Below are 243793 nucleotides of genomic sequence, written 5' to 3' on the forward strand. Positions count from 1 at the left end.
ACCTGGATTATCCATTGGAGTATGGGCACAATTAAGGTAGGGTCATTTGTCTTTGGGTTTGGTGGAGAATCGGAGCTTAACTTGCACTCTGACCTCCTCTTCCGTATAGGCATAGTCTTTTAGGTTTTTATAATATAGGGTCTGTTTGGTCATATGTAATGTACTTTGGGACGTCATATACCGTAGTTAGGTGGTAAGGGGCAGCAGTGCGTAGCACACGCTTCTTTATTAGACCGGGGTTCGAGCCCATTACCACCAAATACGGAGGATGCGGAAAGGTCAAGGGAATGACCACCACATATTCCGGAGCAATATGGCCTTAGTTGCTGATGCTCCTAAAAATCAAATAACAAACAAACAGCTGGCACCGGTGAACCGTGGTTTGCATGGCCACTCGGAGCAGCCTGCAGCTACGCATCTCCATTTTCAGCAGGGTTCGATGTACTGTGTGTTGTGATACCTTAATCCCATCACGAGCCTTCCAATTACTGGCGAGTAGTGCCACAGTCGCCCTTCTGTTGCTACATACCGTCCGGGAGAGCCTTCACCCACCTCGAACATCGATGAGCCATGGTTGTCCAACACCTCTCGCTGGCGGTTCGTGGGTTTTCCCCTCCTCGGACTACTTTCGGTAGGTACCAACCATGGCTGGCCGTGAGCATCCTACCAGCCGTGCCGTTTTGGATATGCTCTGACCAGTCTGCATGGTTGGCACAGTGGTATCATCGCCGTCCTCCCCACACTGGGTGGAAAAATCCCGGGTTCGAATCCTGTCGATGACGCGAGGAACTTTAATGGGCTTTTTTCACTCCGTGGCTGAGTTAGTCGGTCTAAGGCGGAGATAGCAAGGTTTTTCCCGCAGAAACTGGGGTTTTTCGTCCAGCAAACAGACAAATCGACCATAGAACACACCAATTAACAGGCATAAGACACAGCACAGCAGATGCATTTAATTATTCGGGTGGCCTAAATATAATAGTTTGTTTTTTTTGGATATACTCTGACCCAGTCGTCTGGCCATTACAATTTAGCCTTTCTCAAACTCAGTTAAGTCCGCTGCCTTTCCCATCTGAAGAACAAGAGTAACACTGAATAACGGAGTTCAGTTCACGTGTATTTTATACCGTGTCCCGACCCGCGCACGCGCCGTAGTTCACTTGCAGTTGCTTCGATTTGCATAACGAGTCGCTGGTCATAATGTTTTGGCTCATCGGTGTGTATACCGTTATTTTTCTAGCATAGATTAATATTTGAATTCATATGGTTTTGCTGTTTCAAAGCGTCCATTGAGATGGCCAGGAGGAGAAGAGAAAGTGAGTGAGATCCTGGTTTAGCGGCTGCGCTCCTTTTCTTGCTTTCCTCAAACTATCTTGGTTCCTTGGAACCGCTTATACAAACTGCTGGCGACTCTTTGTTATACACCAAGCCATTCCTCAACTTGGTATTGTGACAATCCTACCTCCTCTCTCCTGATCACTCTCCAGTCAGTAGGCTCAGGTAAAATCCATCTGAGATACGTTTTCAGGCTAGTTAAATGACAGTGTTATTATCTTTCGCAGCTGTAATTCAAATTAGATGCGCGTCTGATATAGGCACATTCTCATTTGTCATTTTATTAACTAGTCCAGTATTTAACGAGACTGTCGCACTTCTGGATTTGCATGTCCTTGGGTCGTATTTGTTGGAGAACTTAGTGAAGGAACCCTCGTAGCCCATGTAACCTTCGAGAGTTATCGATTAACTCAGCCGCGGTGTGAAAAAAAGACCCATAAAAAATTTCTCCTGTCAGATGAGGAATTTTTTATGGATTGTTTGACGGGTTCCAAACTGTATTCCATGAGAAGTGTTGGGAAAATTATTCAAAGGTCCCAGGAGGGGAAGTATTGACTAAACATTAGGTGTTTCATTTCACTTGAATCGCCAAACTAAGAATTTGGCGATTCAAGAAGACAAGCAGTTTAAAGGAAAACCACGATCAGGACACCGCGCGAAACAATGGAAGCACAAAATAAGACGATAACTGTGATTTTTAAACTAGTCGGTCTCAGGCACAGTCGCCCTTTTGTTGTCATGTACTGTCCGGGAGGGCCTTCGCTCACCTCGAGTATCGATGAGCCGTGGTCGTCCAACACCTCGCCGGGGGTTCGTGGTCTTTACCTTCTCGGACCACTTTTGGTAGGTACCAAACACGGCTGGCCGTTAGTATCCCACCAGCCGTGTCGTTTTGGATATTCTCTGAGCAATCTGCATGCGTAGCACAGTGGTATCGTCACTGTCCTCCGGGTGGAAAAGGCTCGGGCTCGAATCCCGTCGATGACGCCAACACGCTTGATCTTTTTCGCACAAACAACCCTTCTAAATACACGGTCGAAGTGAGTGGTCCTTTAGGCATCTCAGATCACAACTTTGTGATTGTCTCTTCTTCAATGGAGCCTTTATCTCATGGCTATTCCCAACCTCGTATTGTTTGGCATTACAACAATGCAAAATGGGATGAGCGATTTCTTTTCTTCTTTCCCTTGGTCGGATTACTGTTTCAAAACTTCTGATGTCAATGTTTGCTCAGATCGTGTCAGTGAAATTATTCTTGTAGGAATGGAATCCTTTATCCCACACTCCACTTTAAAATCTCGTCCTTTATCTAAACCAGCCGTTCTCAAACTTTCTGAGCCCACGCCTCCCTTGACCTGTAAAATTTTCCCGGTGCCTCCCTTGAAGTAAAGCATCTATAATTATGCAATTTCTTATTTTTAATATATTAATAATACAATAATTATTAATACTACATGAAATAATAAGCATCTGTAGTCCTAAATTACGTTAGAAATTTAGAACAACTTCTAAATTACTAACGATTATTATCAGTAAGTAATCACGCCAAAAACAATAAAAAACACAATCGCACACGCTGAAATCACATTTTCAACCATGCAGCTAATGCTATACTATGCAATCTACCTATATATGTAATACATAGTACGCACTAAATTATATATATTACATTACATCATATCAATCATAATTCATCAATCCATTTCAGCAAAATATAATTTTTTTTTTCCCAAATGTTTATCTCATGTTTATATCGAAGTTAGAGTGTGATAGGTGGCGGTAAATGCTTTAAAAAATAGGTTATGAAAGTTTATTTATATGTATATATTTTTTTATTTATATATGTTATGTTATGAAAATTACATTTCTGTTAAACTTTTCGCGCCTCCTTTTGCACTAGTTCGCGCCTCCCAGTTTGGAAATCGCTGATCTAAACCTTGGTTTTCTAATAAATGTGCTAAGGCTGTTCAAGAGAAGAACGTTGCATATCGTAATTGGCTTGTTTCCAGTTCTTCAGTTTCATTTTCTGCCTACACTGAAGCTCGCAACAAGCTAGCCGAGCATTCTGTGTCGATTCAAAGCTATTGGTTTAAACTTTTGCCCATCTCTGCTCCCACCTCTGTCCAAACCAGATGGTCCTATTGTCACTTCAGCCAAGGATAAAGCTGATCTGCTAGTATCCCATTTTTCTTCCAACTCATGCATTTTTCTTCCAGCTCAACACCTCTCACCATTCCTAACACGCTCCATTCAATGCCTCCTGTGGTTTTTCCGTAAAAAGGATGTCAGAAGGATTTTAACGAATCTTGATGCTAAGAAAGCCCCAGATCCTGATGGTATTTCTCCATTTTTTTTCAAAACCTGTGCTCCTGTTCTTTTCCGCCTTTTTTCACTTTCTTGTTCCAAAGGTGTTTTTCCTTCTGCTTGGAAATTTTCTCATATCCAGCCAGTTCCTGAGAAGGGTGACAAATCGCTCCCATCTAATTATCATCCCATTGCAATTACTACTACTCTTTCTAATGTAATGGAGGAATCAATTAACCGGCAACTCTTAAACTACCTAGAAACCTTCCGTCTGATCAATGGTCGCCAGTATGGATTCCGTCAATGTCGATCCACTGGTGATATTCTTGCTTATGTTACCCATTTATGGACAAATTCAGTGGAAAAGTTCGGTCAAGCACAAGTAGTTGCTTTAGACATCTCAAATTTAGACATTTAGATCGTGTTTGGCATAAATGCCTTCTAAACAGGCATCTTATGGTTTGCCAACTGTTTTTTATAATTGGTTATCCAGTTTTCTCTCTGATCGCTCACTGAGAATGATGGTAGATGGCTCACTGTCTTCTAACTTCTCCTCTAATGCTGGTATCCCCCAAGGTTCAGTTCTTTCCTCCACTATTTTCCTCTTGTATATTAATGATCTTCTGCCAGTGGCTGGAAATCCTATCCATAATTTTGCCGATGATAGCACATTGCATTCCACTTTCCATTTTGAGAAACCTTGCCCTGCTCAATCAGCTTCAACTTCTCGAATATCCGCTACCAATTCCTTATTCCTTGATTTCAATCCTTGAATTCCTTGATTTCAATCCTTCTAAAACTCAGTCTAGTCTTATATCTCGCAAAAAGGATTCTTCTGCTGCTATGCTTATTTTAGGTGACACTCCAATTTCCAGGCAAAATGATATATCTCTTTTGGGGATTACCCTGACTTCTAATCTCTCTCTCTCTCTCTCTCTCTTTGCACAAGCACATTACAAATATTGCGTCCTCTGCATCTAAAAAACTTGGTTTTCTCTTTCGCTCTCGGCGTTACTTTTCTTCCAAACAGCTGCTCACTCTGTTCGAATCGCAAATCCGCCCTACCATGGAATACTGTTCCCACATCTGGGGCGGTGCCCCCAAAACCTCTCTCAGGCTTCTAGATTCCATTCAGAAGAGGGCAGTTAGGTTAATTAATGACTCCTCTCTAACAGAGTCTCTCCACTCCCTGTCTGATAGACGTACTGTTTCTGCGGCATGCCTTTTCTACAGATACTTCCATGGGCACTGTTCTTCTGAATGGGCTTCTATAATTCCCGCTCTCTCTCTTTCAAAACAGTCCGAACACGTGCCACCACCAGCCAACATCCATTTACTGTCCAACTTCAAACTCACAGAACCAACTTTTCATCTTCCTCGTTTATTCATTCAACTGCCGTTTTCTGGAACAACCTTCCTTCATACGTATTTCCTGAAAATTACAGTCTACAGAAGTTCAAGTCCAAAGTCAACAAATATCTTCTTTCGTCTTCTCAACCTCCAACCCAAGCACGGTACTAAGTACTATAGGTTCTAATACCTCTCCTCGTGTTTGGGGTTTACATAAAAAAAAAAAAAAAAAAAAAAAAAATCACATCTAAATTTTATTTTCTTCAGTTGTTTACTTCCCAGAAGGTAAACATGTGCCATTCTCAAACTCCTGTAATAATAAATTCAGTGATCGAATTTTGTGAAGAAGAAATAAGAAATGGCAATTAAAATTTCTAGTTGATCATCTCTGAAGCGTATTATGGCAGCTGCAGGTTAACATAATACCAGAGTTAGGATAATAAAATGGCAGAAACGTCGTCTGCCTTATAGCAGTTCTGAAAACTTTTTAATGTCCAATCAGTGCTAGATTTTGCCATAAAGCGAAATGAGCTCACGGCTTTTCCTTTTATAAGGATAAAAATTCATGATTTCCCCCTTCCTTTTGTAAGGATAAAAATTTATCATTTCATATTTTTCCTGCCTTTGATGTTTCCTTCAAAAGCAAGCATATTATTTCAATGATTTTAAGTCGATATTAAGAAATGTGTGTAATACTGATTTTTACTTTTCAAGGAAAATAGTTCCGTCAGTGTAGCTGCTAACCACATTAAATGGGTTAAAAAACAAAAAACACTTTTCTGAATTTCATTCTTTTGTAATTTGTTAAAAAATACATTAATAAAAATTTTACTATTAACTCCCGAATTTTGCTGTTTCCCAGTTCTGCTGTTAACCCAATTCCCGTTCTTCACGTATCACATCATATCTGTTTCTATAACAAATTCGACCAGTAAATTAATTACTTCCAGCTTGAATTCAGCATCTCTACGTACTTTCTTAACAGTAAACTGAGAGGAAAAAAAAACAAAAAAAACCTAGAACGTTAATGGGAAAACAAACAGGAAAGTGTGCTGTTTACTTATTTATCATGGGCATTTCCCTGTTCAACATTTGCTTGTAAGCCCTTGAACACACATATATATATATATATATATAGAGGCGGATTTAACGGCGGGCGCGCGCCCTGGACCCAGACTTCTGAAGGGCCCACGCAAAACCCCAACAAACTAGTTGAACTAATATGTTCAACTATTAGTTCAAAACTTTGTGATTATTGTTATGCTGTTATTAATTATATTATACATATATTATATTCAAATTTTATTGGAAATAAAACATTAATAGTACATAATATTTTTTATTTATTTAAAAAAATGGTTAACATGTATTTTTATTTTCCCTGTCTCTCTCTTTTTTCTTCTGCGCCCAGGGCCTCAAACGATCTTAATCCGCTACTGTATATATACGATGAAAATGGTAAAATTCAGAAAAACAAACAACAGAAAAGCGAATAAGAAATAATAGCGTTGGCAACTGAAAAAACTTTTAAACAGGTATCTGAGGGAAACTAACACAACTTTAAAAATTAACTACCTGCTAGTGTAATGAACCGATCCGTTGCCAGAGCAACTCAAATCATGTCTTCTCCTGAGGGTGCGTCTAGCACCGATTACCATGCGACTTTCAAACTCATCTATATCTTTCATATTGCCCATTTTTACGCTGGATTGCACACATTCAGCATATTATGTACCTGCCCACCTGATTTACATCACGTGGTGCGGACACGTGATGCTGTTACCGAAGAGCACTCCATTTAATTCCAGGGGCTCACATCTGGTGAGTATGGGCTTGGCACACCGAGGGTCCTGGGCTGGATATCATCATTGTTCTCTGTCTTGGCGATTCCCTTCTACTTCTGACTCTCTCGGGGTAATTCAGAAATTTTTTTTGGCTGGTGCCACATAAGCCTCAGGCTTCCTTGCACTATATGGTTAATAATAATAATTTCTTGAAAAGGATAGGTGCATTTAATAAAGTGGCCACTAAGCATATTCGTTGAAGCTTTAAAATGATTATTAAAGATAAAGTGCTGTTAAACAAAGCACTATACTCACAATAAAATCATTTCACTCTGTGTGTTCCATAAAATGCACTCCATTTTAACAGATTCAAGACACTTATGCATTCGAAGATAAAGAAATGTTGTCCAACCCCCTTTTTTAAAATTAAATAAATAAATAATTTTCCAGTTTATACTCCGAGACGACCAGAAAGGTCAGAGGCGTTCAAAAATAGAGACAGTACAAGAACATTATACCACCCGGACTTGAACGCGGCTACCAAGAAAATGTGGATTGTCTTACCTAAAAAAGGATTTGCAATAAAATTCTTTGCCGTGTCCGCAATAAACATCTGCCTTAGCAAGAGGAATTTAAAAGCTATTTTTCTAACTGCCTGGGAACGGCAGGTAGCATTTTAACATATGTTTTTATGCGAATGTATTAATCATGAGGGTGACGAATATTTGCTTTGAGCAATATTTCCATTCATTAACATTGATTATCTATAATCAATGTAAATTTATAAATAAATAAATAAATAAATTTTCTGTTTATACTCCGGCACGACAACCAAGTCAGTAGAGTTTACAATAAATCGTCAATACAAATATTTATCGTATTTAGTAGTCACGGGCTTGAACCCCGGTCTACTCAAGGAACGCGTGCGATGCACTCTCGCTCCTGACCACTGGGCTACGTCAGGCCTTAGATAATAAACTCTTAACGTATTATGCCTTGTGCTGAATACGGTGCTGTTTCTTGTATTCTGTCTATCTTGTGAACTCCTCTGACCGTTTGGTCGTCCCAGAGTATAAACAGAAAATTTATTTATTTATTTTTTATTTAGTTATTTTTATACGTTGATGAACATTCTAAATCGAAAGAGACGTGCTCCCTCCTTTCCCCTTTCAGTCTTTGTCCCCTATCCCCTAAGATTAATGCAAATATTATCAACATACGAGTGGAATCTATTTAGAAAATGCCGCTTGGAAGTAAAACATGTGTATTCAACTGTATTAGTATAATGCACGTACTTTCTTAAACAGTAAGTTGAGGCGAAAAACTAGTACATGAAAGGGAAAACAAACAGGAAAGTGTGCTGTTCACTTATTTATCATGCGCACAAGCATTTGCGCATTTCCCTATTCGACGTTTGCCTGTAAGCTCATGAAGTTTTAATTGCATTCTCCTCTCACCTCAGACTTTGCCAAACCTGACTCTTCACGTAAATACAAGGTCAAAGTGAAGCTTCCTTAATGTGCTATTCGCAAGACCACGCTTGTGTCACCTGATTGCCGCAGACCGTCCAAGGTCGGCCTGAGGATTGTCGCCTGTTACCACCATTCATCGCCAGAGTAGTTCGGTCTGTTAACTCATGTGTACTGGCCACTCACGCTTAGTCTCTTACTAGAAGTGACAGAATGGATTTGTGGCTTCTGCATGCCGATGCTCTTTCTCTGGTTAGAGAACGAAGGGCCAGCTGGTAGGAAATTTTTTTATTGAATTAATTTAAGGTTTAATAATAAAGCAATGTTTAGAACAAGTTTTGGAAATAAGTTTGTTCATGTGATCATTTTAATGAAACATACATTTTTGCTTCAAGACAGCTTAAGAAGTCAGTCTTAGATAAAAGTTCTGGTAAATGTATGAAATTTGTTTCGTCAATTTTAATGATTTTCTGGGATTTGCAAATTCCTTTTGTTCATTTAAAATAAATCTAAAGGTTAAATTAATCATCATTAAATCTAAAAGCGTAGATCATGTAGCAGGCTTCCTTTGTTACGATGTCTTTAGAAAACAACAGTTTTTTATTCTGAAAGATTCTTGTATATTTATTCTGATTTTTTTTCTGTTCTGATTATGCCAAATCACGTTCTCCTTAAGCATTTGCGATGTTTCGATTCTCGTACACTGCGGTGTCATTTTTACCACTGGAACGAATTGAGAGGGCACACTGGGCTACGTTTTGTTAAAACTGTCGGGTAATTTTCTCTAGTATTTGCTTATTATTATTATTATCCATATGGTGCAAGGAAGCCTGAGGCTTATGCTGCACCAGCCAGGAAAAAAAAAAAAAAAAAAAAAAAAATCAAATCAAGTTAACCCTGAGAGAGAGAGACAGAGAGAGAGAGAGAGAGAGAAAATCATCAAGAAAGAGAAGAATGATGATATCCAGCTCAGGACCCTGGCTATGCCAAGCCCATGCATAAGTTTCTTTCACAGTCCAGGCGACTTATTTCTGCTGCCTCCGTGGGAGTTACCCCGAAGTGCCTGGCCCTCCCCCTCCTGAACTTAATTATATTAGGAGTTAGCGGGGAAAAAAAGAAGAGGAAAAAAGTTTACCCCAAAAGGAAGGAAAGGAGCCGCATCCTGTTTACTAACTCCCTCTCATTTATACCTCTTATAAATAATGCCTCTCCCATAGAGAAGACTATTGTTACTCATTCTCAGTTTTAGCCAGTGGCGGATTACCCATTAAGGCAATGAGGCACCTGCCTAGGGGCCCTCAGGCTTTGGGTGCCCCCAAGCCAAGACATTTTCCTATAGTGTTCTCAAATAGATTAATGTTTTCAGTAAACATCATAAAAATCTTGATTAATTTAAGCGAAAATTTTGATTAATTTAAGTGAAAATTTAAGCAAAAAATTCAAAAGTACAAAATTTCATTTATTTGCCACCTAACTTTTATTTATTTTTTATTCCTTTTTTTTATTATTATTTTTGGGGGGGGGGGGTCCCCAAATATAATTTGCCTATTAGCCCCAACTATCCTTAATCCGACGCTGGTTTTAGCGGATATTGTTATTGACTACATGCTCCTAAAAGTTGGAGAAAAGCTTAAGAGTTAGCCGAAAGAAGGATAGTAGGAGACAAAAATTTACTCCGAAAGAAAGGAAAGGAGTCACATCCATTTTACTCACACTCACTCATTAATTAATCACTCATACCTCGATAAGTAACGCATCCGCAATAGAAAAGATTATTGTTACTTATTCCTAGTTTCAGTGGATACCACCAAAACGGCCTTTTCTCTTTTGCCCCACATTTTTTTTTTTTTGAAAAATGTGCCACAGTTTAAAATATTTTGAATTCTACCACAAACTGGTTATTGAAACTGCCTTTGATAGCCTAAGTAGGCTATCAAAGTAGGCAGTTTCAATAATAAAAATAATAAAATAAAATTTTACATGCTTAAAAAAAATAATAAACTGCGGCACCAATGCGAACTTTCTAACATTGCGTGCAATTACGTTTGCTTTTCACTGCTAGATATAGTGTAGACCGTAGAAAAAATTTATCTTCAAATAAAAAATACCATAGTTTTTCGAAATACCCCGCACACTTTTTTTTTAGAAGAAAAGGAAATCAAAAATTTTGGTGCACACCTTATGCTTGAATATACTGTATTTCGAAACTTGAGAATTTTCTTAAGGTTATCGCGACATGAACCAAATAAAAAATTATACAAATCCTGCGTTTTTTACAATTTAAGCCCTTAAAAATTATAAAACCCCTACGTTTTTATTAACATAAGAGTTTCTATTCGCTCGTCTGGCTTTAGCTTTTAAAAGAAGTACTTTATTTATTTATTAAAGCACAATTGTGCTTTAATGTTCTGCTGTATGAAAAGTTGGATTCTCTCTCTTTTCAAAATGAACAGTCTTGTTTCCGAGTATTACCCAATAGGAAGTCGACAAAAGGGCAACAAGATTGGTGAAGCGTGCTAATCGATTTCCATATAAAAATATGGAAATCGATTAGCACGCTTAGCATATCGCAATAATCTGTAACTATACCATGCTTTTTTTGTTTTGTTTTGCTCAGCTAAACTCCTTAACCTCTCATGTGATCCACTTGGATCTCTTTCTTTCGAGGAATTTCAGCTGGTACGCTTGCATTTGTACCATCTGCAATGTATTTGTATCTTTCAGGATAATGTTGTTGTTGTTGTAGGGGTTAGGAGCGTTAGCGACTAAGGTCGTATTGCTCCGTGTATATTGGCTGTAAATTGCGTATGTTCTGTGGTCGATTTTTTGTTTGCTGGACGAAAACCGGAGTTTCCAGGAGAAAAAGCCATGCTACCCTTGCCCGAGACCGACTAACTCAGGCACTTCTTGAAAATTCATCTGCTGTGCATTTGTCTATAAATTGCGTGTGTTCTCTGGTCGATTTGCCTGCTTGCTGGACGAAAAAACCCCAGTTTCTGGGTGAAAAAACCTTGTTATCTACGCCTGAGACCGACTAACTCAGACACGGAGTGAAAAAAGCCCACTAAAGTTCCTCGCGTCATCGAAGGGATTCGAACCCGGACCTTTCCACCCGGTGTGGGGAGGACAGTGACGATACCACTGTGCTACCGCGCAGACACTTTTTGAAAAAAAGGCTCATAACAATTCCCCATGTCATCGACGGGATTTGAACCCAGGTCTTTTCCACCCGTTGAATGAACTCCTATCCAATAGCACGTCTACGCAGATAGCAGAGTGCTTTCGTCACTGTCGTCCCCACATCGGGTGAAAAAGGCCCTGGTTCAAACCTGTGACTACTAAATACGATAAATATTTGTATTGACGATTTATTGTAAACTCTACTGACTTGGTTGTCGTGCCGGAGTATAAACAGAAAATTTATTTTATTCTCGATACACATATATAAGACATTATATTATATTTGACCTCCTGGTGCACTGCGCACGTGTATCCCAGAGTCAAGGATGGCTCCTAGGCAAAAGCCCATCTCCACCTAGTTCATCTGTTTTGGCGTAGAACCTCAACAAATCTAGCCTAAAAACATGTGAGGTATTTTGCCACCGCCAATATAAGACAGCTGCTGCTCGGTGCCCTTCTCCTGGCCCGGGTTTATGTTATGTATTTGTGCCGAATGCGCAAGTCCCGCACACACCGGATGTAGTGCAATACCAGTGGGTGTCGACAAATGAATTACTAGTGGAGAACTTCCACAAATTATCCTCACTACCACCGAAAAACAGTAATCATTATGTTAGCATTAGCATTAGCATTAGTAGAGGCATTTGATGCAAGAAAGCAAGCTTATGCAGCATCAGCCAAAAAAAAAAAAAAAAAAAAAGTAACATAAATAAATAAAAATAACCACTTCCACTTCACCCCTCTGTTCGTTCGAAATACCTGTCCAGCTGAGCCTTAAACTTATTTAGGCTATCAACTTCCACGACAAGGGATGGAAGTCTGTTCCACCCACCAACCACCCGCTGGCTAAAGGCAAATTTCCGCACATCTATCCTACATCTGTCTTTCCTCAATTTGAATTTATGCCCTCTCAGGTGATTTTTCTGAGCTAGAGGAAGAATCCCATCAGCATTGAGCATGCTCAAACCATTCAAGGCTTTGTACACCTCTATCAGATCACCCCGCTGGTGCCTAGTTTCCAGACACTGTAATTTGCAAAACTTAAGCCTTTCTTCGTAAGAGAACCCCTTTGTCCCATTCACCAATCTAGTTGCCCTTCTCTGTACTCGTTCCAGCAGCTCTACATCCTTCCTGAAATGAGGCCTCCAGGCCTGTATACAGTACTCTAGGTGTGGCCTGACCATTGCCTTATACAAGGGAATAATCACCTCCTTATCCCTGCTAGAAAAATTCCTATATATCATTGACAATACACCATGAGCTACTCTTGCAGCTCGTCTGCACTGCTCAGAGAACTTCATATCTGCCTGCACCACCACCCCCAGGTCCCTTTCATTCTCTACCACTGTCAGTGTAGTACCACAGAGTTGATACGCTGCTCTGGGGTTGCTGTTTCCCATATGTAGTACTTTACATTTGTCAATGTTAAACTTCATTTGCCACCTCGAAGCCCATCTGCTCAACCTTTCCAAATCCTGTTGCAGCAGCATAGTGTCAGTAGTGTCCTTGACAACCCTGCCAACCTTCGTATCGTCTGCAAACTTGGACATTAAGCCTGATATACCATCACCAATATCATTTATAAATACAGAAAACAATAAAGGCCCCAATACTGAACCCTGAGGGACTCCACTAATAACATTAGTCCACGATGAGCAGTGTCCATTGATTACCACTCTCTGTCTTCTCCCCCTCAACCACCCCTTTATCCATAGCAGCAACTTGCCTCCAATGCCACACTGCTCCAAGTGTGGCATATTTTATCTGATTATATGTTAATCAGATATAATCAGATAAAATATGCTCTGAGTCTCTGAATTCCTGAGAACCAAGAAAACAATATATAACATACAATGGACAATTAACAACACTGTCTAGTCTGTCCGCTGGAACTTTCAAACCTGTCGACAAGCACAATGAGATAACTACTAAATGATTCTTATAAACCTTGTGTTTCACAGAAACCAATTTTTACAATAACAATTGACATAAATCTCATTAATGTTGCACTGATTTTTGTCAATAACAACTGACAAAAATCAGTGCAACATTAATTAACATAAATGAACACAATAACAATCCATGTAAGTCAACACAATAACAATTAACTTAAATCTTCTGTTTACACTTAAACCTTTTGTCTTTTGGTCATTTGTGAAGTCAATTCCGAGAAGAATCTGAAGTTCTTAGCTGAGTCCTCAGTATGAAAATTGATATTGAGAAGGTTTTCAGAGCAGTGAAGTTTATTATGGTCTTCAATTAAGATATTTACATTGTTCTCCGATAAGTTTGGAACCGCAGACATTAAATCCGCTCTGGGTTGAGAGTACAATGGACAGTTCAGAAGTACATGAATCCACGTTTCATATTCCCCACATGTGCGGTACGGATCAGGCCACGCTCAAATAACTTAGCCCGGAGGGACCCATGCCCTATTAGCTGGTTGGTTGGGTTTTATTGGTGCATTAGCAACTAAGGCTATAATGCGCCAAAACCTGGTCATAAAAAAGTAAAACTATCAGTGGCCTAATGAATTAGGTCAGTAAGTCAGGGTATAAAAACAAGTATAAACTGTAAAAGACAAATATCAATAAACAAGTAACAATAATAAGGTAGATTTTTTTAAATATGAGTAAAAAGGCTTACTGAATTTAGAAAGCTAAAAATAGCAGACTGGTCATTTTCGGATAAAATCTGACAGAGTGTATACGGCTCAGTCAGATGGTTAAAAGCGGTAAAACGTATATTGCTAAAAACTGGACAGTCAATTAAAATGTGTCTGATTGATAAAATTGTGTCACAGGACTCACACTTGGGAGGATCATCAGCCCTCAGCGAATACGAATGAGTCAAATGACTATGTCCTATGCGGGTCCGGGAAAGAACAACTTCCTCCTTATGATTCCTGCGCAGACTAGACTGCCACGGTTCAATTACAGGCTTTATACGATATAATTTATTCGTAGTCTGTCTATTCCATGAATCCTGCCATTGGGAGTGTATCTTCTGGTGTATTATTTGCCTGTAGTCTGTATACGGGACTGACAGGCAGTGATTATTATTGGGAATTGCTGATTTCATTTCCCAAATCATTTCCCCTAATCCCAATTTGACTGAAAATCCAGCAGAAGCAGATATCATATTCACGTTCATGGAGAAAGTGAATCTTCTGCTGAATACAAGACAGAACCGGTTGAGGATTATATGCCACAGTTATTAAGGCCTGTAACATGCTGAGAGAGTCGGAATATAAAATGAACCGTTGGTATTGGCATTTACTAATGTGATCCAAGGCAAACTCTATAGCGCGTGCAGCTCTGCAGTAAATATGTTGCATTCAGAGAAAATCTGCTCCGATGTAGTGGTGTCTGTAAAGACAGCAGCAGATCCTACACACGATTCCGACTTCGAGCCGTCTGTCTAAACTGGCGCGAAGTCAGAATGTTCAGCTCGGTGTGCTGAATGAAGCTGCAGATAGATAGATGGAGTGTCCCACTTTCCCCAATTTTTAAGGGACAAGTCACATGCTGGAACATGAGCATGCCAGGGTGGAAGGGGTTGCTTTGGTGTTTGGCCAATCTTGTCTACCTTGATCTTAAGTTCTTTGAGTAGCTCTTGGAGACGAATGCCAAAAGGGCGATTGGCAGTCTTACGAATTTGGCAGTCTGTACAAATTTCCCCATCGTGGCTCAAAAACGAATGACCACATAGGATGGTTTGTCAGGGATTTCAGTTTTAAAGCATACTTTAGAGACAACTGCTTGCGTCGGAGAGATAACGGTGGTTCGTTTGCTTCGACGTATAAGCTCTGTACAGGAGATGTTCGATATGCTCCAATAGCGATGCGGAGAGCCTGATGATGGACAGGATCCAGCCATCGAAGTACACTGTCTCTGGCCGAATTGTATACCAGGGACCCGTAATCTAGTCTGGATCGTACAAGCGCACGGTAAAGCCGTAGAAGGGTGCATCGGTCTGCACCCCAAGATGTAGAGGAGAGAGAGCGGAGAATATTCAAGCCTCTTGTGCATTTTGTACGGGGTTGACGGATATGATCCAGAAAGGTCAGCTTTTTATCAAATACGAGTTCCAAGAATTTTGTGTCCGCCACTACTGGAACAGCATTTTGTCCAAGCCTTAATTCAGGTTCAGGATGAAGATTACGCTTACGACAAAAGTGTACGCAAACGGTCTTCTGGGGCGAGAACCTGAATCCATTAGACAGTGCCCACGAATTTAGGTGATCAATGTCTCTATGTTGCATGACTGACAAAATATGCTGCAGTCATCAACATAGAGGGCACTGTTTACAGTTGGAGGAAGTTATTCTGTGATGGAATTTACTTTGATGGCGAAACGCGTGACACTTAATGCTGATCCTTGTGGTACTCCCTCCTCTTGGCTGAAGAAACGAGTGAGTGAGAATCCCACACGGACTTGGAAAGAACGATTGGCTAAAAAGATCTTAATAAAAATGGGGAGATGCTCTCTAAGACCAAAGCTATGCAAATCTTTTAATATGCCAAATCTTCAAGTTGTGTCATATGCTTTCTCCATGTCGAAGAATACACACCAAATGTTCACGTTTTAGGAAAGCATCCCGGATGGATGTTTCCAGTCTAATAAGATGGTCCAGAGTGGACCTATTCCTTAGGAAGCCGCACTGGATGTTGGAGAGAAGGTCATTTGATTCTAAATACCATAATAGACAAAAATTAACCATTCTCTCAAGGATTTTGCACAGACAGCTAGTCAGAGCAATAGGACGATAATTAGTAGTGACTTTTGGATCTTTTCCTGGCTTAGCAAAGGCAAGAACGATTGCCTTGCGACAGGAATCCGGAAACTGCCCTTTAATAAAGATTCTGTTATATAGAAGGAGCAGATGATCCATAGATTTTGGTGAAAGCTGCTTAATCATGATATTGATGGGTCAACTGTTGATGATCCTGCTCAGGTAGCTAACAAACTAAATGAATATTTTGCATCGACATTCACACATGAGGAGTTATTCAGCAAGGGGAATGCCAGAGGTGTATTCAACTCTAGCAGTAAGCTACAGAATCTTGAAATAACTGGGAGTAAAGTGGAGGAGAAACTGTTGAAGATAAACACAAGAAAGGCACCCGGGGTGGATGGGATCTATCCAGTTATATTAAAGGAGGCAGCAAAGGAAGTAAGCAAACCCTTAGCCATAATTATGAGAGCTTCCTTGGACTCAGGGGAGGTACCCATAGACTGGAAATGTGCAAATGTGACCCCAATTCACAAAGGAGGATCAAAGGCTGACACAAGTAATTATAGACCTGTGAGCTTAACTTCTGTTCCAGGAAAATTAATGGAGGCACTGGTTAAAGAAGCACTGCAGGATCATTTAGACAAGACTTCAGTTATAGCTCAGACACAGCATGGTTTTTTTAAGGGGAAGTCTTGCCTGACCAACTTGATTGGATACTATGATGCAGTCACAAAAGAACTGGATGCAGGGAATAACTTTGATATTATATACTTGGATCTTAGAAAGGCTTTTGATACTGTTGCACATGGAAGACTGCTACACAAATTGGAGCAGTGTGACATTGGAGGCAAATTGCTGCTATGGATAAAGGGGTGGTTGAGGGGGAGAAGACAGAGAGTGGTAATCAATGGACACTGCTCATCGTGGACTAATGTTATTAGTGGAGTCCCTCAGGGCTCAGTGTTGGGTCCATTATTGTTTTCTGTATTTATAAATGATATTGATGATGGTATATCAAGCTTAATGTCCAAGTTTGCAGATGATACAAAGGTTGGCAGGGTTGTCAAGGACACTACTGACACTATGCTGCTGCAACAGGATCTGGAAAGGTTGAGCAGATGGGCTGAGAGGTGGCAAATGAAGTTTAACATTGACAAATGTAAAGTACTACACATGGGAAACAGCAACCCCAGAGCAACGTATCAACTCTGTGGTACTACACTGACAGTGGTAGAGAATGAAAGGGACTTGGGGGTGATTGTGCAGGCAGATATGAAGTTCTCTGAGCAGTGCAGACGGGCTGCAAGAGTAGCTCATGGAGTATTGTCAATGATATACAGGAATTTTTCCAGCAGGGATAAGGAGGTGATTATTCCATTGTATAAGGCAATGGTCAGGCCACACCTAGAGTACTGTATACAGGTCTGGAGGCCTCATTTCAAGAAGGACGTAGAGCTGCTGGAACGAGTACAGAGAAGGGCAACGAGATTAGTGAATGGAACAAAGGGGTGCTCTTACGAAGAAAGGCTTAAGTTTTGCAAATTACAGTGTCTGGAGACTAGGCACCAGCGAGGTGATCTGATAGAGGTGTATAAAGCCTTGAATGGTTTAAGCATGCTCAATGCTGATGGGATTCTTCCTCTAGCTCAGAAAAATCACCTGAGAGGGCATAAATTCAAATTGAGGAAAGACAGATGTAGGATAGACGTGCGGAAATTTGCCTTTAGCCAGCGGGTGGTTGGTTGGTGGAACAGATTGCCATCCCTTGTGGTGGAGGTTGATAGCCTAAATAAGTTTAAGGCTCAGCTGGACAGGTATTTTGAACGAACAGAGGGGTGAAGTGGAAGTGGGTTTTTTTTTTTTTTTTTTCTTTTTTTTTTTTGGCTGATGCTGCATAAGCTTGCTTTCTTGCATCAAATGCCTCTACTAATGCTAATGCTAATGCTAATGCTAATGCTAATCATTTAATAATGGATGCTATCTCATCCAACAGCGCTTGCCTTGGAAAGAATAAGAGCTGTTTTCAGCTCCTGTATAGTGAATGACCCATTGTAGGGATAGATGCTCTTAGACTTAAAATTAAGTGCTTTTTTTTCGATTTTATGTTTCAGGACCAGGAACTCTGGGGAATATGAAGATGTCGCAGAGATGTTAGAGAATGTTTCCCCAAGAGAATTGGCTATTGCAGTTGGATCTGCAATAGTGCATCCATTATAATCTAGGATTGAACAAGTGTGGGATGTATATTTTCCCTTCATTTTCCGGATTTTATCCCAAACCAACTTAGTACTAGTGGACTGAGTAATTGATGAAGTAAAACGGATTCACAATTCCTTTTGACTCTGTCGGCGGATGTAGCGTGTTTTGGCCCTGTTAGCAGATAAGAAGTTGTCATAGAAGGCCTGAACCACGAAATAACTCCAGGGGTTGTTGAGAATTCTACTTGTGCAATATACTTTCTTATTACAAACCCAAATTCGCTCAAGCCATCTTTTTTGCCAGACAACAGGGTATCCTGTAGCAGAAGAACGTGGTGCCGAGTGGCCTTGCTGAGTACTATGGATCGTATAAGTGTTGGCATTCTGGAATATGGGTCCCTTATCGGTCGCGGGTAAATTAGTTTTTATGGGACATGAAATGGTGAATATTCGGCGAATATGGTGAATAGAAACTATTACTTCAGATTCCACGGACATATCTCGGTTTCTCTTAAGATATGGTCCATGGATTCCGAAGTTCATCAGATTACCAAGAAAAGAATAAGCATCCGCCGGACATTTCGCGATATCGACGATGCCAGGAAAACCATGATGATATTTTTTTTATTTCTTTTATTTATTTACTTAAATACATAAACAGAAACACTCTATTTACAATCATTGGAACCTGTGTAAGAAACTCCAGCAGAAAATGGAGCTTCTCTTACAAATTATAGACCAATGAGCCAAAACATTATGACCACCTACCTAATATAATGTTGGTCCTCCACGTGTAGCCAAAACAACTCGTACCCGGCGAGGCATGGACGCTACAAGATTTCTAAATGTGTCTTGTGGTATCTGGTACCAACATGTAACCAGCAGATCCTTTTACCTCCTGTAAGGTCTGTGGTTGAGACACCGCAGATCGGAGTTGCTGTTCCAACACAAACCACAGATGCTCGATGGGATTGATATCTAGGGAATTTGGAGACCTGGAAGTGTTCCTCATGTTCCGCGAACCAGTCTCGAAAAATCCGGACAGTGTGGCATGGCGCATTTTCCTGCTGAAAGACGGCACCGCCAGAGGGAAAGACCGTTTCCATGAAAGGGTGTACTTTGTCAGCAATGATGTTTTGATACAAAGTACAAAGTGTGCTTAGGATCAAGCGGCACCAGTGGTTTTGCCCATCTCCGCGTAGTTTACATTGTCGTGTGATACAGCTGCACATGTGGGGAATATGAAACGTGGATTCATGTATTTCTGATTGCACTTGAAGTATGAAAGGCCGAAAAAGTAGGCGAATGCGATTTGGATAAAATTAGATTTTGACTTGTGGGCATACGCTAGCTTGCAGATAGAGAAGGTGAGGAGGTTGAAGGCTGGGGGGAGAAAGACAGAAGTATGTGATACAGTACGCCTATAAAGGCCTGAGATTTAAAAATGTGTGGACCTTGGGGTGTGTGATGTCATGTTCCGTTGTTCTGGCCATTTAGCCACCAGGCCTCTGCTGAAGCCCGACGTTGCCCGCACTTCGCCCTGTGGAGGCAGACCAGGTACCTAGTAGTTAGTTTACCCAGGTAGGTCCTGCCACCTAGTTTCCTGAGATTTCAGTGGCAAGGACCTAAAAAAAAAATTGTTTGATTGCAAAGGGAGACGCTTGAAGTATGAAAGGCTGAAAAAGTAGGTGAAAGTGATTTGGATAAAATTAGATTTTGACGTGTGGGCATAGGCTCGCTTGCAGATAGAGAAGGTGGGGATATTGAAGGCTTGGGGGGAGAAATACAGAAGTATGGGATCGATAGTGAAGGCGACTCCAGCAGATGTCAGTGGGGCATGCCCATGCCCCACAAGAGGAAAGGAGAGGGGTGGTGAGACAGTGAGCCGGGCAAGGGACTCAGATTGCCAGTATCGTAGTCTGCGCAGTAGCACAGTGGTATCGTCACCGTCCTCACCACACCGGGTGGAAATGGCCTGGGTTCGAATCTTGTCGATGACACGAGAAACTTTAATGGGATTTTTTCACTCTGTGGCCGAGTTAATCGGTCTCGGGCGTAGATAGCAAGGTTTTTCCCAGAAATTGGGGTTTTTCGTCCAGCAAACAGACAAACCGACCATAGAACACACACAATTAACAGATATAACACACAGCAGATGAATTTAATTATTCTGGTGGCCTAAATATAATAGATTGGATTGCCAGTATGGCACTGCAGTAGCATTTCTGCTATTCTTATATCATGGGTAGAAATGTCCAGGCCAGTTCCAGCGCCAGGGCTGGCTGTCCATTAAGTGCATGTCATTACCAGGATGAGGTCCGTCGAGGGTAATATTGGTTAGCTAGGTTTCCAGCTGAGCTCAGGGCTCGCTAGTTGTCTGTCAGGTGCAGATTTTCACTTACATTCCCACCGTGTCAAGCTAGCGTTTTAGCGGTTTCTAGAAAGCAGCTCAATCTTGAGTAGTTGTCTTATCTAAATGTCCATATGGACAGTGTCTTTGCTTGTTGTCCGGTCCGTGGATTTCAAGTTCGGGAAAGAAAGTCTTTAGGTTTTGTCTCCCCTATGTTTTAGCCATTCCTGAGGTGGGGGTCTCTTCCAGATAGTTATGTTTTAATAGGTGGGTATCCATTTGAGCGAGCTTCGCTTTGAATCTGGTGAGGAGCGGAGATTATTCTGTTCACAGTTGCTGTGGTTGTATCACAGGGAAGGTCCTTCTGCTGGTTAAAGCTTTGTAGCTGTATTCCTCCTCCAGTATACGGTCCTCCTGATTTAGTAATACATATTGGGTCTCTGTAATTAGATGGCAGCGTAGGTTGCCATTTAATTGACAGTGGTGCATCAGGTGCTCCTACGTTTCTGTCTGTCCACAGTGGTGGAGAGGTGTGTGTTGCTTAGTCCAAAATCTGATAGCTTCTATCTGATGGTACCATGGTTGGTGAGCAAGTATGTGATTAGTAATTCTAGTGAAAGCCAGTGTGAGTATATTGGGAATACAGAGTGTACTTTTGGCACGAATTTTCGGGTAATTGAACCCTTTCGTGAATTTTCCCAGCGTGTTTGCCAGGTTTTTTTGAGGTGGAGGGTAAGTATCTTCTTTTATGTTTTGGTGTCATTTGTCAGATCTGTCGTAAAGTTCTGGCAGGTGGCAGTTTGGACTTTAAGAGAGATGGCAGAGGAGTCCACATCGAACGGCTTCCAAGTTCAGGGGAACGGCGCCCATGAGGACCTGAAGTGCGTGGCTGCTGACTGTATTGCAGGCTCTGGATATAGTGAGCAGGATATTGCAGTATCATTGCGTTGTTTCTAGCTTTCTTCTGTTAGTTGCGGTTGTTGCTTTTGGATACCAGACTCCCAATGCATATAGGGTGACTGGTGGGAAGATCGTTTTGTGGTAAAGGACAAGAGTTATTTCTCAGGCCCCAGTCCTTGTGAGTAATTCTTGTGAAGAGAGAGGAATATTTTCTAATTTTGTTCCAGATAAAATTAATGTGGGGGGGGGAGGGTGAAGGATAAGTCCTTGTCTAAGATGATACCAAGATACTTTAACTCTGTTGTTAGTTTGACTGTGATTCCCATTAAATTTTATTTGGGGGAGGCCTGATGTCCAAGATCCTCTGAAGTAGTATTGAACTTGTCTTTGTTGGGGTTATTGTCAGATTGTTTTGACTGGCCTATTGTTGTAAGGCAGCAAGCGCCCGGTTTGCAGTGTTTTCTAATTGAGTTCTACTGGCCTCAGGACAAGGTCATCTGCATAGGCTTGCGTCTTGGCATTTCCGATATTGAGGTTCGGGAAACCATCCAGGACCACAGTCCAGAGAAGTGGGCCTAGGACGGAGCACTGTGGGCATCCTCTATGGACTGATCTTGAGACAGTAGTACGGGGCTGTGACAGAGATGGATCTGTTTGAGAAGTAGATGGTGATGCACTTATAAAGATTGGTTGGCAGGTTAGCCTCCAGGAGCCTGCTGAGGACGCTTAGCCACCAAAGGATGTCAAGCGCCCCGGCAAAATCCACTGCGATAACAAGAAAGTATTTTTTGTTTGCTGTTTTAGCTGCTTTGACGATATTCTCCAGGGATCTACAGTTGAGTGTCCCTTCCGGAAGGCGAACTGGTTTGGCAATTGTATTCCGGAGTTGGTGTAGTGGTTTCCAATGGTGCTCCGCAGGAGGTGTTCTAGAAGTTTTCTTATGACTGTCAGGACTGCTGTGGGTCGATAGAACCCGGGATGTCTTGTCGCTTAGATTTTTTAAGACTAGGCAGAGCGCTGCTACCCTCCAAGCAAGGGGAAGTATCCCTCTTTTAGGCATTTATTATATAGATTTATTATTTGGTCGGGAATGACCTCCACTGCCTTTTTTACAATCTCCGGCTCTAGGAGGTCCGCGCCTGGGGATTTGTTGTTTCATTGTTTGGAGGCTGCGTTTTCCAGATCAGTCCTGGTGAAGGGCTCCTCTTCTTGTGCCATGGTATAGGTGCTGTTTTGGTGGCAGTGCAGCAGTCGTTCTGGAGTGGTTGGGTTCTGGTGTTCCAGAAACATGACGTCCAAGACATTATTAATGGAATCCTTCCATGTCTTGGTAAATTCTCCTTGAGGCTTCTTGGTTGCTGGGATGACTTCACCTCTCGGGAGTGTGTTCGTGGTTACTCGAAAAACCACTCACCATGGATCATCGTGATCCTTATTTCTCCGTTTGCAATTTACACATTTGGGAGAGTGTGCTTTGTGTGGACAGTCTGCAAAAATGTGCCCACCTGCCGCACAATGTCTGCAAGACACAACCTTGTGTGTGCAGTATTGAAATGAGTGACCATAAGACAAGCACTTGAAGCATTTAGACACTACTGTGAATCTTATAAATTTGTGCGAGGATACCCCCAAATATATTCTGTCATTACCTAAGATGTGCTTTAGGATATTGGGGGGGGGGAAGCCTATGAGCCAGTTTGTCATTTCGTTCTTGGCCCTGTGCTGAATCAAATATTATCTTCTATCTGATTTCATCCAGAGAATATCCAAACTCCTGCAGGTTTTTGTAGAAGATGTCTTCCAGTATTTCATCTTTCATGTACTCCTTTGGCATGTCGTAGATCAGTATCGTCGGGTTCGAAAGTTTTGGTTTCTCGTGAGTTAATCCTACTAAGTTAAGAGGTGTCGTATTAGAAATCCTGCTCAAATTCTCTCCATTGATGGCCTCGACAAGGACTCCTTTATTTCTCGCTGTTCTGATGCTCTTTATTTTAACCTCTTTATGTTCAGTTCGCAAGGTTTCTTCCACTTTTTCCCTGACTTTCTAGCTGGATTGAAGCTGTGATTTTTCTGTGGGACGAAAGATTGCAATGTGCTGTGGTTCTTTTTGTGTGCCTGGGAGATCTGAGGTTGGATGCAGTAGTTTTGAACATTGAGCAGTGCTATGGGCCTGGTTCTTAGTAACCATATTTGGTACTCCAACTGTGAAGTGCTTCTTTATAGTGTCTGTATATTTTATGGGCCCTTGTACCCTTCCTGCCATAAGGTTGTAAAAATGATCAGCCCTGATTTGGAGTTCTGATGTCTTCACCTTTAGCTTTTAATTCCCGACAATGAGTGCTGTAGTTATGGATTCCAGTTCAGCCCAAAGCTGGATGAAGTTGTTTTCCAGTTTTATATTTTTGTTTGTATCAATTGCCATGTAGTCAAGCAGTGTCATTTTCAGATTAATCATTTCTGCGTAAATTAGTGCGGGATCAAAGTTTATCATTTTTGTCCGATAGTAGAAGTGAACCATGATGATATTGAGCACTCTTCAAAAAACTATACATAGAACCTTTTTTGTTTCACGAAAATACACCAAATCCCAGACTATCGACCTCTAGAAACATGCCAAAATTTTGGGCACACTAGCAGACATTGTCTTTTTAAAATTATTTGCATGCTGTTTGCTCGAACTACCTCAACTGATAATGTGATTATGAAGGGAATAGGAACTTTAGCATTGGCGCATTAAGAAGAGGCAAATTTGTGTTCCAACACAAAGTTATAACCGGTTGTGAGGAATGTACACTGAGTGGACAGAAATCATGGGATACCTACCTAGAAACGGATAGGTCCACCTTTTGCCTTGATCAGAACAGTCACACAGTGAGGCATTGAGTCCACTAGTGCACGAAAGCATTCCACAGCTATTTCCATCGATGCTTGCTGCACCGCTCTCCATAATTCCGTCGTATTCCTGGGTGGAGAATCGAAAGCACGAACAGACCTTTCCCTTTCCACAGTATCCCAAAGATGCTCCACAGGGTTCATATCCAGTGAACAGAGAGTCCATTCCATGGTGGTAAAATTTGCAGAATGCTCTTCAAACCATGTTCTAGTCACCACGGCTCTGTGGGGAGGCATATTGTCCTGTTGGAAGAGCCCATTGCTCTGTGGGTGCACCATGAAGGGATGCAGATGGTTTGCAAAGATGGACACGTAGCCTGGATCGTTCAGAGATGTGTCTAGATGTAATAGAGGTCCCAACATGTGCCAGTTGAACACGCCACAGGCCTTTACCGACCGTCCACTTGCCCGAACAGTTCCTTGTTGACATGACGGATTACACCAAATCAAGACTAAGCACCGAAAACTGTTATGCAGATATTCTTAGATTGAGTAATTACCTTTTAATGCCATGGCAGTGTAGCTGAAGTTTCGTGTTACGATCAACATTTGCGTGGTATCTAGGATATGAATTCAGCATATATTTAGAATACCAGCTTTCTGCATGGAAACTAGCATTTTTTTTGTATATTCAAAACGGGAAATTATATGCCTTATACCAAACCGAAACCATCAAAATACTGAAATTGACACACACAGAATCCCTAAACTTATCTCTTAATGGGTCTCAAGATGCAACTCAGGGTAGATGTATCCTGTGAGGAAATTTTAAAAACCGTATATTTCAGGAAAATGTTTCTCAGAACACCTTACAGCTTTCCATTCATTTCCTTTCCATTCCATTCCATTCCAAAAGGATTCCATTCTTTTCGCTTCAAAGGTAGTACTAGTGCATATGTCTGTTCTGATATTCCCTGACAGGGACTTAGTAATTTGAATTCTCCTCTTTTCGACCTTCTCTGGCTTAAAATCTCTCTACCACATCCAGTCAAATCCATCTGTTGCCTCTATCATTCTCCCAGCTCCACTAAGCCTTGGAATTCTTTGATTTCCTCTCTTTGAAAGTGACTTTCTCCAGTTCAACTTTCCTAACAGTGAGGTAATTTTTCTTGGCGATTTTAATGTTCACAACTCCAGCTGGCTTCCGTTTTCTAGCCACACTGACCCAGCTCGTCGAGATGCTGAGGCTTTTGCAATCACCAATGACAGATTGTTCATTTACCTACCAGAATAATAGACAATCCTAATCACACAGCCAACACGCTTGATCTTTTTCTCACAAATAACCCCCTTCTAAGTACACGGGTCCAAGTCCTCTAGGCGCCTCAGATCACAACTTGGTGGTCTCTTCTCCAGTGAAGCCTTTCTCTTGTGGCTGCTCCCAGCCTCGTGTTGTTTGGCGTTACAAGAATGAAAAATGAGATGATCTACGAGATTTTTTTTTCTTTTCCTTGGTCGGATTACTGTTTCAAAAGTTCTGATGTCAACGTTTGCTCAGATCGAGATCGTGTCAGTGAATATTATTGTTGTAGGGATGGAATCTTTTATTCCACACTTCACCTTAAAATATCGTCCTTTATCTAAACCTTGGTTTTCCAATAAATGTGCCAAGACAGTTCAAGAGAAGAACGTTGCATATCGTAAATGGCTTGTTTCCAAATCTTCATTTTCTGCCTGCACCAAAGCTTGCAACAATTGTAAAGCAGTCCAATCTAGATTTCGAACAGGATAAGAGTAGAAAACTTTCTTATCTAAATGGTAGAGAGTATTCTGGTCTTTTGCAGCTATGGCCGCAACTTTTGCCCATCTCTGTTCCCACATCTGTCAAAACCAGATGGTTCTATTGCCACTTCAGCCAAGGATAAAGCTGACCTGCTAGCATCCTATTTTTTCTCCAACTCGTGTATTAATGATCTTGGTAAACTACATCCCAACATTCCAGTACGCTCCATTCAATGCCTTCTGTGGTCTTCCATCAAAAGGATGTCAGATGGATTTTGACGAATCTTGATGCTAAGAAGGCTCCAGGTCCTGATGGTATTTCTCCGCTAGTTCTCAAAACATGTGCTCCTGAACTTACTCCTGTCCTTTATTACATTTTTCACTTTCTTATTCTAAACGTGTTTTTCCTTCTGCTTGGAAATTTGCTCATATCCAGTTGGTTCCTAAAAAAGGGTGACAAATCGCTCCCATCCAATTATCGTCCCATTGCAATTACCTCTACTCTTTCTAAAGTAATGGAAAAATAAATTAACCGCCAACTCTTAAACTATCTAGAAACTTTCCATTTGATCAACGATCACTAGTATGTATTCCATCAGTGTCGATCCATTGGTGATATTCTGTCTTATGGTACCCATCTATGGACAAATTCAATGGAAAAGTTTGGTGAAACTCAAGCAGTTTCTCTTGACATTTCAAAGAATTTTTGATCGTCTTGGCATAAAGGTTTTCTAAATAGGTTCTCATCTTATGGTTTGCAAACTGGTAATTGTAATTGGGTATCCAGTTTTCTCTCTGACTGCTCACTGTGGATGATGGTAGGTGGCTGTTTGCCTTCTAACTTCACTAATGCTGTTATTCCACAAGGTTCAGTTCTTTCTCCCACTCTTTTCCTCTTGTACATTAATGACCTTCTTCCATTGACCAGAAATCTTATCCATAGTTTTGCTGATGATAGCACATTGCCTTCCACATTCCAGCTTCAGAAAACTTGCCTTGCTCAAACAGCTTCAACTTCCCGATTATCCACTGCTAATTCCTTAAATGCTGATCTCCATGTAATTCTGCAGTGTGGCAAAGATAACTTAATTAATTCCTCAGTCCTGTCTTATATCTTGCAAAAAGGATTCTTCTGCTCATATGCTTATCTTCAATGACACTCCGATTTCTAGGCAAGATCTTCTATCTCTATTAGGTATTACCGCGACTTCTAATCTCTCTGGGCATAAGCACATTACAAATATTGCTTCTTCTGCATCTAAAAAACTGTGTTTTCTCTTTTGCTCTCGGCGTTACTTTTCTTCCAAACAGCTGGTCACTCTGTGCAAATCGCAAATCCGCTCTACCATGGAACATTGTTCTCACATCTGAAGCAGTGCCCACAAAACCTCTGTGAGGTTTCTAGATCCCATTCAAAAGAGGGCAGTTAGGCTAATTAATGACTCATCTCTAACAAAGTCTCTCCACCCTCTGTCCCACAGACGTTCTATTTCTGTTGCATGCCTTTTCTGTAGATGCTCGTACTTCAATGGGCACTGTTCTCCTGAATTGGTTTCTATAATTCCCACTCTCTCTTTCGAAGCAGTCCGAACTCATGCCGTAACAAGTCAACATACTTTTATTGTCCAACTTCAAACTCATTGAATCAACTTTTCTTCTTTCTCACTTATCCATTTAACTTCCGATTTCTGTGACAACTTTCCTTCATACGTATTTTCTGAAAATGGCAATCTACAGAAGTTCAAGTGTAAAGTGAACAAATATCTTCTCAACCTCCAACCCATGCAAGGTACTAAGTACTACTACTATATTATTAAAGTTCTAATACTTCTCGTGCTTAGGGTTTTCATTAAAAAGAAAAAAAAAACATATATATATATATATATATATATATATATAAAATCAAGTTTTGCTGGTTTATTCAAAAATTTTACAATAAAATAGTATCATTATACTCTGATGTATCACTTTCATCATTAAGAAAGTCCCAGTCAGTGTCTTAGGTGCTTGCCCCAAATGTTTGGGGTTCTAAGTTCAAATCCTTCCCCCAACCAAAATTAAATTCTTTTTATAAAAAATTGTGGCACGAACCAGTAGCAGAAAAGTTGAAAATTGAATTAGTTTCGCCCCCCCCCCCCCCGCAGCGGGAGAATTACGGTAGCCGATGCTATAAAGGATCATGGAAAGAAAAAACTCTAGTACGGGGATGACGTTATCCTTGATAACAGGTACTGTACGCCGGGTGGTAGTATAAACCGAACATCTTCGGCTGGAAGATACATTAGTAGTTCCTCTTTCTGGTCGGTTGCTGTTATTATTGCCCATCCATTCTACCCAAGGCACAGCATTACAAGAAGCATTGCGGTGAGTGCACTAGATTCTCGACTGAACAAGTGACTAGCGATCAAGGCTCAACATTGGGGGAGGTTCTTAAGCGTTGCTGAGAATAAGCTTTCTTTATCGTTCGCTGGGCCAAACTTACTGAACAGAATCAAACAAAACAAACAATGCTGGCTGGTCCCGACTAAGGTATCGTATGGTACTGTATTCCTTCCCGAAAACCAAAAATTTAATTAAAGCGCTTCGCTCAGACACTATGATGTATCAGAACGTTAGGGGTATAAGGAACAAAATAAAGATTACTGAGCAAATCCTGTTAGTAGACAAAAAGGTTGAATCCTAGCTGTTGCTAAATGTAATTTAAACAGAATCAAGTGATAGCCGCTCCCGTCAGGATGTGGGGCAGAGTTTACTTGCAGGAGAGGCAAAAGAAGTGGTGGTGTTGCTGTGTTTTTCAAACAAGCGTATGTTGAACTGATCGATACAAATCCAATGATTCGATGAATTTCGATTCCCTGGTCATCACACTGCTCAGAAACACATCCACAAGAGATATCTGCGTAATGTATATTCTTCTAGGTAATTCCAGGTGGAATATATATCATCCCTCAGCCTACCATTTGTGATTTCTTTTTATTGACCCTCTGAAGTCAGCGAATATAAAGTTAATCGTCTGCTGCCCCACCAGAAGTAAAAACCTTGATCCGTCTTGTTCCTCTAGGGCAGTGGTTTTCAATCGGGTGCCGCAACAACATTCCAAAGGTGCCACGTAATTTGGGTTTAAGTTACTTAAACCTATTTTTTTTTTAAATTTATATGTTTACTTAGTACCTCTATATAAAGAATAAAATTATAATATACTGTATATATATATATAATTTATATTATGAAATGTAATTTTTATAATTATATTATTGTAATAACTATCATATAACATATATATTTTTTTAATATTAGATATATTCGCGCGCGCACACACACACACACACAGGGAGAGAATCGGATCTAACAGGCAGAAAATTGAGTAGGGGTGCCGCAAAATAAAAAAAATTACTGAGGGGTGCCGTTATTAAAAAAAGGTTGAAAACCACTGCTCTAGGGTCTCACATCCCAAAAAAAATTAATTTATTTTTGGCTGGTGCAGCAGAATCCTCAGGCTTCCTTGCACCGTATGGCTAATAATAATAACATGTAACATTGGAGGAATACATCCTACTCATTTTGAGTCGGATCACAAACCTATGTGACATATATAGGTTAGTGATATGGGGCAAATCACGCTTACACCCTCCCGGTCAGTACTTGTGTACGATCTGTGATTATCTTATGCACAGAAAAGGTCACTGAAATAAGTTTAGAATGCACCTAGGAATCACACACTAAGACATTCAAGCATACTACCAGGAAAAGCAAATTTAAGCAACTATAAGGGATGCGTCAGGGTGTAAAAAGCCTGTTTTTATAGTTTCTGTTTTTATAAAAACAAAAAAAAGTTTGTTTTTATAGTAATTCCAGGAGTACTGTAAAAAAATTTAAACGAATTTGAGATTTTTACCATTCAGTGGTTGACCAATGTTGATATACAGATACCGGACAAAAAATTAGTCACTTGTGGCATTTAGGCATATAAAAAATTGGAAATCTGCTAAGCATGTTTTCTTAAATCCCTAAAATAAGAATATAAGGTTAACGCGTTTTTTTTATTTAGTATTATGGCGATGCCTACATGACGGTGTAACACGCGTGTTGTGTTTGAACATTGTATAAAACTGTATCGGCGTTTTTGTCAGTTTCGAAATGGGAAAAGAAGAGTTTTATTAGAAAATAAACAACAGGACGGATGAAATCTATAATTGGAACGAAAAAAAAAAATAGAACGAAAGATAACAGAGCAATCGTAGGATGAGAGGTAACTTTTCTATAAATGGTTGGAGCTTGCCCTGGAACAGTACTGTACTCATTGCTCTTTGATTTTGTATGATATTTGAAATTGAAAGTTAGCATCAGCATTAGTAGAGGCATAGGATGCAAGAAAGCTAGCTTATGCAGCATCAGCCAAAAAAAAAAAAAAAAAAAAAAACCCTTCCCATTTCACCCCTCCATTCGTTCCAAATGCCTGTTCAGCTCAGCCTTAAATTTATTTACGCTCTTAGCTTCCACAACAAAAGATGGAAGCCTGTTACACCAATCAACTACCTGCTGGCTAAAGGCAAATTTCCCCACATCTCTTCTACAACTATCTTTCTTCAATTTGAAACTGTGCCCCCTCGGGTTCTTAGTCTGAGCAAGAGTAAGAATCCCATCAGTATTCAGCTTGCTCACCCCATTAAAGGCCTAATACACCTCAAACAGATCACCTCGCAGGTGCCTACTTTCCAGGCACTGCAATTTGCAGAACTTAAGCCTTTCTTGGTAAGAGCACCCCTTTGTTCTCTTCACCAATCTTGTTGCCCTTCTTTGTACTCGTTCTAGCAACTCTACATCCTTCCTAAAATGAGGCCTCCAGACCTGTACACAGTAATCTAGGTGTAGCCTGACCATTGCCTTGTATAACGGGACAATCACCTCCCTGCCCTTCTAGCAAAATTCCTATATATCATTGACAAGATTCCATGACCTGCCCTGGCGGCCCTTTTGCACTGCTCACCGAACTTCATATTTGACTGCACAATTACCCCCACTTTCCACTTTCCTGAGTGTAGTACCACACAGTTGGTACGTTTCTCTTCGGTTGTTGCTACCCATATGCAGTACTTTGCATTTGTCAATGTTAAACTTCAGTTGCCACTTCTTAGCCCATTTTCCCAACATCTAGATCCAGTTGGAATAGCATACTGTCTTTACTGTCGTTAACAATCCTGCCAACCTTTGTATCATCTGCAAACTTGGACATTAAACCTGATATACCTTCATCAATATCATTCATAAATATACAAAACAACAAAGGGCCCAACACAGAACCCTGGGGAACTCTGTAATAACACCTGTCCACGAAGAGCAGTGTCCATTGATTACCACTCTCTGTTGTCTCCCACTCAACCATCCCTTTATCCATTGTAGCAACTTTCCCTTAATGCCATACCTCTCCACTTTGTACCGCAGTCTTTCATGTGCAATGGTATCAAAAACTTTCCTGAAATCCAAGAATATGATATCAAAATCATTTTTGGCATTCAGTTCCTTTGTGACCACGTCATAGAATTCAATAAAATTGGTCAGACAAGACCTCCCTTTAACAAACCCATGCTGTGTCTTAACTATTACTCCAGTCTTGTCTAGATGATCCTGCAATGCTTCTTTAACCACTAATTCCATTATTTTCACCGGGACACAAGTTAAATTAACAGGTCTGTATTTACTTGTATCACCTTTAGAACCCTCTTTGGGAAACAGTGATACAATTGCACACCTCCAGTCCATGGGGACCTTCCCTGAGTCCAAGGAAACTCTCATAATTATGGCTAAGGGTTTGCTTACTTCCTTTGCTGCCACCTTTAATGTAACTGGATAGAGCCCGTCCACCCCCAGGTGCCTTCCTTATGTTTAACTTCAACAATTTCTCCTCCACTTTGCTCTCAGTTATTACAGAATCACTTAGCTCCCTGTTAGCGTTTGATAAACTTCTGGCACTCTCCCTCATTGAATTATTCCTCATGTGTGAATGTAGATGAAGAATACTCATTCAGTTTATCAGCTACCTGAGCACAATCATCAATAGTCAACCCATCTATGTTAAGTGGTCCAAACTGATTCATCCCTTTCCTTCTAGAGTTTACATAAGTAAAGAACTCTTTGCCGTTTTTCTTTGCATCCTTTGGCAAGGATTTCTCGTAGCTTGTCTTCGCCTGCCTAACCTCCTTTGTGACTTGATTACAGACTAGTTTATACCTGTCATAGACTTCTGTGTCGCCTGATGCTTTATATGCATCCCATACATTTTTTTTCTTTGCCACAAGCCTCGTTAATTAATCTGACATCCATTTAGGCCTAAACAGTATTTCTTAGTTGGAATGAAAAGCCTGGTAGCCTCCAAAGTCCCGGAAGGCTTCCCATTCAGAATTCAATGTTGGTTACATCATCAGTTGATTCCACTGTACAGAATTTACAGTGAACGGTGCCCTCCCTGCCGGAGGGCACCGTTCCGAGAAGTAAGGCCGACGCTCATATGTAAGGCACCTTTGTGCAAACAGCTTTTCTTCGCCCCTTCAATGACCTAACTGTAAATTTAAGCCTTTAGACCCAGAAGCATTATAATAATCACTGTTTATGAAGGACAAAAAGGAAAACGGAAAGATGTTGATACTACAACATACATACATATAACAACCTTTCACTACATAAATGCTTTAATAAAAAATAATGAAGAGTTACAAGAAAAATAATATCATTTTTTATATTATGATTATAAAGATATTTCTAACATATTTTTAATACAATATTGTAACCTTTCTGGCCTTTAAACTAACAAACATTTTTAATTATATTACTTAAATCTAATACTTCATTTTCTACAGAAATTGTTGAAAAATTAGATAATCTCTCTTGACACATTGAGGATCTTAAATAATTTTTTATTTTCTTCAATTTTGAAAAACTTCGTTCGGCAGTAGCAACTGTTACCGGTAATGACAAATATTCCTAAAGAAATAGCAATATTTAGAAAAGAATCAACTAAATTATTTTTATAAATAAAATTCAAAACATCCTTGGGTATCATGTTTTTATTTAGAAACATTGCAAAGATTTTATTTCTTCGAATAGAGATACTTCATCTGTATCACTACTCTTATTTGAGTAATCTGTTAGTTTTAGTTGTAGATCTTTACAATGTGCTAGTATTTCACTTTCATCCCGATCCGATAGTGTACTTAATTTCGATATAACTTTAAATGTGTCATTATATTCTTCTAAAAGTTTAAATCGCTCACACAATGACATTAAAGCAGAATCTATTAATACTAAAAAAAAAAAAGGATGTTTTAAAATTTAATTTTGAATCTATGATGCATTCGTCTATTGATTCGTAATCAAAACATATTTTCTTTCCTCTTTGTCTTGTATTGACAGGAAACGTTGGTTCGATATCTACGATTCTCGATGTCTCGATATCTCGATGTCTTCTGCGATTTGAATCGCACAACTTATGATAGATTCAAATGATTCATCTGTTCTAAATTCGTTTAAATCATCTTTAATTTTTTTTTTTAATTTTTGAGAGCTTTGCTCAAGTTAAAATCGGGACTCTATAGCATTTTGCTAAAGACATTAATTTTACTCAAAATATCATGCCGCACAATAACGGAACAAATAAATTTAAATGATGTTAATTTTGATATCAGTGTCAGCCTGAAATCTTGCGTGCACATTTTTGTTGAATCATTTGCAATTTCTTTTAAAGCAAGATATATTTCTTTGGTCTGTAATTTTAAAGATTTCATCGCTTCGATTCGACTTTCCCATCTTGTATTAGATAATGGTTTTAGTGTTAGTTTTTTTACATATTTAAATAAAATACAGGAACTACCCGACTTACATAAGGGTTGCGTTCCGCGGAACACTACGTAAGTCGGGGAATTTCCCCCATGCTTGTGCAGCACTCGCAACTGTGCTCGCTGAATTAATTGAATCAAAAAGGAAATGTTCGACGAACATGTAAATAGAATTATTTATTGTATTTATTCAATTTTTATTTCATGCACAGGAAAAATTACAAAAGCGTGCAATTTAAAAAAAATTTCAAAATTTTAAAATTACAAAAAAAAGAGAGAGGAGACAGGCATAACCTCAGTAAGTTTTACTTCTCGAGCATCGTTGCCAGAATCGCTGATAAGAACGCCGCTGCGGTGGTTGAGGGCCGTGGAGATTTAGAAGGGGTCGGCCTTACGAAAGAACATATTAATAGATGACCGAACGGTGGCTTTTTTCTTTTCATCGTAGATGTCTTTGTAGCAAGCAAGCATACCATTCACCCCTCTGTTAAGTTTTAAGAATCGTTCGCTGTCAGGATCCATTTTATCAAACCTCGCCATTGTCGATGCAATTTCACGAAATGCCATTGCCATCTCTCTCTCTGGCAATGAAGCATCTCGGCTGCTCATTTGGTTAATCTTGAGCTTCGTCAGCATTTTCTTCTTTCACTGTTGCTGCCTGCAAGTCAATGTGTTATTCTTTAGATAATTCCTTCTCTTCTTCCTCTGTTAACTCCTCTGTGTCTTTGGCATCAACCTCCAACTGAAGTAGCTCTGCAACCTTTACAATCTTATCTGTAACCTCATTATATGATTCTTCTTTTTCAAATCCTTCGTAGCCTTTTACGTGCCGTGGGCATATTTTCTTCCATGCGCCATTTAAACAACTTTTAGTAATTTCCGCCCAGGACTTATTAATGTTTAAGATGGCATGGTAAATATTGTAAGATTTCCAAAAGTCTCTCAACGTAAAATTTTTCTCATAGTCTACTACAGACAATGCCTGAGCAAATGTTGTTTGTAAATAGTATGCCTTTAAATTCTAAATGACACCCTAATCCCATGAAGTCGTGTTTGGCTGTAGAAATATGACTCTCACGTTCGAATTGAAATCATCTAGATGTGTAGGATGTCCAGGAACATTACCTAAAAGAAGCAAAAATCGTGAAAGGAACGTCGTTGTCTTTACAATATTTTTCAACCTCGTGAATGAAGCAGCATTTAAACCAATCCTCAAAGAGATATTGTTATCCATGCTCGATCGGAAATGCACGAGTAGGGTGGCTTTATTGATGCCCTTAAATGCACAAGGATTTCCAGAATGGTACACAAGCAGTGGTTTTAATCTGTAATCTCCTGCCGCATTAGCCCCAAGCAAGAGCGTGGCCCTATCTTTTGATGCCTTGAAACCTGGCATTGTATTTTCCTCTTTGGCAATGTATGTTCGATCCGACATTTTTTACCAATAGAGAGCAGTCTCGTCAACATTAAAAATTCGCTGTGTTGATTAGCCGCCTTCATCAATAATTTTTTTCCCAACACATCACAAAATTTCTCTGCAGCTGCAGAATCGGCACTGGCGACTTCACCGCATACTTTAACGTTGTGGAAACCAGCGCGATGCTTGAACCTGCTAAACCACTCATTGCTTGCCACGAACTTGGGTTGGGGTTCGCCGTACTTATCCTTAATATCTTCATAAATACTTGTTGCTTTGAATGGGCATTAGACTCAGGGGCACTCGCTTCTGAATCTGATTTTCCATCCATATTATTAACAGCTGTTCCATCTTCGATATAACACCTGAACACTGTTTTGTGATTACTGTTGATCTTAAGTGCGTTGATCCTTTGACATGTTCTTTTATACGCGCACTATCCTATAAAATAGTATTCACTGTTGAAGCAGCGAGACCTAATTCTCTTGCAATAGATGACAAACTTTGTCCTGCTTCTTACTTCTTAATCATTTTCATCTTCATTTCTAAATCAATTTTGTTTCGTTTCCTGGCACTACCACCACTTTCAGTTTTTGTTGGTTGCTTTCCCTTTATCTTTGTAATGCATAAATAGGAATGAAGGGAAGTTTCTGAAAATTTGTTTTTTATATGATGTGTTGGGGTTTCCGCTATGAGGTGGAGGGGGACGGAAGATTAGGTATTTCTAGTATTTTTACAATCAGTGTAGTTATGGTGTTTTAGGCACCATTTGTTTCTAACTCCCCCTTCTTCTCTCCCCAATTTATTTTTCTAGTAGTGAAGTAGGACTAGTCTCTAAGGCTCTCGGCATTAAGGGGGTTGGGACCTGAATGCGGCAGCTTTGACCTGTATTGTAAATTTCTCATCGAGGATTCTCAACAATATAATCTTCGATGCCGCTAAAACCTTCCAAGGATATCTGGTTTCTATTCCTCGATTATTCCCTAGTGGGCGAAAATTTAGCTGAGAGGAAGCCTATTATTCCAAACAAACTACATTTATTAATGAAATTAAACAACAGCATACGTTGAATTGCGTGAATAAATGTGTTAGCATTCTTGTTATTTTAACTCAGTGGTTGAGACTAGAAAATCTATATTATACTCTTCATCAGAGCTTTAGAAGACATTAAACATTATAGCGTTTCGAAGGCCCATTACAAATGAATGTGTTACCATTCTTCTTATTTTAACTCAGTGGTTGAGAATAGAAAATCTCTATTCTTCTCTTCATCAGAGTGTTAGAAGACATTAAACATTATAGTGTTTTGAAGGCACATTACAAATAAATGTGTTACTATTCTTGTTATTTTAATTCATCGGTTGAGACTAGAGAATCTCTATTCTACTCTTTATCAGAGTATTAGGAGACCTTAAACATTATAGCGTTTTGAAGGCGCATTACAAATAAATGTTACCATTCTAGAAAAAAATCATTATCCCGTGTCAAAATATTATCATCCTTTCCAAGTGAGAATTAACACAATTTAATTTTCTGTTCGAATCATTCTACCACAATCTTGCAGGAGGTATTTTAACTTACCGTTTCCCTTACCAAGCTTTTTCTATTTTTTCTCTGGCGGTCGTGACTTCTTCCAAATTCACTTCTTCTCCGTCTCCCTTGCTTTTCTGTCTCCCGGCTTGTAGCCTTCCTCTAATTCTCCTTTTTTCTCTCGCCAACTCCTCCAAACCCTCTTTTCTGTCTCCCGGCTTGTAGCCTTCTTCTAATTCTCCTTTTTCCTCTCACCAACTCCTCCAAACCCCAGCCTTCTTTCTACCGGGTTCTGCCCTTTTATATCCCAAAAAACTTTCCCACAATTAAGGGAATCTTGGCTTATCATTGGACCATTCCGATCTGGGACTTAGGTCCGGATCACTTACATAACACGTGATGGTCAAGAGAGTAGGGGGTGGTCACATCATTCTTTCTCCATTACTCTACATCTTTTGTTCCCCCAACTGTAGCGTTTCGGGACTGAAAAGGATACTATACAATACTTGTATGCGATAGCAACATTTGCATAGTGAATCATTGATACGAAGAGGTTTAGATATCTTTCTCTGATTACACTGCCTAAGTAACTTCCTATCTCACCATAAGAACTCCTGCTGCTTTATGGAAGATTAGATTTCACTGGCCCCCTCCTTTTAGCCTTTTCTGTTAAGTTGAGAATGTATCTGTAAGTGATATTCTATGATCAGATTAAATTTACCTTAGATGACCTATAAATGGAATTAATTTTTCCATACCTATTCTCCTCCATAAAAGTATATAAAAAAATAAACCTATTTACTTAGTCACCTGGATGTTGTTATCCAACTGTAAGATTACGAACGTACAGGGTCTTCTATAGATCAACGACAAGCATACATTAAGTGTAGAAGAGAGGCGAAAAAAAAGTGGTTAACCAAAAAAGAACTAATTTGTAGTAGAAAGATTTGTAAAAATAACAGGGATGTGCTGAAATAAAATCAATTCCATTTTAACGCTCCTTGCTGCGCCATCTGGAGGAAAGAATGGGGATAAAAAATCGCTGTTTTCTTCCTCCTCGTGACGAAAGGATGATGATTAGCATCTCAGGAAGATGATTTCCTTCTTTACATGTTTCCTTTATACAATGATATTAGTTTTTAATGGAAACATACACTTACTAAATGCTATTGCTAGATAAACCTAGAGGAATTAATGTCCAAACACATTGTAAAGTCCTTTAGGAAAATTAGTCGTCATAATTACTATATCACTTTCCATTATTATACGAAGGTGATGAACACAGCATCAAATGTCCCTTTTTCTTTTCGTTAATGACTCTGTTTCTTCTTTTTCCGTGAACTAACAATTTCCTTCGGTTTTATTCCTTTTCGTCCATCTGCTGTAGTAGTCCTGGCACACTTCAGCACATTTAAGAAATCTTTCTTCTTTTGGGACTGTTCATATATTTTCTGTTTCATTATCCCTTCAGCATAAACACGTTTTTCCCGTGGTGTCCTCCAGGGAAACAAGGCACAGTCCATACAATAGGAAAACAACAAAAAAGCATTAATATATGTACTTTTCAGAATGTTGTAAGAATTACACATATTAAAGTTTATCTACTCTTCTATGAAATTATACGTATAAAAAAATTTGATTGATATAGTTATAATTACTGCATTACTAAAGGATAAATCACATTAACAAAGTCTATAATATTATGCATCTACATAAACTTTCATTAAAGTTTTCTAGATCCCCTATAGTCTAATTACACTTTTGATTTTCTTCCTTTTTCTAAAGTTGAAAATAACCCAACAACAGTCTCTGAGTCGTCTTCTGGACCTAGGTTGGTGTGGGCATAGCGTCATATCCAAAGAAAAACCGGATGGTTTTCCCCAAGACATCACTGTCCATTTTGCTACTGCACATCACGAGAGTGTGTCATCCGATGCGAGGTACAAAATTGAGTCTTTTTTTTAAGATGGTCACACTCGAGCCCCCCACGTTGTATTGATGGTCCCAGTAGTAGCGAAAAGGAAACTTGCATACAGGGAGTTGGCCGCTCTTGGGGCAGTCTGAATTATCTAAATTAATGATAATTTTGGTTTCTCTCAGAGGTTGTCTTTGCCATTCCGCTTTCTCTGAGCCTTTTACAAAGAGGTAATGGTATCGGCGTATGATAACTGTAATCCACGAGTCGAAATATTTGACTGGAAAAGCCCCTCGTGCCCAAGGGAGACCCAGTAGCTTATCACAGAGCCAGAGATTCTGTGCCTGAAAGGAGTTAGGCAGATCCGAAAATCTATCCTCCCCCTTCAGAACGGTGTTCTTTGCCAATCCGTCGTGGCCTAAGATGACTACCTCTTTGGGGGAGAGCCCTGTTGATATTTCGACAGAATTGCAAATCCACGCAACACCAACTATCTGCCGGAGTAGGAAATGGTGGGAGCTTGTGTCGAGATGTTATTTCCACCACACTATTCCTGATAAACAGGGGTGAATAGTGATGTTGCAGGTGCATTGGTTTCTTGCTGTTCCCATTTTTTTCTCTAAGTAATTTGGGATTGACTGGCTGAATGATAATTCCTTACTAGACATACTCTTATCCTTATAAATTTGTTCTGGTTGAGGATCACAGACTTCAGTTTCATCATTGAGTATCTTTTCTGGTGTCTTGCTTATCCCAGTATAGCCCCTTGGAGGCTTTTGGCTTCTCAGCCCCCTTGCTTTTCTCCTAGTGGTCTGGTTAGGTGTGGGATGGATTTCACAACCACGGGATAATGCGAGTATCTAGTTGAGCCTCTTGATGTATATCTACTGTATGATGATTCTTGTTTCCCTGAATGGGGGGTCTGTTCAGTGGATGTTTGCTTGTCCTCTTGTGTAAATTTTTCTATCCTCCCTCTGACTGTAAACGACCTCCACTCATGGCTTTGGTCTGAACTACTTCCTGGCTGAGACAAATTAGGTGGGGTCGAGAGAGATGTGAATGCAGGCTTCTCTTCCAGTCCTTGGAGGGCACAGTGTGTCAAAGGGTTCTTCACCTGATTGTTCATCATCTCCCCTTCACTATTTTCCATCTACATGGTCACAAACAGCCAACCAATCGAATTCAGTACCACTCTCCTGAAAATCTCCAACATTAGTTCCCATTTCTGGATTGTTAGGATAAAATAAATTTCCTGGTTACGCTTTTCTGACTATAGAGAAAACAAACCGTTTGAAACTTGTTTAGGTCATGAGAATCATGATATCCTCATAGACATGATATGTCTATGAGGATATACTATAGACATAAAAAAAAAAGGAATTCTGATTCTAGATTCCTAGTTGAACTAAAACCCTGATGTTCTTTATTGTATCCTTTCACTGAACTGTATATATTTATTTGTTTCAGAAATGAATCTTCTGCAGCTTTTTTTTTTTACTTATGGAAACAAGTGATGCATGAAGTGATGACAAAAGATCCCATTAATACGAATGATAATAATAGAAATGGTATTTTAATCCATGAGGCTATTCCACCACCAATTATCTGCTGTAACCATGCTGACCATGAGGTTTGACCAGGTGAGTATCCAGAGCTTTGAGAAAGCTGGGAGAAATTTGGATGGCTGATTTGTAAAGAAGGGTCCTCCAGGCAGAACTGCATTTCCTTGCATTCTGATATGGTTCTGCCTCACAGGCATAACCTATCTACGTGGCATTTTAAATCAGTTTTAAACTCAATGGTATGGGTTGTTGGTTCTTCGTATAATTTGATTGCTTGTGTTGCCACCAGTATGTCTTTAAAGGTGACTGTTACTGTCCCTGCCAAGCATGTGGACATGGCTTGAAACGTTAAAACTACCAAGGTACTACAAGCAAAACATCCTATTGGTGGGTTTATTTCCTCGATAAACTTAGGACAGACTATGGGTCTCCATATAAAAACTATATCCTGAGAAAAACAAGTCCACCACTAAGTGAGCAGTTTGTATCATTCTCGACATGAGTTAGCCCGACATCTCAATTTCCAGTTGATGTGAAGTCTGGGTTTTGGGTAACATATTAATTTTGCTGGCTGTCATTCGATCAAGGTATGACTCACTCTTATGACAGCTGACCTTTTCCTCATAGAAGTGACACTAAATTTTTCGTCGAAAATGAACTGTTTCGAAACACTGTAATTTGCTTGTGCATCACCTATCTCCCCATATCTCGGTCTGGATGGTGGCGAAGCCTGGTGTAAATAGGCCTCAGTGGGCCTTCCCACTCTTATAATTAGGTACCTGTGAAGAATGTCCGTGGGTTGGTCAAATGTGCCCACATATGGTTTTTGGTGATGGCGTAATTCTTTAATGATATGACTTCAACTGTTTCATTGGCACATGTTTGAATCTCAACTATGTATTGGCATGTGACTCCCTCAATTTTTCTTACCTCGTATGCTTTAATAGAGTCTGGAATTAACCACATCCTATAATGTAGGCAAGGCTGACTATCAATAATAAAAGTTTGCCCCGCTATCTCTCGCAACACAATTCATTATTCCTGGCTGACTTAAAAGACTCCTTGGTTAATGCCTCAAATTGGTAATTTGCATGACAATGAAGCCTCCAAGCACAGTACACATTTTGAGGACATGCTACCTGGCTGATATGGTGCAAATCTGAAGGGAAGTATAATAAATCTGTTTAGTTTGCCAGTGGCAGCCCACTTGCTTGAAGGTTAACTGTAACTGGAATAATGTTTGTTGGGTACTAGAAACAAATCAAAGGCATTGCTTGTAGGCTAGGTTCATTAAAGTAGCTCGTGCCTTTGTATATACCTTGCATGGTTGAGATAAGCCTGATTCACATTCTTCGACTTCTGCCTGCAAGATTTGATGGTTTGTGCAAGTTGACTAGCCGAATAATAAAACGGTTGATAAAATTACCAGAACTTGTACAAGTGGTACTCTCACCTTGGGTCTTAGTTCTACATGGGCATGATTTTCTAGATAATCTCGTACTCTGTCTGTTGTCGTCCTCACCACCTCACCAGTTGTTAGCCCTGCTAATGCCATCATACACCACATGGCTTTAAAGATTCTCCAACTGCTTCTTATCATCAAGTATAGACCTCTGATTTCTTGCCATACCGTTTTAAGAATAAGCTTAGTATACCAGACGATTATTGCTGCCACTACTCCAATTGTTGTGTAAATTACGTATGAAATAAAAGAAGGTAGGAGTGTCTGTTTCTAACCATATCCCAACATAGGACACAAGTTAATCTCCTACACTCACACTCATTTCTTCCCATGAGGTGTACAACCCCCTGCACTACATTCCCTTTCTGTGAGACAAACAAGAACTTTAAAGGTCCTGGCATTAATAAGATTTCCTGAGGTACTTTTGCTTGAAAGGGTTCTTCTTTTATTATGAATGTTTTTTCTACTCCAAATTTCGTTATGATTAATGTACCTCTCTGTGACAGTGAAAACTGGATCAAGAATGTTACCTTTAAACCCTGTTCTTCAAACTGGGCCAATTCATCTGACAACAAATGTCTCTCATGTCTTCTATGGAGGAAGACCTCTCAGATGGTGTCAAACACACCTTATACGAGATAATCAAAGGGTTCTTTATTACTTGTGACCCAATCTCGGCCAACCAGTATGTTTCTGCTGCATGTCTTTGACATGTGCAAGAGGACAACTGATCACATTCTGTTTTGAAACAATATTCCAAACTGCCTTTACACTTACTCTTAGCACATTCACAAAGGTCATTTCCCTTTTTGCATTGGTATATAATTGAAGTGCCATTTTCCTTCAGTGTTTGCTTTAGAGTCTGGACTGAACCAAAGTGCTGTTTGAAAGGAGAAGCTTCGACACCCATTGCTTGACACAGTCTCAACAATTTATTCCTCACACAACTGTCATTGGGGATTGTTTTAAGTAAAGCCGATGATGGGTGCTGCATTTCACATTTGTAGGCACCTTGTTTAACTCTGCAGACCTCGATGTTGACATAAATGATCATTCCCCAAACGAAGTGTATTGTTAGCCAAGGTGCACATCTTGGACTAAACTTCATTTTCCTGATTGGTCTTGCTTTACTCAGCCTGGATAGGACAAAGATAAAAAAACAAATTGGTTATTCTTAAAAGAGAAATTGTGGCTTGAGAGAAGTTCTTAGTTCACAGCATTTTAATGACGGAGTTTAAGCAAAAAGAGAGGTGTAATATAACCCAATGTAAAGATGACTGTGCTATAAAAAGGGAGTCATCTTTCACCTTAAAGCATTAGTTAATTTTAGAACATAGTCATAAGCACTGGCTCCAGTTTCCTCGCCTGACTTTCCCCATTTTCCTCCGTGTCAGGTTTTATCATCCAATCCACAAATCATTCTAAGATTCTTGGGTTATTTGAGCTTTGGGTTACAGTACTCTCCTCAGAACAGATTTGAGCAGGTCGTCCTGTAAATTCAGTCTCGGTGGCATCAGAGGAATCATTCTGTTCTGTCTCTTCCTCAGATATTTCCTCTGGAGTAGTTATCTCATTTGGCGATTGAGGGACTATCATCACCCCCTCTCCATTATTTGGTGATGTTACAGGGAGATGAGGCTCATGTCCTCTGCTACGTAAATTATATCGATGAGTAGGCATCGGGCTGCCTCCCTGTTGCTTGTTAGGTGGCAAAGTCATGTGACCTTCTTGCCTCCTCGGTGCTTGTTCCTTTTGTTCCCTGGTTAGCAAGTATGCTAGCCAGATGGAGACAGGTAAAGTAGGGATTACCATTGTAGTGTCCCTTGGTTCAATCCATTCGTCTTCCTCCATTTCTGATTCCTCATCAATCTCTTAGTTTAGTTTGCTCTGTGAATTCCTCAGGAGATTCAGTGATGCCCAGGGCCTCTATGCGTAGTTCTGGGAATGGTCTACGATCTATAACTTTGGTCAACCAATCAACATGTACCAACTGTTTATCCCTAGGATGAAAAAGATGCTGAATTCTGAAGTTGACTGGGGAGGTTTGAGATATGACTCTATAAGGTCCACTACTTTGACGTACTGACTTGCAGGTTTGACTTTGTTTAACTTTCAGGGTATAAAGATACACTATGCTTCCTATTCTAATCTGTTTCTCTACTGCTTTCCCAGAGCACTTTTCTTGTGTTTCTGCAGCATTTTGCAGGTGCTGCTGAACTATTTCATAGGTTCGCTGCATTCTTGCACCATTTTCTCAGAATAACGCTCTAACGATGCATAAGTTGGATGGGTCTGTAATGTCCAAATGTGCTGGGATAATACTATGTCCCTCTCATACATCAAATAATTCGGTGTTTCATGTGTCACAAAATGAACGGCAGAGTGATATGCAGCCATAGCTAGGGGTACACAGATGTGCCAGTCTGATTGCGTTGCGTTCACTACATGTGATAAAATTGCTGCTAGGGCCTATTTAACCTTTCAACCTTAGTGTTACATTAGGGGTGATATGAACTGGCCTGGAACTTCTTTATTCTGAGTTTATCATACACTTCCTGCATAAGCTGAGAAAAGAAATTCTTGCCTTGGTCTGTGAGAAGGATCTGGGGAATCCCATGTCAGCCAACTACATGGATGACAAAAGCAGTTGCCACCTCATCTGCCTTCTATGTTTTCAATGGTATTACCTCAACATAGTGAGTAAAACAGTCCACCACCATTAGCAAATATTTATCTCCATCTAAACTAGTAGGTAGAGGTCCAAGGATGAACATACTAACTTTATACCACATTGTTGATTCAGTCGGATTACATATCAGGTTTGCTCTTGCCTTTGGATTGTAACCTCTTCTTTGAAAACATGAGCAGGTGTCCACATAATTTTTGGCATCACTATAAATATTCAGCCAAAAGAAGTGTTTTCTAATTCTTTATAATGTCTTATCAAAGGCTAAATGACCACTGTCATGGCAGGCTTTTAAAATTTGCCCCTTTAGACAGTGTGGGACAACTACCTGTTCCCATGGTTGATCTCGAGTCGATTTTGGATCAGGTAAGGTGTAATGATACAGTACTCCATCATTTAAATAATGGGAGTCCGGGATCTTTATCAAAGTCTGGGTGTTTCCTTCTAATTGGGTGATCAAACTGTTTAGTTTGTTATCCTCCCTCTGTAGAGACTTCATTAATTCCTTAGTAGCATGCTTTGTCTTTACTAATGCTTCTTGGGTGATTACGGTTGACATCAATGTAACTTGTTTGGAAACAGGTTTCTCACATGTATCATGTTTTATGTTGTCCTCTAACACAGGTTTAGATAAAAAGTCTGCATTGGAGTGCATTCTTCCAGGTCTATATTCAGCTTGGAAATCAAAATCCTGCAGCATTCTGTTCCAGCGAGTTAATCTTAGGGTGGGGTTCTTTAATTGAACGAGATATCGCAGGGGAGCATGATCTGATATGACCTTGAAATGGTGTCCATATAAAAAAGGGCGGAATTGTGAAATGGAATATACCACCACCAAACTCTCCTTTTCCACCATACTGTAGGACTTTTCAGCTTGCTTTAGTACTCTGCTTACATATGCAATTGGGCGTCTTGAACCATCTCTTCCTTCTTGTTCCAGAAAACCTGCTATTTCATGATAACTGGCATCTATGCTCACGAAGAATGGTTTTGAGAAATCTGGTTAAATTAATAGTGGCTCTGATATTAAAGCAATTTTAAGTTTCTCAAAAGCCACCTGTGTTGTGTCATTCCGAAGAAACGCGGTGTCCTTTTTTGTCAGTTTGGTTAGAGGTAACGATACCTCTGTGTAATCCTTGATGAATTTCCTATAAAAGCCAGTCATTCCCAAGAATCTCCTGACCTATTTTACTGTCTTGGGGTGAAGACAGTCCTTAATCGTAGACATTACTGGAGTCCGGGCGAATGCTTTCTGAACTGACTTGATGACCTAGATATGAGATCTCTTGCTTCAATCGATGGTTTCAATTTAAGGTCATATTGTCATAGGCACTGAAAAACCAACTCCAAATTCTCTGTGTTCGGGCAGCATTTTGCTGGCGACTATAATATCATCCAGATAGCAGAAGATGGACTCATTTTTTAAGTCCTGCAGCACAGTTGACATGGCCCTCACAAAACTCAGACTATTTCTCAGACCAAATGGCAATCTGTTAAATTGATAGAATGCAGTACCAGTGGTGAAAGCAGTCTGAAATTTATCAGCCGGATGTATGGGGATCTGCCAGAATCCAGATTGAAGGTCAAGTGTGCTGTAGAAGTGAGCCTTTCACAATACATCTAATATTTATGTGATTTGAGGGATTGGGAAATTATCTGCCACTGTTTTTGCATTCAATTTCTTAAAGTCAATACACATTCTAAAAGAACCATTTTTCTTCTTTATCATCATGATTGGAGCCGAGAATTGGGACACACTTGGCAAAATTATTCCTGCTTCCAGCACCTCATCAAACTGTCTTTCAACTTCCCATTGCAAAGCATAAGGGGTGCGATGTGCTTGCCGTTTGATAGGAATGCCATCAGTAAGCTTTAACCAATACTGGAATACTGACAAATGACTTAACTGCAAGGGTGACTTGGCAAATACATCCCAGTACTTACATAGTAACTTAATTCCTGTCATTGAAACACAGTTAAATGTTTTAATTTAAAGTCTTCTATAGTCACTGGAGCCAACCTCTTACATTCCCTTGTTCACCTGCAAAATTAATCTCTTTCATATTAATACATTCTATTTTAGCCACTCCCATGCCCTTTGGTAAGTGTAATCGTTCGAACAACATTTTGGCAACCATAACTGCCACCTTTCTGTCCCTAGACAACTTGTCCAAGGAACACCTGATTGCCAAATCCTTACTACATAAATTGTAATTAGGTTCAGCTATTACTACTATTTGCCCTGAATGAAGTGTGGGTTTGCACTGTATAGTTAATATGGACTCAGTATTTGGTGGAATAATATGTTTAGATGTTAATTTCCCTATACTGGGTTTTGCATTACCGAAAATTCGCTCCCTAACCCCTACTTCCGTCATGCAAATTCCGAGTGGAACTGATTTTAAGAAATGTCTTCCTGAGTCTAGAATAAACCTATGTTTTCGCAAAAGATCTGAACAGGGAACTATTTGATACCAAGAACTTAAGGTATCTAAGGCCATGAGGACATCTTCTGTAAACGTCTTTCCATCTAAGGTCAGGCTTAATGAAATTTTCATGCGTAGTGGCACAACATTTCCTTCAATTCCACAAACTGTAACGTCAGGCGATCTCTGTTTTAACAGCTTATCATGATGAATTTTATCAAAGATTTCATTGCTAATCAAGGTTACTGATGCACCACTATCTATTAGGAAAGGTACTGGAATGCCTTGAATAAAGCCAGCTACAAGGGGTAATTCAGTATCATTTTCAGCTGTGAAAATGCCATGTCCTGCTCTACTACATCTTACACTCCGCTTAAACGATTTTTGCTGTAAACTTGATCTATCATTAAGCTGCCAGTGCAAAGTGATTCCCATGTGATTTATCTGCCTGTGATTTAATACCCTTGGTTGTCTTTGTCCTACATTGCTTTGATATGTCTGTTCCCTAGGCCTTGCCTGAAAAGCGCTTGAATTTAAGTTAGCCGGAAAGCGAATATTTGCCCTATTATTAGAGGACCTCCCAACCTGTGGCACCCCAGTGTAGGTATTCCTAGGTACCGTTCGCCTCTGATAAGTGGACTCTTGAGATTGCAGGAGACATGTCGTTGCCCACTAGGATATTGGCAGCGTTCATCCCTATTACCATTTATAGGTCTTTGTGGTGGCTGCTGCTGCCACCTACTGTTATGTATAGTGTAATCTGATATGCCCTGATTGTGAGCTCCTCAATTGCCCACTCTCCCTGCATGCGGTGCAGTGTATGGAGTCGATCTTACAGCTACATCTTTTTGTATGATAGGGGAGGTAACACAGTTTATACCGATTATGTCTAATTTCTTCCAACTGTTGGTCAATTCCCTCTACATATTGCTGAAACTTATTATTAAGAGAAGACACTTGTCTCTCTAAACTGTTTAAATCGGCATTTTTAGTTATTAACTTCTCTAGTGCATGTTGTAAAGAAAAAGTTTGTTCTTGGACTGGTCCTAACACATGTTATAGTAACCTGTTTCCCTTGTGTGAGCTTTTCATTTTGCTCTTCCTGCATTGCAGGATCCAAGGCCAACTGAAAACTGAATGGATTTTGGCTTAATACCAAACGTTTCAATTTCAACGCACTCAAAAATTGAGCCAAGAGGGTTTGGACTCTTAGTGTTAGCATTTCTTGTGTTTCATTTTCGGTTTTAAAGGCAGCCCTATATAAATTTTTCAAACGAGTGCCAAACTGAATAACCATTTCTCCTGATTCTTGTATAGCGATGCTAAATTGCTGTAATTGAGATATTAGAGGCTGTGAACACTCAATGAAGGTTTCTTTAAACCTCTCAGAGTTCTCTGAACTCTGAGAAGTTTAAAGAAACCTCTTTAAAGTAGTTCGATTGAGCGAGACAAAAACTCTGCCACTAAATCTTTCAATTTGGATTTAATGAGTGCTATTTTTTCTCTACCTGTTCAATTCGCAATACTCACTGTTTCTTCTAGTGTCTCGAAAAATAGGGATACTGATGGACCTTCATCATCCTTGCCGAGATACATTTTTTTTATATAAATCCCAAACACGAGAGGTATTATAACCTATAGTACTTAGTACCGTGCTTGGGTTGAAGGTTGAGAAGATGAAAGAAGATATTTGTTGACATTGGACTTGAACTTCTGTAAATTGTAATCTTCAGGAAATATGTATGAAGGAAGATTGTTCCAGAAAACAACAGTTGAATGAATAAATGAGGAAGGTGAAAAGTTGGTTCTGTGAGTTAGAAGTTGGACAGTAAATGGATGTTGGCTGGTGGAAGCACGTTTTTGGACTGTTTTGAAAGAGAGAGAGCGGAATTATAGAGATTCAGAAGAACAGTGCCCATGGAAATATCTGTAGAAGAGGCATGCAGCAGAAACAGTATGTCTATGAGACAGCGAGTGGAGAGACTTTGTTAGAGATGAATCATTAATTAACCTAACTGCTGTCTTCTGAACAGAATCCAGAAGCCTGAGAGAGGTTTTGGAGGCACCACCCCAGTTGTGGGAACAATATTCCATGATAGGGCAGATTTGCAATTTGTAAAGAGTGAACAGCTGTTTGGAAGAAAAGTATTGCAGAGAGCAAAAGAGAAAACCAAGTTTTTTAGATGCAGAGGAAGCAATATTTGTAATGTGCTTGTGCCAAGAGAGATTAGAAGTCAGGGTAATCCCCAAAAGAGATATATCATTTTGCCTAGAAATTGGAGTGTCACCAAAGATTAGCATAGGAGTAGAAGAATCCTTTTTGTGAGATATGAGACAAGACTGAGTTTTAGAAGGATTGAAATCAACTAAGTTTTCATTGCCCCACTGGAAAATTACCTGGTGATCGGCATTTAAGGAATTGGTAGCAGATTTTTGAGAAGTTAAAGCTGATTGAGCAGGGGAAGGTTTTCAAAATGGAAAGTGGAATCCAATGTGTTATCATCGGCAAAACTATGGATAGGATTTCCAGTCAATGGAAGGTCATTAATATACAAGAGGAAAAGTGTGGGGGAAAGAACTGAACCTTGGGGGATACCGGCATTAAGGGAGAAGTTAGAAGATAGAGAGCAATCTACCATCACCCTCAGTGAGCAATCAGAGAGAAAACTGGATAGCCAATTACTAAAAACAGTTGGCAAACCATAAGATGGAAGCTTGTTTAGAAGACCTTTATGCCAAACACGATCGAAAGCCTTTGAGATGTCAAGAGCAACTGCTTGTGTTTCACTGAACTTTTCCATTGATTTAGTCCATAAATGGATAACCTAAGCAAGAATATTACCAGTGCATCGACACTGACGGAAGGTTTAGTTTAAGAGTTGGCAGTTAACTGATTTCTCCATTACTTTAGAAAGAGTAGAAGTAATTGCAATTGGACGAAAATTAGATGGGAGGGATTTGTCACCCTTTTTAAGAACTGGCTGGATAATGAGCAAATTTCCAAGGAGAAGGAAAAACACCTTTGGAATAAGAAAGTGAAAAAAGGCAGCAAAGAATAGGAGTAAGTTCAGGAGCACAGGTTTTGAGAACAAGCGGAGAAATACCATAGGGACCTGGAGTTTTCTTAGCATCAAGATTCTTCAAAATCCTGACACCCTTTTGACGGAAAACCACAGGAGGCATTAGATGGAGCATGTTGGGAATGGTAGGTGTTTTAACAAGATCATTAATACATCAGTTGGAAGAAAAGTGGTATGGTAGCAGGTCAGCTTTATCCTTGGCTGTAGTGACAGTAGGACCATCTGGTTTGGACAGAGGTGGGAGCAGAGATGGGCAAAAGTTGCGGCCAATAGCTTTGGCAAGAGACCAGAATGCTCGTCTACCATTAGGGCAAGAAGCAAGTTTTCTACTCTTAGCTTGTTCAAACTCTAGTTTGGACTGATTAATAAGTGCTTTGCAATTGTTGCGAGCTTTGGTGTAGGCAGAAAATGAAACTGGATATTTAGAAACAAGCCAATTACGATATGCAACGTTGTTCTCTTCAACAACCTTAGCACATTTATTGGAAAACCAAGGTTTAGATAAAGGACAAGGTTTTAAAGTGGAGTGTGGGATAAAGTATTCCATTCCTGCAAGAATAATTTCACTGACACGATCTGAGCGAACATTGACACCAGAAGTTTTGAAACAGAAATCCAATCAAGGAAACGAAGAAAAAAAATCTTGCAGGTCATCCCATTTTGCATTATTCTAATGCCAAACAATAGCATGAGATAAAGGCTCCATTAGAGAAAGGACAATCACCAATTTCTGATCTGAGGTGCCTAAAGGGCTTGTCATTCCGAACGTGTACTTAGAAGGGTCACCTACAGTGCTTGTGCATGGAGGTTAAATCCAGGATTACTAACAGTCCCACCATCGTGAAGGTGAAAACAGAGGATTTGGCTGTCACAGACCATCTGTACTTTGCCGAAATTGGGTCCACTTGACTTGTATGTCACCCGAATATCAGTTTCATCAACGTTTTAGACTCACGATTGATTTGGTAGTTGTTGGCGCATCGGCTTCTGTGGCCATATTGCACCTCCCAAGGTTTTTGCAGTACTTTGATCCAAGCCCGAGGCGGGAATCGAACCCGCGACCTTTGGGTTGCTGGGCAGGTACTTTACCCACTCGGCTAGCCCGGTCGGCCGTTTTAGACTCACAGGTAGCAAGTACAGGTTGTCTGGCATATCTGAGAGAATGTAATGCTTGTCCCTTAGGCGTCAAGAAAGCAGTTATGTATATGCTGTTAAGACCTTAATTGATAAAGGAACCAAAAATACCTATTACCCTTTTAACTCCCTTAAGTCCGACGTTAATTACCCTTTTAACTCCCTGAAGTCCGACCTTTTAAAATTCTCAAACTTATGTATATTAACAGACTAAAAAAAAAATCGCCCCACTAGTAAAAGAGCAGTGCTAAAATTGGGCTATCCCTCTGCCAAACTCTCAAAAACACAAGCCTCCATATTCTTTTCTTTCATATATTTCTTTATATGCTTTAAACTTTGACTTTATTTCTCCGAAAATTCCGTACTGGTCTCTCCTATAGTAATTTTTCATTCTAGTCAGGTCACCAGTGTTGGGGTTTCTGCTATGAGGTGGAGTGGGACGGAAGATTAGGTGTTTTTAGTATTTTTACCATCAGCATAGTTATTGTGTTTTAGGCACTGTTTGTTTCTAACTCCCCCTTCTCTCCCCAATTTTTTTTCTAGTAGTGTGGTAGGACTAGTCTAAGGCATTCAGGGGGTAGGGACCTGAATGCTGAAACTTTGACCTGCATTCTGAATTTCTCATCAAAGATTCTCAACAATACAATCTTCGATGCCGCTAAAACCTTCCAAGGATATCTAGTTGCTGTTCCTGGATTATTCCCTAATGGATGAAAATTTAGCAGATAGGAAGCCTATTATTCCAAACAATACATTTATTAATGAAATTAAACAACAGTGGTACACTGAATTTCACCAAATACATTGGTAAAATTTACCAAATACATTGGTAAAATATGAGAGAAGTTAAATGTGAATTACATATCAATAGTGCGAATACATGTGTTAGCATTCTTGTTATATTAACTCATTGGTTGAGAATAGAAAATCTCTATTCTACTCTTCATCAGAGCATTAGAAGACATTAAACATTATAGCGTTTCGAAGGCACATTACAAATAAATGTGTTACTATTCTTGTTATTTTAATTGATCCATTGGGACTAGAGAATCTCTATTCTACTCTTTATCAGATCATTAGGAGACTTGAACCATTATAGCGTTTTGAATGCACATTACAAATGAGGAAAATTAACAAGAATATTACCATTCTTCTTATTTTACCTCATCGGTTGGGACTAGAGAATCTCTGTTCTACTCTTTATCAGCGCATTAGGCGACATTAAACATTATAGCGTTTTGACGGATATTACAAATGAATGTGTTACCATTCTTCTTATTTTAACTCAGCGGTTGAGACTAGAGAATCTCTATTCTACTCTTTATCAGAGCATTAGGAGACCTTAGCTATTATAGCGTTTTTAATGTGCATTACAATGAATTCGTTACCATTTTTCTTATTTTAACTCAGCAGTTGAGATTAGAAAATCTGTTCTACTCTTTATCAGAGGATTAGAAGACATTAAACATTATAGCGTTTTGAAGGCACATTGCAAATAAATGTTACCATTGCAGAAAAAAATCATTATCCTGTGCTAAAATATTATCATCCTTTCCAAGTGAGAATTAACACAATTTAATTTTCTCTTCGAATCATTCTACCAGAGTCTTGCAGGAGGTATTTTAACTTACCGTTTACCTTACTAAGCTTTTATATGGATGTAATCACTTTTTACCATTTTCTCTCTGGCTCGGTCGTGAAGACACGGTCGTGACTTTTTCCAAATTCGCTTCTTCTCAGCCTCCCTTACTTTTCTGTCTCCTGGCTTGTATCGTTCCTCTAATTCTCCTTTTTCCTCCCGCCATCTCCTCCAAACCCCAGCCTTCTTTCTACTGGGGTCTGCCCTTTTATATCCCGGAAAATATTCCCACAATTAAGGGAATCTTGGCTCATCGTTGGACCGTTCCGATCTGGGATTTAAGTCTGGTCCACATTACATAACATGTGATGGTCAAGAGAGTAGGGGGTGATTTCATCATCCCTTCTCCATTACTTTACATCTTTTGTTCCCCCACCCGTAGCGATAGCAACATTTGCATAGTGAATCATTGGTATGAAGAGGTTTAGATATCTTTCTCTGATTACACTGTATAATTTACCTCATATCTCGCCATAGGAACTCCTGCTGCTTTATCGAAGATTAGATTTCACTGCCCCCTCCTTTTAGCATTTTCTGTTAAGTTGAGAATGTATCTGTAAGTGATATTCTGTTATCAGATTAAATTTACCTTAGTTGACTTATAAATGGAATTAATTTTTTAAAAAAATTAAATAAAAGAATATAAAAAAGACACTATTTACTTAGTCACCTGGATGTTGTTATCCAACTGTAAGATTACGAACGCACAGGGTCTTCAACACAGGATCGGCAACATGCATACATTAAGTGTAGAAGAGAGAAAGAAAGAGAGGGGAAAAAGTGGTTAACCAAACAAGAACTAATTGGCAGTAGAATGATTTGTGAAAATAACAGGTATGTTTGGAAGAAAAATCAATTTCATTTTAACAGATGGAAGATTTCAGTGAAGGGAAGACGTTTCACCATAATAGCATAAAAACACACTCAATTTCAGTTATCGGTATTATCGCAAATGCAATAAGATCGTGTTGACTACCCGTTTATAATTAGATGCACTAACAGAATTTCCCAATGAATTGGAAAGTGCAAATTGTTTTTTGGCCATGACCTCCAGAAACATGCTTTAGAAAAATATCACAAAGGCATTCAAAATTGATTCTTATAACGATAAAAAGTTAGTTCAATTTCCATTATAAATATAATCTTTTAGAGAGATAAATAGCTTAGTAATATAGCTTGGAAGTTGAAAATAATAATTTTCAACTTCCATGGACTTGGAAGGAAGTACCAAAATTAAAAAAAAAAGTTTTATTGGTTTCACATTATGATATTTTCATGATACCTCCATTCATTCCTATGGGATGCAGAATACGTTTCCACGAGTTATTTAAGTTTGCACCGGCTGGCCGGGGAAAACGTACGTAAAGTCAATTTTCCGTAAGTCTAGTATTACGTAAGTCTCGGAGTTCCTGTATTCTATCGCTTCGTGGATACAGAAAAGAAATTGCAAATTCTTGAACTAAACTGAAGAAATTAAATGTTTCAAACGAATTTTTTGCAGCGTTTTTGACCACTAAATTGACTATGGGGTGAGCAAGAAACATAAAAATTTCTAAAGTTTCCAGTATTTTTTGCTGTAGCCTGTTGTATTTAGCCCTCATCATATTAGTGGCATTATCGTATCCCTGGCCACGAAGATTTTGAATGTCCAATTTTGGTCTATAAATATGACTTTAAATAAATTCATAGAATCCCTGTCTAGATGTGTTATATACAGGACAAAAGCCTAAAGAATATTCTCCGATTCAATTTGTGCTTGCTTCTTTATTATAATGTACGAAATGGATTATAATTGCCATTTGTTCGACAAGATTTACATCAGGGGTTGTGTCCAAAATAATGGAATAATATTTTGGATCTTTGACCATTTCTATTGTATTTTGCCTAATAGCATCAGCAAATAGTGCAACAATTTCATTTTGAATTTGATGTCCCAAATAATGAGCAATAGCCCCAAGGGCTCACATCTGGTGGGTATGGGCTTGGCACACCCAGGGTCCTGAGCTGGATATCATCATTCTTCTTTTTCTTGATGATTCCTTCTCTCTCTCTCTCTCTCTCTCTCTCTCTCTCTCTCTCTCTCTCTCTCTCTCTCTCTCTCAGGGTAACTCGGAATTTTTTTTTTGGCCGGTGCAGCATAAGCCTCAGGCTTTCTTGCACCATATGGCTAATAATAATAATAATAATGTTTTTTGAAGTTGAGCTTTGAATATGGCTTAAATGTTCCGCAATAACTGCATCAAATTTTGAAAAAGTTTCTATTAACTTCAAAAAATTGCCATTATTATTTTCTTATAACTGTTCAGATGATCCGTGGAAAGCTATACATTGTCGTGCTAAAAATGGTACTGCATGAATTATACGCTCAATTACAGAATATCAGTACTTGTTTTCTATCTCATACAACTTCTGTTCTCTAGAATCAATTGTGATATTTTTTGCTAAATTCGTTCGAAGTTGAGAAAAACTACTACTATTTTTGAAACGAGATTCACTTTTTTCATGTTTACTTAAAATATGTGACATGTTGCCAGTCTGCATCCAAATTCATTATTAAGTTGCGATTTGCCATCTCCAAAAAGTTTGCAATACAAACAAAATACAGAATCTCTAGAAACTGAGTATACTAATTATAATCTCAATACTTTTTCTCCATTTGAAAGTAACCTACCATAATAAGAAGTGGAAAAGTTCCTTTCTAAATTATCTCTTGGAAAATTCCATTTGATTATTTGAGGAGGATCTCCGGCTAAATAGTCTCTTTGTTTCATTGTTAAAATTTTTGGCCATGTACCTGGATCTTCTAATTGGGAGAAATTTTTAGAAACGTAATCAATTTCTGTTTGTTTAATCGATTCTGGAAGAGTAGTAGTAGAGGTTGATGGCACACTCTGTTGTATTTGCGTTTCTGTTCTACTTGTTTTTTTCTGGTTCTGTTTGATCAACCCTACTCAGAGGCTCACATCTGGTGAGTATGCGCTTGGCACTTCCAGGATCCTAACCTGGATGTCATCATATTCTCTTTCTTAGCGATTCGCTTCTACTTAGGCTCTCTATTTCAGGGTAATTCGGAAATTTTGTTTTAGCCAGTGCAGCATAAGCCTCAAGCTTCCTTGCACTATATGGCTAGTAGTAGTAATAATAATAATAATAATAAGGTTGCGATGGCCCAGTGGTGATGAGACAGGACTACCAGCCTCATGGACTCGGGTTGGAGTACCGCCTTGGTGGAAGCGAACGCAGCTCTATCATGCTGGGAGACCCTTATAATAATAGTAATAAATTAGAATAATAATAATCAATAAATTAATAGTAATAAAAATTAATAAATAAATAAACATCATGAGAGTTGCTCCAAGGGACCTACCTACCTACCCCAAGGTCGAAGTGGCCGGCTAAGGCAGGTTGTGGCACAGTATCGTGTCACTCCCGAGAACTACCACTGGACATAAGCCGAAGCTAATCCGGTCCCCCTCCATAGATGGATGATGTCATAGAGAACTATTAATCATACTGTATCGAGTGTGGTGCAGGATAAAGTCACTCGCGTTCAAGCCTCAGGCAGAGGGGTCGGTTCGAAAAATCAGAGTCTCCCGAGTAAGACAGTGGAGCTGTTCTCCATATGGGTACCACAAGAGAAGGACAAAACCATCCAGTCCCACCAACTGGAAGTGCTTCCTGCACAACCGCTCTAGTGACCGCCCAGGAAGGAAGAAAACGGCAATGCATGAAATGGAGCATCGAAATGAATATGTACATCATGAAATAACGAAGCTGGAGACCGATATGACAAATTACAGGGCGAGACTACATACCAAGTGGCTGAAACGATTCCTAGATATTCAGGTCACTGAACAGCAAATAGTGGACCAGAAAAGGACCATCGTCACGAAGAACCTGATATCTCCTGCAATCTTGGAAAAAATCAAGCAGAACGTGAGAGATCAACTACAAAGGATAAAGAATACACAACCAGAGGAGGAAGAACATACCACCACTGAACTAGAGCAGGAAGAACAAGATGAAATACAACCCACAGCAGCTGATGTGGAAAGAGATGAGATCATGATATCCAGAATAGAGAACGAGTGGAAGAAGGCCCTAAAATAATTTGAAGGAACGTACCCCACTAAGACTCACATGATATCGAAGCAGAGGCTGAATAGAACCTTGTGGAGAGTCACAGACCACCTCAATTAGCACATAATACCGCATTACCTCGACAGCAATGGTGCAACACTGGAGGCCATCCACAGCCGTGTATTGTGCTGAGGTAGCAGCCATTAGGATTAATGGAAGAGAAACGAGAGCAGCACCTGATGAACCGAAAAGAGAAGGAACCGCCAGCTTGGGAAAGAAACTTCCTCAAAAGATAGAAGAATTAAGAGTTAAAATAGGCCAATTGACCCAGTACCAACGGGGCAATAGGAGTAAGAAATTAATTGGAAAAGTGAAGAGCATCCTCAAGAGAGATAGTGTCCACAAAAACCAAACTATTATATTTAGTTCGTATCATCCAAGTTTCTTGCGACGACTGACTAACTGGTTAAAATAAATTTATTAAAATGAAAATGATATATATATATATACATAAGATAAAACAGAAATAAAATAAGATAAAAGTGTTAAAATACAATAACATAAAAGTATTAAAATATAATATAATAAAAGCGTTAAAATACATAGTAGCTTTTGATAAGAAGTGCTTCTTCATCGGCTAGTCCGTGAATGGTGTACTTCAGTGTATATTGATGGTTACAATAGCACAATTCAGCTGGGCATGATCACGTATCTGATCATGCCCAGCTGACTTGTGCTATTGTAGCCATCAATATATACTGAAGTACACCATTCACAGATTAGCTGAAGAAGAGGCACTTCGCTTCAAAAGCTACTATGTATTTTAACTCTTTTATATTATATTATATTTAACACTTATTTTATTTTAATGCTTTTATCTTATTTTATTTCTGTTTTATCTTATGTATATATAATTTTTATTTTAATAAATTTATTTTAACCTGTTAGTTGGTTGTCGCAAGAGACTTGGATGATATAATGCAACATGACGCACAAGGTGTGTTTTCTAATATTATATTTAGGCCACCCCGAATAATTAAATTCGTCTGCTGTTCTGTGTCTTATGTCTGTTAATTGCGTGTGTTCTATGGTCGATTTGTCTGTTTGCTGGACGAAAAACCCCAGTTTCTGGTGAAAAAGCCTAGCTATCTACCTGAGACTGACTAAATCAGCCACATTGTGAAAAAAGCCCATTAAAGTTCCTCGCTTCATCGACGGGATTTGAACCCGGGCCTTTTCCACTCGGTGTGGGGAGGATGGTGATGATACCACTCTGCTACCTGTGCAGACGGACAGCATCCACAGCAAACATGAGACAACAAATCAGAGAATAGGAGATACTTGGACACATTGAAGCAGAACCTCCTTGCACTCAGCAAGAGACTATGCCAATGCAAAGAGGAAAATAAACAACCGAATCTTCGATGAAGACCAAAGAGGCTTCTACAGGAGTCTCGGGGAAGAGAGGAAAGAAGGGAACTGAGCACCCGAGAAGAAGTTGATTGAGGAGTTCTGGAGAAACATATGGGGCATCCCAAAAATCATGGGAACGACTTGTGACTAACACAGGGAATGCTGACCCTTGGGGCACTTTATAAAATCGTCAAGAACAAACTCCCCAGGGGGAAGGTAATAACCACAATCACCCAGAAGGTGTTGGAACATGTTCCTGGGATGCATCAACAAACAACAGTCTGGATACTGCCTTCAGCCCTCATGTGGACCTACAAACAGAGGACCAGATTAGGACATGTCAGGAAAATGACGTTTATCAGACAAACAGAGGAACAGATTAGGACATGTCGGGAAAATGACGTTTATCAAACTGACGATGTGGAGCCATAATTTTCTAAAGAGGAGGTCTTCCAGGCTATATCACATATAACCGCTAGAAATTGCCCAGGCATGGACCTCCTGGAGCCAGAGATCATTAAGAAGGTCACTGAAATTGACCCTGAACTATTGCTCCAACTGTTCAATCGATGCATGCTAGATGGATCCTTCTCATTCGAATGGATGATAGCTAATGTGAAACATACTCAAAAATCTGAAGAAACCACCTGGACAACAATCTTCATACAGACCAATCGCCCTTCTCACCATCTGCAGTAAACTTTTTGAAAGATTACTACTAGCCAGAATCCAACACCACTACCAACTAGCGAACGAAACCAATATGAATTCAGACAGGGTCGCTGCACTGTTGATACCCTTCAAAGCCTACTCACACAAGCACAGGAGATGGATAAAAATGCCTACTGGCTATTTCCATTTATTTTTCCTGGGCATTTTACACCCTATGGTGGCTGAGTATTCTGGGCTGGCTCCGGGAGGCCAGCGCCCCTGGCAACCTGCACAACGTTATTTGGAACTACCTCACTGACAGAACGAGCATAGTCAACACCCGCTACAAGGCAATACAAAGACAAATTCACAGAGGCTGCCCACAAGGCTCATGCTGGGACTAACTAGGTGTAACTTGCTGATGTACGATTTCCTGAACAAGGACCTGGAGGAAGTCCGTTTGCAGGCTTTCGCGGACAACCGTGTCTTGACAATTGCAGCCAACTCCAGACTACATCTGGAGACTCAGGCAAACCGCGCCTGAGTCTCCAGGTGCGGTTCGCCATACAAACCCTTCAAAACTGGGTCGTACTTCACTTGCTCCAAATTTCACCCACTAAAACTAACTCCATACTCTTCAAGGGAATGCTGGATATATGCAGACCTCCCCAGATAAAAATAAACAATACAACCATCTAACACAGCAAAGAACTCTTGCAAAGAATATCTGGAAGTCATACTTGACACGCAAATGTCGTTCAAACCACGCCTCAACCACCTGAGAAGGAAGACACACTTGTGCACTGCCCTGGTTAAAAGCATCGCCCGGCGAGACTGGGGATTAAACCGACACACAATGAAGCTGTAGTACAAGGCAACACTTCTGCCAATAGTAACATGTGGAGCGGGTGCATGGTATAAAAAAGGCAGCACTGCTGTCAACCTAAGGATCCTCGATTCCACCCACTCTCCTATTGTCTGCTACCCGTTGCTGCAGCACGATGAGCACACATGTACTATAGATTATTGCAGGAACTCTCCCCCTTGATCTTGAGGTGGTCAAAAGAGGTATGCTGTATGAGCTCGTCAGGGATACAGCTTGCACACACCAGGATTTCAATGCAAATCCTGCAAACAACCACGCTGCTGACAAAAGAAGGCTCCAGGCACACCTGCTGCAGGTATTGAGTATGTTGAGGGTCTAATGGCTCCTGGGAATCTCCCATCATGTATGTTCTCTGTATCGAGTGACAGTATTCTTTCAGTGCCAGAGGTTTGACAGTGTGTGACTCATGTAGAATGTAGTATGTTGTGCCCATTTTTCATTTGGCCTGTCAGCTGCTGGGCCCCTAGTGGGGCCTGACATTACCACACCCAGCGATGGGGATGCCAGCCAGGTGTAACAATAAGACTAATTGTACTGTGGCAGGTCCTGTCATCTACTTTTTCCCGAGATTTCAGTGGCCGGGACCTAAAAAAAAAAATCTATTCGCGATTTGCTTAATAATACAGTTTGTTTAAACATTGAGTGGGGTTTTTGCTGAATGAGTTTCTCTAGAGGTCTAATAGTTTAGGCAGTAATTTTGGTGTATTACATTTGAACCTGTGGGGTAATATGCTGTGTAGGAAACGTTTTGGGAGGGGAGGCAGAATACTTGTGGGGTAGAAGTAGAAGAAAGGGACTGATAGGGAACATAGTCCCTGGATTTTCAGTGGGCATTCCCATACCACAACAGAAGGAAAAGTGGGGCGGTGGAAGGGGGAGGAGACAGTAAAAGCATTGCCCACTCACCTGGGAAAGAGCAGGCTGCAACAAATTCCAGCCCCATTTGTCTAATGGCCTTCCTCAGCTTTCAAGGGAACCATCCAAGGTTCAGAGGATGTCCGTTCCAGTTCTTTACGTAGTCCTTTCAGGAGTCACCACACCACGGAGCACTCGGTGGTGCATGGGGAAAGAGACAGTTTGTCGTTTCCATTTAGTCATTGCAGTTTTCTCGTTTTGTCTAGTCCGGCTTTCTGATTGTTGTCTTGTCTGGTTTCACCTTGGGAGGGTTTGTGAGAACGTAGGCATTTTGTTGCTTTGCGTGTTTTGTATCACAGTATTGACGTCACTTTGTGTAAGCCTTTGAGTGTTCTTCTCCTGGTGAAGAGCTGCTTAGAAAAGTTTGTTAGTGCTCTATATTTTTCATCCGAGGCCAGCAAATGTGATTCCAATATTTTTGGGAAGTACTTTATTGTTGTCATTAACCTACATCACAGATCCTCATAGCTTTGGCAGTTATACATGATGTGTGTCCAACTCTCCGCTTCACCACACACACATCTCGGGTCTTCTTCCAATCCCAGCTGGGCCAGCTTTTCTTTGAAGGTGCCGTGGTCTGTCAGTACATATGATGTGTGGAGTCCTGGTTTGAACCAAGTGGGCGTTTTCGGCAATATTTTCCCCACGTCCGGGATGAATTTTTTGGTGATATAGCCTTTGGTGGTTTCAGTCCAACGATGTTGCCAGATCCGGGTGAGGTGGTAATGAAGCCTATTCTTTTTCTCTTTGCATGGCATGCTGTTGTTAGCCCTGTAATCTATTAAGGTGCAGGGGAGTCCTTTCACTATATGGTATTTGATTCCACTGTTTGCAATTTCCAAGTCTAGGGGAAGGACCCCCGCCGAGACTTGCAGGGCATTAATGCTTGTGGTGCTACAGGCTCGCGTGATAGTGAGCAACACAATTCTTTCGATTGCATCCAGGGTACTCCGATTTACAACCATTGCTGTTTTGGTGTACCAAGCTAGAGCTGTGTACAAGATTGCTGGGAGGAGGACTGTTTTATAATGGAGGTTGAGGGTATGTTTTGATAACCCCACGTCCCACATGCGATTCTTGCTAGTAGGCCAGCATATCTTTTTATTTTTGTGTGCATGTAGGATAGGTGATGCTTGAAGGAAAGATTATCAAGAACAACGCCAAGGTATTTCATTTTGTCGGTTAAGCCAATGGTCTTGGTGTCAATCTTAATTTGGGGCAGCCTACGGATGTCAAGTCTGCCCTTGAGTAGGATGGATGTAGTTTTTTCTGAAGATACTTTTAAGTCATGGATCCTCGCCCAGTTTTGGAGCTTAGTCATGGCCTGGTTTGCTTTTACCTCAAGCCTGGCCCTGTTATTTTCAGCAACCATCAGGATCAAGTTATCCACAAAGGCCTGGGAAAGCATGTCCTCTAAGTCAAGGGTGAGGAATTGATCAAGGATTAGGCGCATTATAGCCATAGTAGCTTATGCGCCATTAAACTCCCATAACAACAACAACAAATCATCGAGGATAATGTTCCACAGAAGAGGTCCCAGAACAGAACCCTGGGGACACCCCCTGCAGACTGGTCGGTGAATTTTACCATATGGTGCAGTAATCTGGATTCTTTTGTTGTCAAGGTATGATTTAATGGTACCAAAGTGGTTCCCAGGCAGCTGAGCCCTTCTGAACCCAGCCAGGACGCTCGGCCACCATATGGTATCAAACGTCCCAGCAAAGTCCACGGAGATCGCTAAGAAATATTTTACTTGGCATGCATTAGCAGAACTGATGAGGTGACGCAGGGCTTCGGTAGTGGACGATCCTGGCTTAAATCCATATTGCATTTGGACGGTCAAGTTTGCTGTTTGATAGTGGTGGCTTATTCTTGAGTGCAGCAACTTCTCGAAGAGTTTACTAGCAACTGGTAGGAGAGCGATGGGTCTGTAAGAACTTGGAAGTATAGGTGGCTTTGTGGGATTTTTCAAAGTTAGTTTAACTCCAGCAACCTTCCAAGAGGTGGGAAAGGTACTGGCATTCAGACATCTATTGTATAATTTGTGTAGTACCTGCAGAGCGTATTCTATCACTCTTTAAATTATTTCTTCCTCCAAGAGATTGGGACTGGGGCATTTTTTATTTCTAATTTGTGCTGCAACCAAGTTCAATTCCTCCAGTGTGAAAGGTGGTTCCTGCTGTCCCCTGATATATGCTTCATTCTTGGCACAGATGGCAATTTGTTCCGGCAGAGTTAGTGTTGCTGGGTTCAGGATAGACAGCTTCCAGTATATTGCTCACCGATTGATGCCAGTTTGTTGTCAGAGTTCCTCGTGGAGTCTGTGTTGTGGTAATAATTTCTCCCCTGAGGAGCTTATTGGTGGTGATTTTATACACCACTCTCCAGGGTTCCCTGTTTCCAATTTCAGTAACTGGATTTTCCCGGGTCTTGCTTTCGCTTTTGACTATTTCGCTAGTATACTTATTTCTCGCTGTTCTGCATATATTCCTTAATGCCTTCACTTCAGCTGCCGGCCAAAATCGTCTCTCTCTCTCTGGAAGGATTTTCTTTTTCTAATGACGTCTCGTCTATGGTGGTGGATCTCTTAAGTCCACCATGGGACAAGTCCTGGGGTTTGTTTTCTCTTCTGGACGGTCTTTTGGCTTGCTTCCGTAATGGCCTTTGTGACGCCGTTCCTCACGTGGTCAACGAGTCGCATTCAGTTTTCATAGGGGTGGTCAATTCAGTGATCACTCAGTGTATATGGATATATGTAAGAGATTACGGGTGGCCCTAAAATAATAATTTGAATTTTTTGTCTATTTAAATTGCGTGTGTTCTCTTATCAATTTGCTTGTTTTGCAGGACGAAGAACTCGAGTTTCCTGGTTTGCTATTCACGTCTGAGTCCAAACTGAACCACGGAGTGGAAAAAGCCCCTATGATGGGATTCGAACCCGAGCCTTTTCAACCAGGTTTTGGGAGAATGGTGATTATAACTACTGTGCTACCCCACGTGGACTTGTGCTACCAATGCAGATGAGTCTGTATGTCTAGAGTACAGAGGTATCGTCACCGTTCTCTCCTCCCACACACACACACTGGGTGGAAAAGGCCAGGTTCGAATTCTGTTGATTACGCAAGGGACTTTTGTGGGCTTTTTCACGCCGTGGCTGAATTAGTCTATCTCCATTTTTAAATGACTAAAAATGGAGCCTGAAAGCTCCATTTTTAGTCATTAAAATTTGTCACTGATGTATACTGTATTTTTATTTTCTTTTATATATATAGCACATATATACAAAGGGTACTAGGAAAGTTTTGCAATACAGCTTTGTTTATTTAATTTTTTCAAAGTAATTTCCTCTACATTCAATACACCTCTCCATCCTCCGAAACCAATCTTTAAACCAGTTCTGCCAAGTTTCACTAGGGAGTAAAGCACACTCGTTGTCCCAAGCCCGTAGAAGGTCCTCATCACTGGAAAACCGCCTCCCTTTTAGCTTCATTTTCACATGCGGGAACAGTGCAAAGTCGCAGGGAGCAAGGTCTGGACTGTAGGGATGGTGCTCGAGAAGTTTCCGTCCTGTGGTGGTCATATATTCGTTGCAGGCTTTGGCGCGGTGAGCTGGAGCATTATCGTGATGGAGGTACCAGGTGTCCATTCTTGACTTTGGCCGCAGGTTCTTCATAGATCCAATGACTTTAGGCAGGCATTGTTCAGTATACCACTTAGCTGTGACTGTCTTCTGCGTGTCCAAAACGACACGTTCCACAATTCCACTCGATTTGAAAAATACAGCTATCATTTTCTTCTTTACAGATCGGGATTTTCTGACAATTACGGGTGTGTCGTCATCATCAAAGACCCAAACTTTGTTTTGAGCCTTGGTCGGCAGATCGTAATAGTACAGCCAAGTCTCGTCACCTGTCACGATGTTGTTCACATACCGAGATTGTCCCTTATCAAACTTTTTTTTTAACATCTCCCGGCACCAAGTCACACGTCGTGTCATCTGCTCTTCAGTCAGTTGATGCGGCACCCAGAGAGAACAAAGTTTCTTAACGTGCAAATGATCTTGCAGAATCGAACTAATTGCTGGTGCATTTAGGCCCAAAGTATCCTCTATCTGTTGGTAGGTCACTCGCCTGTTTTCGTCAAGCATTTTCCTCACAGCACTAACGTTTTCCTCCGTAACTGACGTTCGTGGCCTTCCCGGCCTCTCAGAATCCTCCAGAGTGAAATTTCCCCTTTGGAATTCTCTATACCACCTGAATATCGTTGTACGATGTGGACAATCAGCATCTAGTGCAAGAGTCATTTCTTCTAAGCACTGGTCTATGGTTAAACCACGCACGAAATTATACCGCAAAACTGTCCTTATCTCATTTCGTGACCACGATGCCATCGCAAGCACTTTACACTCTCACTACCAGTGTTGCCATTTTAGCGGTTTTCCCGCTAGATTTAGCGGAATTGCTTCAGGTTTAGCGGATAAAAATATGAAATAGCGGATAGCGGATTTTTTAGCGGGAAGAGTATAAATATTTAGCATTTTATGTATTTTGGCAATGTAACATTTATATCAAGAAATATTCATTTAAGAAATATTAAATTAATTGTTCAATTAATTATTTAATTAACAATAAAAATAATTCATAATTGAAATAGTAGGGATATCATATTTCATAGTTTTTTTTTAGAAAGCGAAGAATCGGTTTTATATTATTCTGGATTTCCCTGAGGAGAACCCCAACAATTTTACGTAGTTACGCTCGCGGTCAAACGACCTGATCATTGGGTCATAGCTTTAAATTGTTGAATCAAATCTAAAAATGTGGAAAAAATTCTAATGACGCCTTTTTTTGAAACAGCGAAGGAATGGCATTGGATAATTTTTCTTCGTCGTATTTGTTTGGCTTCCAAGAAATGCGATCCGAATTACGGACATCTCTTTCAACGTTTCTAATAACCACAGAGCAATAAGTAATAAGAGTAATAAGTATTTCTAATAACCACAGTGTAATAATATCTTAGTATAGTCAGTCCTCGTATAGCACGATATTTGTATTCCTAGAAACCCTCGTGCAATTCAAAATTGTGCGTTTAGTAAATCCACCAGCCGACAAAATCAATTCAAATATTTATACAGTGCCATAAACGATTGTGCAGATCCAAAAAAGATAGTTCATTCGTGTCAAACAAGGTGGTTATCCATTGAAGTTGCTATAACAAGAATTTTAGAACAGTATATTGAATTAAAAGCCCATTTTGAAATAACTCGTTTGACTGACAAATGTTATACTGCAGAACTTCTTTATTCAATGTTCAAAGATGAAAGTAATTTAGCATATCTTTTTTTTTAAAACCTATCTTATCTGAAGTACAAAGAGTAAACAAATCTTTTGAATCAAATACTGCCGATCCTACATTATTACTACATGATTTAAACATGCTATTGTCGATGATTGCCAATAAAATGTTTTTGCCAAATACACATATTGAAAGGATAGAAGAGGACATTAATAATTATTTAGACCCTAAGCCATATTTAGGTTACCAATTTGAAAGAAAAATAAATGAATTAATAATAAATAAACTTATCACAACAACAGATGAAATTTCAATAAGAGAGAGATGCCGTAATTTCTTGATTGATTTGTATCAATAATTAAAACAACGCCTTCCGGACAACATAAAAGAATTAGAAAAAATGTCATTAATCTCAGTTAACAATATATTAAAGCAACAAAAAGAACACTGATAAATTTATTACAAAATTTAAAATTGTCTGAAGTAGAAATTGAAAAAATTGAGCAACAGTATATAAACATTACTCTCGTTAAATGGGAAAACATCAACAATACAATGAAGAGGTCAGAAGTTTCGAAATATCGAGATGAAAGCGGTAAAAATCCATTTAAAGAAATTAGCGATTTGCATTGGGTATTTTAATTTTGCCATTATCCAATGCAGATGTGGAAAGAATATTCAGCAACTTAAATCTAGTAAAAAACAAAACACGCAACAGAATGAGTGTTGGCACGGTTAATGCAATCTTATCAGTACGATACGGGCTCAAAAGAGTTGAAAAGTGTTGTAAAAATTATGTTTTACCTGAAGAAGTGCTTCGCAAAATAGGTACACATGAAGCATATGATGAGGAGGTATTGAATTTCGAAATTAATTTAGATTTTTAGATATTGATTTTATATTAAAAACAGAAAAATAAATAACTATTTATATATACTATTTGTTTGTTTGTTTTTATTCACTACAAAGTACAAACAAATGAAAATTTAAAAAATTTGGCGGGTCAAGTGCTAAAAATAGCGGATTTTGAGTATGCGGCTAGCGGGAAATATTATTAAGAGTTGGCAACACTGCTCACTACTAATGAATAACTGAGCCCATCGACTTGGCGCGGCAGCTACTATGCACGTATGAACATGTCTCAACATGCAGCAACAAGCAGCTTCCTGTGATTCATTGTTGCGTCATATTGCAAAACTTTCCTAGTACCTTTTGTATAAATACAAATACTATATTGGTTTTTATATTTAAATTCTGAATAATAGTTCCTTGATAAAAATGTAAAATAAGAGGTCAAAAATGTTTTATGTTCTTTCACTTAAAATAAAGTAACAATAAAAACAATTTAATAGAAACTTTAACTTATTTATTTTACAATAAAAGGTATACGAATAAAATTTAAACACTTAACAAGTTAAGTTTAAGTATGCTTTTATATATTACACATTTTCTTCTTTTATTATTATTATTATTAGAAATTTTATCACTATTTTAGAAAATATTTACACTAAAAATGAGGACCTCTCTCCAGGTGAGGTCCCCGACCATGGCCGGTGGCCGTAGCGTTAATGCGGCCCTGGTCCCACCATCTCATGGATCTAGCTATACAGAACGCAGCCAAACGAGTCCGCATATACTGCTGGACTAATCAGTGATTCTCACTAGAAATCAAAACCACGCTAAACAAAAAAGAATTCTGAGCATTTAAGATATACTGTAGGAAAGCCAACATAGGAAACAAAATATGGTAAAAACAAGTAAACCCAACCTTCGTTCGAATTTTAAGACCCAGAAATAGCAATATCATCTTTGAAAAACAGGATTCTTCCTCGAGCCTCCGAAGAAAGTTCGCTTGACCCGGATACACTTCTCAACTGGGTATGGAAAACTTTTCAGGGCCTTCATAAGGATCTCTTTCAGGGCCTTCATAAGGATCCTCTCCATTGCTTGTTCCTCCTGTCCTAACAAATACAGTCTATCTCTACTTTTCACCATAACCTTAAAAAAAAATCGTAACCTTAACAACTTCCCGAATAACCTACCACAGAGTCAGAATAATTCTATTCATCCCAAAAAATCTGCAGTACTTATTACATTGACGTACTCGTACGGCCTTCGATAAAATTATACAGTCGACTAATGTTCTCACAGTATGGAACCACTACAACACACTACAAACCCCTTAGGGTCACGTGGAAACTTAACTTGTTAAGTGTTTAAACTTTATTCGTATACCTTTTATTGTAAAATAAGTTAAAGTTTCTATTAAATTGTTTTTATTGTTACTTTATTTTTAAAGTGAAAGAACATAAAACATTTTTTACCTCTTATTTTACGATTTTATCGAGGAATTATTATTCAGAATTTAAATATAAAAACCTGTATAGTATTTATATTTATATATATGTGCTATACAGTATATATAAAAAAAAAAATAAAAATACAGTATACATCCAGTGACAAATTTTAATGACTAAAAATGGAGCTTTCAGGGGAAACGGACCCTTTCTTCAGCATTAACCCCCAGGGGCTGACATCTGGTGAGTATGGGCTTGGCGCACCCAGGGTCCTGAGCTGGATATCATCATTCTTCTCTTCCTTGGTGATTCCTTTCTACTTCTCTCTCTCTCTCTCTCAGGGTAAAAGGGAAATTTTTTTTGGCTGGTGCAGCATAAGCCTCAGGCTTCCTTGCACCATATGGCTAATAAGAATAATAATAATAACTTATACAAATTCTAACAGAATATGGACTCGTAAATAAATAAATATATATATATTACACACACACACACACACCGGGTAGTTGTAAAATAAGTTTCCCTGTCCCTAGTGTCAAAAGGGTTAGAGTTAGCACTGTGAAAATCTGTGGGTGTCACTTAGAATATGGGGAGGCGATTTGTAGAAGAAAAAAAAATTAGTTCAAATTTCCGCCACCAGGGGGAAATCGGCAATGCACATATGTATAAGTTGTCATTTACTAAGGCGCATTTAGGGCTAGAGCCTCAAGCTGCGAACAAATTTGGACTATGTATGTATAAAGTGCTTTAGCATCATAATACACAGCCATTTCTGAATAAACAGAAAATTTTTAAGGCGGCATCGTTTTAGGTTATATCTCATATTGTGAATACCTTCACAACGAGTTGCCATGATATTGCACTACTTCAAATAAGTAACGCTTCACCTAAGGAGAAGACTAATGTTACTTATTCTCAGATAGGTATCACCACCCAGACGGCACCGTTTCAGGGCTATTTGGCCCTTCTTCGGTGAGTGGGTAGGTACCCAAGTGATGCAATGATGGCAAAAACAGTTATGAAGTATAACTCCACAATATGAGAGATGCCTGATGGTGTACGATGTAGCCCTAAATGCGCCTTAGTCTAAAAACATCGTACACCATCAGGCATCTCTCATATTGTGGAGTTATACTTCATAACTGTTTTTGCCATCATTGCATCACTTGGGTACCTACCCACTCACCGAAGAAGGGCCAAAGAGCCCTGAAACGATGCCGCCAGGGGGAGCCTGATGATGTCCGGAGTTTCCGAGAATAGGTAACAACAGCCTTCTCCACTGGGGAAGCGTTGCCTATTCGAGGAGTTTATGAGTTTTTGAGTGGTGTGAGTTGAAGGAGTTATTGTCCCTTTCATTCTTCTACACCGTTTCTTTTCCTCTTCCACTCCTACTATAACTTTCCCTCTACTTTTTGCTTTTCTAAGTCTTTTTTTTTTTTTTTTTTTTATGAGAACCCCAAACACGAAAGGTATCAAAACCTATAGTACTTAGTACCGTGCATGGGTTGAAGGAGACGTATGGGGAGAGGGGAGGGGGATGCCGGAAACTTTGCTCTAGAGACTAAACATGGGTTTCACCACTTCAAGCCTCCAATAAGCAAAGTGGTGGTATTTCACCGGTTGATGAAAGTCATCTACCACCTGAAAAATAGGGACATGTGGATATTCGAGTAGATATTCACATACATACATAAATACCCCTGAAACGGTGCCGTCTGGGTGGTGGTACCTATCTGAGAATAAGTAACATTAGGCTTCTCCTTAGGTGAAGCGTTACTTATTTGAAGTAGTGCAATATCATGGCAACTCGTTCTGAAGGTATTCACAATATCAGATATAACCTAAAACGATGCCGCCTTAAAAATTTTCTGTTTATTCAGAAATGGCTGTGTATTATGATGCTAAAGCACTTTATACATACATACGTTGTCATTGACTTCAAAACACGCTGCTTTTGCAAATGACATCCAGTTAGATAAAAGCAGAGAGGCTAACGCCACCGTCAATAACCATTATGGCTCTTAGAAAAAAGGAACGTGCTCTTTCAGTAAAACTGTTCTACTCAAAGAACAGTAATGCTAATGCAGCACTACTTGAATATCGGAAACTTAAAGGTTTGCTTAAAGAACCTTTGATGTCAGTGGAGCTTCGAAAACTAATAAAGAAATTTATAGCGACTGGAAGTTATCCCGGTAGTCATCCTGGCAAGGATGACCACCTATTGGAAAGGAGGTAGTAGATGAAGTGGCAGTTGCAATGGTTAGAATGAGAAACACTACCTGTCAGTCTTGCCTGCCAGAGGTGTGTTAAGAGACATGAAACTTCCTTGGTCTACTGTGTGTAAAGTGCTTTGAATAATTTTACGCTGGTACAAGATTCACGTAGTGCAAGAACTAAAGTCTTGTGATCAGCAACAACGAATAGAACGAAGTCTATTCGTTGTTGCTGTTGCTGTCTTTGTTTTATTCTACGATTTCTGGCTCGTATGGAACTTGACGATGCATAGGCTCGAATGATCTTGTGGTCTGATCAGGCACATTTCACTCTTCATGGGTGCTGTGAATGCATAAAACTGTTGAAAATGGGGAACATCTCGTTCGACATACAGATGCTTGTGGATTTCAAAGCAAGCATTAAACACCATGTAGCTAACATTCCCAATGAGATGGTACGCGAAATTGTGTCGCACGCAGTCCTCCGTTTTCAGAATGTTGCCTCAAGTGAAGGAAAGCATGAAGAACAATATCTCTAGATTTCTAAGTTCTGATATTAAAATCTAATCCTAAGTTAATTGTTCCATCTCACGTTTACAGTGCCAATTTCTCCCCACCAGGGGAGAAATTGGCACTGTAAACGTGAGATGGAACTGTAAACGTGAGATGGAACAATTTCATCATTTCAGTGCCAATTTCTCCCCACCAGGGGAGAAATTGGCACTGAAATTTTTTTTTTCTTCTGCAAATCGCTTCTCCATACCCTAAATGACATATCCACGATTTTCAGAGCGCTATAGTAGTAGTAGTAGTGGCATGTGATGCAAGAAAGCAAATGTATGAGCTTATGCAGCATCAGCCAAAAAAAAAAAAAAAAAATCACACCATTCCCTCCAAATGCCTGTCCAGTTCCTCCTTAAATTTATTCAAGCTATCAACTTCCACAACGACAGATGGAAGTTTGTTCCAGCAATTAACCACCCGCTGGCTTCCGCACATCTATTCTACATCTGTCTTTTCTTAATTTGAATTTATGCCCCCTTAGGTTCGTAATCTGAACAAGTGGAAGGATCCCATCAGAATTCAGCGTGCTCAATCCATTCAAGGCCTTATATACCTCAATCAGATCACCGCGCAGGTGCCTAGTCTCCAGCCACTGCAATTTGCAGAACTTAAGCCTCTCTTGATAAGAGGATCCCTTCATTTCCCTCACCAGTCTTGTTGCTCTTCTCTGTACCCGCTCAAGTAAATCTACATCCTTCCTAAAATGAGGTCTCCAGACCTGTACGCAGTACTCAAGGCGCGCCCTGACCATTGCCTTATACAGAGGGATAATCACCTCCTTTTCCCTGCTAGCAAAATTCCTATATATCATTGACAAAACCCCATGACCTGCCCTGGCAGCCTGTCTGCATTGCTCAGAGAACTTCATATCTGACTGCACAATTACTCCCAGGTCTTTTTCATTTTCTACCACCTTAAGTGTAGTACCACACAGTTGGTACGTTTCTCTGGGGTTATTTCTACCCATATGCAGTACTTTGCATTTGTCAAGGTTAAACTTCAGTTGCCACTTCTTAGCCCATCTGCCCAAATTATCTAGATCCTGTTGCAGTAGCAGACTGCCATTACTGTCATTAACAACCCAGCCAACCTTTGTATCATCTGCAAACTTCGACATTAAGCCTGATATACCTTCATCAATATCATTGATAAATATACAAAACAACAGTGGACCTAACACCGAACCCTGTGGGACTCCACTAATAACATTAGTCCAAGAAGAGCAGCACCCATTGATTACCACCCTCTGTCTTCTCGCACTTAACTATCCTTTTATCCATTGTAGCAACTTACCCTTAATACCATTCTGCTCCAATTTGTACAATAGTCTTTCATGCGCAACAGTGTCAAAAGCTTTCCTGAAATCCAAATATATGATATCAAAATTGTTTTTTGCATCCAGTTCCTTTGTAACCACATCATAATATCCTATCAGATTTGTCAGACAAGACTTTCCCTTAACAAACCCATGCTGTGGCTGAATTATTGCTGCAGTCTTGTCTAGATGATCCTGCAATGCATCTTTAACCAGCGACTCCATTATTTTACCCGGAACAGAAGTTAAACGAACTGGTTTGTAATTACTCGTGTCACCCTTCGATCCCCCTTTGTGAATTGGGGATACATTTGCACATCTCCAGTCCAAGGATGCTCTCATAATTATGGCTAAGGGTTTGCTTAGTTGCCTTGCCGCCTCCTTTAATATAACTGGATAGATCCCATCCACCCCAGGTGCTTTTCTTACGTTTAACTTCAACAATTTCTCTTCCACTTTGCTCTCAGTTATTACAAGATCATTAAGCACCCTGCTACAATTTGATAATCTTCTGCCATTTTCAAACCTTAATAATTCCTCACGTGTGAATGTAGATGCAAAATACTCATTCAGTTTGTTTGCTATCTGAGCAGGATCATCAACAGTCGAACCATCGATGTCAAGTGGACCAATCAGATTCATCCCCTTCCTTTTCGAGTTTATATAAGTAAAGAAATCCCTGCTGTTTTTCTTAGCATCTTTTGCCAAGGATTTCTCGTAATCTGCCTTCGCCTGCCGAACCTCCTTTGTGACCTGATTACAGATTAACTTATATCTGCCATAGGCTTCTGAGTAGCTTGATAATTTATATGCATCCCATGCATTTTTCTTCTCTGTTACGAGTCTCATTAGTTCATTTGACAACCATTTAGGCCTAAACCTTGAACAATATTTCTTAATAGGTATGAAACTTTTAGTAGCTTCCACGATTAATTCCTTGAATGCTTCCCACTTAGAATTTACTGTTGGTAACATCGTCAGTTGATCCCACTGTACAGAATTAAAGAACTGTCGGAGACCACTGTACTCGCCTTTACGGAAGCGAAAACCCTTTCCTTTACCCCTGATGGTAATTAAATCTTTAAGTAAATCCCACGTCAGTACACTGTGATCACTGCCACCTAGTGGTTCTTTTATCTGCAAATTCCTAATACATGAATGATCACTGCTGATAACCAGATCAAGAGTATTACTTTCTCTGGTTGCCTCTCGAACATGCTGCTGCAGAAAACAATCATCCAATAAATCCACAAAAGTCTGACTAGTGTGTGAGTGCCCAACCCACAAGTTCCAGTCAATATCTGGGAAGTTAAAATCCCCCATTATAAAATATTCCGATTTACTAGCCCACTCTATTTCTCTGTACAATTGTTCATTGCACTCATTCGAGTCATTAGGCCTATAACACACTCCTACTCTAATTTTTGCTTTCGCAGTGCTTATGTCACACCAAACTGACTCAACAGTGCACTGTTCATCTATATCAACTGGATGCACTTCTTTTGATTTTATATTTTTCTTTATTAACAGCATAACACCTCCTTTCCTATCCTGTCTATCCTTTCTGTACACATTGTACTTCCCAAATTCCAGTTCGGCATTCCTTATATCTGGGTGACACCACGTCTCTGATATCCCAACAATATCCGCCTTTGATGTCTTGACGAACACTTCAGATTTATTTACTATACTTCTAGCATTGGTATACATGCAAGTATACATGCACCTATTCCCAGCCACTATAACACATCCCATATACCCACCTGTTTCTCGATGACTGACATCCGTCCCTGAAACCCCCAACACCCCTCGCCCCAGGTCGCTACTTATTCTAATAGAAGTAGCCACCGTTTTGATACTGGGGTCTCCTGAATAGGGAAACTTATTTTATAACCACCCGGTATATACAGTGGTGTTCAAAGAAAGTGCATTAGTTCTAAAATTATAATTTTTGTCCAAATAACGTAAGTATATGGCAATATTTATTACAGATTGCATCAGATAATATTGACACGCGTAGGTAATGACGTAATATTGCATCAGCTGTATAAGCACACTTTGCAAGAGTTGCAGTCATTCTTTGCTTGTATCCGGATGGCGAATTACGAGCAGTTGACGCCACGAAGAAAGAGTGCTATTGTTGCTTTACGTGAGGAAGGATGTTCTTCCCGTCATTGCTTATAGAGTGTCTTGTAATTAATCGACTGATTAGATTTCTTTCCAAACTCAATAATACTGGGTCTGCTGATAGGAAAAACGGAACTGGACACAAACGAGTCTCTACGCTAAAACAGGACAGCGTTTTGAAGCGCTTATATCTTAAAAACCATAAAGCTCTTCGTCTGAGCTGAAAAGAGAATGGGAAGAACATACAGGAGTGGTAGGAAGTGCAGTAACAGTCAGAAGAGCCTCTTCAAAAATATACTTGTAGCCCGTCCTAAGAAGAAGCCCCTCCTCACACAAAAAATGAGAGTGGCCCGATTAATTTGGAAGAATAGTAAGGAGCATGTCAAATGGACCCCCGAGCAATGGAAGTCAGTTGTTTTCTCGGATGAGAAGAAATTCATCCTGCATGGCTCTGATGGGAGACAAACGATTTGCCGTAGACGTGATGAAGAATATCATCCAGACTGTATGATGTCTACAGTGAATTCCCTACCAGCCAAATGATATGGGGCTGCATTTCGTATCGCGAAGTAGGTCACCTGCAATTTATAAAAGGTTCCGTAAATGCCACTGGATACCTGGCTATGTTGGAAGACAAATTGCTGCCAACCATGAGAGACCATTTCAACCTGCCAAGTAACTGCATCTTTCAGGACGACTTTGCTCCTCGTCATCCGGCGAAAAGTGTAAGTAGGCCCTTCTGTAGTTACTTTAGCTTATCCCCGGGGGCTCACATCTGGTGAGTATGGGCTTGGCACACCCAGGGTCCTGAGCTGGATATCATCATTCTTCTCTTTCTTGGTGATTCCCTTCTACTTTTGACTCTCTCTCTCTCTCTCTCTCTCTCTCTCTCTCTCTTTCTCTCTCTCTCAGGGTTACTCGGGAACTTTTTTTTTTTTTTTTTTTTTTTTTTTTTTTTCCTGGTGCAGCATAAGCCTCAGGCTTCCTTGCATAATGTGGATATTAATAATAATAATAAAATAACCTCATTAGAGGTTCGACAGTAATGTGTTTACATTTGTTAAAGATGAAAAAATGGTTGGAAGAACGGTCCATTACAACTCTTAACTGGACAGGAAACAGCCCAGACCTGAATCCTATAGAGAACTGTTGGCATTGTGTGGAATCTACAGTTGCCAGAAAGACACCAAAAACCCTTCGTGAACTTCAGGAAGCCATTATTCGTGTTTGGAACCACGAACTATCAGTTGATCTTGTCAGTGCCTTGACAGTGTGCTGCTGTCATCAGGGCCAGAGACGGTTCAACTAAATATTAATTTGCACCTGTTGAACTTTTCATTTTGTTTTCCATTTAAAATGATAAACTGAAGCAAATTGAGGGCTTCTGATAACATTTCAGCCGTAATTGTCGTGTTTACCAAAACTGCTGTATAAAGGTTGCAAATGCTCATTTTGGAATATTTTGAGAGCGCCTGTCAAATATTCCTTAGCTTTGCCTTAACTATTAATAAATATCTTTTGTTTATATTTCTATTTGTGATGCTAGTCATTAATGTAACATACCATCGCCAGAAAGGGTTAGAAATGTGAAATTCCCAGGGTGATGCACTTTCTTTGAACACCAGTGTATATATATATATATTAAAGGGGCCTCAAATTTTAATATGGCTGGAGTCCTCTTTCATCTTGAATCGGACCCTGGGTGGGAGAATAGTAGTAAAAACGATGTTATACCACGTAATGTTCCTGAATATCTCGAGGATAATCCTCTTCTTTATAAATATGGTAGAGCAGAGTGTCTAGTATCTCAGAAGATATAAATTTGTGTTACTATTTGGAGCCCGATATCACAAGTTTTGACTTGCGGTGGTCTTCGGTCTTGCGGTGCTAAGTCTAGTTTATTTTTAAACTGCATCATCCTATCTTAGTTGGATTGATACGTAGTTTGTTTAAAGCTGCCCAGGATGAGAGGTCGACCAAGACGTGGTTTTCAACTAAGGTGCACACAGAGGAAATGGGATGATAAGTTGCGTATGGTACCTGAAAACTGGGATCATCTTAGGTACGATTGTGAAATCTACGAGCATATATGATGCACTCTATTCACGGTATACGCTATCTTCCAAAAAACCTACTGCTTCCAATGCAATTCTTGCTTAATTTGTTTAATCAAGGCCTTCTTCAATGGCAATTCTCAACATATCTGCTTAACTTTTCTAGATCCTGTAGCAGTAGCATATTATAATTACTGCCATTAACCACCGTGCAAAAACTTTTGTTTCATGTGCACACTTGGACATTAACCTTGATATGCCTTCATCAATGTGTTTAATATGATATCAAAATTATTTTTTGCGTCCAGTTCCTTTGTGAACACATTGTAATATCCAATCAAATTGGTCAAACAAGATTTCCCGTTAAGAAATCCATTCTGTATCTGAAATGTAATTGCAGCTTTCATTACTTTGTTTACCACTGACCACGGGCATCATGGTGCAAGGTGGGGCAAGTGCATCACCTTTGCATTTGGAAGTAATACACAATTTTTAATATTTCCATTAATTTATTGAAAAATAATATATTGCATGTATTCGAAAATTTGGTGAACAAAAAATTTATTCCCACATGCACCACCTTGCAAAATATCCTGCCAGTGACTCCATTATTTTCCCTGGAACAGAAGTTAATTACTTCTGTTACCCTTTGATTTCCCTTTGTGAATTGGGGCCACATTTGAGCATCTTTTTATTGTTTTTCCTTGCTGCCTCCCTTAATATGATTGGATAGATCCCATCCACCCAGGCGTCTTTCTTATGTTTAAATTTAACAATTTAGCTTTGGATTTATTCTGAGTTATTGCAAAATCGCTTAGCTCTCTGTTTGAGTCTAATAAACTTCTGGCCTCCACTTCCCTAAATTATTCCTCATGTGTGAATGTGTGTGATGCAAAAAACTCATTCAGTTCGTCAGCAACCTGAGAAGGATCATCAACAGTCAAACGATCGATATCGATTGGATCAATTTTATTCATCGCCTTTCTTCCAGTGTGGGGTTCGAGCCCGTCACCACCAAATACGGAGGATGTGGAAAGGTCAGGGAATGACCACCGCATATTCCCGGAGCAATATGGCCTTAGTTGCTAATGCTCCTAAAAAAAAAAACCAGCCCAAAACATCTTCCAGTGTTTAAATGAGGAAAGAATTTTTAACATCACGAGTCTCACCAACAAACTAAATCCACTGCAATATGGTCCCATTTACTTGTTTGGAAAATTGAAACAGTATCTTTGTGGAACGCATTTTGTGGATGATGAACATCCGAAACAGGCAGTGATTGAGTGGTTTGACGAGAAAAATACAGATTTCTACAAGGAGGGATTTAAGACTACCTAGTTGATTGTAGAGTTATAAATCATATTTCCTGAGTCTGGGATAAGAGAAACTACTGTATATGTTTGACAATATTTTTTAAATGTCCCTCGTATCACTGTTTTCTCATATTGAGTGGAAAAGGTTCTTCTATCACTGAGGAGGAAGTTCTTTGTTTTCCTTTTCTTCTTTCCACAATGGTGTTTGAGTTTTATCATGTCTCATGCGAAGGTTGCATGATTTTTAACTCCGAGAGAGAGAGAGAGAGAGCATGGAAACCGATCGAATAAGAAATTCAAATTCTAATTCACTCAATTACAGACACAAATATACTGATGCCTCATTGTCTTAACTACTTTGCCGCTTTATGCACAGAACTATACACTGTATACATTTTTTCTTACTGCCAATATAGGTCAACCTCAGTTTCGATTACTGAATTCGATTACTAAGGGGGGGGGGAAGGAAATTGTTAGCTGATATTTTATCTTAATTAGGGCTCTTGATGTATTATTTATTTGTATGCTCGAAGGGTAGTTCCAGAACATTTGAAAATACGGGGTTCCATTTAGTTACACACACCACAGCAAATAATGTTGTGACGTGTGTGTGTAAATAAACTACAGTAACTAAATACTTTCCTCCTTTCCGTTTCATCTGATCTCATGAAAATTTGGACGGATATTGCCACCTAAAATGTTTATTATTCCTAACTTTCATTCTAGAGCATGCTGTTTGTGTACATATGTGAGTGTAACCTCTGAGTCTTTTTTCCAGTTCTATAATTGATGTTATGGCTGCTGCCACAGATACCTGACATAGTTTACATTTTGCCTTCGGCTAGTGTTTGTGGTAGGTAAAGTAGGGCATGGACAGCTACAGTAGGGCTAAGGGAAGGGAAGAATTCTCCTCATTTAGTGTTTCCAGCACAGACTTCATTCTGTTTACTTAAACATGCAATTCTGCTTTGGCGTAATATAACCAATTCTTTTGTTCCGAGTGGCACAGATTTGGTCTACTATGCAAGGAAAGATTGTTAGTTCAAACTCCCACTTCGATCTTTCTCTTAACCTAGGGGTTAGGTGAGGTGAAATTTCGTTTCTATTTTAAAATTTCATATCATTTATATAAATTATTAATTATTTTTAAAAGATGATGAATTGCTAATTTAAAAAATGTATCTGACAGTAGTTTTCCTTCATTCTAAACATAGATACTGTTTTGTGTGTGTCAGAATTTACATAATGATGATTTTTATTATATATACATACAGTATTTATACTGGTGCGTGATATGTAAAGACGTGATAACTGTTATTTCTTAATTGTAACTGTGCAGTGATGTTCAAAGTTGGGATAACTTTAAGAACAGATCGAGGCTCATTTATCGTCGATTTATTAGATTTTTTTTTTTTTTTTTTTACGATCTTCTATCGTATCTCATACGATAGAGAAGATTATGTCAGCTGACAATACAGATAAGTAACTTAAACGCTAAAAAACACACCTTGTGTTTACTTTTCAAAACAAGTTAGTTTTCTTTTAGTTTATTGTACTGTACTAAATAAAGTGTCCCGTTATAAAAAAACAAAAAAAGAACCGGGGATTCTCTGTCATACATATTAGAGTTTTATCGGTGAAACAGTCTGAGGTAAACGCTAAAACATTTTATAGGAGTTTAAAAAAATATTTAAAATAAATTTCCACATAATGTGATGGTTATATTGAAGGACATCACTTGGCTTGTTGAATTCTCAAATCATATGAACAGAACTGCACTCCATGTGAAATCAGTGTACCATACCATACCGCCAGGTTCGCTATGGTTGCTAAAGGACGCGGGGCAGGGTGAGACGGGGATGAAGTTCGCTTCTGCATGAAATTAACAAAGCAATTAGTTTATGATTTCTATAATACAGAAAACACAGCATTCGTTACCTAGCATATACGAATTTTTGCAATTTGCTGATGACTGTGACGTTTCTGAATCAACTTTGGGCCTCTCTTCAAGTTTGCAAAATAAAGAAAGAAAAAGTAGAAAATTCTATATATATATATATATATATATATATATATATGAAATAAAATTTCGAAGTAAATCTGTATAAATTACTGTGTAAAGAACGTGATTTTCCGATCAAATAAAATTGAAAATGTTGAATGGATTAATAGAAGTTGAGTTGTTGACGAAAAGAGTGTCACTCCAGATTTGGAGATATGACTGTACCATTTGCAAAAGTTGATTGTAGAGTTATAAAGAGAGAGAGAAATAAGTAGATTTTCGGTGGAAAAGGGCCCAAAGGACTCCACCTGAGGCGAGGCCGAAAAACCCGATCAGGATAGATCATTCGGTCTAGCCTTAAAGTAAAGCAGACGCGTCAAGAGCTAACTCCCGTGTACAGGGTAGTAACATACAGATTGTCCACCCCTCATAGGCGATAATGTTAATTCGGTTACATGTTAAAACGCGTAGAAAGTGGAGCCACCAGTTTGGGACCGTAGAAATAGGCCGGAACATTGCGAAGAGTTCGTGGAGAATTTTCTACAGTTTTGTAATCGCGATGGACAGATTCACAGATTAGTATGAAATATTCACAATTAATTATTGTTCCAATACAAAAAAAAAAAAAAAAAAAGACATTATAAAAGACGGAAGAATAATAAAATATAAACATAAGTAAAGATATCGGCAAATTTAAATCAACGGTTATGATAGTTCCGTTCTCTCCTTAATTAGTTCAAACTCGTCTGCTTTTACTCCTTACCATTTTTCTCTCCCCCCTTTTCTCCCTTACTCGAGTATACATATGGTAATTTATTTTTTTGACATATTTAATTCTTTTCCTTTATTTTTACTTTTGGCATGGCATCCTATGAAATGAACACTGCGTCTTCATAGCCACTAATATATATATTTTTTTGTATACTACGCAAAAATACAAAGAATCTGGAATCAATGAAAAATTTTGGACACAATTATCTGTGACTAAATTTTGACCGTTTTATTGCTGAGTTAGTTATTTTATTTAACAAAAGTAATTTCTATAACAAAAGTAACCCCTGTCTTGTAGCGGTGAAGGGAGTTGTATACAGCAATGTGCTTTCTGTATATAATAGAGAGGTCTTCTAGTTTAGCATTCTTTCATTTAGATCACTATTTATTTGATTAGTATTACAAATAAATAATAAAAAAATACAAACATCATACTTTATAATTCAAATTCCTTTAATTTATGAAGTTTCTCATCACATATGAAAGATATTTGAATTATATGTAGTCTTCTGTAAATTAAAATAGTAATATCATCACATGAACCATCCTGTAATATATAAAAAAAGCACATTGGTTTAAATCATAAAATTAAAAGCAAGACTAAAGACCAGGGGGCTCACATCTGGTGAGTATGGGCTTGGCACACCCAGGGTCCTGAGATGGATATCATCATTCTTCTCTTTCTTGGTGATTTCCTTGTCTCTCTCTTAGGGTAACTTGGGAATTTTTTTTTGGTGCAGCATAAGCCTCAGGCTTCCTTGCACCATATAGCTAATGCTAATAATAACAAGCAACATAAATAAATTAATAATAAAGCACTGTGTCACAGTCTTTAATACAATCCTTGTTTTCATAAACTGTAAAGAAGCTAGACATATATTCCATGCTGTTACTGAGAGATAAGCTTTGCTTCCTTTGGTATCAGTATCTTTCTTACAACTCCAGCATCAAAATTCAGATAATTTCGATACTGGAGTTGAAAGAAAGATACAGATAGACTCTGAAACATGTTTAAGGCTTTCTTGTGGGCTGTGAGCTCTTCTGAAGGTTTCTTTGGAATATTTCTGAAAGCCAGAAGAAGCATCATGCTTCATTTTTATGTTTGAGTCTTTAGTTGTGTGTATTATAGTTATCTTTTTAAAAAACGGTCGGGTATATGCATTATATTTTTATACAATATATGTAGCTTTCGTTTCCTCCAAGCAAAAGTGAAAATGAGAAACATTCATAACAGAATAAAACATGTGGGTTGTAATGATTTGCACATAGTCTCCTGTAACTCAGGAGCAAAGTAATGTCAATCTAGGAGTGGCTCTTAGATGAAGTTAAATTTTTTTATCTCTTCAATCTCACGATAGTCGTACAAGAGAGTGGAGTGATAGGTGCATGCATTTCAAGAACTGATTTTGAGTGGATTTACACTGATGAGCTGCATGCCAGCAGGAGAAAGGAGATATTAAAAAAAAAATATCCAGAAATCAAAAATCTCATGGGATATGATCCAAACTTCAAGTACATAGTTTTTAGCATGATCTTATTACAGTTTTTCAGCTTTTGGGTATTATGCAATGCTTCTTGGATTACCCTTTTACTTTCAGTATACTGTTTTCATGGTGTGTTAAACCATTCTTTGATGCTTGCAATTAATGATATTTCTCACAACTTAGTCTTTGGACATTATAATCCATTAAGAAACAGAATATTTGGGATAATTGCAAATTTTCCCATTGGAATTCCTATATCAGTGACTTTCAAGAAGTATCATCTTAAATATCATGGATATTCAAGGAAAAAAAAAAATTAAGAAATTTGAAACAGAAAGCTAAACTTTCTGTTTGAAGAAATTGTGAGTTTAATTTACATGAAGATAGCCAGGGATGATGAGTTTCAGTATGCTATGTACATTGTATTTAGGACGAACAGGGCAGATAAAAGGATGGCGGGATTATGCTTCTTATCAAAAGCATGCTGAGCACAATGAAAGCTTTCCCGAATTCAGATGTTTCGCATGCTAGTATAGAATCTGTGTGGTGTGAAATAGTTAGAAGAAAAGGTATAATGAGAGTGGGAATAATCTACAGGCTAGGTGATTGTGAAAATTATGATGAGCATCTCTAAGTAAGCGTGAATGTCTTATTATGGGTGATTTTAATTTGTGTCTAATTGATTGGAGCAAATGGGAAGGAAATTCCACACGGGACAAAATTTTAAAATCAACTAGATAATTTTTATTTATACCAACAGGTCACAGAAATTACTAGGGAAAAGAATATTTTAGACCTGATCCAGCACCCGTGAACCAGACATAATAGGGCTAACAGTACGGGAACCAGTAGCAGGAAGTGATCACCAAGTTCTACAGTGGCGGGAGAGAGGGGGGGGGGGGGGCAAAGGAATGGGTTATAATTTCAGAAAAGGAAATTGATGCCTTAAGGTGCTACATGGCCTCTATTAACTGGGTAAATATTGCATAGAGTTTGAATACAATTGAATTATGGTATAATTCAATTTTTAAAACATTAATCACAGAAGCCTTGAATGCGTAAATACCATTTATGCATACAAATCAATGCATATTAGATCAGCAGTGATCACAAAACAGCATTCAGGTGCTATATCGAAGATGGAACAGCTGTTAATAATATGGATCGAAAATCAGATTCAGAAGTGAGTGCCCCTGAGTCTAATGATCATTCAAGCAAAAGAAACAAGTATTTATAAAGATGTGTTGTGTTGGAAAAAAATTATTGGTGAAGGCGGCTATTCAACACAGCAAATTTTTAATGTTGATGACTGCTCTGTATTGGGAAATACAGAGCAGTCATCAACATTAAAAAAAATGCCGGAACCACCATACATTGCCAAAGAGGAAAATACGACAGGTTTCAAGCCGTTAAAAGATAGGGCCATGCTCTTGCTTGGGGCTACTGCAGCAGGAGATTACAGATTAAAACCACTGCTTGTGTACCATTCTGGAAATCCTCGTGCATTTAAGGGCATCAATAAAGCCACCCTACCCGTGCATTTCCGATCGAACCAGAGCGCATAGCTAACAATATCTCTCTTTGAGGATTGGTTTAAATGCTGCTTCATTCCCGAGGTTGAAAATTATTGTGAAGATAACAACGTTCCTTTCAAGATTTTGCTTCTATTAGATAATGCTCCTGGACATCCTACGCATCTAGATGATTTAAATTCAAACAGAGAGTCATATTTCTACCGCCAAATACGACTTCACTCATCCAACCTATGGATCAGGGTGTTTCAATTTAAAACCATACGATTTATGCACATTTTCTCAGGCATTGTCTGCAGTAGACGATGAGAAAAATTTTACGTTAAGAGACTTGGAAATCTTACAGTATTTACCACTCCATCTTAAACATTAATAAGGCCTAGGCAGAAATTACTAAAAGTTGTTTAAATGGCGCATGGAAGAAAATATGCCAACGGCATGTAAAAGGCTTTGAAAAAGATGAATCATATGATGAGGTTACAGATAAGATTGTAAAGGTTGTAGAGCTACTTCAGTTGAGGTTGATGCCAAAAACGTGGAGGAGTTAATAGAGGAAAAAGAGAAGGAATTATCTAACGAAGAACTTATTGACTTGCAGGCAGTGATAGTGAAAGAAGAAAATGCCGACAAAGCTCAAGATGAACCAAATGAGGAGCCGAGATGCTTCATCACCAGAGAGATGGCAATGGCATTTCATGAAATTGCATCGTCAATGGCGAGGGTTGAGAAGATGCATCCTGACAGTGAACGATTCTTAAAAGTTAACAGAGGGGTGAATGATATGCTTGCTTGCTACAAAGAAATCTACGATGAAAAGAAAAAAGCCACCGTCCAGTCAACCATTAATATGTTCTTTTGTAAGGTTGAGTGGCCGATCCCTTCTAATTCTCCACAGTGCCATATCTATCAGCTGGTGTACCCAATCTCCACAGTGGCGTACCTATCAGCTGAAGATGTCGATTCTGGCAACGATGTTCGAGAGGTAAAACTTACAGAAGTCTCCTCTCTTTTTTTATAATTTTGAAATTTTTTTAAATTGCAAGCTTTTGTAATTTTTCCTGCACTTGAGATAAAAAAAATGAATAAATACAATAAATAATTCTATTTACATGTTTGTCGAACATTTCTTTTTTTGATTCAATCAATTCAGCGAGCCCAGTTGCGAGTGCTGCACAAACATGGGGGAAATCCCGACTTACGTAGCATTCCGCGGAACGCAACCCTTACGTAAGTTGGGGAGTTCCTGTACTTGTTACTTCTCTTCCATTTGACTGCTATTCAATTTACACATCTATAACCTCATATTTTTAAATCCAGTATTTCTAAATGTTAACATTTACCCTATTCAAACTAATGAATAGGTTGAATGATGGTAAATATTCAACCTTAATATTTACCATTATATTTGTAAGATCTATGTCTTACAAATAATACTTAGTCTTAACTATGTTAAGACAACTAATGATAGGGCTAACAGAAACATGGTGCCACCCAGAAATTGGGGATGAAGAGTTCCATTATAGTATTTATAATGTATTTAGAAAAGATAGTGAAGATAGAATCAGTGGTGGGGTCATACTTCTTATCAGAAGCAGCCTGAGCTTGTAAAGAGCTTTTGCTGAATCAGCAAGTACTTCAGCCAGCATAGAATCATCATGGTGTGGTTTAGTTGGAAGCAAAAGTATAAAGAGTGGGAGTACAGCTAATGGAAATAGGGCTAATGAAAATGTGGAAGATTAGGGAAGATAGAAAAGGTGATGGAATCATGTTTCTTATCAAAAGCAGCCTGAAAGCAAAAAGCACTTTTGCTGAGTCAGAAGTTATGCCTGCTGGCATAGAATCTGTGTAGTGTGAGTTAGAAGCAAAGGTATAATGAGAGTAGAAGTGATCTACAGATCAGAATATTGTGATGACATTTATGTGATGACATTTATGACAAAATAAAACCTCCTATTTCACCCCTCCATTCATTCCAAATGCCTGTCCAGCTCAACCTTAAATTTATTTAGGCTATCAACTTCCACAACAAAAGATGGAAGTCTGTTCCACCAATCAACTACCTGCTGGCTAAAGGCAAATTTCAGCACATCTATTCTACAACTGTCTTTCCTCAGTTTGGATCTGTGCCCCGTCAGGTTTTAATTAATAATATTGTAGAGAATAATAAAGAATGTTTGCTGGCAAACAATTTTTAAAGTTTTATGATTCTTTTCAAAATCAGAACAATAATGCTTGCACCAAGTTTTGGCATGTTCTGTCTGCATCACTTTAATGTAATGATGTTATGTAATTGCTGACATACTGGACATAATTGGGTGCATGAAATGCAAGAACTCCATATGTGTTGATAAATGTCTATAAGACAAATTAAAAGGCATAGAGAACTTAAAACCCTTGTAAAGGCTGAATTAATATCAAGAAGCTCAGAGACAGAAAAATACTCTGGTTCATTTATAACCTGTACTTTTTATAGCCAAGCTGATATTGCTAATTATAGACTCATTTCAATACAATTAGCATTAAAACAAAGCCAGTGAGATTTACAAAGTTGAATAATTATTTTGAAAAGTACTCATTATTTAAAAAAAAACAAACTAATTGATAATTTTAACTTTCACTAAAATAACACAATAATTTTATTCTCATTTTATTCATTCATCTTAAAAAGGCTTATGATTTTTTTATTAATTTAACATTGCTGCAATTCTATGGCAACATAGGGGGCAAACACCAAGGCAGAAATGCACGTTTTGAAGAGTAAGGTAGCCTTAAAAGGAATAAAAAAAGATGAGGGGGGGCACATCAAGATCTCAGCTACTGAACTCAATGTCAGACCTCACACTTTTGCATCAGGCAACACAGGAGCAATCTCGAAGGCACAATGCGCCAGTCTCACAGGAGGTAGTTATTATTTGTGACTCTATTGTCAGGGAAAGGGGAAATATGTTGGGCAAGAAGGATAGGTGGAATAGGACTAGGGTACGTCTGTCAGCAGCAAAAGTAGATGGAAGTTATAGAGCAGATATCATCATTTAAGGGCACAAAAGGTGCCATTGTTGTACACATTGGCACTGATGATATTAAGAGAAGTAGATCTGGGAACTTACTTAATAAGTACAGGGCAATGTTGGGAAAAAGTTGAGTTAGGATTGAATTTGAAAGTGTCTGCAATTCTACTCAAACACAATAAGAGGGAGTACATGTTGAGAGCCTTCATAATCATTTTGACCCTGGAGAGAATATGTAAGGCTCATTGGGTAGAATTTTTCACAGCATGGTCTGTGCTTGTTAACGAAAAAAAAAAAGAAGTTTTTATCAGAATGGGATATACCTGAATAAGAAGGGGGTGTAAGAATACTTGCTGATGCCATTGAGGTATTGAGGTAGTGGTAGGCAGGTTGGAAAACTGCTAACTTGGGGGGGGGGGTTGATACACAGGATACACAGATTAATAGATTAACTACAGCTGTAGGCCACACGCTTCTTGATTAGACCGGGGTTCGAACCCGTCACCACCAAATACGGAGGATGCGGAAAGGTCAGGGAATGACCACCGCACATCCCGGAGCAATATGGCCTTAGTTGCTAATGCTCCTAAAAAAAAACCAAATACTGTAACAGCTGTAGGCAGTTGCGAAAGTGATTCTTGTACTGCTTTTACTGGAACATGCAACAATCTGCAAAGCAAGCTGTTGGGGATTTAAAGCCCTTCTGTGGGTTGTCATGGAACAAGGAAATAGATTATGTTGTATTAGGGTAACTAAGAGGAGGAATTGGTGCATGTATACTTGCATATATGTTATTGCTAACAGCATTGTAAATAAATTTGATGAATTAGAAGTACTGATTAGGTCACAAATGCAGATATTGTTGGGATATGGGAGACATGGCATCACTCATACACAAGCAATGCTGGATTTCAAAATGGGAAGTACAGTGTATACAGGGAGAACAGATAGGACAAGGAGGGGAAGGTTATGCTCTTAGTTAAGAAGCATATTAAATATGTGGCATTGCATCCAGTCAACATGGATGGCCAGAGCAATGTTGACTCAGTTTAGTGTGACATAAGCACTGGGAAAACGAAAATGAGAGTAGGAGTATGCTGTAGGCTTAATGACAGTGACAAGTATACCAAATAACTATACAGAGAAATAGAGTCGGCCAGTAAATTAGAATGTTTTTTTAAAGGTATATTTTAACTTTCTTAATTAATGGATAACAGTGCAGCAATGGCTCAATAAATTCTACGTTATAAGTAAATTAGTTTAAAAATGGAAGAATTACTTCTATGGTGTCTTGCAGAACACTTCGGTGCTGATACTCTCTGTAGTTGGATAACTATACAAATTGATTAATTGTATTCCACTTTTTTGTAGACAAGATCAGTGATCCAATGCACCATGGAATCGGGAACCCATGGACCCCATGCTCAACCCCAAAATACATCGAACCACCACCCCAATCTTGAGCTAGAGAATACAAAATGTTTGTATTTTTAAAACAATTTAACTGCTATGGGACCAAATAAATACATAGTGAATGTATACTTTTAATACTTTAAAACTAATATTATTATTATTAAGACATAAAAACATTAAGAATCCTCTGAATATTAAGAGGCTAAAGAATTTTGCTACTTCCCTGAAGCGGATGGGGCTTTTTGATGAGGGTCATGATCACAGGAAAGCGAAACCGCAGGTATTGCAGGGGGGATTTTATTGCATTGAGATTAGTTGTGATCCTGGCGCATGTGCGTGAAGGACCATGAATGCGAGATGGGGGTAGGGCTTGACGTATATTGACTGAATTTTGATGTAATTTAATTTCATTTGTCTCTGAAATTAATAGTTTGGTGTTATGTTGGATGCTGAGAATTTTTGCTTCGTTGAATAGAAAGGTATTGTCTTCACTGATCGCACGGAATGCAAGTTCTGAACCTGAGGAGTGGGATGAGAGGACAGATGTTGAATGTTGTCTCATTCTCGTATTGAGTGTATAATGAGTGGATCCCTGGTACGAGGAGTTGCAATCCTTTCAAGATACAGTGTAGACTAAGTAATTTAATTGGAATGTGGACGCGGATTGGACTTCGTGGTTTTTTAGGGCAGCATGTAGTTTCGTTGTAGGTTTGGCTATGATTTTGAATCGTGTGTCTTTGAAAATACTATTTAGTTGTTTGAACCATTGTTCAATATATGGTAAAGCAATAAAATATTTTTTTATGTTATTATTGTTGATAACAGGAGAGGTATTACACAATCGGTTTATTGCTTGTATCCTTATTTCGTTTATAATGGGTAGGGGGTAACCTCTATTTTGAAATCTGTTTTGTAGTGTTTGTATTTCTGTGTTTAGGGCTGATTCAGATGTTGAGTTTTTGTAGGCATTAAGAAATTGATTAAGGATGATGGATCTTTTAGAGGTGAAGGGGTGGTAGCTGTTGTAACGAAGCAGCATTCCAGTGTTGGTGGCCTTTCTGTATATGCTGAATTGGATTTTATTCATAATGCGTGTGAGGGTGAAATTTAAAAAATGTAATGATTTTGTTTCAGTGTTTTCGGATTTTAGAGCGAAGCTTAATCTTGCATGGATATTATTTAAGTTTTGTAGGATGTCCTGTGTGGTCTCCACATCTGTGATGCAAAGTATATCGTCCAGATAGCTGTCATAGTAGGTGATCTGCAGAAGAAAGGGAGTTGAATTTATTGTTTCGATATTGGTAAGGTATATTTCGGCAAGTAAACCACTTAGGTTTAACCCCATGGGTAAGCTATAAAATTATTTGAAGACCTTTACCTAGGAAGGTGATATGATTGGTTTCAGTTAAAAGTTTTATCAGTTCAAATATAGCAGTAATCGGGAGTTTTATATGGTTAATTGGTGGGGGGGGGGTCTTTGTTTAGCATGTCCCAGACGATGTCCAGGGTGTATGCGACATTCACGTTGGTATATAGAGAGGTGACATCTAGGGAAAATAGGTTGTCATTATCTTTAAGTGTTTTATCTTTTAGGATGTTAAATAGCAAATCGTAATTTTTATTCCAAATTTTATGGTTTTTCTGAATGGTTTGACTATATTATATATGTGGGAAGCTAATGCTGAGAATGCAGAATGTTTGTATGAAACGATGGGATGAATGGGGAAACCTGTCTTATGTAGTTTTACCTGGCCAAAAAGTAAGTTTGGATATATTGTACATTCTAGCTTTTAATTGTTTTAACTGGGCCATCGTAATGTAATTGTTTTTTCAGTATGTTGTTAAATTCTTATATTGGTTGACTAAATTGGAAAAAAAGGTCCGGATTTACTTCTTGGTAAGTGGAAGTATCAGATACTATGGAATTTAACTTGTTGATATAATCTTGCTTGTCTAAAACTACAACTGTATTGCCTTTATCTGCTTTTTGTATCATGATAACTTTGTTTTTTTGAAGGTCACATAGTGCTGAGGTTTCTTTACTTTTAATTTGGGGAGGTGCGGGCTTTTAGGGTTGTTCACTACTTGGTTTATCTGTTGAATGATTGTCTTTTTGTAGGATGTTCTGAAGTGCAAATTCGACGTCTATAACAAGTTGTTTCTTAAGGCAAATTGCAGGGGGGGGTAGATTGTAGTTTAAGTCTTTGGACAGAAGTGAAATTTGGTCATAGGTTAGGGAGCTTTTTGAGAGATTAGTGACATGCAGCTGGAAAGCTGTGTCACAAGTTGAGAGTGGTGCTTTCGGGTAATTAGCGTGTGGAATGCCAGGTATCCGGGATAGCCTTATTAGTTTATTTCTGTGATGGTCTCTAATTTCCAAAGCTAGTGCTTTGCGACAAAAATTTATAGTGATTTTCAAGGTTGACCAATTGTTAGGGTGAAGGTATTTTCTTAATTTTTTTGTGGATGTGTTGGACTTGATGTAGATATTGTTGTATGATTGAATAATGCAATTTCAGGCTGAGGTTGATGATACTACGCGATGTGGTGTGAGCTAGTTTGTTTATGTCTGGTAAATTTTGGTTGAATTTGACCATAGCATATTTCGGAGTAATGTTTTATTTGAGGCAATATTTTAGGAAAGTTATGTGGTGATCCTGGGCTGAATATCTAAGTGTTAATTTGGTATATTTCTGTACCAAGGTAGGCAAGAAATCTCCCATGCTTGCGAGGTCAAAAGGATATGGGTGGAGAGTATTCCTTAGCCTCTTAATATTTCAGAGGATTCTTAATGTTTTTATGTTTTCATACTTTAAAACTAATAATATTAGTTTTAAAGTACTAAAAGTATACATTCACTATGTATCTATTTGGTCCCATAGCAGTTAAATCATTTTAAAAATACGGACGTTTTGTATTCTCTCACTCAAGATTGGGGTGGTGGTTTGATGCATTTTGGGGTTGGGCTTGGAGTCCATGGGTTCCCAATTTCGTGGTGTATTGGGTCATGATCTTGTCTATGAGAGAGAGAGAGAGAGAGAGAGAGAGAGAGAGAGAGAGAGTGGAATACAATTAATCAATTTGTATAGTTATCCAGCTATGGAAAGTATCAGCACTGAAGTGTTCTGATACTCTCCATAGAATTGACTGGAACTTGTGGATTAGTTAATTACGCATTAGCAAGACTTTTGTGGATTTATTGGGTGACTGTTTTCTACAGAGCATGTACAGAGAGGTAACAAGAGGTACCAGTACTCTTGATCTGGTTATCAGCAGCGATTCTTCATGCATTAAAAATCTGCAAGTAAAAGACCCACTCAATAGCAGTGATCATGGTGTTTTTTTTTTTTTTTTTCCTTTGGTAGTTATTGGCGCATCGGCTTCTGTGGCCATAATGCACCTCCCAAGGTTTTTGCAGTACTTTGATCCAAGCCCGAGGTGGGATTTGAACCCGCGACCTTTGGGTTGCCAGGCAGGTGCTTTACCCACCCGGCTAGTGATCGTGGTGTACTGATGTGGAATTTACTTAGACATAACTACTACCAGTGTAAAGTGAAAGGCTTTTGCTTACATTAAGGGTGACTACAATGGTCTCAAACAGTTTTTAAAGTCTATGCAGTGGGACCACTGATGATGTAACCAATAACAAATTCTAAATGGGAAGCAATTGTAGAAGCTACTAAGCTTTTCATACTAACTGAGAAATACTGTTCAAGGTGTAGTCATAAACGGATGTCAGATGAACTGCTGAGACTGTGGCAGAGAAGAAAAATGAGTGGATGGATATAAATTATCAGGTGATACAGAAACCTGTGGTAGAGACTTGATTACAGACTATAAAGTAGTCTGTAATCAAGTCACAAAGGAGTTTGGGCAAGCTAATGCAGATTACGAGAAGTCTGACCAAGAATGCAAAGAACAGCAGCAAAGATTTCTTTGCTTGTATTCTCAGTAGTCTAACTGTTGATGATTTTGCTGACAAAATGAATAGATATTCTGTATCTACATTCACACATGAGGAATTCTTTAGGGAAGTGGATGCTAGAAGTTTATTAAACTCTAATGGGCTAGTAAATTATTTTGTGATATCTTAAAGGAAAGTGGAATAGAAATTGTTCTAGCTAAACATAAAAAAAGTGCCTGGTGTGGATGGGGGCTATCCAGTTATATTAAGGGCAGAAAGCAATACTGTAGCCATAATTATGAGAGCATTCTTCGATTCATGGGAGGTCTCTATGGATTGGAGGTGTGGATGTATCCCAATTCACAAAAAAGGTGACATGGTAATTACAAATGTGTTAGCTTAATGTCTGTTCCAGGAAAATAATGAAGTCATTGGTTAAAGAACTAATACAGGAATGCAATTATACTGTAGTACAGCATGGGTTCGTTAAAGGGCGATCTTTTCTGACTAATCTGATTGGATACCATGATGTAGTAACATATGAACTCTAAGCCAAAAATTATTTTCATATCATATACTTGGATTTCAGAAATGCTTTTCATACTGTTGCACATAAAATACTGTTGCACAAACTGCATTAATGGCATCTCTTTATCATTAACAAAACTGCATTTTTATTACAGATAAAGGGATGGCTGAGTGGGAGAAGACAGGTGAAATGGGATTTTTTTTGCTGATTAGTATGTTTATTTTCTTGCATAATTTTTTTGGGCACTACTGGACACTAATCATAATGTGTCCAGTAGTGTCCAAACATTGTTAGGTGGATGGTTATAGCATCTAATATCCTTTTCCAATAGGTTCCAAACATGTTCAATTGGATTGAGATCAGGTGAGTTGGGCAGCCATGGGAGGTAGCATGGGTTCGTTAGAGACTCTATTGTCATATTCCTTAAAGCAGTTAGCAGCTGCTGTACCTTCTGGAATGGTGCACTGTCTTGTTGATAGGCACAGGAGTTGTCTGGATACACTGTCATAATGAAAGGTTGTATTAAGTTGGAGACAGTGGAAAGGTAGGAAAGGCATTTTCATTGAGCCATTAATTAATGGTGATCAGAAGGCCCAGAGCATACCATGAAAACAGTCTCCAAACTATAACACTACAGCCTTCAGCCTGCCGAACACCAATGGTGCATCCAGGTGCCAAGGCATCACATTACTTTCTCCATATGTGGATATGTTCATCAGCATGATAGAGTTGGAAATAGATTTATCAGATGATGCAACAGATTTCCACATATTGGTGTTGATGTAACCACCCCATGCAAGGTGCAGTTTCTTGTGTCTTTCACTGAGAATGGGTACCCATATTGCCATCAACTTCCATATTCTCTGTGAGTTAATATCTGGTGCATTGTCCATGTGGATATTGGTCTTGCTATTCCTATGTTGTATTGGATGTTTAGCTGGGTCCCTGTGCTGCGTCGCTGCCGTGTCACTAGACGAGACATATGATGCTCACCACAGTGTCAACCACATGTGGCTGTCTCATGTGTAACCTTTGGCTGTTTGTTCAACCGTTGATATGCAGTTAATGGAGAACACTCCCATTATATAATGCCAATTCATCTTTATTCGTTAATGCATTAACTACATTTGCCGTGCATGCTGTTATTAAGAAAATTTTATTATATAGTATAATTACAGTTGTTTACATATAAGTAGGAAGCTAACAACACTTAAGTGTTATTTTGATTTCAGGACTGCTGGAACAGATGATGTTGGCTATGCCTGCCATTATGGAGGTAACATTGGAACCAGACACAATCTAGTCAGTAACATGGCAACTGTAGATGAATTAGAGTATACAAATTGCATTATTTCCCCTCGTAAGTTGCTGATTTTTCACTGCCTTTTTAGGTTTAGTTAAACTTAAATAAATGCAATGCCAGATCATTAATGATTTATTGTCTGTAGAAACTGGGAGTAAGTTTTGCTGAGTGTTACATTTTGTGAATTTGATTAAAAACTCCATGATATGCAACCTAGACTTGAATGGTAATATCTTGGGCTCAAAAGTTTGAATTCTTCACTATATGTCTGACCTTGGTGTAGAAGATGAAAATTTATTTTTTTTGGTAAATGAGATTTATACTGATATGTATAGTATAATCAAATGCATGAGAATTTAACACTATAAAACAAAGTTATCAAAGAAATGTACGTATGTAGTTATACTGAAATTTCAGTAAAATATCACCTTAGAACAATGGTGACAGGAGGTGGATTTTATCCCCACCTATTGTGTTGCATGTCTGGTGGCAAGATTTAAAAAACTCAGTATATGAGTATTTCAGTGTCACATTTTTCTTTTTGTGATATTTTATGCTTTTTATGATTTTTGTGTCAGTTCAATCATAATATTCAGCATCAAGTTTCTTCAATAATAGAATGTATTAATACAGTTGAAGCCCTTTATAACGATCCTCTTTTTAATGTCCTAACATGTTATAACATCCTATGTGGTTGGCACATCCAATTTCTCATTAACCTAATGCTATTTTACATTCAGTATAACTACCTTGAAAATAAAAGAATTTCTCTATAATGACCATAAATTTCTACCTCTTAATCTGACTTTTCACTTTTTTATTACAATATTTGCATTTAAAAATGACAGAACACTTTAAATATATTGAAGTAATTGTAGCTGACTGAGAAATCATTTGTATGCTCTTTTCTTGCAATACGGTAATGAAATGAATGTTGGCTAAAAGTTCATTTCATGTTCGAGCGTATTTTTATTGGTATAGCTCCAAAAAAGTGGATAGCTTTGCCAAAATTAGGATTTTGCACACTGTAGATAATGATATGCATTCTAAGACTGACATTGCCAAACAGTTTGGCATTCCTAAGAGTGCTCTGTTCACCATTTTGAAAGATTGGAAAAAGATTGAAAGTTTAGAGAAATATGCTGCACCAGGTAGGATTCGAGCACGAAAGGCGAAGTATCCGGATATTGAAAAGGTACATTTGGAATGGCTAATGATGATGCATGCAGAAAACGTTCCGGTATGTGGTAATTTTTTTAAAAGTTGAGGCTAAATTGTTTGCACAGAGTTCCAGAACAGAATACAAAACACAGCCATGGGCATTGATGCTACAAATGAATGATCAACTACCTGCTGGCTAAAGGAAAACTTCCACACATCTATTCTACAACTGTCTTTCCTCAATTTGAATCTATGCTCCCTCAGGTTCTTAATCTGAGCAAGCAAAGAATCCCATCAGCATTGAGCTGATCAAACCATTCAAGACCTTATACACCTTGATCAGATCACCTCACAGGTGCCTAGTGTCCAGATGCTGCAACTTGCAGAACTTAAGCCTTTCTTTGTAAGCACACCCCTTTTGTTCCTCTCACCAATCTTGTTGCTCTTCTCTGTACTCTCTCTAGCAACTTTACATCCTTTCTAAAATGAGGCCACCAGACCTCTATATACAGTACTCAAGGTGTGGCCTGACAATTGCCTTATACAAAGGGATAATCACCTCCTTGTGTCTGCTAGCAAACTTCCTATATATCATTGACAAAACTCCATGACCTGCTCGGGCAGCCCATCTGCACTGCTCAGAGAAATTCATATCTGACTGCACAATTACCCCCAGGTCTTTTTCATTCTCCACTTCCCTGAGTGTAGTACCACACAGTTGGTATGTTTCTCTTGGGTTACTGCTACCCATATGGAGTACTTTGCATTTGTCAATGTTAAACTTCAGTTGCCACTTCTTAACCCATCTGCCTAACTTTTTAGATCCTGTTGCAGCAGCATACTGACTTTACTGTCATTAACAACCCTGCCAACCTTTGTATCAGCTACAAACTTGGACATTAAGCCTGATATACCTTAATTAATATCATCGATAAATACACAAAACAACAATGGGCCCAGCACCAAACCCTGGGGAACTACACTATAACATTAGTCCACGAAGAGCAGTGTCCATTTATTACTGCTCTCTGCCATCTCCCACTCAACCATCCCGTTATCCATTGCAGTAACTTGCCCTTAATTCCATACCACTCCAATTTGCACAGCAGTCTTCCATGTGCAACAGTATCAAAAGCTTTCCTGAAATCCAAGTATATGATATCAAAATTATTTTTTGCATCCAGTTCCGTGATAGCACAAGACTTAGAAGATGCAAAGTATGCATGTCATCAATTGTTTGAGGAATATAAACAATGGGGTCTAAAAATCAATTTTAGCAAAGACTGAAATGTTGTCTTCAGGGCCAGGACACGTTCTAAATATTGCAGGTTTTAAAATCAAACAAGTCGATAAATTCAAATATTTGGGATCAATCTTACAAAGTGATGGATCATCCCAAGCAGAGATCAATAAGAGAATTACAGATGGCAGAAAGGCTATCGGCATGTTAAACTCTGTTCTGTGGAGCAAAAATATCCAGGAGCGGATTAAGGTCAGTTGAGGCCCCGGGCGCAGAAGAAAATATTGGGCCCCTTAAAAAAAGAGAGAGACAGGGAAAATAAAAATACATGTTAACCAATTTTTTTAAATAAATAGAAAATATTATGTACCATTAACGTTTTATTTCTAATAAAATATGAATATAATATATTATACATTTAACGGCGGGCGCGCCCAGTGCGCCCGCCGTTAAATCCGCCTCTGAAAATATCCTAAATAAAACAAAGAAACATATTTCAAGCGATTGTACAAAGTCTTCTATTGTATGGAGCGTAAACCTGGACATTGAATAGGCGAGCGGAAAACAAATTGCTCTCCACAGAAATGGATTTTTAGAGACGCTCAGCAGGAACTTCTAGAAGAGACAGAAAACGGAATGAAGACATAAGGTAAAAAAATGGAAGTGAAAAAGACTATTATTGACACCATCAAAGAAAAGTGTCTAACATAGTATGGACATGTAAAACGGATGCAAGAAAACAGATATCCAAAGGCTATCCTGGAATGGATACCTCCTAGGAGAAGAGGAAGACCTAGGAGGACATGGATGGATGGAGTACGGGAGTGCATAACAGCCCGAGGCTTAACCGACCAAGACACCTTGAGCCGCACTTTATGGCGGGAAAAAATTCCTAACAAGAAATAACTTGTAGGCTGAGGAAGCCCAGTGTAAATGGAAACGCTCCTCTTGAAGAAGAAGTTCCTTTGTGACCACATCGTAGTATCCAATCATTTTTCAGACAAGACTTCCCCTTTAATAAACCCATGCTGTGTCTGAACTAACACTGCTGTCTTGTATAGGTGACTCTGTATTGCCTCCTTAACCAGCGATTCCATTATTTTCCCCGGAACAGAAGTTAAACTAACAGGTCTATAATTATTTGTCATCCTTTGATGAACCCCATTTGTGAATTGGGGATACATTTGCACATCTCCAGTCCATGGGGACCTCTCCTGATTCTAAGGTTGCTCACATAATTATGGCTAAGGGTTTGTTTACTTCCCTTGCTGCCTCCTTCATTGTAACTGGATAGATTCCATCTGCCCCATGTGCTGTTTTTATGTTTAACTTTGCTCTCAGTTAGTACAAAATCACTTATCTCCCTGTTAGAGTTTGGGAATGTAGGTTTCAATATACACATTCTGTTTATCAGCTACTTGAGCAGGATCATCAATAGTCGAACCATCTATGTTTAGTGGACTCATCCCCTTCCTTCTGATTCATGGGGGTAATGAATCTGATTCATGAAGGGGATGAATCTGATTCATCCCCTTCCTTCTAGAGTTTACATAAGTAAAGAACACTTTGCTGTTTTTCTTTGCATCCTTTGACAAAGATTTCTCGTAATCTGCCTTCGCCTGCCTAACCTCCTTTATTACTTGATTACAGACTAGCTTATATCTTCCGAAGGCTTCTGTGTCGCCTGATAATTTGCATGCATCCCTTGCATTTTTCTTTTCTGCCATGAGCCTGATTAATTTATCCAATGTCCATTTAGGCCTGAACCTTGAACAATATTTCTTAGTTGGTATGAAAAGCCCAGTAGCCTCCAAGATTAAGTCCCCGAAGGCTTCCCATTTAGAATTCACTTTTGGTAAAATCATCAGTTGATTCCACTGTATAGAATTTTAAAACTGCCTGAGACCACTGTAGCCACCTTTTACGAAAACAAAAACCCTTCCCTTTACCCTTGATGGTAGTTAGTTATATCTTTAAGTAAATCCCACATCAGTACACTGTGATCACTGTCATCTAGTGGTTCCTTTATCTGCAAATTCTTAATGCATGAATAATCACTGCTGATAATCAGATCAAGGGTATTATTCCCTCTGGTTGCCTCTTGAACATGTTGTAGAAAACAATCCTCCAATAAATCCACAAAAGTCTTGTTAGCATGCGAGTGACCAATCCACAAGTGAAAGTCAATATGAGGGCGCTGGGATCGCAGAACAGTACGGACGGTGGATTTTTGGCTGTAAAGGGATAAGTATTTTTTAATTTTTAACATATTCTTTGTTATTTAACATAGTACATTGTGTTTTATGGAGATATTAAATAGGTTTAGTGGTGTTCGTTAGCTTCCTATTTTGAATTTAACCAGCGATTTTTGGAAGTTACGACTCCCGGTGTTGGCGCCAATATTGTTGAACTAGCCGCCATATTGTAGTCAATAAGAAATAGCTTAACATATATATCGAACTGATAGCGAAGTAAAACTGAAGTAAATACTGAAGTAAAACTAGATAGCGTAATACGAAGCACTTATTAAGAATCTGTTAGCTGATTATAGTATTATCAATTAATCAAAAATATTATTAATCTTATTCAATTTCATTGTTAATTCAATTGTATTTAAATGGAAATCATGACCCAGACTAGAGCTGCGAAGAAAAGATCAGACTAGCGAGAGTGCTGTGGCCCGTGGGGGACGATCCTCCAATGCATCACAGTCTCAAAAAATGTGCGAAATGTGAAATGTTTGCTGACCTTTCTAAAACAGGTCATGATCTAGCTGAGGATGCCTTTGTGTGTGTGTGTGCTAAGGTGTCTGGAGTGTCAAGAAATTAGGCACCAACTCAGTGTTCTGATGGGCGTCTATGAGAGCTTGAGGTGTAGGGTAAAGGCCCTCGAAGAAATTAATGAGGGGCTCATCAGGCTCCCAGCTGCCCAGGTCAATGACAGAGCTCACTCCTGTGCATCAGGCAACACAGATGCAATCTCCAAGGCAAAATGTGCTGGTCCCAAAGGAACTAGTTATTGTTGGTGACTCTATTGTCAGGGTGATGGGAAATATACTATGTAAGAAGGATAGGTGGAACAGGACCAGAGTATGTCTGCCAGGGGCAAAATTTCATGACATTGTAAAGCAGATATCATCTTTTCAGGGCACAAAAGGTGATATTGTTGTACACGTTGGAACTAATACATTAAGAGTAAGAGATCTGCAGATTTACTAACAAGTACAGGTCAATGATGAAAAAAGTTGCGAGTTAGGGTTGAATGTGAAAGTGTCTGCAATTCTGCCCAGACACGATAGGAGGGAGTATATGATGAGAACCTTGTCAATCAATTCGGCCCTGGAGAGATTGTGCAAGGCTCAAGGGGCTTGTGCCTTGCACAATCTGGCCTGTGCTTGTTGACAGGAGAGACTGCTTCTACAGGGATCGGATACACTTAAATAGAAAGGGTGCAAGAATATTTGCTGATGCTGTCAAGGCAGTGTTAAGTTGGTCGGAAAACTGCTAGTGTGGGGGATACACAGACTAAAAGGTTAACAGTGGCTGCAGGCAGAGGCAAAAATGATTTTTGCACTGCTTCTATTAGAATATGCAGCAGACTGGAAAGCAAGGTAATGGAGATTTCCAGGACTGCTTGGAGTCATAGTGGAAAAAGTAAATATGTGAGCTGTGTTAGGGTGGCTAGGAGCAGGAACAGGTACATGTAAACCAATGTTAGGAGTATAGTTAATAAATTTGATGAACTCTTAGTGCTAGTTAAGACATCAAAGGCATATATTGTTGGGATAACAGAGACATGGTGTCACACATATATAGTCAGTGCAGAGTACAATGTATATAGGAAGGATAGACAGGATAGGAAGGGAGGAGGGGGTTATGCTGTTAGTTAAGAAACACATCAAATCTAAGGAAGTGCATCCAATTGATGCTGGTGGACAATGCAGTATTGAGTCTGTTTGGTGTGAAATAAGCACTGGGAAAGGAAAAATGAGAGTAGGTGTGTGTTATAAGCCTATTGAATCTAATGAGTATAATGAGCAATTGTGCAGAGAAATAAGAGTGGGCCAGTATAATGGGAGATTTTAACTTTCCAGATATTGACTGGAACTTGTGGGTTGGTCACTCACACACTAGCAAGACTTTTGTGGATTTATTGGATGACTGTTTTCTACATCAACATATGCGAGAGGCAACCAGAGGGAATAATACTCTTGATCTGATTATCAGTAGTGATTCTTCATGCATTAAGAATTTGCAGATAAAGGAACCATTGGGCTACAGTGATCACAATGTATTGATGTGGGAATTATTTAAAGATGTAACTACCATCAAGGTTAAAGGGAAGGGCTTTTGCTTTCGTAAAGGTGACTACAGAGGTCTCAGACAGTTTAAATTGTGTACAGTGGGATCAACTGATGATGTTACCAACAGTGAATTCTAAATGGGAAGCCTTCAGGGACTTAATTTTGGAGGCTACTAGGCTTTTCATTCCAACTAAGAAATACTGTTCAAAGTTTAGGCCTAAATGGTTATCTAATGAACTAATGAGACTCGTAACAGAGAAGAAAAATGCATGGGATGCATATAAATTATCAAGCGACTCAGAAGCCTATGGCAGATATAAGCTAGTCTGTAATCAGGTCACAAAGGAGGTTAGGCAGGCGAAGGCAGATTACGAGAAATCCTTGGCAAAAGATGCTAAGAAAAACAGCAAGGATTTCTTTACTTATATAAACTCTAAAAGGAAGGGGATGAATCTGATCGGTCCACTTGACATCGATGGTTCGACTGTTGATGATCCTGCTCAGAAAGCAAACAAACTGAATGAGTATTTTGCATCTACATTCACACATGAGGAATTATTAAGGTTTGAAAATGGCAGAAGATTATCAAATTGTAGCAGGATACTTAAATGATTTTCTAATAACAGAAAGCAAAGTGGAGGAGAAATTGTTGAAGTTAAACATAAGAAAAGCACCTGGGGTGGATGGGATCTATCCAGTTATATTAAAGGAGGGGCAAAGCAACTAAGCAAACCCTTAGCCATAATTATGAGAGCATCCTTGGATTCAGGAGAGGTCACCACGGACTGGAGATGTGCAAATGTATCCCCAATTCACAAAGGGGGATCGAAGGGTGACACGAGTAATTACAGACCAGTTCGTTTAACTTCTGTTCCGGGTAAAATAATGGAGTCACCGGTTAAAGATGCATTGCAGGATCATCTAGACAAGACTGCAGCAATAATTCAGACACAGCATGGATTTGTTAAGGGAAAGTCTTGCCTGACAAATTTGATAGGATATTATGTGGTTACAAAGGAACTGGATGCAAAAAATAATTTTGATATCATATATCTGGATTTCAAGAAAGCTTTTGACACTGTTGCGCATGGAAGACTATTGTACAAATTGGAGCAGAATGGTATTAAGGGTAAGTTGCTATAATGGATAAAAGGATGGTTAAGTGGGAGAAGATAGAGGGTGGTAATCAATGGGTGCTGCTCTTCGTGGACTAATGTTATTAGTGGAGTCCCACAGGGTTCGGTGTTAGGTCCACTGTTGTTTTGTATATTTATCAATGATATTGATGAAGGTATATCAGGCTTAATGTCAAAGTTTGCAGATGATACAAAGGTTGGCAGGGTTGTTAATGACAATAATGGCAGTGTGCTACTGGAACAGGATCTAGATAATTTGGGCAGATGGGCTAAGAAGTGGCAAATGAAGTTTAACCTCGACAAATGCAAAGTACTGCCTATGGGTAGAAGTAACCCGAGAGAAAAGTACCAACTGTGTGGTACTACACTTAAGGTGGTAGAAAATGAAAACGTCCTGGGAGTAATTGTGCAGTCAGATATGAAGTTTTCTGATCAATGCAGACAGGCTGCCAGGGCAGGTCATGGGGTTTTGTCAATGATATATAGGAATTTTGCTAGCAGGGAGAAGGAGGTGATTGTCCCTCTGTATAAGGCAATGGTCAGGCCACGCCTTGAGTACTGCGTACAGGTCTGGAGGCCTCATTTTAGGAAGGATGTAGATTTACTTGAGCATGTACAGATACTTGAGTGTGTAAGGGCAACAAGATTGGTGAGGGGAATGAAGGGATCCTCTTACCAAGAGAGTCTTAAGTTCTGTAAATTGCAGTGGCTGGAGAATAGGCACCTGCGCGGTGATCTGATTGAGGTATATAAGGCCTTGAATTGGTTGAGCACGCTGAATTCTGATGGGATCCTTCCACTTGTTCAGATTACGAACCTAAGGGGGCATAAATTGAAATTGAAGAAAAACAGATGTAGAATAGATGTGCGGAAATTTGCATTTAGCCAGCGGGTGGTTAATTGCTGGAACAAACTTCCATCTGTCGTGGAAGTTGACAGGTTAAATAAATTTAAGGAGGAACTGGACAGGCATTTGGAGGGAATGGTGTGTTTTTTTTTTTTTTTTTTTTGGCTGATGCTGCATAAGCTCATACACTTGCTTTCTTGCATCACATGCCACTACTACTAGATTGGATGAGCGTGGAGGCTACGGAATCGGTCCACCACTCCTAACATAGTCCCCAGGAAAATGCTTGTCAAGAAATTCTCGGACAGTAAGAGCCCAATGTGGTGGTGCACCATCTTTCTGGAACACCACATTTGGCTGATGATTTCCCAACTGGGGTAACAGATATAGCTGTAGCAAATCTAGATAGATCACCGCTGCCACTGTTTTTTCCGCAAAGAGAAAGGGCCCCAAAACTTCTGAACATGACAAAGCACACCAGACATTGACCTTTGGACTATCTCCTTTGAATTCTTGAATGGCGTGAGAGTTTTCTGATCCCCATATTTTGCAGTTATCCTCCCTGATATGTAAAACGTTGCTTCATCAGTAAATCTCAATCTCCGAAGGTAATTTTCATCAACTTCGATGTTTTACAAAATGTCTTAGACAAATTGGAAATGGTGGAGTTTATCGTTTGCTTTTAAAGCCTCTGCAGTTTGTAGGCATGGAGGTGAAAGCAGTTATGAACAACCCTCCAAACAGTTGTTTGTCGTATCATCATCATCAGCCATTTTCAATCCACTGCAGGATGAAGGCCTCTCCAGCAACTTTCCAGTTCCTTCTGTTTTGAGCACTGGCCATCCATTTACTACCCACAAATTCATGAATTTCATCTATCCATCTCTGCCTTTATCTTCCAGGTTTTCTTCTAGCTCCTCTTGGATACCATTCTGTTATTTTCTTAGTCCATCTGTCATCATGTCTTCGAGCTATGTGTCCTGCCCAAGACCATTTTAGTTCTTTAGTTTTGATAAGAATGTCCTTTACTTGAGTTTGCTGCCTAATCCATGTGTTTCTCTTCTTATCTAACAGTCTGATTCCCAATATAATTCGTTCCATTCTTTGCTGTGTAGTTCTCAGCTTCTCTTCCATTCTTTTGGTGAGTGCCCAAGTTTCACTTCCATAAGTCATGGTGGGGAGTATACATTGGTTCATTATTTTACGTTTCAGACAAACTGGGATATTTCTCTTCAGTATGTGACTATATTTCCTGAATGCTATCCATCCAAAATGTATTCTTCTCTTGACTTGCAGCCATTTATCATTATTACAGCTAATAACTTGTCCCAGATAAGTATATGATTCCACCTTTTCAATTACTGCTCCTTCAATCATTATTTCCCTTTCTGTGACATACTTGTTCATCATTACTTTTGTTTTAGCCATATTCATCTTTAGTCCAAAATCCTTATTAAATGTGCATAACTGATTAAGATTTTCCTCTAATTCTTTGGGATCATGGCTTATGACCACAATGTCATCTGCAAATCGTAAATGGTTTAGTTACTCTCCGTTCACATTGACTCCTTTCTGTGACCAGTCTAATCTTTTGAAAGCTTCCTCAAGGGCAGCAGTAAACAGCTTCAGAGATATTGTGTCTCCTTGTCTAACTCCTTTCTCAATTTTAAATTTGCTACTGTCTTTGTCTAGTCTAATGAAGGAGGTAGCACTCTCATATATTTTCTTCAAAATCATAATATATGGGGTATCTATGCCTTGTCTTTGCAGTGCCCGAAACATTGCCTTATGCTGTATGGAGTCAAATGCCTTTTCATAATCCACAAATGCCAGGCATAATGGTGTTTTATATTCATTTGCTTTCTCCATTAGCTGTGATATTATGTGAAGGTGATCCATAGTTGAGAATCCTGTCCTAAAGCCAGCTTGCTCTTTTGGTTGATTCTCATCAAGTATTCTTTCTAATCCGTTAGTTAATGACCCTTGTGAACAACTTGTGGATGTGGGATAACAAGCTAATTGGTCTATAATTTCCAATTTCTGATTTATCTCCTTTCTTATGCAGCAAAACTATGATTTCATTATTCCACTGCTTAGGCATCACACCTTTTCTAATGCACTTTGTGAAGAGCCTTGCCAAGGCTCTTCACAAAGTGCATTAGAAAATCCTCTTCACTTGCCTTGCTTGTGAAGAGGAAGAGTCTCTTCCTCCCAATTTTAACAACTCTACAGTAACTTCGCCTTCCCCCGGGGCTTTCTGATTCTTCATTTTCTTCAATGCATGTTCTACCTCATCAGGAAGAATATCGGGTATGTCGTATGTGTTGCTACTTTGCAATCCATCTTCCCCACTTCTGGCATCATTCCCCTGCTCCTTGTATAATTCTCTATAGTAGTCTTCTGCTATTTGAATTATGCCTTCTCTGCTGTTTATAAGTACACCATCGCTATTCTTCAGTTTCAGTATCATTTGTCTTTCTGTATTACTGCTCATGGCTGCTGATTTAAATCCTTTGTTTGTTTGTGGTATACCTAACTGCAAAGAAGCTCATCTAGTTGATTTTTGTGGGCTTTGAATAAATGCTTCATGGATTCGATCAACATCTTCCTGCGAAGTGCTTGGTCTCTTCCCTCCTTCTCGATTGTTGTCAAAAAACAACAAAATAAAACTGCATAAACAGTTTATTTTTTTGTTTTAAAAAAAAAAAAAAAAAAAAAAAATTGTTTAGGTTTTTCACTGCTAGCTTTATAGCATGTAATTTGGCAGTATAGTTGCTACATTCAGTTAAAACCTGCACTGGGTAATGTTACTAAAAAAAAAAAAACTGCTATGCCTGTGTAAGTGTGTCAGATTTTGGATCATCCATATATAGTCAGACCTCTGTGTAATGAAATCGATCATTTGCTTGAAAAAATTCATTATAAAGAAATGACCTTTACAACAATGAAAATACAGGCAGTTCCTGCTTAAAAAATTGTTTTATTTTTTAAGTATCAAGTGTCAACAAATTCAAAAATATGAACAATAATTACAATAAATAAATGCTAAACATTCATAAATACTTCATTTTAAACCACACAACATAGCTATACAATACAGTACAGTACTACACTGAAAGAACAGAATTCATGGAATACCTGATTCCTGGACAATGCAACGCTGTCACCCCTCTCACTAGTTAACGAACCCACCGCTTGGCAGGTATATAGAGTCAATGCATTCACTTAGATGGTAATATGATGTCAGTATCAATAAATGTGACTGACTTTTAAAGAGGGATGATAGTGGGTGCCCAACACATATGTCACTCCATCGAGGAGGCGGTACAGACATTGCACTATCCCCATTCGACAGTATCAAGAGTGTATTGGGAATATGCCATTTCCTGAATAACATCTCATTGTGGGCGGAGAAAGGTGGTGGATGAACGTGGCTGTTGATATCTGTCTTGCATTATTTTAGCCAACTGGAGAGCAACAGTGGCACAAATTACCACTGACTTCAACGAGGGAGGTGCCAGAAACTTCTCCACGAAGACCATCAGGCGATCATTAGCTGCAATAAGTTATGGGTGCCACCAACCCACCAGAATCCCATTGCTAACAACATGACGCAGGACTCTACCGGTCCACTGGATGGTCAGTAACTGGGCGAAAGAACATCGGCACTGGACCTTGGATGATTGGAGATGGGTCTTCTGGTCCGTTGAGTCCTGTTTCCAGTTATTTCAAGTGGACGGTAGCGTGCGTATCTGGTGGAAACTGCATGAAGCTATGCACCTGTCATGTCAACAAGGAACTGTTCAGGTTGGTAATGGTCTGGGGCATGTTCAACTCGCATGCATTGGGACCTCTGATACATCTAGATGCATTGCTTAATGGTCCAGGTTACATGTCCATCATTCCAGACCATTGCATCCCTTAATGGACAGTCGTTAATGGTCTGTGGTGTGTTCAACTGGCACACGTTGAGACCTCTGGTACATCTAGATGCATCTCTGAACGGTCAAGGTTGTGTCTGTCATTGCAGACGATTGCATCCCTTCATGGTCATCATGCACCCACAGGCCAATGGATTCTTCCAGCAGGACAGTGTGCCTCCCCACAAAGTCATGGTGACTAGAACATGGTTTGAAGAGCATTCCACAGATTTTACCACCATGGTCCACAGATTTTACCACCATGGAATGGCCTCTCCATTCACTGGACGTGAACCCTGCGGTGCATCTTTGGGATGCCGAGGAAAGGTCCTTCCAAGCTTTTGATCCTCCACCCAGGAATGTGACGTAATTATGGACAGCAGTGCAGAAACATGGAATAAATACCTGTGGAACACTTTCTTGAAACTAGTGGACTCAGTGCTTCACTGTGTCACTGCCCTTATCCAGGTGAATGGCGGGCCTACCCATTACTAGGTAGGTATCCCATGATTTCTGTTCACTCAGTGTACTATGCATATATTTGTTCAGGCAGATGAGAGAGTCTCATCTGCTTTGACTCATAATGTGAAGCAGTTATCATGCTGATTACAAAGAGTGGTTGCGTCGATCTTCATTTTCGCTGTCTTGTCCTATTTTAAATTTTATCCAGCTTATTAAGGGGGATAAATTTGAAGGGTGTTTGGAATAAACTCTTCCTCAGTTTATTGATAATTTTGAAGGATTTCAAGAACCATCAGGGATCATACAAAATTAGCATTAGATTCTGCCTTGAATCTATTTAAGCTATCAACTTCTACGACAGACGGAAGTTTGTTCCAGCAATCCACCACCCGCTGGCTAAAGGCAAACTTCCGCACATCCATCCTACATCTGTCTTTCCTCAATTTGAATTTATGCCCTCTCAGGCGATTATTCTGAGCAAGAGGAAGGATCCCATTAGCATTGACCATGCTCAAACCATTCAAGACTTTATACACCTCAATCAGATCACCTCGCAGGTGCCTAGTCTCCAGACACTGTAATTTGCAAAACTTAAGCCTTTCTTCATAAGAGCAACCCTTTGTTCCTTTCACTAATCTTGTTACCCTTCTCTGTACTCATTCCAACAGCTCTACATCCTTCTTAAAATGAGGCCTCCAGACCTGTATACAGTACTCAAGGTGTGGCCTGACCATTGCCTTATACAAGGGGATAATCACCTCCTTTCCCTGCTAGAAAAATTCCTGTATATCACTGACAAGACACCATGAAATGAAAATGAAACAGAAGCGTTTAATATTGCTAACCAATTGTAGCTTAAGATTTCTACTGCTGACGTCACTGATCTGCTTCAAGCACACATGGAGAGTTCACAAAAAGACCTCCTCGAAATGGTAAAATGTCAGTAAGCTGAGGAAGAAGAAGATTTAACATCTGAAACTCCTGTTCATTCCTTCACTCTCAGGGGGCTTGATGAAGCTTTTCAACACACAGAAAAAGCAATTGAAATGTTTGGGTCACAAGATTCAAATTTCGAGCGCACTAGAAAAGTTACTGCTTCAGGTTTAAAAAATGCTTATGCATGCTATCATGAGATTTATAAAGATTCCTTGTGCTTCCAACAAGCACAAGGAGTTCAAATTATAATAATAAAGAAATTATTTATGTCATACAAATGTTAAAGAATGTTTATCCATCATCATTGACTAAATGCACACTCGTTGATGAACTATCAACGAGTGCTGAACCAGCAATGAGTGATGAACCCTCAATGAGTGTGCATTTAGTTGATGATGATGAAGAATAAACATTCTTTAACGTTTGTATGACACAACCCCAGGGGGAGCATCTGGTGAGTATGGGCTTAGCACACCCAGAGTCCTTAGCTGGATATCATCTTTCTTGGTGATTCCCTTCTACTTCCATCTCTCTCTCTCTCTCTCTCTCTCTCTCTCTCTCTCTCTCTCTCTCTCTCAGGGAATTCTGAAATTTTTTTTTTGGCTGGTGCAGCATAAGCCTCAGGCTTCCTTGCACCATATAGCTAATAATAATAATATTATAACATGATATTGTTGAACATTTTTGTTCAACAATGAAATTTGAAAATCACATCTATGGGATGTAATGTTCAAATTTCTTTACCCCTGTTTTGAACATTACATTTATGGGAAATAAATTCCTGCTTTATGAGCACGTGCTAGGAATGAATTAATTCGTAAAGTCGGGAACTACCTAACATCTTTAATTACATTTCTGAATGTAATTCAACATTCAGAAATATAGTAAACAATCGGCAATAAATGGGAAATAAGTCTGAATGAAAAAATTTTCTAACATTTTAAAGCAGTTAATTTATTAATGCATATACAGTGGATTCCAGTTATTTGGGCCACCGGTTAATTGGGGCAGCTGTTTATTTGGGGCAAATCTTAAAAAACAGAAACCAATTGAGAAAATAGCCAGAATTTACTTCACTTAATTGGGACAGCATGCCATTTAATTGGGGCAGGAGACCACAGCACTGGAGATTACCCTATGATTGTCTCCGACGGTACCACGTGGTTCGGTCGAAATTCTGGAGGTCACAACCATAAAACAATTAGCAGTCACCTGTTTATTGGGCTTTTCTGTTAGTGAAATCTATCATAACCGGACAGTAAACTCGATCTTACTGAATTTGCGATAATACCGACAGCTGGAATTCTGTGGGTTATTATGGTGAAATGTGTTTACACTTCCATGAAATCTTCAATCATATAAAAAAAATTAATTTTCAGATCTTCTGTTCATTCCTATTTTTAGAGCTTTGTAACTTGTTACTCTGTTCTCACTTGTGCGTATTGTGTTACTTGCAATTTGTGTGTGCCATGTTCTTTGTTATTGATTGCTTATCTTTATACTGTTTTAAATTTTAACCTCCACCCACAAATGTCAGTGAAGAGAAATGTCAACTAGTTTGTATGTACATATTACAGTACTTATTAATTATTCCGATTATCACGTATATTCTTCCGATTTTCACATATTTTTTTATTGGTAAGGTAATAAAGGGTAAATTTCTGCTTAATATATCTTTGCTTTTATAGCCTGTGGTAATATTCCTCCTATTTTCGCTAATTAGAATTGCTGTTTAATAGAATTAAAATTCAATTCACAAACATGATCACAGTGACCGGCGCTACTGCACATTGTATAGTGAACGGTACTTTACTATGTTGAGTTTGTCGTAACGTGATTTGATTGTACATAAGGTATGTTTGTGTCAGACGGCACCTGGGATTTCTCCCATCTCCGCGTGTGTTTCGCTGTATCGAGGACAATACACTGTCAAGCCAGAGACTTGAAAGTGTGTGGGTCGTGTCTGTGCAGTGTGATATGTTGTGCCCATTGTTTATCCGGCTTATTGGCCGCCAGGCCCCTAGTGGGGCCCGACGTTGCCCATACCCTGCCACGTGGAGGCTAGCCGGGTGTATCCAGTATCACAACAATTTGCTCTGGCAGGTCCTGCCACCTAGTTTCCTGGGATTTCAGTGGCTAGGGCCTATTTAAAAAAAAAAAAAAAGTTTATGCATTTGACATTAATGCTTAATGGGATTGCTGTTAGGAAATTGCTGGTTAGGGTTGAACACTAAAGAGATGTGTTAAAGGCCAAATAGGTCGGGCAAAATTTTGATGTTATTAAATTTAGACATGTAATGCTAGATAAAAGCTGATAGTGTTAGATATCTTAGAGATTTGCACAAAACCAGTAGAATTTAGACGTTGGTTATAATTTGGCGGCATTGATTTGATTGTACAGTGAATCAATTGTAAAGGGGGAGTACATTGTATTTTTAACTATTTACGTGAAACTTCGGATAATTGGGGCAGCCGCTTAATCGGGCCAAAATGCACTAGTCCCGATGTGTCCCAAATAACCGGAATGGACTGTATATATTAAGAAATGACTACTTACATGATGAGCACAATGTATTAGTACACTTTTAATAATTATTTCATAAAATATTTGGGTGACTCCAAAATGGTGGAGTCATTTGGATATTCAGCTACTATGACATCATTATCAACCGCTAAAAATTCGTCAAGAACAATTTCTTCACTGATTAAAAACCTCTTGCTTGGAGTTCTCTCCAAGATTGCTCAATATCTTGTAGTAGTTCATTCCTCTCATCGCTGTTAATTGGCATTTTAGCAAAAACCTGCTTTTTTGAACAATTTTTAATAGTTGTTTCCGTCACACTTTTGCCAACTCTGAGATGCACTCTGCAAATCTATAACAGAATATATTGGTTGATTTCTATCCTCGCTATAATTTTTTTTCAGTATGCACCTTCAGTAGTGCATTTTCAATTTCTTGATAATGCTTTTGTCCATTGGCTGCAGTTTAGCAGTATTCATGGGGAAGAAAACAAACTTCTCTCTTATAAGTTTCGAAATTTACCTTTACTCTGTAATTTTGAAAATTACAGAGTAAAGGTGGGCAGGGCAATTATTGACAATCAGTGCAAGTTTTCTGTTTTCTTTCGCCATCTTTCTATTGAAATTTAAAATCTACTGTTGAGAAATTTCACTTGACATCCAAGATTTTTTTTGTAGTTGTAATCCAATTTTAATGACTTTACTCCTTTGAAACATTGGGGTTGTTTACTTTTGCCTAAAGCTTTTTACTTTTTACCAAAAGCTTTAGTTTTACTTACTTTTTTATCAAAATCTTCAGTTTTTCATTACCAGCCATGTTTGCACCAACCAAGATGTAATTATCTCCTTACTATTTTACCACCTAAACATTTATCACCTTTAAAAGTCAGTGTCTTGTTTGGCAAACATTTAAAAAATAGACCTGTTTCATCAACATTGAATGTCTTTGTGCTCTTAGTCCTCCATAATTTTTTTCAAAAATTTTTCTTTCCAATGGGTACAGTCTTCTTTGATTACAACTCCACTTTCACCAGAAATACTTTTTCGAGTAAACCATGGCACTTTTTAAATTTTTCCAGCTAATCAGAACTGGATTGGAATGTTTTATGCCCCAGAAAAGATGCATATTCCATATTGTTTGTTTGTTTGTTATTTGGTGTTTAGGAGCATTAGCAACTAAGGCCATATTGCTCTGGGATATGCGGTGGTCATTCCTTGACCTTTCCGCATCCTCCGTATTTGGTGGTGACGGGCTCGAACCCCGGTCTAATCAAGAAGCGTGTGCTACGCACTGCTGCTCCTTCCCACCTGGCTACGGAGGCGCCGCATATTCCATAGCCTTTTCTTTTATTAATGGCCCTGGTATCAACATGTTTTGGTCTCGAATCAACTTCACCCACTTAAAAAACAGCTTCATCTAAATCTTCATACAGGCATAATTTCACACGCTTCCGACTTGGTCCCATTTCCTCAAACAGTTTGAGAATCGACAGTTTTTCAGAATGGTTGACATGCTACTGGCAGGGATACCAAATTTTAAAGCAATTTCTTTTTTTCTTTTTTTTTTTTTTTAATGTCCCTATCTACACTATTAAGCACTTCCACTTTTTCCACTACACTCAAGGATTTCTTTGGTAAGGTTACTTTGCATAGCAGCTAAAACAAAACTGATTTAGGGACCACTTGTACCTACCATGTAAACAGAGATAGGTTAAATTTAGTGAAAGTTTGGATGACTCGTTTTTGTGAAACAACAGATGAATTCCCAGGATAAAGGAAAATCACTCTATCCTAATTCTCTAATAGGGTGCTTACAGTAGAAAATAGGTTGACCAGAGCCAGTGTCCACACCAGGAATTGCCTTAATCTTTGTCACTGGCTGTTAGCAGTTGACCAGCAGGACTTCTCGGTACAGTAGAGGCGGTTGTATAGGTTTTATGGGCACCACTAAATTGCAAAATGTTTTAGCTCTTAAGAATTAATCCCTTTAACTCTTAAAAGCTAAAGAGATTAATTCTTAATCCATTTAGCTCTTAATTCATGCTTTCTACAGCATCAGCTCTATTTCCTAAAGGCCAGAGGTGCGAACAATGCTCACCCAGGTCTCTTGAAATCAGTTCGTTATATGGAAATTTTCTTTGTCATATGGAAACTATTTTCAATGCAATGACAAAGGGGAATTCAGAAAAATTCGCTATATTGGAAGTTTGTTAAAGAGAGGTCTGACTGTATTTTAGGGAAGAATTAAGAATAGGTCTCCACATGAGCTTAGTGACGTATACTGTTATGTCTTGTGAGGGATCACTTCCTCTTTGAATGAAATAATTATTGAACATAGGCAAGTACTTTTATCATGGTCGGTCAGGTATATATATGTTTCTTGAAAGATTTTATCATAGTGAATATTCCAGCATTAGGTCAATACTTTCATTTAATACAAGCAGGTTTATTTGCCTTGGGTTGATTTCTGTAATGCCATTATATACTGCATTTCAGAAATATCAGTACTGGTGAACAGGATGAGAAGGATAGCCCCATATATATATATATAGAATAGAAGTAATAGATACAGGAGATATAATAAGAGGAATATATAAAGGAATATAGATCTGGGTTACTACTATGTAGAGTAGAAGGCACCCAATGACTATAAATAAATAAATGATAGGACGTTATGCTTAAGTATGGAGAGAGAACAGCAGGTAGTGTAATCAACCAATGGGTTACTTAAAATGGAAAGGCAGTCATGATTGCCTTTCCATTTTTATCTTTTCATTGGTAGTGTAATAGCAGGTGGTGTAATCAACCAATTTCATTGGTTGATTACACTACCTGCTGTTCTCTCTCCATACTAAAGCATAACCTCCTATCATTTATATACATATATATAAACTCTAAACTGGGAGAAGTTCTGAATGCTTCCAGAACAGTTCTGAAGGCAGTTGCTGAAAAGCGTTAAATCATCTTAAGATACTTGCTCTTGCAGAGTTACATACTGGAGTACTATAATCTAAATGGGATCTGATTAGGGCTCAATACAGATGAAGTAAAATCACATAGATGAAATAGCAGAGATAGTTCTAAGTAAATTCATTTCTTTAAACACTTGGTGCATATATATTTTATATGTTCGCGAAAGTTCAGCTTGCTGTTGAAAATTAGACCCATAAATTGAATGCTGTTTGAGAATTGGTATCACAAAATTATCCAACTGTAGTTCAGGTTTAGGATGCAGCTTTCGCCTCCTGCAAAAATGTATTGCAAGAATGGACACAGATTCTATGACAATGTGTACATTCTGCATCATCCATAAAGAGATATTATTTATTGAGATCTGAAAGTCTTTTTGTGGTATTTGTATTCTGAGAGTAACAAGAGATAGTAAGATCATCTGCATAGAGTTGGAACTCAACTGTAATTGGGGATGTTTTTGTCATATAATTAATTCTAATTGCAAATAGTATTGCATTTAGGACTGACGCCTGAGGTCCTCCTTTCTGCAGAACAAAGGGCCGAGAAAGAGAGCACTGCAATGGCATACTTGAAAAGTTCTATTCTGTAAAAAATTTAAAATCAGATGTGAGAGATTGCTATGTAGTCCAAAAGAATGTGTCTTTAAGAATATCAAAATACTAGGTGGTGTTGAAAGTTTTCTTAATATCTATGCAAACCATGACTAGATGTTCCTTTCTGATAAATCCATTTCATATACTTGATTCATCTTTGATCATGAAATCTAAGGAGGCTTGTTTTTATAAAAGCCATATTGATGATTATACACAAGATTCTGTGATATGAGATACCAGTTTTTATAATGTTTTCCCCAGACAAAGTAAGATCTTAGTCGATGATTATGATAAATATTGTGGTCTTTCCTTGGTTTTAGAAAGGCCAGAACAACTGAGTGTCACCAGGAACTGGGACAGAACATTCTCAGTGAATTTTTGATTATATAAGTTTAGCAGTAAATGTAGGGCTGTATCATATAAGTATTTCAATGTCATACAATATATGCTATGAGAACTGCTCTGCTATTTTGTTTTTGATCCTGATTCTTGTAATTCAGGTATTAAAATTAGCATTAGTTAGAGGCATATGATGCAAGAAAGCAAGCTTATATCAGCCAAAAAAAACCCCTTCCCATTTCACCCATCCATTCACCCTAAAATGCTTGTCTAGTTCTGCCATGAACTTATTTAAGTTTTCGACCTCCATGTGATAGATGGAAGTTTGCTCCAACTATCAAACCACCCGCTGGCTAAAGGCAAATCTGCACATCTATCCTACAATTGTCTATCCTCAATTTGAATTTATGTCCCCTCAGGTGAGTAATCTGATCAAGAGAAAGAATCCCATCAGAATTGAGTCTGCTCAAGCCATTCAAGGCCTTATACATATGTTAATCAGATGACCTCCAAAGTGCATAGTCTCCAGACATTTGCAGAACTTAAGCCTTTCTTGGTAAGAGCACCCCTTCATTTCCCTCACCAATCTTTTTGCCCTTCTCTGTACTCATTCTAGCAATTTTGCATCCTTCCTAAAATGAGACCTCCAGACCTGTACACAGTACTGAAGGTTCGGCCTGACCATTGCCTTATACAGAGGATAATCACCTCCTTATCCGAGCTAGCGAAATTTCTGTATATCATTGATAAGACACCATGAGCTACTCTTGCAGCCTGTCTGCACTGCTTAAAAAACTTCATATCTGACTGCAGTCGACCGGGCTAGCCGGGTAGGTAAAGTGCCTGCCTGGCAACCCAAAGGTCGCGGGTTCGAATCCCTCCTCGGGCTTGGATCAGAGTAAAAAAATGCAAAAAAAAAAACCTTGGAAGGTGCAATATGGCCACAGAAGCTGATGCACCAACAACTTAAAAATAAATAAATAATTACCCCCAGAGCCTTTTCATTCTCTACTACCCTGAGTGTAGTACCATACAGTTGGTACATTACTCTGGGGTTACTGCTACCCATATGCAGCACTTTACATTTGTCAATATTAAACTTCAGTTGCCACCTCTCAGCCCATCTGCTCAACTTTTCTAGATCCTGTTGCAGTAGCATACTATCATTGCTGTCATTAACAACCCTGCAACCTTTGTATCATCTGCAAACTTAGACATTAACCCTGATTACCTTCATCAATATCATTGATAAATACAGAAAACAACACTGGGCCCAACACTGAACCCTGGGGGATTCCACTAATAGCATTAGTCCATTAAGAGCAGTGTCCATTGATTACCACTCTGTCTTTTCCCACACAACTATCCTTTTATCCATCGTAGCAACTTGCCCTTAATGCCATGCTGCTCCAATTTATACAGTAGTTTTTCATGTGCAACAGTATCAAAAGCTTTCCTGATATCCAAGTATATGATATCAAAATTATTCCTTTGTGACCACATTGTAGTATTCAATCAAATTTGTCAGACAAGACTTCCCCTTAACAAATGCAAGCTGTGTCTGAACTGTAATTGCAGTCTTGTCTAAATGATCCTGCAGTGCTTCTTTAACTAGTAACTCCATTATTTTCCCTGGAACAGAACTTTAAACTAACAGGTCTGTAATTACTTGTGTCACCCTTTGATCCCCCTTTGTGAATTTGGGATTCATTTGCACATCTCTAGTCCATGGGGACCTGCTTTGAATCCAAGAAGCTTTCATAATTATGGTTAAGAGTTTGTTTACTTCTTTAATATAACTGGATAGATTCCATCCATCCCAGGTGCCTTTTTTATGTTCAATTTCAACAAGTTCTCTTCCATTTTGCTCTCAGTTATTACAAAATCATTTAGCTCCCTGCTAGAGTTTGATAAGCTGGCCTTCACTTCTCTACAGACTTCCTTATGTGTGAATGTAGATGCAAAATACTCATTCAGTTTGACAGCTACCTCAGCAGGTTCATCAATGATCGAACTGCCGATATCAAGTGAACCAATTTGATTCATCTCCTTTCTTCTAGAGTTTATATAAGTAAAGAAGTCTTTGCTGTTTTTCTTTGCATCCTTTGCTTGACTAATCTCCTTTGTGACTTGATTACAGACTACCTTATATCTACCATAGTCTTCTGTGTCACCTGATAATTTATATTATTTATTGTATCCCATGCATTTTTCTTCTCTGATATATTGTGAAGGGGTGGTTATGAGGTATAGGTGAATTTGTGTTAAAATTTACTTTACCCTTTTCTATCGCAGTTTTAATTTTTTTGGATGTCTTGATCACACACACACAGCTGTTGAGTATACTTGGGTGAATGCTTCTCTTAGCATTTGCAATAAATTTGGAAGAAGAGAGTTCTTATTCATTTCATTTGACAACAGTAGAGGGGGGGATTGGGGGGATTTATCATTGAGTTGTGTTATCTTTTTCTGGATTTCTCAATTTTGTTCTATTAAAACATTTGCAAAGTAAGCAAATCCTCAGAAAGGAAATCCACCTTTCTTTTTTGTCTTTTCTCTATTAAATTAACTATACATGTATTCAATCCTTGCCTCTTTTGAACTTTGGTGCTTCCATTTTCTCTTCTTCTCCATTTTATCTATCATTTCTTTTGTGATCCATGGTTTCCTTATTTTTTTCTGATTTACTGTACCTAATTTTCTTTCTGCTACTCCTACTACAATATTTTTAAACCTTTTCCATCTCTTCTTCACTTCTTATATTCCTCCCCCTCCGCAATCTCCCTGTCAATTGCCTCTCTGAAATCTCCAGCTAGTGCAGTCTTTAGTACTTTCAAATTCCATTTCCTTCTTTTCTTGCACCCCTTATTCTCTTGAGCAGGGACACAGCTGAAACTCCCAACATATTGGGAGTTTCAGCTGTGTGGATCAAGTAAATGAAGAGCACAATATTGCCTAAATTAACATTTTCTTGAATTTAAAATTTAATTCTTAAATACTGAATCGTGTTTAAATTATGGAAAACATTAATGTGAGATTTCATTAACAGTTTTTTCTTGATATTACAGTGTATAATTAGAATATTACTGATGTTCATTTAATTCTTAATATTTTAGCCATGCCATGGTTCGGAATGGATATTGGGGGAACTCTTGTAAAAGTTGTATATTTTGAGTCCATTGATGCTGTAGCAGAAGAAATGGATTGTAAAGATGAAACGGAAAAAAATCTACGTAATTACCTCAAGAGCAAAGCAGCATATTGCAATAGTGGAACTAGGGATGTCCATCTACAGGTAAAGTCAACGAAATTATAAAATATTCTTTTATATGATTATTGAACATCATCCTCCTGAACAATAATAGTGGTTTCACTAGAGTATTTTCTAGTTTGTAGTAGTTGTATATTTTTATGTAGGTTTTTATTTGTTTCGTTCCAAAGGGGAGAAGGGCCCTGAGTAACAAATAAAAATTAATTCATTTAGAACACGAAAAGCATATTAGCATTAGTAGAGGCATTTGATGCAAGAAAGCAAGCTTATGCAGCATCAGCCAAAAAATAAATAAATAAATAAATAAAAAAAAATAAATAAATAAAAAATAACCACTTCCACTTCACCCCTCTGTTCGTTCGAAATACCTGTCCAGCTGAGCCTTAAACTTATTTAGGCTATCAACTTCCACGACAAGGGATGGAAGTCTATTCCACCAACCAACCACCCGCTGGCTAAAGGCAAATTTCCTCACGTCTATCAATTTCTCAATTTCTCAATTTGAATTTATGCCCTCTCAGGTGATTATTCTGAGCAAGAGGAAGAATCCCATCAGCATTGAGCATGCTCAAACCATTCAAGGCTTTATACACCTCTATCAGATCACCTCGCCGGTGCCTTGACTCCAGACACTGTAATTTGCAAAACTTAAGCCTTTCTTTGTAAGAGCACCCCTTTGTGACAATTTGTGATATGTGACAATATCCAAGAGGGATGGTGTTTAACCCATTTAAATAAATTGGCATACCATTTAAATAAGTTGGTATGTAAATAAATTTGAATTTGAAGTACTAATTAAGTCATCAAATGCAGACATTGTAGGGATATCAGAGGCAAGGTGTCATTCAGACATAGGATGCAGAATTTGAATATGTTGAGTACAATGGGTACAGAAAGGAGCGGGGAGAGGTTATGCTCTTAATTAAGAAGCATATTAAATCTAAGACAGTTTATCCAATTGACATAGGAGTGTGTTATAGGCCTTTGAATGAGTATAAAAAGCAGCTACACAGAAAAATAGAGTGGGCCAGTAGATCAAAATGTCTTATGATGGGGATTTTAACCTTTCACGTATTGAATGGAATTTGTGGGTTGGCCACTCAAAATAATCAAATAGTGAAAGCCCCATCAACAAGAAGAACAAGAAGAGACTGTGTGAATCAAAGTAGTTTAATGTTAAAATATAAAAAACTGCTTCAACTATAAAGTTTCACTATAAACTGTTCATTTAAAAGAAGAATTTATTGAAACTAAGAAATAGATGAAAATTACAAATCAATACTGTATTGTCAAAAACAATTGGAATTAACAAAAATTAGCTTTAAAACTTCAAACTATGTGGTTCGGAAGATAGAATTGCTTATTAGAGAGAAGGGAATTTTTTTCCTGTCCAAATCCCAAACCAGAGAAAATATAAAAACAAGAGACTTGCTGCATGGATTTTATTGTTAATGTCAGCAGATTGATACAGAGAAAGAAAGGTTATGTTTCTATGAAAGTTAATACACAAAAGAAACATGCTCAAAAGAGGCTTGTATTAAATAATTTGTAAAAAAATACACACACACTGCTCAGAGACAGACACCCAAATTTGCACATTAGGTTTTCAAGGTCTGTTGGATTGCACCCCCTAAATATTGTATTCTTGCATGTATGAGCAGGAGCATCAGGTGGTGCAAATGAATCAGTTGTCCTGACCCAGACCACATTCATAAGTTATAGAAAAACAGAAAATTGAAGGTGAAAGGTGGATCCAATAAAGCTGTTCATCCCAAGGCCTATTCTGGTTCTGATGTCTTAGGGTGCTACTGGTGTACATAGTGCTTGTGTGCTGTTTTCTGGGTCTGTGGTGTTTGTGAGTATTGTTCATTGGGTCTGCATTTCCCTCCAATTCCTCTTTTTAAAATTTATGGATTTAGGTTAGGATGTGTGCTATCACTGCTAATCATTCCTCCTCCTCCCCTCAGTGAGTGTTTTAGTGTGATTGCTGTTCTAGTTCAACATCACTCAGAAATCATTAGCTCAGTCAGTGGATAAATTCCCAGATATATTTTTTTGAAAAATTGAAATCATTGCTATGCCATCCTTTCAGAGCAACACAACAGTCAACTTTCCAAAGCAACTTGAAATCAAGCTACAACACAAAGAATTCATAGTACCGTGGATTCCGGTTATTTGGGCCACCGGTTAATTGGGGCAGCCATTTATTTGGGACAAATCTTAAAAAAACAGAAACCAATTGAGAAAATAGCCAGGGTTTACTTCGCTTAATTGAGACAGCATGCCGTTTAATCGGGGCGGTAGACCGCAGCACTGGAGATTACCCTATGATTGTCTCCGACGGTACCACGTGGTTCGGTCGAAATTCTGGAGGTCACAACCTAAAACAATAAAAACATTAGCAGTCACCTGTTTATTGGACTTTTCTGTTAGTGAAATCTATCATAAACGGACAGTAAACTCGATCTTACTGAATTTGCGATAACACCAACAGCTGGAATTCTGTGGGTTATTATGATGAAATGCGTTTACACTTCCATGAAATCTTCAGTCATATAAAAAATTTAATTTTCAGATCTTCTCTTCATTCCTATTTTTAAAGCTTTGTAACTTGTTACTCCATTCTCACTTGCGCGTATTGTGTTACTTGCAATTTGTGTGTGCGATGTTCTTTGTTATTGATTGCTTATCTTTTTACTGTTTTAAATTTTAACCCCACCCACAAATATCAGTGAACAGAAATGTCAACTAGCTAGTTAGTATGTACATATTACAGTACGTATTAATTATTCCAATTATCACGTATATTCTTCTGAATTTCACGTATTTTTTAATTGGTAAGGTAATAAAGGGTAAATTTCTGCTTAATATATCTTTGCTTTTATAGTCCGTGGATAATATTCCTCCTATTTTCGCCAATTAGAATCACTGTTTAATAGAATTAAGATTCAATTCACAAATGTGATCACAATGACCGGCGCTTACTGCACATCGTATAGTGAACGGTACTTTACTATGTTGAGTTTGTCGTAACATGATTTGATTGTAAAGGGGGAGTACATTGTATATTTAACTATTTATGTGAAACTTCGGATAATTGGGGCAGCCGCTTAATCGGGCCAAAATGCACTAGTCCCGATGTGTCCCAAATTACCAGAATGGACTGCAATTTGTAATTTTTTAGAAAGCTATTCATTTATGATGAAGTTCAATAATACCATTGGGCAATAAGTATCTTTGGGTTTCCTTTTGTAGTGTATGTGGATAATAATAATCATAAAATCACCAGTTTAGTAATGATACATAGTCATTAAAACCTTCAAAGTATCCTCCTTAAATCACCTTCAAAGTATCTATCTTCTGCTCCATCAGTCTTTCTAAACTAAGAAACATTCTTTAAAATTGTGTTTTTTTTTTTAGTGTACATAGGGTAGGGCTGTTTTGATGTCATACACTGTAGTAAAACGATAAAGCCCCATTTTCAGTATAGGGAACAGCTAGAAGTCAGACAGTACAAGTTCAGGGGAGAGTAGGGAGGCTGCTGCATGATTATGATTTTTTTTTGCAGCCAAAAACTGCTGAACTGCCATCACCGTATGACTGGGCGAATTGTTATGGTGCAGGATCCAGACATTCTATTTTTGAAGTTGTCTTCATCTCACATTCTCATGAAAATATGACAAAACCTCAGCATAGTAAGCAGCAGTAATTCTTCTCCCTCTAGTCACAGATTCATGGTATACTATGCCCTCATAGTTGGAAAAAATGATTATTTTTGATCAGCATGTCAAAATTGGGATTTTGTTCCACGAGACTTCTTGGGCCAGGAAGAAATTTCTGTGAACCATTTCGGTGATTCTACCTTGGTCTTGGAGTTGTAAGTGAATACCCAACTCTCATTCCCGGTGACCACTTTCCTTAGGAAGCTCAGATCCTATGTAGGTTTTTTGAACAAATCAGCTCCAGTGGCTTGCCTGCAGTCCATTTGATCATCCGGCATCAAATGTGGAAAATAAACTTTGCACACACACGCACGCACTCAAATCTTGCTTCAGGATTGTGTATACTGAGCCTATAGACGGCCTGACTTCATGAGCAATCTCAACAACAGTCATTCACTTATCATTTTGCATGAGTTCCTTCACTTTCATGACATTGAAGGGCATCCACTGCTAGATTTATCTTCCTATTTGTTTTTAAACTGATTAAACCACTCATAAACTGCTATTTTCTTCAAACCATTCTCTCCAAGAACATTCTCTCCATAAACTTTCTGTAATGCTTACAGTGTCTCTGTAACACTTTTCCCAAGTTTGAAGAAGAACTTGATGTTATCATGCTATTTAAACTGCAGCATTCCACAATCAATTAGCTGTGACACACAAGTGAAGTGGTTGAGGCAGTTCCTATTTCACATGCATGCCCACCAAAGTCAATGCCAACAACCCACAAAACCTCACAGCCATAGTGCAAATCATTTAAATAGCAGCATGTGATTCTGGGAACTTTTTGAAGGTATCACGTATATTGCAAACATAAAAATGTATCTATTTTTCTAGTGGTAAGCTGTTCGTTATACAAAAAACAAATTATTTTATCCTATGCTGACATGAAACAGAATTCAGAAATGGTTCACTATGGGACCACATCATTGAAAAATTGAAACACTGAAACAAGTTCAATCAGGCTTGTGCTGTTATAGGAAATTTTATGAAATTATGTTCCAGGAAATTCTAAGAATGAAATGAATTTTGCTGTTCCAAAAGTTACACACCTTTATTCCTATTGGTAAAATTAAAATTGAAACTAAAATATATTCAAATTCTCTAATGTGTAAAGTTGAATATTTCATTATTGTCTCAAACCTGATGCTAGGTTGTACTATTGTTCAAAAATATTAATTTCAGATAATCATAACTGTCAGTTTTCTTTTTTTACATCTACACAGACTATCTCCATCATTCACACTTCTCGATGTGAGCACCTCTATGTAGTTATGGGACTTTCCATTGCATGATTACCATTACTCGGATCCAATGCTCACAACCTAGGTTCCAACCTAACATCATAGGAATCCGGCATATTTGCTATCGAAGATCCCTTTTCCTAGTTTTCATGAGTGCACTGCAACTCGTGGAAACTCAGAAAGGGGGAATGGCTGAGATTTGTTGCTTGCCAGATAGTGGGGCTTCCCATTCGGGTTCTCTAGTGGGTAGAGATCCTGATAACTGAAACAAAATAAAACTTGCTATGAATCCTGATAATCTAAATCCTTCTCCTGGGATGCCAACACAGTCCCTACCAGATAATCATGCCATTAAAACAGATAATGTCACATCAATGAAGAGACCCAGAATGAAACTATATCAGGTCCAACATGCAGATACCTGATGATTCATTCCACCCAATAAGAAACTCATGTCAATCTTCTTTATTCAGGAGAATTTGTAAGAGTTGGTAGACTACCCTAAATCTGTAAAATTTGTGGACATCCTAGTTGAAAACAAGTGTGATAAACTCTGAATAGTTCCTCCTAGCCACCTGTATTGGGGAATGCCAATTATGATAACACCCCACAGGACATTGAACTCATCCTGAGGCATGATCCTAGAATGGGACTTCCTTGAAGTGTCTGAAGAGGTTGTTTTAGTTCAGAACATATCTCATGTTCTGAACTGAAAACTCAAGGTGTGGCAGCTGTAATACAAAATTTCACATATAGGGATGTATGTATATATCAGTTGTGTGGCAGCACCTGGAACTACAATTCAACTCTGCCAGTGAACTCTGTGATGTTAAAAGAGAAGAACTCTGTAAAAAATAAAATAAAAAAAAGAAAGAAAGAAAGAGAAGCCAGCAATGAGTAGAATGCTTTTTGTGATGTGTAATGTTGTGTTATGTTACTGTGTTGATTAACCCCAATGCTACCGAAAGCAGTGAACACTAAGAGGACCACTTCCAATGCCTGTCCCAAAGCATGAGGAGATGAGCCAACTTCTGCTGTTCTAATGGTCCAAGAATAGATGTGAATCTCATACCCACTGGAGGGAATGCAACACCGGTGGGTACCAGCAAACCCCATGGTCAAGGCTGCCCAAGTCTTAACCACTAAGGAAAAACAAAAAAAGGCACAGTTAAGCACAACTAAGGCCTAAGTACAAATTCAAATAATTGCAATCAACATGTCTACTCATAATAAAAAAATAGAAAACAAGGTCAGCAGGTGAATCCATTAAAGTGTGATGAGATAGGCCAGGAAGTGCTTGGGTGTTTCCACTAGTCGAGAGAGTTTTTCTAAGGGAAACCACTTTTGTAGTGTAGTAACTGGAGAGTGTGGAAGTTGGTTTACTCTTGATGAAGGTTTCTTCTTGACCAGGCAGGATAGGTTCCGTTCAGATAAACAGTTGTCTGAAAATTTTGTAGATAAGACAGTGGAAGAGAATATAGGCAGAGTCTTCATGTACTCCATAGAGACAGAGTTCAGTTGCACAAAGATTAAAGTAGTACAGCTTGGAGTTGAGCAATCCATGCCAAGTCAATATAAAGCAAGTATGCAGACTAGAAGTGAGTTGCTGATTGAAGTAGGGGTTGGAAAGAATTGAAATGTTGTTCTGGCTTTTGTAGAAGAGTTCCATTGAGCTTTCCATCTTTCAGTCAAGATATGCAGACATAGTGTTTTCTCCTGTTTTGGAGGGCATCTGGATCTATGAATATGCCATCAAATTCTGTGATGCGACCTTTTCTGACATTATAGGATAGTCCTCTGTACATTAAGAATAAGTTCAGGGATAGATAGCCAGCAAAAATTTGGAAGGCAGGAGTGGTCATCACACATGCAACATGTATGTGTGATGACCAGTAAGAAGGATCTCTGAATGGAGTCAAGCTTGTCCTGGATAGTGCAAAGCCTGTCATGGTGAAGATGGTGATTTGATTTTTTAATGGCACATTGGCAGCTGTGGCCATAATGCGCCAAATCAAAAATAAAGCTAATACAAAAGTATAGGCATGGTGAAACCAGGCCCCAGCACCATAAGTGGCAATGAGTAGTACAGCGGCTTTGGATATCAATCTGAGAGTTTTGAAACTAAGGTTCCACTCTTGATTGGAAATTCAGGAGTGGAGCCTTATGAATAAACATGGAAGAAAATTTGTTGATTTTCTCTGCTAGATGTGAGATGTGGGTTTGTTTGTTTTGTTTGTTTGTTATTTGGTTTTTAGGAGCATTAGCAACTAAGGAGGCGCCTCCGTACCCGGGTGGGCAGGAGCAGCAGTGCATAGCACACGCTTCTTGATTAGACCGGGGTTCGAGCCCGTGACCACCAAATACGGAGGATGCAGAAAGGTCAGGGAATGACCACCGCATATCCCGGAGCAATATGGCCTTAGTTGCTAATGCTCCTAAAAACCAAATAACAAATAACAACAACAAACTTGTATCTACCATAGGCTTCTGTGTCGCCTGACAATTTATGTGCATCCCATGCATTTTTCTTCTCTGCCACGAGTCTCATTAGTTCATCCATTTGAGCCTAAACCTAGAGCAGTATTTCTTAGTTGGAACACAAAGCTTAGTCACTTCCAAAATTACTTCCTTCAATGCTTCCCATTTAGAATTTGCTGTTGGTAAAACCGTCACTAACCGTCACCTTCACTAACGCAAAAACTCCTTCCCTTTACCCCCGATGGTAGTTACACCTTTAAGTAAATCCGACATCAGTACACTGTGATCACTACAACCTAGTGGTGGCAGTGACCTTTATCCTTAAATTCTTAATGCATGAATAATCACCGCTGATAATTAGATCAAGAGTGTTACTCCCTCTTGTTGCCTCTCTAACATGCTGCTGTAGAAAACAATCATCCAATAAATCCACAAAAGCCTTGCTAGTGAGTGAGTGATCAACCCATGAGTTCCACTCTATATCTGGAAATTTAAAATCCCCCATTATAAGACACTTTGATTTACTGGCCCACTATTTCTCTGTATAATTGTTCATTGTACTCATCAGAGTCATTAGGTCTACAACAAACTCCTACCCTCATTTTTGTTTTCCCAGTGCTTATGTCACACCAAACTGACTGAACATTGCACTGTCCATCTCTGTCAATTGGATGCACTTGCTTAGATTTTATGTGTTTCTTAACTAACAGCATAACCCCCTCCCTTCCAATCCTGTCTATGTGCTTTCTGTACACATTGTACTCCCCAAATTCCAATTCTGCATCCCTTATATCTGAGTGGCTCCATGTCTTTAATATCCCAATGAAATCTGCCTTGGATGTCTTAACTAGCACTTCAAATTCATCAAATTTATTTACTATACTTCTAGCATTGGTGTACATGCAACTATTAGCATTAGTAGAGGCATATGATGCAAGAAAGCAAGTCCATGCAGCATCAGCCAAAAAAAAAAAAAAAAAACTCCACTCCCATTTCACCCCTCCAGCTGAGCCTTAAATTTATTTAGGCTATAAAATTCCACAACAAGGGATGGAAGTCTGTTCCACCAACCAACTACCCGCTAACTAAAGGCAAATTTCCTCACATCTATCCTACACCTGTCTTTCCTCAATCTGAATTTATGCCCACTAAGGTGACTATTCTGAGCAAGAGGAAAAATCCCATTGGCATTGAGCATGCTCAAACCATTCAAGGCTTTATACACCTCTATCAGATCACCTCGCTGGTGCCTAGTCTCCAGACACTGTAATTTGCAAAACTTAAGCTTTCTTCGTAAGAGCAACCCTTTGTTCCATTCACTAATCTTGTTGCTTTTCTCTGTACTCGTTCCAGCAGCTCTACATCCTTCTTAAAATGAGGCCTCCAGACATTGCCTTATACAAGGGGATAATCACCTCCTTATCCCTGCTAGAAAAATTCCTGTATATCATTGACAAGACACCATGAGCTACTCTTGCAGCCCGTCTGCACTGCTCAGAGAACTTCATATCTGCCTTCACAATTACCCCCAGGTCCTTTTCATTCTCTAACATTGTCAGTGTAGTACCACAGAGTTGACACGTTGCTCTGGGGTTGCTGTTTCCCATATGTAGTACTTTACATTTGTCAAGGTTAAACTTATTTTTGCCACCTCTCAGCCCATCTGCTCAACCTTTCCAGATCCTATTGCAGCAGCATAGCGTCAGTATCAAAAGCCTTTCTAAGATCCAAATATATAATATCAAAGGTATTCCCTCATCCAGTTCTTTTGTGACTGCATCATGGTATCCAGTCAAATTGGTCAGGCAAGACTTTCCCTTAACAAAACCATGCTGTGTCCGAGCTATAACTGAAGTCTTGTCTAGATGATCCTGCAGTGCTTCTTTAACCAGTGCCTCCATTAATTTTCCTGGAACAGAAGTTAAACTTACAGGTCTATAATTACTTGTGTCAGCCTTTGATCCTTCTTTGTGAATTGGGGTCACATTTACACATCTCCAGTCTATGGGTACCTCCCCCTGAATCCAAAGAAATTCTCATAATTATGGCTAAGGGTTTACTTATTTCCTTTGCTGCCTCCGTTAATATAACTGGATAGATCCCATCCACCCCAGGTGCCTTTTTTATGGTTATCCTCAATAATTTCTCCTCCACTTTCCTCTCAGTTATTACAAAATCATCTAGCTCACTGCCAGAGTTTACTTCACCTCTGGCATTCCCCTTCCTGAATAACTCCTCATATGTGGATGTAGATGCAAAATACTCGTTTAGTTTGTTAGCCACCTGAGCAAGATCCTCAACTGTTGAACCATAAATATCCAGTGGACCATCTGATTCATCCCTTTCCTTCTAGAGTTTACATAGGTAAAGAACTCTTTTCTGTTTTTCTTTGCATCCTTTGCCAAGGATTTCTCATAATCTGCCTTTGCCTGCCTAATCTCCTTTGTGACTTGGTTACAGACCAGCTTATATCTATCATGGGCTTCCATGTCACCCATTAATTTATATGTATCCCATGCATTTTTCTTCTCTGCCATATGTCTCATTAGTTCATCTGACATCCATTTAGGCCTAAACCTTGAACAATATTTCTTAGTTGGTATGTAAAGCCTAGTAGCTTGCAAGATAAGTTCTTTGAATGCTTCCCATTTTGAATTTGCTGTTGTTTACATCCTCAGTTAGTCCCACTGTATAGAATTTAAATATTGTCTCAGACCATTGTAGTTGCCTTTACGAAAGCAAAAACCCTTCCCTTTACCCCTGATGGTAGTTACCTCTTTGAGTAAATCCCACTTCGGCATACTGTGATCACTGCCACGCAGTGGTTCCTTTATCTGTAGATTCTTTCTTAATACATGAAGAATCACTACTGATAATCAGATCAAGAGTATTACTCCCTCTAGTTGCCTCCTGAACAAGCTGATGTAGAAACAATCATCCAATAAGTCCACAAAAGCCTTGCTAGTGTGTGAGTGACCAACCCACAAATTCCAGTCTATATCTGGGAAATTAAAAGCCTCCATTATATAAGGCTCACTGATTTACTGGCCCACTCTATTTCCCTCTTCAGTTTATTATTATACTCATCAGAGTCATTAGGCCTATAGCACACTCCTACTCTCAATTTTAATCTCCCAATGCTTATGTCACACCAAACTGACTCGACACTGCACTGTCCAGCAATGTCGACTGGCTTCACTTCCTTGGATTTGATGTGTTTCTTAACTAAAAGCATAACCCACCTCCCTTCCTATCCTGCCTATCCTTTCTGTACACATTGTACTCCCCAAATTCCAGTTCTGTATTCCTTATATCTGTGTGAAACCATGTCTCTGATATCCGAACAATATCTGCCTTTGATGTTTTGAGCAATACCTCAAATTCATCAAATTTATTTACCAAACTTCTAGCATTGGTGTACACGCAAGTATACATGCACCTGTTCCTATTCTTAGCTATCCTAACACAACCCATGTGTTTACTTGTACCACAGTGACCCCCAGAAGTCTCTGAAATAGCCTGTATCTTGTTTTCCAGGCTGCTGCTCATTCCAATAAAAGCAGTGTAAGAATCACTTTCACCTCTGCCAGTGGCTGCTGTTAATCTATTAGTCCTTGTATCCCCCCCCCCAAGCTAGCAGTTTTCCGACCCACGTAACACTGCCTCTATAGCATCAGCAAATATTCTTGCACCCTTTCTAGTTAATTTTATCCCATCCCTGTAGAAGCAGTCTCTCCTGTTAAGAAGTACATACCATGCTGAAAAAAATTCTACCCCTTGGGCCTTGCACAATCTTTCCAGGGCCGAATTGATTGACAAGGCTGTCATCATATACTTCCTGCTATTGTGGGCAGGGAAATCTTTGGGTAGGTTTGCAGACACTTTCAAATTTAACTCTAACTTGCAACTTTTTTTCAGCATTGACCTGTATTTGCTTAGTAAATCTGCAGGTCTCCTACACTTAATGTGATTGGTTTTGGTGAATAACAATTAGTAGTGAAGCAAAATCATCAGATGCTGTTAGTGCAAAACAGTTTCTTAGTGACTTAAAATTTACATGTGAAGGTTACTGTGATGAGCAGCATTGTGATCAGTTCGCACTGTTTTATAGAATTTCATTGATAACATCTTTGGCCTCTAAATCAACTCCGAACAAAGCAGGTGTGAAGTTAAGTAAGGACTCTGTCACTCTATTGTTTTGCTTGAATAAAATAGGAACCCATAAGCTGCCACCTGTGGTAATTGGTAAAAGTAAGAATCTGCAATGCTTTAAATCCTCAATCAAAACATCTCCCTATAGAATACATGAGCAGCTCAAAAGAATGGATGACTGCAAATTTATTTTTGACCCAGTTCCTTGAAACATGTGCACCTTCAGTGCAGTGGCATTTGGAAAAAAAATGCCTCCAACTGTGAAAGCATTATTGTTTTCAGATAACTATCTGACACACCCACCTGCTGACATTCTCCTATCCAAAGATGGAAAGATTAGGGCTATGTATACATAGCTCTAATATGTAACTTTTTTAGTAAATACGTATTTACAAAAAAAAATATATTACAACATTAAATACATGAAAGCATTGTTGAAAGCTTCACCAACGAGAAAATGGAGGGAAGTGATGTGGAAACAGAATAACTAGAGGAGGTGCCAGTTGACATTCCCAAAGATCAGGAAGCATTACAAGGCTTCCTGATCTCTTTACAAGCACTGCAAGTAAAGATTTTGCAGTTAAGTGTCATTAAAAAATATGATCTTACAAAAAAGATTCTTCCATAAAAAATCAACAAAAAATTTAACCTTTTTAAGAAAAGTGATAAAATAAATTGCTTGAATTTTTTATGTTGACTTATTGCAACATGTTTTTTGTGAAAATAAATGATTTTTGAAAGTTGTTTATTTATATGTAAGTATTAAACGCTTTGTTTTATCAGTAACTTCACATACAATGACATACACATACAATGTGTGTGTGTGTATATACATTCAGTGACATACATGGTTCACATACAATGTAAATATAGTACTGTATATGCCATAAATAACAAATTCATTTCATGTGGATTTATTTTTTTAGTTGTTAAAAAATACTGAATGCAAAGCTACGTTTATCGTGCTCAATAGTGTAACATTAAAATGATTCTTAGACTTTAAGAGGGTCAATGAATTAGAGAAAAATTGTAGACATTGGTTATAGTGTGGTTGTCTTGTAATGCAGGTAATCCCCCCCCCCAAACACCCTGTGGCAAAACCATGTATTATAGAGCAGTGTATTATAGAACAGTTAATTGCACTTATAAATTCATTCACATGTTTACTGATCATATTTTTCCTTTTTTATAGATGAATGATATATGTATTAATGGCCGCAGAGGAAATCTTCATTTTATCCGATTTCCAACAAGTGAAATGGGACTATTTCTACAACTAGCTAAATCCAAAAATATAGCTACTGTGGCTAGTACAGTTTGTGCAACTGGAGGAGGTGCTTACAAATTTGAGGATGAGTTTAAGAAAGTATGTTTTTATTTGGCATTAATGTTTAATAAAGTCACAGTATTAGGATTTGAATTTCTTTTATTTGTTTTCACATAATTTTAAAAGTTGTTAGTATAAACTGTATTCTTTTCCAGGGCTTGTCTGCCTACTCAAAATTGGCATAGTGATGCTCATTTTTTGCAGATCATGTTCATTTTTTGTTAGTAGTTTGTTGATAAATTTAGTAAATATAAAGCTATGATAAGTTGTATTACACCCAAAAGTTATATTAGATGAATTATATTAATATGAAACCCAATCAAAAAGCTGCTGTGGTGCTGTGCAGTTTTTTTTTTTTTTTTCTTTGTATTTAAGATACTAGGAAAAAAAAAATCAATAGAATCAGGGTCACGATGTAATATATAAATATCAATACATTGAATGGAATTTTAACCAAATTTGTTGCCACTTTTGCTATTCTTAAGGTATTGTTTTGCACTCCTAACTTCATCAGAATGCCAATGTTCATCGAGTATATGAAAGACAGTTTTTTTATATATATTAAATAACCTTATACTTTAAAAGTATAAGATTATTTAATTACCCTATACCAGCTCCAACAGCTACTTTGAAACACTGAAGAGTTCAGCAGTGACATCAGGATGCAATTTGGCCTAGACAAATGCAAGCCTCATGGATTACATTAGGGGAATCCAGTTGGCTGAAACTACCAGCTGAGGACTGGTGAACAGATTGAAGCTGTGACAGAGGGAAAGACCTGCAAAGGGAGCTAAAAAGTAAAAAAAAGAACTCTTGTATAGATTAATACAAAAAAGAAGAGAGTAAGTTATATTGGCTCATTACAAAATGAGTCTAGCCAAATAATCTTCTGCTACTCTACTTAGATTATTTAACCAAAGTAGCAGACGAATGAAACAGGCTTTACAATAGTTTTTCAACAGTTTAATTTGCATTCACACAAGAGAAAAATCAGTAAAGACAAGCCTATTTACTGTAAAAAAATAGAAAAAAAAAAAAAAAAGAGTATGGTGATCTCAAAAACTCAAAGTGCCTATCAGAAAAATTGCTTGGACTGAGGGAGGGAAAAGTCTTTAAGTGTGGGATCTTTAGGAATTGATGCCAGAGTATCTCTGGTTTCTGGTCTCCTAACAACCTTCAATCCTCTGTGATTGCATATGTTTTGCCACTTGTTACTCTTTTAGAAAAGTTTAGGTTTCAATAATTAACAATAGCATTAGAAGTGATTGCTGGAACAAACTTCCATAACAACAGATGGAAGTTTGTTCCAGCAATCAGCCACCCACTAGCTAAAGGCAAACATCTGCACAGCACGTCTATTCTGAAATCGTCCTTACTCAGTTTGAATTTGTGCCCTGTCATGTGTACATTCTGAGCAAGAGGAAGAATCCCATCAGCACTGAGCTTGCTCAATTCATTCAAAGCTTAAACACCTCAATGAAATCGCCTATTAGGTGCTTAGTCTGCAGGTGCTGCGAACTGAAGTCTTTTTTCATAAGAGCACCCCCTTTGTTCACCACACCAATCTTATTAGCATTAGCATTAGTAGAGGCATATAATGCAAGAAAGCAAGCTTATGCAGCAACAGGAAAAAAAAAAAAAAAAACTTCCACTTTACCCCTCCGTTCGTTCGAAATACCTGTCCAGCTGAGCCTTAAATTTGTTTAGGCTATCAACTTCCACAACAAGGGATGGAAGTCTGTTCCATCAACCAACTACCTGCTGGCTAAAGGCAAATTTCCACACATTTTTCCTACATCTGTCTTTCCTCAATTTGAATTTATGCCCTCTCAGGTGATTATTCTGAGCAAGAGGAAGAATCCCATCAGCATTGAGCATGCTCAAACCATTCAAGGCTTTATACACCTCTATAAGATCATCTCGCTGGTGCCTAGTCTCCAGACACTGTAATTTGCAAAACTTAAGCTTTCTTCGTAAGAGCAACCCTTTGTTCCATTCACTAATCTTGTTGCCCTTCTCTGTACTCGTTCCAGCAGCTCTACATCCTTCTTGAAATGAGGCCTCCAGACCTGTATACACAGTACTCAAGGTGTGGCCTGACCATTGCCTTATACAAGGGAATAATCACCTCCTTATCCCTGCTAGAAAAATTCCTGTATATCATTGACAAGACACCATGAGCTACTCTTGCAGCCAGTCTGCACTGCTCAGAGAACTTCATATCTGCCTTCACAATTATCCCCAGGTCCTTTTCATTCTCTACCACTGTCAGTATAGTACCACAGAGTTAATACGTTGCTCTGGGGTTGCTGTTTCCCATATGTAGTACTTTACGTTTGTCAATGTTAAACTTCATTTGCCACCTCTCAGCCCATCTGCTCAACCTTTCCAGATCCTTTTGCAGCAGCATAGCGTCAGTAGTATCCTTAACAACCCTGCCAATCTCTGTATCGTCTGCAAACTTGGGCATTAAGCTTAATATACCATCATCAATATCATTTATAAATACAGAAAACAATAATGGACCCAACACTGAACCCTGAGGGACTCCAGTAAAAACATTATTCCATGATGAGCAGTGTCCATTGATTACCACTAGGGCTTGAAAACCAGTTAAATCCGGCTTTCATATTGAGTTGTTAAAACCGAAACCGAGCTTCTAAAACCGGATTCTAATATTTTTTTAGTTAGCCCTCGAATATAGTTTTTGTTAGGCACATTTTCTTTTGTTTGTTCGATTGTCTGGACCGTTCAACTGCTTTACGTTTTAAATATGTTTTTTTATTTTATTTTATGTTTAGGTACGAATCTCATGGGCAAGTGGCCCAAATCTAGGAGGGGTGCCTTTTATCTTCCCACCTGTATCATGGCACGATGCAGGTGTACTCATTTACGACTGAGTGAGTCGGAGCGATAGCGTAAAAGAAAATGCTCAACATTTCTCCGTTCCATCTATCTTGTTCACCAGGCAAGTTATGGAACGCACCTTATTGATGGTTACCCACTAGAAACAGATTCCCTGAATATTGCATCAAATTACAATCTCAGAAAGTTTTTTGCTTCTTTATTCCTATTAAATTTGCGATCAAATGTTCTCCAAAATGCAGCTTCACCAAATTTAGCTTTTATGTATTTTTGAAAATAGAATAGATTTAACTGGGGGAAAAAAAAATTGCAAGTAAATAAATAAAAAATTTCTTTCGTGAAAATTTTGAAACTTGCCTCGTTTAGACTCTTCATTCAATGCTTGCGGGAGTGACTCATAGTATTGTGCCTTTGTTATCTTCAGTATTTTTATTTAAAATTGTTGGTGATATAAATTCCTACTAATTAATATTTATTACTCTTAATATGTCTAAGATGAAATCAAATGTATGGAATTATTTTGCTCAAAAAAGCAAAGATGAAGCACAATGTTCGAAATGTCAGAAGATAATGAAGTCGTCTGGAGGATCTACATCATCTTTGATGTTGCATTTAAAGAAAATGCATCAGATTGACATTAAACAAGATAACAGTGAACCTCCTGTAAAAATGGTAAGAACATTAGAAAACTTTATCGTTAAAAAATCTATGGAAGAAGAGATTTCAAAATTAGCTGCTTTAGATGGATTTCTTTTAATTCAATTGCCAAGAGTGAGTTTATACAATCAAGCCTTCACCTTCAGAGAAATAAATACGATAAATTACCACCAGCCTCATTGAATGGAATTAAAAATATGGTTCTGAATTATTATAAAAATAAGAAAGAAGAACTCATTCACCATTTCAAAAATTCATTGGTTTTGGGTGCACGGTATTTACTGACTCTAGACGAATATACGTCTATACAAAATAAAAGGTATATGAATATAAATGTGCATTCAAAAGACAATCATTGGTCGTTAGGTCTTATTGAGATTAATGGTTCACTTGATAGCAGAAGAACTGAGCAAATTGTGAATGGACACTTGAAGGAATTTGGTTTGAACTTGGATGAGGATATTGTTGCCTGCAACACCGATGGAGCAGCGATGATGATTAAGTTTGGCAAGAAAATTACGCCTAATCATCAACAATGTATAGCCCATTGTATACATCTGTCAGTTATAGATGTACTTTATGAAAAAGCAATCAATTATGGTGCCACAGTCTCTGAGTCTCCCAAAGAAAATGAATAAAATGAAAATAATGAAGAAAGTAGTGATGACTGAGTGATGAGTGAAGAAAGACAGCAAGGCATGCTTTATCAAACCGAATTTACCGATGAGCTCATTTGTTTCTTCAATCCAGTGTCCAATATTGCACAAACTATTAACAAAGTCAGAAAAATTTGCAAGCTTTTTCGAAAATCGCCTACCAAAAATGACATATTACCAAATTTTGTTAAAGCAAAATTTAATGGGAAAGAATATAAACTTATATTAGATTGCAAGACTAGATGGGATAGCACATTCTATATGATTGAGAGATTTTTGAAATTGAAAAATTGCATTCCAAATGCTCTATGTGGAGTACTGTCAACTGAAACTGTGTCTGACGATGACTGGAAAACACTTGAATTGCTATGTGAAACTTTGCGACCAGTTGAAATGATTCTGAAGGCTATAACCTCAGAAGATACAGACTTACTTAAAGCAGAGTCTTCAATAGAATTTTTGCTTGCTAACCTTGATACAGCAGAAAACCCATTTGCTTTAAAGTTTCACCAAAGCATTTTGCAGTGTTACAATGCAAGACGAAATTGCCCAACTGTGGCTTTGCTGAGCTATCTACACAACCCCAAAAAGTTTAGGAAAGAAGATTCGGGTTCAAGAACTTTTGATGTTCCAAGTAAGCAAGTTTTGAAAAAGCATGCTGAAGAGAATTATCAGAGATTATTTGCAAAACATTCTGAAAGAGTCTTAGCGTTGAATGAAGAAACTGAAAATAAACGAACTGTTCTTTTAGAAGAAAACAAAGACTCGTCTAGTTCCGATGTTGGAGATACACTCATGCAAGAGTATGTTAGTGTAATAAAGAGATTAACTGAAGACCCTTCAAAATATCGTAGTGAATTGGAAATCAGCAAAGAATTTAAAATTTTGGAGGCAACTAGCAGTAGAAGTGAAAAGCTAGAGAAAGTTTATAGAGCACTGCTGACCATTAAACCAACAAGTGTCCAATCTGAGAGTGTTTTCGATCACTGGTCTCTTTAACACAAAAATAAGGTCAAGTCTATCAGAAAAAATGCTTAATATACTCTGTTTTTTAAAGGACCATTTTCAGAAATAAGCTGAGCAATAAACAGTAAAGTAATTTCCCCAAGCTTTTTTTTTTTTTTCACATTAGTTTTATTTATTTATTATTATTATTATAGGGCTTATTTTTTTTTTGTTTACTATACGAGAAGATAGTTTTTATTCAGAGGATTTGAATACAATTTGTAATTTTGTATAATCTCAATCTGGTTACTTTTTTGGAGCATTTTAATTTTTTTATTTTTTTTACTATAAGAGGTGATAGATTTTGTTAAAAGATTTGATTACGATTTGTACAATCTACCCAAGATAAAATAAATACCTATGTTATAAGCTTTTAATTATTTTCCCTAAGTCTGAAAAAATCGGTTTTAAGAGTAAACTTCGGTTAAACTCGGTTTTGAAATTTCTCGGTTTTATGCAAGCCCTAATTACCACTCTCTGTCTTCTCCCCCTCAACCACCCCTTTATCCATAGCAGTAATTTGCCTCCAATGCCACACTGCTCCAATTTGTGCAACAGTCTTCCATGTGCAACAGTATCAAAAGCCTTTCTAAGATCCAAGTATATAATATCAAAGTTATTCCCTGCATCCAGCTCTTTTGTGACTGCATCATAGTATCCAATCAAATTGGTCAGGCAAGACTTCCCTTTAACAAAACCATGCTGTGTCCGAGCTATAACTGAAGTCTTGTCTAGATGATCCTGCAGTGCTTCCTTAACTAGTGCCTCCATTAATTTTCCTGGAACAGAAGTTAAACTCACAGGTCTATAATTACTTGTGTCAGCCTTTGACCCTCCTTTGTGAATTGGGGTCACATTTGCACATCTCCAGTCTATGGGTACCTCCCCTGAGTCCAAGGAAGCTCTCATGATTGTGGCTAAGGGTTGACTTACTTCCTTTGCTGCCTACTTTAATATAACTGGATAGATCCCATCCACCCCAGGTGCCTTTCTTGTGTTTATCTTCAACCATTTCTCCTCCACTTTACTCTCAGTTATTACAAGATTATCTAGCTTACTGCCAGAGTTGAATACACCTCTGGCATTCCCCTCGCTGAATAACTCCTCATGTGTGAATGTCGATGCAAAATATTCATTTAGTTTGTTAGCTATCTGAGCAGAATCACCAACAGTTGAACCATCGATATCAAGTGGACCAATCTGATTCATCCCCTTCCTTCTAGAGTTTACATAAGTAAAGAACTCTTTGCTGTTTTTATTTGCATGCTTTGCCAAAGATTTCTCATAATCTGCCTTTGCCTTCCTAACTTCCTTTGTGACTTTGTTACAGACCAGCTTATATCTATCATAGGCTTCTGTGTCACATGTAAATTTATATGTATGCCATGCATTTTTCTTCTCTGCCATGTGTCTCATTAGTTCCTCTGACATCCATTTAGGCCTAAACCTTGAACAATATTTCTTAGTTGGTATGTAAAGCCTAGTAGCTTCCAAGATAAGTTCTTTGAATGCTTCCCATTTTGAATTTTCTGTTGGTAACATCATCAGTTGGTCCCACTGTATAGGATTTAAATACTGTCTCAGACCATCTTAGTCACCTTTACGAAAGCAATAACCCTTCCCTTTACCCCTGATGGTAGTTACCTCTTTGAGTAAATCCCACTTCAGCACACTGTGATCACTGCCACCTAGTGGTTCCTTTATCTGCAGATTCTTAATGCATGAAGAATTGCTACTGATAATCAAATCAAGAGTATTACTCCCTCTAGTTGTCTCCGGAACATGCTGATGTAGAAAACAATCATCCAATACATCCACAAAAGCCGTGCTAGTGTGTGTGACCAACCCACAAATTCCAGTCAGTTTCTGGGAAATTAAAATCCCCCATTATAAGACTGATTTACTAGCCCACTCTATTTCCCTGTACAGTTTCTTATTATACTCAACATAGTCATTTGGTCTATAGCACACTCCTACTCTCAATTTTGATCTCCCAATGCTTATGTCACACCAAACTGACTCGACACTGCACTGTCCAGCGATGTCGACTGGCTTCACTTCCTTCGATTTTATGTGTTTCTTAACTAATAGCATAACCCCTCCTTTCTTCCCATCCTGTCTATCCTTTCTTTAGACGTTGTACTCCCCAAATTCCAGTTCTGCATTCCTTATATCTGTGTGACACCACATCTCTGATATCCGAACAATATCTGCCTTTGATGCTTTGAGCAATATCTCAAATTCATCAAATTTATTTACCAATCTCCTAGCATTGGTGTACACGCAAGTATACATGCACCTGTTCCTATTCTTAGCTATCCTAACACAACCCATGTGTTTACTTGTACCGCAGTGACTCCCATCAGTCTCTGAAATATCTTGTTTTCCAGGCTTCTGCTCATTCCAATAGAAGCAGTACAAGAATCACTTTCACCTCTGCTAGTGGCTACTGTTAATCTATTAGTCCTTGTATCCCCCCCCCCAAGCTAGCAGTTTTCCAGCCCACCTAACACTGCCTTGATAGCATCAGCAAATATTCTTGCACCCTTTTTATTTAAGTGTATCCCATCCCTGTAGAAGCAGTCTCTCCTGTTAACAAGTACAGACCAGGCTGAAAAAAATTCTACCCCTTGAGCCTTGCACAATCTTTCCTGGGCCGAATTGATCAACAAGGCTCTCATCATATACTCCCTCCTATCGTGTCTGGGTAGAATTGCTTACACTTTCAAATTCAACCCTAATTCACGGCATTTTTTCAACAGTGACCTGTACTTGTTAAGCAATTCTGCCAGTCTCCTACTCTTAATATCATTAGTGACAATGTGTACAACTATATCACCTTTTGTGCCCTTAAAAGATGATATCTGCTCTACGTCATCAACCTTTGCCCCCGGCAGACATACCCTGGTCCTGTTCCACCTTCCTTTTTACAAAGCATGTTCCCCGTTTCCCTGACAGTAGAGTTACCAACAACTACTAGTTCCTGTGGGACCAGCGCATTCTGCCTTGGGGTTGCCGCTATGTTGTGTGATCACCAAGTGCAAGCTCTGGCGTTGATGTGGGCAGCTGAGAGCTTGATGGGCCCCTCAATTTAGATCCTTCGAGGGCATCCACCCTGTCCTTCAAGCTCTCATATAGGCCCATAACAACGCTGAGTTGTCGCCTGATTTCCTTACACTCCTTACGTCGCACACACACAAAGACATCCCCCACCCATGGCAATATCATGTCCCGTACCCGATTGCTCTACAAACATCATGCAAGCAGTGCATTTTAAAAGGCTGTGATTTAGAGGGTAACTGCCCCCCTCAGTTCTCCTCTGAGCCACAGCACTTCCATTAGCTTGAGTCTTTTGCTTTGCTGCTCTGGTGTGAGTCATTATTTCGATTTAATTTTGATAAAATTTCAATTTCAGTACAAAATTATAACCCTGAACTTGCATCCCAACACAGTTATAATGCTATATATATTTTTCAGTATCAAGTATTATCTACGAGTTCCCCTTATATAACTTCCGTATCAAGTTATGTATTAATTAATTATGTTACATTTGTAATCTAAGTCGTTATATGTATTTAGTTAAAAGTACAATTTAATTGACAATGAAGTTTAACAAAATTAATAGATTTTACTGATTAATTGACAATATTATATTATATACTACACTATACTATAGCTATCTAGTTTGGGATATAACGTATCGTATGACAAAGGCGGGCAGTTGCGAACGGTAAATCTACGGACACTTTATTAAGTATTAATTAACTTCCAAATCTCGCTGTCTCAATTCAGAATAAACTAACAATCCTGACTAGGTCTATAAGCTACTTATAGAAAATAATTTGATGTAACAATTGGTCAATAAAGTGGCTAAATACAGCTAAAAAAACTTCTAGTTCAGCGGAGCTGCAACTTGTAACACATGGATTTGATACCCTTACCGATACTTTTATGCAATTACAAGGCCGAGTAAAGAATAAATACCGGATTAATCAGAGAATTAATGCTATAATGCTAAATTTAAATCAAAAGTTTTAGAAAAACAATAATTTCAAGTCAATAAATAAGAAAATCCACTTAGCAGCTTTGAACACGTTTGGCTCCCACTAGCCTCGTCAGTAGTATTGCCCTTCTCTGTACCCATTCCAGCAACTTTAGATCCTTCCTAAAATAAGGCCTCCAGACCTGGATGCAGTACTCAAGATGTGACCTGACCTTTGCTTTATGCAATGGGGTAATCACCTCTATACCCTTGCTAGCAAAATTCCTGAATATCCCTGACAAAACTCCATGATCTCTCGGGCAGCCTGTCTGCATTGCTCAGAGAACTGTATAGGACTGCACAATTACCCCCCCCCCCCCGTCTTTTTCGGTTTCTGCTATCCTGAGAGTAGTACCACACAGTTGGTACATTACTCTGAGGTTACTGCTTACAACATGCAGTACTTTGCATTTATAAATATTAAACTTCAGTTGCAATTTCTCAGCCCATCTGTCTAACTTTTCTAGATCCCTTTGCAATAGCATATTGTCATTACTGTAATTAACCACCCATCATATCATCTGCAAACTGGGACATTGAACGTGCTATGCCTTTATCAATTTCTTTGATAAATACAGAAAACAACAACAGTGGTCTCAATACTGAGCTCTGTGGGACTCCACTAATAACATTAGCCCATAAAGAACAATGTCCATTATGACCGTCCTCTGTCTTCTCCCACTCAGGCACCTCTGTAGCCAGGTGGGCAGGAGCAGCAGTGCATAGCACATGCTTCTTGATTAGACCGGGGTTCGAGCCCGTGACCACCAAATACGGAGGATGCGGAAAGGTCAGAGAATGACCACCGCACATCCCCGGAGCAATATGGCCTTAGTTGCTAATTCTCCTAAAAACCAAATAACAATCTCCCACTCAGTCATCCCTTTATCCGTATCAGAAACTTGCCCGTATTGCCTCTCTGCTCCAATTTGCACTTAATTGGCAGTCTTTTATGTGCAACAGTATCAAAAGCTTTCCTGAAATCCAAGTATAGTACAGTATATCAAAATTATTTTTTGCATCCAGTTCCTTTGTGATTACATCATTGAATCCAATCAAATTAGTCAAACAGGATTTCCTCTTAACAACCCATGCTATCTCCGAAGTATAATTATAGCCTTGTCTAGATGATTCTGCATTACTTCTTTTATCAGTGACTCTATTATTTTCCTTGGAACAGAAGTTAAACTACAGGTCTGTAATTACTTGTGTCACACTTTGATCCCCCTTTGTGAATTGCGGATACATTCGCACATCTCCAATCTGCAGGGACCTCTCGTGAAGGAAGCTCTCATAATTTTACCAAGGGTTTGCTTACTTCTTTTGCTGTTCCCCCTAATATAATTGGATACATCCTGTCCACCCCAGGTGCCTTCCTTATGTTTAACTTCAAAAATTTCTCTTCCACTTTCCTCTCAGTTATTACAAAATCATTTAGCTCCCTGTTAGAGTTTGATAAACTTCCGGCATCCCATTCCCTAAAAAATTCTGTGTGTGAATGTAAATACAAAATACTCATTCAGTTTGTCAGCAACCTGAGCAGGATCATCAACAGTCAAACCATCAATATCAAGTGGACCAATTTGATTCATCTCCTTCCTTCTAGTATTTACATAAGTAAAGAAGTCTTTGCTGTTTTTCTTTGCATCCTTTGCCAAAGATGTCTTGTAATCTGTCATCACCTGCCTAACCTCCTTTGTGACTTGATTACAGACTAGTTCATATCTATTATAGGTTGCTGTGTCGCCTGATAATTTACATGCATCCCATGCACATTTCTTCTCTGCTGCCAGTTCAATCAATTCATTTCACATCCATTTAGGCTTGGAGACTATTATTAGTTGGTATGAAAATCTTTTATGATTAATTCCTTGAAACTTCCCATTCAGATGGAGACTGAAGGAATTCATTGAGGCCTCTGCACTTAGAGCTGTAATTAGTGTTTTTTTTTTTTTTTCTTTTTATGTAAACCCCAAACACGAGCGGTATTAGAACCTATAGTACTTGGTGCCATGCTTGGGTTGGAGGTTGAGAAGACGAAAGAAGATATTTGTTGACAATGGACTTGAACTTCTGTAGACTGTAATTTTCAGGAAATACGTATGAAGGAAGGTTGTTCCAGAAAACAGCAGTTGAATGAATAAACAAGGAAGATGAAAAGTTGGTTCTGGGAGTTTGAAGTTGGACAGTAAATGGATGTTGGCTGGTGTCGGCACGTGTTCGAACTGTTTTGAAAAAGAGAGCAGGAATTATAGAAGCCAATTCAGAAGAACAGTGCCCATGGAAGTATCTGTATAAGAGGTATGCAGCAGAAACAGTATGTCTATGAGACAGCGAGTGGAGAGACGCTATTAGAGATGAATCATTAATTAACCTAACTGTCCTCTTCTGAATGGAATTAAGAAGTCTGCGAGAGGTTTTGGGGGCACCACCCCAGATGTGGGAACAATATTCCATATTCCATGGCAGGGTGGATTTGCAATTTATACAGAGTGAGCAGCTGTTTGGAAAAGTAACACCGAGAGTGAAAGAGAAAACCAAGTTTTTTAGATGCAGAGGAAGCAATATTTGTAATGTGCTTGTGCCAAGAGACTCCAGGTAGAGAGAGAGCATGGCTCCATCCCTCCATGAGATATTCTTATTTTTTCTGCCTGCAGACCATGCAGATCATCTTGTGAAAACATACCTGTACAGACAAATTATAGAAGGTGGGAAGGAGCAGCAGTGCGTAGCACACGCTTCTTGATTAGACCAGGGTTCGAGCCCGTCACCACCAAATACGGAGGATGTGGAAAGGTCAGGGAATGACCACCACATATCCCGGAGAAATATGGCCTTAGTTGCTAATGCTCCTAAAAACCAAATAACTAACTAACTAACAAATTATAGAACACAATATGGCCTTATGTATTAACCCAGTGTTGGTCACACTCCAGTTTGTTGCAGTTAGGAGTAACAAGAATCTGACAGGTGATGAACTTTGTTTTTTTTTATTTAGGGAAAAAGTTTTGGAATTTTTTGAATTCTGCTTGCAGTATGCCAGTATATATTTTCTTAAGAGATTTATATACTTATATCCAATTTCCTATTTTTTAATAAAAAATTTAAATATTTAAAATATTTGTGCTTTTTACATGTTATTTTTAAAAAACAAAAAAATATTAATTCTGTTGTAAGCAAAAAAAAAGTTACAGCCATAAAATATAAAAATGAAATTAATACTCACTTGCATTTTCTAGTGACCACTTATTTAAGTGATCATTTTCTAAGTCAAAATGGTTAACTGAAGTTTTAAAATTGCACTTATACATATATTTTTGCTTATATATTACATATGTATGCAGAAACTTTTATTAATTCTGCTGAAAATGAAAAAAAAAAAATGTTACAGACATAAAATATAAACATGAACCTATTAGGGACATTGATTTTTGAATTGATAAAATTGTTTATAAAGCTTGTGAGATTTCAAAATTGTATATGCACAAATGTTTCTACTTATATATTATTTGTGTATAGAACAGTTAGAATCTAACTTTCTATAGAAAAAGGTTCAGTAATTTCATATGAATAACTGGGGGACTAATTTATGGATTCGAAGCTCTTCATGAAAACAATCACAAGAAGGATTGCAGTGAAGGATCAGCCCTTCAGGGAGTTCTCATGTTTTTCCTGATCACTTTGTTTTCTGCTAATTATCCTGGGAATTCCTTGATGGGGAATAAATATTACCCATCAAGGCTGAGCCTATGCTTTATTTAGAAGGTTAGAGAATGTAACTTACATTTCTATCAACTAGAATGGCATAGATGCTATATTTCTCTGCCACGAGCCTCATTTATTCATCTGACATCCATTTAGGTTTAAATCTTGAACAGTATTTCTTAGTTGGTATGAAAAACCTAGTAGCTTTCAAGATTAATTCTTTGAAGGCTTCCCATTTAGAATTCTCTGCTTTTAACATCATCAGTTAATCCCATTGTATAGAATTTAAAAACTGTCTGAGACCACTGTAGTCACCTTTATGAAAACAAAAGCCCTTCCCTTTACCCTTGATGGTAGTTACATCTAGATCGTATGTATAGCTTAGCTTAATTTTCAGCACTCACCTCATAGTAATCCGCTTAGCTGGTGGAGGGTTTTACCACATACATAGTGGTTATAGGATTCTAATACTTTACAGGGATTGTGGGTTTAAAATTAAGTTATGGGCTATAAAAATATTTTTAAGAAAGGAAAGTGCACTTCCATGGTTGCCTAATTAAATTAAATTAAATGAAGAGAAAAAAGGAAAGGAAAATATAAGCTAATAATCGCGCACGAGCGACTTTCGAGTTTCCTAGTCTTCAGTTAGCTATAGTGGAGGGGGGGAAGAGAGCGCGCTTGTGTTATATACGGGTTGGGTTCCCGAAATGCATTTCAGTGCACGTGGAAACTTGATACGTGCACTGAAATGCATTTCGGGAACCCAACCCATATATAACACAAGCAGCAGTGCATTAGCTGATGTTGTTCTTGGTACTTGGTGTGTCGCAAGCAGCATGGTTCTTTGCATGGAAAGGAGTTTGGCCCAGATTTTACTGTTATTGACTCTATGGAACCAGACCCCAGCAGCATAGGAGGCAATTGGCAAGAACACAGCTTTATAGTAGAGAGATAGGGTTCTTTTGGTGAGTCCGAATGGGATCCTGATGATGGCTGCAGTGAAAGCTTTGGTTTTGTTTTCTAAACTGTTTACGTGCGGTTGGAAACTGAGCCTGTCGTCCAATATTATGCCAAGGTTTAGTTTGTGCCACATATGGAATTTGCTTCCTGTGAATAAGCACTTTAGGGGTCTGCGGTAATTCAACCTGTTTTTGAAGATCATTATCTTTGTTTTTGTGTTTGATATTTTTAATTTATTTGTGAGGGTCCTGCTTACCAGGTCATCCAGGACAATCTTTGCACAAGATCCTCAAGGGTTCTCCTGGATCTTCCTGCAATGCAAATATAACCAAGTCGTCTGCATAGGCAAAATTGACGCAGTTGTCAAAGCTTCTGGTGAGCCACTGGTCAAGTACGGAGTTCCAAAGGAGTGGTCCTAGCACTGACTCTTGTGGGCAACATCTGTTTATAAATTTTGAATATGACAGGTGTTGGGCAGTGACCTGAATTGATCTGTTACTGAAGTATAAGTAGCTTTACAGTTCTCTGAATAAATTATGCGCCAGCTCAGTGTCCTGATGGGCATCTATGAGAGTTTGAAGTGTAGGATAAATGCCCTCGAAGAAATTAATATGAGGGGCCCATCAAGCTCTCAGCTGCCCAACTCAATGCCAGAGCTCACTCCTGTGCATCAGGCAACACAGCAGCAACCTCCAAGGCAGAATGCGCTGGTCCCACAGAAACTATTTATTGTCGGGAAGATGGGGAATATATTATGCAAAAAGGATAGGTGGAACAGGAACAGGGTATGCCTGCCAGGGGCAAAAGTGGATGACGTTGAAGGCAGATATCATCTTTTAGGGCACAAAAAGTGATATTGTTGTACACGTTAGTGCTAATGACCTTAAGAGTAAGAGATCTGCAGATTTACTTAACAAGTACAGGTCAATGCTGAAAAAAAGTTGTGAGTTAGGGTAAAATTTGAAAGTATCTGCAATTCTGCCCAGACACTATAGGAGGGAGTACATAATGAGATCCTTGTCAATCAGTTTGGCCCTGGAGAGATTGTGCAAGGCTTACGGGGTAGAATTTTTTTCAGCGTGGTTTGTGCTTGCTAACAGGAGAGACTGCTTTTACAGGGATGGGATACACTTAAATAGAAAGAGTGCAAGAATATTTGCTGATGCTATCAAGGTAGTGTTAGGTGGGTTGGAAAACTGCTAGATTGAGGGGATTCACAGAGTAAAAGATTAATGGTAGCCACAGGCAGAGGTGAAAGTGATTCTTGCACTGCTTTTGTTGTATTGAGCAGCAAGCAGCCTAGAGAGCAAGTTTCTGGGGATGCAAGCTGCTGGGAGTCATCATGGAACAAGGAAAATACATGGGCTGTGTTACAGTAACTAAGAGTAAGAACAAGTGCATGTATACTTGCATGTACACTGATGCTAGAAGTATAGTAAATAAAATTGATGAATTTGAAGTGCTGATCAAGATATCAAAGGCAGATATTGTTGGGATATCAGAGACGTGGTGCCACACAGATATAAGCGGTGGAGAATTGGAATTTGGGGAGTACAATGTGTACAGGAAGTACAGACAGGGTAGGAAGGGAGGAGGAGTTATGCTGTTAGTTAAGAAACACATAAAATCTAAGGAGGTGCATCCAGTTGACATGGGTGTACAGTGCAATGTTGAGTCTGTTTGGTGTGACATAAACACTGGGAAAAGGAAAATGAGAATAGGAGTATATTATAGACCTAATGACTCAGATAAATAAAATGAATAGTTGTGCAGAGAAATAGAAGGGGCCAGTAAATCAGAATGTCTTGTAATGGGGAATTTTAACTTTCCAGATATTGATTGGTATTTATGGGTTGGTCACTTGCACACTAGCAAGGCTTTTGTGGATTTATTGGATTATTGTTCGAGGGGTAACCACAGGGAGTAACATCCTTGATCTGATTATCAGCAGTGATTATTCATGCATTAAGAATTTGCAGCTAAAGAAACCACTAGGTGACAGTGATCACTGTGTACTGATGTGGGATTTACTTAAAGTTGTAACTACTATCAAGGGTAAAGGGAAGGGTTTTTGTAAAGGTGACTACAGTGGTCATTTAGAATTCACCAGTGGTGAATTATAAATGGGCAGCCTTCCTGGACTTGATCTTGGAGGCTACTAGAATTTTCATACCAACTAAGAAATACTGTTCAAGGTCGAGGCCAAAATGGATGTTGGATGAATTAATGAATCATGACAGAGAATAAAAATGCATGGGATGCATAAAAATTATCAGGTGACACAGAAGCCTATGACAGATATAAGCTAGTCTGTAATCAAATCACAAAGGAGGTTAGGCGGGCGAAGGTAGATTACGAGAAATCTTTGGCAAAGAATGCAAAGAAAAACCGTAAAGAGTTCTTTACTTATGTAAACTCTAGAAGGAAGGGCACGAATCAGATTGGTCCACGTAACATAGATGGTTCGACTATTGGTGATCTCGCTCAAGTAACTGATAAACTGAATGAGTATTTTGCATCTACATTCACACGTGAGGAGTTATTCAAGGAGGGAAATGCCAGAGGTTTATCAAACTCTAACAGGGAGCTAAGTAATTTTGTAATAACTGAGAGCAAAGTGGAGGAGAAATTGTCGAAGTTAAACATAAAAAAGGCACCTGGGGCAGATGCAATCTATCCAGTTATAATGAAGGAGGCAGCAAGAGAACTAAGTAAACCCTTAGCCATAATTACGAGAGCATCCTTAGAGTCAAGGGAGGTCCCCATAGACTAGAGATGTGCAATTGTATCCCTAATTCACAAAGGGGGTTCAAAGGGTGACACAAATAATTATACACCTGTTAGTTTAACTTCTGTTCCAGGGGAAATAAAGGAGTCTCTGGTTAGAGATGATATAGGATCACCTAGACAAGACTGCAGTAATTGGTTAGACACAGCATGAGTTTAAGTGGAAGTCTTGTCTGACCAGTTGGATTGGATACTACAATGTGGTCTCAAAGGAACTGGATGCAAAAAATAATTTTGATATCATATACTTGGATTTCAGGAAAGCTATTGGAACTGTTGCACATGGAAGACTGCTATACAAATCAGAGTGGTATGGCATTAGGGCAAGTTTCTGCAATGGATAAAGGGGTTGTTGAGTGGGGGATGGCCGAGATTGGTAAAAAATAGACATTGCTCTATGTGGATTAATGTTATTAGTTGAGTCCCACAGGATTGAGTGCTGGACCCATTGTTGTTTTTTGTATTTATTAATGATATTGATGAAGATATATCAAGCTTAATGTCCAAGTTTGCAGATGATACAAAGGTTGACCTGGTTGGTAATTACAGTAAAGACAGTATGCTACTGAACAGGATCTAAAAAATTTAGGCAGATGGGCTGAGAAGTGGCAACTGAAGTTTAACATTGACAAATGCAAAGTACTCCATATGGGTAGCAGTAACCCAAGAGAAACATACCAACTGTGTGGTACTACACTCAGGGAGGTGGAGAATGAAAAAGATCTGGGGGTAATTGTGCTTTCATATATGAAGTTCTCTGAGCAGTGGAGACGGGCTGCCAGAGCAGGTCATGGAGTTTTGTCAATGATATATAGGAATTTTGCTAGCAGAGACAAGGAGATGATTATCCCTTTGTATAAGGTAATGGTCAGGCCACACCTTGAGTACTGTATACAGGTCTTTAGGCCTCATTTTAGGAAGAATGAGGAGTTGCTGGAAAGAGTACAGAGAAGGGTAACAATATTGGTGAGAGGAACAAAGGGTTGCGCTTACGAAGAAAGACAATTTCTGCAAGTTGCAGCATCTGGAGACTAGGCACCTGTGAGGTGATCTCATAGAGGTGTATAAGGCCTTGAATGGTTTGAGCAGGCTCAATGCTGATGGGATAATTCCACTTGCTCAGATTAGGAACCTGAGGGGGCATAGATTCAAATTGAGGAAAGACAGTTGTAGAATAGATCGTGCGGAAGTTTGCCTTTAGCTAGCGGGTAGTTGATTGCTGGAACAGACTACCATCTGTTGTTGTGGAAGTTCATAGCTTAAATAAATTTAAGGGTGAACTAGATAAATATTTGGAGTGAACAGAGGGGTGAAATGGGATGGTGTTTTTTTTTTTTTTTTGGCTGATGCTGTCTAAGCTTGCTTTCTTGCATCATATGCCTCATCTAATGCTGATATCGATTATTCATAAAGTCAGCACCAAAACAAGTAAAATATTGAAAATTTTATGTAATTCTACTAATACAATACAGTATAATGTTATTTATGATGAGTACTACAGTATTAAACAAGAAAATTATGATTGTAAATTTTGCATTGATTGTAGAGTGCATTAAGGTTAAAATTAAATTGTAAATTTCACTACATAGGCTGCGTACCTAACAAGTCCTAACTAGAGAATTGTTTCATACTTTAAAATAATCTGTCAAAGCATGCTGTTTCAATGGTAGAGCATGTTTTAAAAGAGAATTATGAATGTGTGCAATAGCAGTTATTTCACTTTTGCAGTTCGGCTGCACTCGAAAAAAATTGAAGTGCAAGTTCTAATCCTTGATGAGCACTTTTCACTGTAACTTTTTGTTCAATCACAGTAGGTTCCTTATCTTCATCATTACAGATTTAAGAAGACTCTGTTATGTTTGCAATGAGTTCCTCCTTATTCATATGCATGAATAAGGAGGAACTCAGGGGCTCACATTTGGTGAGTATGGGTTTGGCACACCCTCATCTGGATATCTCATTCTTCTTTTTCTTGGTGATTCCCTTCTATTTCTGACTCTCTCTCAGAAATTTTTTAATTTTTTTTGGCTGGTGCAGCAAAAGCCTCAGGCTTCCTTACACCATATGGCTAATAATAATATTCTTGAAACATTCAGTGGCCGCTTCCACCTCTGTGTAATCTTTGAAGCATAAGTTTTCCTGTAAATTTAGGTGACTACACACATGTTCAAATATTTCTTCTATTATCGGTTACATTTAATTTTTAGAGGAAGAAGCATGTGAAACTTCACACATTGCATCATTCAAGGCAATAAATGTTTGAAGCAATTGCCGATCAATTTTTCATCAAATTCATCCCATGCTGAAACATAAATACATTGCCTGCAGGATGTTGATTTCAGATTGAATTTTGCTCTCAAGACAGCACAATTTTGTTTAATAGCATTTTTCAGTAGTGTTTCTTTAAAACACTTTTCATACCAACTAAGAAATACTGTTCAAGGTTGAGGCCTAAATGGATGTTGGATGAATTAATGAATCATGACAGAGAATAAAAATGCTTGGGATGCATAAAAATTATCAGGTGACACAGAAGCCTATGACAAATATAAGCTAGTCTGTAATCAAATCACAAAGGTGGTTAGGCGGGCGAAGGTAGATTCAAGGTGTAATTGATCAAATGGCTGAAGAACTGACGTAATATTTGTTGGTAGGTACTTGACAGTGATTGAATATAGATTGTGTACTTAACAACGAGGAGTGCAGTCATCTACAAACAGCAAAATTTTTCTATTCTTCTCGCTCATCCTGCGATCTAAGTCTCTGAATTTGTATAACATGTGAAAGCTGACTGGAAACAGCTTTCACTCACCTTCTGAGAAGCAGTCTTCCCATTATGCAGGTGCTTTTAATCTGATCCATTCTTCGTAGGTTTGTGATGTCATCCGTAGCTTTTGGTTAGCTCAGTATATAGTGAGTAATGTCATCAAACCTTTAAAGCATCAATGCTTCTGGGCTTTCCCAATGATTAAACAATCCAGTTTCGTCACCATTGAAGATGTCACTGTGGTCCTATGTTAGCAAAACATTTTTTAAACAACTTTCCTTCTATTCCTCCATGTCCACAACTGCACTTTCACTACACACTTTTTAGAAAGACAGGCCATGACAAGTCTTAAATTTCTGGAGCCACCCATCTTAAATTTTAAATTCTTTAATATCCGTTCGATGCGCAAACCATTCAGCCTTCATCATAATCACGGGTTCCTTCAGTCTCTATGGCTGGTTGGTAGCACTGATGACTTTTTTCCACATCTCTCCCTTGAGTGCCAGCTACTTTCAAAGTTCTGGTATGATCTTGTTGTTGTATCTCTTTGCAGTTGCTTTATGAAATTGTTTCTCGGTCACCTTCTGGGTTTAGTTCCATTAATCTTTCCTTCTATAATCACACTTAGCAGTTCACTGTATCTTAGATTGTGTCTGAACCACCTTCCTCTTCGCTCCTTGATTAGGTTTATCATTTTTTGTTTTTCTCCTAGTTCTTTTAAGACATCTTCATTGGTTTTTTTTTTCAGTCCAGCTTATATTCTTGTATTTTCTCCAACACACGCCACATCTGGAATGCTTCAATTTTCTGTCCATCTAGGTTTCGAATGCATATAGAGCCGTGTTCCCAACATGGGATTTTAGAATTCTTTTCCTTATATGCTCATTCAAATACTTTGTTGTCAGAATTTTTTGTTTTTCCGTGAAAGCTTGTTTTGCTTTCCCAAATTCATGCTTTTATTTCATCGGTGCATCTTGCATCTTGGCTCAGCATTTGTCCTAAATATTTATAAATTTTGCTACTTGTTCAATATTGTTTCTTATTTTGATGTTCATGGCTTTGTGGTCCTTTGAGAATGTCATGCACTTTGTTTTATTCATTTCATATCATAAATTCCACTAATTCTAAATTCCACTTCTTTCTGTTGCTCCTTTTCTTTAGTGTTTTAAATTTTAGTCTGCTCTTTAACATTACTAGATTGTTATCACTATCTGCATCTGCACCTGGGTAAGCTGTGTACTTTCTAACTTGATTTTAATATCTTTCTTTTACTAGGATACAATCTAGCTGATACCTGTTTGAGTCTCCTGGGCTCTTCCATGTATATCTTCTTCTTTTGGGAACTTTGTACCATGTTTTTGTGATAATAATTTTCTCTTGTCTGCAGAAATCTACAAGGCACTGTCCTCGTTCATTTTGGTTTCCCAGTCTGTAATTTCCAGCGATCTTGTCTTCTCTTTCTTCTCCTACCACCACATTCCACTCTCCCATGATTATCACATTGAGGTTTGATGGTGTGTCCCTAAGTATTTCTTCCAGCTGTTCATAGAGTTCTTCTACTTCCTGGTTATTATGGTTTGACATTGGCATATAAACCTGGATGATCAGCATATCTGTTGGTACTGCTGCTATTCTTGCTGTTATTATTCTTTTTCCTATGACTTATATGTCGGTTATTTCTTTTCCGATTTTTCTTTGCATAATTAATGCTACGCCTCCTTGTCCATTTGTGGCGCCAGAGTGAATTACTCTGAATTCCTCACTCCAGAAGTCTCCTCCTTTCCATCTGACTTCGCTTAGTCCTAAATTCTTGAGGTGGTATTGTCTCATTTCTTTTTTAATGCATTCCAACTATCCTTTCTGGAGCAGAGTTCTGATGTTCCATATTCCAAGGTTTGTGTAAGGATTTTATTGGTTGACAGCCTGAGAAGCCTTAAATCTCCTCCTGCTGGACATGACACCTGGCACTTGACTGACCGAGGTCCCATTGGAGTCACCCACCGAAGAAATGTATGGAAAATTCATGAGTGCTAAAAACATTGGATAGATAATGTGGTAGTTTTCCCTTGCTCTCCACATTGCGGTAGCAGAACCAAAGTCTTGAATATGCCAAGGGTGCTTCTGCAAGTTCACTCTGAAACCAAGCCCATTTTCTGCCTTCAGGTGATGATGAGGGGTACTGCTGCCCTCCCTCATGGTTGGTTGGTTGTGCTTTGATTAAGTTGGCGGCACAGGCTTGCCACTGTTCCAGCACCGTCGTAGAGCTTGTGTGGCATTTTTTAGGGACAACTTACCAGGTTTGATCCACCACGCTCTGATAGTACTGGCACTGCTTGTCCGGAGCCACTGAAGTAGCTAGCCTCCATATCTGAAAGCCACCCCCTCTATTCGCAACCTGGGAACCCATCCGGGGGCATACAGCTCTGCCCCTGGGAATTAACCTGGAACCACAGATTCAGCCTTAGTTTTTAAAACATTACCATCTATGGGAGTGTATTTTGCATGCATTATCATTAGTCATTCCAAAACTGCTTTTTCAAGGTCCAGATACTTTGCCTTTCGTGCTTGCATCTTACCCAGTGCAGCATATTTTTCTAAACTTTCTTTTTCCAATCTTTCAGAATAGCAAACAGAGTATCTTAGGAATGCCGAACTGTTTGGAAATATAAGTCTTAGAATGCACACTATTACCTACAGCTTGAAAAATCTTAATTTTATCAGTGATTGGCAAAGCTACGGGCTTTTTTGGAACCTTACCAATAAACTTACACTGTAACTAATATTAGTAAAATAATAAGAGGAGTTTACCTCAATATAGTACGTAGAACACTTCCGTATGATACCCTCCAGAAATTAAAACGGAAAAAAACGAAAAAATCGACAACTTACCGGTACATTAAAGTAAAATATAAATAATTAAATAATCAATTTAACACAATTCAAAATCAATTTAAAACAATTAAAAATCAAATTAATGCAATTAAAAGGATCTAATGAAAATATTCAAAACGATTTTCCTTCCTGAAGCTGCCAACGCTTTTCGACCGTATGTCGTGATCACAGGAATGAAAATTACCAAATCGGGTTAAACCTGCAACTTAAATAGTGATTATATGTCTTCGCGCATGCGCGTAAAGGTCCACGCATCGGAGATCAAATATGGCCGCCGAACATTAACAGAATTCTCGTGTAATTTAATTTCAACGGTTTCTGCAATTAATAGTCGCGTATAATTACGTTGAACGTTAAGTATTTTGGCCTCGTTAAATAAAAAAGTATATTTTTCGTTAATGGCATGAAAGGCTAATTCTGACGCTGCTGAACGAGAAGCCCGAACTGAGGCTTCGTGTTGATTTACACGAATATTAAGAGAAAATCGCGTCGAACCTTGGTAAGACGAGTCGCAATCACCGCAAGAAATGTTGTTAGCATTAGCATTAGCAGAGGCATATGATGCAAGAAAGCAAGCTTATTCAGCATCAGCCAAAAAAAAACAAAAAAAAAAAAAAAAACCCACTCCCATTTCACCCCTCCGTTCGTTCGAAATACCTGTCCAGTTGAGCTTTAAATTTGTTTAGGCTATCAACTTCAACAACCAGTGATGGAAGTCGGTTCCACCAACCAACCACCCGCTGGCCAAAGGCAAATTTCCGCACATCTATCCGACATCCGTCCTTCCTCAATTTGAATTTATGCCCTCTGAGGTGATTATTCTGAGAAAGATGAAGAATCCCATTGGCATTGAGCATGCTCAAACCATTCAAAGCCTTATACACCTCTATCAGATCACCTCGCCGGTGCCTAGTCTCCAGACTCTGTAATTTGCAAAACTTAAGCCTTTCTTCATAAGAGCAACCCTTTGTTCCATTTACTAATCTTGTTGCCCTTCTCTGTACCCGTTCCAGCAGCTCTACATCCTTCTTGAAATGAGGTTGTATACCAGATCATTAATTTGTGTTGCGAACGCGGAAAGAACCGAGCGATTGTTCAGTATAGTGTGTAACTTCCGTATAGGCCTAGCTATAATTTTAAATTCGGTATCTTTAAAGAATCTGTTAAGCTGTTTGTGCCACTGTTCAACATATGAGACAGAAATAAAGTATTTTTTGATATTACTATTGTTGATTGGTGTAGTATTTTGTATCCTATCCTTAGCTTGTACCCTAATTCGATTTATTGTGGTAATGGAATAACCCCTGTTTAAGAATCTGCTAGTTAATATTTGTATTTCTGAGTCCAAAGCAGAATCCGTCGTTGAATATTTATAGGCATTTAGAAATTGATTAAAGATAATAGATCTTTTGTAGGTGAACGGGTGATAGCTATTATAATGTAGAAGCATACCGGTGTTTGTGGGTTTTCGATAGATGCTAAATTGTATTTAGCATTAGCATTAGTAGAGGCATTTGATGCAAGAAAGCAAGCTTATGCAGCATCAGCCAAAAAAAAAAAAAAAAAAACCACTTCCACTTCACTCCTCTGTTCGTTCAAAATACCTGTCCAGCTGAGCCTTAAACTTATTTAGGCTATCAACCTCCACCACAAGGGATGGAAGTCTGTTCCACCAACCAACCACCCGCTGGCTAAAGGCAAATTTCCGCATGTCTATCCTACATCTGTCTTTCCTCAATTTGAATTTATGCCCTCTCAGGTGATTTTTCTGAGCTAGAGGAAGAATCCCATCAGCATTGAGCATGCTTAAACCATTCAAGGCTTTATACACCTCTATCAGATCACCTCGCTGGTGCCTAGTCTCCAGACACTGTAATTTGCAAAACTTAAGCCTTTCTTTGTAAGAGCACCCCTTTGTTCCATTCACTAATCTTGTTGCCCTTCTCTGTACTTGTTCCAGCAGCTCTACATCCTTCTTGAAATGAGGCCTCCAGAATTTTATTCGAGTCCCGGGTAAGCGCGAAATTTAGAAAGTTTAATGACTTTGTATCCGTATCTTCCCTTTCCAATGTAAATTTGAGTCTAGAATGAATATTATTAAACGAATGTAAAATGTCTTGGATAGTACTACTATCGGTAATAACTAGAACATTGTCTAAATACCTCAAATAGTATGTGATACGGGGACGAAAAGGTGTCAAATGTATCTGCTCAATCGTTGAGAGATAGATCTCTGACATTAAGCCATTCAGGCTCAAACACATTGGTAATCCAAAAATTTGTTTGTACACCTTGTCTCGAAAGGTGATGTAGTTAGCCTCAACTAACAGTTTAATTAAGTGAAAAATTTCCTTAATAGGCAGATTCGTATAATTAATCGGTGTCGAGTTTTTATTTAACATATCCCAAATAATATCTAATGTGTATTCAACGTTTACATTCGTATATGAGGTAACATCTAGTGAGAATAAATTGTCATTGTTGCCGAGTCTACAGTCTTTAAGATTATTAAATAATGTATCGTAGTTCTTAATCCCAAATTGTATAACTTGTCTAAAAGGTTTTCTAATGTTATATACATGTGTGGCTAAGGCTGAAAATGCCGAGTTCCTGTAGGAAACAATAGGTCGAATAGGAAATCCAGTCTTGTGTAATTTTACCTGACCGAAAAGTGCAGGAATATTGTGTGTTCTGGACTTCAATTCTTTCAACTGAACCATAGTAATGTAGTCGTTTTTACGATACGTGGTTAACGTTTTATGAATTGATTTACCAATTTGGTAAACAGTGCCGGGTCTACTTCACGATAAGTGGAGGTATCAGACACAACTGAATCTAACTTATTAATATAATCATGTTTATCTAGTATTACCACTGTATCTCCTTTATCTGCCCTCTGTATAATAATGTCCTTATTTTCCCGAAGTTCTCGTAAAGCTGAACTGTCATGTGTATTCAATTTAGGAAGTCGCGTTTCTTTTATGTTATTCACTACTTGGTTAACTTGTTGAATAAATACATCTTTTTGTGGAACATTACGAAGTCCAAATTCAATATCAATTATGCATTGTTTTTTAGGCAGTTTTCGAGGTGGTAAATTATAATTTAATCCTTTGGATAAAAGTGAAATCTGGTCCTGCGATAGTGTACACGAGGAAAGATTTGTAACCTGTTTTAGCATTAGTAGAGGCATATGATGCAAGAAAGCAAGCAGCCAAAAAAAAAAAAAAAAAAAAAAACCCACTTCCATTTCACACCTCTGTTCGTTCGAAATACCTGTCCAGCTGAGCCTTAAATTTATTTAGGCTATCAACTTCCACAACAAGGGATGGAAGTCTGTTCCACCAACCAACCAACTACCCACTGGCTAAAGGCAAATTTCCACACATCTATCCCACATCTAACTTTCCTAAATCTCTGAATTTATGCCCTCTCAGGTGATTATTCTGAGCAAGAGGAAGAATCCCATCGGCATTGAGCATACTCAAACCATTCAAGGCCTTATACACCTCTATCAGATTACCTCACCAGTGCCTAGTCTCCAGACACTAATTTTCAAAACTGAAGCCTTTCTTCGTAAGTGCAACCCTTTGTTCCATTCACTAATCTTGTTGCCCTTCTCTGTACTCGTTCCAGCAGCTCTACATCCTTCTTGAAATGAGGCCTCCAGACGTGTATACAGTACTCAAGGTGTGGCCTGACCATTGCCTTATACAAGGGAATAATCACCTTCTTATCCCTGCTAGAAAAATTCCTGTATATCATTGACAAGACACCATGAGCTACTCTTGCAGCCCATCTGCACTGCTTAGAGAACTTCATATCTGCCTGCACAATTACCCCCAGGTCCTTTTCATTCTCTACTACTGTCAGTGTAGTACCACAGAGTTGATACGTTGCTCTGGGGTTGCTGTTTCCCATATTTTACATACTTTACATTTGTCAATGGAATGAAATAGGAATGAAGAGAAGATTCTGAAAATTTATTTATGTCTTTTACATGATTGAAGATTTCATGCAAGGGGATTTTATGTTATAGTGAACATTTCACTATAATAACATAAAAACCCATGGAATTCCAGCTATCGGTATTATCACAAATGCAAAAAGATTGAGTTTACTACCCGTTTATAATTAGATTGCACTAACAGAAAAGCCCAATAAACCGGGAACTGCAAATTGTTTTATGGCAGTGACCTCTAGAAATGCACTCCTCTGCTCATGCTATCCCATCTCACGAAATTTCTGTTCGAACATAAAAATGTGAGTTCCTGAAAATGTGAGTCGGTCTACAATATCACCTGTTATCTTGTGAATACAGCAAATGACAAGTGTGTCCAACCAATACAGCTACAGTAAATGGGAAATATAGCTCTCACACATTTGACATTTTTTAAGCTTCATAAACTTGTATGAATTTCTGCGCAGGTCGTCGCCAAGTTCAGCTTGGTGCCGGGTTTTGCATTCATCTGGTGTTACTCGCAGATGAAATCGCGCATGAGCCAACACGAAAATCGCATTATACTTGTGTTGTTCCCTAATATATCAGTTGTTTGGATAAAATTTGCATTATAGCAGAACTAACTGTATGCATATGTCTCTAATTGCAGTGGTTCCCCATCTTCTTCAACAAATATTGTAGCAATCTCCGTTTTGGATGTAGGTGCAGTATATCATCTCTTATCTAAGTCCAGGTCTTCTATAAATGCCATGCACACATTCATTGTTGGATTGGCCTTGGTTATTTGATTCATTTGTTTATATGACTCAGCAAATGGGTTAACTTGTCGCCAGTAGTGTGGCTACCCTTTTTTGGGCCCGGAGGCAAAGAACATGTTCGGGCCCTTACTTAATTAATGAAAATTGCAAAACCAGGAGACAGCCAAAGACGCCCGGGCCCAGAGGCAATTCCCTTGCCTGCCTACGTGGTAGCTACGCCACTGCTTGTCGCATCATCATCTTGTCCAATTGTTGCATTACTTTGGCCATAAACCCTTGGTTTGGTTGTTTTTCAAGCCATTTTGTTGTTGCTTCAGCAGAATCGAAAATATAAAGTTGCCTATATCCTCGCTTATTTGCCTCATTTGGATATAGCTGTGAGACCAAATGGTAAATCTGCCCATGTATTTTAAAACAGTATGGACCATTTCCAGGTGGCGATTTAATCTCTGTGCCCATTGATGCAAATGCCATTGTTGAGTTATACTCTCGTGTATGTTCTCTGTAGTTATTTGCTTCACGTGTATCCCCTGTAAGCAGATCTCGTAATAGAGTAGGTGTCTCAGACAGTGGGTCAAGTGAAACCTTTCCATTATGACAGCATTTAGTGTATTTATTCGATGTGTTTTGGGAACTCATGTCCCCAATATCTTGCATTGCAATACTCACAATTGTAACACATAATTCCTATGCTTGTTGATTATTCGCATCTGGTTCTATTTGATTAGTCCTACAGCGTTTCATCCGTCCTCATTTCCAATCTTCTCTTTCTTCAATGTTTTCTGTCCACCTTCATAGTCGTAGAGTCTCGTTTCAGTCTCTTAGTCTATTAGATCTCTCCTCTATTTTTCATTTCTTCTACATTTCCTCAAAGTTCTTACACACTGTTCAGCCATTTTTACACTTCTTAAGACTTAGAATTGTTTATTAAAATTGAAGACATAAAATAAACATACATCGATAACTTTCAGGCTTGGTTGCCTTTCTTCAGTCGAAAAACGTTAGTACAAAATGTAATAAAGAATGTCTGGTATGGTGGTCATGCAAGGTGAACCACATGGTTCTGGCAACAATTAGCAGTTGGAAAATTTGGGCATCATACCTAAGTGTTTAGGTATGCTGCCCAGCCACTTAGGCATGTATTCTAGGACTATATCAAAAGGGGAAAAAAAAAAATAAGTTGGTAACTACTGCCCTAAACATAAACTTCTAACCTTTCATTTACTATATGCCTCCTTTTAGATTGTTTCTAAGCAATATTAAAATTAAGAAAAGAAAAAAGATTTGAATTAAACTTAGTCTTCATTTGCTTACCATATATATAACAAACACCTTAATTTATGTTATTTTTCTTATTTATGATTTTTAACAACAAATTTAAAATGATATTTAATTTATGGTTTCAGGAGGTGAATCTGGAACTTCATAAATTTGATGAAATGGACTCTCTGATCCGAGGAATTCAGTATATTGAAGCCAGTTGTCAACATGAGTGTTACTATTGGAGCTACCCAATGGATGATGAAATGTGTAAAAAATTACCTTATGATTTTAGCAATCCTTATCCTTTTTTGGTAGTTAATATCGGCTCTGGAGTTAGCATTCTTGCTGTTTATTCTTCAAATAAGTACAAGCGAGTTACTGGGACAAGGTAAACAACACTATTTATTAAACACATTTCATAATTTGGTAATCTATAAGTATAAAGCTATACCACATATAAAGAGGCTTTTCTATGCAACTTTTTGTTATTGCTGCTCTTCATATATATATTATAAATCCATCGACAGAATTTTATTTAATTTTTGTCTATTGTCTAGGGCAGTGGTTTCCAAACTTTTGTTTGGGCACCCTTATTTCACTTAAAAGGACTAGTGTGCACCCTAGAATAAAAAAAAATTAAATATATAAGTCTAATATATATTTTTTAAATTTATAAATCATTTACATGGAAGGCATTATATCTAAAATCACATTTATAAAATCACATATAATTTTAAAAGATCACAAATAAAAAAATACAAAACAAAATCAAATCGAAGTTAAAGTACAAAATGCATGTACTTGAACTTGCATGATCAAACAAAACTGCATATTGAATTATTAAAAAAAAAAAAAAAAAAATTATAATTTTATTTTCAATTACAAGGCCCCAGACCCTGCCAATAGAAGGCCAATACCGAAGGCCACTATAATATAATGCGTTTGTTAGTATGATGATGTTAATATGACAATACTGTGTATATCAGTGATATGAGGAAATTTTGAAAAACTAAAGTTTTCATAATTAATAAATATTGATTTATTGTGGATTATCTTGTGCACCCAACTTTGGAGACCACTGGTCTAGAGTATATAGTATATTTTGAACTGTATCCTATGATGTCTGTTAAGGTCAGAGGATTTTGTAGCTGTAATCATTTCATGTAATGGACATCTATCATTAAGTGTTTTACTTAGAATTAGCGTTAGTAGTAGCAAATGATGCAAGAAAGCAAGCTTATATATTGGCAAAAAAAAAACATAAAAAAAAAAACCAAACAAAACAATTTCCATTTCATCTATCCCTTCCATCCAATAGTTTGTCTAGTTCTTCCTTGAATTTATTTAAGCTATCAACTTCCACAAGAACAGATGGAAGTTTGTTCCAGCAATCAACAATCTGCTGGCTAAAGGCAAACTTCCACATATCTATTTTGCGACCATTCTTCTTCAGTTTGAATTTTTGTCCCCCTTGTGCATAGTCTGAGCAAGAGGAAGAATGTTATCAGCATTGAGTTTGCTCAATCCATTCAAGGCCTTAAACACCTCAATCAGAATGCCTCACAGGTGCCTGATCTCCAGATGCTGCAATTTGCACAACTGAAGCCTTTCTTTGGTAAGAGCATCCCTTTGTTCCACTCAACAATCTCTTTGCCCTTCTCTGTACTTGTTCCATCAGCTCAACATCCATCCTAAAATAAGGCCTCCAGACCTCTACAGTGTACTCGAGATGTGGCCTGACCACTGCATTATATAATGGGATAATATAACGCAAAATTCCTGTATATCATATACAGAACCCCATGAGCTGTCCTGGCAGCTTTTCTGCACTGCTCAGAGAACTTCATATCTGACTGCACAATTACTCCACACCTTTTTCAATTTTCACTACCCTGAGTGTAGTACCACACAGTTGGTAGGCGACTCTGTGGTTACTGCTACCTGTATGCTGCACTTTGCATTTGCCAGTGTTAAATTTCAATTTCCATTTCTCAGCCCATCAGCCTAACTTTTCTAGATCCTGATATTAATCACCCTGTCAATCTTTGTGTTATCTGCAAACTTAGAAATTAAGCCTGATGTGCCTTCATCAATATCATTGATAAATATAGAAAACAACAGTGGGACCAACACCGAACCCTGGTGGACTCCACTAATAATATTAGTATACAAAGAGAAGTGTCCGTTGATTACCATTCTTTGTCTTCTCCCACTCATCTGTTCTCTTTATCAATACAGAAACTTGCCTTTAATGCCACACTGCTCTAATTTGTACAGCAGTCTTTTATGTGCAGATAGTATCAAAAGCTTTCCTGAAAGCCTTTCTATATATGACATGAAAATTATTTTTTCATCCAGTTTGTTTGGGATCACATTGTAGTACAGTAAACTTTCAGAATTCCGAGATTCAAGGTGCTTTTATTTAGATTTTTTTTTGTTATCTAGAAAGTTTTATTTTTAATATACAGTGGATTCCGGTTATTTGGGCCTCCGGTTAATCGGAGCAGCCGTTTATTTGGGGCAAATCTTAAAAAACAGAAACCAATTGAGAAAATAGCCAGGGTTTACTTTGCTTAATTGGGACAGCATGCTGTTTAATCGGGGCAGGAGACCGCAGCACTGGAGATTACCCTACGATTGTCTCCGACGGTACCACGTGGTTCGGTCGAAATTCTGGAGGTCACAACCATAAAACAATAAAAACAATTTACAGTCACCTGTTTATTGGGCTTTTCTGTTAGTGAAATCTATCATAACCGGACAGTAAACTCGATCTTACTGAATTTGCAATAATACCGACAGCTGAAATTCTGTGGGTTATTATGGTGAAATGTGTTTACACTTCCATGAAATCTTCAATCATATAAAAAAATTAATTTTCTGATCTTCTCTTCATTCGTATTTTTAAAGCTTTGTAACTCGTTACTCGGTTCTCACTTGCACGTATTGTGTTACTTGCAATTTGTGTGTGCCGTGTTCTTTGTTATTGATTGCTTATCTTTTTACTGTTTTAAATTTTAACCCCCACCCACAAATATCAGTGAACAGAAATGTCAACTAGTTCGTATGTACATATTACAGCACATATTAATTGTTCCGATTATCACGTATATTCTTCCGATTTTCACGTATTTTTTAATTGGTAAGGTAATAAAGGGTGAATTTCTGCTTAATATATCTTTGCTTTTATAGCCTGTAGATAATATTCCTCCTATTTTCGCTAATTAGAATCGCTGTTTAATAGAATTAAAATTCAATTCACAAACATGATCACAATGACTATACGATGTGCTTACTGCACATCATATAGTGAACAGTACTTTACTATGTTAAGTTCATCGTAACGTGATTTGATTGTACAGTGAACCAATTGTAAAAAAAGGGGGGGGGGTACATTGTATTTTTAACTATTTACGTGAAACTTCGGATAATTGGGGCAGCCACTTAATCGGGTCAAAATACATAGCCCCCGATGTGTCCCAAATAACTGGAATGGACTGTATTTAATGCTGAAATCATGAGGGGAAAAGAGAAATAGAGAGATTAAGAATGAAATTTTATTAACTGTATATAAAAAACATAAATGTTGACGATCCAATGTTATTTTCTGCCATTAATACACTCCTGCTTATGCCCCATTCCATTTTATTTATTATATCAAGTTTAGTTTGTGTGGTTCCACAGTGGTATCATCACCGTCCTCCCCACACTGGGTGGAAAAGACCGCGTTCAAATCTCGTCGATGACGCAAGGAACTTTTATGGGCTTTTTTCACTCCGTGGCTGAGTTAGTTGGTCTCGGGTGTATATAGCAAGGTTAAGTGTTTCTAATGTGAGTGACCAATCCAAATTCCAGTCAACAATGGAAAATTAAAATCCCCCATTATAAGACATTCTGATTTACCTTCCCTCTCCCCTATTTCTCTGTATATTTGTTTAGTATACTCATCACAGTCATTACATTTTCTGTATTTATAAATGATATTGATGATGGTATAAATCAGGCTTAATGTCCAAGTTTGCAGACAATACAAAGGTTGGCAGGGTTGTTAATGACACTAATGACAGTAGGCTGCTGCAACAGGATCTAGCAAAGTTGAGCAGATGGGCTGAGAGGTGGCAAATGAAGTTTAACATTGACAAATGTAAAGTACTACATATGGGAAGCAGTAACCCCAGAGTAATGTATCAACTGTGTGGTACTACACTAACAGTGGTAGAGAATGAAAAGGACCTGCGGTTAATTGTGCAGGCAGATATGAAGTTTTATGAGCAGTGCAGATGGGCTGCAAGAGTAGCTCATGGTGTCTTGTCAATGATATACAGGAATTTTTCTAGCAGGGATAAGGAGGTGATTATCCCCTTGTATAAGGCAATGTCTGGAGGCCTCATTTTAACAAGGATTTAGAGCTGTTGGAACGAGTACAGAGAAGGGCAACAAGATTAGTGAATGGAACAAAGGGTTGCTCTTATGAAGAAAGGCTTAAGTTTTGCAAATTACAGTGTCTGGAGACTAGGCATATGCGAGGTGATCTGATTGAGGTGTATAAAGCCTTGAATGGTTTGAGCATGCTCAATACTGATGGGATCTTCCTCTTGCTCAGACTAATCACCTGAGAGGGCATAAATTCAAATTGAGGAAAGACAGTTGTAGGATAGATGTGTGGAAGCTTGCCTTTAGCTAAAAGTGCAGCCATTATCAAACCACTGCAGGATGGAAGCCTCCTCAACAATTCATGCTGAGGGAAATGGACCATAATCTGCCACGCTGGTCCAGTGCGGGTTGGCAGATCGACCGTATTCAGCAGTCAGGGGCTTGAACCCCGGTCTACTCAAAGAGCGTGTGCTACTGCACTCCCTGACCACCAAATACGGAGGATGCGGAAAGGTCAGGGAATGACCACCGCATATTCCCGGAGCAATATGGCCTTAGTTGCTAATGCTCCTAAAAACCAAAATAACAAACAACAATAACAAACTGCACTCCCTGTCCTGACCACTCGGCTATGGAGTCCACCTTTAGCTAGCAGGTGGTTGATTGCTGGAACAAACTTACATCTGTTGTAGAAGTTGATAGCTTAAATAGATTCATGGAGAACTTGACAAACATTTGAAGTGAGTGGATGGGTGAAATAAGGCTTTTTTTTTTTTTTTGCTGATGCTATATAAGCTTACTTTCTTGCATCATATGCCTATGCTAATGCTAACATCTTCCAGCCCTCATTTTACCAGTGCTTGTGTCACTCCAAACTGATTCAACATTGCACTGGCCACTCATGTCAACTTCATGCACTGCCTTAGATTTAATATGCCTCTTAAGTAAGAGTATAACCCCATCCTCTCTCTCCTGTATGTTTTTCCTGAATCCAAGAACTAGGCTCTTTTTGTTGAACATCACCAAGATTTTAATTTTCTGTGCTTCCTGACCACTTCATTGAGGACATACTATGTAATCTCAGCACAAATGGATTACGCCTATGCCAGACCTCACTCAGGAGTATGACCAAGAACTTCAAGAATCTATTCAAAAGCTTGTGGAGACAGTGGTAAGTGACTTTCTGCCCTGAAAAAGGACATCTCTTTAGATCAAGGTGGCCAGACTACTACCGAACCTATTATGAAAAGACACTCTCAAGTATATTTTTTGTACCGAAGACCAGTGCAAAAAATATTGGATGCTCTGAAGCAGGGAGCTAAGGTGATTGCTCCAATGATTATAAAAATTACAAAAAATTTGGCCACTTAGAGAAATCGGCACCTGATTTTACCATACAGAATGAGAAATTAAAAGCTAAATTTTAGGAGAAACAATCTGTACCCTCTGATACTGGTCAGGGGCAAGCTGCTACATTTGCACAAATTATTCTTCTAAATCCATCCCCTTCTGTATTGAATACCAAAGAATTAGAACAGAAGAAAACAAACCATTTCATTATAGTATGTGCTACAAAAATGGGTGAAGGAGAGAAGCAGGAGATAATTTCAAAACTTAAACCAGAATTGAAACAAATAAAAATCAAATCAGTAAAAAGATCAGATATAAGGGTATTATTATTAAGACTGCCACCTCTAAGGATGTATTAGCATTAGCAGAGGCATATGATGCAAGAAAGCAAGCTTATGCAGCATCAGCCAAAAAAAACCAAAACAAACTCCACTCCCATTTCACCCCTCCATTCGTTCGAAATACCTGTCCAGCTGAGCCTTAAATTTATTTAGGCTATAAACTTCCACAAAAAGGGATGGAAGTCTGTTCCACCAACCAACTACCCGCTGGCTAAAGGCAAATTTCCGCACATCTATCCTACACCTGTCTTTCCTCAATTTGATTTTATGCTCTCTCAGGTGATTATTCTGAGCAAAAGGAAGAATCCCATCAGAATTGAGCATGCTCAAACCATTCAAAGCTTTATACACCTCTATCAGATCACCTCACCAGTGCCTAGCCTCCAGACACTGTAATTTGCAAAACTTAAGCCTTGCTTCGCAAGAGCAACCCTTTGTTCCATTCACTAATCTTGTTGCCCTTCTCTGTACTTGTTTGCAGCTCTACATCCTTCTTGAAATGAAGCCTCCAGATGTGTATACAGTACTCAAGGTGTGGCCTGACCGTTGCCTTATACAAGGGAATAATCACCTCCTTATCCCTGTTAGAAAAATTCCTGTATATCATTGACAAGACACCATGAGCTACTCTTGCAGCCCATCTGCACTCTCTCATAATACTTCATATCTGCCTGCACAATTACCCCCAGGTCCTTTTCATTCTCTACCACTGTCAGTGTAGTACCACAGAGTTGATACGTTACTCTGGTGTTACTATTTCCCATATGTAGTACTTTACATTTGTCAATGTTAAACTTCATTTGTCATATCTCAGCCCATCTGCTCAACCTTTCCAGATCCTGTTGCAGCAGCATACTGTCAGTAGTGTCCTTACCAACCCTGCCAACCTTTGTATCGTCTGCAAAATTGGACATTCAGCTTGATATACCATCATCAATATCATTTATAAATACAGAAAACAACAATGGACCCAACACGGAACCCCGAGGGACTCCACTAATAACATTAGTCCACCATGAGCAGTGTCCATTGATTACCACTCTCTGTCTTCTCCCCCCGAACCATCCCTTTATCCATAGCAGCAATTTGCCTCCAATGCCACTCTGTTCCAATTTGTGCAGCAGTCTTCCATGTGAAACAGTATCAAAAGCCTTTCTAAAATCCAAATATATAATATCAAAGTTATTTCCTGCATCCAGTTCTTTTGTGACTGCATCATAGTATCCAATCAAATTGGTCAGGCAAGACTTTCCCTTAACAAAACCATGCTGTGTTCGAGCTACAACTGAAGTCTTGTCTAGATGATCCTGCAGTGCTTTAACCAGTGCTTCCATTAATTTTCCTGGAACAGAAGTTAAACTGACAGGTCTATAATTACGTGTCAGCCTTTGATTCTTCTTTGCGAATTGGGGTCACATTTACACATCTCCAGTCTATGGGTACCTCCCCTGAGTCCAAAGAAGCTCTCATAATTATGGCTAAGGGTTTGCTTACTTCCTTTCCTGCCTCCTTTAATATAACTAGATAAATCCCATCCATTCTGGTGCCTTTTTTATGTTTATCCTCAACAATTTCTCCTCCACTTTCCTCTCAGTTATTACAAAATCATGTAGCTCACTGCCAGAGTTTACTTTACCTCTGGCATTCCCCTCCTTGATTAATTCCTTATGTGTGAATGTAGATGCAAAATACTCATTCAGTTTATCAGCTACTTGAGCAAGATCACCAATAGTTGAACAATCTATGTTAAGTGGACCAATATGATTTATCCCCTTCCTTCTAGAGTTTACATAAGTAAAGAACTCTTTACTGTTTTTCTTTGCGTTCTTTGCCAAAGATTTCTCGTAATCTGCATTTGCCTACCTACCTAACCTCCTTTGTAATTTGATTAGAGACTAGCTTATATCTACCGTAGGCTTATTTGTAGCCTGATAATTTATATGCATCCCATTCATTTTTCTTCTCTGCCATGAGCTGACATCCATTTAGGTCTGAACCTTGAACAGTATTTCTTATGTTGGTATGAAAAGCCTAGTAGCCTACAAGATTAAGTCCCTGTAGGTTTTCCATTTAGAATTCATCATTGGTAACATCATCAGTTGATCCCACTGTATAGAATTTAAAAATTGTCTGAGCGAATGTAGTCACCTTTATGAAAGCAAAAACCCTTCCCTTTACATCTTTACGTAAATCCCACATCAATACACTGTGATCACTGTCACCTAGTGGTTCTTTTATGTGCAAATTCTTAATGCATGAATAATCAACTGCTGATAATCAGATCAAGAGTATTACTCCCTCTGGTTGCCCATTGAACATGTTGCTGTAAAAAACAATCATCCAATAAATCCACAAAAGCCTTGCTAGTGTGTGAGTGACCAACCCACAAATTCCAGCCAATATCTGGGAAATTAAAAGCCCCCATTATAAGACTCTCTGATTTACTGGCCCACTCTATTTCCCTGTACAGTTTCTAATTATACTCATCAGAGTCATTAGGTCTATAGCACACTCCTACTCTCAATTTTGATCTCCCAATGCTTATGTCACACCAAACTGACTCAACACTGCACTGTCCAGCGATGTCAACTGGCTAATGTAGAATGTTTAAAAAAAATTGTCACAATCTCAAAGAAAATGAAAATGATCATGAAAATGACTCTAAAACTTCCTAAAAAACCAAGACTGGCAATAAGAAAAATCTTCCCATTCACTGCAAAAGTTTGTCCAGTTCTTCCTTGAATCTATTTAAGCAATCATCTTCCACAATGGCAGATGGGAGTTTGTTCAAGCAATCAACTACTCACTGGCTAAAGGTAAATTTCTGAACATCAATTCTGCAACTCTCTTTCCTCATTTGAATTTATGCCCCCTCAAGTGGGCAATTTGAGCAGGAGGAAGAATCCTAATCGGCATTGATAGGATTCTTCTATCTTAAGCCTTTTTTGGCAAGAGAACCCCTTTGTTCCCCTGACCAATCTCATTATCCATCTCTGTACTTGTTGAAGGATGTAGAGCTGCTGTACTCTGTACAACAGCTCCACATCCTTCCTAAATTGAGGCCTCCAAACGTACTCAAGGCATGGCCTGACCATTGCTTTATACAAAGGGATAATCACCTTCTTGTCCCTGCTAGAAAAATCCCTGTATATCATTGATAAGAACTCATGACTGCTCTGGCAGCCCATCTATACTGCTCTGAAAATTCATATCTGACTGCACAAATATCCCAAGATCTTTTTCATTCTCCACTCCGTTACCCTAGAGCTACTGCTAACCATATACAGTGTATTGCATTTGTCAATGTTAAACTTCATTTGCCACCTCTTAGCCCATCTGCTCAACTTTTCTAGATCCTGTTGGAGTAGCATACTATCATTAACAACCCTACCAACCTTTTGTGCAAACTTAAACCGTAAGCCTGATATACCTTTCATCAATATCATTGATAAATACAGAAAACAACAATGGGCCTTACACCGAACCCTGGCAGACCCCACTAATAACATTAGTCAACAAAATGCAAGTATACAATTTGGGGAGTGAAATGTGTACAGAAAGGATAGATAGGGTAGGAAGGGAGGAGGGGGTTATGCTGTTAGTTAAGAAACACATAAAATCTAAGGAAGTGCATCCAATTGACATGGGTGGACAGTGCAGTGTTGAGTCTGTTTGGTGTGACATACACACTGGGAAAGGGGAAATGAGAGTAGGAGTGTGTTATAGGATTAATGACTCTGATGAGTACAACTAACAGTTGTGCAGAGAAATAGAGTGGGCCAGTAAATCAGAATGTCTGGTAATGGAGGATTTTAACTTTCCAGATATTGACTGGAACTTGTGTTGATCACTCGCATGCTAGCAAGACTTTTGTGGATTTATTGGAGGATTGTTTTTTACAGCAACATGTTCAGTGGGCAACCAGAGGGAGTAATACTCTTGATCTGATTATCAGCAGTTGATTATTCATGCATTAAGAATTTGCACATAAAAGAACCACTAGGTGACAGTGATCACAGTGTACTGATGTGGGCTTTACATAAAGATGTAAAGGGAAGGGTTTTTGCTTTCATAAAGGTGACTACATTCGCTCAGACAATTTTTAAATTCTATACAGTGGGATCAACTGATGATGTTACCAATGATGAATTCTAAATGGAAAACCTACAGGGACTTAATCTTGTAGGCTACTAGGCTTTTCATACCAACATAAGAAATACTGTTCAAGGTTCAGACCTAAATGGATGTCAACTCATGGCAGAGAAGAAAAATGAATGGGATGCATATAAATTATCAGGCTACAAATAAGCCTACGGTAGATATAAGCTAGTCTCTAATCAAATTACAAAGGAGGTTAGGTAGGCAAATGCAGATTATGAGAAATCTTTGGCAAAGAACGCAAAGAAAAACAGTAAAGAGTTCTTTACTTATGTAAACTCTAGAAGGAAGGGGATAAATCATATTGGTCCACTTAACATAGATTGTTCAACTATTGGTGATCTTGCTCAAGTAGCTGATAAACTGAATGAGTATTTTGCATCTACATTCACACATAAGGAATTAATCAAGGAGGGGAATGCCAGAAGTTTATTAAACTCTCAAGCTAAGTGATTTTGTAACAATGAGAGCAAAGTGGAGGAGAAATTGTTGAAGTTAAACATAAAAAAGGCACCTGGGGCAAATGGAATCTATCCAGTTATAATAAAGAAGGCAGCAAGGGAAGTAAGTAAACCCTTAGCCATAATTATGAGAGCATCCTTAGATTCAGGGGAGGGCCCCATGGACTGGAGATGTGCAAATGTATCCCTAATTCACAAAGGGGGGGGGGTTCAAAGTGGCACAAATCATTATAGACCTGTTAGATTAACTTCTGTGCCGGGGAAAATAATGGAGTCACTAGTTAAAGAGGTGATACAGGATCACCTAGGCATGACTGCAGTAATAGTTCAGACACAGCATGGGTTTTTTAAGGGGAAGCCTTGTCTGACCAATTTGATTGGATACTACAATGTGGTCACAAAGGAACTGGATGTAAAAAATAATTTTGAAATCATATACTTGGATTTCAGGAAAGCTTTTGATATTGTTGTACATGGAATACTGCTGTACAGATTGGAGAGGTATGGCATTAAGGGTAAGTTGCTGCAATGGATAAAGGGATGGTTGAGCAGGAGACGACAGAGTGGTAATCAATGGACACTGCTCTTCGTGGACTAATGTTCTTAGTGGAGTTCCCTAGGGTTCAGTGCTGTACCCATTGTTGTTTTGTGTATTCATCAATGATATTGATGAAGGTATATCAGTCTTAATGTCTAAGTTTGGAGATGATACAAAGGTTGGCAGGGTAGTTAAAGACAATAAAGACAGTATGCTACTCCAACTGGATCTAGATAAGTTGGGAAAATGGGCTGAGAAGTGGAAACTAAAGTTTAACATTGACAAAAAGCAAAGTACTACATAAGAGTAGCAATAACCGAAGAGAAATGTACCAACTGTGTGGTACTACACTCAGGGAAGTGGAAAGTGAAAAAGACCTGGGTGCAGTCAAATATGAAGTTTGCTGAGCATTGCAGATGGGCTGCCAGAGCAGGCATGAAGATTTTTCAATAATATATAGGAATTTTTCTAGTAGAGACAAGGAGGTGATTATCCCTTTGTATAAGGCAATGGTCAGGCCACACCTTAAGTACTGTGTACAGGTCTGGAGGCCTCATTTTATGAAAGATGAGAGCAAAGATGTAGAATTCCTAGAACGAGAAGGGTAACAAGTTTGGTGAGCGAAACAAAGGGGTTTTCTACTAGGAGAGCCTTAAATTCTGTAAGTTGCAGTATCTGCAGACTGGAAACCTGTGAGGTGATCTGATTGAGGTGTACAAGGCCTTGAATGGTTTGAGCCGGCTCAGTGTTGACGGGATACTTCCGCTTGCTCAGACTAAGAACCTGAGGGGGCATAGATTCAAATTGAGGAAAGACAGTTGTAGAATAGATGTGTGGAAGTTTGCCTTTAGCCAGTGGTAGTTGATTGCTGGAACAGACTTCCATCTGTTGTGGAAATTGATATCTTAAATAAATTTAAGGCTGGGCGAAATGGGAAGTTTTTTTTTTGTTTTTTTGGCTGATTCTGTATAAGCTTGCTTTCTTACATCATATGCCTTAACTAATGCTGTACATGCACCTGTTCTTACTCTCAGGTACCCTAACACAGCCCATGGATCTATTTGTTCCATGATGACTCCCAGCAGTCCTTCAGTTTGGAAAAAATTGTAGACACTTTCAAATTAAATCCTAACTCGCGACATTTTTTGAACATTGCCCTGTATTTGCTAAGTTAATTTGTAGGTCTCCTAATCTTAACGTCATTAGTGCCAATATGTACAATATATCGCCTTTGTGCTGTTAAAAGATATCTACTCTACCACATCATCAACTTTTGCTCCTGGCAGACATACACTGGTCCTATTCCACCTATCCTTTTTGCACAATGTCACCTTCAATAACTAGCTGTCCGCATTCTACCTTGAAGATTGCCTCTGTGTTCTCTGGTGCAAAAGCCTGAGCTCTGCCATTGAGTTGGGCATCTGAGAGTTTGATGTACTCTTATTTTAATTTGTTCGAGGATATCTACCCTACTCTTTAACCTCTCATAGATGACCATCAGAATGCTGAGTTGGTGCCTAATTTCATGACGCTCTCTGAATCCTCCTTGGCTAGATCATGTCCTGTTTTAGAAAGTCTGCAAACATTTCACAAGTTGCACATTTTTTTTAGGCTGTGATGTGTTGGAGAATCGATCCTTCAGTTCTTCTCCGAGGCACACCTAAGGGGACATAAATTCAAATTAAGAAAAGACAGATGTATAATAGATGTGTGGAAATTTGCCTTTAGCCAGCGGGTGGTTAATTGCTCGAACAAACTTCCATCTGTCACTGTGGAAGTTGATAGGTTGAATAAATTTAAGGAGGAACTGGACAGGCATTTGGAGGGAATGGTGTGATTTTTTTTTTTTTTTTTTTTTTTTTTGGCTGATGCTGCATAAGCTCACACTTGCTTTCTTGCATCACATGCCACTACTACTACTACCTTACTCTACGAAGTTCGAGATATATGCTATCAAGTTATGCTGTACTGTAATGATCACAATGTTAACTTAGTTATATATAGGGCTTACAATACCGAGATTCTGGGATCCCAGTTATTTTTTTCTGGTATTCAAATCCCGGTATTGATACAAAAATACCGGTTTTTTGGTACTAATTTAAAAATAATTATCATAATTTATTCACATAAAGGTTATGTTGTTGTTGTTTGGTTTTTAGGAGCATTAGCAACTAAGGCCGTATTGCTCCGGGGATATGCGGTGGTCATTTCCTGACCTTTCCACATCCTCCGTATTTGATGGTCACGGGCTCGAACCGCGGTCTAATCAAGAAGTGTGTGCTACGCACTGCTGCTCCTGCCCACTTGGCTGCGGAGGCGCCTACATAAAGGTTATAAAATCGACAACAATAAATCATTAATACTGCTAAATTTGCAAATGAGGCATTGTTATACACAGTACAAATGCAACGGAAACCTGAAAACGTCATCTCTTAGTAAGTAGTGTGTGTGGAAGTAAAGCACTTAAGGAATAACGAAAACATCATCACGGAAATATTTCCATTAGTGGCAGTAGGCCTGGTAGTGCAGTTAAGGAATATGGTAAACAATGGTATGGTAGGTGCAGAAAGGTTAAAATTAAAAGCTTCTGAACAATAGTTTAATCCCTGTGTGACACCGCTACTTGAGGATGCGACACTTAATGTATTTTGGGAAAGGGTTTCGGTATGGAGCAGTTCAAAGTTTATTGTGAACAGGTGATCTTGAGGTAAAAGATGAAAGTGTTTTGTTGTGTGGGAAAAATATTTTGGTTTTCCCACCAAAGGAAGAAGAGTGAGTGTAAAGAATAACACCATTGGGCCAGGTTTAAATTACTTTTTTATATGCAAGCTTATGTGCAAACCCCAGAGCAGTTTGCACATAAGCTTGCATATAAATAAGACAGTACTGGAAGAGCTATACAGCAGAGATGCAGAGTTCAACTAAGGAGAGAGAGAGAGAGAGAGAGAGAGAGAGAGAGAGAGAGAGAGAGAGAGAGAGAGAGAGAGAGAGAGAGATATGCACTCCATGGAAGGAACCCTCACAATGGAATCCCACTATGAAAGAGAAGGAAGGTAAGTCTCCTGAACTGTGTTGTTTTGGAAATGGTACTTAGATAAAGTGAGAGATTAATTTAGAGTAAGGTTGAAGTTGAAGAAACACAAGAAATAAGGAAATGTTTAGTATTGAGTTGGTTTATTGGTTGAAGTTGTAAAGAAAATCGATATTGCTAAATTAAGAAAGATTACATGGAATTGTTAGCATCAAATTAGTGACTTATGGATTGCTGTTGTGAAGGGAATTGATATTGGTGATTAAGAGAAATATGAGGAAGTGATTAAGATTGAATTAGTTTGAAGCTGTAGAGAGAGTTGAGATTGTTAATTGAGAGAAATTTTATGGAAATGATAGCAGGTATTAACAGATTAAATGAGAAAAATGAATAGATTAGATGTAAATGAACACCAGTTATGTATTGTTAGTAGATTTATATGATAAATGACTTTTGTTTTATATTTGTGTCATTGTTCTTGAGAAATTGACAGCTCACATATAATATATATATGATATATAATATATATACTTGTGTGTGTGTGGAGGGATATCCCTCAGCTCCTGGAAATTCTCATTTTTTAACACAGTCAGGTAGCCTGTGGGGCTTAGTGCTTGGGGGGAGCTGCTGTACGAATATCATAACAATGGCCAGTGACTGCAATACTAAGGTACAGGGAAATAAAAATTAATAAATAAATAAATACACCCCCCCTCCTTCCCAACTTAGATTTGGTTTCCTTACCAAGCTTAACTGTCAGTCCCTTTCTTTCGTTAATACAGATATAGTGCCATAAAAAGTCAAAAAGGAAATATATTTTTATTTTTGATAAAAAGGAAATAAGATTTTTTGAAGATGAGCAAATAAGGGGGGGGGGTTAAATTGCAACTCATGTACGATTATCTCAGTACAAAGCACCAACCAGCACAGAATCCAAATGGATGTTTTCTGCCGCTAATTAAATATGTACCAAAATTAGATCCAGTTTAAACGATAACACTATTGAGTTTCTTAAAAGCTCACTTTATTCAGACAGGTAGTGTGGATGCTTATTTTTTTGTTTTTAGAATAACCGTATGTTTAATCACTTTTGCTAGAATATTTATTATTGTAATAAAAGTTTGATTTAAAATGTGAATTCAAGTAATTACTTATTTTTTCCTTATTTTATTGCACCTGATTGTCATCAAAATTTATTGCAAAAAATTTCGGTATTTTTAATTTATGAAACCGGTATCCCGGTTTCATAAATTAAAAATACCAAAATACCAGTATTAAGATTTTGACAGGTATTGTGAGCCCTAGTTATATCCTTAGCTAAATACAAAAGATATATGACCAACAAGTAATTAAATCCTTCAAACTACTTATTAATCACAATTAAAACCATACTATTTTTCTTCACTACTGGTTATGACGATTTTCACACTGAAACACTGACATAATAGCGGTATGAGTAGCGAGCCATAACTTACAAAATAGCTAGCTAAATTTAAAAAAAAAATAAGCTAGCGAAGGCTGCTAAGCCTATTTAATCTATTTGTAAAACACAATTGAATATGTTAATTAATCAAGAATATGATAAAAATTTCCAAAAAACTTATCTGTTTACAAAGCTCAAAGTCTATGACTTCGCACTATATGACTGTATATGATGTTGAAAATGATATAAAAATAGATGACTTTATAGTGATCTCTTGAACAAAAATCTCAAAGATCATGGTTTTACTTTGGATGAAGTCTAAAACTCATTTAAATTTAGATTTATCATCCAAAACCAGGAACAAAGGCAAGGCATATTGGATTACGGAAGTGTCTGGTGCAATCAGAAAGGCAGTGTTCATGAGGGCAATAAGATTTTTCTCAGTTGATCAGTTCACATTACTAAAGAATTCCCGATTACATCAAAATGTTTTAGATGTCTGGGATGCACCTCCGTAGCCAGGTGGGAAGGAGCAGCCGTGCGTAGCACACGCTTCTTGATTAGACCGGGGTTTGAGCCCGTCACCACCAAATACGGAGAATGCGGAAAGGTCAGGGAATGACCACCACATATCCCGGAGCAATATGGCCCTAGTTGCTAATGCTCCTAAAAACCAAATAACAACAACAACAATGTCTGGGATGTGGACATGCCACCGAAACTTTAGATGGACAGAAAACATCTGTGCTCACTGTGCCTGTGACAGCTACGTGTACTTAGATTGCTCAAACAAGTTTCAACCTGTATAATGCCGTAACTGCAAAGCAAGAAAGAGAGAACACCATTTCTAAAGGGATGAAAAGTGCCTTGAACACTTAAAGGCAAGAGAAATGGTCAACCTCAAAACCAATTATGAATAACGAAAACCAAAACAGTAAAATTACAGAATCAGGTCATCCCCAAAGTTTATCCAATTAAATTATCAAAGGTCAATTTCTGTAATGCTCAAAAAGCAAAGATAATTATTGACAGGAAAATTCAAGTTTTTTTTTTAGCTGCAGGAACCTACACCTACAAAGGGGATCAGCCTATCACTAGCTTCCCTGCTAGTGATAGGCTGATCTCCTCCCAGATTGTTTCTTCTGGGCAGGGTGGAAACACCATGGCCTGTTGCTGTGCTGCCATTGCTGTCTTTGACTTAACATCATGATCTCCAATGTCACAGTCTCTACTACTCCCATGCAGCTGGAGGATCCTTTGGACAGGCTCTTTATCTTCTCTGTCTACATGCAATGTACTAAACATAGCCAGCCCATCGAACCTTTCTTCACTTTCTAGATTGAACTTCCTGTGCTGAAGCTCAGGCATGGTAATATAATTATTGCAACTGATGCCAATGCCAGTTGCTTGCTCTGGAATAGCCCTCAGACTGAAAGTTAAGGAGAACTGCTACAGGAGCTCATTAATGTCATTGACTTGAAAGTTGTCAGTGCCCCAGGACATGCTCCAACATGCATGGCACCAACTGGAGATTCCTACATTGTTACTCTGACAAATGAAAGAATTTACAACAGAGTCCAAGACTGGCAAGTTCATACCTCCTGGAGTGGAAGTGACCATAGTCACATCACCTTCAGCATTGTTCCAGTTCAATGGAACAATGCACCATTGTTCCATCAGTACCAGAAGAAGAAACCTTTCTGAATACAAAAGATACAATACTAAACTTGCAGATCAGGATATCTTTGAACTCTACATCAGAACTTTTGCTACTCCAGACAACATTAACTGGTTAAAGAGCCTTCCATCCAAAGAACAAACATTAGAATTCCAAAAACTCATCATCTCTGCCTTGAATTCCATTTTCAGGAAGAAACACAGATCTCTCTTTGTTCCTTGATGGATAAGTGATCTAAATTACTTAGAAGTCATATGAGTACCAAAGTTCAAAGAGAAATCGCAGACCACATGATGAAATACTCAGACTTCAGCAAGTCTACAAAGTATCAAGGCAGGTCTTCTATTGAACCATATACCAAGAGAAAAACAAATCTTGAGAAACTCTTGTCATTAGGACTGGTAATGAGGATCTCTGGGGGCTTACCTACAAGCTTTTCATAGAGAAATTTATCCCAGGTGACAGCACCCCTCCACAACCAGAATACAGGATCAACCTGAGTCAACAACTTGGTCACAAGCTGCCAACAGTATACTGGATATCATTATACACTAGGACTTATCAACAAGAGACAAATCTAGAAACCATTACGCATCTAGATCACCTGACACATCAAGGCAATCCACACGAGAAACCATTCCTAAGGGAGGAAATTGATCTTGTGGTGAAAACAACCAGAGATCGGGGAAATGTCCTGGACCTGATCTCATGGAGGCAGATGTTATCAAATGGCTCTGGGTCATCTCTCCTGAAATCATAATCTTTTCAACTTGTGCCTTTGTGATGGAGTATTCCCCCCCTTATGGAAAACAGTGAAGATCAAGAGCATCATAAAATATCTGGACAAACTGGCAAGACAAACCTGACTCCCATAGGCTGACAGCTCTCCTCCCTATTATTGGCAAAATCCTGGAAAAACTTATTGCCGGCAGATTTATGATGTATGCAGTCAATGTATGACTGTATACCTCATAAATATATGCAGTCATACATTGACCGCATGTATGACTGGTCGACGCATTTAGACACCAGCACCCAGAAGAAAAGTCCTACACCTGGAGATCAGCAAATAAAGCATCTGGAAGACTACCTTACCAAGCCCAACTGGACAGATACATCTCAAAACACACCATTCTCCTGGTCAGAAGAATCACACACACATTTGCCATCCTATATCTCAGATCACTCCTTTATCAAATTGCAGCTCTCCTTCTCACCCAATCACTTCAAAAGTGGAGGTGCTTATTGGACGTTCAACAACACCCTTCTTCAAGACAGGGAATACATCTCTAAGCTACAAGACCTGATATCCAATCTTGCCCAATCAAAAGACAGATTGGAGCCCATGAACACTTGGTGGCCTAGATTTAAAAGTAAACTGAAATCATTCTTGCAAACCTACAGCCATCAGAAAAGTCAACAAAAGCACAATAACCTCTATCAACTTGAGCAAAGACTGAAGAATCTCCCACTTGATAGTTAGGCCCATCAGTCAACAATACAGGCCATACAAATCCCACTTAGAACACTCTGCAAAAGGTGCCCTACTCAGATCTAGATACACCCACATAAATCTATCTGACACTCCGACCAAATACTTTTTCTCATTAGAACACAGACATCACAAAGCAACCACCATCACTACCATTCAGCTGCAAGATGGAAACATCACTGAAGACCCAGAGGAAATTGTCTCTGAAGTAACCAGATTTTATAGAGAAATTTACAGTTCCCAAGAAACCTCTATGAAGGCAACCGAGGAAATACTTTCAGAACTTAAAAATAATCTCCCTTATGGCCCAATGCACTATGAATAAACCAATCACCCTACAAGAACTAACAGCAGCATGCAAAGTCCTTTCCAAAAATAGATCACCAGGTCTGGACAGACTGACATTCTGAATTCTTCCAAATGTTTTGGGATCAACTCAGAGTGCTACTTTTTCAAATGCTTGAAGAAGCTCAGTTCCATGGACTACCAGGTTTGGTCACTACCTCTGTGCTTGATTGATTCCCAAGAAAGGGGATTGCACCAACCTCCAAAACTGGCACCCTTAATGAATACTGACTGCAAAATTATATCCAAAACTATTGCCGATCAATTGAAATTCACTCTTCCTGATAACATCACCAACAAACATACTCCTTACTTGGAAGATTGATTCATGGTAATCTTCATCTGATCTGTGACCTCCTCTTCACTGCAAACAGCCAACGAGAATTCCTAGCACTAATTAGCCTTGACCAGGAAAATGCTTTCAACAGCATTGAACACAGCTACCTTTTTCAAACCTTGAAAATTTTCGGATATGGACCCTTCATCATCAGAACAATATCTGCTATACAAGGAAGCCAAATTCTGCTTGAAACTGAATAACCAGCTCACCTGTAACTTTTCGTACTTCAGACGGATAAAACAAGGCTGCCCACTCTCCGAGCAACTTTACACATTTGCCATAGAACCATTCCTAAAAAAAATTGCAACCAGTCTACAATCCCGATGAATGCTACTACCAGAGCCTCACCTGAAAATAACCCACTCAGCATACGCAGATGATGTCACAATTGTTATACGCCATGAGAATGAATTTGAAGAAATCAAAAAGGCCCACCATCTCTACGCTCCAAAATTAGATGCAATAGCCAGGTGGGCAGAAGCAGCAAGTGGGTAGCACACGCTTCTTGATTAGATCGGGGTTCGAGCCCATGACCACCAAATACGGAGGATGCGGAAAGGTCAGGGAATGACCACCACATATCCCCGGAGTAATATGGCCTTAGTTGCTAATGCTCCTAAAAACCAAATAACAAACAAACATTAGGTGCAAAACTAAACCATAGTAAGACCAGTGGCCTTTGGTCTGGCAACTGGAAAACCAGAACCGACTCCCTCATCCAATGCACATGGTCCAGCGAGGGACAGAAATACCTAGGTGTGTACCTTGGCAATACCCTCCTTTTCTCCCAGAAGAACTGGTCCAAACTGCTGAGTGATTTCAACAGAGTACTTGGGAAATGGAGAAGTGTGTACGCCACATCTTCACTGAGAGGGAGAATGCTTGCAGTCAATCAGATGGCAGCAAGCATTCTCTGGCACACCTTAAAAGTTCTCACTCCACCTGTTGACATTGGACTTGAACTTCTGTAGATTGTAATTTTCAGGAAATACGTATGAAGGAAGGTTGTTCCAGAAAACGGCAGTTGAATGAATAAATGAGGAAGATGAAAAGTTGGTTCTGTGGGTTTGAAGTTGGACAGTAAATGGCTGGTGGCGGCACGTGTTCGGACTGTTTTGAAAGAGAGAGCGTGAATTATAGAAGCCAATTCAGAAGAACAGTGCCCATGGACGTATCTGTAGAAGAGGCATGCAGCAGAAACAGTGCGTCTATGAGAAAGCGAGTGGAGAGACTCTGTTAAAGATGAATCATTAATTAACCTAACTGCCCTCTTCTGAATGGAATCAAGAAGCCTGAGAGAGGTTTTGGGGGCACCAACCCAGATGTGGGAACAATATTCCATGGCAGGGCGGATTTGCGATTTATACAGAGTGAGCAGCTGTTTGGAAGAAAAGTAATGCCGAGAGCGAAAGAGAAAACCACGTTTTTTAGATGCAGAGGAAGCAATATTTGGAGTGTGCTTGTGCCAAGAGAGATTAGAAGTCAGGGTAATCCCCAAAAGAGATATATCATTTTGCCTAGAAATCGGAGTGTCATTAAAGATAAGCCTAGGAGCAGAAGAATCCTTTTTGCGAGATATAAGACAAGACCGAGTTTTAGAAGGGTCGAAATCAACTAAGTTGTTTTTGCCCCACTGGAGAATTACCTGAAGATCGGCATTTAAGGAATTGGTAGCAGATTTTCAAGAAGTTGAAGCTGATTGAGCAGGACAAGGTTTCTCAAAATGGAAAGTTAAATGCAATGTGCTATCATCGGCAAAACTATGGATAGGATTTCCAGTCAATGGAAGAAGGTCATTAATATACAAGAGGAAAAGAGTGGGGAAAAGAACTGAAACTTGGGGGACACCGGCATTAGTGGAGAAGTTAGAAGGCAGAGAGCCATCTACCATCACCCTCAGTGAGCGATCACAGAGAAAACTGGATAACCAATTACTAAAAACAGTTGGCAAACCATAAGATGGAAGCTTGTTTAGAAGACCTTTATGCCAAACACGATCAAAAGCCTTTGAGATGTCAAGAGCAACTACTTGTGTTTCACCGAACCTTTCCATTGAATTAGTCCATAAATGGGTAACATAAGCCAGAATATCACCAGTGGATCGACACTGACGGAATCCATACTGGCGATCGTTGATCAGACGGAAGGTTTCTAGGTAGTTTAAGAGTTGGCGGTTAATTGATTTCTCCATTACTTTAGAAAGAGTAGAAGTAATTGCAATGGGACGATAATTGGATGGGAGGGATTTGTCACCCTTTTTAGGAACTGGCTGGATATGAGCAAATTTCCAAGCAGAAGGAAAAACACCTTTGGAATAAGAAAGTGAAAAAAGTCGGCAAAGAATAGGAGTAAGTTCAGGAGCACAGGTTTTGAGAACAAGTGGAGAAATACCATCAGACCTGGAGCTTTCTTAGCATCAAGATTCATCAAAATCCTTCTGATATCCTTTTGACGGAAGACCACAGGAGGCATTGAATGGAGCGTGTTGGGAATGGTGGGAGGTGTTTTACCAAGATCATTAATACATGAGCTGGAAGAAATATGGGATGCTAGCAGGTCAGCTTTGTCCTTGGCTGAAGTGACAACAGAACCATCTGGTTTGGACAGAGGTGGGAGCAGAGATGGGCAAAAGTTGCGGCCAATAACTTTGGCAAGAGACCAGAATGCTCGGCTACCATTAGGGCAAGAAGCAAGTTTTCTACTCTTAGCCTGTTCAAACTCTAGTTTGGACTGATTAATAACTGCTTTACAATTGTTGCGAGCTTTGGTGTAGGCAGAAAATGAAACTGAAGAATTAGAAACAAGCCAATTACGATATGCAACATTCTTCTCTTGGACAGCCTTAGCACATTTATTGGAAAACCAAGGTTTAGATAAAGGACGAGATTTTAAAGTGGAGTGTGGGATAAAGGATTCCATTCCTGCAAGAATAATTTCACTGACACGATCTGAGCAAACGTTGACATCAGAAGTTTGGAAACAGTAATCCGACCAAGGTAAAGAAGAAAAGAAGTCTCGCCGGTCATCCCATTTTGCATTCTTGTAATGCCAAACAACACGAGGTTGGGAATAGCCATGAGGTAAAGGTTCCATTGGAGAAGAGACAATCACCAAGTTGTGATCTGAAGTGCCTACAGGACCTCTCACTTCAACCGTGTACTTAGAAGGGTTGTTTGTGAGAAAAAGATCAAGCGTATTGGCTGTATGATTAGGATTGTCCGGTATTCTTGTAGGTAAATGAACAATCTGTGCTAGGTCATTAGTAATTGCAAAAGTCTCAGCATCTCGACCTGCAGTGTCAGTGTGACTAGAAAACGTAAGCCAGCTGGAGTTGTGAACATTAAAATCACCGAGGAAAATTACCTCACTGTTAGGAAAGTTGGACTGGAGAAAGTCAAGTTGCAAAGAGAGGAAGTCAAAGAGCTCCAAGTGATTAGTGGAGTTGGGAGAACGGTAGAGACAACAGATGAATTTGACACAATGAGGTAGAGAGATTTTAAGCCAGAGAAGATCAAAGAGAGAAGATTCCCAATTTTCAAGTCTCTGACAGGGAATATCAGAATGGACATATGCACAAGTACCACCTTTGAGGCGAAAGGAATCATATAGCGAATAATTTGGGCGTCTGAGATGAGCAGTAGTTGAATCAACCGATAACTGAGATTCTGTCAGAAAAAGTACATGGGGTTTGGCAGACTGCAAGTGGAAATGGACATCATTGAGTTAAAATTGAGACCACGTATATTTGTGAAATGAATTAGGAAGTTCTTGGGAGGTTTAGATCTTTTCGCAGATAAGCTTGCTCTATTAGTTTGACAATTCATGGTGTATTCAATAGTAAGAAAAAGTGGGTGGGACATGCTGTATGAAGTAATGAAATTTTTGGATATGGCGTACATGTGGTAAGAATATACCAGATGCTTGACATAACGTGGCCTCGACAATGCTCCCCGCATACACACTACTCGGACTCCCTCCAGTCACTATCTGGCAGAGTAGAGGTAGCAAGATTATACACTAGCTGATCCGGAAGCCTTCTAGAGAGTTACCAATAGGTTCGGTCCGGTGTACTAACTAGCGGCCGGCCTGCGAACACCGTTTTAGAGCTGTACCCTCGAAATGTAAGGAATGTTGGATCTCGCCACGACATTCATCATAACCTCAAAAGTCATCAATCATACTGCATGATGGAAGAGATAGGGAAGGGTTGATCAGAACTTAGCTCTAGAGACTAAACATGGGTTCCACCACTTCGAGCCTCCAATAAGCAAAGTGGTGGTATTTCACCGGTTGATGAGAGTCATCTACCACCTAGTACTGCCTGGTAACATAGAGGGGCGGCATTCCTCCATGTGGTATCGCCACCACACCTCGACCCCTGCTTACGTTGGTTCACACCTGAGTGAACCAACGGAAGCCTCCTAGAGAGTTACCAATAGGTTCGGTCCGGTGTACTAACTAGCGGCCGGCCTGCGAACACCGTTTTAGAGCTGTACCCTCGAAATGTAAGGAATGTTGGATCTCGCCACGACATTCATCATAACCTCAAAAGTCATCAATCATACTGCATGATGGAAAAGATAGGGAAGGGTTGACCAGAACTTAGCTCTAGAGACTAAACATGGGTTCCACCACTTCGAGCCTCCAATAAGCAAAGTGGTGGTATTTCACCGGTTGATGAGAGTCATCTACCACCTAGTACTGCCTGGTGACATAGAGGGGCGGCATTCCTCCATGTGGTATCGCCACCACACCTCGACCCCTGCTTACGTTGGTTCACACCTGAGTGGTCACCCACCATGTACTTGTGCATGGAAGTTATACCCAGGATTACTAACAGTCCCACCATCGTGAAGGTGTAAGCAGAGGATTTGGCTGTCACAGACCGTCCGGACTTCGCCGAAATTGGGTCCACTTGACTTGAGTGTCACCCGAATATCAGTTCCATCAGAGTTTTAGACTCCCAGGTAGCAAGTACAGCCTGTCTGGCATATCTGAGAGAATGTCTGTGACAACCTCAAGGTCCTTCTATAAAGATGCACTACTGGAAAAAGCTAAACCTTCACCATACTCTTGAGGGAACATCCCTTCCTGCAATACTTTCAGAACTGCTCTTCTACAATAAAAGAATAATAGACTTGCAACTGATGAACTCCTTCTTCCTGCGTGGAACTGGGCAGGAATTAGGACCATTGGCAACCTCCTGACACTATGTCTTGAATGGAAGAGAACAAAAGGCTTGCCCATTAAAACCATAAATGAAATGCAGCAACACAGACATCTAAAATCAGCAATTGCACAAGCCCTTCCAGATATCATAACAGCAAAAGGGATTGGAAATGTCACCAGATCTACACCTGTACCAACCTTTGTCATCACATCACCAGAAGACACGGTACCTCTGGTTCCTGCACCCTCCAAAAAAGTCTATCAGCTACTTATGTCATGCAACACAGCCATGACCTTCCTGTCATCTACTGGCCAAGCTCTTCCTGCACCCTTCTCCGCACACACCACAAACCACCATCCAACTTTCAGTGGAACCTCCCATACAGAATGAAATGCTCCAAATTGGATGCTGACATCCAGTGGCAACTGTGGCACAACATCCTTCCTACCCCAGTCAAGCTACAAATCTTTGGGTTATGCACCTCAAACTGCTGCTTCTTCTGTGCCACTTTAGATACCCTGGAACAGACGTACCTGGTGGGCCCTGTGAACCACAAACTGATGGAGTACGCATTTGATGCTGCGAGGCTTGCCTGCAACCATGCCCACACTGAGGAGGGCTACTGGTACTTTCTTCACTCTGAGCAGACAAAACACACCACTTGTAACTTCTTATTCATTGCCGCCAAGATCGTCATTTACAAATTTATCCCCAGGGGCTCACATCTGGTGAGTATGGGCTTGGCACACCCAGGGTCCTGAGCTGGATATCATCATTCTTCTCTTTCTTGGTGATTCCCTTCTACTTCTCTCTCTCTCTCTCTCTCTTAGGGTAACTCAAGAATTTTTTTTTGGCTGGTGCAGCATTCCGGCTTCCTTGCACCATATAGCTTCTAATAATAATAATAATAATAACTTCTACTTGAAGCACACAGGAAGCAGTGACGACGTGCCTCCTGTCGACACATCGGTGCAACATCTCAAGTGGAGTCTACAGAGAAAGTTGCAGAGCAGACTTCTGCTCGAATTCCACCATCAGAGACCTGAAATTCTAAATGACCTTAACAGTGACTGGAACAGTGGCGGTCACCTCTTTACCATTGCCGAAGAGTCCATCACTTTCAACATGTGACATTTAATATGAGACCGATCCAATGCCAAGAAACTGTCCTAATTCCCAAAATTCAAATGTAGAAATGTTTTTTTTTCTATCCAAAGTTTTTTCTTTATTTTTTATTTTTATTTTATTTTATTTTTCTTATTTTTACATAAAATTAAAATAGATTTTGTCGAAAATGTATCTACTGTTCATGTTTAAATTAAAAAAAATAATAATAAATATATAAAAAAAATCTATATTTCCTCCCCTAACTTACTCCTCACACTTCTCTCACTATCTCCCTCCTCAACCAGGTTCTTTCAGAATTGTCTGGAAACGCAGTAAGAGCTTCTTGATAACAAAACCTAGCATTCACAACTGTGCCGCCAAGTGGCCAAGGACGAGAGTTGGGGGGGGGGGTGATCAACCAGGTATCTGCTGTCTCCTGGCTGTGAAAACCCAGTTGCTGGCCAACAACACTCCAACAGAATGCCTCACTACTCTACACAAACCTACACCACATCTAAATGGCCAGTGTTTTGGCTTATGCCAAGAACAGACGACTCAGTGGCGTATGGGGGGGGGAGACCCTGGAACCTGTAACAAAGTACACAATGCCTTTCCTGTATACCTTCCTGTATTCCTCCACATATTCAAATTCAGCATCACATATGTTTCAGTGACAAATGCCTCCGATATCCCCTACAATATCTACATTTCATGACTTAATCAGTACTCAGAATTTACTGTATTGCTTAAACAAATGACTACTTAAAAAGTGACTTGAACTCTATCAAATATCCTGCGCTACAAAATAAAATTAGAATATGGAACTAACTAGACTATTATAAATTGTGACCCTTACTATATTGGAAACTCTCATTACGTTGTCATATTTACGCAGGCATCACAGTTTTATATATGTTATCCTCTTTCAAAAAGTGCTAGTAAAGTTATCAAATTTGTCATAAATACCTCATTCATACTTCATCTTTTTTTTTTGTTATAACTAATATTTGTTTTTAGTTTAGGAGGAGGAACATTCTTGGGACTCTGTTGCCTTCTTACTGGATGCGAGACATTTGAAGAGGCCATTGCATTAGCAGAAAAAGGAGATAGTACAAAAGTTGATAAATTAGTCAAAGATATATATGGTGGTGATTATCTTAAATTTAATCTCAGAGGAAACACAGTGGCAAGTAGGTAGGTGTTATACATACCTCTGCAGAATAACCTGAAATATGTGATTCTTCACTTATGTTCATAAAAAATGTTATATACATATCATTTCAATTACTGTTTTGTCCAGTGTCTGTAATTTACTATTGTAAATTACAGACACTGGACAAAATTAGTAACTTGTGGTATTTAGTGCATATAACAGATGGAACATATGTACCTTCTGTACTTTTTTCCCTGAAATTAGATTATAAGGTTAAATTGTTTTCTCTATTTACAGGTATACCATCTGTGATGGAAGAAGCAACAGTTTTATCATGAAATATAGGACACAGAAAAGATGTAAATGAATACATAATAGCATTTCACAGGTCTAAAGGGCTTCCATTTAAAGAAGTAGTTGAATTTACTGGAGTTTCAGAATGAATAGTAATAAGAGTTTTTAAGGAATGATGTTTGTCTAAGCCATCCAGAAATCAGTGGCAGAATTATGTTCAAAACTCAGTGATAAGTGATGGTTATAATTAGTGTCGAATATGGCTTCTAGTAAAGAAAATATGATTTCAAACAAGACAAGAATGTTGCAAACAGTTAAACAAGAACCTCATGTTGATTTCTGAGGGAACACCAAAGAGAATTGCTTAACTAGGACATCTGCAGTACGGCCCACTGAAAAAAAGTACAATTTTTACAGCAGCATGTTAGAGAGGCCACAAGAGAGAAAGCAGTACCCTTGTTATGATTATCAGCAGTGATTCTTCATGTGTTAAAAATCTGTAGATAAATTAACCACTAGGTTCTTTTATATTTTGGGTTCAGTTTTTTTTTTTTTTTTTGGTAGTTGTTGGTGCATCGGCTTCTGTGACCATAATGCACCTCTCAAGGTTTTTGCAGTACTTTGATCCAAGCCTGAGGTGGGATTCGAACCCGTGACCTTTGGGTTGCATGGCAGGTACTTTACCCACTTTACAAGATGTAACTGCTATCGAGGGTAAAAGTTTTGTTTGTTGTTAGATTTGTTGGTGCATCAGCAACGTAGGCTATAATGCACCAAGGGTAAAAGGGAAGAATTTTTGCTTTCATAAAGAAGACTATATTGGGCTCAGACAGTTTTTAAATTCTGTACGCTGGGACCAACTAACGATGTTACCAACAACAAATTTTAAATGGGAAGCATTCGGGAAAATAATAATAGAAGCTACTAGGCATCTCATACCAACTAAGAAATACAGTTCAAGGCTTAGACCTAAATGGATGTCAAATGAACTGTTGAGACTCGTGGCACAGAAGAAAAATGCATAGGATGCACATAAATTATTGGGTCTACAGAAGCCTGTGGTAGATATAAACTAGTTTGCAATCAACTCACAAAGGAGGTTAGGAAAACTAAGGCAGATTATGAGAAGTCTCTGGCAAAGAAAGCTAAGAAAAGTAGCAAAGACTTCTTTACTTATATTAATAGTAGTAAGAATGGGTTGAATCACATTGGTCCACTTGATGTTGATGGTTTAACTGTTGATGAATCTGCTCAGGTTGCTGACAGGCCAAATAGATATTTTGCCTCTATATTTACGCATTAGTATTAGTAGAGGCATATGATGCAAGAAAGCAATTTCTGCACATCTATTCTACAATTGCCTTTCCTCAATTTGAATTTATGTCCCCTCAGGTGAGTAATCTGAGCAAGAGGAAGAATCTCATTAGCATTCAGCTTGCTCAACCCATTCAAGGCCTTATACACCTCATTTAGATCACCTCGCAGGTGCCTAGTCTCCAGACTGCAATTTGCAGAACTTGCCTTTCTTGGTAACAGCAACTCTTTGTTCCACTCACCAATCTTGTTGCCCTTCTGTGTGCATCCTGCAGCTCTACATCCTTCCTAAAATGAGGCCTCCAGACCTGTATGCAGTACCCAAGCAAGGGGACAATCACCTCCTTATCCCTGCTGTTGTTGTGGAAGCTGATAGCTTAAATAAATTCAAGGAGGAACTGGACAAACTTTTAGAGGGAATGGATGTGTGAAAGGTTTTTTTTTTTTGGCTGATGCTATATAAGCTGATACGCTTGCTTTCTTGCATTACATGTCTCCCTTACTACTACTATTATTCGATACTATGATGTAGTAACAAAGAAACTGGACACAAAAAAAATTTGATTCATATAGTTGGAGTTCAGGAAAGCTTTTGATATTGTGACACAGACTGCTATACAAACTGGAGCTGTGTAGCATTAAGGCCAAGTTACTGCTATTGATAAAGGGATGGTTGAGTGGGAGAAGACAGAGTTTTTATCAGTGGACACGGCTCTTCATGGAAGAATGTTTTCAGTGGTGTCCCCCAGATTTTGATACTGGGCTCACTGTTGCTTACTGTATTTATTAATGATATTGATGAAGGTATATTAGGCTTAATGTCTAAGTTTGCATATGATATGAAGTTGGCAAGGTGGTTAATGATGGTATGTTACTGTAACAAGATCTGGAAAAATTAGGCTTTTGGGCTCAGAAATGGAAATTGAGGTTTAACATTGACAAATGGAATGTATTGCATATGGGTAGTAGTAATTGTTAATTCCAGATTAACTGTGTGGTGCTACACTCAGGGTAGTGGGAAATAAGAAAGCCCTCGGAGGTAATTGTGCAGTGCAGAAAGGCTGCCAGGACAGCCCATGTGGTTTTTTTTTTTTTTATGATATACAGGAATTTTGCTAGCAGGGATAAGGAAGTGACTATTCCATTGTATAAGGCAGTGGTCAGGCCACATCTTGAGTGGCCTGACCACTGCTTCTTGCTTGCTTGCCATTAATTTTTTAAATTACTTAGCACCATTTTCAGTAATCTCTCATCAACTTGGATGATTAGCTATAACACTGACAAATGGAATGTACTGCATATGGGTAGCATTAATATTTTCAGCATTGAAACTTTTGATTTTTACAAATCTTTTCACCTCCATACCTCACAATTTACTTAAATCTGTGCTTAATCAACTATATCACAAATATAAAGACAAAATAAACATCAATGAAAATATGTGGAACAACTATATCAATCTTTGTATTCTTAATGATCTCATTTTTGATGGTAAGCATGATACAGGAAAGCCATAGGATACTCATGGGTTCACTAAATTCTAGATTAGTTTCTAATTTATTCTCCTACATTACTATGAAGATTATATACTTCTAACTGAAATCATAATTTCTTAGCTATCCGTTATGTAGATGATATTCTTGGCTTAAATGTAAATTCTGAACATATACCTAAGACTATATACCTAAACAAACTATATACCTTAAGCAAAGAAAATACTGGTAATTAGTATGCTGGTTTTCTTGATCTCAGCATTACCCTAAATAGTCTACCTCTTCTTCATAATCTTGAATTAGTTGATAAAAAAAGCAAATTTTTTTTTTACTAAAAGGAGGGTAAAAGCAGTAAAATCTTCCATAAAAATAGGGAGCATAGTCCCAATGCAGTGTTCACAATAAAATTAAGGTAATTAAATAAGAAATAAGATAATGTAAAATTAAAATAAATAAATCACTGTGTGCAGAAAAAGTCAAATCTGAAGTGGTGAAATAGAAATAATTTTGTATGTAAAAATTAGACAAAAAGATAAAGAAGCAAGCATATGGTATAGATAAAGAAAATAAAGCATGGTAAGGAAGGGGAATAGTAGTGAATTAAATGAGGCAAAGGCAGCATAGAGGAAAGGAAGAGTGCTCATATTGCCCTCGGGTTATGCTAATAACTCAATGCACAGAAAAACGAAGGGTAGAAGGGAAAGATAAAAAGCAAAGAGAAGAATTTTATAGAATACTCTGGCAAGCTAGAGGCATAATGTTTGAAAATTATTGCAAGTATTAGTAAAAAAAGAAGCTATTACCATATGACTGTAATCTATGAAATGATTTTGGGGAGGGGTGCCTGAAAATATAGAGCCAAAAATAAAATGTCAAAATATAAAATGAAGTATTTAAATTAGAAAAATGCCGAAATACAGAGAAAAATTTGATTGTGAATAAGACAGTAGAGAAAAGTAAATACTAAGAATTGTAGCGTGTTTCCTTTAAAGCAGGAAACATACAGCAGAGCTATATAATATAACAGTGGATGAAATCTGACATAAAACAGTTGTTGTTGTTGTTGTTATTTGGTTTTTAGGAGCATTAGCAACTAAGGCCATATTGCTTCGGGATATGCGGTGGTCATTCCTTGACCTTTCCGCATAGTCCGTATTTGGTGGTGACTGGCTTGAACCCCGGTCTAATCAAGAAGCGTGTGCTACGCACTGCTGCTCCTTCCCACCTGGCTACGGAGGCGCACACACATAAAACAGTAGCAAAAAAGCTAGCCCATTTGAGAAGCTGCTGGAAGATGGAAATAATATATGAAGTGAAATGTGACCGTAAAAGAGAACTGTACAAAAAAGAAGGAAGAATTAGTGACCTCTATAGTAGTTTTTAGTCTAATATGTATATAAAGTTCGACAAGTGAAGCACTCAAAATGAAAATGCAGTGTGGAAATGTGAAGTATTCCAAGGAAGCAAACAGCACTTAAATGACAGAAAAGTAAGCTGATTGAAACTATAGATTGTTTGAAAATTATTGCAAGATGGTTCTGAATTACAAATTCTGAGAAAATCCAGGAGATAAAGTATGAAAGGTGTATTCCTGGAGATAAAAAAAAAAAACTGTTAAAAGGCGGTGTGAAAATTGTTGCAGAAAATTCCAGTAGTTAAGTTCTGAGAAAATCCAAAAGATAAAATATGCAAGGTGTCGTACAGGTAAAAAGAAGCAAATAAATAAAAGAAGTTTTGCAAATTACATTGTCTGGAGACTAGGCACCTGTGAGGTGATCTGATTGAGGTGTATAAAGCCTTGAATGGTTTGAACATGCTCAATGCTGATGGGATTCTTCCTCTTGCTCAGAATAATCGCCTGAGAGGACATAAATTCAAATTGAGGAAAGACAGATGTAGGATAGATATGCGGAAGTTTGCCTTTAGCCAGTGGGTGGTTGATTGCTGGAACAAACTTCTATCTGTCGTAGAATCTGATAGCTTAAACAGATTCAAGGCAGAACTAGACAAACATTTGGAGCGAGTAGATGGGTGAAATGAGAAGGTTGTGTGTTTTTTTTTGGCTGATGCTGTATAAGCTTGCTTTCTTGCATCATGTGCCTTTGCTAATGCTAATATAATTTTAACATTATTTACCTTACCAATTGGAATTATAATTATTATTTCTATTAGTTATTATATAATAATCTATTAATATATAATTTCTATTAAAGTGCACAAAAATACAATCTGTTGTTGTTATGTTGTTGTTGTTAGGAGCATTAGCAACTAAGGCCATATTGCTTCGGGGATATGCGGTGGTCATTCCCTGACCTTTCTGCATCCTCCGTATTTGGTGATTACAGGTTTGAACCCCGATTTAATCAAGAAGCGTGTGCTACACACTGCCACTTCTGCCCACATGGCTATGGAGGCGCCTACAATCTGTACACAGATTGTTAGACTTGCTAACTTAAGTAGAAACCAAATATTATTCAAAGTTCTTTACATCAGCTTTATAATAAATTGATAAAAAAATAGTATCCCTGTTAATTTTATTAACTACAACACTAGAAATGTTTCTCAATATATTAAGCATAAATTTGGTTGGTTCTAACTTGGTATATGTACAGTTGTAATTTTTTATGGTGGTAATTCCCTGCTTTGAGAGTAAAGACATCCATCACATGACTTCTATTTGAACGATCTTATTGCTTCTTTATTCTCGAAGTTTCCTTTCCTCATTTTTAGATGACCTTTTTGCTTGATCTTTTAGAAACTGTTTCTTTGTTTTTTTTTATCACTTTTGTTTTTGAAAATAATGGGGACTTTATTTGTCTTATTTCACATCTCATGGAATTATTTGCAATTATACTAATTATATCTGCATTTTACTTCAGAAATTTGCATTCGTTCTAACAAGTTTCATTTTCGTTTTAATAGCCTGTATAGTTCTATTGCCTTTTTATACCTACACAACTTACTCTTCTGCTCTATATCTTGGATTTTTCTATGAATTTACCATCCTGAATTGCAACAACCTCGCATCTTACTCTTTTTGTTATCCTTTTCAGATAGCTCCTCTTGTCAAATATACTCCAGGAAACTACAGTGATTTTGGCATTTTATCATCTGATATGTTCTGCAGTTATTAATTCTGCTTTCTTTATATTCCTTGTATGATACCTTGCATATTTTATCTTTTGATTATTCAGAACTTAACTACTGGAATTTTCTGCAACAATTTTCACACTGCCTTTTAACAGTTTTTTTTTTTTTATCTCCAGGAATACACCTTTCATACTTTATCTCCTGGATTTTCTCAGAATTTGTAATTCAGAAACATTCTTGCAATAATTTTTAAACAATCTATAGTTTCAATCAGCTTACTTTTCTGTCATTTAAGTGCTGTTTGCTTCCTTGGAATACTTCACATTTCCACACTGCATTTTCATTTTGAGTGCTTCACTTGTCGAACTTTATATACATATTAGACTAAAAACTACTATAGAGGTCACTAATTCTTCCTTCTTTTTGTATAGTTCTCTTTTACGATCACATTTCATTTCATATATTATTTCCATCTTCCAGCAGCTTCTCAAATGGGCCAGCTTTTTTGCTACTGTTTTATGTCAAATTTCATCTACTGTTATATTATATAGCTCTGCTGTATGTTTCCTGTTTTAAAGGAAACACGCTACAATTCTTAGTATTTACTTTTCTCTACTGTCTTATTCACAATCAGATTTTTCTCTGTGTTCCGGCATTTTTCTAATTTAAATACTTCATTTTATATTTTGACATTTTATTTTTGGCTCTATATTTTCAGGTGCCCCTCCCCACAATCATTTCATAGATTACAGTCATATGGTAATAGCTTCTTTTTTTACTAATACTTACTTAGCCAGGGTCTTCTCTAAGAGGTTGAGCCATTATGCCTCTAACTGGCCAGAGTATTCTATAAAATTCTTCTCTTTGCTTTTTATCTTTCCCTTCTACCCTTCGTTTTTCTGTGCATTGAGTTATTTAGCATAACCCAAGGGCAATATGAGCACTCTTCCTTTCTTCTATGCTGTCTTTGCCTCATTTAATTCACTACTATTTCCCTTCCTTACCATGCTTTATTTTCTTTATCTATACCATATGCTTGCTTCTTTATCTTTTTGTCTAATTTTTACATACAAAATTGCTTCTTCATCTAAATTATTCCTATTTCACCCCTTTAGATTTGACTTTTTCTGCACACATTGATTTATTTATTTTAATTTTACATTATCTTATTTCTTTTTTAATTGCCTTAATTTTGTTGTGAACACTGCATTGGGACTATGCTCCCTATTTTTATGGAAGATTTTACTGCTTTTACCCTCCTTTTAGTAAAAAAAAATTTTTTTTTGCGCTTTATTTAGAATTTCCTTTTTAATATTTTTCTTCCATAATATATTCAGGCATAGAAACACAGTTTATTGATACATGATCAGATGTAGTCCCCCATCATATGAATTGCCTGCATTATCCATCAATCTTTTATAGCATGCTTCAAATATTTCTAATATATTAACTTTCAGTTTTCTTCCCCTATATTTAGGTTTCTATAACATCAAAAATCTTTCTATCTTCTATTTGATGCCTGCTATTTCTTTGCAATTAATTTATAATTTTTTCCTTTATAGCTTCTTTCCTTCTAAATTGGCTTACTAATTCAGCCTTAAATTTCCTATAATTCGATTTATCATGTAGGTTTTTCATATTCTTTACCTTTAATCCACCTTTAATGCTTCTCTTTCATTCTATCCTTTTTATATAGTTTTAGCAACTTGTGTTCTTTACACTTCCATGTGTTAGATTTTTTTCTCTTTATTACTTCAGCCTTGAAGTGCACTTAGGCACATTTGGCATATAACTTATATAGCTTAATTAGCCCATATACTCATTTTATCCAAACTGTGTGTATATATATGTGTGTGCGTGCTAGTAGGTTATGCTTTTAGTGTGGAGAGAATAGCAGGTAGTGTAATCAATCAACGGTTTAGATAACAAAAAAAGGCAGTCATAAAATAACACAATTCAAACCTGCAACAAAAAGTCAAAAATATTATAAGTACTTAGTGCTGTACTTTAGATGATTTCAACATCGTTAACGAGGGCCAGCCGTCAAAACCAATCAAAATTCTAACCCATTGGCTGATTACACTACCTGCTGTTCTCTCCACACTAAAAGCATAACCTACTAGTATTTATTTATTTATTGATGAATGCCGTTGGGTGCCTTCTACTCTACATAGTAGTAACCCAGGTCTATATTCCATCATATATTTCTCTTATTACCACTCCTGTACCCATTACTTCTATTCTATTCTATATATATATATATATACAGTGCTTTTTTTGTAAGAAAAAAGGTGCCAGAACTCACATCTTGTTAATCTTTTATTAAAAAAATTATATATTCAGTTCTTAACGTAAATTTAATTTATTGTATTTAAGGCAAATGTTCATAGTAAATTCCAAAGTTTTGTCCAATTTTCGTCTGACAAATCTTCTCCTTTCCTTGCTGTTAGTATCAATGGCCAAATGTCGTTCTCTGAGTAACCACAGATCAACGTACTTTAAAGGATCAAAAAGTCTCAGAGGTGGTCTGACAAGTTTGATGAAAAAAAAAAAAAAGTGCTGAAATTGTCTTAGTCTTCAACGAAGCTCTTGTTGGGGTGGCAATTAGATTCATCCGTGAAAACCCGCTTTCACATTCACTTGAAGAAATGGGAATGGTATTCAGAGTCCATATCAAATGCAACATCTTCAAACAGGCCTATGGGGCTGGGAATTTCCATACTATAATAATTAATGATAAACACCAGCCAAGAAATTGAACTGAAAATTTATTATAAAATGAAATAATATTCAGTGAAATGTGATGAAAATAAAAACACTGATTAAATTATAGTTACAATATAATTTAAAATATAGTTAAAAGCAATAAAATTATCTAAAATAAACTGGGTTAAAAGCGATAAAACAATGAAACCTGGAGCTTTCGGAGAACTGCCGTCTCCTTCTTCAACAGCATACTACTAGTGCTAAGACACATCCTTAAGTAGCAGGTCCATGGCACTCATGCACGTGATCATCACGTGCACTCATTTTATTGCAATAAAAAACATTTTATTGCTTTTAACTATATTTTAAATTATATTGTAACTATAATTTAATCAGTGTTTTTATTTTCATCACATTTCACTGTATATTATTTCATTTTATAGTAAATTTTCAGTTCAATTTCTTGGCTGGTGTTTATCATTAATTATTATAGTATCAAATGCAACAGTTTTTCTGGATATGTCTTTTCGAGAATGTATTCACGGAATTCACAAATCATTTCTCTTTCATTTAGTTGCAGTCTGATTGACAAGTTTCTAATTTCCACTTCTCCAAATGTCAGTTGAGTATTAACATCTTCAGGCCAATGTTTTTGATCAAGTACGCGAGACCAATACGCCAACTCACCGTCTTTGCTATCAAGCAATCTTTTTTCGATTGACTCTTTCAGTTTTATATAAAATGTACTTGGGTCAATGGGAGGATCCTTTCTTGAATCTTTTTTGTGAAGTAAAACTCCACGAAAGCGAAGATCACGTACAGCAGCAACAGCACATTTATAATAGGGCCCAAAGTTCTGTCTTCTTTCTTCAAAAACTTGTACCAGTATTTTTATTTTCTTATTTGCCTTGTACAGGTCCAAACTTAATTCTGATAATTCTTGGAGAGCGTCATACATCAATCCTAGGTCCAATAAAAATTCTGTAGATGTGATTTTTCTTTTCAATCCATCATAAGTGCATTTATCATTTTTATCTCTTGTAGGATCATGCATTGCTTCTTCAAAATGATACACAAGGGATTCAAAATTATTCCACACAGCCAAAACTGTATGCAAACTAGATGAAACCCATCGGGTACTTAAAATTCTTCCAATTTTCAGCAGCTCAGCCCCCAGTAATTCTGCACATAAATGCAACTCTCCACTATTCTTTGCCGAAGCATGGTATATGACGTAAAGTTTATCAATAAATGATTTGAATCTATTTATTCCTGAAGTTTCCTTGACAGCATCACCTACTGATAATTCTAGTCTGTGATTAGCACAATGGCAAACTATAATAGAAGGAAAATGTTCTGACAGCAATTTTTTCACTCCACTTTTACACCCTAACATCACAGCAGCGCCGTCGCATGCCAGAGAAACCAAATATTTTTTTAAATAATCATCTGTCATCCCATAAGAGTGAAGACATTGGAGTAAGGAATCAAATGCTCCTTCTGCCATTACTTTTTCAAGTTCTACCAAGTCCAAAAACAAATTTATCAGTGAATTCATTCCAACACCTTCGAACATATACTATAAGGGTAGTTTTTTTGATTATTGTGGTTGATTCATCAATTATCAATGATGAAATTTTATTATTGGATTGAACAATTTCTTTTCAACCACAGTTTTCCTCATTTATTCACTTGTATGATTAACAAGGTTAATACACGCATTTGTAGAATGAAGAATGCGACCCATTTCAACTCCGTTCAGTTCTTGCAGATCAATTTCAGTTTCAAAATGATGGAATCATTGATTTTCCTTTGTTACTTTATATGCAGTTCGAAAAAGTTTTGCAGTTATTATTTTTTTGTGAGATAATGACGTTAAAAAAACATTCTCAAAAATCATTTTTTCGCTTTCAGCAACTATTTTTAATGCTGCTTTATGTGCAGCAGATTCTCTGTGATCAAAAATTTTTTTTCGAAGTGAGCTCAACTGTTGCTTCCTATCTTTGCCAGAATAGGTTATCTCATTGTTGGTCCATTCTTTGGAAAGTTTCATTCCCATTTTCGTTTCAACTCCAAGAGTTCCAACTTTTTTACAAGGCATACAGCCAAGTTTCATTTTGCAAACACAGAGCCATTCATTTTTCAAGCAAAACTCATTTTTTTGATCATAGGTCCAGCAGTCCGGCCAGTCATTTGTAGTTTGGCTTTGCTTCTCAAGATCAGATTCAGAAATATCAACAGGCGTCGTTATTTTCGTGTGTTCTGTCATTATGTCTGTTAATATTCTGGCCTTTTTATTAACAGGACCGGTGGTTGAGAAGTAATTAGTAATTTTTTTCATTTTTAAATTTGGGGTCACACTTTTACACTAAAAATTAAAAAAGTTTTCAATTCACCAACGATGTTTTAAAATAAAGAAATTATTTACCTTTCGCACATAGTCAGTCATTGTACACCCACACACATCAGTTGTGTAATGAAACATAATGGTCGCCGTCTGCAGTAAGCAATCAGCATGCGATCACAAGCCAAGCAGTGCCATCACAACCAGCGCGGACGAAGTACGCATGCATATGACTCGACACACAAGCAGCACGCATGCACCATTTTAATGATTTTGCCGCCGAGTAATGAGTTACAAAGCTTTAAAAATAGGAATGAAGAGAAGATCTGAAAATTAATTTTTTTATATGATTGAAGATTCCATGGAAGTGTAAACACATTTCACCATAATAACCCACAGAATTCCAGCTGTCAGTATTATCGCAAATTCAGTAAGATCGAGTTTACTGTCCGGTTATGATAGATTTCACTAACAGAAAAGCCCAATAAACAGGTGATTGCTAATTGTTTTATGGTTGTGACCTCCAGAATTTCAACCGAACCACGTGGTACCGTCGGACACAATCGTAGGGTAATCTCCAATACTGCGGTCTGCTGCCCCAATTAAACGGCATGCTGTCCCAATTAAGCGAAGTAAACCCTGGCTATTTTCTCAATTGGTTTCTGTTTTTTAGATTTGCTCCAAATAAACGGCTGCCCTGATTAACCGGTGGCCCAAATAACTGAAATCTGTTGTGTATATACACACCAGTGTTCAAAGAAAGTGCATCATCATCATCATCATCATCATCAGCCATTTTCAATCCACTGCAGGATGAAGGCCTCTCCAGCAACTTTCCAGTTCCTTCTGTTTTGAGCACTGGCCATCCATTTACTGCTCAAAAACTCATGAATTTCATCTATCCATCTCCACCTTTGTCTTCCAGGTTTTCTTCTAGCTCCTCTTGGGTACCATTCTGTTATTTTCTTAGTCCATCTGTCATCATGTCTTCGAGCTATGTGTCCTGCCCAAGACCATTTTAGTTCTTTAGTTTTGATAAGAATGTCCTTTACTTGAGTTTGCTGCCTAATCCATGTGTTTCTCTTCTTATCTAACAGTCTGATTCCCAATATAATTCGTTCCATTCTTTGCTGTGTAGTTCTTAGCTTCTCTTCCATTCTTTTGGTGAGTGCCCAAGTTTCACTTCCATAAGTCATGGTGGGGAGTATACACTGGTTCATTATTTTACGTTTCAGACAAACTGGGATATTGCTCTTCAGTACGTGACTATATTTCCTGAATGCTATCCATCCAAAATTTATTTTTTATCTTGACTTCCAGCAATTTATCATTATTACAGCTTATTACTTGTCCCAAATAAGTATATGACTCCACCTTTTCAATTACTGCTCCTTCAATCATTATTTCCCTTTCCGTGGCATACTTGTTCATCATTACTTTTGTTTTAGCCATATTCATCTTTAGTCCAAAATCCTTACTAACTGTGCATAACTGATTAAGATTTTCCTCTAATTCTTTGGGATCGTGGCTTATGACCACAATGTCATCTGCAAATCGTAAATGGTTTAGGTACTCTCCGTTCACATTGACTCCTTTCTGCAACCAGTCTAATCTTCTGAAAGCTTCCTCAAGAGCAGCAGTAAACAGCTTCAGAGATATTGTGTCTCCTTGTCGAACTCCTTTCTCGATTTTAAATTTGCTACTGTTTTTGTCTAGTCTAATAAAGGATGTAGCACTCTCATATATTTTCTTCAAAATCATAATATATGGAGTATCTATGCCTTGTCTTTCCAGTGCCCGAAACATTGCCTTATGCTGTATGGAGTCAAATGCCTTTTCATAATCCACAAATGCCAGGCATAATGGTGTTTTATATTCATTTGCTTTCTCCATTAGCTGTGATATTACGTGAAGGTGATCCATAGTTGAGAATCCTGTCCTAAAGCCAGCTTGCTCTTTCGGTTGATTCTCATCAAGTATTCTTTCTAATCTGTTAGTAATGACCCTTGTGAACAACTTGTAGATATGGGATAACAAGCTAATTGGTCTATAATTTCCAATTTCTGATTTATCTCCTTTCTTATGCAGCAAAACTATGATTGCATTATTCCACTGCTTAGGCACCACACCTTTTCTAATGCACTTTGTGAAGAGCCTTGCCAGTTTTTGTGTTATGTCTCTTCCTCCCAATTTTAACAACTCTACAGTAACTTCATCTTCCCCTGGGGCTTTCCGATTCTTCATTTTCTTCAATGCATGTTCTACCTCATCAGGAAGAATATCGGGTATGTCGTATGTGTTGCTACTTTGCAGTCCATGTTCCCCACTGCTGGTATCATTCCCTTGCTCCTTGTATAATTCTCTATAGTAGTCTTCTGCTATTTGAATTATGCCTTCTCTGCTGTTTATAAGTACACCATCGCTATTCTTCAGTTTCAGTATCATTTGTCTTTCTGTATTACTGCTCATGGCTGCTGATTTAAATCCTTTGTTTTCCCTTAATGCTTGTTCTACTTTTCTTGTGTTAAATCTTCTTATGTCCTCTCTGAGTCTCTTTCTAATGGCTTTGCATAACTCAGTATACTCAATTTTCTCCCTGTCAGCGTTTTTCTTTTCTTCATTTGTCGTCTTTGGTTCATCATGACAAGTGTTTCTTGACTAATTTTTTCTTCTTTGGATTTCTGTTTCCCTATAGGTTTCTTGGGCTTTATCACTTTCAGAAAGTTGTAATATTCCTCGTCGATATCTTGGTCCTGAGCAGTCTGCAGAAGCTCAAACTTGTTCTTAAGTTCCAGTACATACTGCTTTTTCTCCTCCTCTGTTATTTCAAAGACCTTTGTATTATTTACTCGAGTCAGTTTTTTCCCCTCCTTTCCTATATCTATATCAAGTGTACATCTTACCATTCTGTGATCACTTCCAACATTTACCTTATTCAGGACGGTAACATCATTCACAATATATCTTCTGTTAGTGAGGATGAAGTCGATTTCATTAGTTGTTAATCCATTTGGACTCCTCCATGTCCACTTTCTGTTCACCCTTTTCTTGAAAAAAGTGTTCATTACTGACAGTCCTTGAGATTCTGCAAATTCCACAAGGTCTTTCACCTCTTTTATTTCTTTCACCAATTCCAAAATTTCCTATAGTTCCTCTTTCTGTGCTGTTTTGCCTTTTTCCAACCTTAGCATTGAAATCCCCCATAATAATAGTGTAGTGGGTTTTCTGCTCATCTAGAAGACTCTCAATTTCAGTGTACATTTCTTCAACCTCTTCATCATCATGGCTCGATGTTGGTGCATAAATCATTATAATCTTTAGCTTGTACCTCTTAGAAATCTTGAATATTAGTCTTGACACCCTTGGTGATGTACTTTTGAATTCCAAATTGTTGTTTTTAAAATCTTTATGGACCAGAAACCCAACTCCACCTTCACTCCTTTCACTGTTTCCATTGGTGTACAGCAGATTTCCACTTGATAAACTTATAAGTGATTCATTTCTTCTTCTTGTTTCAGCCAAACCGATGATATTCCAATTCACATTTTCTAATTCCTTTTCCAGCTCTAATATCCTGTCTTCACCGATGAGTGATCGTACGTTATAACAGGCCAAGTTCAATTTCCGTGCATGGCAGGCTGGTCGTACCCAGAGATTCTTTGCACCCTCTGCTTCCACTCTGATCCTCTCGCTGCCGTAAGAGGGAGAGTGAAAGCTGCTGGGGACTGAGGGCCATTTGTATTGTTGTGCTGTCATTGCTGGAGGGTTTGGTCTTTTCCTCTTCACGCTGACCAGGCGTCTTGAAGAGAACCACTCTACACGTTCGTTGCCACCTAAGTGACGTAACAGGGCTTACCATCGAGAAGGTGTGCACGAGTGGATTTTAGGGAGGCAGGCCAACCGGACTTCTCCTAAATCTTCTGTAATAGAGAGATATTGGATCCATCAGTGTTTTAGGCTGAGTGTCTGATAAACACACAGGATACCTGTTCCCCTCTAAGCCCCTCTAAAGAAAGTGCATCACCTAGGAATTTCACATTTCTAACCCTTTTTTGCGATGATATGTTACATTAATGACTAGCATCGCAAATAGAAATATAAACAAAAGATATATTTATTAATAGTTAAGGCAAAAAAACCAAAGTAATATTTGACAGGTGCTCTCAAAAATATTCCAAAATGAGCATTTGCGAACTTTATACAGCAGTTTTGGTAAACACAACAATTATGGCTGAAATGTTATCAGAAGCCCTCAATTTGCTTCAGTTTACCATTTTAAATGGAAAACAAAATGAAAAGTTCACCAGGTGTAAACTGATATTTAGTTGAACCACCTCTGGCCCTGATGACAGCAGCACACTGTCAAGGCATTGACAAGATCAATTTCTGAAGATAATCAACTGATAGTTCATGGTTCCAAACATGAATTATGGGCTTCCTGAAGTTCACGAAGGGTCTTTGGTTTCTTTCTGGCATCTGCAGATTCCACACGATGTCAACAGTTCTCTATAGGATTCAGATCTGGGCTGTTTCCTGGCCAGCTAACAGTTGTAATGGACTGTTCTTCCAACCATTTTTTCACCTGTAACAAATGTAAACACATTACCGTTGAATCTCTAATGCAGAAATGAAGCTATAGTAACTACAGAAATGCCTACTTACACTTTTCGCCTGATAACAAGGAGCAGAGTTGTCCTGAAAGATGCAGTTATTTGGCAGGTTGAAATGATCTCTAATGGTTGGCAGCAATTTGCCTTCCAATATAGGCAGGTATCCATTGGCATGCGGGTGACCTACTCCGCGATACGAAATACATCCCTATATCATTTGACTGGGAGGGAATTTTACTGTAGACTCCATACAGTGTGGATGGTATTGTTCACCACGTCTACGGCGAATCATTTATCTCCCATCAGAGCTGGCTGAATTTCTTCTCATCCGAGAAAATAACTGACTTCCACTGCTTGGCAGTCCATTTGACATGCTCCTTACACCAAATTAATTGGGCTTTTTTTCATTGTTTGTGTGAGGAGGGGCTTCTTCTTAGGATGGTGGGCTAAAAGTCCATTTTTGAACAGGTGTCTTCTGAATGTTATTGCACTTTCTATCACTCTGTATGTTCTTCCCATTCTCTTTTCAGCTCAGACAAAGAAGCTTTACTGTTCTTAAGGCATAAGCGTTTCAAAACATGGTCCTGTTTTGGCATAGACTCGTTTGTGTCCGGTTCCTTTTTTTCCTATCAGTAGAACCAGTATTCTTGAGTTTGGAAAGAAATCTACTCACTGTTGACTGATTACATGACACTCTGTATGTGATGTGACGGGAAGAACATCCTTCCTCACGTAAAGCAACAATAGCACTCTTTCTTCGTGGTGTCAACTGCATGGGCAAGGAATGACTGCACATCTTGCAGAGTGCTTATATAGCTGAAAGTAACAGCTAATGGAATATTACGTCATCACCTACGTGTGTCAATCTTATCTGATGTAGTCTGTAAAAAATATTGCCATATACTTATGTTATTCGGACAACAATTGCAATTTTCAGGGGTGATGCACTTTCTTTGAACGTGTGTGTGTGTGTGTGTGTGTGTGTGTGTGTGTGTGTGTGTGTGTGTGTGTGTGTGTGTGTGTGTGTGTGTGTGTGTGTGTGTGTGTGTGTGTGTGTGTGTGTGTGTTTGGTTGATGATGTATAAGTTTACTTTCTTGCATCATTTACCACCACACTCATCTTACCCACCTTCACTTGTTGAGGTGTGGATCCTTCTTATTGTCTTTGTCTACTAGCAATAAAACTACTCCTCGACTATCCCTGAAATCAAGTTATTTGACTCACAAATTTAGATCTCTTCTAATCCAGCATAATTTATTAGAACTGAGTCATATTCTCAGCAATAATGCTAACCGGCTGACTTTTTTAGTTTTTTAAAATCAGGTTAATTTATATGAAATTTTCTAACACACATGCATAATAAACGATTGTATTCTCATAATTACTGTGAAGGCACGATTTGGCCTTAGTTATCCTTGTGCCAGAAAACTTCCATTAAAACAAACAACAAACATGAGGTGGAAGGTCATCAGCATATAGGTACACTTCAACTGTAGCAGTAATGTTCTGTATCATTTGGTTTATTCTGATGGCAAAGAGAGCAGCAATGAGAACCAAGCCCTGTGGAACTCCTTCCTGGGCTGGATGAGGATATTTACCTAAAAGGTAGGCATTGCAGCCCACTTTTTAGCCATTGTATTAGAAGTAGTGAATATCCTCATAGGACAAGCATGTGCAGATCTCAAAGAACACCTAAATGCCACATGGTGTTGAAGGCTTTTTGAACATTGTGACATACTATTTAATGACGGTGTTCCAGATGTTTGCCCTCAACTTTGACTATAAGTAGTATGAAGATCTAAGAGTGTAGTCTTATGATATAGATCTAAGTAATAGCAAAATCATTAGTAGTAGAAAGATCTCTTTGTCTAAAATCCATATTGATTTTCATTCGTTAATGATTATGATTTCAGGTACCACTTGAGCTAGTTGTGAATTGTGTTGTCTTGAAACATCTGTTAAGAGAAATCAGTTAATAATTCTGTTATGATTGGTTTGGGGAAAGGCAATCACATTCAAAGATCCTGATTTGGGAAAAATCAGTTGTTGTTATTTGGTTTTTAGGAGCATTAGCAACTAAGTCCATATTGCCCCGGGTATATGCGGTGGCCATTCCCTGACCTTTCTGCATCCTCCGTATTTGGTGGCTCATGGGCTCAAACCCCGGTCTAATAAAGAAAAATCAGTACAACTGAATGAAGTCAAAACATAATATAGTAATTTTTAGAGAGAATCTGGTTAGAGAAAGTTGGCAAGAAATAAAGGTTTTTTTATTTAACTCTCATTAGAACCAGCAACACTGCTACTTGAGCACCTTACAGATTCCTGTAACTCTGATATATTAAATGGTTAGTGATAAGGGAGTTGAGTGGTTTGTGTTGAAATTTATTTTGTATCTCTTAGCTGTAGGCTTTTAGTGTTAATAGTGGTAAACAATGCAAGAAAGCAAGCTTATATAGATTCGGTCAAAACAAAAAAAAAAAAAAAAAAAAAACCCTACATACTTCCCACATTTATACCCTCCAAGAATTTTCCAGTTCTTCTTTGAATTTATTCAAACTGTCTACTTCCACAACAACAACAGATGGAAGCCTGACCCAGCAATCAACTACCCACTGACTGAAGGCAAAATTCCACACATCTAACCTGCAACCATCCTTCCTTAATAACATGGCCCTTCATAGTGTAGTCTCAGAAAGAGGAAGAATGCCATTAACATTGAGCTTACTCAATAAATTCAAGGCCTGAAACACCTCAATCAGATTTTATTTGCCATTCTCTGCACTCCTTCTAGCAACCTGCATCTTCCTAAAGTGAGGCCTCCAAACATTATACAGTATTCAAGATGTGGTCTAACCATGGCCTTATACAAAGGGATAATCACTTTATTATTCCTGCCAGGAAAGTTTCTGTATTCACTGACCCCATGTACTGGTAGTATGTCTGCACTTCTCAGAGAATTTCTTATCTCATTGCAAAATTACTCCAAGACCTCTTAATTTTCCACTACCTCGAGTGTAATACTGCACAGTTGATAAGTGACTCTGGGATTACTGCTACCCATATGCAGTACTTTGCATTTGTCAATGTTAAACTTCAACTGCCAATTTTCAGCCTACCAACCCTATTTTCCTAGATCTTGTTGTAGTAGCTCACTCACATTACTATTGTTAACCACCCTGCCAATCTTTCTATCATCTGCAAACTTAGATATTAAGCCTGATATACCTTTAACAATATCATTAATAAATATTGAAAACAACAATGGGCCCATCACTGAACCTTGGGGGGCTTCCACTGATAACATTAGTCCATGAAGAGCAGAACCAATTGATAATCAGTCTGTCTTCTTCCACTTCACCATCCTTTTGTTCATAGCAGTAACTTGCCTCTAACCTTGTTCCAGCACCTTTAAGTACTGGAGCAATGCACAGCAGACTTAGGTGAAACAGCATTAAATGCCTTCCTTAAATTCAAGTATATAATTACAAAATTATTCTTTGCATCCAATTCCTTCCTTGGTCACTGCATCAAAGTTACATATCAAGTTGGTTAGACAAGACTGCCTCTTAACAAATCCATGCTGTGCTGCAGTATAATTGCATTCCTGTCTAGATGATCCGGCATTACCTCTTTAACCAGTTATTTGTTATTTGGTTTTTAGGAGCATTAGCAACTAAGGCCGTATTGCTCCGAGGATATGCGGTGGTCATTCCCTGACCTTTCCGCATCCTCCGTATTTGGTGGTCACGGGCTTGAACCCCGGTTTCTTTAACCAGTAACTCCATTATTCCATGAAATGCAGTGTCCATTGATATGAATTCTGTCTTCTCTCACTCAACCCTTTATACATAGCAGTAATTGCCCTTAATGCCACACTGCTCCAATTTGTACAGCAGTCTTTTATTTGCAACAGTATCAAAAGCTTCCCTAAAGTTCACATATATGATATCAATTTTTGTTTTGCATCCAGCTCCCATGTTACTGCTTCATAGTATCCAATCAAATTGGTCAGATAAAATTGCTCCTTAACAAATCCATATTGTGACTGAAATATAACTGCACTCCGGTCTAGATGGTTCTGCATTACTTATTTAATCAGTGAATACATTATTCTCCCTGGAAGAGATATTAAGCTAACAGCCCGGTAATCAGGGCTGGACAGAGGTACATTGGTGGCTTGGGCAAGGAGACATTCCTGTGCCCCGTTCCAGATAGAAAAAATTTAAGGTGTTTTTAGCATTAGCAGTAGTAGAGGCATATGATGCAAGAAAGCAAGCTTATGCAGCATCAGCCAAAAAAAAAAAAAAAAACCTCCCATTTCACCTCTCCATTCGTTCCAATTGCCTATCCAGCTCAGCCTTAAATTTATTTAGGCTATCAACTTCCACAACAAAAGATGGAAGTCTGTTCCACCAATCAACTACCTGCTGGCTAAAGGCAAATTTCCGCACATCTATTCTACAACTTTCTCTCCTCAATTTGAATCTATGCCCTCTGAAGTTCTTAATCTGAGCAAGAGGAAAAATCCCATCAGCATTCAACTTGCTCATCCCATTCAAAGCCTTATACACCTCAATCAGATCACCTCGCAGGTGCTTACTCTCCAGGCACTGCAGTTTGTAGAACGTAAGCCTTTCTTGGTAAGAGCACCCCTTTGTTCCCCTCGCCAATCTTGTTGCCTTTCTTTGTACTCATTCTAGCAACTATACATCCTTCCTAAAATGAGGCCTCCAGACCTGTACACAGTATTCTAGGTGTGGCCTGACCACTGCCTTGTATAACAGGATAATCACCTCCCTGTACCTGCTAGCAAAATTCCTATATATCATTGACAGGACTCCATGACCTGCCCTGACAGCCCCGTCTGCACTGCTCAGCGAACTTCATATTTGACTGCACAGTTACCCCCCAGTTCTTTTTCACTTTCCACTTATTATTATTATTAGCTATATGGTGTAAGGAAGCCTGAGGCTTATGCTGCACCAGCTAAAAAAAAATTTCTGAATTACACTGAGAGAGAGAAGTAGAAGGGAATCACCAAGAAAGAGAAGAATGATGATATCCAGCTCAGGACCCTGGGTGTGCCAAGCCCATACTGCCAGATATGAACTGCTGGGGTTCCCTGAGTGTAGTACCACACAGTTGGTGCATTTCTCCTGGGTTATTGCTACCCATATGCAGTACTTTGCATTTGTCAATGTTAAACTTCAGTTGCCACTCTCGGCCCACTTTCCCAACTTATCAAGATCCAGTTGGAGTAGCATATTGTCTTTACTGTTGTTAACTACGCTGCCAACCTTTGTATCATCTGCAAACTTGGACATTAAACCTGATATACCTTCATCAATATCATTGATAAATATACAAAACAACAATGGGCCAAACATCGAACCCTGGGGAACTCCACTAATAACATTTCACCACAAAGAGCAGTGTCTATTAATTACCACTCTCTGTTGTCTCCCACTCAACCATCCCTTTATCCATTGTAGCAACTTACCCTTAATGCCATACCTCTCCAATTTTTACAGCAGTCTTCCATGTGCAAGAGTATCAAAAGCTTTCCTGAAACCCCTCGACGTGGGCACCTGTACGTGGTGAGGGGACCTCCCAGTGACGCTGCTGGACTTCCAGACTAGCATCACTGGGATCCAACGCCCACAGCCCAGGTTCCAGGCTTACAGCAATGGAATCCGGCGTGTTTGCCGTGCGTTGCGACCCGTGGAAATTCGGAAAGGGGGATCCTGGTGGTTGAGGGGCCCAGCTTCAATACACCACTTTGGCCCCTGCTTCGACAAGACGGGTGGTCCTGGAAGGCCCGGCTAGGATCAATCGGCAAGTAGGCTCGCCTGCGAGGGTCAACCGTGTCAATGCCACGCCCCTACCCTCATGGTCCGAGGGACAGGATTCAGGCTGGCGGCGGTGCGGGTATAGTGTCTGGGTAGCCCTGGCGTCCCACTCCCGAGCGCATTTATTGCATGCCGGGTAGTGGGCGTCCCTTTGGGCTCCGTGGTGGGTGGGGAGCCCGGGCACTGAACAAATAAAAAACCTCTATGAATCCTGATAAACTTACTCCTTCAGGGGCCCCAACCCGGTCCCTATCTGAAAATTTAGACAGTGAAGCAGATAGCATTATTGCTAAAAAGAGGCAGCGAACCAAATTACCATCAGGGCCAGTCCCAAGGTTCTTAATCATGCATTCTACCAATGAGACACCGATTGGTAAAATGTCGCCCTTTTTCATTCAAAAAGGGTTAGATGGGTTAGCAGGTTCACCCAAATCAGTTAAGAGGCTTCGTTCTGGAGACCTCTTAATTGAAACTAAAAATGACAGGCAATCTGAACATCTCCTCCGAACAACATCAATCGGAGGAATCCCTATAACAGTTACACCACACAGAACACTCAATTCATCTAGAGGTGTCATTTCAGAGTGGGACCTTCTCGACGTAACCGAGGAGGAAATCTGCTCCGAATTAAAACCACAGGGATTCATTGCCGTCAAGAGAATTACTGCGCGAAGGGATGGAAAAATTGTTAAAACCAGGAGCGTTATCCTGACTTTTAACTCTCCTAAACCTCCTGACGAGATTAAAGCTGGATATATCAACTGTTCAGTGCGTCCATACGTTCCGAACCCTTTACGGTGTTTTAAATGCCAGAAGTATGGACATTCTCAAATGGCCTGCCGTGGAGTCCTTGCATGCGCTCGATGCGGTGCAAAGGACCACGAAACAATAGCATGTTCAGCCGCAAAACCCACCTGTATTAACTGTGAAGGCGAACACCCGGCCTATTCACGAGCATGCCAGAGGTGGAAAGAAGAAAAAGAAATTCAACGGCTGAAGGCAGAGCTAAATATATCATACCAGGAGGCAAGGAAATCGGTCAAACCCCTGAATATCAAGAAACCTACCTACGCCCAGAAGGTAGCAGGGAGATGTTCCGTCAGAACTCAGACGGACATGACCATTCCTCCAAAGGAGTCTTTCACTCTCATCGCGCGTTACCTTTTAAGTTCTCAAAAACCTGCGCAGAAGGACCAATCAGCTGCCACTCCTATATCGGTACCTCCTAATGCTCCACAAGTTCCAAAGGTAACTGTGAAAGAAAAGAATAAAAAAGGGGAAGTGCCCCCTAGTACCCAAGAAAAGATGGATGTGGAGCAGAAGGAGGTACCTGAAGATTCAGTCTTGGAACTCTTTGCGGAGGAGGAAATGGACACGGGACAGCGTCCATTCTTCCCCAAAAAAGATAAACCCAAGACTGATAAAAGTAAGCCCTCAGCACCTCGGAAGCCGCCTGATGGACCCACCAAGCCAAAATAATGGCTAAATTCCTACAATTTAATTGCCGTGGATTCCGCCAAAATGCAGAAGACATCAAGGCACTCCTGCAAAAGCACAAACCATCTTGCTTTTGCATACAGGAGACATATCTAAAGGCAAATGATGACCCCAGGATGCACAACGTTACTGTCATTCGCAAGGATAGAACTGGGGATAGCCCCGCTCATGGAGGAGTCGCAATCCTTGTGGGCAACCATACCCCTTTTCAGCATCTGCAACTTACCACCAGCATAGAGGCAGTAGCAATTCGAATAACAGTGGGGTTTTTACTAACCGTTTGCTCTACATATTTGCCACCTGGTACTGACATCTGCCAGAAAGACCTTGATGATCTCGTAATGCAGTTACCACCCCCTTTCTTACTTCTTGGGGACTTTAATGGACATAACACCCTGTGGGGTAGTGCTAGCATTAATAGAAGGGGACGAGTCATAGAGCGTATGCTCATTGACAATGACCTCTGCCTTCTTAATGTGGGAACAAACACCTTTTTCCACATGCCTGCCCGTACGTTTTCTGCCATTGATCTCTCTATCAGCTCGCCTTCTCTTCTCTCTTCACTTACCTGGGAGGTAGAAGGGAACCTGTATGGAAGTGATCACTTCCCCGTGATAACCACCTTAATTACTGGGAGACCTTGTCTTCCTGTCAGGTTACCACGGTGGAAGTTTGATCAAGCTGACTGGAGTGCCTTTCAACACCTGGCAAAATTTGACAACTCTACAGTCAGTCAGGAGCCTATCAATGATGCAGTTATGTACATAACAGAAAATATTGTCCATGCAGCTGCAACCACAATTCCAAAAACATCCACCCGGTTTCCTCCATTTCCAAAGCCATGGTGGAATCCAGAATGCACAGCAGCTAAAAAGGCTCAAAACAAGGCTTGGGGGATATTTCGAAGATATCCTACCACAGTCAATCTATTAGCCTTTAAACGTGCCCGAGCCAAAGCACGCTAGATCCGCCGTCAGAGTCAAAGGGAATCGTGGATCCATTTCACATCATCCATTACCCAGACGACCAGTACTAAGGTGGTCTGGGAAAAAATCCGGAAAATGAAGGGAAAATACACAGCACACCCCTCATCGGTCCTTGAATATAATGGATGTACTATTGCAGACTCTACTGCAATAGCCAATGCTCTTGGGGAAACTTTTTCTAACATCTCTGCAACATCATCTTACTCCCCAGAGTTTCTGGTCTTAAAGCACAACATTGAAAAACAGGCCCTTAAATTCACATCAAAGGGTTCCCACCCATACAATGGGCCGTTTAATATCAATGAGCTGAAAACAGCACTCGCCTGTACAAAGGCTACAGCTGCTGGACCAGACAACATCCATTATGAAATGATCAACCATCTTTCACCAGAATCCATGGACCATGTGCTCTTCCTGTACAACAGAATCTTCCTTGAAGAGCATTTTCCGGATACCTGGCGCAAGGCAACTATTCTTGCTTTTGCTAAGCCAGGAAAGGATCCTACATGTCCAAAAAACTATCGTCCCATTGCTCTGACCAGCTGTCTGTGCAAAATATTGGAGAGAATGGTCAATGCCCGTCTCTTATGGTATTTAGAATTGAATGACCTTCTCTCCCGCCTTCAGTGCAGCTTCCGAAGAAACAGGTCCACACTGGACCACTTAATTAGACTGGAAACATCTATCCGAGATGCTTTCCTAAAAAGAGAACATTTGGTGTCCATCTTCTTTGACATGGAAAAAGCGTACGACACAACTTGGAGATTTGGTATTTTAAAAGACCTTTACAACCTTGGTCTAAGAGGCCACCTTCCAATTTTTATTAAAAATTTTTTATCCTGCCGTTATTTCCAAGTTCGTGTAGGATCCTCCCTTTCGCGGCCCTTTTGCCAAGAGGAGGGGGTACCACAAGGATCTGTCTTAAGTGTCACGCTTTTTGCCATTAAAATAAATTCTATTTCTGAACAACTTCCTCCAACTATAAACAGTGCACTCGACGTCGATGACTTCAGCATATTCTCTCAATCATGCAATATGAGGGTTATTGAGAGACAACTACAACAAGCTATTGACCGTCTTAACTCCTGGGCCACGGCCAATGGTTTCAGGTTCTCACCGGAGAAGACCGTTTGCGTACATTTTTGTCGCAAACGTAACCTCCACCCTGAGCCTGAATTACGACTTGGACAAAGCACCATTCCAATTGTATCAGAGGCGAAATTCCCGGGACTCATTTTTGACAAAAAGCTGACATTTGTCCAACACATTCGTCAGCTTCGCACAAAGTGCACGAGAGGGCTTAACATCCTCCGCTCTCTCTCTTCTGCCTCTTGGGGTGCAGACCGGTGCACTCTTCTACGTCTGTACCGTGCACTTGTATGCTCAAAATTAGATTATGGGTCTCAGGTATATGCATCTGCCAGAAATAACGCTGTTCGTTGGCTTGACCCCATCCATCATCAAGCCATTCGTATTGCTACTGGTGCATTCAGAACATCACCTGTCCAAAGTCTGTATGTCGAAGCAAACGAACCATCCTTGTCGCTTCGACGAATGCAGTTGTCTCTACAATATGCCTTCAAGTTGAAGTCCCTGCCGGACCATCCCACGTGGACATCCGTTTTCGAGCCACGATGGGAAAATCTCTACAACACACGACGGTCCGCTAATCGCCCATTCGGCATTCGTGTTCAAGAGCTACTCAATGAGCTTAACATCTCGGTAGACAAGGTCGCTCGATCACCAAAGGAACCCATTCCACCCTGGCATGCACAAACACCAGCATGTGACTTCTCACTCAAGATTGCGACGAAGTTGAATACTCCAATTTCAGTCTACCTTCAGCTCTATTCACAACACCGTGCAGAACATTCTGACTTCTTGCCAGTTTACACAGACGGCTCGAAGTCAGAATCTTATGTGGGATCTGCTGCTGTCTTTCCAAATAATACCATATCAGAGCAGATACCCCTTGACTGCAGCATTTACACTGCAGAGCTGCATGCCATAGAGTTAGCTCTAGATCACATAAGAAAACACCGTTACCCACGGTGTATTATATATGCCGACTCAATGAGTGCACTACAGGCTTTATCAGCGATGTCACACACTAATCATCCAACCCTGTCCTGAATCCAGCAGATAATATACAGCCTCTATGAAAGTGGATTCGATATCCGCTTCTGCTGGATCCCCAGTCACATCGGGATTAGAGAAAATGATTTGGCTGACACTGCAGCCAAATCAGCAGCCCTGACGGATAATCTTGACCTGTTAGTAGTCCCCTATACAGACTACAGGCAAGCGACCCATAGTAACTTACAATCTCAGTGGCAAGATTCGTGGCATCGACTGATTACTACAAACAAACTATGTCAAATTAAGCCTATGATCCATCCTTGGCGGTCCAACTTACGCAGGGATCGCAAAGAGGAAGTTGTTCTTGCTTGGCTCCGCATAGGACACTGTCATATTACACACTCCTTTTTGCTGAGGGCTGATGACCCTCCTATGGGCGAGCAGTGTGACACCATTTTATCCGTTAAACATATTTTATGTGACTGTACCAATTTTAGAAATGCTCGTTTTACCGCTTTTAACCATCTGACTGAGCCGTATACACTCAGTCAGATTTTATCCGACAATGACAATGTCTCTGCTATTTTTAGTTTCCTAAAAACAGTAAACCTTTTTACTCATATTTAAAAAAATCTTATTATTTTAAGATTTACTACTGTTACTTTTTTACAGATATTTGTCTTTTACAGTTTATAATTGTTTTATACTCTGACATAGTGACCTAATTCATTAGGTCACTGAATGTTTTACTAATTGTTTTGGCGCATTATAGCCTAAGTTGCTGATGCGCCAATAAAACTCAACTAACCAACCAACCAACCAACCAGCTTTCCTGAAATCCAAGTATATGATATCAAAACTATTTTTGGCATTCAGTTCCTTTATTGGCCACATCGTAGTATGCATTCAAATTGGTCAGACAAGAGCTCGCTGTAACAAACCAATGCTGTGTCTTAACTATTACTGCAGTCTTGTCTAGATGGTCCTGCAATGCCCCTTTAACCAGTGATTCCATTATTTTCCCCTGGAACAAAAGTTAAACTAACAGGTCTATAGTTACTTGTGTCACCTTTTGAACCCCCTTTGTGAATTGGTGATACATTTGCATACCTCCAGTCCATGGGGACCTCCCCTGATCCAAGGAAGCTCTCATAATTATGGCTAAGGATTTGCTTATTTCCTTTGCTGCCTCCTTTAATATAACTGGATCGATCCCATCCATCCCAGGTGCCTTTTTTATGTTTAACTTCAACAATTTCTCCTCCACTTTGCTCTCAGTTATTACAAAATCACTTAACTCCCTGTTAGAGTTTGATAAACATCTGGCACTCCTCTTATTGAATAACTCCTCATGTGTGAATATACATGCAAAATACTCTGTTCAGTTTATTAGCTAACCTGAGCATGATTATCAATAGTCAACCCATCTATGTTAAGTGGTCCAATCTGATTCATCCCTTTTTCTTTCTAGAGTTTACATAAGTAAAGAACTCTTTACTTTATTTTTCTTTGCATCCTTTGCCAAAGATTTCTTGTAATCTGCTGTGAAAATATTTTCATTTTTCACATTGCCTTCACCTGCCTAACCTCCTTTGTGACTTGATTACAGACTAGTTCAGTGGTTTTCAACCGGGGTGCCGCAATAACATTCCAGGGGTGCCACGTAATTTTGGTTTAAGTTACTTAAACTTATTATTTTTTAATTTATATTTCATTATAAAAAGGTGTACAGTATCTTTTTAATTTTGTGGTGATCTGTATTGATATAATTGATGTTTACTTAGTACCTCTGTATAAAGAATAAAATTATATACTGTACACACACATATATATATATATATATATATATATATATTATGTGAGGTAAAAGTTAGGTAAAAGTAATAAAAATAAATAAATATGGCTATGTAGCTATCATTAGAGGCAGCCAATGCACATCCTCCACATGATGCCTAATTATATCTGATAATTAAAATAAATATGATATTTAAATAAAATCATCAGCCAGTAGTACGGCAATAATGCAGAGCGAAATGAAACGCAAAATAATATAAATAAACAAACAGGGAAGGGAAAGTAGAGATAATAGGACAAAAAGGTAGTCGATAATCCCCTATATAATTTAGTCAATTAAGTCATTAAACCCAATTAATAAAAAACGATATAAATTTAAATAATGCCAATTATGCCAATTATTTAGCGGTACCGCCCTTGAAGGTACCAGTTCCAAAAGACGTGAAATATCACCAAAAAAGGGTTAAAGAAACTACCAAAAAACTAAAATATCAAAATAATAGACTGACCATCATGCCCCATATCGACAGAGGACCACGAGGCCAATAATGGTCATGGAATCGCTGCATTTTATTTTGCGTTTCATTTCGCTCTGCATTATTGCCGTACTACTGGCTGATGATTTTATTTAAATATCATATTTATTTTAATTATCAGATATATATATATATATATATATATATAATTTGTATTATGAAATGTAATTTTTATAATTATATTATTGTAATAAATATCATATAACATATATATTTTTTAATATATATATATATATATATATATATACACACACGTTTCTAATTGTTCGAATGTTACCTATTATTGGTGGTTTTTACATATAGGCATTAGTGTTGATACAATTCTGGTCATTAATCTAGCCTTATTCAGGTCATCTTAAATCCATATTAGACTGCTTCAGAGAAAGCATAACACTTCAAAAATGTGATAAGCATGACAAGCATTTAAATTTAAGAAGTATCAACAGCAAAATAAAAGAAATACAAAAAAATTTGTGATCACAAGAACCGACAAGGCAAACAATAATTTCAGTATTATTTGCAAAAGATTCTACATTGGAGCTATAAAAGAGGAATTGTATAACAATGAAACATACAAGTACATAGACACCAATCCAAATAGCATCAGCAAAAAAAATTTGGCCTGGCATAAAAAACTTGAAATTAAAATAGACAGGATGCAATACCCTTACATATACTGGATACCAAAATATCACAAGGTGCATGCAGGAAAAATATTCATTACTTCAGGAAAAAATAGCTATATAAAGTATACTAGTAAGATAATGGAAGATAAATTAAAAGACATCATCAAGGAAATCAAGAACACCAGAATTATCAACAACAACAAAGAATATTTGGACGACATTAAAAAACAAAACAATAGCATAAAAAGTATACAGGGTGATTCACTACCAGTGCGACAAACTTGCAGGAGGTGTAGGGGGCACAAAGATGAATCGGAATCACATAGCATTGCAGGGTCCGAAATGCCTTCGTCATGCGGTAGAGGATGTTGAACGGGAGGTCGCGTGAACAGCGATCCCGCTGGAAGTCAGCATTTGCGAACCGGTTCCCGAGGCAGTAGGATGGACGAGTATTCAAATGTTGAACTGGCTGACATTTTTTTTTTTTTTTTTATGAGAACCCCAAACACGAGAGGTATTATAACCTATAGTACTTAGTACCGTGCTTGGGTTGGAGGTTGAGAAGACGAAAGAAGATATTTGTTGATATTGAACTTGAACTTCTGTAGATTGTAATTGTAATTTTCAGGCACCTCGCGTGTGGAGCTGCAGACTGTAACGGGCGTGCCGCTCTGCGCTTGTACCAGGAATGTTTCCCGCACAGGTGTGCTGCTCATCATACGATTTTCGCACGTGTGCACAGAAGGTTACGTGAGACTGGTTGTTTCACGAGAGGTACCATGAATCGAGAGTGAATGACGAGGACGCCAGACAATGAGGAGAATGTCCTACGTCTTGCAGAAGGCAATCCGAGTAAGAGTTCTTGAGCGATAGACCAAAGATTGGGTATTTCCCAATCCACTGTATGGAGGATACTGTCAACAAACCAAATGAGTTCATACCATCTGCAACGCGTCCAATCATTGGAGCCTGCAGATTATCCATTCCGGAGGACTTTTGCTACTTGGTTTCTTTAACAGAAATGGTTCGCAAATGCTGACTTCCAGTGGGATCGCTGTTCATGCAACCTCCCATTCAACGTCCTCTACCGCTTGACGAAGGCATTTTGGACCCTGCAATGCTATGTGATTCTGATTCGTCTTTGTGCCCCCTACACCTCCTGCAAGTTTGTCGCACTGGTAGTGAATCACCCTGTATACACATACGATTTCAAAAACCTCTTTACAAGCATAGCACAAGACAACCTAATAGAAGTACTACAGATATACTACCAAAAATATCACAATATTTTTGTGATACAATGCAAAAAACAATACTGGAATGACCTCACAAAAATCAATGTCAAAGGCAACTACATACTAATGGAAGGCAAAACATATATGCAATGCAGGGGGATAGCTATGGGATCCAGCAGTTCATGCACCATAGCTAACCTCTACTTGCACCACTATGAAAGCAACATCACAGAAAATATTAAATTCTACAGATAACGTCCTCGTGATCAACTGTGACAACTTTGCAAATGTAGCAAAGAATACTTACCCAACAGACTTAAAAATTGAATGTAAAAATCCGGATAACAACCAACAAGCTGTCTACTTAGACAGTGAAATCGCCATCAACCAAAACAAAATAAATACACATCACTATGATAAAAGAAACTATTTTGATTTCGATACAATAAAACTCACACACTGGGAAAGCAACATAGCAAAGCATATACATGGTAATACTATAAGAAATCAAACAAACAGACTTTTAAAAATCTGCAACAATATAGAAAGCGTAAAGATGGCAAAAACTCATCAAAACCCTAGATATAAACAAAATTCCCAACCGATACAGTAGGTATCGGTTGGGAATTTTGTTTATATCTGCCATATATGCAAATATTAGAACACATCACCCCAATGTAGACCCACATATATTCATCGAAGACCATCTAAACATAAAATAGTATTTACTCAGAAAAAGTATCCCCAAGTTTGGGGATACTTTTTCACTCAGACGAGGCTCGTCGTCTGACTGCACTACAACCTGTTGCCAAATTTAACCCCCCCCCTCCAACCCACATTAAGAGGCTGTATATATGTATATAGCTTTACCTCTGGACAAATATGTGCTGTTACGCCTTAGAAAAGTGGTGCTGGCACATTCCGAGGTACGGCACAAAAACGCATGTAAAAATAATGTAAATACACACATATATATAAAAAAAAAAAAAAAAATTTGTTTACACAACCCATAAAAAGATTACAGAAAATCATCGATCCAACAACAAACCGCCACCGCAGGCATTGGCATGAAAATCGGGGCCTGAGGCCAATGCACCATCAACACACAGGATAATGTTAGTGCGACTGCGCTATAAAGATCGCTACCTATAAACAAATAGAAGGCGGGAAATTCCCCCTTTCTGTTCTACGACCTCCACCGGAGTATAGCATTAATTAAGTAAGTAGGAATTTAACAATATCGGATACTTACTCATAGGGCTTTGTGTACTCTATCACAGTTTGCTGAAGAGATCATAAAAAATAAAAATTAAAACTAATTAATACTATAAATAGATATGCTAACAGTATTTAAAAAATTCAAAAACTTAAATCTAAAAATTTAAATTATAGAAGGAACTTTAGAAATTAAACAAAACAAAAGAAAAGGAACTTAAAATAGCAAAACTGTGATAGGTACAAACAGAAACGAGTAAGTATGAGGCATTACGTCGAAAGGGCTGTCAATCCACTCAAAGCCCCCAACGAAGTAGGGGATTGACGGCCACGTGATGGAATGCAAAAATGTATTATAGTAAAAAAGTATGATAGTAATAAGATAGAAGTATACTGTTAATAATAATTAGTAATTACCTTTTGCTACAGATAAAAAAATTTTCATCAGTAATTTATCATGAAAATTCATTATCATTAAGCTTCTAAACCTAATATGTATAGGCCGTGCTGATTTAAGATGACCTAAATAAGGCTAGCTTAATGACCAGAACTGTATGAACACTAATGCCTATATGTAAAAACCATCAATAATAGGTAACATTCGAACAATTGGAAACGAATATATACTGACATGTATAATGTTCAATTGGCCAATACGGCAAAAAAAAATGGCATTAACGATGCACAAAAGAAGGATTAAAATACAAAAGAATATATACATCTAAATGTAATATTAATATATAAACCAGCATTTTTTATATATATATATACAGGGAGAGAGAATCGGATCTAACGGGAAGAAAATTGAATAGGGGTGCGGTTATTAAAAAAGGTTGAAAACCACTGGACTAGCTTATATCTTCCATAGGCTTCTGTGTCACCTGATACTTTATATGCATCCCATACAATTTTCTTCTTTCCCACGAGCCTCATTAATTCATCTGACATCCATTTAGGCCTAAACCTTCAACAGTATTTCTTAGTTGGAATGAAAAGCCTAGTTGCCTGCAAAATTAAGTCCCTGAAGGCTTCAGGGACTTAATTTGAATTCCAACATTGAATTCCCATTTAGAATTCAACGTTGGTAACATTATCAGTTGATCCCACTGTACAGAATTTAAAAACTGTCTGAGACCCCTCTAGTCACCTTTATGAAAGCAAAAGCCCTTCTATTTAGCCTTGATGGTAGTTACATCTTTAAGTAATTCCCACATCAGTACATTGTGATCACTATCACCCAGTGGTTCCTTTATTTGCAAATTCTTAATGCATGAATAATCACTTCTGATAATCAGATCCAGAGTATTACTCCCTCTGCTTGCCTCTCAAACATGTTGCTGTAGAAATCAGTCATCCAATAAATCCACAAACGTCCTGCTAGTGGTGTGCAAGTGACCAAACCACAAGTTCCAGTTAATATCTGGAAAGTTAAAATCCCCCATTATAAGACATTCTGATTTACTAGTCCACACTATTTCTCTGCACAATTGCTCATTATACTTATCAGATTCATTAGGCCTATAACACACACCTACTGTCATTTTTGCTTTCCCAGTGCTTATGTCACACCAAACAGACTCAGCATTGCATTGTTCACCAACCCCCACCCACGGATGAGGAGCCAATAAGCTCCGAAACGGTGCCGTATGGGCTATGCCGTATTCTGCTATGGTGAAGCGTTACTTATTCAAAGTAGCGCAATATCATGGCAACTCGTTGTGAAGGTATTCATTTACAATACAATACAGCAGGCCCCCGTTATAACACGGTTCGCTTTACGCTGATTCGCTATAACGCTGTTCTTACATTATAACCCGTATCTGACTATAACGCTGTCAAAACTCACTGTAACGCTATTTTACTAGCATACAGATTGAATTTTTGGCAAATCCGTCTTCAGTCTGGTCTGTTTTGAGCCTTTTTTTTTTTTTTTTTTGGCAAAAGGAGAAAATAGCCACCATGAAATTAACTACAGTAATTATTTTTTATAATTTCTACTCTATGTACAAAATTGAAACTTTCAATATGCTCTTATTTTCTTGGTGTGGATAGTTTCAAGGGAGAAATTCTTTTTTAGTACTGTACTCAAGTTGAAAAAATTTACCATCCAGTGTCATATGTTGTTACGAAGTCTGCATTTTCTGTTCTGACCTGTAATAGAAAGATACTAAAAATAGATTTACTCCCTATCTCTTCTTTTGTTTTACTGTGGGAACTATAACTTGCGAAATGGTTTTTCACACAATCAATCCCATGAGTGCTAAATGCGGTGCTGTTTCTTGTACAGTATTCTCTTGTCTTCTGAACTCCTCTGACCGTGTGGTTACCCGAAGTACATAAAATTTGTTTGTTTTACTGTTTTGGAAATTCCATAAACATTCTCCATGAGTCACACCATAATTGATTTACAGTACTTTTCCTGCAATAAACAACCATTTGATTTTACTGCACGGTAAAATCGAACTTTTCAGATAAATAAAACATTTGTCACCGTCTTCAGCTCACTTGCCAGAGGAATTCTAGATATCATTCAGTGCATACAGTGTTAGACATACAGACAGTTTACTGTACTCAAACATCGTATCACAATCAGTGCAACGCAGTTACATTTGCAGAGAGTTATGGCGGATAAGAATGAAAAAGCAACAATGTCTGGACACGGTGCAAAGATTGGAAAGGTAAGAAAAACATTGAGTTTGAAAATTAAATTAGACGTTTTGAAGAGAATTGATTCCGGTCAAAGACAAGTGGATGTGTGCAATAATTTAGGACTGGCAGGTTCAACTGTAAGAACAATCATAAAAAATAAAGAATCAATTTTAGCAGCTGGAAAAACAGCTGTTCCCCTGCAGGCAGCTAAATTGACCAGGGCTAGGCCGGCTATTATGATTGAAATGGAGAAACTTATACATAATTTTATTGAAGACAACATTCAACGTAGAATTCCTTTAAGTTCAATTATTATTAAAGAAAAAGCGAAGAGCCTATATGAAGATTTAAAGGAAGCTCACCCCGAAAAAAATGTGGAACCATTTAACGCTAGTAAGGGCTGGTTTGATAGATTTAGAAAGCGCTATAACCTGCACAACGTAGCAATACAGGGAGAAGCTGCACGTGCAGATCAACAAGGAGCCGAAACTTTCAAAAAAGAATTTGTTAAAATTATTGAAGAGGGATGTTATACTGCTCAACAAGTTTTTAACATAGATGAAACAGGTCTTTTTTGGAAATGAATGCCTAAAAGAAGTTTCATATCGAAAGAAGAAAAAAACATGCCAGGCTTCAAAGCAGCGAAGGATCGGTTAACTTTGTTGTTGGGTGGTAACGCTGCGGGGGATTTTAAATTAAAACCCCTTTTAGTTTACCATTCCGAAAATCCAAGGGCTCTTAAAGGTTTAGCTAAATCAAACCTACCTGTAATCTGGAAGGCTAATAAAAAAGCTTGGGTAACCAGGCCGCTTTTCATTGATTGGTATGCTGAGTTCTTCTGTCCTGCAGTGGAAAAATATTGTGCAGAAAATAACATTGGTTATAAAGCTATTCTAATCATGGACAATGCGCCAGGACACCCAAGCAAAGAGAGCTTAGAAGACTTGAACAATCACATAAAAGTTTTTTACATGCCTCCAAACACTACGTCTCTGATCCAACCAATGGACCAAGGAGTAATTGCAACATTTAAAGCGTACTACATAAGGAACACCTTTTCCCAAGCTATTAAAGCCATCAACACTGAAAATGTACCGAGCTTAAAGGAGTTTTGGAAATCCTATAACATTAAAACCGCCATCTACAACATTTCAAGTGCCTGGGATGAAGTGACTCAGAAAACCATGAATGGAGTGTGGAGGAAAGTTTGGAAAAATTGCATAAAACATTCCCAGGAATCTGATGATTCCGTTGAAAATGTTAAAACACAAATTGTTGAGCTCGGAAAAGAAGCAGGATTACACGAAATTAACGAAGACATCGTACAAGAGATGATCGACAACGACAGGGATGGCCTCTCTAATGAAGAACTAATGGAAATTATAAAAGAACAAGAGCTTGCTATTGAGGGAGATGATGATCAAGATACTATAGATGAAGAACCGATGAAGTCGCTGATTGCAAAAGGACTTAGTGAAGCTTTTGAACACTTTGAAAAAATGTGTGATTATTTCCGGGAGAACGACCCTGACATGGAACGAAGTGCCAAGGTAATAAGAAATTTGAAGAAAGAAATGAATCCCTACATGATGTTTTACAATGAGAAGAAGAGGGCCAAAGCACAACCCAAAATTGACACATTTTTCAGTCCAAAGATACGAAAACTCGAGAGCACAGGGCCATCGAATTAATAAATTCATGATTTTCGTTAGTTAATTACCTCATAATTATATGTGTATATAATGTAGAATATTTTATATGTACAAAATTTTGAATATTAAATATTTTTAATCGACATTGGTGCATATTTTCACTACCATTTATTATTGATTAGAAAATATCCTATGGAATAGACCGCAACTCACAAATACATATGTTACCTTATGGGAATATGGCGCTCGCTTAGCGCGGATTCACTTAGCGCTCTGTTTTCCCGGAATGAACTATCAGCGTTAAGCGGGGGTCACCTGTACAATATGAGATGCCAATTTATAACTACTTAATAGTTGGCTACATACAGAAATGATGCAATTGCACTAACTTGTATGCTAGTTTCTATAGTTAACTTTCAGCTGTGCTCATGTGAAAGAAATGGGATGCACATAGGATTGTATCCAATCACCTAAATTTATACCAAATTTCAAATCGGTATTCCATCTGGAAGTGGAAGGTTTTGGAAACAGACACTTGACAGTACTAAATAGTAGATGCTTACAGAATAAATATTGATTTTACATTACATTACAACAAGTTACATCAAAACTATTTAAAAATACAAAACAAAAATTTAAAAAGGAGTTTTTGTTATTAACACCAAATGTCATATTTTTATCGAGTGCCAAATAAAATTCTTTTAATGCATTCCTTTCCTTGATTTTATATCAGAAAATTTATTAATGGCATCGGTAAAATCCAAATTTGCAGCCACATCATTTTCAATTGATAGTATTATTAATGTATTTAATCTTGCCTGCGACATTGATGAATGATTGCAAATATGTTTTAATTAGCTCTAATTAAATTGAAGTTATTGAAAAATAGAGTACATACCAGATTTCGTGTCACTATTGATTCTTAGTGGTGAAAGAATATGACATTTTCACTGCCGACTCCTAAACACAAACCAAAAAAAGAGCACTTCCTTCTTGCTGACATCCAACATACTTATAGTTAGAAGCTTCTTCTTAAATGAATGCATGAAAAGAAGTGATCGCTATTTCAGCAAAAATGTAAACGGAAATGCAGAAGGGACAAAATGGGAGCAATAAACTCTATCCCGCAGTAAGGTTTTTGTTTTCAGTATAAAACAAAAACTGGATTGTTCCTAGTTATGTTCATAATAGATTGAAAATGTAGAGTGGCTTCAAAAAGTGAACAATTTTGAATTATTTTTTTCTGATAAAAGATTTTAAAAACAACACTTAAAAAACAACACGAACAATGGTATTGTTCCTTCCCTTGTGTAATGGAGAATGTGTGCTTGTTGTGGAGTTAAAATCAGCAACAATTATTTCTTTTTTTCCCTACATATTACATAGGCTATCCATGCACCATATATTGTTGTTGCCATGCGCTGATTGGAGGAATGACTGAACAAAATGGCAGATGCTCAGAAAAGAAATGTTTGCAATTTTGCATATATGAAGTGGTTGCCTTTGATGAGCTAATTTTTTTATTAGTTTACTAAATATATAAATTGTGAATTATTACTAGTTGCTTATTATATTAATCACAGCAGAAATGTGAAATAAGTGTTATCTTTCAGTTGTTATTAAAACTTAGGAGAAAATAAATAAACTACATTACAAAAATGACTGCATACTACAATCTGAGGTGTGTGTGTGTTGCTTATTTTTCAAAATCACAGAAGATCCTGAATTTTTTTTGCATTTCAATTTTTATTAAAAATTGGAAGCAATAAGTAAGTTATATTCAAAATGTTGAGTGAATATTAAGTTTGGAGATATATGCAATGATAATAATAATTTTATATATTATTAGTTAAATAATTAGTAATTAATTGGTAACAAGATAATTATTTTCTTTTCACTTTATTAATCACAGAAAAAGAAAAAAATACAGTTAATTTAAGAAATAATTATTGAATACATCTGAAATGTAATATATATATTCTTACTGAACTTTAGCATTAGTAGAGGCATATTATGCAAGAAAGCAAACTTATACAGCATCAGCCAAAAAATCCCCCCTTCCCATTTCATCCATCCATTCATTCCAAATGTTTGTATGGTTCTGCCTTGAATTTATTTAAGCTATCAACTTCCACGACAGATGGAACTTTGTTCCAACAATCAACTACCCTCTGGCTAAAGGAAAACTTCCACACATCTATTTGACAACTGTCTTCCCTCAATTTCAGTTTATGCCCCGTGAGGTTTGTAATATGAACAAAAGGAAGAATTCCATCAGCATTGAAAGTTTAATGACATTGGGGGATTTGGCAGAAAGCAGTCCTTTGTATTATAAAATATTTGCAATAACTAAGTTTAATTTTTTGTGAGAATTATTAATTTATTGTGAAACAGAAACAGTATTTTTAAACTGACTTGAACTGTTTGGTGGAGTTGTAATTTTGTGAAATTTAAAATTACTTTCTAGTTTTGGTAATATGAACAGCAAAGATAAGAGAATGTTAGCCTCAAAAGAGGATCTTGCAAGAGCAACTCTAATTACAGTCACAAACAACATTGGCTCTATTGCTCGCATGTGCGCTGTCAATGAGGTATTTTCTGTATATATACTTGTCAATTAATATTAATTAGCCAAGTTTTTGTTTATTTTCTGAATAGTTAAAAATTTCAAAAGATTCTGTTGTTAAGCTAAGTAATAAATAACTAGTTAAGAAAAGAGATATGAAATTCTTGAATATATGGTTTTTTGCAGGTGAAATCCATCTAGTATACATATAGGTAGAATTATATGAAACACTACGATATGAATAATAAATCATTCTGTGAATAATTAGTATTATAACCGCACAGAAGTAGGCAAAATGTTACAGGATCTGTACTAATGCCTTGATAACATGCAATAACACAAGTAGTATGAATTGTGACCTCTATACCAGTATATGAAAAATAAACTTGCCTAAAATATCTCATGAATTCATAGCTACTAACCCTTACAAAAATAAAAATCATTTTGTTGCAGAGCAATGAAGCATTGATAGCACAGAAAACAAATGAATAACAGTAACTCAGTTAATGAGAAGAACAATTGCGATTGACTTTCATGAACAAAAGTAAAACTATTACATTTAGTTTAATGATTTTGAAAGCAATAAAATAAAACAAGGGAATGATAATAATAATCAGGAACTCCCATAACTGATGAACTCCAGGAATAGCTATTCTCTATAACTACTGGTACAAGAAGCTCACTTGCACACACAAGCACCTAGCAGAGCAGTTCACCCAAATGATAAGACATCCAGAGACAATCCCATAGTTTCTCACTCAAGGAATCACATATCTGAAGCCTAAAGATCAAGATATGAGAAATCCTGTGAAATATAGGCCAATCACCGGCCTCCCAATGATGTACAAGATCCTGGCCAGCTGCATAACCAAGAAGACAGCAGACCACTTGGAGAGCCAGAACATAATGGTCAAACAGCAGAAATGATGCAAGTGGATGAGCAAAGGATGCAGGGAGCAGTTAACCATAGATGCCACACTTATAGAGAAAGTGTACAAGAAGTGTCGCAACCTGTACACTGCCTACATAGATTACTGGAAGGCCTTAGATTCTCTGCCTTATAGCTGGCTGATAGAGATGCTGAAGATCTACAAAGTCAATCCAATAGTGACAAACTTCCTAGGAGCAACTATGGAGTACCATCACAATGAGACCAGTCTCCATCACGAGAGAAATCTTTCAGGGAGATGCCCTGAGTCCACTTTGGTTCTAATAATAATATCCATACTCACAGCAGCAAGTATGGATATTATTATTATTATTAGCCATATGGTGCAAGGAAGCCCCAGGCTTTTGCTGCACCAGCCAAAAAAAATTTCTGAGTTACCCTGAGAGAGAGAGAAAACACAAGAGTCAGAAGCAAAAGAGAATCAGCAAGAAAGAGACGAATGATGATATCTAGTTGGCTGACTCTGGGTGTGCAAAGCCCATACTCACCAGATGTGATACCCTGGGGTTCATATATAACCTCAAAGAAGGAAGAACCTGTACACCCTCACCCACCTGACTTACATGGATGATATTAAGTCTACGCTGCAACTGAGAAGAAACTCCAGCACCTACTAGAGATCACTGAAAAATTCAGCAATTATATCAGAATGGAAGTTGGTCTAGACAAATTCAAGACCCACGGATTTCAACAGGGAAAATTAGTTGGCCGAAACTACCAGCTACAGATTGGTAAAGAGATCAAAGCCATGACAGAGGGAAACACCTACAAATACCTGGGGATGATTAGAGCACAAGGATATCAAGGCCTGCCTGACTGAAAATTACCACCAGAGACTCAGAAGCCTGCTGAGAGCAAAACTGAATGGAGGGAACACTGTTAAAGCCATAAACACCTATGCAGTCCCAGGGCTAACATACTCCTTCGAGATCATAGATTGGATTAACACCGAGCTGGAGGGTATCATGGGAAAGACAATGATGACCAAGAGCCGCCAACACCACCCAAAGTTAGCGTGGAGAGACTAACAATAGCTCAGAAAGAGGGAGCCTGATAGACCTCATCGAGCAACAGAAAATAGTGATCACACCAGAAACACACAGCAGTACTCTACAAAGCTCGTTGTTCGTTCGTTGTTTGGTTTTTAGGAGCATTAGCAACTAAGGCCATATTGCTCCGGGAATATGTGGTGGTCATTCCCTGACCTTTCCACATCCTCCGTATTTGGTGGTGACGGGCTCGAACCCCAGTCTAATCAAGAAGCGTGTGCTATGCACTGCTGCTCCTTCCCACCTGGCTACGGAGGCGCCCTCTACAAAGCCATAAGGAAGATAGACAAGCAGTATACCAAACGCACCCTAAGCAAGGAGTTCCATCCCACCCAGATGCTACAAACAAAGCTAGAAAGATGGGCAAAGATGACACTCCATGGCAGACACTACAATAACCTCCATCAAGATCACATAGATAAAACTGCTTCCAATCCATGGCTCACGAGGGTGAAGCTCTACCCCGAGACTGAAGGATTTATGCTCGCCATCCTAGACCAGGTAATCAACACCAGAAACTAGAGAAAATGCATCGCCAAGGAGCCATGTCAGATGATACATGTCAATGATGCCACCTCACTGCGGGATGCAAAGTGATCACCCATACTGAGTACACTCCAGACACGACCAGGTAGCTAGGATAATAGATCAGAAGCTAGTGAGGAAATACCAGTTGATTAAAGAAAGTGTACCATACTACAAGTATAAATCCCAGGCAATACTGGAGGCCCTGACCCACAGGCTGTACTGGGACCGGGCCATAATAACGGATGAGACAATCCCACATAAGACTGGACATGTGACCCTTGTGGACAAAAGAAAAGGCCACCTATCTAATTGACATAGCAGTGCCCACCAGTGGCAACCTCCAGAAAATTCATGAAGTACACGAACCTAAGACAGGAGATCAAAGAGATGTGGCATATGCAACAAGGACCATCCCGATCGTCATGTCAACCACCAGTATGGTGCCAAAGACCCTGCATAACAGCCTAGCAGCAATAGGGTTGCCAGAGAACACCTACAAAGAACTACAGAAAGTCACAATTCTGAACACCTATAAGATAGTCACAGAGCCTCAATCAACAGTAACACCCACCCTGTGTACTTGGTTGGAATCCCCAGTCAGGGAGAAATAATATAAGAGCAACAATAATAATAATTTTTCTTATTATATTATTTCTCCCTGATGGGTACCTATCATGGAGTGGAACCCCATGATAGGTACTGGTACCAAGTGCATAGGGTGGTTGTTATGTCTAGCTGTATAATAATAATAATAATAAGGGGTGTGATTAGCCCAATAGGTATATTGCTGGACCATCAAGATATATAGACCCGGAGTTCAAATTTCATGCAAAAAAAGTTACTTGCATTCAGGTCTTAGGCAAGACAGGTTACTTGCATTCAGGTCTTAGACTGTCTCAGAATCTTCGAACTATCCTGCTTTTAGCATTCAGCAGGATAGTTTGAAGATTCTGAGACAGTCTCCCATGAGCAACAGTGAAACATGTAGTGCTGCCTCTTGTATGGCTACAAGAAGTGAAGGGCAAGACCACCCAGCCCAACAAATTGAAGTGCTTCCTGCACAACTCTGTTAAGCAACCACCCAGGAAGGAAGCAGCTAATGCATGAAGTAGAGCACAGAAATTTTGGATTAATTCGTATTTTTCAGTATCCTGCCTGTGTAATAAAAGGGGGGGGGGAGGAGCTGTCCATGAGTTGGGGCCTCATAAGTCAGGCTCTGGTGATTGCAATAAATGGTTTACTACAATCACCAGACTGTAGTGTACACTGCGTTGTGGAGTCACCATTAACAAGAAAGTTGGGCATATTGAGTTACCTCAGTGCCATTTAAGGGTATGCTTCAATAGAAATACTAGTTAACCACAAAATATACCGATGAAGCAAAAAATTCTGAGACAGTCTCCCGTGGGCAACAGTGAAACATGTAGTGCTGTCTCTTGTATGGCTACAAGAAGTGAAGGGCAAGACCACCCAGCCCAACAAATTGGAAGTGCTTCCTGCACAATTAAGCAACCACCCAGGAAGGAAGCAGCTAATGCATGGAGTAGAGCATAGAAATTTTGGATTAATTTCATATTTTTCAGTATCCTGCCTGTGTAACCAGTGAGTCGTTATGCAAATCGAAGCAACTGCAGGTGAACTATGGTGTGTGTGGGTCGGGACACGGTATAAAAAACACCTGATACTGAGCTCTGTTAATCAATGGTACTCTTATTCTTCAGATGGGAAAGGCAGCGGACTAAAGCGAGTTTGACAAAGGGCAAATTGTAATGGCCAGACGACTGGGTCAGAGCATATCCGAAACGGCACGGCATGGGGTGCTCTTGGTCAGTCATGGTTAGTACCTACTGAAAGTTGTCCAAAGAGGGGGAACCCATGAACTCCCGGCAAAGTGTTGGACGACCACAGCTCATCGATGCTAGAGGTGAGCAAAGGCTCTCTTGGATGGTACGTGGCAACAGAAGGACAACTGTGGCACAACTTGCCGGTAATTGGAATGATGGTGACAGGAGTAATATCAAAGGAAAAAAAAAAACCTGCTGAACATCGGGCGGTGTAGCGCCACAGGCCACTCTGAGTGCCCACGATAACCATGGTAACAGCGCCTACAATGGGCACGCGAGCTTCGAAACTGGACCTTCAGTGATCGAAAGAAGGTCATCTGGTCCGATGAGTCATGTTTCCTGTTGCACCACGTGGATGCAATGTGGGATGTAAACAAGCCAGTGTCATGCTTTGGGTAATGTACTGCTGGGATACCTTGGGTCCAGTCATCCACGTGCCAGGCACTCTAACGTCTACCACCTACCTAAACATCATTGCTGACCAGATACACCCTTTCATGGCAATGGTCTTCCCCTCTGGTGGTGCCATCTTTCAGCAGGATAATGTGCCATGCAACACCACTCAGATTGTTCGAGACTGGTTCGCGGAACATGAGGAAGATTTCTAGGTATTGCCCTGGCCTCTAAATTCCCCAGACATCAATCTCATGAGCATCTGTGGTTTATGTTGGAACAGCAACTCCGATCTGCGGCATCTCAACCATGGACCTTACAGGAATTAAGGGATTTGCTGGTTACGTGTTGGTACCAGATACCACAAGACACATTTAGAAATCTTGTTGCGTCCATGCCTCGCTGTATATGAGCTGTTTTGGCTGCACGTAGAGGACCAACATCATATTAGGTAGGTGGTCATAATGTTTTGGCTCATTGGTGTAGTAGTTGAAGTGACTATTAATTGCAGGGATGTCTTGCTTTTAGCTTTTTGAAAAATTGTTCACAGATAGTGGTAAAGATACCTAGTATTACCATTCTATAAATGTGATTTTGCATGTAAATTGTGTGTATCCCATGGACTGTTATAAACTTGTGAACGACACTAAATTTCTGGGATGGAAACCCAGAATTTCTGGAGGAAGACCATGTATTCCTTACAAGAGGCGCACACTGACTTGTCCATGTTTTGTTAGGTATTTCCATGTTCTTCTAATCCAAAAATAACTTCAATCAGTGAAATGATGATGCAGAAGAACAGTGTATGATTTGTAGAAAGACAATTTCATCAATTTGGGCATAAACCGAAGTACACTATGCTTTCAACCAGTGAAAGCATAGTCTTAAATAATTAATGTTATGGGCAAAAATAAATGTTTTTGTTATTATCATAAATGCTAATTATAACAAAAACCACTCCTTTATGTGCCATTTTCTTTAAGAAAATTTTTTAAACATACATGGTAGTTCTTTATAGCTTTGTGGTAGATGTATATTGAAACTAATTTTAGCATGAATATTTGTAATAGGATGAAACAGCTTACAATGAAGAAAAGCTGAAAAATTGTTTATATCATCTTATAATGACAAATACTGAAACCACATTTTCCAAAACGATTTTGCTGCTCTGGTCTGTAAACAGTAAAGTGAAACCTATACAAATTATCACTAACATGAAAAACTTGAGAGATGTAACATTGAAAATTGTATGCACCTGTCATTATGGTGCCCAGAGTTTTAGGCAAATGGTGGCCCCATGGGTAATGGTGCTATCTCTAATGTGAGTGGATATATTTGCCAATTGCATAAAAATGTGTGTATTTTTATTTGTGTATATTGAATATTTGATAGTTACAAGTAAAAGAAAAAAAAAAGTATATATAAATTACAAGAATTTTACCAAGAATGTAACAGTATATATTATTAATAGTTAATAATTAATGGACCAGGGCCACTGTCAAAATTAAGCAGAAGGAACCCAATAACCATAATGGATACATAAGTTTGTAGGTAGAGAGTGGAATAGGTAAAGGTATGGAGCTAACAGAACTGAAATTGTAACTAGAGAACAAGGAAGAGACAGAAGTTAATAAGAAGTAATTAATGCTGCATATCCTATTATTTCAACACCTCCTTCAAGGGCCAGCCACCGAAATCAAAGTAAAAAGCAGCAAAAAGTAAGGCCTCTGTTTCTGACATGAAATATATGCAGCAAGTGGTAGATTTGAAAAGCCAGTATAGAAGATAAGGGTTGAAATTTAAATCAAATTATAAGGCATACGTATATTTCATGGCAGACCTGACAGAGGTGGAATGCAAAGTGAAAGGTTAAAATAAAAGAGGATAACTCCTTTGATTTTGGCAGCTGGCCCTCAAAGAAGGTAGTGAAATCATATGATACGCAGCATTAAATAAAAACTTCTTAACTTCTGTCCCTTCCTTGTTCTCTGCAGTTACAATCTCAGTTCTGTTAGACCTTTACCTATTCCACTCTCTACCTACAAACTTATATATATATATATATATTTCTTTGCAGGGTATCAAAAGAGTTGTTTTTGTAGGAAACTTTCTTAGAGTTAACACCATTTCTATGAAGTTATTAGCATATGCAATGGATTTCTGGTCAAGAGGAACTCTTAAAGCTTTATTCCTGGAACATGAGGTATTATTTTAAATTTATTTTGTGTGTGCTTATTTGCTTATGTGCATGCAAGAACAGAATACATGTAAGGTGTTAAAAAAATACAGATGTGGTAATCAAAATTGATGGAACTAGTCACAGAAGGCCTGCTCAGATATTTTTGTATTGTGTTGTTCATTTTACTTGTACATTATTTAGTAAAATAATAAGAGGAGTTTACCTCAATATAGTACGTAGAACACTTCCGTATGATACCCTCCAGAAATTAAAACGGAAAAAACAAAAAACCGACAACTTACCGGTACATTAGAGTAAAATATAAATAATTAAATAATCAATTTAAAACAATTAAAAATCAAATAAACGCAATTAAAAGAATCTAATGAAAATATTCAAAACGATTTTCCTTCCTCCCACGTGAATTGTGTGAAATTGATTATTTAATTATTTATATTTTACTCTAATGTACCGGTAAGTTGTCGATTTTTTTCGTTTTAATTTCTGGAGGGTATCATGCGGAAGTGTTCTACGTACTATATTGAGGTAAACTCCTCTTATTATTTTACTAATATTATTATCAACGTAGAACATACTGAGTAATACAGCTCTGATTCATACTATCTAACTTGTACATTATATAAATGTACTGTTAAGTAGATCTACAGTTTTTAAATTTCCATTTTAAACCCATTTTTTTACTGATGTTAACTCACTCGCTCTCTCTCTCTCTCTCTCTCTCTCACACAAGGTTGCGATTTGTTGTAAAGGGCCAGTAGTGTTCATGCAGTTGCAGAGACATCACATGTGATTGAGACAGTGAAAAATATGCAAACATATTTCCATGAAACAACCAACAAAAATGACAGTAAAAGAATATAAGCTGTTTTCAGAGGTAATGTTTTAGACAGAGTCTAAAACTCTGTATTCAGTATTTTTAGACAAAGTCCTAAATGACCTCCAAAGCAGCACAACTGATATGCATTACGTGTTTCTTCAGTTGTATGATTACCAGTCACTGTGCAAAAGCGATTGCCAATAAAGTTATGGTGATTGGTATTCTTGGAATGATAATGAAAAGATATACAAAGATAGATTCACACCTGAAAGCATTCAGGCATAAATTTTTCAACAGGCTGAGTGAGAATGGTTTGTAAAAGTTATCTGAACAAGTATTCATTAATCAAAGTATTTGTACTGTTGACACAATGTGATAGTGTTATTTTCCAACAAATATACTATTTATTAGAATTCAGACAGACTGCTGTTACATTTAAAATCAGTCGGCATAACTTCCATTTTTGAAGATCAGAAACATATTCCACCACATATACTAAGTATGGTAATGTTTTGCAGTCATTCCTTTGGCACAATTTTTTTTTTTTTTTTTTTTTTGATTGACCTGTAAAATTGAATTCTAATTTAACCATGTTTGTGGACTGATTTCTTTTGCAAAGCGAAAAGTAAAATTCTTCTTGGACCAATATCATTCCAGAAGGATGGACCACATAAGGGAGGGGGATCTGTTATGCACTTTGCCCAGTTCAAAGTATTAGTATCAGCCAAATAGTGCAAAGCCACAGGATTTTACTGCACCAACCAATAAAAAAAAAAAAAAAAAATGGTAGCTAAGAAATTACAAATTATGCACTTCCCTCCTTGTGTAGGTAACTGTACAGTTTACTTTTGAATTTCTTCACACTGTTCCAGTTCCAGTAATTACTGGCTAAAAGAAAACTTCCTATAATCTAGTCTAAACCTCTTCACCTATAATTTGAATTTATGGCACCCAGTTCTGAAATGATTTATAACAGTGAAAACTCTGCCTTCATTCATTTTACTAACTCCTCTCAGAGTCTTATAAACCTCAAGCATGTCCCCCTCTGAGGTGTTGCCAATTTCTGTAGATCACATAATTGGAGTCTTTCCTTGTATGGTTGCCTTTTGCTGGTCTCACCATGCAAGTTGTCTGTCTTTGGACCCTTACAAGAAGCTCAGTCTTTTTTCAGATGAGGTTTCCATACTTGGATGCAGTATTCCAAATGTATTCTTACAATTGTGTTATACAGTGTGATTATGACCTCCCTATCTCTACAGGATAGTTTGATAAATCAACAATAGGATATCATACTTTTCTGGCCTACTGTTTACACTGCCCAGAAAAACTTCATATCTACCTGTATCGTAATTCACAGGTCCTTTTCTTCCTGTACTCTTTTCAATTCAAGTCCGCTAAGTGCATAATTTATTTTGGGGTTGCTGTTCCCCAAGTGTAAGACTTGAAGCACAAACACAAGTTCCACTTGTGTTTGTGTCTCAACATGCAGATGTGTAGGTTAAAAAGCAGCAAGTCAGTTATAGCATGTAATAGATCAATGAAATAAAACATTCAAGTTTATAGAGTTCTTTTTTGCTGATTATTAAAATGAATTACTTAAAAAATGTTATATTAATGTGTTTGGGCCTGTTCTCTTAAAGTATTATAGGCCTAGGTACTGTAAGATCCCCCCCCTCTTCTTTTGTTGGCCCTGTTTCTAGATAGGTAAATCAGTTGAGATTGGTGAATGGTCAACTATTGGTGCAATTTAGCAGTAATACTTGACTGGTCACTTCGGAATTGTGATCTATCTTTGTGCCATAATTCATTAAAGACAATGTCTTTAACATCTGGTGAGTATGGGCTTGGCAAACCCAGAGTCATGAGCTATCATCATTGATATCATCATTTTTCTCTTTCTTGGTGATTTCCCTTCTAATTCTGACTCTCTCTCCCTCTCAGGGTAATGCAGGAATTTTTTTTTTTTTTTTTTTTTATGCTGCCAGTGCAGCATAAGCCTCAGGCTTCCTTGTACTCACAAACACCAGCCATATTGCATAAAATATCATGTTACATTATTCTATGCTGACATTCTTGACATGAGATACAGATTGAACATTCATATTAGTATTAGTACCCCGGGGGCTCACATCTGGTGAGTATTGGCTTGGCACACCCAGGGTCCTGAGCTGGGTATCATCATTTTTCTATTTCTTGGTGATTCCCTTCTACTTTTGACTCTCTCTCTCTCTCTCTCTCTCTCTCTCTCAGGGTAACTCAGGAATTTTTTTTTTTTTCCTGGTGCAGCATAAGCCTCAGGCTTCCTTGCACCATATGGCTTTTAATAATAAGAAAGTTAATTTATACATCAGCCCAAAACACACAAAAAAGCCACTTCATCTGTCCATCCATCCCCTTCTAATTCTGACTCTCTCTCCCTCTCAGGGTAATGCGGGAATTTTTTTTTTTTTTTTTTTGCCAGTGCAGCATAAGCCTCGGCTTCCTTGTACTCACAAACACCAGCCATATTGCATAAAATATCATGTTGCATTATTCTATGCTGACATTCTTGACATGAGATACAGATTGAACATTCATATTAGTATTAGTACCCCGGGGCTCACAGCCGGTGAGTATGGGCTTGGCACACCCAGGGTCCTGAGCTGGGTATCATCATTTTTCAATTTCTTGGTGATTCCCTTCTACTTTTGACTCTCTCTCAGGGTAACTCGGGAATTTTTTTTTTTTTTTTTTTTGTCCTGGTGCAGCATAAGCCTCAGGCTTCCTTGCACCATATGGCTATTAATAATAATAATAAGGAAGTTAATTTATACATCAGCTCAAAACACACAAAAAAGCCACTTCATCTGTCCATCCATCCCCTCTAATTCAAACTACCATCTCTGGCAACACCAGATGGAAGTTTGTTCCAATCAATCACTTTATCATCTGAAAGCAAATTTTCACACATCTGTCCTGCAACCATCCTCTTTTGATTTAAATTTATATCCCTTTATGTTCAAGCAAGAGTTATGATACCATCTGCATTTAATTTACACAATCCATTTAAGGTCTTCAGTGAGGTCTCCTCACAGGTGTCTAGTATATTCAACTGGTTTACTAGAAATAAAAAGTGAAAACTGATCTATGGTGAAATGCAAGTAATAATAATAATAAAAAACAAGTGAATTTACTAGTCTGTAATTAGTGTTTAGTAACTCATCAAATGGTTGAGACCAGATCGACCCCTGACAAACCTCAGCTGTGACTGCAGTATAATTGCATTCCTGCCCAAATGGTCCTGCATTACTTCTTTAACGTGTGACTCCATTATTTCCTCTGGAACCAAAGTTAAGCGAACAAATCTTTATGAATTGGCATTACATTTGCACATATCCAGTCCATGAAGACTTCCTCTGAATCCAAAGATGCTCTCATAATCATGGCTGAATGTTTGCCTCCTTTGCTGTGTATCTTAATATAACTGCATAGATTCCATCCACAAGTGCCTTTATGTTTAACTTCAAAAAATTCTCTTCCACTTTCCTCAGTTATTACAGAATCATTTGTTCCTTATTAGAGTTTGATAAACTTCTGGCATCTACTTCCCTAAAGAATCCCTCGTGTGAATGTAGACGCAGAATACTTATTCAGCTTGTCAGCAACCTGAGCAGGATCATCAACAGTTGAACTGTTGATATCAAGTGGACCAATGTGATTCATCACCCTTCATTTTAGTGTTTACATAAGAAAAGAAGTCTGCTATTTTTCTTTGTATCCTTTGCCAAAGATTTCTCATAATCTGTTAGCTTGCCTAACATCCTTTGTGACTTGATTGAAAACTAGTTCATATCTGCCGTAGCTTTCGGTATCACCTGATAATTAATGTGTGTCCCATGCATTTTTATTCTCTGCCACAAGTCTCATTCGTTCATGTGACATCCATTTAGGTCTAAACCTTAAACATTTCTTAGTTGAATGAAAAGCCTAACAGCTTCTATGATTATTTCTTTGAATGACTCTCATTTAGAATTTTCTAATGGTAACATCATTAGTTGGTGCCACTGTATAGAATTTAAAAACTGTATTAAAATTGATGGTAGCTACATCTTTAAATCACACATCAATATAATGTAACCATTGCCACCTAGCAGTTCCTTTATCTGCAGATTCTTAATGCATAAATAATCACTGCTGTTAATTAGATCACGAGTATTACTCTCTCTCTCTTGTTGCCTATCTAACATATTGCTATAGAACATAGTCATCCAATAAATCTACAAGTTGGTTCATATTTCATACAGTCTTGCTAGCGTGTGAGTGACAAACCCGCATGGTCCAGTCAATATCTGGAAAGTTAAAATTCCCCATTATAAGTCAAACTGATTTATTGGCACACTATTTTTGTGTACAGTTGTTTAATGTACTCAACAGAGCCATTAGGCTTACAACAAACTCCTCTCTAATTTTTGCTTTCTCAGTGCTTGTTACACCAAACTGATTCAATATTTCACTGCCCACCCATATCAGGGGGTATGTACTGCTTTAGATTGTGTGCTTCTTAACTAACCCCCCTCCTGCCCTACCTGTACTACCCATAATAAAATTTTGCATCCCTTATATCTGAGTGGCACATCTATAATATCCCCACATTGTCTATATTTAATGACTTAACTGGCACTTCAAATGTAATTTACTATGCTCTTAGCATTGGTGTATATGCAAGTATACATGTACCTGTTCTTACTCTTAGTTACCCTAACACAGCCCATGCATTTACACGTTCTGTGATGACTCACATCAGGCTTTGCTTTGCAGGCTGCTGCACTTTCCACTAGAAACAAGTGGTGGAAGAATCACTTTTACCTCTACTTGTGGCTATTGTTAATACAATAGTCAGTGTTTCCTTGAAGCTAACAGTTTTCTGCCTGCCACCTTTCCTCATTAAAAAATGTGTTTTGTTGGATCACTGAAAACTGGCAAACACTTAAAAGGTCAGGAGATTTTGTTATAGAGACTGCAGATACTCTCTGAACGGCTTCTTCAAATGATAACTTTTGAAAGTATCTTTAGAAATATCCCCATACAATTCTACATCAAGAAGTGGCATAGGTTACAATATCACAGCATCTAACCAGTGATCACAGTCTGCTGATTATGTTGGTTTATATTTCGTACAGCTTACGTTGTTATGTTATTTGGTTTTTAGGAGCATTAGCAACTAAAGCCATATTGCTCCGAGGCTATGCAGTGGTCATTCCCTGACCTTTCCGCATCCTCCATATTTGGTGGTCACGGGCTCGAACCACGGTCTAATCGAGAAGCGTATGCTACGCACTGCTGATCCTGGCTTCGGAGGTACCTGTACAGTTTATGTGCCTTTCTTATTTACTGTGACATGTTTTGTTTGCAACCATGGACTTGTTTGGCATGTTATGGCCCCAGATGCTACTATAACATAAAATCACAGATCAACCAATTATTCAGAAAGCCTCCATTGAAGAGGCTCTATATAACTCAGCAGAATGTCCTTAGAACATCTTGAGGTGCATGTTACCAGTCCATAGTTTTATAGCTCATAACCCTGTCTCTTTGGATACTGATGCTACCTGTTTGGCCTTATCTCATTTGGACATTAGCTTTTATTTGTAGCAGTTAAATAAAATTAGCTTAGGACAAAATAACTTTCAGAGATGACATGTAAAAAAACAAAATTCAACACGATTTCAATTAAAAACTTTAATGTGGTATTTCTTCCTCGTATTAAAACTCAAGTTTCAAATATAACCAAGTTCAGAAATGCTGAATAGTGAATGCAACAGCATAAGCACTCTCACCATGGAGGGGAAAAAAAAAAAAACCTCATCTAGCTTGAAGATTCTATAGTCCAAATAAGTATAACAAAATACACTTTTTTTTTCTTTTTTTTTTTTATAATTAGTTGTGTATCTCTCAGCTTACAATAACAGGTGGGCAGAGTTAAGTTAATTCAACCTCTTGAGATGACTTCCCTTTCTAAACCCCATTACAGAATGATTGTTCACTTTGAATTTGCATACTAAGTTTTCTTTCCAACAACCTTTCCAAAGGAGAGGTTGGAAAGCCTTACTGTCTGCCCTTACTAGCAAGAGCCATTATCTTGGAGTTTTTGTAGACAATAAATGGACTTTTACAGTCCATTTATTGTCTATGAAACAATGTCAAAATAAAAGGTTTTATTGCCTTTCCTGTGTTATCTGCTACGACTGAGGCCTCAAAGGCTGTACTGTTCAGCCCATCAACAAAGCAGTATTTCTTCCTATTATTTTTATGGAAGAGGTCTTTGTTACCACAGGACAAATGTTCTCACATTTAGAAGTCATCTGGAACAAATTCAGCATCAGATCCTCCCCTCCTTATGACAAAGGTCTGCCTGAAAGGTGAGTGTCTGGAACATACATGAGGATATCTGGCAATCTAGATGGTTAAACAATCCCAAAAGCCAAATCACCAGACATTTTCTTCCTGAAATAAGACAACCCTTTAGAATTAAAATGGTTCCACCCAAACATGGAGACAACTTACCTGTTAACCAGACATGGATCCACAAAAGCAGAACTCTAGGTGGATCCCCTGTCTCTGTGGCAAAGAAGAGGATTGGTATCATCTTCATTTTCCATTGCTGTACAGTCTGTCTATCTGAACTTCAGAAATAATATTCCTTACAGATCTCAATAAGCCTCACTTCCAACCTGTTCACACTAGTCAGCACTCCAAAAACCTTCAAACCCTTGTGGTAGAGAACCACCTCTGCCACAGCTCCATTTAAGATGAGGCATCCTCCATGTGCAACTTCTGTCATGAAAGAAGACCCAATTTAAGTACTTAGTTACTCCTCGAGATCTCCAGATGTGTCCTGACAGCCCAGATCCTTTCTGTAAGGAGTCCACACAACTGCAGGTGACGTTTGTGTGGCCAAGCTGCCCTTGATGTAGATGGCAGAATATCTCCATTAGGGGGAGAACAAAGAAAACTTCACTGCACATGGCAGCAGATGACGATCACTGTGAGTATTGGTGATCAAGATTTTGGGATGGATTTTTGCCAACCAAAGGTAAGTATAGATGAAGAAAGTTGAAGGCTTTCAGGTAAATATAATCTTTGTAATTTTGCTACACTAATTTGCATTCAAATTAGTTCACATTCAAAATTCCACAATTGTGCCCATAATGATAATGTAGAAAGTCTGAAACTGAGTCACTGCGTAGAATTTGGTGGATTTTTGCAAATTTACATGGATAACAGATAAGTTCGGTATATTGTAGTAGATTACTGTAGTTTTAATGTACTTTAAGCCACAAATTATCATTATTTTATTGTCTTCTTTGTTATGATGGCCTTTGTAACAACTGTACTAGTGACAGTGTGTATATATATATATATCACCATCAGACATGTTATATTTAAAAAAAAAGTGTAGAAACCTCCAGCTATACAGAATTTGCCTGTAGTAATGGTATTTTGCAAGCCAGTAGTGGTAAGAGGGCAGCCATCTTGTCTTCTTCCCTCTGCTTGTATTTCACCAAACACTGGGAAATAACTGATAAAACTAAACATTTTGACTCAGAAAGTAGACATACTCAAAGAAATAATAGGTATTACTGTGTGACAGGAGTGGGGGAAGAAATGTCAGATTCGAACAACGATACAGCAGAGGCCATCACTTTACCTACGGTGTGGTGGTATCCAAGAATACATTTGAAAGCTGTGATGTGGATGTTCAAATGAAAAACCAGGTTATGCCTATGATAAGCAAAAAGGACATCTGTAGTTGGGTCCAACTCCCCTAATTCAGGACATAGCCAAAACGAAATAGACAAGACTAAAGCCAGTGATATTCAGGCAATACTAAGCAATGAAACAGAGCCTGAACAATTGGGGCATCCATCCCCAGGAACCACACAAAAAGGTATCCCATTTTGAATCTGACTATAATAAAATGCCAATTAGAGGAATATATAACAAGCCAATGTAGCAGAATCACAGCCACAATCAGGACACAGATTGAGGACTACTGGACTAGACTAGAAAGAGATTTGTTATGAATGAAATTTTACAAACTAAACTGGACTGTAAAGAGTAAACAAACAATTAAATGCTACAGCACCCGTGCTCTTACTCAGGTGCTGACGACACCAATAAGGCCCAGGTGAAACCAACAAAAGGACCCAAAGTGCCCCTAAACAAGGCACCTAACTTGTTAATCTTTTTGGAGATACTTCTTATGTATTTGCTCTTAAATCTGTTATCCTTCTGCAAGGCTCCATTGCCCACTAAAGGTTTCACATCTCTATGCCTAGGCCTGCTCAAATGCAGATCTATTACACTTATTAGTGTGTGTGTGTGCGCACACACACTGTGTTCCACAGTACAATACTATATTTAAAGATGCAAGAATGGAGCAAGACTATATTTTGGGCTTACTCCATTCCTCTTGTGACTGGAATGAGGCAATCCAGTGTCCAACTTTTCTGCCCCTGGCTTTACGAGACACGGATGACTTTTGTATGGTGTTCCCTCTACTGTCCTATCCCAGATCTCCGTGCTGATAGACAAATGTTGATGCTGGGAGGCTCCTTCCTTGGTGACCATGCCTCCTGGTAACTAAGTTGCTAGACAAACAACACAACTCATGACAACACACAATTGGCATACCCATCTGGCTTTTGCAATCTCCACAGTGATACAAATAGCAGTAGTGAGCAACACTGCTTACAAGAACATACACAAAATCTACCCTTACTTTACTTGTGTGGAACACTCCTCCGAAATGCTCATATGTAATAGTCATACCTCTTTGGGCTACCCAGCAGTATTTGTAGTTAGAGGTGCTGAATTTTGCTGCATATGCCAAAAATGGTTAATGGAACATTGTGTAGAGCACTCCTAATCACATAATAATGGGACCACCTGAGGGTTCATTATTTGGGAACAGTTGGTCTAGCTATAGCAGAATTTGAGGTGAGGGTACAGGAGTTTGAATCAACAGCTGGGTATTTAATATGTAATAAGCATTTGATTTTGGTCAATTTATATTTAATATATTCTCCATTGTAAAGCTGAAGAGGTACTTTTTTTTGCATACTACTGAATACGTAACTTTTCCCATGAAATTGTTTCCTGGCAGTGATGATTTTATAGAAGCATCTTTACATAAGATTGATCACATTTTAATCTTTTGCAGGGATATTTTGGTGCAGCTGGGTGTCTTCTAGAATTAATGAGGACAGGTAGCTAAAAGGAGAGGCAAGTGAACTGCTAGAAACCAAATCAGTAAAACTATAATTCCAGATTCATTTATCATATAAGGAGATGAAATCAGTCTCAACAAAGAAATTTAAATGAAACATTCAGAACTCGAGATTATGATTTAAATAAGAAAATCTGATAATGTATATAGGTAGTTTACAGTTCAGTACATTCCATGTTACATAATATTTATATGGCAAAATTGATTTTTAATAAAGTCAAACAAATTCTTAAAAATTCTTTATTTTCTGTGTAAAGAATATTGTACAGTGTTATCCTTCCTATGAGGTGTTTACAAAAATAGTTTTGTATTTTTATAAAACAAACAGCTACTGCCTTGTAACATTTTTATAAGAACTATCATGTTTTCTATACTTATTCTAGCCAATGTACAGATTTTTTTTAAATGCAAAGCATTGATTATGTAAGTCAATCAAATTTGTGTAGACAGCAATTTGGTAATTGAAGTTCATTTCATTGTCTGTGATAGCACAATTTAAATAAAAAATATTTCTAACTTCAAGTATTTCTTGTATTGAATACAGAACCCACACTAAATAGTAAGGTGAGCTATTATGTTTCACATTTATTCTTAATAAGTTCTATCTTTCCACTTACACAAGTTTATAAAAGAAAAAGAGTGTACATTTATGCTTGGTAAGTAATGCAGCTTTAATAAGACTGGTTCATTCAGAAAAATAAGGCCTCTAATTTTTTTTTTTTTTTTATCATATTAGCATTTTGATAAAGAGGTTTAATCTGTAAGAGGTAGAAACTGGGAAGAGCTCCTTATTTTTAAACTCTTTTTGTACTTTAACTCATAATACCTTAAAAGGTGTTTTGCTGTTTATTAAAAATTGGGGAAATATTCATTGAATAGGGTCAAAGCTGTTTTCACCACATTTATGAATCTTGTGCAATTTCCATTAAATTAAAGGGGAAAAAAAATGTCTTTCCTGTATATACGATTTAACGTCTGGATTTCCATCACTTCAGTATATTACTCCACTCTAAAAAATGACAGAGGAAACTCAACCCTCAAAAACTTTGTTTTTGAGGGTTCAGAGTTGCGGGGACTTTGTTTCTGAGAGATTCTGGCTGACGCTGATAGACTTGATTGCATCTTGAAGTTACCTCAGATTGGTCTTTCAGACTGTCCCAGACACTTGACTTGAGTAACACCTGATATTCAGGTGTTACCCACATAAAGCAGACCATAATTCAGAGAAGTTTAGTCATTCTGTGACAAACAAATCTTTGTTTGCACCTTCACAATGATGGGACTTGTTAGTAACCACAGGCAAAACCCCATGTACAAGTCCTTAAATACAGCACTTAGCATACTGGAGGTGACCACACAGGTGCAAATGAACATAAGCAGGGATTGAGATGTAGTGTGGACACCACATGGAGGAATGCCACCCCTCTGTGTTACAAGGCGGTAGATGGTAGATGACTCTCATCAACCAGTGCGATACCACCACTTTGCTTATTGGAAGCTTGAAGTTATGGAACCCATGGTCTCCAGAGAAAAGCTCCAGTACCTCCCCCTCCATGCAGTATGACTGATGTCTTGAGGTTATGATGAACACCACGGCAAGATACAGTCTTCCTTAAATTCAGGGAAATCAAATCATAGAAGCTACCAATATCCTTTTTATACTAACAAGAAAATATTGTTTGGGGTGCCTACATGGATGTCATGAACTGATGAAACTAGTGGCAGAGCAGAAAAATGCATGGGATATTTATAAATTGGCTAACATGAATTTTACCTTCAATATCAATTTTTATGCATAGATATCAGAAATAATTGTTTAAATTTCACATCATGTTACAATGTCTATATATACAATTTGTGTTTTCCAATAATATCATACTACAATTTAGGGAATTAAATGTGACACTGTTTTATTACCTGCAAATAATATTTACATGTGCTCAAAAATAGCAGTAATGTTGGGGAGAGTTAACACATTCAACCCATTACAAATACTTGCTTAACTGTTTAAGATTCAAGTTATGGAAAACTATGCAGAGTTTGAATTTCCTGAGTTACCTTTATCTTTTTTTGTTATTGATTTAGGCTAGGTTATGGGTTCACATCTGGTGAGTATGGGCTTGGTACACCCAGAATCCTGAGTTGGATATCATCATTCTTCTCTTTCTTGGTGATTCCCTTTTACCTCTCTCTCTCTCTCACATCTCCTCGGGCTTCCTTGTATCATATGGCTAATAATAACCCTGTCTTCCTATCTCCCATATATCTCTCTCTCTCTCGGTAACAGAAAGACAGTTGTAGTGTATGTTTACAGCTTATCTAAGTATATATTAGA

General features: G+C 38.4%; 1 protein-coding gene across 1 annotated transcript; it reads left to right on the plus strand.

Moving 5' to 3' along the window:
• Positions 1–8355: 8355 nt before the first annotated feature.
• Positions 8356–241935, plus strand: LOC150083179 (pantothenate kinase 3-like). Its single transcript, XM_090377087.1, has 9 exons — positions 8356–8514; positions 93898–94025; positions 117515–117693; positions 130458–130631; positions 159054–159298; positions 185736–185912; positions 224312–224435; positions 231251–231376; positions 241393–241935. The coding sequence occupies exons 1-9, from the start codon at positions 8453–8455 to the stop codon at positions 241444–241446; spliced, it is 1269 nt and encodes a 422-aa protein (XP_090233213.1). The 5' UTR covers positions 8356–8452; the 3' UTR covers positions 241447–241935.
• The last annotated feature ends 1858 nt before the right edge of the window (positions 241936–243793 follow it).

The sequence above is a fragment of the Mastigoproctus giganteus genome, chromosome 7, assembly GCF_048544385.1.
Source record: "Mastigoproctus giganteus isolate SK-2022 chromosome 7, ASM4854438v1, whole genome shotgun sequence".
NCBI lineage: Eukaryota > Metazoa > Arthropoda > Arachnida > Uropygi > Thelyphonidae > Mastigoproctus > Mastigoproctus giganteus.

Bases quoted from the DNA above. Each gene is read 5' to 3' on its own strand.
- LOC150083179 (XM_090377087.1), top strand. From the start codon at position 8,453: ATGGATTTGTGGCTTCTGCATGCCGATGCTCTTTCTCTGGTTAGAGAA. The intron at 117,694-130,457 runs GTAAAGTCAACG...CCTTTTTTATAG, and splicing joins CTAGGGATGTCCATCTACAG to ATGAATGATATATGTATTAA. The intron at 231,377-241,392 runs GTATTATTTTAA...AATCTTTTGCAG, and splicing joins CTTTATTCCTGGAACATGAG to GGATATTTTGGTGCAGCTGG.